This window comes from Carcharodon carcharias, chromosome 6 (assembly GCF_017639515.1).
Source record: "Carcharodon carcharias isolate sCarCar2 chromosome 6, sCarCar2.pri, whole genome shotgun sequence".
In the NCBI taxonomy this organism is placed as follows: Eukaryota; Metazoa; Chordata; class Chondrichthyes; order Lamniformes; family Lamnidae; genus Carcharodon; species Carcharodon carcharias.
Genome location: NC_054472.1, coordinates 57,970,942 through 58,259,299, shown reverse-complemented (window position 1 = coordinate 58,259,299; position 288,358 = coordinate 57,970,942). Strand labels below are relative to the sequence as shown.

Genomic DNA, 288,358 nt, shown 5'->3' with positions numbered 1-288,358 from the left:
TGTTCCATTCTTCACACATGGGTAGCTCTCTTCTTTCTTTCCTTTCAGGTCAAGAGAGCACAAAAGTCCAGGGATGGAGAGAAAATCGGAGATTCTCCTCCACTTATCGCTACCATAGCTGCTATTGCTGTGGAGAAGGCACAGGAGTTAACTAGGGTCTCACATGCATGGCCATTGGTAATGAAGCAATGGGGGACTCCCAGCTATCTGGTGAGAGAATTAGATATCACAGAGCCACATGGCATATAATACTCAATCATGTTGACTTGATGTCAGCAGGCAATGGAAAGTGATGATCTGCACAATGATGACTGAGAAGCCACTCACCTTGTTGTTCTAATTTATTGATTTTGTTATTTATTCATTCTTGGGATGTCTCTGATAAGGACAGTATTTGTTCCCCATCCCTAATTACTCTTGATAAGGTGGTGATGTGCCACTTTCTCGAATCACTGCAGTCCATGTGGTGTAGGAACACCCACTGTGCTGTTAGGAAGGGAGTTCCAGGATTTTGACTCATCGACAGTGAAGGAACAGAATATAGTTCCAAATCAGGATGGTGTGGGGCTTGGAGGGAGTTTGCAGTTGGTGCTGTTCCCATTTGTCTTTTGTCCATGTGTGGACCTAGGCTGTAATGAGATCAGAAGCTGTGTGGTCCTGGCAGAACTCAAACTGAACAGATTTTGGATGAGTAAGTGCTGTGGATTGTGATTTGGAACTAGGTATGAGCACAAAACCAGCAAAGGTGACGCAAAGCCAGAGCTTAACAGATAGGTTTTATTTTCAGACGTTAATCTGAAATACATTTCCACCCAGCATGGCTAATATTATATCAAAGTATCTCGGAAAAAAAACTGGTTAGGCACTGAGACAACCAATCAGTATTGTTGATGACACCTTCCATCACTTTGCTGGTGATTGAGAGTAGACTGTTGGGACGGTAATTGGCTGGATTATATTTGTCCTGCTTTTTTCAGGAGAGGACATACCTGGGCAATTTTCTACAATGTTGGGTAGATGCCAGTATTGGAACAGCAGCTAGTTCTGGAGAACAATTTTTCTGTATTATAGCCAGAATGTTGGCAAGACCAATAGCATTAGCTGTATCCAGCACCTTTAGCCATTTCTTGATATTACATGGTGTGAATCAAATGGTTTAAGCCTTTCTTTTCCCATAGGCCCTGCAAACATCCCATGGGAGCTGGTACCAGTGTAGGATGAAGGCTCCTCAGCTGAGGCCACTCACTCTGATGGAGCACCATCAGAGGACTCAAGGGCAATTCCACTAGTTCAAATACAGACACCTCAGTGCAGCACCTCACTGCCAAAGCAGTGTTGTCACATTGTGAGGCATGTATAACTAGTAGCCAAGAATGGGTGCTGGAGATAGGGACAGCACTGGAGAAACCAGTTCCTGCTATAAATTCCATTCACCATCTACCAACTCCATCCTTCTCCATGGCAAATGTCTGAGGGTGAAGCAGGCTGCTTGAAATCTTGGCATCATATATGACCCCAAATGAATTTTTGATCACATATCCACAATGTTACTAAGACCATCTGTTTTCACCTCCATAACATCACCTGACTCCACCCCCACCTCAGCTCATCTGCTACTGAAACTCACAATCATGCCTTTGTTATTCCTAGGCTTGACAACTCCAATGCACTCTTGGCTGGCCTCCCACAATCTATCTCTGTAACCAATGACATCATCTAAAACTCTGCCTAGCCCCTAAGTTCTAGAATTCCCTCCATAAACCCCACTGTCTCTTTTCCTTTTTATCCTCTTTTAAGCACCTCCTTAAAAACTACCTCTCTAACTGAGCTTTTGCCAAACTCCCAATATCTCCTTGTGTGGCTTAGTGTCAAATTTTGTTTGATAGTGCTGTAATGAAGGGCCTTGGAACATTTTATTATATTAAGTGTGCTATAAAAATAAAAGTTGTTGATATAGGGGGGTGCAGGACTCTCTTAGCTTTGCTCAGCTGGACACAGAAGGGGTCATCAACAAAGAGGATTATATTGAAACAGCTGTGAAAGATGTGTGAGGTTCTGTCAGTCCTTCCAGTGGTATTGCACTGTCTCCAGCTTGAATATTATGATGTCTCCAGTTCTTGACTCTCAGGAATGCAGGAGGGCTGTGAGAGACAAGATGGATGCAGCTGAGGACTCTGTTCAATGTGCTTTCACTCCACTGCCCTTGCCATCCCATCATCACCACCAACAACATGCCTCAACCCACCCTACCACACCTGCCTGTCATAACCTCAAATGTGGCCTCTTGTTTCCATGGCTGAATCTTTGCCTGCACAGGTGCTGTTAGGGTAATATTTGGCAGGGCCTTCATGGGCACTAAGACCCAGAGAATGTTGACCACTAGTATCTGGGCTATGAGATTAAGAGAAAAAACAGTTGATCTTTATCTCTGCTGAAGCCATAGTGGATGCACCATTTAGGCACAATAGTAAAAGGAAGAGCAAGAATTTATTGTTGCACCTGTGTGTTTAATACAGTGTTACATTAGCATTTTGCAGTTCGATGTTTATGAGCCATAAACTATGGACAGAATCTTCCTCTCTCATTGGTGGCGAACTTGGAGCCTAGAAGGGTATGTAATTAGGTGGCCTGTTGGTGTACCTTTCCACATCCACCAGAATTAAGTTCTAAGCGGGAAGGCCCATGGTTGATCTTCCTGCTCTACTATCAACTGGGGTCCTTAAGTGATCCATTATTGACCACTGAAGAGCCTTATCCCGCCGCTGCTGATATTATCCCAGCTGCAGGTGGGCCTGTTGCTATGCAGTGCACATGATAGGTAAAACTGTGAGGGCCACTTGTCATCCGGGAGTGGGGCGGGGTCCCTTGACCAAAGGCACCTCATTGCCTGATTGAGGTACTCGACATTGGGAAGTGAAGGAGCCACAGAGAGCCATCCGCTGGCCTTGCTTCTGACTCCCCTGCCCCTGGTTCATATTTAATACTCAGTTTATAAGTCACTCAGGGTTCTTGGGGGCTTCAGAGGCCAGCTTACACAATGCCATGTATGGTGGTCAAAACATCTTGAGGTATAACCATATCCTGAATTGCACTTCCTTTTGTAAATTATCCACATTATCGGAATTGCCCCAAAAAATTCCCTTCCTCACCACTTTTATGGTAATGACGGCAGTAATCTAGGATAATGGAGAAATGAAGGACAGACGCAAATCCAAATATAGCAAAAACAGCAAGCATCCAGCAAAAAAGGGAAACTGTAAATTGCTGTTTATAACCTACCTGAGTAGATCAGGTTACCAGTTACTAATCTATTTAAATGGGTGGATTCAGTGCTAGGAATAGAAACTGCCAAAAAGCCTGCAGGTTCCACTTGATTGCTCTGTCTTTATCAGCGCACTTCACCTAAAAATCAACAATACCAGCACAAAAGATCACAGAATTTTAAGCACAATTTACATCCAATGCAAATCAAGGCTGGGCTTTTCTGGCCCCACCAGCAGCAGGCAACTTGGAGAGCCAAATTTTCCTGTCCCATCCTCGACAATGCCCACCACTAGAAGGGATAAAATCCCAGCCTTCAAGTTTCTGTGATCTTTTGTGCTAGTTTAAGAAACATCACACTAGGCACTGAACCCACCCACAAAACTAGGTTTGCTGCAAGATTAAATTAATCATCACTCTGATTTACCACTAATCGCATTCATTTGTGGGCTTTTGAGGAGGCTTTAATAATTAAATTGGTTCTTCAGGGCATAGGGACACTAATAGACTGGTTTTTAAATGTGTTTGAATATATTTATTTTTAATTTACCAAGAAACTAACCATTGTATCCTTACATTACACAAATGGCTCTCTATGTTTTTTGCAGGTAGTTTTCAATTATTTCAAATTGGGTTGCTCACTGATGGAAGACCAGGCATTGTTTAAAATGCTTATTGCGATAAACCCACTTTCAGCTGTATTAATCAAACTTAACAAGCTACCACTGTTAAATATATCATGTAATAATTTTAAAGAAAACCTTTAAAAAAAAACTACCTTTTAAAACTCTAACTGATTGTAAGTTCATGGCAGATTTTGCATCCGGCAATACTAATAGCACTTGAGTAGAAACTTAAAATAAAAGAAATATCTCAAGGCTCGTGTAATTTTCAATGTAATTTGCAACCAGATTTCCAATTGTGCCAAAAACTCCACCCCAATATCAGGTAAAGCATTCAGCTGTGTAATTTTGAGGTTTCTATTAAGGATTTGCAAGGCCCACAGCACAACTCTCTCTCCTCCCCAATGAGGCTCCACAATTGGATCACAGCCTTATAAAACTTATCCTTTGATGCCTGCACAGCATTATAGGCAGTAATTTAATCAAATAGTTTGACAATGAATAAATAACTCTTACAGTTTATTTCTCCCCTTCATGGAGCTCCTGGGAGAGTTTTTACTTGAAACTGGATCTGACGCATTAATTCAACTCACGGGGAGAATTTGTAGTTTGAATGACAGGCCATAATACTCTTATACACATCAAAGCCCTGGTTATGTGATAATTAAAAATTGTGACTGTGCATGCTCATGCACGTAGTGCAAGGGCAAGCTGCAAGCAATTTTGTGTGCTAAGGCCTGCGCTCTTATCAGCCTAACCTCTTTGCTGGAGGAAAAGATGTACTGGGAGCCAGGCCTACAAGTTGATTGGCTGCCAAATGTAAATTGGATCAGCGGCCAACATTTAAAGGAAGGATTTTTTAGTAAACCAATGCTTGAACTACAAGCACAAAAGGGCTCCTGTAGTCTTTAATGAACACAATAGAAATGTGCAGTGGGTCACCATAACATCACAGCTAATGATAGAGAGGTGGCAGAAATTATTATTTCACGTCGATATTTACCAGGGCTATAGGCCAGGATTTTACGTTCGGCATGTAGGCGGGTGCCCAACATGTAAGAGCGTAATATAACATGTGATGATGTCGGGTATGCGTCCTGACGTCTTTGCGCACTCGCGTGATATTTCATTCGCCGGCAGGCAATAAAGCCAAACGGCCTCTATGTTTTTTAGGAAACCTCATCCACGAGCGGGATGAGGTTCCCTAAAGCTAATACAAATTAAATAAAAACCTTATTTTGAATTTAAAAACACGTCCCATCTCATGTGACACAGTTACTTGAGGGAATGTGTTTCATTAAATTTTTATTGTCTTCATTAATTTTTTTTAAAAAGTGCTTCAATCTCCCTGAGGCATGCGAGCTGCGCGCCAGGCCTGCTCCCCCTCTCCCCCTGCCCCCCCCGCCTGCACAGGCAGCGCTCGGTGCTGCCACTCATGATCCACGCAGGGCAGGCCTTAATTAGCCCGCCCGTGTGAAATCGTGGTGCGAAGTTGACCACGGGCAGCGGGCAGCTCCGCGACCGTCCTCGCCCACTCCCGCTGAGCCCATCTGACGAGGGAAAAGTCCTGGCCATGGAGTGAGTAGACATGACATTGAAAGATGAGGTGAGCAATGAGATGTGCGTTTCAAATAAAAAAAGGGATATATTGAATAAGCTAATCAAGAAGATAAAAGGCCTGGTCTGGATGATTGCATCGAGGTATTTTTAAAGATTCTGGGGAGGAGATAGCAGAATGCAGTGCCGGAGAATGTAATTCTTATATTTAAGAGGGGGAATTATAGATCAGTCAGCTTAACGTCAGTGGTAGGAAAAATAATGGAATCCCTACTAAAAGAGAAAATAGAAGAACATCTAGAAACAAAAACATTTAATATTGAATAGTCAGCATGGATTTCAAAGGGAAAATGTTGCTTGACGAACAATAGTAGTACAGTAGATGTAATTTAACAGGATTTTCAAAAGGTCTTCGATCAGGTGCCCCCTAGTAATAGACTAACAAGTAAGGTAAGAGATTGTGGAGTCAGGGGACAAGTGAAAAAATGGATTGCTAGCTTGCAGACAAAAAGCAGAGAGTGGGAATAAAGGGTAATTATTCAAAATGGCAGAATATGAGAAGTGGTGTCCCATAAGGATCAGCGCTGAGACTACTGCTGTTCACAATTTACATTAATGATTTGGACTTTGGAATCAAAATCACATTTGCTAAATTTGCGGATGACACCAAATTGTTGGGTGGGATATCAACACCCATCCAGGACACTCCACCCCTTCCCGTCCCTCTGACCTCATCCTGTCTTCTATCCCCAGCCCCGGTTCTGTATTCACCATACCCCTTAACCTTCCCCTCTCTGATGCTGAACATTCAGTACTCAGCAAAGGACTCAGTTTCATACCCTTACACTCTCACCTCAATGAATTCTGGGCTCGGCACGATGCTGAACTCTTCTTCTGCCGCCTTCATCTCCATGCTCACCTCTTTGGGCAGGAGTTCACCCCCTGTTCTACGGACCTTTCACCCACCTCCAGTATTCCCCCTCCTCCTGGACCCCTCCCTCTGGATTCTTATCTGCTCTTGAACTTTTCATTGAGAACTGTCGGCGTGACATCGGCCATCTCAATTTCTCTGCTCCTCTCACCCACTCTAACCTGTCTCTTTCTGAACATGCCACACTCTATTCTTTTAGGTCCAACCCCGACTTTGTTATCAAACCTGCCAACAAGGGTGGTGCTGTTGTTGTCGGGTGTACTGACCTCTACCTTGCAGAGACTGAGCGCCAACTCGCAGACACTTCCTCCTACCACCCCCTGGACCATGACACCACCACCGAACATCAAGCAATTGTTTCCAGAACTGTCACTGTCCTCATCTCCTCTGGAGATCTTCCCTCCACAATTTCCAACTTCATAGTCTCCCAACCTTGGACAGCCCGCTTATACCTCCACCCGAAAATCCACAAACAGTACTGTCCTGGTAGACAGATCGTGTCAGCCTGTTCCTGCCCCACGGAACTCATTTCTTCCTATCTTGACTCCGTTCTCTCTCCCCTTGTCCAGTCTTTTCCCACCTACATCTGCGATTCGTCTGACGCCCTACATCATATCAACAATTTCCAGTTCCCTGGCCCCAACCGCCTCCTCTTCATCATGGACATTCAATCCCTCTACACTTCCATCTCCCACCAGGATGGTCTGAGGGCTCTCCGCTTCCTCACTGAACAGAGGCCTGAACAATCCCCATCCACCACTACTCTCCTCCGTCCGGCTGAACTTGTTCTCTCACTGAACAATTTCTCCTTTACCTCATCTCACTTCCTCCAAATAAAGGTGTGGCTATGCGTACCCGCATGGGCCCCAGTTATGCCTGTCTCTTTATGGGTATGTGGAACATTCCTTGTTCCAGTCCTACTCTGACCCCCTCGCACAACTTTTTCTCCGTTACATCGATGACTGTTTTGGTGCCGCTTCTTGCGCTCGTCTGGACCTGGAAAAATTTATTAATTTTGCTTCCAATTTCCACCCCTCCATCACTTTCACACGGTCCATCTCTGACACTTCCCTTCCTTTCCTTAACCTCTCTGTCTCAATTTCTAGTGATAGCCTGTCCACCAATATTCACTGCAAGCCCACTGACTCCCACAGCTACCTTGACTACAGCTCCTCAAACCCTGCTTCCTATAAGGACTCCATCCCATTCTCTCAGTTCACCTCCATTGCATCTGTTCCGATATGCCACTTTCCAAAATGGCGCTTCTGATGTGTCTTCCTTCTTTCTTAACCAAGGTTTCCCACCCATGGTGGTTGACAGGGCCCTCAACCATGTCCAACCCATTTCCCATGCCTCTGCTCTCATACCTTCCCCTCGCTCTCAGAACCATGATAGGGTCCCTCACTTTTCATCCCACCAGCCTCCGCATTCAAAGGATCATCTTTCACCATTTCCGCCAACTCCTGCATCTTCCAAACAAATCTTTCCCTCACTGCCCCCCCCCCACTCGCGCACCTTGTCAGCATTCCACAGGGATCATTCCCTCTGGGACACCCTGTGCACTCCTCCATCACCCCAACACCTCAACCCCCTCCCACGGCACCTTCCCATGCGATCGCAGAAGGTGCAACACCTGCCCCTTTACTTCCCCTCTCCTCACTGTCCAAGGACCTAAACACTCCTTTCAAGTGAAGCAGCATTTCACTTGCACTTCCCTCAATTTGGTCTACTGCATTCGCTGCTCCCAATGCGGTTTCCTCTACATTGGAGAGACCAAACGCAGACTGGGTGTGCTTTGCAGAACACTGTGGTCTGTCTGCAAGCATAACCCAGACCTCCCTGTCGCTCGCCATTTCAACACACCATCCTGCTCTCATGCCCACGTGTCCATTCTTGGCCTGCTGCAATGTTCCAGTGAAGCTCAAGACAAACTGGAGGAACAACACCTCATCTTCCGACTAGGCACTTTACAGCCTCCCGGACTTAATATTGAGTTCAACAACTTCAGATCATGAACTCTCTCCTCCATCCTCACCCCATTTTTGATCCCCTTTTTTCAAATATTTATTTTTAAATTTTTTTATATATATATTTTTTCCACCTATTTCTATTGTTATTATTTTTAAAATTTATTTCCATTCATTGTTTTATCCCCAACTTTTAGCCTATTTCGATCTTTTCTCCCACACCATCCCCTCCCCCCACCCCACCCCCACTCGGGCCATCTGTCACTTGCTCATCCTACTTTCTACTCTTAATGTCACCATTAACACCTCCTTTAGCTAATATCACCACCATCAACGCCCCTTCAGCCTTTTGTCTATGACATCTTTTGCAATCCCCCTTTGCCTCCACCTGTCACTGGCCCTCTATCCAGCTTCACCTGTCCCACCCACCCTTGAACAGTATATATTACACTACATTTTTACTTCTCTTTAGTTCTGAAGAAGAGTCATTTGGACTCGAAACATTAACTCTGTCTTTCTCTCCACAGATGCTGTCAGACCTGCTGAGTTTTTCCAGCAATTTTTGTTTTTGTTTCAGATTTCCAGCACCTGCAGTATTTTGCTTTTATTTTGTAGGGTTGGGGGGTTGGGGTGATAGTCATTACTGAGAAGTGCTGTGAAAAATTACAGGATGTCATTAAGGAGTTTGAAGATTGGGTAAATAATTGACAAATTAATTTCAACACATAAATGTGATGTCGTACATTTGGTAGGAAGAATAGGGAAGTCACTTATTACCTGGAAGGTGCTGGTCTAAGTGAGATAGAGGAACAAAGGGATCTTGGAGTACCAACCACTAAAAGTCACATTACAAGTTAACAAGGCCATTAAAAAAAACAAGTAGAGCACTAGGCTTTATTTCAAGAGGGATAGTATTGAAAAATAGAGAAGTTATGCTAAACCTGTACCAAAATTTAGACCTTAAGAGGACTGTGTGCATTTCTCATTGCCATATTATAAAAAGGATATAGAGGCACTGGAGTAGGTGTAGAGGAGGTTTACAAGGATGATATAAAAAATGCGTGGGTATACATGAGGAATGGATTGACAGGCTGGGTCTGTTTATTCTTGAAAAAAGATGACTTAGGGGTGACCCAATAGAGGTCTTTAAAATTATGAAAGGTTTTGATGGAGTGAATACAGGAGAATGTTTCCTCTTGTGGGGGAGAACGGTTGGAGGTCATCAATATAAGATATTTCCGATTGTTTTTTTTTGGTGACTTCGAGAAAAAACTTCTTTACTGAAGGAGTGGCAAGGAAGTGGAACTCGTTACACATGGAGTGGTTGAAGTGAATGGTATGGATGCATTTAAGGGGAAATTAGACATGTATGAAGGAGAAGGGAATAGAGAGTTACAAATGATAGATTTAGATGAGAAAAGATGAAAGGAGGCTCGAATGGAGCATAAGATGGCTTTTTTTGCCCCATATATCCTATGTAACTCTATGTAATCTTTTACTTGCTATTTGTAGATTTTTTCCAACTTAACCCAACCACCACAAAGCCCAGATTATCCACTTTTGATGGCAGTGATCCTGTGAGTGAACTTTGTGGGGCATAGGGATGCTGCATTAGGTAATGAGGTCGTTTTATATCCTTCATTCTGTTCTGTGTGCAGATCAAAGCTGTGTATAACCACCATTAGAAAACCATAACTGGGTGCATGGGGCTTGACACCCGACAAGGCACCACAGAAGGAGATGACCTTTGCTGTGTTCTCCAGGGAAACTAGAAGACATAGACAAAGCTGACTTAGAAGGTCAATGCTACCACGCCAACAAGGTTTTTTGGACTTCTCCCCCACAGTCCACTCTGGACTATATTTGCTAAACTACTATATCACACAAAATGTATCCTGATTGTACCTGTGTTTGAAGGCATTTTCTTGATGCCATATGGGACTGGCTTTTCTCTTATTTAGATTCTTCCAGCAGAATGGTAGCTATCTCCCACAAAGCCCAGCAAGTTGCATCAAGCGTTACTCCTGAATCAGCTAATCGTGCCCCAGAGGGAGAATCAATGAGTTTGAGAGAGGGAACCAGCTGAGACACTGGTTACGAGTGAAGTGGAGGGTCCGGAAGAGATGATGGCAAATCAAAGCTGTCATCATAATGGGCATATGATTGATATCCTTGCTGGATCAGCCTTAAGATGTGAGCTGATGCCAGAGCACTGGCAATATTTTCAACTTTCATGTCCAGCTTGCAGCACTTGCTCAGATTTCAGTGTGCAACAACCAGTAAATGCATAGCACTGCAAACTCCTCCATTTAACATTTTTGAGCTTTCCAAACAGTAAGAGGTTTTATTCATTTAATTTTCAGAGTGCTTCAAATACTACATGTGAATGGCAGGCTGTTAGGCAGTAATCTTCGAATTCTAATATCCCTTATCTTTTCAATTAAGAGATTTGCGTTCAGATGCTTTTGGACACTAATGCTATCTTCCATGGTTTATAAACACCTGTGAGTAGTAAGAACAAAAACTGAGGTGCATTCTAAAGAAGCTCATTCTTCAACTTGACTGGTCACAGAGAGAACAATAAAGGTTTGAAAGGTAGATTTTGCTATTTGGGCAGTCAGAATGGGCACTACGATATGCTTTTGTGCATTTATTTTCCATTGTCACAGATTACTGTGCCCCTCACAACTTCTCCACAGTGTCAGACCTGGACATATAGATCATGGAGAGGTGGCTTTGAAGCATAGACTGAAGTCTCAAAGGACCATCACTTAAAGGATTCTTCAACATTGCTGCTGCTCCTTGCCCACAAGGAACCATGAAAAATGTTAACTTCTTCCTGGGCCTTTTCTGCACCAAATTCCTCTTTGCTGTCAAGTTTGAGTAGCAAGTGCAGTACTGAGTGTGAATTCCACAATCGGGAATTAAAATCACCTTGGCGTTTTAATTGTATTATTGGACCCCAGCTTTTACATGAGGCCTCTCTTGAGACCAAAACTCCACCGTTAAAATGTTGGCAGCAGAACTGGATTGGGAAAGATCTACTCGTCAATTCCATTCCCACCCAATGGGCAGAACTAAAATTGTGCCTCAGTCGGATTGCATTGCTCTGTTTAACGCTTCCTTACTTCTTTTAGGACTGCCAAAACTACCAAATATACCAGCTAGTCCTGGTTCTGAGATTGGGACCTGTTGCTGACTATACAATGCAATGATGTATAACACCTCCTGCTGCTATGGTGAAGAGAGCTCTAGGGCTGCACCTTCCACCAGACAAACCTTCACCCACAGTAGTTTCTGTATATAAGACTTTCATTTCAGAGCTGCATTGGTAGATGGCTGGAACAGGTTGCTAGTTGTCCCATCCTTTAGGGCAAGAATGGTTGTAAGGTAAAGTGAATTCCAGAGAAGTGTTGAAAATTGTACCAACAAGCAAAGTGGGCAGTTATCACCTACTGATGTTGTTTCCCCAGGGTTTCTGCCAATTATCAACTAAAGTTAGAGTGAGAGATCGGGACACACCGCTCCCCCACTCCTCAATGGATCTTGTATCTCAATATTTTGTGGCAGTTTGACCATTTGAAGTGATTAGACATCATCCAGCAACCCACTATTCAATAAAACTGCCAATGATCTATGGTTGTAAGGCAATTCCAACCATCTTTATTTGTAATATCGCATGATGTGCTGAATCATATGATCTGTCAATTTTATGAATGGGGAATAAGGATGTTTCAAACCTGAGGTTACACGTACCGTTACCCTTTGTGGGGAATTCTGACACATAGGCCTGAATTTTCCGGTTGACGGGGGATGGTTCGGGAGCGGGCGGGCATGATGGCGATCGGGTCCACGCCGTTGTTTTACGCGGGCGGGCCAATTAAGGCTCACTCAGCGTATTTCTGGATTCCCAAGGATAGCGGGAGTGGGTGGGCAGCAGCGGGCGTGCACAGACTGCCGGGTCCAATGGTGGGCTAGCGGCCTGTTTAAATGAAGGCCTGGCAGCCTTTGCAAGGCTGCTCACTATGGCAGGTGCAAGGCCACAGCGGAGGGCTTCTGGTGAGCAGGCCAATCCAGAGGGTACGCCAGCAGAGCAGGCAAGGCTGGAGGGTAGGGCAGTGGGACAGGCCAGGCTGGAGGGTAGGGTGGGGGGCCAGTGTGCCCCTTGTTTTTCCGATGACTGCCCTGCTGCCCTCCTCGAGGAGGTGGCAGCACAGCAGGAGGTGCTGGTCCCCAGGAAGGGAAGAGGAGGCCCCCCCACATGATAAATCATGCCTGGGAGGAGGTGGCGGAGGCAGTGAGCTCCTGCAATGTGGTGCAATGCACCTGGATCCAGTGTCACAAGCCCTTCAATGATATGTTGTGCTCGGGAAGGGTAAGTACCATGTTGGCATTGGGCATTTAACCCTGCAGGTAGGCTTACCCCCCTGGCACCACACCCCACCCCAACTCCTCCCCCCCACCACCACCACCACCACCACCACCTCCCCCACCAAGTCCAAGTGTAGTGACTACATTGAATCATTGACAAAATTTGCCCTTTGCTGGGTGGGCCAGCAGATATTGCCCAAGCTGAGGTTAGCCTGAGAGGGTGATGAAGAGATGTGTTTTGCACCCACAGCATGTGTTAAACTGAGTCCCACATGATTGGTTTGGGGGCAACCTGGAGGAGCTGCTCCTAGGTGCTGTGCTTGAACTCCAGGACATGTCCAAGTCAAGGTGATGACATGCTGGGAGGGGAGCTTCAAGGTGGTGTGGCAATGAACCATCTGCTTCGCTCTGCGTTCCACATGCTTGCGCCTCCTTGCTATGGAAGGATATACCGTGTGATGCCTAATGTGATGTAGGCAGCACGTGTCCAAGGGGGGTGCTGGGGAACAGGCCTAGCATCTTTGTGTGAGTGTTCAGCCGCAGGGGGGTGAGGAGGCACTGGAGCCCTGCAATGTCCCACTCTGGCTGGGGTGGGCCGTGCGTGAAGAGAATCCATGTGCAATTTGCACTAATCAATGCTCTTCCTTCATTTTAAGTAGAAGAATGCTCATAATGTGGCAGAGCGTGTGAGGACTGGTGGCAGCCAGATCACCATTATAAGCCATTTTGAGCAGGAGGCCCTAGATTTGAAGAGGCGCCATGTGCCCAGATCCATCGGTGTCAGTGAGGCTGGGGTGCCATGGCCAGGTATTTATGCCCAACAGGGCAGTCAGCGTTGTTCTCCCAACAGCTATAATACTGCTGAGTGTTAAATGATTTAATTTTGCAACACCGCTTGACCATTGGTTATGGAAGGATGAATGCATAATGATCCAGGGAACAGGGATGTTCTTTGCCATTGTCTCCACATTAACTGATCCAATGTCCTTGTTCTTCCTTTCAGCATTTTCGGAGCAGGGTCGGGAGGAGCAGCAGAGGCTCCCTCTCACACCTGAGGGCCCTTATGCCTCACCAGCGTCACACCATCTCTGCCAGGCAGGCATCAGCGCAAATACTAGCACCTTGGTGGGAATTCAAACATCGGATAGTGTCCCGGGGCACAGTGGTGAGGGCACTTCACAGTTGCTGGAGGATCTGGCAGAGACAGAGAGTGCCTATGGCACCAACAGTTGGAGGACTGCAGGGGACCAGCCACATGCTCAGTCGGTACCTGATGATGTGCCTCTGGAGTCGTCCACGACGCAGCAGCTGCAGGAAATGTGGCCGGGAGCATCTGGGGGAGATACATGAGGCTATGCTTGGCTTAGTCTCCGTGGTGGAGGAGTCTATGCAGGCGATCACTAAAACAATGAGCCACATGTCCAAGCGCCATGTGTCCTCCATGGGCAGAGTGGCGACACTCGTTGAGAGCCTACTCCAGGAGACCAATCAGGACTTCTTGGGGATGCATTCTGACCATCAAATCCTCACATCGCCATTGACATCAGCTGGTCATTACCAATATGGGAGATGGTCTGGGCATCAAGTCTCCCAGCTCGGTGCCAATCCATCCACGGTGAGAAGGGAGGTCCGAAGCAACCTCATGTTGGTGCAGCAGCTGCCTGGTATCTCTTCAGGCACCTCTCGGGGATGAGGGCAGCAGCTCCTCTGCCCCTCTGCCAGTGACCGTAGCATCCAGTGAGGCTGTTACGACTGGGGAGATGCCAGCTGTGAAACTGGCAGATCTCTCCCAGGTGGGGCCAGCACAGGCTCCATAGGCCAGAGGACAACCGCCATGGTCATCAAGGCCAACAGGACAGCAGAGTCAGCAGGCTGTCTCAAATGCCATTCCCAGCGATGGGGCAGCACCAAGACGTAGCACCCGGAAACGAAAACATAAGGCACATTAGGCACTCCGCTGGTTTATCACTGGTGCTTTTGTGTTGGCTGAAGATGAAGCCCTTATGATTTTATTTGATTTTTAACACTGTTGTCTTTTTTTTGTAATAAGTTGCTTTGCTTGACACAATAAATTCAGATATGTCACCATGGCTGAGGGTGCTTCTTTTCTTCTGCATGCTTATGGTTTCCAAAACCATAATGAGAGCTTTGTTGGACATTCAGCTTTATTAACAAGGCCCTTAGTTACTGTTGCTAACCTGGCACATTTTGCACTTAGGTGTTGAATATTGAGCTGACAGCCCAGGCTTGTTCTGGAGGTCCATCTGTGGTGCGCCAGCTGAAGGTTCGTTGGATTAAAGCCTCCCGGGTGTCCCTGCCTCCCTGGAGTATGCCCAGGTTAACGTTTACCCTCTCAGCATTTCCCTGTGCATGCTCATCCTCAGACTCACTGCTGGACTCTTCGTGTGCAGCTGCAGCCACTGCCTCTACATCTTCATCATCCACAGTGGCCCTGCTTTCCAGCACAAGATTGTGGAGAGCGCAGCATGCAACCATTATCAGCGACACATGATCTGGGGGGTATTGGAGCGGTCCAGACATCAGAAATGCATCACGAGAAGACCAATGGCTCTCTCCACCACAGCCCTTGTGGAGCCGTGGCTCCTATTATACCGCTACTCAGCTTCTGTTCTTGGATGGCGGAGAGGCGTCATGGGCCACCTTCTGAGGGGATAGCCCTTGTCACCCAGCAGCCAACCATCTGGCCGGGCTGAAGCATTGAAGAGCCCCGGCACCTCGGGGTCTCTGAGGAAGTAGGCGTCGTGGGAGCTGCCTGGGTACCTTGCACAGACTTGTAGAATCAGCATCCTGTGATCACACACTATCTGCACGTTCATGGAGTGGAAGCCCTTCCTGTTGATGAGGGCCACATGTGTGCAGTCGATTGCACCCTGGACACGGAAGAAGCCAGCAATCGCTGTGAAGTCTCTGGCTCGCTGTGTCTGACTTGCCTGGTCCCAACGGTAGTGGATGAAGGTCAATGCATACCTGAACAGAGCGTCTGTAACCTGCTTGACAGAAGTATGGACAGCTGATTTGGAGACTCCGCAAAGATTACCCACCGAGCCCTAGAAGGAGCCAGAGGCATAGAAGCTGAGGGCAGTTGTGACCTTTAGAGCATGGGATGTCCACCCACACAGTTAGGGGAGATCTCAGGGCCTATCATCTGACAGATAGAGTTGACTGTCTCCCTTGAGAGACGGAGCCTCCTGCGGCACTGCACCTCAGTCATATTGAGGTAGCTGGACAACCTCTTGGCCCCGCGCCCCTTGTGTCTGCACCTGTCTTCCCAAAGGTGGCTCCCTTGGAGGCTGAATGTGCGCTCCTGGCCTCCTGCCCCTTCTAGCCTTCCCTTCCTCCTCAAAGGAGTTGCCTCCAGCAGAGAGTTCAGCTCTCATTCCTGGGCTGAGGGAAACCTGCAGGCCCAGAAAAGATTACTCATTGCAGAATGCTGACCTGAATGTTAGGAGTCCAGACAAAGCAGCTGGCACGTGTTTTGAAGTACTGCAGATCAAACAGGCAAGTTTGAAAAAATTTCAAAAATAAATACTTGACTGTGCACATTCACGACCCCACTGAGCCCTCTTATCCAGCCCGCGGATGAGGTTGATACAAATGTGTCCTACCCGCTTGCCCGTTGCGCCCATGTGCCAACCCAAAGATTGCATGGGTGGCGAAATAGCGCCATCAATTGAACACTCAAGGGCCTTAAGTGGCCCATTAATTAATGGTGGGCATGCATTGGACATCATCGCGCGACCGCCCAGTGAAATATCGCGATGGTGCACGGTGACGTCAGGACACATGGACATACAGGGCCCATCCCCACGCACCAATGGTAAAATTCTGCTCAAAAAATATATATTTTGGAACCACCTAATTTCGGTTCCTCTTCCAAGTTTTTGAACATAGATATTGTTCTAAAATAATCATTGTTCAGTTATATTTTTAAGCTTTCAGTTTTGTGTTAGGCTCTGTATTTATTTGTTAAGGATTGAGACTTCCCAGTTTCTTTAGCCTAAATAGGAAAAGTAACTGCTCAGAAATAAGACTTTTATTCTTCTCCATCAGAAGCATAAATCTCTCAAGTAGTGTGTGCATTGTTTCAAATTGAATTGTTTCCAATTTAATTTAATTGGTTTGCAGTTAGTAAGGAGATGTTTACTTGTCACATCGGCTTACTATCTACTGCAGAAAACCGTAGCTGGCAGTGAGGTTATCTCTGATTAATAAACATGTCTGTCTTAAGCAAGGCTGACAAGTAACATCAGGATAGTCTATGATTCTCAGCACCATGGAGATATTCAGAGTGATACTTGTGATTAGCCAGAGTGTAAAAAAGAAGGACGGAAGGAAAGAAAGAAATGCATTTACATATCTTTCATGGCTTGAGAGTGAATGGACTGTTGTTACTGTTGTCATTGAGGAAACAAGGCAACCAGTTTGCACAGAGCAAGGCCCCACAAACAGAAATGTGCTCATGACCAAATCATCTTCTTCTTATCCAAATTGGTTGATAGATAAATATTGGCCAAGACACTGAGGAGAATTCCCCTACTCTTCTGCAAGTAGTGTCATAGGATCTTACACATCCACCTAAGAGAGCAGACAGGGCCTGGATTTGACATCTCATCTGAAAGACAGTACCTGTGACAATGCAGCACTCTCTCAGTACACACAGAGATGAACTTAGGATATGTGCGTAAGTCTCCTAGAGTGGGGCAAAGCTCCAAAGGTGATTAATGGGTAAAGACACTGCCTGGCATAACGCTGAACTGAATAACTTAGGCAGTTTAGGGTTTCCCAGTCTAACATGAGCTAACTGACCTCTGCTGGGGCAGTAGTTGAGCGTTACAATGGGCCTCATCACTCCTGAGCTGGAGAAGGGGAAACAAGCCAGCTGGAAAATGTGCAGATGTGGATATCAGGCAAGAAGAGGATAATATTCAGGCATGATTTTAATACGGTTAAGTGACACTTTGAAATACATTTTTATGCAGATGGAGAGCCTCTCTGTCTGCATGAAAATGCCAGCTGAGGCTTGAATCTGGAAGTCCCACCCCTGAACCCAGCCTTCACCATTTTTGGAGGGGGTGGGGGTGAAACAGGTGGTGGGTTATAAATTACACATCTGTGCTTCAATGAGGTAGCTGCTCATATAATCAGCAGCTGTCTCCACTCATGTAATTTTTGGGGAGGTGGGTATCTGAAACCTAATGGGTAGGAGTTTCCTGTCATCGATGGGCACAGTGGGCAGGCCTGGGAGCGGATGTGAAACTGACTGCTGCCTGCGATCGGGCCCCATCTGCAATTCCACCCTGGCGGGCCAATTAAGGCCCACCCAGCGTGAAACGCAGCTTGTCACTGGCTGGGAAAGGCCGAGTGGGGGCTGAGGCCAGTGGGCCACTGGGTCCAATGGTGACTCGGCAGCCCAGGCAGCCTCTGAAAGGCTGCCAGGGAAGGATATCTGCCTGCCGTTGTAAGGATGGGCTCGAGTGCAGCAGCAAATGCCGGGCAAGAGGGAGGGTTGGGTGAGCACTTGGCCCCCCCGCTTTTCCAATAAGTGCCTCACTGTCTTCCTGGAGGAGGTGGCTGCTAGGAGGGACACCCTTGTCCCTAGAGATGGGAGGAGGATGCCACCGCACCTCACCAAGAGAGCATGGGAGAAGGTGGCAGCCCTGGTGAGCAGCCATGACATTGTGCGGCGCACATGGATGCAGTGCCGGAAATGCTTCAATGATTTGCTGCGCTCAGGAAGGGTGAACGCCGTGTTGGCATTGGTCACTGTTAAGGTGTGGCACCTCAGGGGTGCTAAAGTCTGAATGCCAACTGTCAGTGATGCTGGAGCTGGCCAAGGGGGTGAGCCCTGGTTGCTTGGGCTGAGTGTCTTGCGGCTTGACGGCCACAACTCGGATGTGCCCTGCAAGGTGTTCCCCAGCTGGGGTTGGACAGGATGCTATGATGCTGCAGGTAGAGAGTGGACTAATCAATGCTCCTCTGTCCTTTCAGGAGAAGACAGGCCATAACCAAGCAGAGAGGGCACGGACAACCTGCTGCTGCTCTCCCGGTTCGAGCAAGACACCCTCAAGCTCAAGAGCCAGCACACTCCTCATGCAACTGGGTGTGGAGAGGTGGGGGTGCCAGATGAAGGTAAGAGTGCAGTGCACAAAAGTGAGGCTTTAAGATTGTGCAGCCATTCTAGTGTAGTCTCTTCATTGATGGGAGCCTCAAACCTGGGTTCCCCATTGATCATTGAAAGACGATGGCACCATGATGCAGATCTCCATTGTCTCACCCAGGTGCCTGGCATGCACAGTGACAGTGTGATGAATTTAACAAATCACATGTCCTTGTTCTCCCTTTTAGGTTCACCAGCAGGTGTTTGCTCTGCAGACCCCAAAGGGCCACCCCTGTGTCACACCTGCTTTCTGAATCAGGCACCAGCGCAGATACCAACACCTCAATGGGCATTATTCGGCTGCTAGTATCTTGGTGCACATTGGTGAGGGCACTTCACACTCACTGGAGGTGCAGAGAGGGGCAGAGAACGCCCAGGGCGTCGGCAGTCGGAGGACTGCTGGGGACCAGGACGATGCTCAGTCGAAGGCAGATGATGAGCCTCTGGAGTCGTCCATTAGGCAGCAGATGCTGGGCGTCCAGTGAGATGTGCGGGAGGATCCGTTGGAGATCCATGAGGGTCTGCGTGTCATAGTCTCCTTGTGGAGGAGTCCATGCGGAGCATGAGCACTGCGTTGACCCTCATGGCCGAGCATTCTGCCTCCTCCATTGAGAAAGTGGCGACTCTCATGGAGACGCAGCTCCAGGGACTGAATCAGGGGTTCCTGGGGTTATGCTTGGACCTGCAAGCCCACTGACAGGCAATGGCTTCAGGTGGTCAGTGCCAGTGTTACAGATGGTGAGGCACCCAATATCCCAGCTAGGCGCCCGTCCTTCAATGGTGTGCATGGAGGTCCACAGCGACTTCGAATTGGCACATGAGCTGCCTGTTATCTTTGTGGGCTCCCCTCAGGGTGCTCTGGATGATGCGATCAGCTTCTCCACCCCTCCACCAGTGACTGTGGCATCTGATGAGTCTACAATGATTGGGGAAATGCCAGCCATGGCACTGGCCGCTCTCTCCCAAGCTGAGCCAGCACAGGCTCCACTGGCCAGAGGTTTATTGCCAAGGCCATCAAGGCCAAGAAGACAGCGGAGTCAGCAGGCTGTCTCCAATGCCGGTGCCAACGAAGGGGGGAGGGGGGACACCAAGAAGTAGCACCCGCAAACATAAGCTAAAGGCACCATGAACACAAGAGGGACAGGTAATGGGTGATTATATGTTCATTTATGTTGAATATATCTATACTGGTCTGGGAATGAAGACCAGAGAAGTTTATGTAAATAGTTTGAAGGACCATTGAATCAAGGCCTCCCTGGTGTCCTTGCCTCCCTGGAGATTATCGAGCTCTGGCTCCATGCCCTCAGCATTCTCCTCACCGTGCTCCTCTTCTGACTCACTACTGGACTCATCCTCTGTGGCCTGTGGAGCTGCGTCAAGACCCTCTTCCTCCAGTGGGGCCCCCCTTGCCAGTGCCAGATTGTGGAGAGTGCAGCATGCAACCACTATCAGTGACACCCATTCTGGGGGTACTGTAGTGCTCCCGTTGAATGGTCCAGGTATCGGGAGTGCATCTTGAGAAGGCCTATTGGTTCTCTCTATCACCAAATTTGTGAAATGGAATACCATTTCTTTTATGTTAGATGAAGCACTGTTTCTACAAGTTTTACCTTTTACTCTAACAGAACCTCCTTTCAGTTTAGAGGGATGTAGGAGTACTGGAACCAATAATTGAGTAACCTTTGCAAAGAAACAAGGGGGATGCCTGTTAAATCAGAGAAGACTAACAACTGTGGAAAATGCCGGAAGGAATCACCTAGAAAGCAGATCTCACTGTGAGAAAGCAAAGGAAAAAAAGAGAGCGCTGCAGAACAGGATTAAATTTTATGGATTCATGGGCCAGGATTTTACAGCTGCACCGCGGCGTATCTCTCCGCACCCCCCACCCCCCCCAACCCCCACCCCCCAGCAGATGCTGTGAGCCATTTAAACCTTCATTCAGATTGGTGGGCCTGTAATATCCCACCAGGCGGGACGGGGTGTCAAATCCTGGCCATAGGCTCTGAAAGGCCATGATTTTTGCTTTGGGGGCTAGGGGTGCTTTGCTAACACAGCCGGTCTGGATCTGAGCTGCAATTCAGGTATGACAGAATTCCAGATACCTGCCTATTCTGGAGCAAGATGCTTTGCCTGGCCCATGAGGGGTGGATGTGACAGGATATTAAGGCAAAACCTGCTGCCAAAGAAATTACAACATTGAAGCTGGAATTCATTTGATAAATAAGAGGCTGTAAAAAATAGGGTTCAGTTGCTTATATGACTTGTCAAACCAGGAAATGGTTAAGTTTTTCTTCACTTTCTTCTCGATATTTGGATTGTCCATCCTGAATTATAGTCCTTATGCTGATGGTACTCCCATCATGGTGCTTGTTAGAGAATTCCAGGATTTTGACCTGGTAACGATGGAGGAACTTGAGGGTTGTGTTTGAATTGGAGGAGAAATTGAAGATGATGGTATCCCACAACTATGCTCTTGTCTTTCTCAACGATGGAGGTTATGAGGCTGGGAGGTGTTCTCAAAGTAGGCTTGGTGAGTTGCTGCAGAGCATCCTACATGTGATACACACTGCAGCCACAGTGTGCTTGTTATAGAAGGGATGGATATTGAGTGCAGCTATAGAGGAATGATCAAGTGAGCTGGCTCTCCCGGATGGCATTGAGCTCTCAGGCTGTGCCTGTCCACAAACTTTGAAAATATCGGGTTTAATTCAAGAGATCTTGCAATTGTCCTTTTTAAGAGAGGATTATGCAGGTTACTTTCTAGCAAATTCAGACATAGAAATCTTGCTGCCCATCCTTCAGTCAGTGAAGACGTTCACTGTGGGCATTTCCATACATGTCCTTATAGTTGGGGCAGGACAGGAGCAGAAGGAAGAGGAACTGAAAGAATCCCACAGGATAATGCTGCACCAAAGGAGAAGAAAGGGTTCCCTTTCATCAAAACCTATAAACCACAATGGCCTTTTGATGATGACTCAGAAGAGGCATGTTTAAGGAGTGGTGGGGGGGGAAATTAAGGAACTTTGGGGATGAAATTGTAATAATCTTCCATGCTTTCAAGGTGTAAAATGAGTGTAACACAGTCAAAAACAATCACTCTGCACCTTAAAAGCAATGGAAGTGTGCACAATGCCATATTGGTTCAGGTACTTGATAGCTAGGTGTCTATGGTTACTGCCTGTAAAATGCGCAGTCATTATTTAAATATAAGAACCCTGTGTCTGAAATAGGACCCTTTTGTTAAAGTTGTGTATATGCCTGAAATATCACTTCATTAACCTGCACAACAAATCATGGTAGAAACAATCAAGCAACTTACGTTAATGCTATTTAAACAGATTCTCACTTCCATCAAAGCACATCTCTGGTTAATCTTCTTAGGCTGCTTTTAAAGGAGGTTTTTGGCTATTTTGTTAAGTGTTTCTCTGGTTAGGGCTTTTTCAGAGTGTGTTTATGGTGGGCAAGAACAATTTCAGAGAGTTTGCTTCTTCTGAATTATTGAACATGAGAAAACTGCTGGGCCTACCTATGAGGCTTCCATATCAGGAGCAGGGAAAGCAGGAAAGACATCCACAAGAAGAGAGTGAAGGAGGGAAAGGTGCAGGAGGCATTACAGCATGCTGGTCTTCACAAACAGAATACAATACCTGAACATCACAGAGGAGCAGAATGTGTATTTCAATAGGAAGACAGAACCTTACCTGTCATCTGCTGAAGTGAAGATTGGAGCCCAACAGGGCAGGCACTACACATTGGTCCTGACAGTGAAGGTCAACATGCCTCTAAATTTATATGCTTCTGGCTCTTTCCAAACTATTTCTGGTGACATCAGTAATATCAGTCAATTGGTTGTGAGCACAGCCATCTGGCAGGTCCCTGAAGCACTGTTTGTGATTCCCCTTAGAAGCTGACTATTTGGAAAGAGCAGCACTGATATTTGCCCACATCACTGGATTTCCAGAGGTGCAGGGCACTGTAGGTTGCACATATGTTTTACAACAGGAAGGGATTCTTTTCACTCAATGTTCAATATGTTTGAGATCAAAAGCAGTGACTCATGCAGGCCTGTGTCGGATTTCTTGGCAGTAGTCATAACGTTTTCAAAACCCTCTTGTTCCACCCAGACTATTGGATGGCAGGCTTGCTTCTGGGGGTGAGGACTACCCCTTCACCAATTTCTCTCAGGAACGAGGGCAGAGACAAGAAATGCTAATAAATTGAATGCCATGCATCATTAAGGACCCTCATTCATAAAACTATTGACATCCTAAAATAACGGTGCAACTTGTCTGAACAGGTCAGTAGGAGTACTTCAGCAACAACCCAGCATGAACCTCAAAATTCATTAACATTTGCTGTATGCTCCACAATTTAGTTATTCAATGGGAAATTTCCATGGTGATACCTGAGCCGGAAGAAGTGGAGTGCAAAGATTATAAGTAAGGGGGAAGCCACTTAGGACTGAGATGAAGAGAAATTTCTTTACCCAGAGGGTTGTGAATCTTTGGAATTCTCTACCCCAGAGGGGCGTGGAAGCTCAGTCATTGAGTATGTTCAAGCTAGAGACTGATAGATTTCCAATTAACAATAATGTAAAGGGTTATGGGGATAGTGTGGATAAAAGGCATTAAAGTGTTCGATCAGTCACAACCGTATTGAACGGCAGAGCAGGTTCGATGGGCTGAGTAGCCTTCTCCTGTTCCTATGTTCCTAAGAAAGAATGAAGAGTTAGAAAAAACAGCAAAGTCCAACAGTAAAGCAGGAGCTGTAGGGAGCAATTCTTGAGGAAAAATTCAGCTGATCAATCCCTCTCCTGCTCCCATTGTCAACACTCCCTCCTTCTAAAACAAAAACAGAAACAGAAATACCTGGAAAAACTCAGCAGGCCTGGCAGCATCAGCAGAGAAGAGCACGGTTGATGTTTCGAGTCCTCATAACCCTTCAACAGAACTAAGTAAAAATAGGAAAGGGGTGAAATATAAGCTGGTTTAAGGGGGGGGGGGCACGGTTTGTTGGGACAAGCAGCCAGCAATAGGTGGAGATAACCAAAAGATGTCACAGACAAAAGGACAAAGAGGTGTTGAAGGTGTTGATTTTATCTAAAGGAATGCGCTAATTAAGAGTAGAAAGCAGGACAGACAAGGTACAGGTAGCTCTAGTGGGGGTGGGGTGAAGGAATAGTAGAAGAGCTAAAAGGTAGAGATAAACAATGGGTGGAAATACATTTGAAAATAATGGAAATAGGTGGGAAAAGAAAAATCTATATAAGTTATTGGAAAAAACAAAAAGGAGGGGGAAGAAACGGAAAGGGGGTGGGGATGGAGGAGAGAGTTTTTAAATGTACTTCCACCCATTGTTTATCTCTACCTTTTAGCCATTTTAGTATTCCTTCACCCCACCCCCACTAGAGCTATCTATACCTTGTCTGTCCTGCTTTCTACTCTTAATTAGCACATTCCTTTAAAATCACCACCTTCAACACCTCTTTGTCCTTTGGTCTGTGACATCTTTTGGTTATCTCCACCTATTACTGGCTGCTTGTCCAAACAACCCCCCCGCCCCCCCACCACCCCCACCATCCCACCCACCGCACCCCCCCCCCCCTCCACTACCCAGCTTATATTTCACCCCTTTCCTATTTTTACTTAGTTCTGTTGAAGGGTCATGAGGACTTGAAACGTCAACTGTGCTCTTCTCCGCCGATGCTACCAGACCTGCTGAGTTTTTTCAGGTATTTCTGTTTCTGTTTTTGTTTTGGATTTCCAGCATCTGCAGTTTTTTGCTTTTATCTCCCTCCTTCTATTTGGCCCAGTCCTAACATCCACCACATCAATGCCCTCAAGCTGAACAACCTTTGTGTTCCTCCTACATAAATAAGATTACAGCGATACCAAAATAAAATATTTTACTTTACCACTCCCACAGACTCAATCTTGATTTGATTAAAACTTACATGACTAATGCCTAGTTTGTTGGGTGTTAGGGGTTTAGACGGGGCTTTGGGAATTATTTAGTCTCCTAAAAGTGTGCTGCTCGAGTCCGTCGTCTCTTTAGCCTTAACTGTTCAATTACCACAAGTATTTACACATTTGGACTGAGGTTGGAACTTCTCCTTACAGATCTTTCTTACTTCTCAGTCATGTGATCTGACATCATTATTACACCAGCATCATGTATACTTCTGATGTTAACCCTTTACTCTACACCACCCCCCAAATCTTTTTCCCGATCATATTTACAACTTCCTCCTTTACTCTACAATACCTACCTATAACGCCTTTTTGAAATCTTTATGTGTACCTGGTTTAGTGCTCCCATATAACGGTTTCTTAGTGACTCCAATTGGGAAGGCTGCTGGACCTGCTGAGAGCACTGGAGATGGTGAGCTTGAGGAGCTCTGGACATTGAGGAACCTTCTAGAGATATTCAGCTTCTGAAAGCAGCAGCAATTTGTTATAAAAACAAAAAAACTGCAGATGCTGGAAATCCAAAACAAAAACAGAATTACCTGGAAAAACTCAGCAGTTATGCCTCATATGTGAGGGTGAAATTTAAGTGAGAAATGAAGAAGGGGAAGATGGTTGAAAATCCTGAAGGAATCCTCCTCCTGCTTCACATTCCTAACATGCCCCTTCCAACAATGATCATGACCTGTGCTTCATGTAGGATTAACCCGTAAAAGAAATGTCACCCTCCCACTTGATGGATAAAAGATCTCCCTCCAGCAACTCCAATGCAGCATCTGAAAACCAGGAAGGCCCTTGTAGAGTCTGCTGTACCATTGTACAAAATCTTTACTGACAGTTGTCTTCAGTTAAAGTACACCATCCCTTTGAGACATACAGGCTACCATTAAATGACATCAATCAGGTACAAAATTGGTATCCTCACAAAATTGACAAGCTGCCAATGAGAAGCTTGGTAATCTCTGGCAGCCTGCCTAATCTATTTAAAGAAATGAAGGGTGTGAATTTGAGCTTCTACGAAGCAACAATCAGACCCACCTCCAACAGTGGCACCCATTTTGCATTCAAAAATGCACTTACAGCACTCTCTACCCTGCTGTAAGGGTGTACTAGATGCAGTAATGGTAAAGCTTTTGCAGGGCTTGCTTTTCTTCAGAATACACTGATTTTATACTCTGAAACTAAATAACTGTGGGTGCAACATGACCATGGGTGGAATTTTATGGCAGGGGCAGAGCTGAAAAACACAGTGAGCCATTCAAAGCTCCATTGACTGGAAGATCCTGCCAGCTGAAGGAAGCTGTAAAATTCCGACCACATCTTGTTATTGCACACTAAGGGTGGAATGGTCCCAGATTTGCACTAAGTGCGGTAGCAGGCGTGAAAAACAATATTTTTCCCACTGGGCACAGTGGTGGGATTTCATGCCCTATCACCTGCTTCCCACCTCATTACTTATGCAGCCACAAGAAACACACACTGAATCACCTGTCACGCCATTACCTCACCGTTTCCTCACTATACTGCAGCCACGCACACAGCTCTCAACGCTTCCAGTCCAGGGCTGCTCCAGTGAAAGCCATGAAGAGTTCAGTGACCTTTCAGGGAATGCCCTTTGGAGTAATGTACCCCACCCTATCAGGAGGATATAATAATTTTCATGATGTTATTGGAATTTATTGTAAAGTAGAGTAATAGTGGGTTTTGCATCTATGGGCAGAATTCTCCAGTCAGCGAGCGGGGGCAGGGCCCGCACACCGAGGCATAAAATGACACATAGTGACATCAGACCTGCATCCTGATATCACCATGCGTCATTTAGATTTCCATTTCGGTGGGAGCACAGCCAACTCGGCTGCGTGCCTGCCGAACTGTCAAAGGCCTATTAGGGCCATTTAAATAGTCATTAACTCAATTAAATGAGCCGCCCATCCAACCTTAAGGTTGGCGGGCAGGCAAAGAACCCAGGCGGCCTTCGTGTTTTTCATGACACCTCATCCACGGGTGGGATGAGGTTTCATGAAGTGTTTTGAAATGTAATTAAAATGTTTACATTAATTCTTTGACATGTCCCAACTCATTTGACAGTGTCACATGAGGGGACATGTTTCAAAAGTGTATTCCTTCCGTTATTTAAACTTACACAAGCCAAACGGATCTCCCTGAGGCACCTCCATTTCGTGCACATGCAAAAAAGCACAGGGAACCACTCAGGGAATCCCCTCCGCCCGCACAGGGAGCACAAAGCACTTCTGGGCACGTGTCATGATGCGCAGTCCTTAACTTAATTGGCCCGCGCACAGAAAATGGCGGTGTGTCCCCGATCGGGTTCACACCCGCATCTACCCACCCCTGCACAACTGCAACGGGGGGAAAATTTTTCTGTGTGTGTGGTGGGGAGGGACTTAAATGAATTAAAGGCAGCTAGTCTGAAGGCTTTAATGCATCAGAAGATAAGTTAGGTTTGAGATGTTAAGTAGGTAAACATGGGGGAAGTTTTAGAATGTAAGGTGTGAAGGGAACATTTGCCTTTTTCAATAAACCAGACTATCTTGAATTCAAAAGAGGGAGTGAAATGTTACACCTAGCCAGGAGAAGTTAAGAAACAGTGTTTTTATTTTTCCCAAAGATTACTGGTAAAATTGGTACTATGATAGATTTTATTATTTGAGAGGTAAAGTCCAAAGTCATAGTAAAACAATGGGAACTTGCATTCAAAGGGGAAAATATGTATAAAGGAGTGAAGGTTGAGTGTAAGGGCAGGCATTCTAAGACCTAACACAAGTGTGAAAAGCCTCCAGCCTCTCAGCCTCAAGCTGTTGCCTATAAGGAACTGAAACTGAGAAGGACTCACTTTGAATTTGACTGTTCATGGTATTGTGTGTTACTTTGCCTGGGTCTTTTAAAACCTTTGTGTCTCACTGTTGCCTTACTAGAGGTGTAACTGGGGCTCAGATTAATTGGGGGTTCTGGAAGTTATTACAGAAGTAATTTGTAGATCTATGTATGCACTCAAAATCATTTCCTCTATTAATAAAAATACTTAATTTAGTTTTTTAAGAAACCTATAAGACTTGGTGGCCTTCTTTTACCGAATTCAAAGCCCGCATTTTGAAATAAGTACAAATTGTAAATAGTTGTGGCTGCTTCAAGTTTCCCTCTGGGATTTGGACAGCTTGGTGTTTACCATTCATATGCCATAACAGAAATTTGGGACTCTTCACAGGATATATTTGAAATTCCTTGATTGGTTTGGAGTTGGTGAATCTTAAGGTTATGAATATGAGAAGCATTTTGAAATCAGGGGTTTGTGTGAGGGATTTTAAATGGTGAGACTGAAATATGGCTTTGGCAGTTGCTAAGACTTGTCTGGGAGTTGAAGTTATACCTTTGGTTGGTTTACAAAAGGTAAATACAGTGAAGTTATAGGAATTGGCAGATAAGTTACAATTGACATTACTTGCAAGAGCAAGGAAATCAGACATAACTGAAGGTATAGCACAGCATTTAAAGTTGGAAGTGATACCTGATGCTAGTGAGTCACAGCTGGAGGTCGTGAGACTTCAGATAGAAATAAAGAAGCTTGAACCTGAACAAGCAAAGGAAATGAAAAAATTGGAACTAGAGGCACCAGAAAAAGAAAAGGCAGAAAAAGAAAAGGAAATGACATTTCAAAGGGAGCAAGTGGAAAGGCAGGAGAAAGAAAGAAATTTGGAACCGGAATTCCAGGCAAGAGAGAAGGATAAAGAAAGAAAGGCAAGGGAAGAAGAGATGGAATGAGAAAGGGGATACCAGCTCAAAAGACTGGAAGTTTAAAAAGGGATCTCAGATTCTGGGGAAAGTTCTGATAATGAAAAAACCTTTAACCTAAAACCCAATAGAGAGATACTTAAATTTGTATAAGCTCTTCCAAAGTTTGAGGAAAGAGATGTTGAAGCATTCTTTATTTCATTGGAGAAGATAGCTAAACAGATTAAATGGCCACAGGAAAACTGGACATTGTTGTTACAATCCAGGTTGGTGAATAGAGTCCATGAGGTTTATGCTTCACTGTCAGATGAAATGTCGGTGAACTATGATGTGTTAGAAAAACTATTTTGAGTGCATATGAGTTGGTTCTTGAGGCATACAGGCAGAAATTTAGGAATATGAGAAAATAGCCTAGGTAAACTTATATTGAGTTTGAAAGAGTAAAACAAAATAATTTTGACTGGTGGATACAAGCATTAAAGATAGAGGTGACATATGCAGCTCTCAGAGAGGTAAACCTTTTGGAATAATTTAAGGATTCAATTCCTTCGATAGTGAGAACTTGTGAAGGAACAGAGGGTCCAGATGGTAAGACAAGCAGCAGAGATAGCTGATGATTATAAGTTAGTTCATAGAGCTAAACCTTTTTATTGTCACCTGTTAAATCAGAAAAGGATCGTAAGTGGGAAGGTGAAAAGAAGGCAGATAGTCAGGGAAGAAGATCAAAAGGAGGTAGTAATGGCGGTAGATAATGAGAAAGAGGTAGAAATGCAGGATTCTGAAATTGATTTTCCTCTAATCAAATTGAATAATAAGGGGGTACTTGAAAATTTAAAAATAATATTGAGATGCCTTCTAGACAAGTGTCAAAGTGATTTGGGAAAACTATTATGGTCACACAAAGACTTTGTGGGAATAAGCTGGGAAGGACAAATTTAGCTATACATGATGTACGTGTAGAAGTTTCATCTTTGACAAGGTAACATCCTTATGGAGTAAATCTGGCAAAGTTATCAAAAGTACAGAAAGAAATTGAAGTCATGCTTCAAAATGATATTATTGAGTCTAGTTGCAGTAACTGGAGTTCGCCTATTGTACCGAAACCGGATGGAACACAAAGACTGTGTGTGGACTATCAGAAGGTGAATACAGTGACAAAAGCAGATTCATACCCTATACCACGGTTGTAAGATTGTATTGAGAAAGTGGGACAATCGAATTTTATCACAAAGATTGACTTACTGAGAGGATATTGGCAAGAACCGTTATGACAGAGAGCAAAGGAGATATCGGCTTTTGTGATGTCACATGGACTCTATCAGTTTAAAGTCATGCCGTTTGGTATGAAAAATGCACCTGCAACATTTCAAAGACTGACAAAGTAATTGCATGTCTGGGCAATTATGCTCTGTAGATTGACGATTTGATAGTTTTCAGTCAGACGTGGAAGGAGCATTTGCAACATCTGGTAGAATTATTTTCTCGGTTACGAGAAGTTAATTTGATTGTGAGCTTGGCTAAAAGTGAAATTGGAAAAGTGCAAGTTACGTCTCTAGGCCATACTATTGGATATGGTAAGGTAGCTCTGAGATGTGAAAATCAAGGCTATTGTGGATGTCCCTTTGCCTACAACAAAATGAGAAATTTTGAGATGTTTGTGCATGAGTGGGTTTTATCGGAAATTTGTACCAAATTTTAGTAGTGTGGTTGCTCCATTGACTGAACTATTAAAAAGGAACAAGAAGTTTCAATGGACAGAGGAGTGTCAGAAGGCACTTGACAGTTTGAAAACTTTATTATCTAAACAACAGTTTTGGCAGTACCCAATTATGCCAAGCAATTTAAGTTGGCCGTCAACGCAAGTGATATGGGCATTGGAACTGTACTGTTACAAGAAGATAACATTGGAATTGAAAAACTGATAGGGTATTTTTGACAGAAGTTGAATGTATAACAGGGAAGATATTCATCGATCAAATAGGAGACTTTGGGGCTGGTGTTAGCATTGCAGCATCTAAAAATTTATGTTGCAAACAATTCATCAGAAACAATTATTTATACAGACCACAATCCTTTAAAGTTCCTGGACAAATTTCGAGACAGAAATGCAAGGCTATTCAGATGAAGTTTATTACTGCAACCATTTAACCTACAGATTATACATGTAGTGGGAAGAGAAAATCTGATTGAAGAAGCATTGTCAAGGGGTTGAGGCTTAAAAGGAAAATTGAACATTTAAAAAACCTGGACACCTGACAGGAATGATTTCTGTTGATACCAAGGATTTGTGTATATTTTGTTATGTTAATGCGGGCATTGGGTAATGTAATAGTGTAATAAGTATAGAAGGTAAGGTAAGATGGGTTCCGAAAATGAAACCATCTTTTTAAGTTATGATGGTTCATTTTTAATAAGGAGGAGGATGTCTGGAAGATATAATAATTTTCATAATGTTATTGGAATTTATTGTACAGTAATAGTGGGGTATGTGTCAATATGTGTGTGTATGTGTGTGGTGGGGGGGGGGAACTTAATTAATTTAAAGGCAGCTAGTCTGAAGGCTTTGATGTATCAGAAGATAAGCTAGGTTTGAAATGTTAAGTAGGTAAACATGGTGTAAGTTTTAGAATGTGAGATGTAAAGGGAACATTTGTATTTTTCAATAAACCAGACTAGCTTGAATTCAAAAGAGGGAGTGGAATGTTACACCTAGCCAGGAGAAGTTAAGAAACTGTGTGATTATTTTTCCCAAAGAGTACGGGCAAAATTAGTACTATGGTAGATTTTATTATTTGAGAGGTAAAGTCCAAAGACATAGTGAAACAATGGGAATTTGCACTCAAAGGGGAAAATATGTATAAAGGAGTGAAGGTTGAGTGTAAGGGCAGGCATTCTAAAATCTAACACAAGTGTAAAAATCCTCCAGCCTCTAAGCCTCAAGCTGCTGCCTACAAGGAACTGAGCTGAGAAGAATTCACTTTGAATTCGACTGCTCAGGGTATTGTGTATTACTTTGCCTGGGTCTTCTAAAATCTATTTGTCTCGCTGTTGCCTTACCAGAGGTGTAACTGGGGTTTAGATTAATTAGGAGTTTTAGAAGTTATCATAATAGTAATTTGTAGATCTATGTATGTGCTCAAAATCATTTCTTCTATTAGTAAAAATTTAATTTAGTTTTGTACGAAACCTATAAAACTTTGTGGCCATCTTTTTTCTGAATTCAAAGCCCGTATCTTGAAATAAGTACAAATTGCAAATAGTTGTGGAAGCTTCTCCAAGTTTCCCTCTGGGACTTGGGCAGCTTGGCATTTACCATCCTCCTGCCATAACACCCCCACTCTGACCTCTGGAGTTTCAGCAATCTCACCATTCTGGCTTGGAAGTTGGTGGCAGTGGTGGTCAGTGCACAGAAGAGGTTGCCCATCCAGTGCAGAAAGAGGATGAATGATCTCATCCATGCTGCCAGGGTAAGGCAACCATCTCTAAATTCTAAACTCTAAAGTCTAAAGCTCTAAACTCACACAGTCACAAGCCCATCACACATTCACTGGCATCTCACTCAATGCCAACTCAAATGATGTCACAACTCACTCTCTCACACACATACCCTCACATCTCCATCTGGCCTTATTTCCTCTGGAGATAGCCTCCTCAGCCCTCACCATCTTGAGGGCACTTACACATTTCAACATGTGCCCCCACACACACCCTGGGATATCCCCCTTCCCTAGTACAGTCCTTGCCCTGCAGCATCTTTCCTTGCCTGAGGCCACTTCTCCCCCTTCCTCAAGCAAGCCCTAGCCCTTCAGCCATTGAAAAGTCACCCCCACCTTACACCTGGTCTGTTAGGTAGGGTCCTGCACATGAGGCCCCCCTAGAGGCAATGTGGTGCTACCTGTGAAGCCTGATGCTGACGACCACAAGTGCTGCCCGAAGCTAAGTAGGCAAACAAACCTCAAAGTCCTGAGCAAAGTGCAGCTCACTAGGTGCACGTCGCTTATGTACAGTTGTGAAACAGACGTGCTTGGATGATCCAGCGTGGAGGGATGATTCTGGAGAGCAGGGCTTATAATGAGATGCTAAAGTGTTGAAGTAAGTTCCCGGCATGCAGTAGCAGGAAATGTGGCCCACTATTGAAAGGTGAAGCAGACAATCTCAAACTGGTTTCACCACGGAGTAAAACCTATTTTTGGCTTTCTCGCCATATTGTCCACTCACGCCTGCCACCAAGAGGACTGGATGATTCTGCCCTAAGAGAGGGAAGATCAGTTTGAGACTTGAATCTGTCTGCAACATTGGGTGGAATTTTATGGCCCCGATGTAGCAGGGGAGGGGCCGGAAAATGTGGCAAGCTATTCTAAAGTCCATTGACTTTGGCAGGACTGGAAGATCCCACCAGTGGGAGGGGCCTTAAAATTCTCTTATGATTCCTCTGACTGTGGGCGTACAAACTAAGAGCTGTTATTACTTGTTGAGGTAGAATCAAATATACTTTTACTGTTTTTCAGTATTAAACTTTGTTAATTTACAGTTTAATATTGTTTTTGCCCTAGCATTATTTCTCTTCTGTTAGAATTAGCAAAACTAGAATAAAAGCATAGAAAGGTAACAGCATAGAAGCAAGCCATTCAGCCCATTGTGTCCATGCTGGCTCTCTATAAGAGTTATTTGCTAGTCCCACTCCCCTGCCCTTTCCCCGTAATTCTTTTCTTACAAAACAATTAAACTGAATTAACAAAATCAGGGACAAAGTAAAAGTCAGCCTCTTAAAGGGAAACTGCAAAAACAAAAGACAATATTTCTTTCTTTTCAAATGATTATCCAATTCCCTTCTGAAAGCCATGATTGAATCTGCCTCCATCACACTTTCATGCATTCGCACTGTGTAAAAAGTTTTCCTCATGCTGCCTCTCAATCTCTAGCTAATCACCTTAAATCAGTGTCTGCTGGTTCTTGACTCTTCCACCAATGGAAGCAGTTTCTCCCTATCTACTCCGTCTAGACTCCTCATGATTTTGAACACCTCTAACAAACCTCCTCTCAACCTTCTCTTCTCTAAAGAGAACAGCCCCATTCTTACCAACCTATCCTTATAATTGAAGCTTCTCACCTGCAGAAAAAAGGAATGTTGGTTTTATTTACAGTTAGAACTGCTGTCTTCAGAGTCCATTGGGGAATCATCTATGTAGGAACAGAGAAAAAGCTTGTGCCAATTGGGACTGTCTTGTGCCAAGGCCAGAAAACAGACAAAGGGTGTCGAAGACTTGTGCCTGGGCTTATATGTCCATTTGATTGGATGGATTTTGCCTTCGTTCTAGTTTTTGTTGTATAATATAGGGGGTTTGTGTCTCTCTCCTTGTAGAAGATCCACAGAGGGAACTAGGTAGATGAACAATGTATGTGACTAGATGAAAGGGGAATAGAACATACCTTCTAACCGAAGGACAGGGGTAGTATAATTCTCAATTGTATTTTGTAATATACTGCATAAATACTGTAATGTATTAATTCTTACATATGAAAAACAACATTTTATAACCAGAACCAATATGTGCCAGCATCAAATAATTGTTTAGATATTCCCAAAGTGCCCATTGCAAATTTCATTGTCAAGGGAAATATGACAGGCACTGATCCAATATTATCAGCTTATGCCCTGCTATTTTGAAAGTTCTGGCCTATAAAAAGATTAAAAGGACAGGTCAGTGAAGCTGAAAGTTCACTTTGGTTGGTCTGATTAAACTTTATCTTGAACTGCAAAGGGGTCAAGAAGTCCAAAGACGTGGCTTTCATTGTCACAGCCACCATCTTGCACAAAGTGTTTACCACATGCTTGGTGATTTTGCAGCCCTTGACCAATAGACTGTTCCATACCTTCAGGAGGAGGATGTCTACATCAAAGTCCTGAAGTTCACTGTTTTCTATTTTAGACCCATGCCGCCATCCTTCTCACCTAGATTTTCCTGTTTTCTCCAATGCTACCATTGCTTGTTTCCCATGCAACACGTTTTATATCCTACTGCTGTTCCAGTTCTCAGCCTCTCCTTGAACCATTCAGTCCCTTTGGGGCCTAAGTCACATCTGTTCCAGTGTTTATGCTCACACCCCCTTTCATCCTCGTCATGGCTGAATTCTGGCCACTTGTCATGTTTCTGAGCTGTTGCTGGCTAGACTTACACAGCCTGCATTGTCTCTTGATACACTGATCATCCACCCCTGCCGATCATTTCCAGTAGCCCAATGTCACCATGGGAAGTTCAGGTCTATGGAATTCACAACAGTGCATGAAACAACCAATTTGCGCGAGTGTTAGCTCTTCAAATAGGGGTCCACTATAATTCCAGCTCTCTATCCTTTCTCTTTACCCTTTTATAGTCTTCCATTTCAAGCACTCGTCCTTTTTGTGTTTCATCCTGCTTGTTTTCTATATTTGGATGCATATTTAATACTTACAGCAATGGGTACAGATAAACCAGAATACATGGAACAGGCTACAGAGTTCCATAATGACATGCAGGGAAAAGTGACTAAGTTCTATAAAACAACAATTTTCACTTGTTTTTAATTGAGGTAGCTTCTAATTGCCTGTGTTTGATAAATTCAAAAAAGTAACTTCTCAACAGTACAGAAACCCATGAAAATAGGTAATATAGTTTTAAATTGTATAATGCTAACAAAATTCAGTAATATGAATCCATTCATTTGGCATTTAGAATTTGGATGAACCGTTAGGGAGTGAGGGAAGGAAGGAAGGGAGGTGTTGAAATGTTTTGCACATAGTTCAGTTGGTCTTATTAAGGTATACGCAGTTTTAGATAGTTCAACAGTAAGTTTTTAGTAACTACTAGAAACTATACACACAAGTACAGTAAAGGTCCAAGCTAGGAGTTGTCTCCATGTTTATGTCTACACACGGCTGTCCAACACTACCCTGACCCCCTAGGTGTGGGTCATGTGTTCTCTTACATCATGGCGGGGGAGGTACCGTACTCTACTGTGCTCAGTCCCATGTTAACCCATTATGTGCCAGACCCATATACTACCACCACCAAAGTCTTTATCCAACGTATTTACAAACTATCCCAGTTTACACTGTGTATTTACATCATTACTATTACTCCCTCTCCCCTCCTCAATTCTGAGAGTTCAGGCAGTTTGGAGGCCTTGTAACCCTTCCATATCTTGTTCTCACTACTGGTGGAGGAGTATTAAACTCTGTTGCTGCAGGTAAACTTAAGTGAATCTGAAGTTGTTCTGGCATCTTGGTGTCTTCCTCAATTTCTTTCCACTGTACAGTTGGGGGGACCCTTTGAGGGATGAGGAGGAGGCTCCTCCTGTTTTTCCTGACCGTACCCTCTGGGGTGCCAACCAGATATGACCAGGGTTGATCACCGACTTTTCGGATGGTAATACCCTCTCTCTAGGTCTTTAATCCAGACCTTGTCATCCTTTTGTAGCTGTGGAAAGTATGTGGTGTGGTACCTTCTGGTGTAGGGATATGCCTGCTTCTGCCTGTAGGATGCTCTCTGTCTTGGATATCCTAGTAATCCTTGGCTACCAACTGTGGTATTAGTTTCTTCGGCAAGATTAGGAGTTGTGTGCGGAATTCTCTGCCCATCAAGAGTTTGGATGGGGTTGGCCGCATTGTAATGGGATGGATCTGCAGGTTAACAGTGCTGTTTGGAAGTCTTTGTTCTTTGGTAGGAGGGCTTTTATAATGTGAACCCCTCTTTTGACTCCCTTTTTAACTGTGTGTATCTTGGGGAGTTGGTATGATGGCGGAAGCCAGATGTGATAGTAAATTGGGCAAAGTATTCGCTTGAAAATTGTGGGCCATTATTGGACACAATATTGTCTGGGATGCCGTGGCTCACGAATATCACTTTCACTGCTTTAACTACTGCATTTTGGTTGTCATGTACAGTTGCTTCACCTCAACTCATCTGGAAAGGTAATCCACCATGATAAGGAATGATTTGCAGTTGAAGACAAATTAGTAGATGCCCAGTGCCTTGCTTGGCCTGGTAGGGAACTTTGTGGGGATAAGGGGCTCCCTTTGGTCCTGTTTGTGTAATGCACACACCTGACTGTTAACTATTGTGTCCTCAATTGCCCTGGAAATGCCTGGCCACCAGACAGTGGTTTGGGCCCCTGCCCTGCACTTGGTGATGCTCAGGTGGCCCTGGGATCTCCAGCAGAAGAGAAACTGGGATGACCAGCTGCTCATTGTAGACCAGGAGATTGTCAATGACAGTAAATTATTTTTGTTGTTCGACCCAAGCTTTCAAGTGGTACTGCCACTTGGCCTCTGTTGTGGTACCCTTGTGGGCAGTAACAGCGAATGTGGGCACATTCCTCATCGCGCATTTGTTCTTGGCGAACCTGTTGGAGTTTACTTGCAATCACCAGCAGATGTCTTCTTGTCAATTGGGAGAATGTTTCAAGTTCCTCGATCAGATTGGCATCTTGTTTTGTCAGAAGGTCCACTGTGACCCTGGAAAGTGTGTCTGCCGGTGTTTGTTTTTTGCCCTGGATGTATACCGTCTCACAGGTGAAATTCATGAGGCGTAGGTGAAATCTTTGGACTCTGGGAGGCATCTTTGCCAGCTCCTTCTCGTCTAGCAATGAGGCCAGTGACTTATGGTCTGTTTCAACTGTGTCCTTGAGGTCCAAAAATTTCTCACATGCCACGTGACTGAGAGCTTCTTTTCGATGACAGCATACCTTATCTCTGTGTTCAACAGTCCTGTGGAAGCTCAGTATACTGGTCGGTAATTTCCATCCAGTTGATCTTGAAATAGGACCACTCCAAAGTCTATGGATGAAGCATATGCTGTTATGGTGGTGGGCAGGGATGGGGGGGCATAGTGGGCCAGAATGTTGGTTGAGAGCAGCATCGTTTTGATGCAAGTGAATGCTTGCTCTTGATGTATGTCCACCATGCCTGATCTTTCTTAAGTAGATATCTTAAAGGTTCTGTCACCTGGGCCAGATTTGGTAAGAAGTTTACCAACTAGTTCACCACCACGAGTCTGGAGGTCTGGACTAGAGGAGGGGGTTGGAAACTTGCTACTAGCTTTTGTTTTCTGTGGGCCCTCAGAGATGCCTTAATTGCTGATCATGTGTTCCATGGACCAAATTGATGCCTTGGAGAACTCACATTTCTCATTCAATCAAGCTTACCTCCTGCAGGCATTCTGGAACTGCTGTGAGTCTTTTGTCATGTTCCTCCACTGTTGTTTTATGAACCAAAACATCATCCATATGGCAGATGATATGGTGCGGGCCTTGCGAATGGACAGCGTTGTACATTGAAATATTTCCAGTGCTAAGGTGATTCCAAATGGCAGGCAGTTGAAGAAGAATCTGCCAAAGGGTTTTTTAAAATTATTTGTTGATGGCTGGACCAGCATTTATTGCCAAAGGATTTTTTAAAATTATTTGTCGCTGGCTGGACCAGCATTTATTGCCCATCCATAATTGCCCTTGAGAAGGTGGTGGTGAGCTGCCTTCTTGAACTGATGCAGTCCGTGTGGTTAGATACACCCGCAGTGATGTTAGGAAGGGAGTTCCAGGATTTTGACCGAGTGACAGTGAAGGAACAGCAATGTATTTCAAAGTCAGGATAGTGAGTGACTTGGAGGGGAACTTGCAGGTGGTGGTGTTCCCATCTATCAGCTGCCCTTGTCCTTCGAGATGGTAGTGGCCATGGGCTTGGAAGGCGCTACTTAAGGAGCCTTGATGAGTTCCTGCAGTGTATCTTGTAGATGGCACACACTGCTGCCACTGTGCATCAGTGATGGAGGGAGTGAATGATTGTGGATGGGGTGCCAATCAAGAGGGTTGCTTTGTCCTGGTTAGTGTCAAGCTTCCTGAGTGTTGTTGGAGCTGTGATCATCAAGAAAAGTGGAGATTATTCCATCATACTCCTGACTTGTGGATGGTGGACAGGCTTTGGGGAGTTAGGTGTTGCATTAGTTGCCACAGGATTCCTAGCCTCTGACCTGCTTTCATAGCCATAGTATTTATATGGCTAGTTCAGTTCAGGTTCTGGTCAATTGTGACTTTCAGGACGCTGATAGTGGGGGATTCAGCGATGGTAATGCTATTGAAAGTCAAGGGGCGATGGCTGGATTCTCTTTTATTGGCGATGGTCATTGCGTGGCACTTGTGTGGCATGAATGCTACTTGCCACTTGTCAGCCCAAGCCTGAATATTGTCCAGGTCTCACTGCATTTGGACATGGACTGCTTCAGTATCTGAGGAGTCGTGAATGGTGCTGAACATTGTGCAACCATCAACAAACATCCCCACTTCTAACTTTATGATGGAAGGAAGGTCAATGATGAAGCAGCTGAAGATGCTTGGGCCAAGGACACTAGCCTGAAGAACTCCTGCAGTGATTTCCTGGAACTGAGATGATTGACCTCCAACAACCACAACAATCTTCCTATGTGCTTGGCATGGCTCCAACCAGTGGAGAGTGTTCCCCTGATTCCCATCGACTCCAGTTTTGCCAGGGCTTCTTCATGCCTCACTTGGTTAAATACTGCCTCCCACCTCAACTATGGAGTTCAGCTCTTTTGACCATGCTTGAACCAAGGCTGTAATGAGGTCAGGAGTTGAGTGGCCCTGGCAGAACCCAAACCAAGGGTCAGTGAGCCAATTATTGCTAAGCAATTGCCTCTTGGTAGCATTGTTGATAATTCCTGCCATTACTTTACTGATGATTGAGAGTAGGCTGATGGGGTGGTAATTGGTTGGGTTGGATTTGTGCTGCTTTTTGTGTACAGGACAAACCTGGGCAATTTTCTACATTGCCAAGTTGATGCCAGTGTTGTATCTATACTGGAACAGCTTGGATAGGGGCACGACAAGATCCGGAGCACAAGTCTTCAGTACTATTGCCAGAATATTGTCAGAGCCCATAGTCTTTACAGTACGCAGTGCCTTCAGCCGTTTCTTGATGTCACATGGAGTGAATCAAACTAGCTGAAGACTAGCTTCTGTCATGCTGGGGACTTCAGGAGGAGGCTGAGATGGATCATCCACTCAGCACTTCTGGCTGAAGATTGTTGCAAATGCTTCAGCCTTATCTTTTGCCCGGATGTGCTGGGCTCCCCCATCATTGAGGATGGGGATATTTGTGGAGCCTCCTCCTCCAGTGAGTTGTTTAATTGACCACCACCATTCATGGCTGGATGTGGCAGAACTGCAAGGGCAGGATTTTTCAGTCGGCATGTGGGGGTGGTCCGACACACTGATGCGTGAAATGACATCAGGCGTGCGTCCCGTGGTCATCGCGCAGTCCCGCGATATTTCCTTCAGCGGGCGCATGTTGGAGTTGGCTGCACGCCCGCCGATATGTAAATGGCCTATTAAGGCCATTGAGGGTGTAATTGACGTAATTATTAATGCTGCCCGTCCAACCTTAAGGTTGGCGAGCAGAAGAAAAGGCCAAGCAACATTTGCGTTTTTTAGCAATCCTCATCCACGGGCGGGATGAGGTTCCCTAAAGTTTTATTAAATAAGTAAGTATTTTTTTCTGCAAAATCAAAACATGTCCCATCTAATGTGACACAGTCACATGTGAGGGGGCATGTTCAATTGAATTTTACATCCATTTATTTAATAATTACTGCCCTCCCTCAGCTGATGAATCAGTGCTCCTCCATGTTGAACATCACTTGGAGGAAGCACTGAAGGTGGCAAGGGCACAGGATGTACTTTGGGTGGGCGACTTCGATGTCCACCACTAATAGAGGCTCGGGAGAACCACCACAGACCGAGCTGGCCGAGTCCTAAAGGGTATAGCCTCTAGACTGGATCTGCAGCAATTGGTCAGGGAAAAACATATTTGGCCTCATCCTCACCAACCTGGCTGCTGCGAATGCATCTGTCCATGACAGTATCAGTAGGAGTGACAACTGCACAGTCCTTGTGGAGACGAAGTCCCATCTTCACATTGACAATGCCCTCCATTCTGTTGTGTGGCACTACCACTGTACTAAATGGGATAGATTTCAAACAGATCTAGCAACTCAAATCTAGGCAACCATGAGGCGCTATTGGCCATCAGCAGCAGCAGCAGAATTGTACTCAACCACAATCTGTCTGCTCATAGCCCAGCATATCCCCCACTCTACCATTATCACCAAGGCAGGGGATCAAACCTGGTACAATAAAAAGTGCAGAAGGACATGCCAGGAGCAGCACCAGGCATCTCTAAAGATGAGGTGTCAACCTGGTGAAGCTACAATACAGGACTACATGCATGCCAAACAGCATATGCGGCAAACGATAGACCTGAATTTTTCAGGTGGGGGGGAGGGCTCGGCGGGAGCAGGCGGGGGTGGTTGCCGAGCCAAACGCCACCCGCGCCGTCATTTTACACAGGCAGGTCAATTAGGGCCTGCCCAGCGTATGACGCAAGCTGTAGCACTCAGCACTACCTGTGCGGGTGGGATGAGGAGGGAGAGTCGGGGCCAGCTCCGTGCCTCAGGAAGGTTGAAGCGCTCTTTCGTGCATGCGCAAAAGAGCGCTGGCCCCGACTCTCCCTCCTCGTCCCACCCGCACAGGTAGTGCTGAGTGCTACAGCTTGCGTCATACGCTGGGCGGGCCCTAATTGACCTGCCTGTGTAAAATGACGGTGCGGGTGGCGTTTGGCTCGGCAACCACCCCCGCCTGCTCCCGCCGAGCCCTCCCCCCCACCTGAAAAATTCAGGTCTATCGTTTGCCGCATATGCTCTTTGGCATGCATGTAGTCCTGTGTTGTAGCTTCACCAGGTTGACACCTCATCTTTAGATATGCCTGGTGCTGCTCCTGACATGTCCTTCTGCACTTTTCATTGAAACAGGGTTGATCCCCTGCCTTGGTGATAATGGTAGAGTAGGGGATATGCTGGGCTATGAGCAGACAGATTGTGGTTGGGTACAATTCTGCTGCTGCTGCTGATGGCCGATAGCGCCTCAAGGTTGCCTAGTTTTGAGTTGCTAGATCTGTTTGAAATCTATCCCATTTAGTACAGTGGTAGTGCCACACAATACAATGGAGGGCATTGTCAATGTGAAGATGGGACTTCGTCTCCACAAGGACTGTGCAGTTGTCACTCCTACTGATACTGTCATGGACAGATGCATTCGCAGCAGCCAGGTTGGTGAGGATGAGGCCAAATATGTTTTTCCCTCACCAATTGCTGCAGACCCAGCCTAGAGGCTATACCCTTTAGGACTCAGCCAGCTCGGTCTGTGGTGGTTCTCCCGAGCCTCTCTTGGTGGTAGACATTGAAGTCGCCCACCCAGAGTACATCCTGTGCCCTTGCCACCCTCAGTGCTTCCTCCAAGTGGTGTTCAGCATGGAGGAGCACTGATTCATCAGCTGAGGGAGGGTGGTACGTGGTAATCAGTAGGAGGTTTCCTTGCCCATGTTTGACCTGATGCCATGAGACTTCATGGGGTCCAGAATCGATGCTGAGGGCTCCCAGGGAAACTCCCTCCCACTGCACCACCATCTCTGCTTGGTCTTGTGCTGTCAGTGGGAAAGGATATACCTAGCGATAAAAACAAAAAACTGCGAATGCTGGAAATCCAAAACAAAACCAGAATTACCTGGAAAAACTCAGTAGGTCTGGCAGCATCGGCGGAGAAGAAAAGAGTTGACGTTTCGAACGTCAACTCTTTTCTTCTCTGCCGATGCTGCCAGACCTGCTGAGTTTTTCCAAGGATATACCTTGGAAGATGATGGTGGTGTCAGGGATATTACTTGTAAGGTATGATGCCATGAGTACGATTATGACAGAGTGCTGCTTAACTAGCCTTTGAGGCACCTCTCGCAATTTTTCACAAGACCCCAGATGTTAGTAAGGGGGACTTTGCATGGTCAAGAGGGCTGAGATTTCCATTTTCAGTGCCTAGGTCAATGCCAGGTGGTCCACCTGGTTCGATTCCTTTTAGGCTTTTTAGCAGATTGATACAACTGAATGACTTGCTAGGCCATTTCAGAGGGAATTTAAGAGTCAACCACATTGCTGTGGATCTAGAATCAAATGGAGGCCAGACCAGGTAATGGTGGCAGATTTCCTACTCCAAAGAACATTAGTGAACCAGATGGGTCTTTATGACAATAGTTTCATGGTCATCATCGGACATTTAATTCCAGATTTTTATTTAATTCAAATTTCACCATCTGGGATTACGAATCTGCGTCCCCAGCGCATTACCCTGGGTCTCTGGATTACAATAACAGTGACAATACCATTAAGCCACAGCCTCTCCACTGTCTTGAATTTGGTCAGCAACTTTGACTCTTCATCCACTGAGGAGATCGGGTGTACTTCTCTGGCTATGGATTTACTGAACTGTGTCAGGTTGATGCAAAAACACATGGACCAACTTGGTTTTGGGACTGGGACTATCCCGGAAAACCATGCGGTTGGTTGTGTGACTGGGGAGATGACTCCCATGCTTATAATTTCATCCAGCTGCTGCTGCACTTGCTTCTTGGGCAGAATTTTCGCCCCATTGGGGGGGGAAGTTCAGGAGCGGGCGGGTGCGGGCGCACCTCCAATCGGTGCCCCCAATTGGGAGCGCGCTGCCATTTTACGTGGGTGGACCAATTTAGGCCCACCCAGCGTGGCGTCCTCCAGGAAGTGCTATGTGCTCCCTGTGCAGGCGGGGGTGGACTCCCTTGGCCTAGGGTGCACTCTTTCATGCATGTGCGTGAAAGAGCGCACTCATCTCCCTGAGTTGAGTGCTGCCTCAGGGAGATCAGTACCAAATTTAAAAATGGTGAAGGGGTAAAAATAAAATTTCCCTGACATGTCCCCTCATGTGACACTGTCCGTGGATGAGGTTTCATGCTTTTTCTGAAGCTCGCCAGGGGTCCCGGCCTGCCTGCCAACTCTAAGGTTCTGGCAGGTCCATTAATTATTTCAATTTGTTTTTAAATGGCCTCAATAGTCATTGACAGGTTGGCAGGTGCACAGCTGATTCGGCTGCGCCCCTGCTGACCTGAACATTGAAATGACGCGAGGTGATGTCAGGAGTTCTGCCCAATGTCATACCGCATCATTTTAAGTGTCGGAGAGCGGGCCCCGCCCCCCACTCGCCGACCTAAAGATCTGGCCCATGAGTGTGTGGGGAATCTGTCACAACATGAACAGGCACACAGGTTTATCATCCTTCCTCAGTGTGACCTTATATGTGTTCTTCAGTCACCCCAAACCTGTAAAGAGTTACAGGAACCCCTTTTTTATGCTTGGACCCAGGCCCTTGTTGGTTGATCTGGTCAACTCTTTGTAAAAGGTTATGGTCGATGTAGGCTTTTCAGCTGAACAATGAGCAGATCTGGTTGTGGACCATGAACAGGGTCTCTCAGATTCCCATTCCTTTGCACCTGTCACCTCCAGAGTACCTTTCGCTGGAGTTTGATGCCTTCTGCTCCATACAGGTGTGTTGTGGGTGGCATCAACCACTGGGTCACCAATCATGGTTCTCTGTCCAATGCGACTGTAACACTGGCTCTTGTGCCCAAGTTAAAGTTTGTGAGATGGCCATTAACCGAGATGTCCATAATCCAGAACAAATATCCACGATCTTTGACCTCACACAAGAAGCGTGGTTGTTTGTCTTCTTGGTGTGTTGTCTTGACCTCGTGAATCCTGTTGAGATATTCTGCATTTTGATGTTTTGGCTTTGTACAGCTTCCCGAAGTGTCCTTTTTGGTTACATTGAAAGCATTGGGCTGAAATTGCTGGAGATTGATCACTTCTGTGGGGGTGTTTTGCTCCACAGTGCTGGCATGGTCGCTCTACTGGTCGGTAAAGGTATTGCTTCACTTGGCCTGGAGTGGCCCTGTTTTTGTGGTGTTTCACTAGCTGGACAGTGCGGTTTACTTTGTGCCATGGTTGGCTTTCCCCCTTAATATGAATCTGTGCTGTAAATGGATTTCAGATTGCCTGACAATCTGGATGGCTTCCTTAAGGGTTAGACCTTCCTTCACTTGAAGCGTGTCTGAGTGTGTGTCGTCTGCCACTCCTACAACTATTCTATCCCTGATTAGCTCAGAGTTCAAGTCACCATAATCACAGCAGTCAGCCATTCTGTGCAGCTCATTAATGAAGGAGTTGACAGGTTCTCCTGGCTGCTGGACACATTTATTAAATTTAGCCCTTTGTTACTTCTGACATTAAAAATGAATGATTTTAATAGTTCATCAAATTTTGTCCCCAAAGTCCGAAGTCCCCAATTCTGTGATTGATCGGAGCCTTGACTAAGTCCAAAATGACCTGGAAGAGTAGATTTCTGATCCATGGTTAAAATTGTAAAATTGCATGTTCAGTTTTAAGAGGTTTCCGAAAATCCAAGATGACGCCGCCGTACACTTCTTCACAAAGGGTTTTCCCATGCTTGCCAGTATTGAGGGGTTCCTGCAGTAATGGCGTTTGAGATCTCAGTTTTAAAATTTTTCAACAATGGCTACCTGGACCGACTGGATAGAGTCTTCCCTGCTTTAGCGCAAGGTTCTTGGTCTTGGAAGGGTCAAATCCTGGCTCTTGCTCAGTTTTTTAAGCTGCCTCCTCAGCTGTGATTAATTTTTAATGAATTATTATTTTTCACTTTGTTCGGAATGAGCTCAGTCCCATGTGTTCAGGTGCCAGCTTGGGAAAAATCGGGTTCCTCGGACTGCGATTTACACAGCAATTTCTAACCACTGCAGTATTTAACTTTTTTCAGGACTTGTGTTGTCCAGGTATTTTAAATTTTTTGCTCACCCCAACTGGGCCAGCTGACTCTGCGCACTCTAGGTACCGAAGTTGGACTTACATTGGATTCAATGGAATCTTCTGCTGCTGTGAGGAATTTAATTTCTGTCTTCAGATTCCAAGTCTTTCTTTAGAGCTTTTCCCTGTCAATTTCTTTTTGCACCTTGGCTTCTTGAGCTTTTCTTCAGTCAGAATGCTTCTTTGAATTTTTTCTCCAGTTTCCCAGGATTTTAATTTTCTTCTGAAGTCTCTGCAAGGTTTTGAGTTGTTCCATTCACAGTGACAATGTTGTAATGTGTTGGGCACAGTTTGATAAGTCTTACTAAGGTATGTACTCTTGGATAGTTCAATAGCAAGTAGTTATTAATAACTAGAAACTATATACATAGGTATAGTAAAGGTCAAACTAGGAGCTATCTCCATACTTGCTTCCACACATGGCTCTGTCCAACACTATCCTGACCCCTATGTGTGGGTCATGTGTTCTCTTACATCACTGTATGGGCAGTCCTGTACTCAGTCCCATGCTAACCCTTTATATGACAGACGCTTATACTACAGAAGAAAGGAAGGAAGGAAGAAAGAAATGAAATAAATAACACTTTACAGTCAATGAAGTACTGTTGAAGGGTAGCCACTGTTGTAATATAGGAAACATGGCAGCCAATGTGTGGATAGCAAGCTCCCACAGACAGAAATAGGATAATGATCAAAATAATTTGTTTTATATATGTTAGTTCAGGATAAATGTTGGCCAGGACACCTACGAGAAATCCACCACTCTTTTTCAAAATAGTGCCGTGGGATTATTTATATCCACCTGAGAGCAGACAGGGCCACAGTTTATATCTCATCCAAAAGATAGCATATCTGACAGTGCAGCTACAGATTAAAATAAACAGGTGTTATTAAAGTCAAATTTTCATTGAAGGAATTCATTATAATTTTCTTTCTGTTCCTGATTTTTGCGGGAAAATGCTTACATTCAAATAACTGAGCTACAAATTCAGTTTATTTACACTTTTGTTCAACATAGTGAGCAGAGTAGGGCTGTAAAGAACAAGAGTTTAGTGAGCATGGCGGGGCTGTAAAGACCCAGAGTTCAGTGAGTAGAGCAGGACTGTTAAGAGTGAGACTTCATTGAGCAGAGCAGGGCTTAAATTTAAGGAAATAGTCTTTTAATTAAAAACAAACCAGAAGTATGACAAGGGAGCTCTGTCCTGTGTGTCGTATGGTCTGCAGCATGTGGGAATTCTTAGACACTCCTTGCAGTCTGGATGACGACATGTGCAAGAAGTGCCACTGGCTTTACCAGCTTGAGCAATGGGTCTCGGAGCTTGAGCGTTAGCTGGAGACACAGCAGTGCATCCGCGAGGCTGAGGGTTAAGGCTTAAGGAAGTGCAGTCAAGAGAGGGAACGGCTGACCTCTAGTCAGAAGAAGTGAGGCAGGCAGGTAGTCAGGAAAGCCCCAGAGTGCATCTCACTCAAGAACTGATTTTCTGTGTTGAGAAACAGTGAGGGTGAAGGTTCCTCTGGAGAGCGCAGCCAGAGCCAAGTTCATAACACTGTGGGTGACTCAGCTGCACAAGCGGGGAGGAATAAGAGTGCAAGAACAATAGTGGTCTGAGACTGAATAGTGAGAGGTGCAGACACGTGCTTCTGTGGCCATAGATGTGACTCCAGGATGATGTGATTCCTCCCTGGTCCCAAGGCATCCTGAAGGGGGATGGTGAACCATCAGAGGTCGTGGTTTACATTGCTACCAACGACATAGGCAGAGAGAGGGATGAGGTCCTGCAACAAGAATTTCGGGAGCTAGGTAGCAGATTAAAAAGCAGGACCTCAAAGGTTGTAATCTCTGTATTATTCCCTGTGCCACGTGCTAGTGTGTCTAGGAATAGGAGGATAGAGAGGATGAATGCATGGCTGAAGAGATGGTGCAGGAGGGAGGGCTTTAGTTTCCTGGATCACTGGGTCTGTTTCAGGCGAAGGTAGGGCCTGTACAAGGCAGACGGGTTGCACCTTAACCGGAACGGGACCAACACCCTTGCGGGAAGGTTTGCTAGGGCTGTTGGGAGGGGTTTAAACTAATTTGGCGGGGGGGGTGAGATACAGAGTGGAGGTACAGTAGGGGCTGATGCACAGCCAAACATAGAAGAGAAACTAAGTCAGTCTGGAAGGCAGAGCTGTTAAGGGAATAATGTAAGGCTGGATTGCATTTATTTTAATGCAAGGAGTCTTACAGGTAAGGCAGCTGAATTGAGTGCATTAATTAACACGTGGGAATATAATATTGTTGCTATCGCTCAGACGTGGTTGAGGGAACGGCAAGACTGGCAGCTCAATATTCCAGGGTATAGAATCTTCAGGTGTGATAGGGTTGGGGTGTGGGCAAGGAGGTGGCATTGCATTATTGATCAAGGAGTTAAATACTGCACCAAGGAGGGATGGTATCTTAGAAGGTTCCTCAAATTAAGCCATATGAGTAGAACTTAAAAACAAAAATGGGGCAATCACTTTGCTTGGAGTGTACCATAGGTCTCCAGGCAGTCAGGGGGAGATAGAGGAGCAGATCTGTAGGTAAATCTCAGAGAAGTATAAAAATAATAGGGTATTAATAGTAGAGTATTTCAACTTCCCCAATATTAACTGAGATAGTCTTGGCGTAAAAGGCTTAAAGGAGGCAGAATTCTTAAAGTGCATCCAAGAGAGCTTTTTGAGCCAGCACATAGAAAGCCCTACAAGAGAAAGGGTGGCACTGGACCTAATATTAGGGAATGAAGCCAGGCAAGGGGCAGAAGTGTCAGTAGGGGAGCATTTCAGGGAAAGTGACCATAACTCTGTAAGATTTATGGTAGTAATGGAAAAGGACAAAGGTGGACCGGAAATAAAAGTCCTGATTTGGGGGAAGTCCGATTTCAATATGAGAAGACAGGATCTGTCCAAAGTGGACTGGGAGCAGCTACTTGTAGGAAAGTCTATATCAGACCAGTGATAATCATTCAAAAAGGAAATAGTGAGAGTTCAGGGCTGACATGTTCCCGTAAAGGTGAGGGGTAGGACCAGCAAGTCCAGGGAAACCTGGTTGTCAAGGGAGATAGAGGATTGGATAAGGAGAAAAAAGAAGGCTTATGGCAAATACAGAGGGCTGAAAACAAAGGAAGACCTAGAGGAGTATAGAAAGTGTATGGGAGTACTTAAAAAAAGGTAATTAGGAGACTGAGGAGCAGGTATGAAAAAACACTGGTGGGCAAGATAAAGGAAAATCCCAAGGCATTTTATAAATATATTAAGGGCAAGAGGATAACCAGAGAAGAGTAGGGCCCATTAGGGACCAAAGTGGCAATCTATGCGTGGAGCCGGAGGTTGTAGGTGAGGTTTTGAATGATAACTTTTCACCTCTGTTCACTATGGAGAAGGACGATGTAGGTGTAGAAATCAGGGAGTGGGCCTGTGATATACTTGAACAAATTAGCATTAAAAGGGAAGAGATATTAGGAGTTTTAGCAGGCTTAAAAATGGATAAATCCCCAGGTCCAGATGAGATGTATCCCAGGCTGCTATGAGAGGCAAGGGAGGAGATTGCAGGGGCTCTGACACTAATTTTCAAATCCTCTCTGGCCACAGGAGAGGTGCCAGAGGACTGGAGGACAGTGAATGTGGTACCATTATTCAAGAAGGGTAGTAGGGATAAACCAGGTAATTACAGGTCAGTGAGTCTAACTTCAATGGTAGGGAAACTATTGGAAAAAATTCTGAGGGACAGGATTAATCTCCACTTGGAGAGCTAGGGATTAATCAGCGATAGTCAGCATGGCTTTGTCAGTGGGAGATCATGGCCAGAATTTTAAGGTCAGCGAGCGGGGGTAGGCCCAACACACTGACATGTAAAATGACGCGCAATGAGGTCGAGCATGTGTCCCGATGTTACTGCGCACTGTCACATATTTCAGAAGACGGGCGCGCTATGAGTTCTGAGGCGTGCCCATCATTAATTAACGAGCCAGTAAGGCCCATGAGGAAGCAATTGACAACGATTTTTTGCAGCCCGTGCGATTTTCAATGTGCTGCATGGGCACAACGGGCAGGCCACATTTTTAAAAACCACATCCACGGGCGGGATAAGAGGGTGAGTTGGCTCATTAATGCTAGTTGTTAGTACTTTAGTTTCTAAACTTACTGCTTCTTGCTTGTGTGAACAGAACAACTTCAATTCTCTTCAGAACCGCTTTGACAGAAAGAGCAGGCTTCATTTGAGGACTCTGGAGGAATCATAACACTTGGAGCCTTGCAGGTATCAGACAGAATTCCCTTCCACTCGGAATGGGGATTGTGCTTTCTGCTCTCTGAGGAGGAAGAGAGGGCTAGAATGCGGAGGCCAGGTGTCCCTATTCATCCTCCAGGGGAGCCACATGTGGGAGGACAGACACAGGCACAAGGGGGGCAGGGCCAGCAGGAAGTCCAAGGCAGAAGGGGCTGCAGGAGATGCCACTATCCTGCTGCCAGAGTTTACAGGCGGCAAGGCAGCCATCTCAATGTGTCTGAAGTGCAATGCCAAAGGAGGCTTCATCTCTCAAGGGAGACGGTGGCCTTCATCTGTCAGAGGATCGGCCCTGAGATCAGCTCCAACTGTATGGGTGGAAACCCCATGTCCATGGCACTGAAGTCATGGTGGCCCTAAACTTCTGTGCCTCCAGCTCTTTCTAGGGGTCAGTGGGGGATCTGTGCAGAGTCTCCCAATCAGCTGTCCACAGTTGTGTCAAGCAGGTTACAGACGCTCTGTTCAGGTGTGCATTGATTTTCATCCACCACTGCTCGGATGAGGCCAGCCAGACAGAGTGAGCCAGGGGCTTCGCAGTGATTGTTGGCTTCCCCCGTGTCCAGGGTGCAATAGACTGCACACATGTGGCCATCAAGGTGCCAGCAGGTGAGCCCAGTGCCTTCGTCAACAGGAAGAGCTTCCACTCCATGAACTTGCAGATAGTGTGCGACCACAGGATGCTGATTCCACAATCTGTGCAAGGTACCCAGGCAGCTCCCACGCTGCTTAAATCCTCAGACACTCCCAGGTGCCGGGGCTCTTCAGTGCTCCAGCCCGGCTGGATGGATGGCTGCTGGGTGACAAGGGCTATCCCCTCAGAAGGTGGCTCATGATGCCTCTCCGCCATCCAAGAACAGAAGCTGATCAGCAATACAATAGGAGCCACAGCTCCACAAGGGTCATGGTAGAGAGAACCATCGGTCCTCTCAAGATGCACTTCCAATGCCTGGACCGTTCAGAGGGCGCAGTCCAATATCAGATCATTATCGCTCATAGTTGTTGCATGCTGCACTCTCCACAATCTGGTGCTGGAAAGGGGGGACACAGTGGAGGAAGAAGATGTAGATGCAAATGCTCTGGCTGCAGGCAAGCAGTCCAGTAGTAAGTCCGAGGATGAGCATGCACAGGAGAATGCTGAGGGGTAGACGCTGACCCGGGCATACTCCAGGGAGGCAGGGACACCCAGGAGGCTTTGATCCTACACTCCTTCAGCTAGCCTGCCAAAGATGAACCAACAACACATGCCAGGGCTGCAGGCTCCATACTCGATACCTGACAGCAACATCTGCCTGGTTAGGAACACTAACCATGTGCCTTGTCATTAAAGCTCAATGACAAACAAGTCACTCATAACATCATGTGTTCCCCTTCACCTGCAGAAGTAATGAAGCCCCCAGAGAACCAAAACATTTCACGAATGCCAACTTGCATATAGAACTTAAAGTCCATTAAAAGGTGTTGAACAGCACAACTACTTCAAAACAACTGAAACAAGGGGCAAAAGAAAATCAGCAGTGAGAAGCCCGTGTTGTGCCTAAGCTGATTTATATTTAGGTTTGTGGGTGCTACATCTAGGTGCTCCCCCCTCGCTGGCACAGGAATTTAAGACAGCCTGCTCACTCTGCTGTCCTGTTGACTTTGATGACCTTGGCGGGCATCCTCTGGCCCATGGAGCCTGGGCTGGCTCCGACTGGTTGGGAGCGGCCTGTGGCACAGCTGGCATCTCCCCAGTTGCTGCAGCCTCATCAGATGCCACAGTCACTGGCAGAGGGGCGAAGGAGCTGCAGCCGTCATCCGGAGCACCCTGAGAGGAGCCTGCAGAGATGACAGGCACTTCATGTGCCAACATGAGGTCGCTTTGGACCTCCTTGCTCACCGTTGATGGATGGTCACCTAGCTGGGATACTGGGTATCCAATCCATCTCCCACACAAACACTGACCAGCTGAGGTCATTGCTGGTGTGAGGGCTTGCAGGTCCAAGTGCATCCCCAGGAGGCCCTGATTGTTCTCCTGGAGGAGCATCTCCATGAGAGTCGCCACTTTCTCCACGGAGGAAGCATTGCGCTCAGCCATGAGGGTCATTGCATTGTTCATGCTCCGCATGGACTCCTCCATCACGGAGACCAAGGCACACATTCCCTCATGTATCTCCACCAGATCCTCCCACACACCCTGCTGGACTTCCAGCATCTACTACCTCAGGGACAACTCCAGAGGCACATCATCAGCTACTGACTGAGCATGTTCCTGGTCCCTAGCAGTCCCCCAACTGCCAGCGCCCTGGCCACTCTCTGTCTCCACCTGCACCTCAAGCAAGTGTGAAGTGCCCTCACTGCTATGCACCGAGACACTAGCTGATGATCTTATCCCCACCAAGGTGCTGATATCTGCGCTGGTGCCTACCTGGCTGAGAGGGTGTGACGCTTGTGCATTTATATCTTCTGGGCCCACAGGGGTCAGCGACGGTCTCTCTGCCTCCTGAGTGTGGGAGTGCTCCGGTGAGGTTGAAAGGAAGAACAAGGACATTTGATTAGTAGAAGTCAATACACTATTAATGTCCATGCCTGGCCCCTGGATCAAGATGCGCTCCTCCTTCCATTATCAATGGGGATCCCATGTTGGATGCTGAAATCAATATACAGTCAACTGTGGAATCTTTGCACTGACAGGCATTGTAACCTCAGTGCACGGCATTCTTACCTCACAGTGGCACCCCAACCTCACCGCAGCTGGTTGATCTAGGCACATGGCGCCTCTCCAGCTCCAGTGCCTCCTACTCGTATCTGGTCATGATGAGAAGGTGGGCTGCCCTCTGCCAGTCCACAGCCTCTCTGCATTATTGTGGGCTGTCTTCTCCTGAAAGGAGAGGGGAGCATTGATTTGTCCACAGTGTATCTGCATTGCCATTGCAGACTGGCCACCCCCATCTGAGTGAAACCTTGCAGGGCTCATCCGTTTCATGACCCTGGAATTGCCACACACTCACCCCAAGCAGCCAGAGCTGACCACCTTGACCAGATGCTGCCTCCATCACATTTGCCACTCACACTCTAAGACCTTCCAAACCCACGAGCGCTACCACCTAGAAGGACAAGGACAGCAGATGAATGGGTACACCGCCACCTGGAAGTTCCCCTCCAAGTCACTGAGCATCCTGACTTTGAAATGTTTCAGTGCTCCACCACTGTGCTTAGGTCCAAATCCTGGAGCTCGTCCCCAAATAGTACCGTGGGTGTTCCTGCACCATGTGCAGTGGATACAGGAGGCAGCCCAGCACCATCCTTTCAGGGGCAACTAGGGATGGCAATAAATGCTGGCCGACCCAGCGAAGGCCACATCCCATGAATGAATGAATGTAAAAACAAAATTCTGAGTTGGCAGGGGGGCAGGGGGGCCTACCTAACTGTTGTGCTAAGTGACCCATGCCAACATGGTACTGACCCTTCCCGATCGCAAGAGGTCATTAAACCACTTGCGGTACTGCACCCAAGTGCGTCTCACCACATCATGGGAGCTGACCCGTTCTGCCACCTCCTCCAAGGCATGTTTTGTTATGTAGGGGAGTCCTCCTCCTCCCATCCCTTGGCACAAGGATCTTGCGGCGTGCTGCCACCTCCTTGAGGAGGGCAGTGAGGCACTCATCTGAAAACTTTGGGGCCGACTGCCCCGTCGACCTGCCTCCTCCCGCCTGGCCCGCTCTCTGAGAGTGCTATCTGACATCCTCCTGTCCGATATCAGTGGCAGCCTTTGGAAGGCTGCCTGCGCCATTTCTGAATAGGCTGCCGGGTCGACATTGGACCTGGTGTTTACTGGCCTCCCACCACCCACCCCTTCCCACTGATCTCAGGAAAATGGCAGCATGGAGCCAGTTGCGGTTGGCGATTGGCTCCGCACCCACCCGCCCCTGCTCCCGTCCAGCCAGCCGCCATAAATCAAATCCTGGCCCCTGTCTAACAAATTTGATTGAATTTTTCAAGGAGGTGACTAGTTGTGTAGGTGAGGGTAATGCAGTTGATGTAGTCTACATGGACTTCAGTAAGGCTTTTTACAGGGTCCCACGTGGAAGAATGGTCAAGAAAGTAAGAGCCTATGGGATCCAGAGAATTTTGGAAAATTGGATCCAAAATTGGCTTAGTGGCAGGAGGCAGCAGGTGATGCTCGAAGATTGTTTTTGTGATTGGAAGCCTGTGACGAGTAGTGTACCACAGGGATTGATGCTGGGACCCTTGCTGTTTGTAGTGTACATTAATGATTTAGACGTAAATGTAGGAGGTATGATCAGTAAGTTTGCAGATGACATGAAAATTTGTGGTGTCGTAAATAGTGAAGAGGAATGCCTTAGATTATAGGACGATATAGATGGGCTGGTAAGATGGGCAGAGCAGTGGCAAATGGAATTTAATCCTGAGAAGTGTGAGGCGATTCATTTTGGGAGGACTAACACGGCAAGGGAATACACGTTGAATGGTAGGACCCTTGGAAGTACAGGGGATCAGAGGGACCTTGGTGTACATGTCTATAGATCCCTGATGGCAGCAGTACAGGTAAGATAAGGTGGTTAAGAAGGTCTTTATTAGCCGAGGCATAGAATATAAGAGCAGGGAGGTTATGCTGGAGCTGTATAAAATGCTAGTCAGGTCACAACTGGAGTATTGTGTACATTTCTGGTCTCCACACTATAGGAAGAATGTGATTGCACTGGAGAGAGTGCATTGGAGATTCACAATGATGTTGCCTGGGCTGGAGTGTTTCAGCTATGAAGAGAGATGGGTAGGCTAGGGTTGTTTTCCTAAGAGCAGAGAAGGCTGAGGGGGGACCTGATAGAGGTATACAAAATTATGAGGGGCATAGATAAGGTGGATAGGAAGAAACTTTTCCCCTTTGCGGAGGTGTCAGTAACCAGGGGGCATGGATTTAAGGTAAGGGGCAGGAGGATTAGTGGGGATTTGAGGGAAAATTTTTTCAACCAGTGGGTGGTTGGAATCTGGAACACATGGCCTGAGGGGCTGGTAGAGGCAGGAACCCTCAGCATTTAAGTATTTCGATGAGCACTTGAAATGCCGTGGCATATCAGGCTATGGACCAATTGCTGGAAAATGGGATTAGAATAGGTTCTTGATGGCCGGCACGGACATGATGGAGTGAGGGGCCTGTTTCTGTGCTGTATAACTCTATAACTCTGACTCTGTAATTTACTGCTGATATGATACCCATTACAGGATTTAATTGCACTAAAGAGGGTACAGAATAGATTAATGAGGATCTTTGCCAGGAATGGAGAAATTTAGCAATGAGGAAATAGGGTAGCCTGGGTTTGTTTTCTTTGGAACAGGGGAGGCAGAAGGGAAATTTGAATGAGGCATATAAAATGATTAGGGGTCTAGAGTGGATAGAAAGGACATATTTCCCTAGGCAGAGATGTCAATATACATAGGGCATGGATTTAAAGTAATTGGCAGAAGGATTAATCCAGAGAGTTGAGGAGATTTTTTTTACCAGAAGGTGGTGAGGGTCTGGAATTCATTGCCTGAAAGGGTGGTAGAGGTCAAAACCTTTACCACATTTAAAAAACACTTAAATATGCACTTGAAGTTGTGTAACCAAATCAAGAGTTGGAAAATGGGATGAGGCTGGGTAGCTCTTTTTTAGCTGACACAAGCAAGATGAGTCGAATGATCCCCATCTATACCATAATTTTTTAATGTTTCTGTGAATACCATTAGATTCTCTTAAAGTCTGAATTTTTCATATATGTAGCCTGTGATTGGTCCATGATACTAAAACGGACAATTAAATGTGACTGTATGCATTTGTAGATGTGCAATTAAACTCAAAAGTACTTTTCTGGATATTGTCTGTACTCACGTTGTTAAATATAATATCTGACAACTTTTAATGTTTTGAAGAATATCATTTGTATTTAAATCATAACATATAATACTGGCAACTTTAGCAGTTTCTAAAAGTGGTACATAATGCATTTTATAACATAATGATTTCTCAATGCAAAACACATCCAAACGAAAATAACTGAGGCAGCCATTAACCATTATCAGAAGATATCTTTCAGCCCAGTTCCTTATTAAACATTCAAACAGCTGGCTATATATGAGAACTTTAGAGTGCATATTTTTCACAGCCCACTGGAGTGTTTCTCAGTTTTACAGATATAAAGCCTTCCTGAATCCATTACCTAACTCTTTCTTTTAAAAAACATGGAGCCCAATTTGTGAAACATGCTTACTGAGTGTATGGAAGAAGGCCACTATATTTCTGGCATCTCCTATGTTGCCTATTGAAAATAGTATAATCTGCACAAGCAAATTATGTTTCTTTAGAAATAATTCAATTTGTTTATTTTACACTTGCACAAGACCTTAACCAAAATAAGGACCCACAAATGAAAAATAGAAAAGGTAGTTTTCAAATGAAGGAAAAGTGTATGTAAATCTCATCTTTATATATTATCCCTCTGCTGAGATTTCCGCTCTTAACCAGCCGTAGGATATGCAGAGTTAAACTAGGCGGTGCATCAGAAAGAAAATGATGCGTGGCACTCTGAGTACTTTTGCATTCCATAATGTCAGCTCTGCAGTAGCATTGTGGAGGAGTTTGGTTCGGTATCCTTTTAGCTAAGGAATGCTGTATGGCAGAAGGAGATTTGTGGGAGGGGGAATGCTGAGAACATTCTTGACTTTTGACTAAATTACTTACTCTTGTTGTGGGCTCGTTTACTACAATTTGTCCCTCTTTGCTTAAAGCTCTTAGCTTTTCAGAGAGAAATTTGTTGGGTAATTGTGTCAGCAGGCTGACATTTTTACAGTAAGCATTGCTGTGATCTGATATACAATCATTATGATCTGTTGACACATTAATGTTCTAAATTACTAATCACCGCACAACTGTACCTGTTGCAAATTTACAGTGTGGTTGATTTGTCTGCTACTGCTTTTGCTATAAATCAATAGCCTCAATCCTTAACCAATTGAGCCTGAGGTCCCAATGCTTAAGAAACAAAATGCCAGATTTGCACAGAAATTCCTGACTAAACCCAGTTTTTAAAATCAAAATATTTGCTACAGAATGCTTCTTTCCTATCTTGGCGGCACTTGATCCAAATGTTTAGGTTATGATTTATAGTTGTTTTATAAATTGGCACCTTATCAATAGCTTGGATTTATGTTCCACACATGTAGCCAGTTTCAATTTAATATATGGCCACTAAAATTTAGATGTGCCTTCCTCTTAGTTCTGTACCAATATTATCTTCTGTACTCTGTTCCCACAACAGCAGTAAAAAAATCAGTTGAATTATACAGTACATAAGGATTAAAAATACACATCTGGTTATTTGTGAACAGAATGGACAAACTGTATTGAAATATACAGATTATGCACATCAGAATAATAAAGTAAATTGGACACTTGTTACAAATGGAAAAAGCAACACTCATGAATACAACAGGATTTGGACAGCATGGCACATCTAACAATCTTTAAAGCATAAAAACACTTTCTATTGGTGTGGTGAATACTGAATAAAACCATAAAATCGAGAAACATTCCTTAATATAGTAAAATCTAGATGGTGAAATGCTATTGACAAACTTGTGCCCAATTATGCAAACTATGAAAACAGATTGTGGATTGCTGAAAAAAAGAGACATGCTATCAAAGCTTTTAATCCTGCACTCTTCAGGGTAGCTCACAAGAAATTACCAACTCTAAGGCGAGAACAATTTATACTGTGCGAGAAGAGAGTGCTAATTGGTTGGCATTGGTGGAGGCGTTACCACAGGGAATGCAGCATGAAATAGTTAACTGCCCAGGTTTGTTCAAATTCAAATTCTTTTTTCAGCAATACTCAAGTTCTCTATTACCAAACAAAAATAAATTGTACCATTTTGAAGAATATAAGAAGGAATGCTTCAATATCACTACAGTGGAATCTGTTAAATTCTTATACAGATGTGCTAAGAAAAGCTTAGCTATTACTGAAAAGAGAGACATGTTGTTGAAGATTTTTTTATCTTGCACTTATCAAGGCAAAGACAAGAATGCCCAATTTCAAACTACCGCAACAATTTATAGTCCAGGAGAAAGGGATGTTAGTTGGTTGGCAAGTCAACTCTGATTGGCTGAGACATTGCCATGTAGAAAGCATGAGAACGCACTGATAATTAATTACGCAAAAATGCTTGAAAGGCAATGAATCAGGAAAAGGTTGTGAAAAACGATGAATACTGTGGGTTTTGTTTTAACTAGCTTTCTTTAATTATAAAAAGATTAGTTAGATCAGAGCTGCACTCATATTTTCAAAGCATCTCTGCCCACTAACTTACTGAAACAGCACAATTTTTCTGCACTGCAGTGACCTTATCTTTGAGGAACTTTTTTGACACTTTTTTTGCAACTTTATTAAGTTTGACAGCCCTCAGAATTTTAACCAAGGCTTCTGCGGTTATGGTTTCCTTCTGCTGCATCTTCCACTTGTCCAGGAAAAGCATAATCTGCTGATGCTTCTGCTTGTCATTCCATGTTTCCAACACACTTCTTCTGGTCTCATTGAGGAGTGCCTTCCCAAAACTGAACACTTTCCGCTGCTCGATTTTTTGTCGTGCCACAAAGTAAAAAAGTGCCTGTTCACACTCTGTAATACCTTCTGAAACATAGAATTAAACCAAATTTCGTTTAGGTTTGATTTCAGCTGCAAGCTTAGATATAGTCTTTTCCCAGGTCCATATGCTGAGAATAACAATTGGTTTGGAGCCAATTACAAAGTCACAAAATCAATTTTGCACAGTTGTTATCATCTTTTGGCTGAGTCACAGTTCACAATGTATTCTCAGCTATTCTAGGATTTTTTTCTGGTCAAAGAGCTAGCGTTGGTGGCAATGATATAGGTTTAATGGAAAATGATGGATGGTCAGGAATGAATCACAAATATCTAAATCACAACTGCTTTAAAGTCACAACAAACAAGGCGGAAGTGATCTTCATCTGCTGCTCTTTCATTTCTCTTTTAATAAGCAAGCAGCTAAAGGCCTTGAATAGCTTAAAACAAAACCATTTGAGCAATTTTTAATCAGTAAAGGAATCAAGGGTTGTGAAGAAAAGGCAGGAATGTAGAGTTGAGGATTATCAGATCAGCCATGATCTCATTGAATGACAGAGCAGACTTGATGGGCCAAATGGCCTACTTCTGCTCCTACGTCTTATGGTCTTATGGTCCTTTGATGAAAGCAAAATTGTAGTCTTTGCACCAAAAGCAGGTTAGAAAGGGGAAGGCACCACATTCCAAGAGGCTGTCAAATGTTGCAGCGCTAAGTGAAGCTTTAAAGGAATATGCTGTTTCCCATAGATGGCCATTAGGTCCCCTGATCAGTTGCTCAAAGAGTTTGGCAGCAGGTAGCTGGTGGTGTGCAACCTGCATTGTTCAATGCATACTAATTTTGCAATGGGGCTGCCTGTGCCCAATCTGGATAGGAATTGGGCCTGCTGAAAATTTGTGGAGTCCATTTTTAGGCATTTTCAGGCAGATGTTTATACCCAGGCATCAGGCCTTTTCAATCAGGAATTTAATGCCTGTTGAAGGGCCCTTTCCTGAAATTAGCCACAGATGGGTAGTGTATGATTCTCCAGTGGCGAAGAAGCCGTTAATGAAAAGCTATTTTTTAATACCTGTCTGTGGAACCAGGAGGAGCAGAAGTCCAGGACACCAGCAGAAGTGCTGCTTCAACTCTGCAGGAGTCAATCTTGACCCCCTGCATCTTTCTTTCCTCCCGAACTTGCACAAAGTCTGCAACTCACGAAGCAGGCAGCCTAACACTGATCTCATCATTAGGTCAAGCTGCCTGTAGAAGTGTGATCAGTGCCAGCAGCTTCTACTGAGTTTGTTGGTGAGACCTGAAGGCCAATTTCCATTGGTCCTCAAGCCTTTCAGTGCAGGCACACACTGGTCTTGTTGCACTGAGTCTGAGCTTGAAAAGAGGCTCAGAGGAAAATCTGCCACACGATATGTATAGATTCACCAAACTAATGCTCAGAAGACAATACTGATGACAGCGTTCTCAGAATGAGAGTCAGCCTAGTACAAGTAGTGAAAGTACAATAGCGGTATTATAGATTCAATAGGCAGATCTAAAATTTTGAGTACTATATAAGATCTGGTTTTCATCCTGAAAAAGTAGATCAATAGGAGAGTGCCTGTGTATACCATATTTCAATCTACTGTTAAATGAACACATTCCTCTTCCCCAGCAGCATACAGATTATATACTCAGAACCTCTATTCTTCTGAATAAGGATGGTTGGAGGTGCTATAAATGCTTTCCCAAGCATTTGAAGAAAAAGCATGGAATTTGTCCTCGGAAGATAATTTTTCCCTAAAGTCAAATTTTCATTAACAAGAGAATGAATGGTAAACAAGTTAGCTTGTTTCCTGCTTAAGCAGATGTTAACATCTTTGTGGCTTTCACAAAAGAACAGGGTCACCTTGGTGCTCAGAGCAGACGTGCAGTCTACATATAATTATTGACGTTAGCAACTCAATGCTAGGGTTTTTTCCACTTCTATGCAATTTAATTTGGAGATCTTCAAATAGTGTCAATGTGGTGATCCTACCTTCCCAACAAACAAGCATAGTCTATGATCTTGAATATGCAGTTAAAAGCAGTGTACTGTTGTATTACATGAAGGCAAAAAATACTTCATAGTGAACTTTGACATAAATATACAAAGCCATTTCTGAGCTTGTTGCTTAGCCTGGAGAGGTACAACTTAACTGTTTAACATGTTCCATTCAATTACACAGGTTAAAATTTTTAAAAATCTATTGAAATACCTCTGGAGCCATGGGGCTGGCAGGGGCTGCACAAATTATCATGCCACACAGTGCCAAGGATGTCCAGCTTTAAGCCCAGTTCAGTGCAGTTTGTGTGTCTCTTACATTGTGCGATGGCAGAACTCACTGATGAAAAGTAACCCCGAGCACATTTCCCACAAACTCTATCTGTATATGGAGTGCCTGGTTAATGAAAACAGATAAGTGAATCCTGCTTAAAGAAGTACATACAAAAATAAAAGACCTCACAAAGTTGACTAACATAGTCAAGGGGGAAAAAGGGGAAAAGGGGAATAAGGGAAAAAAAACATTTGTTTCTAATAGAGTTATAAATTCAATAAAACTAACAAACGTCTGTCGTCATTTTGGAAGCAGAATACATTCAAATCTTTATTATGCAGTCAGATCTATGAAAACAAAGGGGAAAGAAAGTTTCCATTTATGAGTGATCACATACTCCAAGCGTGTAATATGTTATGCAAATAAGATTTACAAAGACAGTACCAGAACTGATAGGTTATAACTAACAAAAAAGGCTGAACTGGCTGGGGCTCTTTTCTCTTGAAAAGAGAAAGTTGAGGGGTGACTGAATGGAGTCTTGAAAATTATGAAGGGATTCGTTAGGGTGGAGCGAGTAAAGATGTGGGGGAGGCCAAAATGAGAGGCCATAAGTATAAGGTAGGCATCAATAAATCCAATAAAAAATTCAGGACAAACTTCTTTACCCAAAAAATGGTTAGACTGTGGAAGTTGTTACTACATGGAGTGATTGTAGCGTATAGCATAGATGCCTTTAAGGGGAAGGTAGAAGGAGTGAGAAAGGAATAAAAGAATATATTGATAGGGTTAGATAAAGTATAGTGTAAGGACATTTGTTTGGAGCATAAACAGTGGCACAGACCAATTGGGCCAAACAGCCTTTTTCTGTGCTCTAAATTCTAAGTAGTTTTCAATTTTGAAAATTCGAACAAAGATGTACATTTCAACTAGGCAAATTACAAAATAAAACACTTGATACCTGCAGTTTTAACTTCATATCCAGGAAGACATACTTTCTGCTTCATACAAAATTCATATTTCCAGAAGTATCCATCTTTGCATTCGCACACTCTGTTGTGAGTCGCATTACATTCATGTTTAATGTATTGAGCTTCTTTGCAGAAATTATTGCAGTATTGACATTTTTGTAAGTAATTCCAAAACTGCGTATAATGATTTGCTGAGCAGGGTGCACAAATGGTATCACGGTCTTTCGTACAAGGCACCTTCATATATTGTCCTGGAGGGCAGCGACTACAGGTTCGGTCTTCATATTGAAAAGTAGGTACTGATGCTATGCATTTCTCTGTACTTGCATAAATAATAAAGGCAATAACCAAGTTGAGCAATGACTAGGGAGAAAGAAAGGTTAACTTCAATTATAGAAGCAGTATCTAGTTGGACAATCAATGCAGCCCTACATTTAAAACACTGACAGAGAAGTTTTCCTGCTTGCCAAGGCTAGATTATGTGCCTATCTTGGGAAAGGGAGAGGGCAGTGGTGAACAGCTCCAATCCATGACCACCTGACACATCTGCAACAAATTATGGACTGCCAACAGTTTAAAAGAAATAAAATAAGGGCACAATACTGGAGATAAACTTATATCAGAAGAAAACATGTTTTTTATTTGTCTTCTCCTATATTATTTAATGACAGGCCGCTTTCTGTTAGTATTCAGGAATAAAAATGAAACCGATTCTCTTTAAGTGAGTGGAAGTGATTGCTGGCTGAACCTGTGGTTGACATGATGAAAAGGTTTATTTTCTCCTCAGGGAACGGATGGACAGAAAGATTCCTTTAAAATACATTGAGCCGGCATCTGGAATCCCTGCCAAGTTGCACTCCAGGTTTAGTAGCATGGAGTTCCTGTTTCTCACTCTTCCCATATTTAGGGGCCTGTCTCAGTCATGCTGTTATGGGGAGGTATTGAATTCAGCAAGCAATTCTTCAATGTGAGGGTAGGTTAGTTGAAGACTTAGTCAATCCTGGCATGTGAGTTATATAAAAAGACCCATATTCAATAATTTATAAAGTATTAATAATAAGAAAAATATCTTATTATATTTAAAGTGACTTTTTAAATCAAATTATGATGTTAAGTCACCATTTCATAGTAAATGAGAAACATATCAAGGTAGTGCATTGAGAATTTAACTTTCCTGGTACTGGAAAAATTATTGAGACAGGGTTTTCTGCTTGTCTTTCATAAGTGGGTTGCTAACATTGCATGATAATTGTTAATATAATTATTATAATATTTAGATGTTGACATTCTGAGTTTGGCAAATCTTGCCTGTTCACTGCATAAATCATTAATTTCCCAATATCTGTGGTGGTTAATAAAGCTCCCATCAGAAGTGCATGTTCCAAGCAGAACATTTTCCTCAATATTTCTTGCTTAGGGAGAAAAGGAATTGTAGGGAATCATGGTTAACATTATAAATAATGCAATTTCTTTTTGTTTAAAATAGCCTTTATTCTATATATATAGATATATATATATATCTATATCTATATATAGAATAAAGGCTCTATATATATATTTATATATATATATATATATATATATACACCCACACACATATATTTGTGGAGAGAGGAAGTCAGAGAAACATGCATGATTTAGTAAATCAAAGTTCATTTCAACTGAAATTATAAACCAAAATGTTAAATATAATTAAAGAGGGAGAAAAATCACAGGAAGGATACTTTATTTTCAAAGGGACTTGTCAAATGCCTGTCTGAAAAAGTTATAAAATATTTATCAAATATATATTCAAATGATAGTGATTACATTGGCCCAGATCTTCAGATCAGCATCACTGCTGCGCACATTGCTGCTGGCCACAAAGATTTCTGCCACGCAACCTTTTTATGTTATTTCAGCTGGGATTTCCGATCCCAGCTGCAGCAACAATGGATCAGCACAGCCAATCCTGTGAAAAATCAACAAAAGCTGGAGAAAGCAGGTGAAGAGAGGACACACCCCCTTTTTACGACATTAGCTGCCATATTCAGGTAAGCTTTTAGAGGTCTCAAATCTTTCAGCGAGTGAATGGTTTGGTGTGTAGGTGCATGAGTGGGTGGCTGAGTGAACAGATGGGTAGATGAGTCAGTGGGTGGGTGAGTGAGGAGATAGGTGGATGGGTCAGTGGGTGGGCGAGTGAGTAGGTGGGTAGATGGGTCAATGGGTGGGCGAGTGAGTAGGTGGGTAGATGGGTCAGTGGGTGGGTGAGTGAGTAGATGGGTCAGTGGGTGGGTGAGTGAGTAGATGGGTCAGTGGGTGGGTGAGTGAGGAGATAGGTAGATGGGTCAGTGGGTGGGTGAGTGAGGAGATGGGTAGATGGGTCAGTGGGTGGGTGAGTGAGCAGGTGGATGGGTGAATAAGTGGTGGGATGGGAGCAAGCTGTCTGGCCAGTGAGTGCCAGGTCAGAGGGGGCTGTTGGATCAGGGGTAATTAGGTTGGGGAGGGTCAACTCAGGTGGATAATAGGGTCGGGCCAGGGGGTTAGTCGGGCCTGGGTGTGTTGGTGGGAGAGAGACTCCAGTCAGATCGGGGGTGTAGTCAGGTCTGGGTGGGCAGATGGCTCAGGTTGGGTTGTAGTTGGATTGGGGGTTAGGTCGAGGGTGTAGATGGGTGAGTGGGTCAGGTTGGGAGGGCAGGGAAGTCGAGTTGTGTTGGGAGGGGTCTGGGTGGAGGTAGCAAAGTTGGGGTAATCGGTCGGGGGCATAGACAGATTGGGGAGGGGGGTCAGGTCAGGGAGGAAGTTGGATCTTTTTGGGTGGGGATGGGTCAAGGGGTTGTAGTCAGGTCAGGGTGGTAGTTGGGTCTGGGGTATTATTTGGGAGTGGGATGTGGCCCTCAGTTCAGCTACACTTACTGATCACTGAGTTAGACCAGGTACTAACCAGTGTAACATTTCCAGGTAAGTGTCCAAGTAAGTCCCACATATCTGGTCCAAGTCTCTGCTCTGAACTTAGTTTCAGCGACATACGTTAGGGCCCTGGGCAGTGGAAATCAGCCCTTTGGAAGTTTAAACTTCCCGGGTAATTATAGTGAATGTCTGTGCTTTAGGACTCCTGTGGGTCCTGACATGCATCTCCCAACTTCAGTCCAGGTTTCGCTGCTCTGGATATTGGAAGATTTAGGCTAAGATATTCTTTCCTATGTGCCACTTCACTGATCTAAAGGCCACATGCTTGATGAAATAATGCCATTCTCTGCAATGGAGACCAACACTTCTGACTATTGTAGGAACTAATCCTGAGCCCTTTCATCTCAAAAAACAGTCCATTGATTAAAGTCATCTTTGAAAAGGCAAGAACATTTTGGATTTAAAAAGATGTCTTACAGCGTATTGAATTCATGTTTCTAGGGTATCAACCAGCCACCTTCTTAATATAGCATCGAATTATTCTTAAATAGTCCTAACAGTAACCAGTCCAGCATGAATCTCTATGACAACATATGGTCACATATCACAATTCTATGATAACAGACAACAGAAAGGTACATGCTAAAAGTTCAGAAACATGCTTTATAAATAGTATAAGGAAGACGACCATGTTTTGCAAGTAAAAACTAAAAGTATTGCATTTATATAAGGCTTTTCACGATCACCAGACATCTCAAAGTGCCTCTTGGCCATTGGAATACGATTCTTTGGAAGTGTAGTAACTATTATAACATAGGAACATTTTAAACATTAATTGAAAATAAAATAATAAAAATAAATAAAAGGTTTCTGATTTCAAAGCTGTTATATCTTTTCAAACCAGCGAACGTTGGCTATGGACGTTCATTTTTTTCTCTTTTGTGTGCTATTTTTAGACAGCTGTTAACGTATTAAAACGGAATATAGTACCGGCATGTTAAAATGAGTATATACATTTGCCAATCAGAAACCATGCCCTGTAATCTCCCGGATCATTACAGGCTGCTCATATTTAGTAAATTATAATACCTGAACTCCTTGATAGATTTCTGCCTTTGGTGTGACAACTAACCATATTCCTATGTACCAATCACAAATATAGGGCTACAGGACAAGTGCTGGAAAATGGGATTAGAATAGCTAGGTGCTTAATGGCCGGCACGGACACGATGGGCCGAAGGGCCTGTTTCTGTGCTGTATAACTCTATGACTCGAACTTTGGACATGATAGGTTGTCGATCACTTTCCTGCTTATTTAACTGGCGCACCAACAGGCACCTGCCTGTCCGGATCCCAATTTCACTGTCCGATGCCACAGCGTGGATCACTAGCGGGAAAACAGTGGAAAGTCCTTCCACGTACCCCGAGTAGTCATCAATTTAAGGTCTCCACTATGTTATTCTATCAGAATTTTTTTTTGGAATTGTTAAGTTTCCAATAACAGGGGTCCCTACACTCATCTGTAATCTCTGGCTCGTACATCACTCTTTACTCCGTCCAGTTACTACTCACCGCTTTTCTGAACTCCATCTGGCTGCCTGGGATTTACTCTTTGATGCGCTGCACAATGAAGCCGTCGCTGGATCCTGCCCCGACCTGCGGAGAGTTTAAAGGCTGGGAGATTGCTGTGGGAATTCCCCCAATTCGGGGAGGCGCCTCGGAACCTTCCTCCTCCGAGTTCATTACTTCTCATCCCCCTTGTTATAATAATGTTGAATAGTAAAAATGAGCAATGATCAACAGTAGCATCTGCCGTTGATTTATTTAATAATGCCATAATCCATATCTAAATATTTAAACTAAACTGAGTGATACAGTCCTAATCTTCACGTCCATCAATACAGTTACATGGCATCTTTTCTGGCCCGATTTGCTCCAAAGACTTCTTGTTGAAGTGTAGTCATTGGTGTCATGTACATATGCATGTAGCCAGGCCTGGTCCAGAGCAATAAGTTCCCGGTTACCAGGTGCTCTTCCATTTAAAGATATAAGGCAACATAGTACAGATGCTGTAAATCCTGAAACTAAAATACGGATAATGCTGAAAGTACACAGCACATGAGACAGTATCTGTGAAAAGAACAGACAAGCTGACATTAATCAACATGCCATGAACTTTTTTTGGGCGATGGGGAGTTGTGCATTTGAAGCATCTGAAACTCTGAGGGAATGGGGATTAATCTCAACTCTCATTTAAGGGCTACTTATTTGTATACTTATATCCTCCAATTTGGAAATTACAGTGCAAATTAATAATCTACATCAACCAACATTATTTTTATGTGTTAGCATTTTATGCTGTCTTTTACTGCAATATTAATAGTGGTTTCATGTTGGGATTTTTAATGTACATGCGCTGAAAGTATTGTATTATTCTATGCCTGTGGATCAGCCTCAGCATAAGCGACAGTGATAAGGAGGTAGAGGGTCCTTAACACCCCGCTCAGGAAGTCCCATAGATGTTGCTTGACACAGCTCACAAAATCACTTTGTCACAAGTATCAAAAGTATGAATCATCATCCTTTTTCCTTAAAAAAGCCTCTTCATAACAAAACTGAAAGTCTCAGAATGACCTTTCTTGTTTTTGCTAATGGATCACATGAAAATGGCTGAATGATTTTCAGCACTTGTTCCCTGTACTCTTTTGCAATCACCCTTTTACAGAGATTGACTGGAAATGTAATTTCTCATTAGGATTCACTGTGAGCTTCAGGTTTGGAATACTGATTGTTATTGTGTTTGAATTTTTCATAACCATTTAAACTCTCCCTGTTCAATGGATCATTTTACCCACCACCGTCAACACCCCTTTGTCCTTTTGTCTATGACATCTTTGGCAGTCTCTTCTTGGCCTCCACCTATCACTGGCCCCCTAACAAGCTCTCCTGTCCCACCCCCTTCTACCAGTTTATATTTAATCTCATTTCTATTTGTCTTAGTTCTGATGAAGGGTCAACTATACGTTAATTATTCACACCATGTCTTCTAGCCTCTCTCTCCCTCTCTGAGGGCTATAGCTGTTCCCTTGTTTCCCCCTGAGTTTAGTTGTGATGCTCTGATTTCTCACAGGATTTCTTCATGATGCTTATTTCTCATGGGGATTTGCTGCAATGCTGATGATTTGTCCAAAGATTCTGCCTGGTATTAACAAAAAAAAACTTGCATTTATATAGCACCTTTCACAACCTCAAAGCACTTTGCAACTTACTAAGCAATTTTGAAGTGTAGTCAAAATTGTAATGTAACACAACAACCAATTTTAACATAGCAAGATCCTGCAAACAGCATTGACATAAATGAACAAATAATCTGTTTTCGAGATGTTGGTTGAGGGTTATATATTGGCCAGGACAACTCCCCTGCTTTTCTTTAAAATAATGCAATGTGGTCATTTACATCCACCTGAGACAGTGGATAGGACTTTGGTTTAAAGTCAGCTGTAAGGTAACATCTCCATTAGCTTAGCACTCCTTCACTGCTCCAATGGCGTGCTAGCCTAGATTACATGCCCAAGGCTTTGGAGAGGGGCTTGATCGCATTACTTCTGCTTCAGAGAGAAGGTTGATTGGAGACCAATAGTGATTATAACAGCTGTCTTCAGTTCCTTTCTAATTAGAAAAGTCATGGTTTCAAAGCCCCTGGTGCAAAGTACGGCCTTTTGCCTATTCACTTTGCTTTTATTTCAATCTAATAACTTGATTGTAGTACACTAATGGAATAATTTGTAACCTAGGTGAGGCAGAAATCTATTGTATCAGATTAGCCATCAGTTAGGTGTGTTGGCTGAAAATTGCCCACTTCACTACTTCCAGTTTTCCGTCCCTACCCGGAGTTGAGAATTACATCTGAAAAAATCTGAATACAATCCTGAGTCAAAATTCAATAAATGCTCGTGATCTAAGAAATGAGGTAATATTTTCTAACCCCATGTTTGTGTTGTAATTATTATGTAAGTTACAGGAACTACTTCTCTCAGTTCTTTTGTCATCTGTGATTCAGCTGGAGCTGATAACTACCTGGAAGTTGTAACCGAATGATCTGTTTTAGCTTCAAGACCTTGCAGTCTTTGGTGAGTCAGTCTTCGTTGTCTTAGTTCTGTGAGCCAACGTAAAGTTTAAATATATTTTCAAACTTTCTACTCAACATTTCATAAAATTTAAATTTTATGTAATGGACCATTCATGTTCTACTGTGATGTACCAAGACCTTTCTATGAAATGAGATGGTATCACTTTTATCAACTAACATAAAGAAAAACTGACATTATAATGATTTTGTTTTCATCAACCAGAATTCTCTAGTGCAGCAATGTGACTAAAGTTGATCTTGGCCTGAACTGTGACAGTAATTTCAAAATGATCATTTCATGTCTAGTGCTGCATAGTAGTAACATTTTAAAAGCCACTGGGCCCTAATTCATTTTCCAGTAAATGCTTAGTACCTGATTTTATCATAACCATTTTCCTTTATTACCAAGTTATGGAAAATATTTTCCCAAATATGCCTCCTGGTAACAATTTGTTTATTGTCTTAATGGAAGAAGGGACATTAAGCAGAAGTTTTAGTCTGCAATGTTTCTGTCTTCCGGCTTTTTTTAAATCAGCAAATAAAGGTAACCCCTACCACTGTAATTCTAAGCACAAATGTTATGGGCAAAGCACATGAAAACAAGGTAAAGTGACTTTCTCACACTTTAGTTTCCAAAGGAGATTATGTATCGCTACCTCTTTAGAGAGTAGGTGAAGTCATGTGTTGTTAGAAATGGTATCAATGTTTTATTAAGTTTAAAAAATTAGTTAAAGTTACAGAGTTGCAGGAGCCAATGCTGATCTCCACAAATCTGTGGCCCAATCTACACACAGACACACAGGAGAGAGAATGAGAATCGTATGCAAGATATGTAAACATGTCAAAGATAACATGCACATCACATCTTTCAACCCACATAAAAAGATACACTGTCTAACTCTTCCAGGATTCAAAAAGAAAATTATATAGTGGAACTCTGTGATTTAGTCAAAACAAAACACACAATCACAAAGAGGCAGGACAGAGACACATAAGTAGAATTTTCCCAGACTGGTGGTTGCAGGTTTGGAGGGCAAGCAGGTTGGAAAATCCAGGAAATTGATGTCAGGTTGGGTACCCAAAGTGATCCCGCCCACTCCCAACTTTGCTTGGGACAGTATTGAAGGTAAGCAGGAACCCCCTTGGACCTGTTGGGCAAGTAATTAAGTAATTGTTGAGGTTGTTAAGAATTACAAACTGCTTTAATTCTGAATCCAGGCATGGGACCAGTTTCCTAACCTGTCAGCAACTCATCAGGTCAATGAGACATGTTAGTGGGAAGAACTTCTTCAGTGAAATTGAGAAGGCTGGGAAGACTTTGATCAGTTACCCTGAAGAGCTGCAGCCTTGGCCAGGTGAGAGGTTGCTGCTCAAAGCACTTCTTCAAAAAGAGAGTGCTTTCACTGCTTGACAGGTGATTACCAACTTTTTGGAAGGCACTTCACCTGCTTAACACTTCACTCACCTTTGACTTGGGATCACTTTAAGAGACTGTAAGTGGAGAGCCACTGAAGGAAGTGACATCATGTCTTAGATGACCCAGGGATTGTGGGTGTAGACCGACAGAGTTAGATATATATAAATGTGCTCCTTTACATGTGGTGTGTATATATGTTCCAGATCAAGTTATAATAAGGAACCCACATAGTTGTTATATATTGCTTGTATTTCTGTGACTCCTATATCAGGCACACATGAAAGGTCTAATCCAATTTCCAGTTAGCAATAATGACAACCCATGATGACCGGAACCATGTGTACTATTTTTAATCTTTAAATAATGCTAACTCTCAAGTATCTTAATCGATCAGGATTGAATGCAACCATTATGGTGGGATGTTGAGTTTAATCAGAATTTAAGACAGAATATAACACACTAGTTATAGAGCAAAAACAGACGACTATGACAAGTAGCAAGTAATGGTCCAGATCAAGCAGGACAGCAGGCATATGAGAACAGCTCTTTCATTCTTCTCCTTCACCTCTCAAGCCCCTTAGGAGTATTTGAGCAGAGTCCCCATTGAGAGTTCTTTTCCACCGCCTACTGCACAGAACTTTCCTAATGTCTCTTACTTTATACCCTTTTACCAGAGTAGACACCTGGCTGAATTACTGACAAGGTTTTTTCTCCCTATAATGATTTGCTTTATTTCAAAATGCCCTATAGAATGTTGAGTTCTTTGTCTAAACCTTGGATTGAAAAGTTCTCCTTTAATGCCATTCACCTGCCATTAGCTTCTTGAGCCATCACACCTACCTTCTGGCTTTGATCAATCACCCTTACCTCATCGTTTCCATTTTACTTCAAAACTGTTCTCGCTGACCAGTTGCATCCTCCCAGTAATATTTCATCTCTGGCACCAAACTCACTCCCAAAAATGTCATTATTTCTATCTATTCTGCTATCAGTTATTGAAGTGTAACGCTGTTTGGAAGACCTGTGAACAAGTTGTTCATAATGGCCTTTCAGTTCAGTTGTTCTTATTCCTTATCAGACTGTTGAACCACGTTGTTGTTCCCTAAAGTAAGCTTTATTCTATTTCCAAACACTAATGAACTCAAGTACTTCAGCAAGCACCTTAATAAGCGAGATTAAATGAAAAGCCCAGCACAGCTTTGCACAATGGTTGTTTTAAGTATCTATCAGTTGTTCTCCCAGTGCAGTATGAGGCCTTGTCTATCCAAGGGCCCTTTTTGGGATAGCCATCATTACCTAAGGCTAACCATCTTATCGGTCTTGTTTCTATGGCATTGAAACCTTAAGCACTTTCTGGTAAAACAGTACTAACTGTAGTACCAACCTGTTCCTTTACCAATTTCAAGCTGATTGTAAATATACTATACCTATAGCTAATTTCTAACACATGTTCAAGAGAACATGTTGGGTCAGGGCAAGGTGGAAGAAGCACAAATGTTCATGCAAGGAACTCCCCACTCTGGCACCAGACACATGACAGCTGCTGTGCTACAGTTGCAGGAATCAGCTATTCACCCCTGGAGGGGTTGCTCCTTGTAGCCAGGCAGCTGTAACTTGTTAAAAAGTAAAAACAAACTTCCTTTTTCTTGTCTCTCTCAGTCTCCATGCTCAGATTGGCAGTGGGTGGTCCCACCTCAGCAGTGGGGCTTCCAATCTCTGGGTGCTGGAGGGCTTCCCATTGGCCGTCCCACTCCACATGATTGGACAGTGAGCCCATTCCCTGGCCTTTAATTGGCTGGAGCATTGAAGATTACTGTGGATGTGCCTAAAGTATGCTGTGCGGTGTTGGGATCTGGAACTAGCCCCCATTTCTGATTCCCAATCCTGAACTGAAAGGCCAGCCGACATTTTAATCCCCATGCCTCAACAAATACTGCAAATTCTACTAATCAAGCAGGGGAATGGGACTGATCGGATTGCTCTGCAGGGAACTGGCATGGACTCAATGAACCAAATGGTGTCCTTCTCTGCTGTGACTCAATGATATAAATAATGCACCGTCACCTATTACTGGCCTGGTAGCCCTAACCTCACAAACATTTCAGTGAGGTCGCTCAGAACGCTGCTTTTAGTAACTGAAGCGAGGCTGGCTACTTTGATAAAGTTACTATAGAATCACACATGATGAGCAAAGTACAGCCATATAGTTAACAAAGGTCAGCACCAACCTTCAACCAAGGTCTTGTCAAAGAATAAATCAGCAACTGCAGGTTACTTCAGGAAAAAGTACAATTTATTTAGCGCTAAACAGTACAATGGCCATTGGGAGCAGGTCACAATAAATCTGCTCAACGATAAAACGTTCAACAGCAATATTTATACATTGGCTCCAGCATTTTCACACAGTGATCCTATTAACTTAAATGATCTTATTAACTTGAGTGATCTTATTAACTTGCTAAAACAAAAACAAAAATACCTGGAAAAACTCAGCAGGTCTGACAGCATCTGCTGAGAGAAACACAGATACAAAAACAGAATTACCTAGAAAAACTCAGCAGGTCTGGCAGCATATAAAAACAAAAAACTGCGGATGCTGGAAATCCAAAACAAAAACAGAATTACTTGTTTGGATAACCTTTCGAGTCCGTATGATTCTTCAACAGCATCCACAGTTTTTTGCTTTTATCTTATTAACTTGCCCTTCTTTATTCTCTATAACAATATCTATGTTAGCTAATTGACTTTTTTTACTCATACAGTTTCTCCCAGTGCAGTATGAGGCCTTGTCTGTCCAAGGGCCCTTTTTGGGATAGCCATCATTACCTAAGGCTAACCATCTTATCAGTCTTGTTTCTATGGCAATGAAACCTTAAGCAATTTCTGGTAAAACAGTACTAACTGTAGTACCAACCTGTTCCTTTACCTATTTCAAGTTGATTTTAAATATACTATACCTTTGGCTAATTTCTAACACAATATCTCACAATAGGTCAGGTAATCAGTAAGTTAACTAAGTAATTACATCAGATGCAAAACAGACAGTTTTACAAAGACAGACAGTTTACAAGGCATAACAAAAACAGAATTACCTGGAAAAACTCAGCAGGTCTGGCAGCACCGGCGGAGAAGAACTCTTTTCTTCTCCACCGATGCTGCCAGACCTGCTGAGTTTTTCCAGGTAATTCTGTTTTTGTTTTGGATTTCCAGCATCCGCAGCTTTTTGTTTTTATCTCTGAGTTTACAAGGCATGTTGCATCAAATTAGAACACAATCAACAGCCTACAAGACATAGAATACAAAGAACAGGGAAGTTAAAAAAAGCAAGCTAGCCACCACACTTAGATAATTAATCGCGCACAAAGTTCATTTTATTCTGGCTATGCTCCAAGAATACTTTCCTGGTTTTCCCACAAAGCTTACACTTTCATTTTAACATTTATCTGCACCCACATAAGGTACAAGTTAAACATAGTCAGGATTGTTAACATTTTCATGTCTTCCTCCTTGTCCATGGTGGGTTTTGGTAGGCTATGGGACAACTGGCTATTTTCTTAGCTTACTTCCTCTTACCTCTCGATTTCCTATCCTATAATATTTTCTTTCTCAGTCTCATCACAATCTTCTGCTGTAGTAAAGGTTCCTTATTTGGGAACTACAATAAGCCAAGTGGATATTACCCTTCACGATGAGCTCTGTTGATATCCTGAGCCAATAGAGGGTTTCTCAGACTGTGGATGAGATCTCCTATGCTGAATGTGCTACTAGCATTAGTTCTTCGACAGTGAATCTGGAAAACATGAGTTAATGTTTTCTGTGTGTTATCTCCTGTTCCTTTTGTAACTCCTTAACTTAATTTCTCCCTGATTGGCTGACAGTTTTGTATTGTCTGATAGTGAACCTGTCTACACAGCTGTTTCTGTATATTCCCGACCTCAGAATCTCTCTCAGTGTCATACTCAACAGAGTTAAATAATATTTTTGATCCCTATCCCCTGGGGTCTGATAAGATTAATTAATCAATGCATGTTATGCCTGTCTCTTTATGGGATATGTGGAACATTCCTTGTTCCAGTCCTACTCTGGCCCCCTCCCACAACTCTTTCTCCGGTACACCAATGACTGCTTCGGTGCTGCTTCATGCTCTCGTCTGGACCTGGAAAAATGTATTAATTTTGTTTCCAATTTCTATCCCTCCATCATTTTCACATGGTCCATCTCTGACACTTCCCTTCCCTTCCTTGACCTCTCTGTCTCAATTTCTGGTGATGGACTGTCCACCAATATTCATTACAAGCCTACCGACTCCCACAGCTACCTCGACTACAGCTCCTCACACCCCACTTCCTGTAAGGACTCCAACCCATTCTCTCAGTTTCTTCGCCTCCGCCGCATCTATTCTGATGATGCCACTTTCAAAAATAGTTCCTCAGACATGTCTTCCTTCTTCCTTAACCAAAGTTTTCCACCCATGGTGGTTGACAGGGCCCTCAACCGTGTCTGGCCCATCTCCTGCGCATCCGCCCTCACACCTTCCTCTCCCTCCCAGAACCATGATAGGGTCCCCCTTGTCCTCACTTATCACCCCACCAGCTTCCACATTCAAAGGATCATCCTCCGCCTTTTCTGCCAACTCCAGCATGATGCCACCACCCCCGACGGCATTCCACAGGGATCATTCCCTCCCGGACACAACTATCCTCCATCACCCCCTACTCCTCAAACCCCTCCCACAGCACCTTCCCATGCAACCACAGAAGGTGCAAGACCTGCCCCTTTACTTCCCCTCTCCTCACCGTCCAAGGGCCCAAACACTCCTTTCAAGTGAAGCAGCATTTCACTTGCACTTCCCTCACTTTAGTTTACTGCATTCATTGCTCGCAATGCGGTTTCCTCTACATTGGAGAGATCAAACGCAGACTGGGTGACCGCTTTGCAGAACACCTTCAGTCTGTCCGCAAGCATTACCCAGACCTCCCTGTCGCTTACCATTTCAACTCCATCCTGCTTTCTTGCCCATATATCTGTCCTTGGCCTGCTGCATTGCTCCAGTGAAGCTCAACGCAAACTAGAGGAATAGCACCTCATCTTCCGACTAGGCACTTTACAGCCGTCCGGACTGAATATCGAGTTCAACAATTTTAGATCATGAGCTCTCTCTTCCATCGCCACTCCCTTTCCGATCCCCCTTTTTTCCAATAATTTATATAGATTTTTCTTTTCCCACCTATTTCCATTATTTTTAAATGTATTTCCATCCATTGTTTTATCTCTACCTTTTAGCCTATTTCGATCCCTTCCCTCCACCCCTCCCCCACTAGGGCTATCTGTACCTTGCTCGTCCTGCTTTCTACCCTTAATGTCACCTATTAGCACATTTCTTAGCTAATATCACCACCGTCAACACCTCTTTGTCCTTTTGTCTATGACATCTTTTGGCAATCTCCACCTATCACTGGCCCTCTATCCAGCTGTACTTGTCCCACCCCACCTTAAACCAGCTTATATTTCACCTCTCTTCTATTTTTCCTTAGTTCTGTTGAAGAGTCATACAGACTTGAAACGTTAACTGTGCTCCTCTCCGCAGATGCTGTCAGACCTGCTGAGTTTTTCCAGATATTTTTATTTTTGTTTTTGCTAATCATTGCATGGATTGCCTTTTGTCTTGAGGTGCCCAATGGCAGGAGCTTTTAAAGGTTTGTCTATCAAAGCAGCCTCCGCAATGATAAGTGGCATAAATACAAACAAGGTACAATGATGTCCAGTGTTTATGAAACATATCTGAATCACTAGGAAGGAAATGGTTCAGCCAACAAAGAAATCTGTGGAAACTAATGATTTACAAATGTGCCGCCCCCTGATTTTTTGACCATACTGAATACATTAGCTGTTCACAGACAGGGTGTTCCATAAACTCAACTGGCTTTGTTTAATACCTCAGACTGATGTATAAAGCTAGACAGGTATAATTATAACCAACATTCTCTACTGATGATAACCAATATTATTACATAATCAATTATTGGAACAGAAAATGCAAATGCTCCATTTTAATATCTGTACAGGAGCTGGGTTTGCAAACTAAAGTGCAATAACATTTGAATTATTTTGTTCAGATGTCCAAGTGTATAATACTTGCTTGTAAATAAAAAGAACATTAAAACACATTTCCCAAAATGCAACTTTGCAAGTAGGAAATACATCATATTACAAAGTGGGGAATTGGTCAAATAATTTATTATGACCTTGTACTATGCTTTATAAAGGAAGATTGTTAGTTGTGGTTGTGATGGCCCCAATGAGATAAAAATAATGAACGTTGGAAAAATAATAATTAAAAGGAACTCGAAGATGGTTAAACATAAATTAGGGACAAAACTGGTCACAGACAAGCTGGATTTAAGAAGAGAAAAATTCTGGCAGAAGCCTGCAGTAGTTTGCAGGTGTAGAAAACCCATAGGTTATCATGGACACACAAGAACTTCTAAAAGACCCAGACTCAGGAGATTGAAATAATAGTCTGCATGCATTGCATGTTTAAGGGAGCTTAGGTAAAAAATACTAATTGGTTATATATATTGTCAAAAGAAGTCAATAAAAGAAATTTTAAAAATGTCACTGTCAGCCTCTGTTTCTGAGTCGCATTGAAATCTAAAAACATCCCACATTATAATCTTGCGGAGGCAACAGGTATCTTGGTGAGACCCTCGCATTGCCTCTATTCGGGAAAGCCTGATACATCTTCTGCCACTCAGGCCAGCAACGGGCCTTCACAAGGAATCAAAGAACCCAGAGATGGAAGTTTCGCTGACAGCTTTTCTGTACTCAGTAACGCCACCGGAGAGGTAGTGGCTGCGCCAGTATGACACCCACTCAAGGCCTCAGATTGAGGAAGGGCTCAGGCACAAGTGAGTGATGGTGGGAAGCGGGTCACAGGGCGGGGGTTATGAGGGTGGAGGTGGTCAGCAGCAGGGGCAGAGGAAGGTGGCTTTCAGTTGCCTCCACTTCCCAACGCTGGGTATCCTTGAGTACCTTTGAACGAGGGACCCCTGCCCCCGCCCTCACTCCCAGGAGCCACAAGTGGGCATTATCTACTAAAGGGTCTCAATTGGCGGCAGGACAGGAAGGCCATCCATGGGCCTTCCAACCCCAGATTTAATCAGTGTGGAGGGGAGAAGCTGGTGGGGTTCCTACCCATCACCGGGCTGCCCAATTAAATGCCCCTTTGCCATCAAACTTCTCCCCCACCACCAACAGGAAGGCACAAGGTTCTGCCCTTGCTCTACAACTTTTTAGATGACAATATTTCATACAGCAAACATAGTGAGGATAATTCCCTCTTAAATCCCTTCCCCCGATTCCCTCCACTCTCATCACCAAAGGTAAGTGTGTGGCAGAGCCAAAGTAGGCCAAACAGAGCCTGGCAGAGCCAAACAGAGCCTTTGTCACCAAGATGGAGACCATCCAACCAGCTGCCTCTGCCACACCTGTCCCTTCCACTGGCCCACCTGGCCAAATTTCCTAAAATGCCCCCTCCCTGTCCTGGCCTTGAACTCACATTTTTCTTAGTTTCTTTCCTTTCTCCCGTCACACCCTTTCTGATCTCATCTTGTCTGTGGGCTCCACCTCCTTTTCCCTCAATGCTATTCTCAATAAACTGCTGATCATCCAACTTCCCCTCCTGTTCCCATGTTATTGTAATTGTTTCTCTCTCTTCAGATGTTGCCCCTCTCATCCTTTAAATCTGCTCCTTTCCATGATAAAAGCAACCCTCGACTCCCCGATTCTTGCGAACCACCATCTTCAACATCCCTTTCCTCTACAAAGCCACTGTATGTGTTGTCACCTCCAAAATCTGTTCCTGTCTTTCCCGGAACTCTATGCTTGAATCCCTCCAATCAGGTTTCTGCTCCTGTCACAGTAATGAAACAGCTCTTATCAAAGATATCAATGGCATCCTATATAACAGTGACAAAAGTAAACTTTCCATCATAGTTCTTATCGACTTGCTTGCAGCTTTTGACATGGTTGGCCAAACCATCCTTCTTCAATGCCTCTTCACTGTCGACCAGCTGGATGGGATTAATTTCACCTGGTTCCACTCTTATCTATATAATCATAGCCGGAGAACCACTTGCAATGGCTTCTCTTCCTGTTCCTTCATTGTTACCCCTGGTGTCCCCTTCCCTATTTCTCATCTACTGCTGCCTCTCGGTGACATCATCCAAAGGCACAGTGTCAGTTTTCATATGTACACTGATGACATCCAGCTCTACCTCAACACCACCCCTCTTGACTCTTCCACTGTTACTAAATTATCAGAATGCTTATCAGGCATCTGTGACTGGATAAGCAGAAATTTCCTCTAATTAAATATTGAGAAAACTGAACCCATGGTTTTCAGTCCCTACTCCAAATTCTGTTCCCTAACTACTGACTCCATTCATCTCCCTGGCAACCTAGTCACAATCTTGGTGTTCCATTCAAACTTAAGATAATCTCCCAACCTCATATCTGTTCCATCATTAAGACCCCCTATATCCACCTCTGTAACATTGCTGAACAACATTTGCTTCTGGTCAAGCTACATCTTGGTTTTAGAATTCCCATCCTTGTGTTCAAATCCTTCCATGGCCTTGCTCCTCTCTACCTCTGTAATCCCCTCCAGCCCCCAACCCTCCGAGATATCTGTGCTCCTCTAATTCTGGCCTCTGGTGCATCTCCAATTTTAATTGCTCCATCATTGGTTGTAGCGCCTTCAGTTTCCCAGGCCCTAAGCTCTGGTATACTGTCCCTACAGCTCTGCACCTCTCTACCTCACTTTCCTCCTTTCAGACACTCTTTACAACCTACTTCTTCGACGAAGCTTTCAATCATCATGTGGCTCAGTGTCCTACTTTGTTTTATAATGCTGCTGTGAAACGCTCTGGGATTTCAATATGTTAAAGGAGTTATATAAATTTAAGTTGTTGTATCGCATTTGGCAATAGTGTAAAATGGGAATATTGAATCAACCATTTGTTATGTACTTCACTTAATTTTCCTTACTGCAAAATACTGTGGATGCTGGAAATCTGAAATAAAACTAAAAGCTGCTGCAAATACTTAGTAAGTCAGGCAGTATCTGTGGAGAGGAACAGAGTTAACATTTCAGGTCAAGATGACCTTTCATCAAAACTGTTTCTTTCCACAGATACTGAGTGTTTCCAGCATTTTATGTCTTTATTACTTTATTTTCCTTCCTGGCCTTTTTAATCTTGAGGGCCTGAAACTCACCCCTTCTTAGCTGCTATCTTCTTCTCTTGCATTTCCAACAAAGCAACAGGTACCACTAGGGGAGGAGGGTGATAAGGACCAAGCCGCCCAAATATCACAATTCCATGACAGCAGCAAATGTCAAGGCTCCAGCTATCCGTCTCCTAGCACCATGCCAGTTAAATATGGAGGTGAGACAAGGCTGCCCAGGAGCATCCTTCAGAAATGGATCCAGTAACGGGTCCATGATATGTACCAACTACTATGAGACAAGGGCCACTGTGAACTTTCTTTACAGCATGAGAAGCAAACATAGTCTTCATGTGGCAGTTAGAGGGAGCACTGGAAGAGGTGATAGAAAGCATGTCCAGGTACTCAGGGAAGGTGTTAGGAAAAAGTAGAGTGCTTTTTTATGTTCACTTATGCAAGATTTTGGGTTTGGAAGCCATGGCTGCCTAAGATAGATAGTTAAGTATTCGTAAGTAATTTTAAGGTAGTTTATTAAGAAGCAATGGTTTAGATATGGTGCATTAGCTAAATAGACAGGAAAGGTATATAACCTTGACAGTTGAAAGTGGCTCACTGATCTCAGAGGGCAAATGGATGGTTGGCACAGAGTGTATTGATCTCAGTAGCTTGTGATGGCAGCATTCTGCTCCCTAGTCAAAGTGTTAGGGAACTCTTCCCTCATTCTGCTTCCATCTTCCCTGGTCCATCTTCCATAAAACTAGTTGACTGCCTGACAAAGACTCATTAATATACTTTATTTCCAGGGCTGGTAGTTTACCCCAAGTCAATCACTTGTTGAACCTTTCTAACCAATGAATACAGGACAGGTGCACAAGATGTCAGGATGGTCACCTCCCTCCTGTCCATCAATTATCTCAAATTCACTTTTTAGTTTACCTCATGCTGAGGTTCATTTGACAGCCCTTACCAGACACCCATATGGACAAAAGGGTACATAAGGTGCCAGAAGACTCCCTGCTATCAGGTCTGGAATGTGTACATCTTTGTTTTGCCTCAGTCCCTGGCTGTGAAGAATGTATTTTTCTGAAGAGAGTCAGAAACAAAGCATACAGCCTTCAACAGTACCATGCCTGCTAATTATGTAATATTCTTAAAGACACCATTTCTTACACTTATGTTGCACTTTGTTATTCATGGAGAGTAAAGTCATACAGTAAGAGAAGCGTTAATTGGTTGCTGACTTATCCACACAGATCATTATTGGAAATGTCATGTGAAGGCAAAGAAGGCTGATGTTTTGTCATGTGGTAGGATGGGTATTGGATTGAGGGAATATCTACATTTGCAGGAAGGGGAGAAGGAAGTCATACTGCAGTACCCAGGTAAACTAAATGACATAATAAAATCTTTGGAGATTATCTGAACTCCAACATCCCATTCAGCTGTCAGCAAGGACCCCTCTGAGTGGATATTATCCTCTTAGATCCTATGTATTTTGTCCAGTTGGTGTGGTTTCTGCACTTCAGGATTTCTAGAATCAATGGGCAGAATCATCCCAGATTTGCACTTAGTGCAGTTGCAGGCAGGATAAAGAACGTTTTACCCACCAGCCACAATGGCGGCTTTTCACACTGTATCATCCCAATCATTTTTAAAATTAATTTACGGGATGTGGGTGTCGCTGGCTAGGCCAGCATTTATTGCCCATCCCTAATTGCCCTTGAGAAGGTGGTGGTGAGCTGCCTCCTTGAACCACTGCAGTCCATGTGGTGCAGGTTCACCCACAGTGCTGTTAGGGAGGGAGTTCCAGGATTTTGAACCAGTGACAGTGAAGGAATGGTGAGTGGCTTGGAGGGGAACTTCCAAGTGGTGGTGTTCCCATCTATCTGCTGCCCTTGTCCTTCTATATGGCAGTGGTCATGGGTTTGGAATGTGCTGCGTAAGGAGCCTTGGTGAGTTTCTGCAGTGTATCTTGTAGATGGTACACACTGCCGCTACTGTTAGTTGGTGGTAAAGGGAGCAAATGTTTGTGGAAGGGGTGCCAATCAAGCAGGCTGCTTTTTCCTGGGTGGTGTCATCCTTCTTGTGTTGTGGGAGTTGCATTCATCCTGGCAAGTGGGGAGTATTCCATCATACTCCGGACCTGTGTCCTGATGGTGGACAGGCTTTTGGGAGCCAGTAGGTGAGTTACTCGTCACAGAATTCCTAGCCTCTGACCTGCTCTTGTAGCGATAGTAACACCATTGAATGTCAAGGAGTGATGGTTAGATTCTCTCTTGTTGGAGATACTTGCCTGGTACTTGTGTGGCGCGAATGTTACTGCCGCCAAACACGCCTGCGCCTGCGGCGACAGAAAATTCTACCCAGTGTCTCACCTTAAGCCATGTAAAACCACAACCTCCTCTGGTTGTGAAGAGCACAGCAGATAATCGTAATTCTGGCACATATTCCAAACTTACTCATGCATTGAAAGCATATCTTCAGCACTCTGATGATTCTCTCAGTCACCAGTCTGCTGGAGGCAGGTGATTTATTGTACCATTCCTTTCAGGGTAGTCAAAGTGGGGCCTTCAGCCATAGCAGCAGAGGGGGTAATATCCCTTGATTTGGTTTTCTTACTTGAAGAGATCAGGAAATGCTAAATGCTGAGGATGAAGACAGGTTCCTGCATACTGGATTCTGGCATGAAAGATCCTTTGAACAGCTAACTGATTGCACATTCACAGTGTGAGATCTCATCCTTTGTGCATAGGTAAGGGATGCTGTCTGAGTGCCTTCAATGAGATCTAAGTACTACAGTGTTCAATTGTTCTGTGTTTGATTATGTGCATCCATTTACTGTTGATGCTCACTGTGGTTGATTAGTTAAGCCTGGGTGTGGACCAAGAGAAAAAGTAAACAAACTATAGAAGTCGCTGGAAGCTAGGTCTAGAAGCATAGAGCAAACATTGTGAAGCGCAGTGAATTAGACCTATTACACACATAGAAGTAGTGACATTTTTGCAAAGCTCCAAGATATAAAATATGCAACAAGGTGGTGGCAAGGATGATGGAGAAAAGTTTAAATTTACTAGCACCAGTACCGTTTCTTTTTTCACCAGGAGATCAACCCATGTCATGGGATCAATGGATTCCAGGGTTCAAGACCTACTTACTAGCTACAGGAATCTGCAGACCATATATAGCACTGAAAGCAATACTCATACATTGTCTCAGAGCATGAGGCCAGCGAATATTTGAGCAGTGCGCAAGAGGCACGTCTGTGTTTGATGTGGTGGTAAGTACCTTCGAAAAATACTTCAGGCCAAAGAAAAGTGTGATGATTGAATGACATACATCCTGCCAGAGACTCTAGGGAAATGTTGAGCACATAAAACAATAGCAATATTGTGTTATTTGGCTTTAAGTTGAATTTGGCACACTAATAAACTAATTTGAGGCCAATTAATTGAAAAGACTTCAATTCCACAAAATAGGGATTGTTTCCTCGTGGAAGATGATGATGTAACCTTGGAAAAAGCCACAAGCTTGGCTATCCAAATTGAATCTGCCATACTTGATTTGAAGAAGATACATAGAAATGCACCCTTCAACTCACGATTGCAGGCACAGCTTGCCCAATCAGCTCAAGTGCAAGGACAAAGAGACCACAGCAGTCTCATTAACACGTGTCCCATCACAGTCAGATACCTTCAAAACCATGCCCAGATTGTGGAAATGCTCATCGATTCACAATAACAACATTCCAGCACAAGGGAAAAAGTACAACTCATGCTTAAAACAAAACCACTTCCCAAAGGTGGCCTCAATGAGGAGCAAGGTGCAGAGTGGAGTGCCTGTTCAGAGGAGGAGAAGGAGCATCAGGATAAAGAAGAGGCATGTGATACACCATTGCACCAGTAGCAGTGTAAGTGCTGCCTGGGGTGCACTCATAATGATGAGATTCAGTTAATTTGTGCAGCACTGGCAGCCACATGTTGAAACCACCTGGCCTCCACACGACCCCAAACACAAGTTAGTTCCACAGCCAACCAAGCGTTCCTTTCAAAGAAGCTCATTGCTCAGCATTAAGGGCAGAATTTTCTGCCTGTCAGGTGGGCGGGCCCCATCCAATCTCCGGCAGGAGGAGAGCCGATTTCCCCCTGGAGAAGCAGGCCCTGCTGCCATTTTATGTGGGCGGACCAATTAAGGCCTGCCCAGCGTGACGTCCGGCAGGAAGTGCTATGCACTTCCTGTGTGGGAGGGGGGGATTCCCCAAAATCGAGAATGTGCTCTTTCGCGCATGCGCATGAAAGAGCGCACATCTCCCTGAGGCTAAGTGCAACCTCAGGGAGATCGCTGACACTTTTAAAAAGATTAAAAATAAAAAAAAAAATTCCCTAACATGTCCCCTCATGTGACAATGTCATATGAGATGGGACATGTTCATAAATGACAGTAAAACTTTATTAAACTTTTTAGAACCCTGCATGAAACCTCATCCCGCCGGTGGATGAGGTTTCATATTTTTTCTAGTTCCCGCTGGGGCTCCTGGTCTGCCCGCCAACATTAAGGTTGGACAGGCAGGTCCTTTAATTGGTTAAATGATCCTGTCAATGGCCTCAATTGGCCATTGACAGGTCGGCGGGCGCACAGCTTATTTTGCTGTGGCCCCCGCCTTCCTGAAAATTTAAATGGGGTGGGATGACGTCAGGGGTTTTGCCTGACATCATCCTGTCATTTTACAAGTTGGTGAGCGGGCCCCGCCACCTGCTCGCCGACAGCAAAATTCTGCCCTAAGTCTTCTCTTACCATTCATCACAAGTGAGATAGCTACTTGACATGAAGCAGCCAAAAATGAACATGATGAAAAAGTGGTATATACAAATAATATTTATTTGGTTCATAAATTAAACAGAAAATTAGCAACCTAATACTTGTAACACACCAATACGCATATCCTCGAGCAACTACAAATCTTGATTGTTCTCCGCCCTACCACTCCTATGTGGTACAATCCCTATGGTTTCAGCAAAGCTAAAGATGGTCTCTGCTGATATCCTCTGAGTTTTGAAGCCCATGAGAACCCTGCCAAAGACTGTTCTGCCAGCACCTTTGCAGTGACAGACCCAGCCACTGGGACCCAAGGCAACATGTGGGCAGTGACTGAGTGGGGGAGGCAACAAATGAGAAATGAAGATGCTTTGACCAGATTCCCTACCTCAAGTTCCCTTTACCATCGTCACTCTCATGGTCCACTCATACATCCCAGCTAGCAATTTGCTTGAGAACATTTTGCTGCACATCAGTGGGGTGATGAATGGTCTAGGCTAGGTATTCATCAGTCCTATTTATGATGATATTTATAATGTGCAAGCTATTGATGAAGGCTTGTAAGTACTCATTTGGTTGCCATATTTGATGTTCTATGCATGTGGCTACACTTTCCATGGATGAAGACATTGCAAATGCATGGGGTGTTGTGCCATTCATGCTTGAGATGGGCTCCGACAATTTGTCTGCAAATCACAGTAGCGAGAAAGTCGGCCCACACCTAGATGTTCTTAGCTGCTGCTCCAGAAGTATGCTCTTCATCAACAATCTCTGAAGTGCAACATCAACATCCAGCTTGGAACATCCTATGCCCCTCGACTTGGACTCTGCACTGTTATCCCCACCTCCAGCATCTGCTCCTGCCATATAAATACTGTGGCTACAAAAGTGCGTCAGAGTCTGGGAATTTCTGCGGCAAGTAACTCTCCTGGCTCCCTAAAGCCTGTCCACCATCTACAAGGCACAAGTCAGGAGTGTGATGGCATACTCTCCACTTGCCTGGATGTGTGTAGCTCCAACAACACTCAAGAAGCTTGACACCATCCAGGACAAAGCCCACTTGATTGGCTCCCGATCGACACCTTAAACATTCACTCCCTCCACCACCAACAGCTGCAGCAGTGCGTACCATCTACAAGATGCAGTACTCACCAAGGTTCCTTCAGCAGCACCTTCTAAACCTGCGACCTCTACCATCTAGAAGGAGAAGGGCAGCAAATATATGGGAATACCATCGCCTGCAAGTTTCCCTCCAGTCACATAGCATCTTGACTCAGAAATATATCGCAGTTCCTTCACTTGTTGCTGGGTCAAATCCTGAAACTAACAGCACTGTGGATGTACCTACACCATATAGACTGTAGTAGTTCAAGGAGGCAGTTCACCACCGCCTTCTCAAGGGCATCTAGGGATGGGCAGTAAATGCTGGCCAACAATGTCTATATCCTGTGAAAGGATAAAAGTAATTTGACTTTGCATAAAGGGGAGGGCGAGTGCCAGTAGTGAATGAGCAGATGGGGAGGTGAGGATATATAGAAGGCAAGGTAAGTTGGTCTGAGGAGTGCTTTAGGAATGGTGGTGCACAGCAAGATGATGTAGAATATGCCACAATACTTATCTTTTCTACCCTGATAAAGTCATTAAACTGCCTCTGGCACTGTATCTGAGAGCATTGCACCACACTCTTGCTTACCACCAAAGCAATCTCCAGCATGTCTTCTTCCTGTCTGAGGCAGATTACTTACCCCATCATCAGGAAAGAATATGTCCCTATGGGCCTATTCAGACTGTGCTATCAGGTTTGGGGGCATCTGTGAAACAAGGCACAACTTAGTCACTTCAGGACTTTATAACATCTATTGTTTCCGCTGTCCCCCCACCTCAATAATCCACCAAATGTCCTCATTACAGTGTCTCTTTAGAGAGTGGAATTGATCAACTCTTGTGAGTTGTCATTAGGCTCACACACTAATTAGTCTTCAAACCCCTAAGTCCAATAGACTTGTAATGACTGGCTAAAAAGCAATTGACAGACATGTTGCACTTACTGCAGAGTTCTCCATGCACCCTCACTCCCAGCACATCTTCAGTTCAAATTCCTCCCTCCTCAGCTTTTACTTGGTGATTTAAAAATATGAATATATGCTATCATTGCAGTCGGCATGTGGTTTAGAATTTACTTTTTAACTTGTCATACCAGTCACCTTTCTGCAAAAATCTCCCTTTGAAGTATTCAATTCAAAGGTTAGACCGCCTAAGAGAGCGACTTCTGACTTACAAAGAACATTTTTCTTTACTCTATAGTTGTTGATCTAAATGACATCAGAAGGTCAGAAGGATAAATACATTAAAGCAAGACGTCTGTCTCAATGAGAAACCATTTTCTACAATTATCTTAACAAGCAGTTGCTTTTCCAAGATGTTCTGCCGTACAGATGTTTTACCACTGATGGCAAGCTGCAAAGTACATAAAACAGCAGCAATTTGATTATATATCGCACATTCAAAATAAAATTTCCCATATTGGCTCACAGGAGTAGAATCAGCCACAATTTGACTCAAAACATATTTTTTCATTAATTCATGGGTTGTGGGTGTTGTTGGCTGGGCCAGCATTTATTGCCCATCCCTAATTGCCCTTGAGAAGGTGGTGTTGATTTGCCTTCTTGAACCGCTGCAGTCCATATTGTGTAGGTACACCCACAGTGCTGTTATGGCGGGAGGGAGTTCCAGGATTTTGAACCAGCGACAGTGAAGGAACGGTGATATATTTCCAAGTCAGCATGGTGAGTGGATTGGAGGGGAACCAGGTGATGGTGTTCCTATGTGTCCGCTGCCCTTGTCCTTCCGGATGGTAGTGATCGTGTGTTTGGAAGATGCTGCCTAAGGAGGCTTGGTGAGTTCCTGCAGTGCATCTTCACAGAATCACAGAATTGTTATGATGCAAAAGGAGGCCATTTGACCCATCGTGTCTATACCCACTCTCCGAATGAGCATTATGACTCAGCGCCATTCTCCTGCCTTTTCCCTGTAACCCTGCACATTGTTTCTACTTAAATAATCATCTAACGCCCTCTTGAATGCTTTGATTGTACCTGCCTCCACCGCAAATCGTTGAAAGTTTTTTCTCACATCACATCTGCTTCTTTTGCAAATCACTTTAAATCTGTGCCCTCTTGTTCTCGATCCTTTTATGAGTGGGAATAGTTTTTCCCTATCTGCTCTGTCCAGCCCCCTCATGAGTTTGAACACCTCTATCAAATCTTCTCTTATCCTTCTCCTTTGTCAAGCAAACAAGAAATTGTAATATTTTTCATCGGCTAATATCACTGTCATTTTTTTTACGTACTGAAAGACAGGCGGGTGAGGTAATTGATTAAGGGCCAGAGTGACTGCAAGTCTAAAGTAAGAAGTGGTTTTGATATGCTAATGGACAAGAGGAACATCAATCAGAGTTTTACATAAAGCAATAATGGGAGTGTTTCTGAATTTAGTTGTTCTAGTTCAAAGGGAGATTTTTTCAGGTTATAAAAGGCATAAGCAAGGTAAAGATAGGGTAAGTTTGTTTTTACAAGCCTAAGAGCTAGGGTAATGAAACGAGTTTAAACAATTCTGGGAAGAAAGCATTTCTGAAGAGACTGGTTGAGACAGTAGAGAGATCAAAGGGAAGGAATGCATTTAAGGAAATAATGTTGTCTAGGTGGGGGTAGCTAGTCAGATCTTCCAGAAGACAGTGTGAACAAGGCTAGACCTGAAGACCCAGTTGCTGTCAGCCTCAGAGGACAACCCAAGGAAAAAGGCACTGTGAGGTAAAAATTACTGGAATTACATAGATTTTAGAACAGGACAGAAAAGGCGAAGGTTAGCTCTGGGGGTAGTTAAGTTAAGATCTTGTGGAACTGTTTTAAAGTGCTGTTTACTGTGTAAAGCCATTCTTATGCTTAAGTGTAATTGTGTTTTTTTCTTTATTCTTTTAATAAATGTTTGCTATAAAATCGTCACTAGTATTTGGGGACATCATTTCCTGATTTCAGAACCTTCTCTCATGCTATATGAATTGCAATAAAACGTTTTGGCTATTGGTTCAAGTTTCCCTTTGGGGACTTGGGTAGCTATAACAGCTTTCCAAGGAGAACAGCCCCAACGTTTCCGATCTATCTTCAACTGAAATTTCTCATTCTTGGAACCATTTTTGTAAACCCCTTCTGCACTTTCTCCAATGCATTCGCATCCTTCCTAAAGTGTGGCACCCAGAACTGCACACAATACTCCAGCTGAGTTCTAACTAGTGTCCTATACAAGTCCAGCAAAACCTCCTTGCTCTTGTACTCTATGCCCCTGTTAATAAAGTCTAGGGTACTGTATGCTTTCTTAACTGCTCTCTCCACCTGTCCTGTCACTTTCAATGAGCTATGCACATATACACCCAGATCTCTCTGCTCCCGCACCCCCTTAAGATTGTGCCCCTTATTTTATACTGTCTCTCCATGTTCCTCCTATCAAAATGAATCACCTCACACTTCTCCACATTGAACTACATCTGCCACCTATCTGCCCACTCCACCAACTTGCCTATGTCCTTTTGAAGTTCTATACTGTCTTCCTCACAGTTTACAATGCTTCCAAGTTTCATATCATCTGCAAACTTTGAAATTGTCCCCTGCACACCAAGATCTAGATCATTAATATATATCGGGAAAAGCAAGGGTTCCAATACCGACACCTGGGGAACTCCACTACAAACCTTCCTGCAGCCTGAAAAATATCCATTAGCCATGATTTGCTGTTTCCCATTACTCAGCTAATTTTGTATCCATGGGCAAAATTTCATGCCTCGCGGGTAGGCGCGAGCCTGACCAAATCAGTCATAAAATAGAGCGAGCAGCTGTCGGGTGAGCATCCCAACATCATCCCGCATGCGCACAATCTTCAGGTCCGTGGGTGGGTGCAGGTGGTGGAGTGACACCCACCATCAATTAAAAGGCCACTTAAGGCCATTAAAAAGCCAATTGATCCGGATTTTACATTGCCCGTGCGATTTTGCGCTCATCATACAGGTGAAACAGGCAGGTGGGCAGCCCACATTTTGCAAAACCTCATCCAAGGCCAGGATAAAAAGGGTCAGCAACACTGGCAGTGTGTGTAGTGAGGAGTTTAGGAGATAGTTTGCTACTGGTTGCTTATCTGAACCTGACAGGTTGCTTATCTGAACCTGACAGCTTAATCTCAGTTCTGAGCTTCTTTCTTAACATTTCCAGGCTTCATTTCAGGACTCATTGGTGTCTGCAAGGCCTCTGGAGGATTTTGACCATGTGGACCCTTCCAGGTATCAGACAGCTTTCCGTAACCTAGGTAGTGGAGATTGTGGTCTTCACTGGAGGCACCTCCCCTGAGGAGGAAGAGAGGGGCAGAAGGGAGAGGAGGCCAGGTGTCCCAATGCAGCTTCCAGGGGAGTGACCAGTGGGAGGAGAGGCGCAGGCACAAGGGGCGCAGGGCCAGCAGGTAGCCCATGGCGGAAGGGGCCACAGAAGACACCATTATCTTGCTGCCAGGGTTTACAGGCAGCAGTGCAGCTACCTCAATATATCCGAGGTACAATACCGATGGAGGCACCGCCTCTCAAGGGAGACCGTGATCTCTATTTGTCAGATGATTGGGCCTGAAATCATTCCAACTCTGTGGTTGGACATCCCATGTCAGTTGTTCTGAAGGTCACAGTGGCCCTCAACTTCTATGCCTCCAGCTTTTTCCAGGGGTCAATGGGAGATCTTTGTGGAGTCTCTCAATCAGCTGTCCACAGTTGTGTCAAGCTGGTGACAGAAGATCTGTTCAGGTGGGTAATAACATTTATTCATTTCCTGTACAGATGAAGCCAGACAGGCTGAGCGAGCCAGAGGTTGCAGTGATTGCTGGGTTCCCCCCACATCCAGGGTGCAATAAACTACACACATGTGGCCATCAAGGCGCCAGCGGGTGAGCCCGGTGTCCTCATCAACATGAAGGGCTTCCACTCCATGAACGTGCAGGTAGTGTGTGACCACAAGACACAGATTCTGCAAGTCTGTGCAAGGTACCCTGGCAACTCCCATGATGCTTACACCCTAAGACACTCCCAGGTGCCGAGGCTCTTCAGTGCTCCAATCCGACTGGATGGATGGCTGCTGGGTGACAAGGGCTATCCATTGAAAAGGTGGCTTATGACGCCTCTCCGCCATCCAAAAACAGAGGCAGAGTAGCATTATAATAGGAGGCATGCCTCCAAGGGGGTGGTGGTAGAGAGGACCATAGGTCTTCTGAATATGTGCTTCTGAAGCCATTTAGGGGGTGCACTACAATACCCCCAGAGTGGGTGTCACTAATAATGGTTGCATGCTGCACTCTCCACAATCTGGCACTGGCAAGGGGAGACACACTGGAGGAAGAGGATCTTGAGGCAGCTTCACAGGCCACAGAGGGTGAATCCAGTAGTGAGTCAGAAGAGGAGAATGCTAAGGGCATGGAGGCAGACCTCTATATGCTTCAGGGAGGCAGGGACACCAGTGACATCTTGATCCAATGCTCCTGCAGCTAGGCTGCCAAATATCATAAAGTCATTGAGTCATGGAGTCATAGAGGTGTACAGCACAGAAAAAGGCCATTGGGCCCATCGAGTTTGCACTGGTCAAACAAGCAGCTAACTATTCTAATCCCGTTTTCCAGCCCATAGCCTTGTATGCCATCACATCACAAGTGCACATTCCAAATACTTCTTAAATGTTATGAGGGTTTCTGCCTCTGCCACCCTCTGTTATTGAGTTCCAGATCCCCGCCACCCTCTGAGTGAAAAAATTCTCCCTCACATTCCTTCACACCAGGATGATGACAGCACCACATGTGGCTGTAAAGGTCATTGCTGTACTGAACTTTTATGCACCAGGATCTTTCCAGCAGGAGCAGGTAACATCTCAAACATTTCCAAGTATGCAGTCCATCGGAGTATTCAGGAGGTGATGGAGGCCATATATACCAGGAGAGGTGAGTTCTGGCTTTCTCCCTCAGCAGGGTGAGAGGGCTTATAACTTTGCCAGGATAATGGGACCATTGACTGTGCTCATATGGTCCTGAGTGCCCCATGTCTACAGGGAGATGTGTAGGGATTGCAAGGGCTAGCATTCTACAATAAGCAGTTGATGTGTAACCACTCATAATGCATCATGTTGGTGAATGTCCACTATCCTGGCAGCAGCCACATTGCATTTATTCTGATACAGTCAGCCATTCCCACCATCTTCCAGTCTCCACAGAGAACCAGAGGGTTACTGCTTGGGACTGCCTGCATCATGACTGCTGCTTCTGATGCAGGCAGCAGTCAAATTTCATGCTGTCTGTTCATTCACATGATTGCAGTCACATGCTAAATGTGCTACTGAGTGATTACACGCTTGAGCAGGAGGAACAGAACCGTGAGAGGCTCAACTTTCTCAAGTTCAAGCTTGTATGTGGTATTAAAGGCAGTCTGCATCTCTTCAAGGGGAGGTACATTTTGGCAGGAGTGGGTGCTGGAAGTCATTCTAGCAGTGAGTTTCCCCTGAGAATGAGATAAGTGTGGTAGAGAGTGTGCTCCAAGGTTCTGTACCGCAGTAGTGGAGGCCTTTGTGCAGGAAGCGTACAGAAGGAGTGCGATCGTCTATCCACAGAGGGCCAGGAGGCCTTCAGACAATCACTGCAATGGCACTGGGATCAGATAGCCATTGCAGTCACTGCCAGTCTGGAGGACCTGGATGTGGTGCCACAAGAAGTTCACACAAGTGGTCACAGTAAGTGAATACAAGCTCAAATGCCTTATCCTTACAACTGAGCCACTGGACCATTGTTGAATGCACCACTGCCTTCCAGTTGCCTGATTTCTATCAACCATGACTCATACCTCAGATTCATAGCCTCACCTCACCCTCACAAACTTAGCATTGCTGCATCGTAGTGTGTGCATGCATTGTCAGCTATTGAACCATGACAGCTATGTCACTGAAACAACTGCACCACACTCGCTGACACACTACCCTCTCTCTTGCAGGACAAGGTGGCATACAACCAGAGGCAGCAGCACATAACTGATAGGGGACAGGCACAGCTGCATCCCTCACCTAATAGAGCAGGGCTGAAACCATCAAAGTTGACCACATCCTCATACTTAATCCCTTCTCACATTCCATTTCCTTCTCACCCCGCAATTCCTTCTGCTATCCAAGCTGCAGATGGTCTAAACATGCACCTCTTGCTTTCTCCCCCTTCCATCATCCTATTCTTAAGGATTTCTCCTTTCAGAGACCCAAGAACTGCAACTCGGCCAGGCAATAGTGCAGGGGTAAGATGTGGAAGGGGAGATGAGATTGATGAAAATGCCGTTACTCGCTCTCGCGCTCACAGTCACCAACTCAGATACTGACACTGAGCACACTTTAGAGGATAACTTAGTAGTGAGATCAGCATGTGATAGACATTGGGCACAAGTGGCCTATAGGCAGGGCAGGAGAAAAGAGCACTGCATGTGCCAGCTCTCCAGAAGGCAATGTCACATATGTGTACCGCTTCAGAGGACTCAGGTGAGGACTTCACTGGGGGCGATGTATTGCTAAAGGTTAATGGGCACGCAAATAAAAATGTTTGGTGCATTTTGGAAGGCCTTACAGATAGCTTGCTGATCTGTCAAGGAGCATGGAGGAGACTGGCCTCAACCTTGCGACCGGCTTTGTGCAGAGCTTAGAGCCCTTTGTTTCCATTGTGGAATTGGTGGCCAACTCTATTCTCTCAATTGTAGACCCAACTATGATGAAACATCTGATTACTGTTGTTCTCTTGGAACACAAGTGAAAGCCACCCAACATCTGCGTGCTGCAGTGCAAGATTTGACTGAAGTCATGCAAGCTTAGCTTGTTACCACAAACTCTCAGGCTGCTGCCATCATGACAGCAGTTGCCAACATTCAATGGGGTTTGCAGTGTCTCACAGGAGTCCAGGTTACTGTCCTCGAACAGGTTACTGAGGTTGTTGAGGTGCACCCCAGGGAAGCATCAGTTGCACTGTGGAACATGAACTTGCTGTCCTCTCTTAGGATTTGTCCTCCCAGCAATGCCACTCCACCAGTGTCCCTGCAGTTACCTGTCAGCCTGTCAACATTTCTATGTTTCTATGTGCCACCCATTTTTCACAAGCATTGTACTGGTAGTGATTGTAATAGAATGAAAGAAAGAGCTAAAGAAAGAATGAAACAGAAAAAAAGAGGAAATAAAATTATTTATTCTTAACTTTTAAACTAATTTTTCCTGACCAAATTTATACTTCCACAAGTCGCTTAATATCTAATATTTAAAAAAAAACTTGAGTGACCTACCCATGCTTGGAGATCTATCTTCAGTAGGCCAGGACTTCAAACTATAGGTCTCAGTGGTGTTCGTTGCAGGTTATAAGCATGTTAAATAATTCCTCAAAACTCAATTGAGATCTGCCATTCATTTTAGCTGCACCATCAGTGATAAATATAGATCTAGTTAAACATTGTGAAACACACTTAAAATGTTGTGGTTGCTACCAGCCATGAAAATTGCTCAATCTGGTTATTATGAGTTTCATACTGTAGTTTGTATACTCCACATGGAGGGGAATATACGCACCACTTCTTTGGCAGATAATGACACAACGTTATGAGAAAACAGCAAATTGGCTGTCCGTTTTTAAATTTCATAAGGCATATATTAAATAAAGCTATTAGTGTTGGTTTATGAGCTAATTTTCAACCTTCAACCTTTCAGAAGCCATTTGAACCATGAAGTTCATTTATTTCCTAATTCACCTCTTTGCAATGGAATATGGTAACAAAGAAGGCCATTAAATCAGACCATAAACTTGCATTCAAGAGACAGTTGGAATATTTCAAAAGAAAGAAAGTATTGAGAGATATAATGAAATGGTGGCACATGGGCCTTTCATGCTCCTAAATGCACCACAAGCTCAATAGTGTGTGCCATGACTCACCTTTACGTCATAAAACAAAAAGTTATAATTATTGCTCTGACTTTCACCGCAACTCATATTTGGCTGACTGTGTAGTGTTCACTGGAGAAAAAACCACCTTTCTGATCTCAGTGACTTAAGTTTTCCTGGAAATCATCTAAACGCCTCTCTACCATTATACAAAGTGCAATAAGATGAACACATGTGATCATTAAAAACAAAAACAGAATTACCTGGAAAAACTCAGCAGGTCTGGCAGCATCAGCGGAGAAGAAAAGAGTTGACGTTTCGAGTCCTCATGACCCTTGATCATTAAACTTATAGGGATAGAACATCTGAATTTCTCCTCACTGTCCACTCTCTTTAACAGAAAATTGGCTGAAAAGTAGATGGCACAAAAGGTTGGCACAAACCAAATGCAGAGCCAAATACATCATAAACCCAGTGCAAAAGTTGTCGATTTGGTACAAGGGGGAATTTGGTGCAGAAGAGAAGGAAGTGCTGCTTTTTGCTTCCAATACTTGTAGTGGTTTGTGTAAGCTTGAAACATTGAATATTTAAAATTATTGACTTAGTGTATGTTAATGTGTAGACAAGGGAAAAAAAACTTACAACAAACCAATTTTTTTAAATTCTTTCACGGAGTGTGGGCTTTGTTGGTTAGGCCAGCATTTATTGCCAATCCCTAAAAGCCCTTGAGAATTTGTTGCCTCCTTGAACTGCTGCAGTCCATGTGATGTAGGTACACAGGAAGGAGGCAGTTTAGAAGAGTAAGAGGCGACTTGATTGAAACATATATGAACCTGAGGGGACTTGATGCGGAGAGGATATTTCCACTTGTAGGAGAATCTAGAACTAAGCATCACTGTTTAAAAATAAGGGTTCAACCATTTAAAACCGAGATGAGGCAACCTTTTTTCCCTCGGAGGGTAGTGAGTCTTTGGAACTCTCTTCTTGAAAAGGTGATGGAAGCAGAATCTTTGAATATTTTTAAAACAGAGGTGGATAGATTCTTGGTAAGCAAGTGGGTGATTGGTTTTCGATGGTAGGTGGGATGCAGATTTCAGGTTACTCTCAAATCAGCCATGATCTTACTAAATGGCGGAGCAGGCTCAAGGGGCTGAACAGCCTACTCCTGCTCCTTGTTCGTATGTTCGTATGTTCCTATGAATTCCAGGATTTTGACCCTGTGACAGTGAAGGAACGGCGATATATTTCCGATTCAGGATGTTGTTCGACTTGGAGGGGAACTTCCAGGTGGTGGTGTTCCCATGCACCTGCTACCCTTGTATCAGATGCTACCCTTCAAGGTTGTAGATGCCACGGGTTTGAAAGGCACTGTCGAAGAAGCTTTAGTGTGTTGCTGCAGTGTATCTTGTAGATGGCACACACTGCTGCCTTTGTACGTCGGTGGTGGAGGGAGTGAATGTTTAAGGTGGTGGATGGGGTGTCAGTCAAACAGGCTGCTTTGTCCTGGATGATGTTGAGCTTCTTGAGTGTTGTGGGAGCTACACTCATCCAGGCAACGGAGAGTATTCCATTGCACTCCTGACTTGTGCCTTGTAAATGGTGGACAGTCTTTGCGGAGTCAGGAGGTGAGTTACTCACTGCAGAATTCCCAGCCTCTGAACTGCTCTTGTAGCCACAGTATTTATATGGCTAGTCCAGTTCAGTTTCTGGTCAATGGTGGCCCTCAGGGTGTTGATAGTGGGGCATTCAGCGATGGTAATGCCATTGAATGTCAAGAGGCAATGGTTAGTATCTCTCTTGCTGGAGATGGTCATTGCCTGGCAGTTGTATGGCGTGTATGTTACTTACCACTTATCAGCCCAAGCCTGAATATTGTCCAGATCTTGTTGCATTTGGACATGGACTGCTTCAGTTTTTGAGGAGTCACGAATGGTGCTGAACATTGTACAGTTATCAACAAAATCCTCAATTCTGGCATTATGATGGAGGGAAGGTCATTGATGAAGCAGCTATAGATGTTGGGCCGAGGACACTATCCTAAGGAACTCCTCTAGATATAAATAATATAATTTAGGGTATGGAAGAGCAAGTTGTGTAACTGGACTGTAGAATGTAGGAGCTTGTGGACTATAAGACTGAACACATCTGCAGTAAATGCCTCCTTCTCAAATTTCTCTACCTCAGAGACATTAAGCTGAAGTGCGGGTTTGAGACCCTCTGACACAAAAAAGAGGAGAAGCAGCATCTGGATAATTTGCTGTGGTCTTCGAACATGGCTCATAGAGAGGTGCAAATTTGAAATAGGGTTGGTGTGAAAGTCGGGTAAAGAGTAAGGGGAGCCAAGGTGAGATAGAGAACAAGGCTCTACAGAAGCTGATCCTATACAACAGGTACAAGGTACTTGCCACCTGTGGGGTTAAGGATAAAGACTGTTGGAAGGGCAGCAGAATGATGACCAAATGGCACCTTGGAGCAGGCAGTTGGCCAAAGTGGGGAGGAGGAGGTGGAAAAGGAGGGGAAGTGAAACATGATAATGGTACGGGCTTCAATAGTTATGAGGACAGATAGGATCCTTTGATGGGGAAGCCCACATTGTATGCTGCCTACCTGATGTCAGTGTGAGGGACATTGTGAACTGGTTTGAAAGGATATTGGAACAGGATATGGAAGATTGAGTCATTGTGGTCCACGTTGGAATCAACAACATGAAACAGAGTAGACAAGAAGTCTTGTTAGAAAGTGTCATGAACTAGGAGCTAAATTAAAGAACAGAATCTCCAGGGTTATAGTCTCAGGGTTATTACCTGAGCTACATACAAACTGGGAAATGATAAACAAATTAGGGAGGTGAACATGCAGCTAAATGAGTGGTGTAGGAAACAGAGGCTCCATTTCATGGGTCACTGCACCAGTTTTAGACAGGAAGGAAACGTGCCATTGAGACAGCTGCAGCTGAACTGGGCTGGGATCAAGGTCCTAGCAAAAAGGATAATAGTCACGAGAACTGCAAGTTGGGGGAAGGCTTAGGTGGAAACAGTAGCATAGATAATAGATTGAAAACATTGTTAAGGTGGGGTCTTCAATGCTGATCACCAAGAGTGGCTCAGTAGAACCACTGCTGACCAAGCAGGCCGAGTCCTGAAGGACACATCTGTCAGTCTGGGCCCACGCAGGTGATGAAGGAACAACAAAAGGGAAAAACCTACTTGACCTCACCCTCACCAATCTACCTGTCATAGATGCATTTGTCCATGATAGCATTGGCAGGAGTCACAGTTGATCAGTCCTTGTGGAGACAAAGTCCTGTCTTCACATGGAGGGTACTATCCTTCGCATCATGTGGCTCTATATGAAATAGGATAGATTCAGAACAGATCTAGCAGCTCAAAACTGGGCATCCATGAGCCGTGGTGGGCCATTGGCAGCAGCAGAGTTGTATTCAACAACAATGTGTAACCACCTTGTCTGGCATATCCCTCACTCTACCATTACCAGAAAGCCATGGATCAATCCTGGTTCAATGAAAAGTGCAAGAGAGCATGGTGTGAGCATCACCAGATATAACTAAAAGCGAGCTGCTAACCTGGTGAAGTTACAACATGGGACTACATGCATGCTAAGCAACAGAAGCAGCATGCAGGAGACAGAGCAATGGTCAGAAATTGTGCTTTAAGCACTCCAGGTAAATGGAAACTAAAAGATGTGTAGTGCTTAAACCAGGAAAATGAAATAAGAAATGTGTGAATAAAACATTAGAACTGAAGGACAGGTATTGGATGAATGGCCCAAATAACTGTTCTTTATACAAGCATGTGGACTATAAGCAACAAATTGAATGAATTGCAGGTGCACATGTAACTTAGTGGGCACAACATGATACCCATTACTGAGATATGGCTGGAAGATGGAAACTAAATATGCCAGGTAATAAAGTCTACAGAAAATATTGCTGAGGGGAGGAGTAGCTTTAGTGATTAAGGATGAAATCAGTTCAGTGTTAAGAAAGGATATAATCAGAGGTAAGCAGATAGTGGAGACTTTTATGGGTAGACTTTTATGGGTAGAATTAAGAAATAGAAGGCTGCAATGGAAGTTGTGTATAAGCCCCCTGGTAGTAGCTGTTTCTTGTACATTGCTGCCAAAATTAAGGCCTGAGATTGGGAGAAGCCCCCCAGGAATTCCAGGCAATAATATCAATGTGGAAGCTGCCTGCTTGTCATGTTTTTTAAAAAGAAATTTTGAACTAGAAAGCCAAGGGGATTTAAAATACATTTTTCAAACCATGGAGAAGTGGTTTCAAAGGGTTTGAAATCTAGATATTGAATAAAGGCCCAAATCAAAAGCTAAAGTTGAAATTTGAATAGGCTACATACATTGAAACTCCTATTTCCAGCCAGATTGAAAAGAGTTGGGTAATTTCATTGTCAATCACATTTAGACAGCATACAGCCTCAGATCAATTTATGTATATAATTTCTATATAACTATCCTCTGCTCACTATATTTTGTTGGAGAAATATCTAAGCTTTCATCAGGATATGTTGCTGTACTTTCAGTCATCAACTCTGGTTTCTCTAGTTTGTAGTGATTCTTTGTAAATAGATTCATACACTGTTTGCTGTCCTGTGCTGCTTAAATAGACTGGTGAAGAAAAGTTGTGTTTAATTGTGCCGCAACTTTAGGGGGAATAATTCCTGCACATGCACAGTTGCCGTGTCAGCGGCTTGCATTAAAATAACCAAGTTGGCTTGACAGAGGCTAACAATAAATTCAAGTTTCCATTTTTAGATCTGTGCAGTCCTTAACCAACTTTAAATTCTTGTTTCTCATCTACCTATCATTTTCAAATGTCATCTCTGTAAAACATGCTTCTGATGATTCAGTGAACAATGAAAATATATAATCAGGAAATTTCAGCTAATGAGATTCCCAACTTCCAATGAACTTAGAAGATAATTGATTATAATAGCTAGCTTCAGGACAGTTTTTGGTAAAAACTAATTTTAAAAAAGTATTTTAAGAAACAATTTATTACCCAACATGGGACTTGAACTCATAATGTTGGGATTGAGAGTGCCATTATTCACCATCCGGGCTAACGACTACATGGGAGCTTTTTGCAGAAAGACAGAACATTAATGGAAAGAGTTCACTTTCATGGGTTGGATATTGATGCAGTGCCCCAAAAAGTTCAGTGACCTCACAAGAATAGTCAAAATCAGTGAATTCATCTTCAAATGCCATATCCTAACAACTGCACCATTAGCCTCACCCACCGTTCAACCCACCCATCAGCCCCCATCTATCACTGTCTGACAATCTCTGTCAATCACAACATATTCATATCTTCACCTCAAACTCATGGACTGCTGTAAGTCTCAGACCCACATCTTTCACACACTGCCAGCTATTCAACTGTGACAGGCACATCACCCAAACATATTGCACTGTATTCACTGACACACTTCCTTCTAACTTACAGGGCAAGGTGGTGCATAGGCAGTCGCAGCAACATTTATCCGAGCAATCAGTGGAGCGACCATGTTTGAGGCCATGGTCGGCAGCAGGGTTGAAACTATTGAAGATGACATACTTATACCCAATCCACCTGCTCACATCCTAACGCCCCCGATCACAAATCTCTTCTGATATACAACCTGCAATCGGTGTAACCAAGCCCTCTTTGTTTCCCCTAGCCCCTCAGCATCGGATAGCTGATGTCTCAACTTCCATTATATACACATGGAAGCCACCCAACACCTGGGTGCTGTAGTAGAAGTACAAAGTGAAGTCAAAGGAACATAGGAAAAGGACTAGGCTTTTTAAATTCTCAAGTCTGTTCCACCACCTCAATAAGATCATGGCTGATATGCGACTTAACTCCATATTGGGCTTTTACTCCATATCCCTTGATACCTATGGATAACAAAAATCTATCGATCTCAAATTAAAATTAACAGTTGATCTAGCACCAATTGCAGCTTATCTTAGACTCCCCAACCAATGGAAGTAGTTTTATGTACCCTATCTGTTCCTCTTAATATCTTGGTGGGCAGGCCTGGGAGCGGCTAGGAAATGGCCCACCGCCCGTGACCAGCCCCCAACTGTGATTTCACGCCACCTGGCCAACTAACGGCCAGCCAGCATGAAACGCACTGGAAGACTCAGCACTGCCGGGGTGGGGACAGGAGGAGGGTGAGTGCTGAAGTCTGTGGGGACGCGGGGGAGGATGGAATGAAAGCTCCCTGAAGGCAGAGAGCTGTCTCAGGGAGCTGAAGAATTTTAAATCAAAAGTAAAGATTTTGAAATTCTATAAAAAAATGTCCCCATACAGGACTCACTCACCTGAACATATAGATTGTAAAAATTGTGTCAAAACATTTTTTTAATTACTATCGGAAACCTCATCCCGCCTGTTCCTCAAAAAATGCAAAGTCCACCTGGCCGATTCGCCCGCCCGCCAATCGTAACATTGGACCGGCAGCAAAAAATCGCTCTTAACTAATAAATTAATGGCCTTAATAGGCCTCTTAATTGTCAGTGGGTGTACTGCCAACTCTCGCGCACTCCTGCTGACCGAAATATCGCACCAGTGTGCAATGATGTTGGGACGCTCGCCCAACATCATTGCGCACTATTTTATACCTGGTTAGATCAGGCGCGCACCCGCCCATGGGAAATAAAATTCTGCCCCAGCTATCTGTCCAGTAAACCTATACTGTACATTCTCCAAAGCCAATGTATCCTTCCTAAGGTGTGAACTGCTCACAAAACTCCAGGTGTGGTCTAACCAGGGCTTTGTATAGCTGAAGCAATGACTTCCACCCCCTTGAATTCTAGTCATCTAGATATAAAGACCAGCAATCCAAACGCAAGCCATGTAACCTCAACTTGCTGTGATGCAAACTCATAAGACAGTGTTCAAAGCTGCTTGCAGGGTTTCTCATCAGTTCAGCAACCTGTCATCCAATGCATTTCTAGGACTGCTCAGGTGCTGCTCTGGGGAGTGTCTGTGGCACCGTGGAGCAAGAACCGACTGTCCTCTTCCAGGGCGAAGGCATTCATCTTGCCACCTTTGCCACTCTGTCAGTGACCTTGCCATTGTCTGTCAGCCGGTCAGCATGGACTGCTGCCCAAGCAGAGATGATGCAATCTAAAGCTGGCCTTCTAGAACTGGAACTACACAAGGTTTTCCTGCAAGGCCATCTGCAGTCTCCCCCACTGAATGTCAGCAGCCTTCCACTGTCATGTTATTATAATGATATAATACCTTGGGCTTATTTACTGCAAGACATAAGGCACCAATCACTCATAAGGGATTGGGTAAACATGTTGTGGGTTCACTTATTAAGACTAGGTACATGAGAACAGTTAAACATAGGTAAAAAGCTTGAAGGCATCAGAGCTGTATGTAACTCTTTCGAGTATAAACATGTTTCCATCTGCTTCAGATGAAGTTACATTGTTTCATAGTTTGCCATTGTGAAATTTGAACTCTTGCCCTTGGGGTTCCAAACCCAGTACCATAACCACTTGGCTATTTAGGCCAAGCTCAGAGCTGTATGTATGAGCTCTGCTCAAAGCAAAGTGAAACTAGGACTGGGTCACATGACACATTTCCCTTCTAGTGATGTCATGCCTTAAAGGCATATTACAACTGAGGTAGCACTGCATAGCAACACTCCAACAGGCAAAGGCACACAGAAGACAGGCACTAAGGAAATATGTTCAAGGGAGAATGGCTGACTTTTGCATGCAATATGGAATGATTTTAAATGTTTGTTTTGTGGTGACTTTTATTTTAGCATTGTTGCCAAGAAGACACTGTGATGGTCAGTAACAGTGGGAAGGGAAGGCGTGGGACTGTTAGTGAATGGGGAGTCACGCTTACATTTACTGGTATCACAGTTGGATGAGTCGATCATAGCCAGTCCAGCCAGTAAAGAGCTGTGTGGGTTGTCTCCAATCATTCTCTTCCTTTCTTTGTCCTTCTTTTCTCCTCCCTCACCTCAGCTGCCCACCATATTGTTAGCAGTGAGGGCTCTGTACTCATGATAGCAGGTTTAGGCAGCATGCAGTATAGCATGACGAATCTTGACATGCACTTTGCCGAGTATTGCAGGACTCGGCTCATCCAGCGCATTCCAGCAATAAAAGCTTTGTGTAAGCACCCCTATGGTTTGTTCAATCATATTTCATTTGACAGCATGACTTTCATTATATGCATGTGTAATGCACTGGAGTCATGAGTCATGTATTCAGTGGATAGCCTTTGTCACCCTGTAGCCACTGTCTGGTTTGTTGTGGTAGCTCAAATGCAAATGGTATTGTGGACTGCTGTAGAATGAGGGCTTCATGACTCCTGCCTGGATACCGAGCGTTGACTTCCATGTTGTGCTGCCTATGGTTGTACAACAGCTGAATACTACAGGAGTTGAATTCCTTTCAGTTGTGGCACATCTCAGAGTTGGTATGTGGTAATAGCAAAGTGCTGTATCTCAGCCAATGGCATCCTACACCATGGGGAAACCTGTAATTATTGTGAAGCTGCTTGCCCACACTTGCTGCTTCCCCAGCAAGAAAAATGAAATGCATTCAGCCTTCTTGCAATGCAGAGCCTTAGGGGCCTTAGTGGAGAGCAAACTGGGAATTGTGATAAATAATGCCTCCTCCAATGCATTAAAGTTCATGCCCATGGTCACCTCCACAATCACTGGCAATGCTGACCTCATCCTATTCTAAGGTTGCAGTTGAGGCTGTGGCTGGTGGCAGAGTTCAGTGAGGATGTCCTTAGTGATGTGAAGACATCCCCCACATATTTCCTTGCTGGGGTTTTATGAGTGAGAGGATTGGTGGCAGATAAAACCAGGCCCAGGAATAGACTTGTGCAGTGGATCAGGAGCCAGAACTTCAAAATCAACAAACAAAATCAAGGAGTGGCATCAAAGACAGCAGGTAGGTGATTGATTAGTGACAATTATAGTTTTACATTTGCTCTTTAAGCTAGGAAAGTGTGTCAAACTCAGCACTAAGAATCTGTAACTTAATATTACATATTAAACTAATGAACTGGATAAACTTTTCTAGCTCTGAAGAAGAATCATACAAACTCAAAGCATTAAACCTGTTTCTCTCTCCATAGATGCTGCCAGACCTGCTGAGTTTCTGTTTTTATTTTAAATTTCCAGCATCTGCTATATTTTGCTTTTATAAACTTTTCTAGTCTTTAATAAGTCTTTGCTTTATTTCTATTAAGTTTAGTTAGCTGATAAATAGAGGCAGAGCAGGACATCTCAGTCCCATGGATTGTACACATTGTTCCATGTGGGAATGCTCAGATGCTTCTGTGTACAGAACAACTGCATGTGCAGGAAGTATTGTCAGCTGGAGGAGCACAAGCTCTGTATTTCAGAGCCTGAAAAGTAACTGGTATCACCATACACATTTGTGCCACTGAGAACCACATGGATGGCTTGAATTTGGAGGTGGTTACACTGCATCGTAAGGGTGCATTGGCAGAGAGGGACTGAATGGGTGGTTGTCAGGCAGTCAAGGAGGATCAGGCAGGTAGAGCAGGGGGCCCTTGAGTGCATCTTGCTCTCCAACCAGTATTCAATTATGGTCAATATGCTGTAGTTCAAGGGTCAGTTCAATATGCTCACTGGAGTCAGTGCCATGTCCATTGCACCATAAGTGACTCTGGTGGATAGGGGGTGAGGGGGCAGGAGGAAGATTGAGAAAGCAATAGTGAAAGAGGTTTCTATAGTTATGGGAACAAACAGGTCATGATGTGAATCCAGGATGGTATGTTGCTCTTGATTCCAAGGCGTCACTGAATGATTGCAGAACATTCTGACTGCAGAACACTGTGAGGAGGAAGGGTGACCAGCCAGAGGTCATGGTCCATACTGGTGCCAGTGACACAGGTAGAAAGAGGGATGAGGTCCGCAGGCTGATTTAGGGAGCTGGGAAGGAGTCAAACAGGCAATGCCTCAAAGGTAGAAATATCTGAATTACTCCCAGTGACACACGCTAGTGAGTATAGAAACAGGAGGTTAGAGCAGAGGAATGTGTGGCTGGAGAGATGGTGTAGGAGGCAGGGCTTTAGATTCCTGAGGAATTGGAACCACTTCTAGGGGAGATGGGACCTGTGCAGACGGACAAATTGCACCTCAAAGTGTGGGGACCAATGTCCTGGTGCTCATGGGAAATTTAAGCTATTTTGGCAGGGGGTTGGGGACCACGACATAGCATTAGAAAAGATAAACAAATTACACAAAGGATTGAAAGAGACAGATAGCACCAGAGTAAGAAATAGTAAGGCATTAGGTGGGGTCTGACTAAGAGGGAATGTATTAAGACCTATTTCAGATTGACATTTCTTGGGGCTTAGTAAATAGGTTGGTAAGCTGCAAGTGCAAATGGCCACATGGGAATATGATGCTATGGCAATAAAGGAGACCTGGCTCAAAAATGACAGGGCTGGATACTAAATATTCCTGAATACAGGATGTTCAGGAAAGATGGGGAAGGGAATAAAGGAGGAGGGGTAGCAGAATTAAGGGGAATATTACAGTGCCAGAGAGTGAGGGTGTCCTGGAGCAATCAAGGGCAGAATCTAGTTTGTTTGATTTAAGAAACTATAGAGGTGGCATTACACCAGCGGGTGGTATTCTATAGGCCACCAACTAGTAGAAAAGATATAGAAGAGCAACTTTGCGGGGTAATTACAGAGAGGTGCAAGAGCTATAGAGTAGTGATAATTGGAGACTTTAATTAGCCTAAGTAAATTGCTAGGGAAATGGTGGTGTAAAGGTGATGTTCCTGAAGTAATTATTTAGTAACATGGACAAATAAACCCAGAAGAACATGAATTTAAATCCCACCTTGGAAATTCAGATAAAGAATTAAATTTAACTTTCAGGGAAGGTTGAAAAAGTGGTTAGTAAGGCATACGGGAGCCTGGGCTTTATAAATAGGGGTATAGAGCACAAAAGCAAGGCAGAGATAACAAACCCATGTAAAACACTGCCTTGACCTCAACTGGAGTGCTGTGTCCAATTCTGGGCACCACACTTTATTCAGGATATGAAGGCATTAGAGAGGGTGCAGAAAAGATTCATGAGAATGGTTCCAGGAATGAAGAGCTTCAATTACATGGCTAGATAGGAGAAACTGAAGCTTTTCTCTATGGAGGATGTTTGATAGAGGTGTTCAAAATGACATGTTGTGTGGACAGAATAGATAAGGAGAAATTTCCTGTTGGAGGGGCCACGAGGAAAGAGTGGGCCAGTGGGACTAGCTGAATTGTTCTTGCCGAGAGTCAGCGCACATTTAACAAGCCGCCTCCTGTGTGGTAACCGTTTTATGTTTCTATGGGCTGAATTTTACGTGGGGTGGAATCCCCACACTGAGAGTAAAACTTGGGCTGCACTTGGCCGACTTGCCCCTTAGCCATTTAATAACCGCCAGGCCTTTAATTGGCTTGAGGTAGGCCTTCTGCCCTTATCGGAGAGCTACGGGCAAATCAAATGGTCAGCAACTCTTTTGTCCCAGCAGCGCCATCAGGAGTGGTGGTCATTGCTGGGACTGCAGGCAGTGCCCTGAAGATCCCTGAGCCCAATGAAGGTAAGTCTGGGGCCTTGCTGGGACCAGGCTGGCAAGCCCAGGTGATGGGTATGTGCATGCTGGTATCGATGGGGAGGAGAAATGCAGTGGGAGAATACCTTTAGGGGAGGCCTCTGATGGACACAGGAGGCACCCCCCTGGCCTGACTTGGCACTAGACTCTTGGTGCTAATCTCCCTCATGGTGGGTACAATCTCAATGGCAGTGGGAAAAGGCCCTGAAGTAGCCATTAATTGGCTTCAATTGACCCACGGGTGAGTGAGCCACACAATCTTTAAAGTAGAAGTAAGGTCTTTAGTTTGTGTTTAGGTCTCTAGTCTGTTTTTCTCTCTTTTCTTAAAAAATAGTTTGTTAAATATAAGATTGATACTAGTGTAAAAAAATAATTAAATAAGGTGTGAAGAGTGGGGTTCCTTCACAAGTAAAGAGCAGGGATACTAGAGTAATTAGTTAATAAACTAAATTAAATATGATAGTGATGTTAGGACGGGCGATATGTTCCTGCTGCAGCATGTGGGAGCTGCTGGACACCAAGGTGATCCAGAGCGAACATCTGTAGTAAGTGTTTGCAGCTTGAGGAACTTCGGATCCGAGTTGAGGAGCTGGAGTCTGGGCTGCAGACATTGCACCACATCAGGGAGGGGAAATTTACCTGGACACTTTGCTCCAGGAGGCAGTCACACCCCTCAGATTAAGTAATCCAAATTTGGTCTGTGTTCAGGGACAGGAGGGTGTGACTGCAGGCGAAGCAGCTAAGGGGACCCAGGGGTTAGCGTTCAAGGAGCCTCGGCCCCTGCAATTGTCCAACAGTTACAAGGTTCTTTCAAGCTGTGTGGACAAGAGCGGGGACTGCAAGGAGGATGAGAGAACTGACCACGGCACCGTGGTACAGGAAGCCATTCAAGTGGAGGGAGGAAATAGGAACATAGTAGTGGTAGGGGACAGTATAATTAGGGGGATAGAGACTGTTTTCTGCAGCCGTGAGTGTGAGTCCTGAAGGCTGTGTTGCCTGCCCGGTGCCAGGGTTAAGGATATCTCCTCAGGGCTGGAGAAGAACTTGGAGTGGGAGGGGAGGGATCCAGTTGTCGTCGACCATATTGGTACCAATGACATTGATAGGACTAGAAAGGAGGTTCTGCTGAAAGAACTTGAACAGTTAGGAGCTAAATTAAAAAGCAGGACCTCCAAGGTTATAACCTCGGGATTACTACTTGAGCCACAGGCAAACTGGCACAGGGTAAATAAAGTCAAGGAGTTAAATGTGTGGCTCAAAGATTGATGTGGGAGGAATGGGTTTCAGTTCACGGGGCACTGGCACCAGTACTGGGGTAGAAGGGAGCTGTTCCAGTGGGATTGGCTTCACTTGAACTGTGCTGGGACCAGTGTACTGGCTGTAGAAAGGGCTTTAAACTAAATAGAGATGGGGAGGTGGTTCTGGAGAGGGGATACATAGGCATATAAAGCAAAAGGATATGGCAGCATCACAGGGCAGCTACTTAGGTTATGATACTCAGAGTGTGACAGGAAGGGACAGAGTGTACAAACATAAAAAAAAAGCAGTAAATTGGGTCAAAGGGGGAAGTTTACTTAAATGCACATAGTATTCGGAACAAGATAAATGAATTAACAGCACAATAGGGATTAAAGGGTATGATCTTATAGCCATTATGGAGACATGGTTACAGGAAGATCAAAACTAGGAACTAAATATTCAGAGGTATATGACTTTTCGAAAGGACAGGCAGGAAGGAAAGCGTGATGGGGTAGCCGTGTTAGTATGAGATGGAATAAGTACAATGGCAAAAAATGATCTTGGATCAGAAAATGTAGAATCCATATGGGTGCAGGTAAGAAGTAACAAGGGGGAAGAAGACACTAAGATATAAAAACAAAAAACTGCGGATGCTGGAAATCCAAAACAAAAACAGAATTACCTGGAAAAATTCAGCAGGTCTGGCAGCATTGGCGGAGAAGAAAAGAGTTGACATTTCGAGTCCTCATGACCCTTCAGCAAAACTGGTTGAATCCAAGGAGAGGGGTGAAATATAAGCTGGTTTAAGGTTTGTGGGGGGGGGGGGAGGCGGGGGGGAGGGGGTTGGGTTGGGGAGAGAAATGGAGGGGGGGTGGTGTGGTTGTAGGGACAAGCAAGCAGTGATAGGAGCAGATAATCAAAAGATGTCACAGACAAAAGAACAAAAGAACACAGAGGTGTTGAAGTTGGTGATATTATCTAAACGAATGTGCTAATTAAGAATGGATGGTAGGGCACTCAAGGTATAGCTCTAGTGGGGGTGGGGGGGGGCATAAAAGATTTAAAAATAATGGAAATAGGTGGGAAAAGAAAAATCTATATAAATTATTGGAAAAAGCAAAAAGAAGGGGGGAGAAACAGAAAGGGGGTGGGGATGGAGGAGGGAGGTCAAGATCTAAAGTTGTTGAATTCAATATTCAGTCCGGAAGGCTGTAAAGTGCCTAGTCGGAAGACAAGGTGCTGTTCCTCCAGTTTGCGTTGGGCTTCACTGGAACAATGCAGCAAGCCAAGAACAGACATGTGGGCAAGAGAGCAGGGTGGAGTGTTAAAATGGCAAGCGACAGGGAGGTTTGGATCATTCTTGCGGACAGACCGCAGGTGTTCTGCAAAGCGGTCGCCCAGTTTACGTTTGGTCTCTCCAATGTAGAGGAGACCACATTAGGAGCAACGAATGCAGTAGACTAAGTTGGGGGAAATGCAAGTGAAATGCCGCTTCACTTGAAAGGAGTGTTTGGGCCCTTGGATGGTGAGGAGAGAGGAAGTGAAGGGGCAGGTGTTGCATCTTTTGCGTGGGCATGGAGAGGTGCCATAGCTGGGGGTTGAGGAGTAGGGGGTGATGGAGGAGTGGACCAGGGTGTCCCAGAGGGAACGATCCCGACGGAATACTGCCAGGGGAGGTGAAGGGAAGATGTGTTTGGTGGTGGCATCATGCTGGAGTTGGCGGAAATGGCGGAGGATGATCCTTTGAATGTGGAGGCTGGTGGGGTGATAAGTGAGGACAAGGGGGACCCTATCATGTTTCTGGGAGGGAGGAGAAGGCGTGAGGGCGGATGCGCGGGAGATGGGCCGGACACTGTTGAGGGCCCTGTCAACGACCATAGGTGGAAAACCTCGGTTAAGGAAGAAGGAGGACATGTCAGAGGAACTGTTTTTGAAGGTAGCATCATCAGAACAGATGCGACGGAGGCGAAGGAACTGAGAGAATGGGATGGAGTCTTTACAGGGAGCGGGGTGTGAGGAGCTGTAGTCGAGGTAGCTGTGGGAGTCGGTAGGCTTGTAATGGATATTGGTAGACAGTCTATCACCAGAGATTGAGACAGAAAGGTCAAGAAAGGGAAGGGAAGTATCAGAGATGGACCACGTGAAAATGATGGAAGGGTGGAGATTGGAAGCAAAATTAATAAATTTTTCCAAGTCCCAACGAGAGCATGAAGCAGCACTGAAGTAATCATCGATGTATCGGAGAAAGAGTTGTGGAAGGGGGCCGGAGTAGGACTGGAACAAGGAATGTTCTGCATACCCTATAAATGGGCATAGCTGGGGCCCAAGCGGGTACCCATAGCAACACCTTTTATTTGGAGGAAGTGAGAGGAGTTGAAGGAGAAATTGTTCAGTGTGAGAACAAGTTCAGCCAGACGGAGGAGAGTAGTGGTGGATGGGGATTGTTCGGGCCTCTGTTCAAGGAAGAAGCTAAGGGCCCTCAGACCATCCTGGTGGGGGATGGAGGTGTAGAGGGATTGGACATCCATGGTGAAGAGGAAGCGGTTGGGGCCAGGGAACTGGAAATTGTTGATGTGACGTAAGGTGTCAGAGGAATCACGGATGTAGGTGGGAAGGGACTGGACAAGGGGAGAGAGAAGGGAGTCAAGATAATAAGAAATGAGTTCCATGGGGCAGGAGCAAGCTGACACGATCGCTTGCTTGTCCGTACAACCACACCACCCCCTCCACTTCTCTCCTCCCGCCAAATCCCCCCTCCCCCCCACCTTAAACCAGCTTATATTTCACCCTTCTCCTTGGATTCAACCAGTTCTGCTGAAGGGTCATGAGAACTCGAAACGTCAACTCTTTTCTTCTCTGCCGATGCTGCCAGACCTGCTGAGTTTTTCCAGGTAATTCGGAAGAAGACACTGTTGGGCTCCCTAACAGTAGCAATACTGTAGGACAGACAATAAATCAGGATATAATGAGGGTATGTAAAAAAGGCAGTACATTAATCATGAGCGATTTCAATCTTCATGTAGATTGGGAAAATCAAATTGGCAGAGGTAGCCTCAAGCAAGAATTCATAGAATCTATTTTCCCAGAACAATATGTTGTGGATCCAACCAGGGATCAGGCTATTTTGGATCTGGTAATGTGTAATAAGGCAGGCTTAATAAAAGATCTCAAAGTAAAAGATCCCCTAGGCAACAGAGACCATAACATGATAGAATTTAGCATTCAGTTTGAGAGTGAGAAACCTGGATTGGAAACAACTGTGCTCAACTTAAATAAGGGTAACCACAAAGGAATGAGGGCAAAGTTGGTTGGAGTGGACTGGGAAAGGAGTTTAGCAGAAAAGATGGTTGATGAACAATGGCAGTCGTTTAAGAAAATAGTTCATGACTCACAACAAAGATATATCTCAGTGGGGAAGAAGGGTTCTAGGAAGGGGATAAACCAGCCATGGTTAACCAAGGTAGTTAAGGATAGTATCAAATTGAAAGAAAAAGCATACAATGTGGCAAAGGTTAGTGGTAAACCAGAGCCAACAACAGATGACCGAAAAAAATAAACAGGGAGAAAATAAACTTCGAGGGTAAACTAGCAAGAAATATAAAAATGGACAGTAAGGAGCTTCTTTAAATATATAAAAAGGAAGAGAGGGGCCAAAGTGAACACAGGCCCCTTAGTGAATGAGGCTGGGGAACTAATTATGGAGAACCAGGAAATGGCAGAGGAGTTGAATAATTACTTTGGATCGGTCTTCATGGTAGGAGACATTAATAGCATTCCAAAAATATTAAATAATCAAGGGGCAAAAGTTGAGGGGGTGAGGGGGGAGGAAATATATACAATAACCATCACAAGAGAAAATGTACTAGCGATACTAATGGGGCTAAAGGCCTATTGGTCCCCTGAGCCTGATGGGTTGCAACCTAGGATATTAAAGGTAGTAGCTACAGAGGTTGTGGATGCATGTATAGTAATCTTCCAATTTCCAGAATCTGGAAAAGTGGCAAAGGATTGGAAAACTGTTAAAGTAACACCTACTCAAAAAGGCAGGGAGACAAATAACAGGTAACTATAGGCCAGTTAGTTTAACATGTAATTAGGAAAATATTAGAGCCTGTTATAAAGGGTGTAATAGCAGAGCATTTAGAAATCTATAATATAATCAAGCAGAGTCAGCATGGCTTCATGAAGGGGAAATCAAGCAAATTTATTAGAATTCTTTGAGGAGGTAACAAGCAGAATAAATAAAGAGGAAGTAGTACATGTAATATATTTGGATTTCCAAAAGGTTTTTGATAAGGTACCGCACATAAGGCTACTTATTAAGATAAGTGCCCATGGTGTTGGTGGTAATATATTAGCGTGGATAGAAGATTGGCTAACTAATAGAAGACAGAGAGTTGGGATAAGGGGGGCATTTTCAGGATGGCAAATTGGAACTAGTGGAGTGCCACAGAGATCAGTGCTGGGGCCACAATTATTTACAATATATATTAATGACTTGGATGAGGAAAGTGAATGTATTGTTGCCAGGTTTGTGGATGACACAAAAATAGGCAGGAAGGCAAATGACACAAAGAGTCTACAGAGGGATATTGACAGGTTAAGTGAGTGGGCAAAAACTTAGCAGCTGGAAAATAATGTGGAAAAATGTGAGGTTATACACTTTGACAGGAAGAATAGAGGAGCTGAATGCTATTTAAATGTAGAAAGCCTGCAGAACGTTGCAACACAGAGGGTTTGGGTGTCCTCGTGCACGAATCACAAAATGCTAGCATAAAAGTTCAGCAGGTAACAGGGAAGGCACATGGAATGTTGGCCTTTATTTCAAAGTGAATGGAGTATAAAAATAAGGAAGTCTTGCAAAAACTATACAAGGCACTAGTTAGACCACACCTAGAATACTGTGAACAGTTTTGGTCCCCTTATCTAAGGAAAGATACATTGGAGACAGTCCAGAGAAGGTTCACTAGGTTGATCCTGGGTATGGGGGGGATTTTCTTATGAGGAGGGGTTGAGTAGGTTGGGCCTGTACTCATTGGAGTTTAGAAGAATGAGAGGCGGCCTTATTGAAACATATAAGAAACTTAGGGACTTGACAGGATAGATGCTGAGAGGTCGTTTCCCCTTGTGGGAGAATCTAGGACCAGAGGACATAATCTCAGAGTAAGGGGGCACCCATTTAAGACAGAGGTGAGGAGGAATTTTCTCTTTGGGGGTAGTCAATCTGTGGAATGCTTTACTGCAGAGGGCTGTAGAGGCTGGGTCATCAAGTATATTCAAGGCTGAGATAGACAGATTTTTAATCAGTAAGAGAATCAAGGGTTATAGGGAAAAAGCAGGAAAGTGGAGTTGAGGATTATCAGATCAGCCATGATCTCATTAAATGGCAGAGCAGACTTGATGATCCAAATGGCCTACTTCTGCTCCTACATCTTATGGTCTTATGGCCATAATGCTTTCCCCACCACTGGTAAAATATCCTCAGAGGTGGGCAGGTGACAGAGGTGGGCTGCTGTCATGGTGCCCAATTTTATACCCTCCCTGCCAGCCATTCTGCTCCAGAAGGTTGAAGGTTGGGAATGGTGGTAAATTCACCCTTATTCTTCAATAGCTTCAGATAGCACTATTATTCCCTAAACATTAAGGTCAAGTATTACACCCTGCTGAGAGCTCTTCTTCCTCGCTCTTGCAGCAGCTTGTCCTAATCTGTGTCACGTCCCTGCCATGTAGTAGTTCAAGGGTTAACGCGAGCAAGTGGTTGATGCAGATTCCTGGATGTCAGGGCAAAATCCTTCAGCAAATATCAGATCACTCTCTATAGACTTCAGCAATTTTAAATAAATCTAGATATCACCAAGCACCTGAAAATCACAGAAAGAACCAATAGAAATCAATCAGCTAATAACCTGAAAGTAGTTGATGATCCTTTAAAATAGCACTGGTGAAGGGTCCTTCCAGCCACAGAATGCATGTTCAGCTCTGCGTGTTTATGGGAGAGCATTAGCTGGAGCGCCCAGCTGCAATATGGCAGCACAGGTCTCAAATCAGCATGACAGGATGACTGCTGCCACAATCCATTTACCCTGCATATTTCTGTTGAACGCTCCCAGTGCATGCACTCACATATTCACTGAAATGGCATCTGATATGGATATTACCAGAAGTGTGCACAAGCTCCACAGAGGCCATTTTGGAGGCAATTTGGCCCCCATTGCTGCTGGAAAACAGGTACCACAAAGCCAAACTTTGTGATTATTTTGCATGCTGAGTAAATATATTTTGTTTGCTGTAAGATAGACTGTTTCCTCTGGATGTTGCTGTTGGTCCCATCCCTTATTAGCCGAGGAATAGAATATAAGAGAGGGAGGTTATGCTGGAACTGTATGAATGCTGGTTAGGCCACAGCTAGAGTATTGCGTGCAGTTCTGGAATCTGCATTATAGGAAGGATGTGATTGCACTAGAGAAAGTGCAAAGCAGATTTACCAGGATGTTGCCTGGGCTGGAGAGTTTTAGTTATGAGGAAAGATTGGATAAACTGGGGTTATTTTCTCTGGAGCAGAGAAGATTGAGGGGGACATGACTGAGGTGTATAAAATTATGAGGGGCATAGATAGGATAGACATGAAGGTACTTTTCCCCTTGGTGGAGGGATCAATAACCAGGTGGGTATAGATTTAAGGTAAGGGGCAGGAGGTTTAGAGGGGATGTGAGGAAGAATTTTTTCACACAGAGGGTGGTGGGAATCTGGAACTTACAGGTGGTAGAGGCAGAAACCCTCATAACTTTTAAGAAGTATTTGGATGTGCACTTGCGATGTCATGGCATACAAGGCCATGGCCTAGTGCTGCAAAATGGGATTAGAAGAGTTAGGTACTTGTTTGACCAGCGCAGACTTGATGAGCCGAAGGGCCTTTTTCTGTGCTGTAGACCTCTATGACTCTATGACCTCCAGCTCATTGGGTGACATAGTGGTGTCAATAGGCATTCTGTTAAACATGGTTACCTGAAGGTTTCCTAATGGTTGGTTGAACCAGCTATAACTATAGATTATAAACGCTGAAGAAAAGCCATCTCCTGGATTGACTGCATGGAAGCTTCATTTTTTCTTTCACTCAAAGACTACCAGAATCTGAGCATGAAAGTCATCTCCTTTTGAATTATTAATTATTAAACAGTTTATCAATTCTTTTAATCAAAGTGAAACTACATACTAGCTGTTGCTTCAAAACACTGCAAGGAAACCATCAGTGTGACTATGATTTTTTTTCAAATTTGCAAATTAATTTAAATGGAAAAAAAAACTTATGTCGCAGTGGGTCCAGCCTCAAATGAATTCTCACCCAAAATTCACTTTAATCTCACAAAAACCAGCAGCAAGATGAAAAAAGGCAACCTATATTTACAGAGAGTGATTTTACCATCCTTTACTTCAGTCATTTTTTTCCTGACAATATTTTCAACCAATTCAAAAATCAAAGTCAGAATAAAGGTAAATTTGCAAACTTCCCCATACTAATACAGATGAGAGAGTATTGCATTGTCAGATATGTTGCCTATTGGATACTAAACCAATTTGTCATGTTGCTTCAGGTATTAATTAGAATCCCAAGACAGGGTGACCTAATGTCGGTTTTGGTAGTTTGACAGCAAATGTTTATTTTTATTGTTAGTAGACAATTTGGAAATCCCTGCATTAACCAATGGCAGACCTTTCTTTGACTTTGTTACAGAACCAGTTGTACCATAGCAGACTGAGTAATGCACTACGCAGATCAAGAAGTTCATTGAGAAGCTCTTGCATGGCATGATAATCATTTTATGAGGAAGTGGGGGTGATTCTGGGAAATTTGCAGTTAAACTCTTCTTAACGTTGCTTCCATTCATTCTTTATTGGAATTTGTGTACATTTTAAAAAATCAGTAAGGTACAAAATATTTTATACTTTTCAGAACCTACAAAGCGTGAACCTATGAGGCAAAACTTCTACAATGGTTAAAAAAAGCACACCTAAATCACACAAAGCAGTCTTAATTATTTTAACATCTTATATACACTTATATATCAATGCAAAAAAGGGAATTTATCCTTACCCAATACCAAAACATTCCTTAGAGTGCAAATATTTGGGTTAATGATACATTTTTGACTTCATTCTATAAAATGTATTTCCTCACACATTGTGACCTACTTAATTTTTCCACTGCTGACTGCTACAGTTTTGAAAATGTTGACTGTGACTTTGAAGCTTAAACTGTGAATATCAAGCTTTATAAAGAATGAACAGAGGATTACAGAACATTTAAAACTGCATGCTATCTCACATTCAACCAGCTAATTACAGCCATGTTCCTTTCTTTTAATTTAATGCCAAGGTGCTCCTGTTGCCTGGCCATAGCTGAACTACAGAACCCTGTGGAGTGAATGCATGATGTAGTCATTTATGTGTCCACTAGCCAGTGATTTTGGATTGTAAATTATTCTTAACAAGCCTATATCAGGCACAGTGCAGTCATGAATGCTGCACACAAAATCAAGTGGCAGTGGGCAGAATTTTCTGCCTGTTGTGCGGGCCGGTCAGGAGCGGGCGTGGAGCTCATCGCCGCCTGTAATCAGCTGCGGGCAGCCATTTTACATGGGCAGGCCAATTAGGGCCCGCCCAGTGTGACGCACAGCCGATAGCGTTACTTGTGCAGGAGGGGGGAAAGAGGGAGAGTCGGGGCCTGCACTCTTTCCACTAATAATATTCTCATTCACACCTCCTCTTCCTCCAGGTACCATGGTCTAAGGGGGCATTGGTGACCATGGTCCATGATTATGCTTGGCAAAGTACTGCAGTGGTTTGCCATTGTCTTCTGCAGCATGGTTGACTAAGAGACTCTCCTGCTCTTACCGCCTGTCATCAGGTGTATCGGAAGGATTTCCAGGCTGATCCTCAACCTGTTGGCCATATTATGAATGCACCTTCCATGTCCATCAAGTTAAGGAGTGAGACTTGAACCTGGAGTCTCCAGCTCAGATGTAGGGATGCTACCAAGACCTACCCACATAATTATACAGCTTGCAAATTCATGTATCATTCTTGCTCTTAAAAAGTTTTATATGGCTTGACTTTGTCACTCATGGGAACATAAATCATATTAAATGGGATTACATAGGATTACAAAGGATAAATGGCATAGAAACAAGCTATTCACCCCAACTAGACCATGCAGTGTTTATGCTCTGCTCAACCCTCTTTCTCATTCTACACAAAACATCTTTTTTATATTTGCTAATTCCAGAATAATTCCCAAGTTTTACACATTTTTAAGACTCAATGGTTTTCAGAGTAGGACTTTACTCCAGTGAGTAGAACGACTGCACAGGCCAACTGCAGTAAGCATTGCACTAGAATTTCCAAAGGATTTTGCAACTGTGAGTGAGGGAAAGGCTGGCAATAACCAATAAAAGCAGATAACATTCAGAGAAAACATATTTCCTTTTTGGAAAATAACAGCTTTTTTAAATTTGTTTGTGGGATGTGGGCATTACTGGCTAGGCCAGCATTTATTGCCCATCCTAATTGCCTTTGTTCAGAGGGCATTTAAGAGTCAATCACATTGCTGTGGATCTGGAATCACATGTAGGCCAGACCAGGTAAGGCCAGACCAGGTAAGATTTCCTTCCCTAAAGAACATTAATTTATCCTAGTAAGACAACACAGCACTGTTTTCTTGAACAATACTTTGTTCTCTACTTGGCATGGTTATTGTTATACTTAACAATGCATCTCATATACTTATACTAACCTATTTCAAGGTATACCAACTACTGGTTAAATCCAGAGTCAGAAAATAATGTTCCTCTTCAGTCATTCCACTGGAAGCTGCTCAATTGTTCTTTCTTTCTGGTATCTCCTTTCCTTTCTATGCATCGCTTCTCTCTTTTAAAACTTCATTCTTTTTATTCCATTGTTCACATTTTGAGGGTAATTTGACTTTGAGCGATGATATAAAAGAGGTGATATTGATCTAATTGCTGGAATCTATTGTTAAGGAAGTTTTAACAGTGCACTTAGAAAATCAGAGTATGATCAGACAGAATCAACATGGCTTTGCAAAAGGAAACCATCTTTGACAAATTGATTAGAGGTTTTTTTTGAGGATCTATCTAATAGAGTAGATAAAGGGAAACCAGTAGATGTAATACACTTGGATTTTCAAAAGCCTTTGATAAGACTAATGCACAAGATAAGGATGCACGGAGTTGGGGGTCATATATTAGCATGGATAGAGGGTTGGTGAACAGACAAAAAGCAGAGAGTAGTGATGAAACAGGCATTTTCAAATTGGCAAGGTGTGACTAGTGGAGTATTGCAAGGATCAGTGCTGGAGCTTCAGCTATTCACAATTTATATGAATGGCTTGAACAAAGGGACTGAGAGTAATGTATCTAAGTGTGCTAATGATACAAAGTTAAGTGTGAATGTTAGGAAAATACAAAGAGACTGCAAAGAGATATAGAAATGTTCAGTGAAGGGACAAGGTGGCAGATATAGTATAATGTGGGGAAATGTGAGGCTATTGGCTTTGGTAGTAAGAGAAGCAGAATATTTTTGAAAAGGTCGAAATTGGTGAATATTAATGTTCTGAAAGACTTGACTGTATTATTGCAAAGAACACAAAAACTCAGCATGCAGGTACATCAATCGATTAGAAAAGGAAATAGCATGTTGGCCTTTACTGCAAGGGGGATTAATGTAAAGAATAAGGAGCAAAAACAGAAAATGCTTGAAAAGCTCAGCAGATCTAACAGCATCTGTGGAGAGAAAAACAGTTACCGTTTCATCACAGTATAAATTTCATCACATTTTCACTTCTCTTTAGCTCTGAAGTAGAGTCATACGGACTTAAAATGTTAACTCTGTTTTTCTCTCCATGGAAGCTGTTAGACCTGCTGAGTTTTTCCAGCATTTTCTGTTTTTGTTTCAGATTTCTAGCATCCACAGCATTTTGCTTTTACACAAGAATAAGGAGGTCTTGCTACAATTGTACTTGGTGAGACCATACCTGGAGCACTGTGTGCACTTTCAGTCTCCATATTTTAGGAAGAATATATTAGTATTGGAGGCAGTACAGTGAAGGTTCATTGTGTTGGCTTCTGATATGAAAGATAGTCTGATGATGAAAGGCTGAATAAATTGCATCTATACTCTCTGGAGTTAGAAGAATGAGAGGGGATCTTTTTGAAACACAAGATTCTGAAGGGGTTTGCAGGGTAGATACAGAGGTTGTTTCTGCTAGCAAGGGAATCTAGAACACGGGGCTTGGTCTCGGGAAAAGGGGATTGATCATTTAGGATTGGGATGAGGACAAACATCTTGGTTCAAAGCATTGTGAATCTTTGGAATTCTCTTCCACAGAGGATTGTGGATATACTCAATGATGGAGAATGATGATCCATCATTAAATATATTTAAGGCTGAGATAAACAGATTTTTCTTAACTCTCAGGGAACCAAGGGCTATGGGGAGCAAGTGGGAAAGTAGAGTTGAGGTAGAACATCAGCCATGATTGTATTGAATGGCAGAGCAGGGTCAAGGATCCAAATGATCTACACATACTCTTACTTCCACAGAAATTCTTTCATGGGATGTGGGTGTCAGTAGCAGGGCCAGCATTTGTTGCCCTTCCCTGATTGCCCTTGAACTGAGTGGCTTGATTGCCATTTCAGAGGGCAGTGAAGAGTCAACCACATTGCTGCTGGGTCTGGAGTCACATGTAGGCCTGACAGCAGACTTCCATCCCTAAAGGGGCATTAGTGAACCAGATGAACAGTTGTCATGGTCACCATTACTGAGGCTAGCTTTATATTCCAGTTTTAATAATTGAATTTGAATTCTACCAGCTTTTGTGATGGGATTTGAATCCATGCCCCCAGAGCATTAGCATCTAGATTACAAATCTGGTGCCATGTCCTTTACACCACCATCTCTCAAGCACTTATGTTCAGTTGCTGATTGAAGTGAAGGTCGGGAGAGATACATAGTGATTAATCAGTGTTGCCTAGAGTTGAGATTGCCCCATTCTTTTCGATGTAACCTATTTCAATGGATGTCTTCCAAAAAAGAATTCCAGATCATTACCTGATCACTTCTTAAAATTATTTTACTTTGAAATCTATGATATTTATCTTTGTGTCCTCTTTTGCACTAGCTGTCTTGTTGACTTATTGCTTGTTATTTTTCCTTCACAATGAAAATTACTATCTAAGCTCTTTCACTTAATAAAAGTTACTTTATAGGACATGAAAGCAGCAAATAGACATTTGGATGTTGATGCTAGAGTTCAGGGCATGGTTTGAGGGGTGATAGGGATGTGGGGTGGGAGGGTGAGTATTCAATGATACTGCACTTCTGAACTTGCCAAGTGCAACAGAGAGTGGTGAGCCTGTGGAATTCGTTACCACAGAAAGTAGTTGAGACCAAAACATTGTATGTTTTCAAGAAGGAGTTAGATATAGCTCTTGGGGTGAAAGGGATCAAAGGACATGGGCAGAAAACGGGAGCAGGCTATTGAGTTGGATGATCAGCCATGATCATAATGAATGGCGGAGCAGGCACGAAGGGCCGAAGAATGGCCTACTCCTGCTCCTACTTTCTATGTTTCTATTTTCTATAACCCTACAGAGATATATTTCTTTCTCTGTCTCTTTGACAAGTAGGAAATAGACCTTTATGGAATCTAGCATTTACTGATGTACATATATAGGATATTTCATTTTGTTCCACTTGGAGCATTTTCATGGTTCTGAAGAAGCATTTATTGAAAACCAAAATATATAAATTTTCAAAATACATCTAACGTTATTTGTAAAGACAGGAAACAAAAGGTGCCTTCAAAATCGCCCGTTTACACAGCAACAGTTAAAATAATTCCCTGTCTATTTCATCGACCCATTTTCTTAAAGATGCAACCAAATCACATGTTTCTCTTCAAGATATTTCCTTAATTTGACCCTGAAGTCACTTGCCCTTACAATCTTCCTTGCTAAGCTATTTTTAAAACCAGTCTCTCAGTGAAATAATGCATTCTTATGTCCTGCCATTAGTTGTATGAATCTGATTTATATTCAGCATTATCTCTGCAATCTACCCCAGCCCCACAACTCTCTGAGATATCTGCACTCATCTAATTCTAACCTCTTGAACATCCCTGATTTTAATTGCTTTACCATTGGTGATGTGTCAGTTGCCTCTAGGCCCTAAGCTCTCTAACACCCTCTGCTTCTCTATCTGGATTGCTTTCCTCCTTTAAGTCACTCCTTAAAACTTAGCTTTTTGACCAAGTTTTTGGTCATCTGACCTAATATCTCCTTATGTGGCTTGGCGTCATATTTTATTTTATAATATCTCTGTGAAACGCCTTGGGAATTCTCATTACTTTAAAGGTGCTTTATAAATATAAGTTGTTGTTGTTCAGTGGCCATCAATATTGCTGATCAAGATACTCACCTCAAAGGCAATTAATTAAAAGAATAAAACCAGTAATTACCCCATGTTACCCACTCTGAAAGGAAAGGTCACTTAGTCCATCAAGCCTGTTCCTGAAACAATTGCTGATCTGTCGACACAATTCCATATATCATCTTTGCCCCATTTTTCTTAATATCTTTAGATAACAAAATTCTATCAATTTCAGATTTAAAATCAACAATAGATCTCTCATCAATTGTCATTCACCGAAGAGAGTTCTCAACTTCTATAACCCTTTGTGTGTAAAAGTGTTTCTAAATTGAGGGAAGACAGTGCCATTGTGGTAATGTCACTGGGCTAACAATCCAGAGATCCAAGCTAATGTTCTGGGGATGTGGGTTCAAATCTCACCATGGCTGCTAGTGGAATTTGAGTTCAGAAGCTAGTCTCAGTAATGATGACCTTGAAACCATCATCAATTATTGTTAAAAACCCATCTGGTTTGCAAGTGCCCTTTAGTTATCAATGCTGGCCTAGCTCGGGGAATGGGTGGTGCTGTCTAATCAAAAATGCCATCTTTTTCTTTCATGGATGTGGGCATCACTGCCTAGGCCAGCATTTGTTGCCCATCCCTATTTGCCCTTGAACTGAGTGGCTTGCAAGCCAATTTCAGGGGGCAGTTAAGAGTCAACCACATTACTGTGAGTCAGGAGTCACACGTAGGCCAGATTTCATTCCCTGAAGGGCATTAATAAACCAGAATGTTTTTTTACAACCATTGATGATAGCTTCAGACGAAGCCCAGACGATTAGCCTGCGCCTCTGAATTACTAGTCCAGTGACATTGCCATCATACCACCGTCTCCCCTTCAGTAATGAGGGTTAATGGGGGGGGGGGAATGTTACTTTACTCCAGACACAAGACACCATGCAGTGTACCTCTGTTTAGGCACAATAACCAAAACTGACCCTATAATTTCATAATTTCAATGTAAAGCCTAAGAGCAACTTCTGCAGATTTACAATCTATTGTTACTTGTTTTCTTTAAGAATGCTTTACCTGAACACAGCTTTTAAAAAAAATCGAGCTGTCAGGAATTCCTGTTATTAGAGTTTTGGTAGAGTGTCGAATAACACAAAGTTTACTGTATAAGCCCCACAAATGCAAAATATTTAAGCTGCATATACAAAATTCCTTGGCTCAGAGGTAACACTCACCTTTGTGTCAAAAGGTTATGGCTTCCATGTCCTCCAGAGGTTTAAGCCTGACAGTGTTGTGTGGAGGAACTAAGTACTGTCTTTCAGTTAAGGTATTAAAGCTGAGGCCTAGCCTGCCCTTTCAGGTGAATGTATAAGTCCCCATAGCACTATATTGAAAAAGAGCAGTGGAATTCTCCCTGGGGTCTTGCCAATAGTTATTCTTCAACCAACACCAATAAATCAAATTAGTCTGTTATTTCTCTAATTGCTGTTTGCAGTACTGTAGTGCGTGCAATCTGGTTGCTGTGTTTTCCTACAATAGTGATTACATTTCAAAACTATTTGGTTGACTGTGAAATGCTACAGGACTTCCTGGTACGAAATGTGTTATGTCAACCTTTTTTTTCTAATTTCTCCTAAACTTGTCTGATTGCTTCTGCCCACATGTCTTTCTGCTCGTTATTTTCTGCCTAGTCTTGTCTGGTCTCCTCCTCTCTCATCTACTGTTCTCCATCACCAGACCTGCTCTGGTGTGCATGCTGCCACCTAATATCATTACTCTCAATTGTTCCTTGCTGCCTTGTCTTTCCTCTTGTGTTGGTTCTGCATCAACAACTGCCTCAGGGTCTGCCATTTAATAGGATGAAGTTTCATCCTCCCCTATTTAATCTTCTCAGAACTGAAGGATTTGTAGAGACAGAGACTGTACAGTCATTAATCTAAACCTAATGGTTGAAGAGCAGAATTTATTCTTCTAACCTCAAATCTTCCTAGCAGTGTATAAATTACATACTTATCCTGTGCTGACAAGGTAACTTATCTCAAAGTTCATTATCGAGATTTGGGCATCACTGGCAAGGCCAACATTTATTGGCTCTGAAGAAGAGTCATTCGGACTCAAAACATTAACTCTTGTTTCTCTCTCCACAGATGTTGCCAGACCTGCTGAACTTTACCAGCATTTTCTGTTTTTTTATTCCAGCATTTATTGCCCATCCCTAGTTGCCCTTAACTGAGTGGCTTGCTGGTCCATGTGGGAAGGAGGTTGAGAGCCACCAGATTAATGTGTGCCTGGAGTCACATATAAGCCAGACAGTTTAAGGGACAGCAGGTTTCCTGCCCTGAAGAATGCTAGTGAACCAATTGGTTTATAATAACCTGACAGCTTCATGATCACTTACTGATACCAACACTTTATTTCCCAACTTCCTTTGCGAAACTGAATTAAAAGTTCAATCATAATCCAGTGGGATTTAAACTCATGTTTTTTGGATTACCGTCCAATAACCAGCACTACACTATCTTAATTGCTGGCTCCATTTAATGCTGAAATATAAATATTGTATCAACTATTTCAATTTTCATGTCATCTAACATTGCTCTTCAGTAGTCTTGAATAAAGGATTACATAGTGTAAGTTAATGCAAAAAAATTCTAACAATTATAATTCGCTTATTGCAAATGCGACAAGCAGCTCACATCAAAATTTCTAATTCCGTACTATCAACCTATGATTGAAGGTCAGTTGCATGAAATATTACTAAATATTGTTATTTAGTGGATATATCAATGGAAAAAACGGCCAATTCTCAAGGAAGCGGCTATGGAATGTGTACACATCGTGATTCGTATATATCAGAAATTGCTCCAACTTGGATCTAGACTACTACCAACTTATAAGCACAATTATGAAAGCTATCCTTGCTACTGAGAACTTCAATAGCCCCTGTGCCGTAACAGATATTTTGGGTTTTCTTCCCCAGCTTTCTCCCCCTTTCCATACTTCTCTCCTAAAGGTGCTCACATCTAATTTATGGTTCAGTGTTCCAGCTATCCGGTTCCAAGTGATTGCTCTTCATTTGTGAGATAATTCAGTGAGTGGTGACAAGCTACTTCACTGGGTTTGGGGTTGGTAGATGGAGAGGCAGGTGAGTGGCAGAAATCCTGCTTCTAGCCAATTAACGCTCTTTGGGGCAGCCAGGATCAGCAGGGTTGCATTCCGTGTCGGCTCCTAGAGTGATGAGATGGGAACTCGGCCACCCATAAAATTTTGTCCTGTGTGTTTCAGTCATAGAATTAATATTGTTTAATGGAATTAAAAATAAATATTTCCTTGATTCCATGTTAAACCTGTGGATTTTGTTGCTATGACTAATGAACCGAGTTTGAAAATTGCAATTTGATGCACAATGTTTTCAGCTTTTAACACATACTAATATTATTGTAAAACTAGAAAGTGATCCAGTGAAAAAATCCCTTTGAACAGCTAGCTATGCTTCTGAAGATAGCTACTTCTTATGGATCAATGACATTGGAAGTTGTGTAGCTATAATACAACATTGAGCTTTGGCTCTTGATGTACTAAAACGCAGACAAACATACACATTCGTGTTCATTAATGCTAATGGGTTACAGGCACTTTGTTAATAAATAAATTTAGCTGCCCCTGCCTCTTTGGATGTACCTTTGTTGCAGATAGCAACCTATTTACAGGAAAGCATGTGAAGTGGGAACTAATTGCCTAATTGTCAAGTTTGACAGGTTCGATGACAACATCCCTAGATCAGATGCTGCAATGGCAGAAAATGTTTAAATTGGTATTTATTCATCAAGGTCAGGAAATTTCTCAACACAATCTGAAAATGCGTCACCTGGGCTGGCAGACAAAACTGCCAATGCATCTTTGAAACTGGTTTGTAAACAAATCAGCAAATTTGTTTCATGACAATGTGCGTCTGCTCAGTTTCAGGGTATTCCTGCAGGGATTGGCAGTTTATTTTGCTTGATGATTAATTTTGTTCTTTTTTGTTTCGATCGGCACAATATCAACAAAAAAGAATCACATCTAAATGTTATTTTTTTTTTTGCAGACAATCTACCTAGTAGCTGTTATAAATCATCAGTAGACATAAGATTATCAACTTCATGTAAATAAGATCAAGTAGCGGTTCAGGGATTTGTTGCATATTTGTGTAGCTTAGGGGTCTGACACCAGTTTACAGGCAATCAGAATTCAGTTTTAACCCTGACACATACTTTACATACACTATGTCATCAAAACAGTATGTTTTTCATAATAGTTTAAATGCTGCATTGTGTCACTCTCAGCAAACAATCATGCTAAATTTGATGCTGTCCTGTCACACACTGTTTCTTCCCTCCTACGCTAATGCATTCACAGCACTTCTGTTTATTCGAAGCCTGCCCAATAGCTTTTTGTAAACATTCTGAACGTTGGCCTCTTTCAGGCCATGCACGAGGCCTTTCACAGTATCCAAGTGGAGGTTTTCAATTTTCCATTGTTTCAGAAGATGGAAGGTTTGAACTTGGCCTGCATTTGTCCCCTCAGCCTGTTCCAAATGCTGTGTATTGATTTTCTTCCCAGGTAAATTCTCCAAGAGTATTTTCAACTGCTTAGAAGTCAGTTTCTGACGGGCGACAAATTTAAAGACTGCACGGTCACAGAGCGCAATTTCTAAGGAGAATAAGAAAACTTATCAAGAATTATGCTGTCAATCAATTTCATATTTGAAATTTTTACCCCATAAAGATGTGCTCGCAACTTTGCCATTCCAGCTATGCATCTTCAGCTGACATTAGATTAAGAAGGAATAAAAAATGAATCTCTGAGTCCTCATTAAAACAACATTGTGTCAACAATGACATTGTCGAACCAAGACTTGTACTTTTCAGTTACACTCCCTAGAAAAGCCAATGGCAGGAAGCATCACTTTGGCGAGGAGAAAATTTCATCAGATTGGAATGAAGTGACTGTGATTAATAAGTTAACTCATTGGGCACTAAGTGAGCAGGTACCACCTGCCATAATGACGGCTTTTCATGCCGATTCATCCCAAACCCGTCGCATTAGTTATCCATTCCGGGGAAACAAACTGTTTCCATGGTGGGCAGGCTCTCATTCACCTGCCGTGCCATTACCTCACCACATCAGCATGCTGGGCATCATATTTAAAGTCCAGGCGTGCGCACACATCTCAGTGCTCCCAGCTCAAGACTGCTTCAAAGAAGACATAGCCCTAAAAAGCAAAAAGACTGCAGCCCCCACGTTCAATGACACGTTCCTCCTGCGCCTTTTGGACACAGTGGAGGCTCGCTGTGATGTCCTCTACTCCCGCTCTGGCTGCAGAATAGACAGCAAAATCACTAATCTGGCTTGGTCAGCACCAATGATCTTCAAAATAGGACAGCCACCCAGTGCCGCAAGAGGATCAATGATCTCCTCCGTACGGCCAGAGTAAGTCTCTCTTCTCATCACTCTCAACTCACACACTCACATACCCATCACACACCCACAGGGCCCTCATTCACTGCTGGTTCAAGGGACATCACCATTCACTCTCACACACAGCTTCCTTGTCCTCATCCCATCCATAGGACCACTCAGCACCCACAGATGCCAGGCATTCTTAATATCTGAAACAAAAACAGAAAATGCTGGAAAAACTCAGCAGCTCTAGCAACATCTGTGGAGAGAGAAACAGCCAAAGTTTCGAGTCCGTATAGCCCTTCTTAACATCTGGCCTGGCAGGTGTCCTGCTTACACTTTCTCCATCTCTATTCATGCCGGACAAACTGGCACACAACAAGAGGGGGTAGTTGCGGGCCGGTGGAGGAATGCCTGATGCCTCACAGACTTTGAAAATAGAGCCATCCAGCTGCTGACGAGGATCTGGACCATTCCTGTGCTGATGGTGAGGTCGGCGCTGCTCTACCAAGTGAGGATCCAGCGGTGCAACATCCATCAGACAACCATGCCGTGAGTGACGTGTCCTGTTTCACAGGCCACTGCCATGCACTAATTATCTCCCCTTGCTTTCGCAGGCACATCTGGGAAACAGCCAACAGAGTTCACGACCCAGGGCCTCCAGTCAAGCCTTGAAGAAACCTCTGAAACGGAATCTGGAAGGACCCTTCTTGAGATCCCATCACACCTTCACCCACACCCTCCACCAGCACAGAGACACACACCCCAGTGGGACCGAGCTTTAGAGTAACCTCGGGATCATAATCTGGTGAGCACATCACAATGTCTGATACTCAGTAGGTGGCAGTAAGGATTTCCCAGGTATCCGGCACTTGGAGGACTGCTGGAGGCCAGAAATTTGCTGAGTCCCAGTCAGATGATGACTTTTTGGACTCGATCATATCTCAGCTGCTGGAGCTGCAAAGGCAAGCTCGGGAACATCAGGAGGGGATGTCCACTGCACTCGTCAGGTTGCAAGGCACGATGGAGGGGTCTGTCCTCCTTCAGTCTGAGGTGATAGTGCCGGCACGCCAATGCACCAAGGTCAACACTGGTAGGATGGCAAACATTATGGAGACCTTGGTCCAGGACATGGCTCCTGCCCTGCAGCATGGGCTTAATTCCATCGCTGACACCATAATTGGCTTCCAAAAGAGTCAACACAAGAGGGGTGCAGGGCAGCTTGACATCACTCCAGCTTCCTCTTCTCCTCAAGGAGTCAGCCATGGGTCCTCGGGCACTCATAGGGAGGAGGATTAGCAGGTGTACCCCCCAGGGCCATTCATCCAGGTGACTCCAGGAGTTTCCCGCTCATCAAAATTCCCTCTTTCTGTGACTTCAGCAGTTCCACTTTCACAGGCTGAGGCGGGTACCACTGCTACAGAGCAGGAGTCTGAAAACAGGCTGGTGCCCTCCAGGTCTCAGCCCCCCAGAGGATGCCCGCCAAGGTCGTCTCCATCTCTGCTGTGGATGACAGGGGAGCACCAAGATATAGTGGCTGGGTTAGGAAAGTTAAGAGGATGTAGTTTCACAGCCTGGGCATGGGTGTTAATCACTTGTATGTTCTGTTCACTATTGTCAATAAACTTCCTAGAATGTCTCCCTGCCTATGGCTCCTTGTTCTGATGAGCAGTGTTCGTATCACTCAGATATGAAACCTTTCTGCACAAGTTAAAGGCATGTGTCTGAGTCCAGGTCTCTTCCCTGTGCAGTGTGTAACCTTCAGACTAAAATGTTGTTTTGGCTTCACACTCACTGGACATATTAATGATGCCTGCACCTCGATGGTGCTTGTCATTGCTGCCAGAATGTCCTAGGCAGGCATCACAGAATTCAATCATTCTCTCTATTTGCTCTCAGCACTTTTAAGGTAGGGCTGGTCCCCATCTCGTCAACATCTGTGACCAGTGACATTGTGTTCCTGATGCTGATGCTAAAGGCAGACAAAGGATCAGATGCTATTAAAATTTCATGATCGTGTCTCTATGATATGACCCTGATCACGGAGTGCAAGTGAGCTACCCTTGAACAGATAGGAGTCAGACATTCTCAGGGACTATGTGAACATCTATGGAGTGTCCTCACTGCATGCCGTCATAATCCTCCTGCAATCGAGTGACTGTTAGGGAGTCTTCATGACCGGAACATTATCACTGAGGGCATGTGCACTGCCATAAGTCAGACAGGAGTCAAATGTTCATAGATGCAATGTAAAGATCTACAGTGTCTCCTCATTGCATGTCATCATCACTTTCCACAAATCTAGCAGCTATGAGGGCCTACAAAGCATGCCTGCCTCATCTGTTTTGCAGTCCACAAAAATGCTCATTAGTTTGCAGTCTGTGCCCAAGGGGTGAACTGCTCTGGAGCACTTGGTGGCACTTTGATGCCTCTGTGTTGCTTGAGTGGACAGATAAACTAGAGGCCCGACTCCAATCATATCAACGTGGCTGTGCTTGAACTGTTGTAGCTGCAGAGGAATGGTCACTTTATACAAGGTTTCCCTAATGCTTCCCTCACCCACCCCACAACCACCCCTCATGTGCTTGTGCACTACCTTCAACTGCAGGGCAGCCCTTGTCCCACCCCCTCAATATGCCTCAACTGCACAGCAGCCCTTGTCCCATCCCCTCAACATGCCTCAACCGCAGGGCAGCCCTTGTTCCACACCACCCCCCCCATGCTCCTCAACTGCAGAGCAGCCCTTGCCCCCACCCCCACATGCCTCAACCACAGGGCAGCCCTTGTGCCACTCCCTTCCCCCCAATGTGCTACAGCCTTAAAGCCCAACTGGCAACCTGGGCAAGCGCTCTGCCACATTGCTGTGCACTCACCTCCAAAGACCCCTCAAAGTGCAACCCGCCAAGTGCACGTCTTTTATATTGTTGTTGTGAAGCACATTAGAGTGGTGCGGACAATCCAGTGTAGGGGGACTATTCCAGCGGGCTGGGCTTGAAATGATATGTAGATGTATTACAATGAGGTTCCTGACATCTGATGGCGGGAAACGCAGCCCGCCATCAGTGGGTGGAACAGATGATCGTAAACTGGTTTCACAACATCGTGAAACTGATTTTTGGCCTTCTCACCATATTGTCCGCTGACATGCCTGCTGGCGTCGGGTGTGAGCATGCCCGATGCCAGCAGATATGGAAAACCCTGGCCATTGAGTTTAATACTTTCTGTGCACCATTTTCAGCCAGAAAGAGGGGGCAGAAATTAATGTTGTCCCCACGGAGGAGCTCAATTAGATGGACAATTATTCAAGAATTATGTGATGGATCGTGTAACATGTTAAAAACTGGGCTAATAACTTTATGAACCTTTCTGGACTATTTTTTTAAAAATAAAACAAAACTCGCATGTCCTGTTTGGAGACTCACCCTAGCACAAATGTAAATTTCCAATCTTTTCTGTTAGAAAATCAAAATTTGCGGTCACAGACTGCATGCCCTGTAAATATTTTGCACCATGGTAGACTAGCAAATTTCTTCACTTAAAATTAAGTTTTGTTGGCTGTGCCACATATCTTATGTTGGACTAGTTGGTTTTAAATTAAGTGAATATCTTAACTTGTTATTTAATATTTTCAGTTGTAATTAAGAGTGCCATCAACTCTTTAATAAGCTTCTGCTAAAATAGATGAAGATTTAAACAAAGTTATCAACATTTCAAATCATGAAACTATCCAGAAGTTAAAATTTTATTAAGTGCTATTTTATATACACCTATGGAGACAAATATTTACCTTTCTTTACTGGTGGGTCTGAACACTCTAAGCTTGAATCATCTCTGTTTTGACATGGCTGGCACACGTTATCTTGAAATGCATTTCCTTGGAGAATCAGTTTCAAGCCCAGTGCAGTGCAATTTGTGTGCTTTTGACAGGGTTGGTTGGCAGACCTGTTAATTGAGAAGAAGCCCTTTGGACACTTCATGCACTCTGTATTGATATATAGAGTTCCTGAAGAGACAAGGGGAAGTCATAAATATATAGACAAAAACCACAATCTTTTGCATAATTGACTGTCTTAAGTCCACAGTGCTTAATACAGCAATGTAAATAATCATTAGCATCAAGTAATACTGATAATGTTTCTCATCATTTAATAAATCTAATATGCAATTCCATAGAATTTTTTTACCCAGGGAATGGTTAGAATGTAGAATTCACTACCACAGGAAGTGGCTGATGTGAATAACATTGAAGCTTTTAAAAGGAAGCTAGATAACTACATGAAGGGGAAGGGAATAGAAGAATTTGCTGATAGGGTGGGATGAAGTAGGATGGAGGGAGGCTCAGTTGGAGAAAAGTGAGTAAAATGCAAAGCAATGAATCTTCATTTCAATGTAATGGAGGTTCACACAGGAAATAATATTTTTATCTTAGAATAAATTAATTACCAATTGGATTAATGATGTAAAAAGTAGTGAGGAGGTGGGTAGATATTCCATGTGAACAATCTTTATCGAAGTGCAGTTCTGGAAGGGTGGTCTGTTTTGAGACTGGCCGCATGTTTCTACCATCCTCTGTTTCCATTTCCCACCCCCTGTATGGTGTTTCTTTCTCTCTTCTGTTCTCTCTCTTTATTTTGTTTCTTTTCAGTTTTCCCCATTTCATTGTCTTTTCCTTTATGTGAACCTCTGTAAGAATTTCCATTGTTTATAAAACCCTCATTTCCTTCTTGTTCTTTTGGTCCGTGAATTATAAGGGAACAAATTGATAGCTCACCTAAAGGTTGTTATTCTTAATGGTGTTACATTATTTGCTTCCATCATGACAGATTTAAAATGATTTGAAATGATTACAGGAAAATTAAAATAGTGATAGAAGATGATTACAGATTTAACAGGTTGAGAAGAGAACAGAAAAGAAAATAATAATAAAAGAAGAAGCTATTTTGTTACTGTTCCCAGCAAATGACTAACATCAGAATGCTCAAATATGTACTTTACTGGCAGCAAGTAATACTTCACCAATATCTAACTCTGGTCATACAATCACCCCGTGGCTGTAGACTCTTATCCCGAGTATCAGTTGGGCTCTCTCCTTGAGAACTCAATCCTTTGATTGTAGCACTGGCTACACTCCTGCGGTAAAGATTTCTGAAGTGTTCAACACTTAATGTCTTTTTCAGGGGATGGGATTCGTATAGTAATATTGATAGGTCACATCACCCCATGAAGCTTCCTTTTAAAAGCACAATACCCAATTATGTTATGCGGGCTTTGTTTAAATCATGGCTTGAATCTGTCCAGAAAGCTGCCCATTTTTTATCTGCTTTCTCCTGCAATTTTCTATTATGTGAAGCTGCTTTTACTCAATTTTCCAGAAAAATATGTTGTTGGAACACTGTGCTTCACCTTATCTCAATCCAAGGCCGAGTCTTCATAAAGTAAAACATTAGTGTCTCTCCCTGGCCTGTATTATCTCAGCTGTTTCTGTCAATAGCATTTGTTTTCACCTCTTGGCACGGCAAGTTCAGCAAGTTTAATGTTAAAGTTTAATACTGACAATCAAGCATCTCTCCCATTGACATTTTCCTAGTTCCCAAAGGCATGATGGTTGAATGTCAAGCTTAATATTATGTCAAGGGGCTTTTTCTTTGTCCTACACCTGTGCCTTGTCTTTTCACTATGCCAGCTATTTGCACACTCCATGATCTTTTGCATTTTCTAACAATTTTCTTTAAGGTCTTCGGATCAACTCATTAACTTACTCTTTATAGCCGGAGAGTTTGTTTCTTCTTTCTTTCTCAGCTGTACTAAAATATTTGCTTTTCTTCCAGCTTTCAGTTCTGGCAGAAGGTTATACCTGAAATAAGCCACTCTTTCTCTTTACAGTTACTGACTGGCCTGATGTGCATTTCTAATATTTTCTGGTGTTGCTCCAGATTTACAACATTGCTAATTCTATTTTTTTCAGTTGTATCTAGTTATATGAATTAGCCCGTCTTTTGCAACATTCAGACTGGCAGGAAACGATCATCATTTCAATCACATAAAATTTTGATTGACATTAGGTAACACAAAATGCAAGAGAATGGCAAACCTTAAACAAGAGCAAAACTCCTGCAGTTATTTTGTGCAATTATTAAGTGAATTTTCTCAAGCTGTTGGAGACTGGTATGGGCAAAAGCAATGTAGGAAAGTTCTGGAAATTGGCATTGGGCTAGGATCCCAAATGATCCCATCTTCTTCTGGTGTAGCCTGGGGTGGCATTAAAAGTGAGCAGGGAACTGTATTGGATCTGTTGGGTAAGTAATTGGAGAGTTGTTGAGGTTGCTAAGAAGCCAATTAGCAATTGCTTTAGCCCTAAATCCTAGATTTTCCGGGCATGGTACCTGTTCCTGACCCACAACAGCTCACCAGAGTCACCGAAGTGTGCACATGATGGAAAGAGCTTCTTCAATAAAACTGACAAGCTGGGAAGGCTTTTATCAGTTACACTAAAGAGCTGCAGCCATGGGCAGGTGGGAGGCTGCTGTTCAAAGCAATTCTTTCTCAGAGAGTTCCTTCATTGCTTGATAGGTGATTGCCAACTTCTTGTAACACACTTCACCTGTCCAGCAGTTCACTCACCTTTAGCTCTACTTTCCTCTTGCCAGCTTTCACCATAGCATGGAAGTTGCTGAGGGTGAAGAGCAGATGGGATGGACACCAAGATCAAGATAGAGGAAGTGAAACCCATAAGACAGGGCGTACAGGCAGAGAATCAACTATCTCGTCTTGCCTGAACACTAGTGCCTCAGGAGGCTCAGGATTTCATGACAGGCCACTGCTGACATCCGCGGCCTCCTGAACAAGGCCTCCTTCCCAGTGGAGCAGGTGTTGCATGCATTGCCAATGGCTGTCAAGGTGCCTGGTACTGGAGAGGCCCCACCGAAACCTGAAAGTGTTAGCCCCATCACCTTTCCTGCCCTCCTGATGTCTTGGATCCTCTTATTGCACTGTCTCCAGGTTGGAGGGCCTATACTCAGGCTGATGGCTTCCTCTGTCACTTCCATTCATGCCTGTTTAGTTGGAGGGCTTGTTCTCTTCCTCCCACCCTTAGGAGAGCTCACCTCATTGCAGTCCCTCAGCTCTCACAGCAGGCACCCAGCTAAGAATGAGTGATGTAGGGAGCAGCCTTCCTAGGTCACCTCTACATTCCTGTGGTTGCTGTTTCCTCAAGAATCCAATTGCTGGTGAGCTTATTTTACTCATGCTGTGTCCCTTTAATTAGAAATCATTTCTTTGACAGTAATCCTGCCCGCCTTCTCTAATTGGATGCTGGAGATGACCTTTCAATTGGTTTTCTCTGATAAAGAGCACACCATTCAGACAGTCAGGTTCCAGGCCCAAAAATGGTCCTGCCAATCCAGCAGAGATTTGGGTGGCGAGATTCCATCTTCCTCTTCTATTTCCCCTTACTCCTATACAGTACAACCACTGTGGTTTCAGCTGAGCTTGAAGCAGGCTGCTCAATCCACTCCTCTCTGACATTACATATCTGTGAAGGATGTCCCCTGGGTTTTGGGAATGTCCCAGCTGCACCCATGCAGGGGTAGACATGCTCATTGGGGCAGGATGCAACATGTGTGGCTCCATCTGGGGGGCAGGGGCAAGCAATGAGAAGTGGGAGCCCCCTTGAGAAGTGTCCTCATTACCTTGTGCCCTTTCTCCATCCTCCTTTCACGGTCCACCTGATAGCAAAGAACTGGAGAGCACTTGGCTGCACTTCAGTGAAATTGAGTCAACAAGGTGAGGCTTTGCTCCATCCTGTGTGAGAAGGCAGCCAGATGTACAGGCCATTAGTCTGGATCAGTATACACTCAGTGGCCTGCCAAATCTGATTCTCCATACAGGTGGCCATTCTTTCCATCGAGGTGGATTTCAGCGCAAATGCTTGAGACATCACGGCACTGATGCTAGAGATGGACTCCTCTAATCTCTCTCCATTAGTGTGCACTACCTCTGGAAATGCCAACAGAGGCACACACATTTCCCATTGCTGCTCCATAACTTCCCTTCTCCTACTTGACATCGGATCTACATCCAGTTGAACAGAGCTTGGAGGGTCCTGTATTCTCCGATGGGGACACTCCATTGCTGTCCCTGTCTCCAGCTCCTGCTCCTGTTCACATGTGCTGTATTCCTCACCATATGACAACCTATCTAGCTGTAATGCAGGACCCATGTGTGTCTGCACTGGTGGAGGACACGCAGGACTCATGTAATAGTGGATCCTCAGAGTGCTTGGCCTCTTCTGAGGTTTGTTCCCCCATCAATTCCTCCATCACCCTTGAGGAACTTATGGGGGCTAAAAGACATGATTTAGTACTGATACTGAGAAAGGGTCCAAACTCAGCATAATGAATATCATGACATCTCAGTCAGTGGTGTCATCAATTTGACTTGAGTGGCTATTAAGTGCCAAGTGCATCATCTAATGCTGTCACCAGGTCTCTGGGTCACCCCCATCTCTCCATCACCAATATCGAGTGTGTGTGCCACCCTGCCAATTCCAAGGGCATCCTCCTCCAATGCAGTCAGGCTGGAAAGGGCTGCAGGTCTACCCTTGGTTCTCTGTCTCTCCTTGGTGTTATTTGCTCTTTTCTCCTGCAGTGAAAGAAAGCTGAGTTATGTATGTGGGAAGTGGAATGTGTGGAGAGTTTGGAATGAGAACAGTTGTGGTGGGTGACTCTGAGGGCAGGTGTGAGAAGACAATGGGTGAGTGTGAATGTTCCCTGTTCAGGTGGAGATTTGAGGGAGTGCCTGGAGAAAAAGGCATATGGAACTACAAGGTGTGTCAGTCAGAGTAGTGCTGTGCAGGAGGATGCTAAGGAAGTCAGAGAGTGAAAGTGGTATGCCACTCACCTTTCCTGACCTAGTGAGGTCAAGTAACCTTTTTTTGAGCGCTGAGTCCAGGTCCTGGGCACCACACCTCTGCTATTGACAGCCTCCGCAAATTCCAGTCAAGCCTGCTTTGTTTGGGTGGCTAACCTCTTCCTCCCTTCCTCCAGGAAAGAGGCCTGCTCCTCACTGCCTACAACCAGAGAAGAGTCAGAGAACTGGGGGTCAGCCTTCATGTCTTCTGTCCATCTTCTTCCGCTTCTGTGTGGGTCTATTCAGTTAAGATTTCACTGTTAGAAAGAGTGTTGGCAAATCATTTCTAATGTGTGTTTTTGTTTTGGTTGGGTGGCTGGAGGTGGCAGTGCCATGGAGGTGGAGGAGGGGAGATAAAAACTAACTTACAAAGGACAGCTCATCGCTTCTGAGTCACACTATTTGCTCTGGGATCACAGTGTAACTTTGATGGTGGTCAGGGAGACTTTTGTGATTCAAACTATGCTTACCCCAAATAGCATATGTGGCAACAATCTTAAAGGGAAGATTGGTGTTAAAATACATTTTAACCTGCGAAAAAAAGTTAAGGAATTGAATATTTCATAGAGTATAAGTCAAAATATTAAATCTGCTTACCAAGTTTCTTCACGCCAAATCCTGGTGGGCATTTATAGTGCTTTAGACAAAATTCAAATTCAAAGTAGTGACCTTTGACACATTCACAGACACGGTTGTGAGTGCTGTTGCATTCATGTTTAGTGTACTGATACTCTTTGCAAAACACATTGCAATACTGGCATTCATCCAGGTTGTTCCAGAATTCTGTATAGTGTGAGTCAGGACAAGGTGCACATTCTGTCCTCTTTTCTGCATTGCAGTGAGTCTTCCTGTGGGTACCAGGAGGGCATTGCTCACATACGTGATACTGAGCCAATTCATCATCCCAATGCTGATAGATAGGAGCAATGACGGATTCCAGCTCCATGTGACCAATCTGCTGTGATGCCAGTGGAACTGATAAAAAGGATATAATGAAAAGCTGAAAAGTAAAATAAAGAGTTGTTAGTTCCACCATATTAAACTTTCTACTGAACAGATTAGACTTTTTATTCAGTTGTGTATTCTCTCCTCTCCTCCATCCTGGGATGCAGTACTAAAGCAACAGATGTTATTCAGTAACTTTCCAGAGTGGCCTTTATCTATCTATGAAACTTGATTATGAGTGCTTGTAGGTTTCTTGACTGTGACCATTCATAACTGAGTCTAATCACACAACATCCACGCACACACATTTTCAACAGGGCATCACCGGGTACCAATCAGAACATTAGCTGCTATCCCTTCCATAACCAAGGGCCAGTTCTCGTACCTCTTCCACTTTCATGGCTGAGAACAGATAATTTGACATACTCTAGGCATAAACCTAGGATGTTGGAGGTCCATATGGCTCTGGAGTTAGGCAGGATAATATCAGCCAGGGTTCCTACATCTGCTTGCTATTTAGGGACCTCTCCTGGAAATTAATTTGGGTAGTCATTGGGTGAGAGTAGGATTGCACTCCACTGTGATTATTGTACAGTGGAACAACCTAGAGCAACTTGCTGCTAATAGTGGCATACTGGTATTTATACATTGATTATTTGGCTGAAGTACAGGAAGGCGTGCTGTCTTCCATGGAACTAAATATCAGCAAGGAAAGCTGAAAATTAGTACGGAAAGAAAATTAGTTATGCCATGTCCATGGCATTGATAAGACACTGCTGTTTCAAAATCAACTGGGATGCTTTCATGCCAGCAACTTACAGAACTATTTCTCTATAGCATTAAGTGTCCTGAGCTGAGTCTAATATATCAGGAGCTCTATGTAAATTATCTAACTCGATGGGCAGAATTTTTGGGTTGTCGGGCAGGCGTGGTGGGCGAGCCAGGGATCGGCTTGCAACTTCCTGCTGATTGGCCATTAAACGCATGCTGAAAGGCTCAGCGCTGCCGGGGTGGGGACGGGAAGAGGGTGAGCACTGAAGTCAGTGCAGGCGCTGGGGAGCGCGCAATGAAAGCTGCCTGAAGGCAGAGTGCTGCCTCAGGGAGCTGAAGAATTTTAAGTACAAAAATAAGGAGTTTGAAATTCTGAAAAAAATGTCCTCACATCAGATTCTCTCACATGAACCTATAGAGTATGGGAATTCTTTTAAAACATTTTAATTTTTAAAAAAATTTCCTAGCTGAAAGGTCAACACGCGGGTGAGGTTTCCTCAAAAATGTAAAGGCCTCCTGGCTGGTTCACCCACCCACCAATGTTGGACAGGCAGTGAAATATCTCTCTTAATTAATAAATTAATGGCCTTAATAGGCCTCTTAACTGTTGGCGGGTGCACTGCTGACTCTAGCGCGGGCCCAATGATCAAAATATCGCGTGAGTTCGTGATAACGTTGGGACACTCGCCCGACGTCATTGTGCGCTATTTTACACCCAATTGAGTCGGGCACCACCTGCCCATGGGATGTAAAATTCTGCCCTCTAACTCTCGATGGTCAGGCCTCATGGTAGAGATATTTGAACAAACAATATGAAAAATCTCTAAAATATTTCAGTGCTCATAAGTATCAAGACCATACAAAATGTTTATAAACATACAGAAAAGGTGTGTAAATGACAAATGAATATCAATACTGTTAAATGCAAGGTGGTACATTTTGGTAGCAGGAATAAGGGAGGCACATACTTTTTGAAAAAAAGAGTCTAAATGGGGGAACAAAAGCAAAGGTATGTGTTCAATAATCATTAAGAATAGCAACACAGATTAACAAAGCACAGGGTTAATTTCTGGAGAAACACTTTTGAACATATGAGAAGTTAATTTAAAATTATATCAAACCTTAGTTAGGCCATAGTTGGGCCTAAAAATTCAGTTGCATAGCACTCATCTTTTGGTGCCATCAGTGCCAAAAAGGAGCATATGGGGTGTGGGCACACTTCTGGTGCTGAGCGCTTTGGACGCCATTTTGGTAAGGGTGTTAGTGCGGATGCTGTGTGTGCCAGCGTGTGTGCTGCAAAGTATGTAGAGTGGGCAGATTGTATCAGTGTGTAACACTAATTTGGTGGCAGTGGTGCCATTTTTGAGCTGAATGCTCCAACTAACACCCCTTCTTAATTTGTACAGTTGAGCATGTGTTCAGTAGTAGAAAGGACAGCCCCAGATCCCCCAGCTCAAGCCTATTCCCGCTACAAGCAATGATCAACATAAAGGATCTTGAAATAGTTTCAGGTTTGTTGCTGATTGAATTCTATTGGCTGTTTCTGAGTTTGTAGAAGTGGTTGGTTGTTGTGCTGCTATTTAAAGTTGCTGGAGTCTACAGGGCATGCTGTGAGGTGTTCTGAAGGCTTTGGCTCTGACTTCAAAGTTTCTGCTCAGTTCCCTTGCTTCCAGTCATGTGTGCAGTAATTTGTATCCCCCTTGGCCTACAGCATGACAGGGAGAATGAGCAGAGGCAATACACAGGAGGAGGAGAAGGGCTCTCAGCATGAAGCCATATCATCCGAGGGTCTTTGCGGAACAGTTCTACCTCAACCTACGTGAGGAACAGTGTGTCAGAAATCGCCACTTCACCAAGGAAATGTTCACTGAAATCTGCCACTGTTGTGGCACGTAGACCTGCAGCCTCACAGCAGAGCAAGAATGGGATTGCCAGTGACTGTGAAGGTGACCATGGCCAAGGATTTCTATGCAACAGGTTCCTTCTAGGCTGGAGCAGGCAATATTTGTAACATCTCCCAGTACATCATCCATTGTGGCGTAAGGGAGATGATTCTGGCTCTGTATGCAAAGACAGTTGAATATATTTGATTCTGTCTTGGCGGAGAGAAGCAGGTGGAACAGGCACATGGCTTCCTAGCATAGCAGGCTTCCCCATGGTGCACCAGGCCAATGACTACACATATGTCACTTCATGAACACTGCACGTAAATTCTGAGATGTTGCACTACATGAAGGAATTACATTCCCTCAATATCCAGCTGATATGTGACCATGCTCGGTGTGTCTTGCAGGTTAATGCCAGCAGTCTTGATGCCTTCATTCTGGGACAGTTCATTTAGCATCTGCATTTGAGTTGCCAGAGGGTGGCTTATGAGCAATGAGGGCCATCCACTCACCACATGATTCTGGTGTACACCCAATGCACAAGTGAGTAGCATGCATTTGATGAAAGCCAGGCTGTCACATGAAATGTAATTGATAAGATTATTGGGGTGTTGAAACAATGGGCGGACTTTAATTCCCTCCACTGTTTGGAAGCGAGTTTAGAAGCAGCGGTCATTTGATTGGATGGGAGCATGCTGGTTGGGCAGCCCGTCACCTTCCTGCCTATGTCCCGATTAAGTCTAGGGTGCGAAGGCTCATGGATGGCCTTCCTGCCTGTTGTGGGGTGGCTGAGTTGTACTATTAATGATAGAGTTGATCTGCAGACACTTCTTGGGTGGAAACATTAAGTTTATTTACAGTATACTCAGCAGCAACTACACCTGTGTTTTCAACTCCAACTCTATCTCTACACAGACTGCTGAGGTAGCCTGTGCTACCCTCCTATTGGTTACTACAGATCTCTTTTAACAAATATCAGTCTTAAAGGTACATTACACACTAAATAAATCCATAATTACTACATTCCTCCCCCTTTAATTCAGCTATACATATTATATTTACAAGTACATATTTTTCAAGACAACATAATATTTACACTGAGTAAGGAATTTACAAGTCCAGTCTTTCAGGTGGTTTCCTGTTACATGTGGAACATCGCAGCTCCACAACTTCAGATTCTTTATCAGGAACCTCCTTTTCCGGAATTGTCTGAACATCAGGTGCTTCGGTGGGCACTTGCATTTCTGTATCCTCAACTCTTACTGGAACATCAGACATGTCAGTCCTGGGTTGAATATCCTCAGTAGGAAACACAGACCCGGTCATGATCACTGGTGGAACCAAATCTTGATGATTTGTCTCTCTCTTCATTAAATGGTCCACATGTTTACAGATGATCCGGTCTTCCACCTCCACATGGTAAGGTAGATGTCCAGTCACTGCACTTATTTCACCCGGTAACCATTTTGGTCCTTCCCCGAAGTTTTTCACGTATACCAGTTCTCCCCAGGTAAATTTCCTCTCACAAGTATACCAGTCGTGTCTAGTTTTCTGGCTTCCCTAACTCCTTTCCACTTTCCTCTCTAAATTCAGCATTACTAAGTTAAATTGTGTCCTGAAACGACATTTCAACAATAACTCTGCAGATGTGACACCTGTTGTTGTGCAAGGGGCAGTCCTGTAATGTAAAGGAAAGCGTGCTAGCTTGGTTGCCAAGGAATCGCCAGTTAGCTTTTTCATGCCTGTCTTGAATATTTGAACCATCCTTTCAGCCAGTCCATTTGAGGAAGGATGTTACGGTGCAGCTTTTACATGAGTGATACCATTGAGGCTGATAAACATTAAAACATAGCGCTCATAAATGCTGTGCCATTATCAGAAACAATTACTTCTGGTAGTCCGTGAATGGCAAAACTCTGACGTAATTTCTCAGTTATAGCAGCCGATGTTGGTGACTTCACCTTATATACATCCAACCATTTTGAATGGGCCTCAACACTGAGCAGCGACATTGTTCCTGGGAAAAGTCCAACGTGGTCAATGTGCAACTGCACCCAGGGTCTACCTGGCCACTCCCACGGGTGTAATGGATTGTCACTGGCAACTTTTGCAGTTGCTGACATTGCACACAGTGCTTTACTAAACTCTCTATTTCGCCATCCATCCCAGGCCACCATAGATAGCTGTGTGTTATGGTCCTCATTCGGGAAATTCCTGGATAGGCACTGTGTAATTAAATTAAAAGTGGCTCCTTTCCCTTTGGAGGAACTATCACTCGTGCTCCCCACAATTAAATGCCATCTTGGCTGGTTATTTCATGTCTTCTGTTGAATTACTGTTTCATTTCATCAGATACGGGTTCCTGTGACCAACCAGGTAGCACTTGTTCTCGTACCTGAGATAGGACTGGGTCCCGACTTGTCCAGTCTCTGGTCTGTCGAGCACACACCGGCGAGGAATCTAAGAAATTTAGGTGTTCCTGTTGCACTGGGATATGCTCATCATTTTCTTGTAAAGGCAAATGACTAAGGGCATCAGTGATTGCCAGGCCTATGTATGAAAGTGTATTCGTATGCTGCCAGGATTAAGGCCCTTTGTTGTTTTGTTGCTGAGGCTATGAGCAGTATAGCCTTGTCCTCAACAGACATCCCTAGCAATAGTATGTTGTCTGAAACAATTGTAAAATGGCGGTCGTGTGCATACTGGTGAAATGTCTTGACACCAAAGATGATGGACAGACCTTTGTTTTCTATCTGCGAGTATTCCGCTGTGGTGAGTGTTCTTGATACGTAACCTATTGGCTGTTTCGTGCCGTCGTCCATCCGATGAGAGAACACTGCTCCCACTCCGTAGGGAGATGTGTCACATGTCAGCACCAACTCTTTCATTTGGTCATAATGCACTAATAGATTGGACGAGTGCAACAATTGTTTCACCTTCATGAAAGCTTCTTTCTGGGGTTCCTCCCAAGACCAATGTTGGTTCTTTTTGAGTAGAGAATGCAGCGGGGCCAGCACTGTAGACAAACTGGGTAAGAACTGCTTATAATACCTGATCATTCCTAGGAATGATTTGAGCTCTGAGGTGTTCTTTGGCACAGGTGCCTCTCTTATGGCTCTCACTTCCTCCTCAACCGGGTGGAGGCCCTGTGAATCTACCCAGTGACCCAAATAGATTACCTCCCTCGCTTGGAACATGCACTTTTCTTTTTTTAAATGCTCTCCAGCTTGCAAGAAACATTTTAAGACTTCTTCTAAGTTTTCCAAATGTTCTTTTTCAGTGAATCCTGTCAGCAATACATAGCCTAAATAGACTACAACCTGGGGCAGTCCCTGCAGTAAGCTTTCCATTGTTTTCTGAGAGATGGCACAAGCAGAGCAGATACTGAAAGACGATCGTGTATATTGGTACAACCCTTTTTGGGTATTAATTTTGACAAATTCACGGGAAGCATTATCCAACTCTACTTGTTGATAAGTATGACTCATGTCAAGCTTAGTGCACATTGTTCTTCCTGCTAGCTTGGCATACAGGTTTTCGATTTTTGGAATGGGGTTCCTGTGTAGCTTAGCTACTTTATTAACCATCAGTTTGTAGTCTCCAAAGATTTGGATGCTTTGGCTAGATTTTAAGGACAGGGACAATGGGTGCTGCCCATTCTGAGAACTGAGCAGATTATATGTCCAGCTTCTCGGCAGAGTCTTGCTTTATCGTGCTTCTTTCAGGTGAGGTTTCCCGCCCAATGTAGAGGATGGCGCCATTTTATGCACCCTATATTGCTTTTGAATCTCTTACTGTGCTTTCCATGGCAACGCTATCTCTAGCGCCTTCTTGAAATCTAGATTCACTTCGGACAATAATCTTTTCTGAACAGAGTCGTCTTTCACTCACTAAACAATCTCTGAGCATGTCATTCAGAGTCATACCGAACCCACAATGTTCTGTGAGCTGCTTCAAATTTGCCACATAGCATGCAATTGTCTCACCCAGGGCTCTATTTTGTGAATTAAACCTGAATCACTTCATTGTGATTGAGGACTTGGGTTGAAAGTGACCTTTCATGAGGTCCACCAACTCATCAAAATTCTTCAAATCTGGGGCGCTGGGTGCCATCAAACTTCGAATCAAACTGTAGGTTTTGCTTCCACAAGTACTCAAGAGGATTGCTCACCTCATCTCTTCCCCTGTAATCGCGTTTGCTTTAAAAAAGAACGTGAGGTGTTCTATTTATTGAGACCAAACGTCTGTGACAAAAGGATCAATTCTCCTAAACTGTAGCATTTTGAGAGAGGATAACTTCTTCAATTCTAACGGAGTTTGCTACTTACAATCACTGGATGAGGTACAGTGCCGATTTCTTTTTAACTTGATTTCTTCTGTTCAATCCTGTTTTATCCTCATCATCAGTTTGTTGTAGTGTGGCCAAGTTGTACTATTAGTGATAGAGTTGATCTGCAGACACTTCTTGGGTGGAAACATTAAGTTTATTTACAATATACTCAACAGCAATTACACATGTACTTTCAACTCCAATTCTATCTCTACGCAGACTGCTGAGGTAGCCCATACTACTCTCCTATTGGATACTACAGATCATGTGATCTCTCCTAACAAGTATTATTCTTAAAGGTGCATTGCACACTAAATGAAACCATAATTACTACACTGCCCCAACAAGAATTGTGGACAATTAATGCCCATTTATTCAACCATCGGCAGGTGGGGTAGTTGCCAGGCAGGAAGCCTGAAAAGCAAACCCTGTTGTATTTGCTTTGGGTTCCGGGGGGGGGGTGGGGGGTGGGGGGGGGGGGGGGGGGGGGGTCCCTCATTCAAAGGCACTCAATGCCTGATTGAGGGATCTGATATCATTGGGGGTGGAGTGTGGCCCACCGAGGGTGGTCTGTTGTATGTTACGCGATCTCTTCATTTTAAGGCACAGACTAGAAAGCCACCAAGGAAGGAGAGGAGGAGAAGGAACAAGAGAAAGGGAGGAGGTAACCAACACAGCTTCTTTCTGGCCAGCTGCCCCTGAGAGGTTTATCTTACTGCAATACTAGTGAACACAATCCAATTCCCCATCCACCAACAATGGCAGAAACGGTGGTATAGTGGTAATGTCACTGGATGAATAATCTAGAGGCCCAGTCTCATGTTTTGGGAACTTTAAGTGCAATTAATAAATCTGGAATGGACAATCAATTGTAAAAACCCACCTGGTTCACTCACGTCCTTTAGAAAAGGAAACCCTTATCTGGTCTTGGCTACATATTGATTCCAGATCCACAGCAATGTGGTTGATTCTTAACTGTTCTCTGAAAAAGGCCATGCAAGCCATTCAGTTCAAGGGCAATTATGAATGGTGTCACGACCACAGATCATAGCCTCGAATTACTTACGGACATATTGAACTTTTAAATAAGAAACGTGTTTTTTAAAAAGAACATTCAAGCAAAAGATGGCTGAGACTGTAAGGTGTTGGAAAATTCCTATGTGGATTACACTTGAACAACTAGTCCAGAGAATGGAATGCCACACCTAAAAAGGTGTCAAGGCCTACTTCAGACAGAGACACTTAAAAGGAAAAGATGCAATACAAAAACTGAATTGTAATCTCCTGTGGTTGTAGAGATAATGAAGGCTACTTGCCATCTCAGCAGAAACCATCTCCTGTGAGTTATATCCCAGACTGTGGGCATGATGTGAGTTGAAAAGAAAACACATTGGGTGAAAGGCATATTTGTTTTTTTCCCTTTCAGGAATATACAAGAAAAGAAGTTAAAAAGCCAAATGCAGCTCTCATCTCTGTGTACTAGATTTGGTGTTCCAGGCCTGGTGTGCGAGGGTTCTTTTTATTCATTTACAGTATGTGGGCATTGCTGGCTAGGCCAGCATTTATTGGTCACCCCTAATTGCCCTTGAGAAGGTGGTAGTGAGCTGCCTTCTTGAACGGCTGCAGTCCCTGTGGTGTAGGTATACCCACACTCCTGTTAGGGAGAGAGTTCCAGGATTTTGACCCAGCAATAATGAAGGAATGACCATATATTTCCAAGTCAGGTTGGTGAGTGGCTTGGAGGGGAACTTCCAGGTGGTGGATTTCCCATGTATCTGCTGTCCTTGTCCTTTTAGATGGTAGCAGTCAGCAGTGGAGGGACTACATTTTGTGGAAGGGGTGCCAATCAAGAGGGCTGCTTTGTCCTGGATAGCGTCATGCTACTTGAGTGTTGTTGGAGGTACACCCATCCAGGCAAGTGGAGAATATTCCATCACACTCCTGACTTGTGCCTTGTAAATGGTGGACAGACTTTGGGGAGTCAGGAGGTGAGTTACTCGCTGCAGGATTCCTAGCCTCTGACCTGTTCTTGTAACCACAATATTTAATAGCTAGTCAAGCTCAGTTTCTGGTCAATGGTAACCCCCAGGATGTTGATAGTGGGGAATTCAGCAATGGTAGTGCCACTGAATGTCAAGGGGCGATGGTTAGATTCTCTCTTGTTGCAGATGGCCATTGTTTGGCACTTGTGTGGCACAAATGTTACTTACCACTTATCAGCCCAAGCCTGGATATTGTCTGGGTCTTGCAGCATTTGGACATGGACTGCTTCAGTATGCTGTAAAGGTCACAGCTGAAGAACATCAACTCGGCATCCCTGCACTTGCAGGTAAAAAAAAGTCCTCCCTCACCGATTGCTGGAGGCAAGTCACAAATCAGCAAAGCCACAGCCGAATCAACCTGCAGAATCAAGAATTTCAAAACCCACTGCTCAACTACCAAAGGCAGCGCTACCGGAATCACCCAACTTAATGGCCACAACCTTCTGCTATTGACTCCTCACGGACAAGCTAAAAGGCTGATTTGTATGTTTTTTTTTACTTCTTTTTCTGGACTCATTTCTCATTTCTAATCTGTGTGTACGTGTGTTGCATTTTTATTATTTTTGATAACGCTTTAACAACAATAAACTCACTCTTTCTTGGACTCAAAAAAGCCTGGTTAAATGGGCTCCTTCTAAAAAATAAATACGTGTGGGGCAGGACTTCTGGGGTTGTCAGGCAAGTGCGGTGGGCAGTTCCGGGAGTGGCCTGGAAACGGGCCTCCGCCCGCCATTGGCCCCCAGCCGTGATTTCGCACTGGCTGCCCAATTAACAGCGTGAAAGGCACGCTGAAAGGCCCAGCACTGCCAGGGTGGGGGCAGGACAAGGGTGAGTGCTGAAGTCTGTGCGGGCGCTGGGGAACGTGCATTGAAAGCTCCCTGAAGGCAGAGAGCTGCCTCATGGAGCTGAAGAATTGTAAAACCCCAAAAATAAACGTTATGAAATTCCGAAAAAATTTCCACCCATAAGAATCACTCACCTAAACATATTGATGATAAAAATTCTGCCCAAACATTTTTTTTAAAATTAATATCAAAAACCTCATCCTGCCCTTGGATGAGATTTCCTCAAAAATCTAAAGGCCGTCTGGTTGATTCGCCCACCTACCAACCGTAACATTGGACAGGCAGTGAAAAATCCAGGTTAATTACTACCTTTATGGCCTTAATAGACCTCTTAATTGTCATCGGGCATGCTGCCGACTCTCGCTCACGCCCACCGACCGAAATATCGCATGAATGCACAATGATGTCAGCCGACATCATCACGTGCGAGTTTATATCCGATCGTGTCGGGCACGCGCCCAGCCACAGGACATAAAATTCTGCCTTTGGACTGGGGAAAGTTATCTATGAGGGAAAGGATTCTTTTTAAATTAACCTTGTTGCGACCAGCTGAGAGGTTTGAATTAAGAAGGGGAGCCAGTTCATCCCTCCTCACCCGGGAGCATAACAATTTGAGGTATCACAGCTGGGGTCATAGCAAATTGGGGGACCTCGCCTGAGAACCTTTTGTAACAATGAACAACAAATGCTGGCCTTGTCAGCAACACCTACATTCTATGGGCTGACAAATGGCAAGTAACATTCACGCAACACAAGTGCCAGGCAATGACCATCTCCAACAAGAGAGACCATCTCCCATTGACATTCAATGGCATTACCATTGCTGGATCCCCCACTATCAACATCCTCGGGGTTACCATTGACCAAGCTGAACCGGACTAGCCATATTAACACTGTGGCTACAAGAGCAGGTCAGAGGCTAGGAATCCTACCGTGAGTAACTCACCTCCTGACTCCCCAAAGACTATCCACCACCCACAAGGCACAAGTCAGGAGTGTGATGGAATACTCTCCACTTGTCTGGATGAGTGCGGCTCCAACAATATTCAAGAAGCTTGACACCATCCAGGACAAAGCAGCCCGCTTGATTGGCGCACCATTCTCAAATATTCACCCCCTCCACCATTGACGCATAATGGCAGCAGTGTGTACCATCAACAAGAGGCCCTGCCGAAACTCATCAAGGTTCCTTAGGCAGCACCTTCCAAACCCACAACCACTCCCACCTAGAAGGACAAAGGCAGCAGATTCATGGGAAGTCCACCACCTGGAAGTTCCCCTCCAAGCCATTCACCAACCTGACTTGGAAATATATTGCTATTCCTTCATTGTCGCTGGGTCAAAATCCTGGAGCTCCCTCCCTAACAGCACTGTGGATGTACCTACACCACATGGACTGCAGCGGTTCAAGAAGGCAGCTCACCACCATCTTCTCAAGGGCACTTTAGGATGGCCAATAAATGCTTCGCCAGTGAAGCCCACATCCTGTAAATAATTTTTTAAAAATGGAAGAACAAATTTAAAAAATTAAATGAACATTCCCACACCTTACCTTCCTTCTATTAGTGATCATCACAGCGTCCTCAATGCTGAAATTAAATCCACCAGAAAACAAACATCCAAACCAACTCTATCTTTAGAACAATCCAGTTTTCCATACAAAAATTAACTATTCACCCTTCTTTCATGTGTCTTTACCTGTTCTAGTGTTCCTACTCAGCGCTAACCCTGTGACTGTGGCATGGCTGCTGGAATGCTATTGACCAATGGTGACAGTGCAGTTAAAGTCTTAAAGACTAACAATGTATAATAACCAGTTAAGACCATGCAGGCCTCACACATTTTTCTAAAAGTGGTATTGATACCCTTTGGCAGAGCTTTACTTTGTGAACATTTTGTAAGATGACATCATTTGGATTGGGATGATGGAATTCCAATTTAACATTTCAGGGTGATGCCCTTTCATCAGAAATGAGAAAAGATAGATAATAGGTTCAATAGGTTTTAAATGAAAAGGGGAATGTGAGAATAAGAACAAAAAGGAAGATCTGTATTGGGGTGGAAGGCAGGAGAAACGTCAAAAGGGTTCTTGGTGAAAGGTCAAGGGGAGTGGTAATGGGACAAGTAAAGAAACAAAAGGTGCATCTCAAGGAGGCGTGAATGACAGAATCCTGATCATCCACTGTCCAAAAGTGAATAAAAAGAGAGATATAAACAAAGCCAGCAAACAGAAAGGAAACAAAAGGAGGGAAGATGTTCTGAAATTGTTGAACTCACTGTTGAATCTAGAAGGCTATAAAGTGCCTAATTAAAAGATGATGTTCTCCCCCTGAAGCTAACATTGAGCTTCATTGGAACACTGCAGGATACCAAGGACAGAGAGATCAGATTGGGAGCAAGGTAGAGAATTAAAATGACAAGATACCAGAAGCTTGGGGCCACACTTGTAGACTGAATCAAGGTATTCTTTTATGCATTTGCCCTCCTCAGTGTCGAGGAGATCGCAGTGTGAGCAGTGCTAATACAGTATACTAAATTGAAAGGTGTACATGTAAGTGACTGTTCCTGGAAGGAGAGTCTGGGGCCTTGGACAGTGAGAAGGGAGAGGATTAAAGAACAGCATGTGTCAGAGCATTGAGTGACAGACTGCAATTTCAGCATTTCTGCTAATCTGTACATGCCTAATATCCTGAAGTTGTATAAAGTTTCAGAGGGGTAATGACAGTGAACACTAACAATTCATTGTCAACCCTTAAAAAATAAAAAAATAAAAAAATTAAAAAGTAAATATTCCTGAGCAATTTTGGGCCCTGTATCTCAAGAAGGATGTGCTGGCCCTGGAGAGGGTCCAGAGGAGATTCACGAGAATGATCCCAGGAATGAAAGGCTTAACATATGAGGAACATTTGAGGACTCTGGGTCTATACTCGATGGAGTTTAGAAGGATTGCGGGGGCGGGTGGGGGGGGGGGTGGTCTGATTGAAATTTACAGAATACTGAAAGGCCTGGATAGCGTGGACATGGGGAAGATGTTTTCATTAGTAGGAGAGACTAGGACTTGAGGACACAGCCTCAGAGTAAAGGGAAGACCTTTTAGAACAGAGATGAGGAGAAACTTCTTTAGCTAGAGAATGGTGAATCTATGGAATTCATTGCCACAGAAGGCTCTGGAGGCCAAGTCATTGAGTATATTTAAGACCGAGATAGATATGTTCTTGATTGGTGAGGGGATCAAAGGTTACAGGGAGAAGGTGGGAGAATGGGGTTGAGAATCTTATCAACCATGATTGAATGGCAGAGCAGACTCGATGGGCCAAATGGCCTAATTTCTACTCTTATGTCTTATGGTCTAAGATATAGAGGCACAAATTTTATGGTCTTCCTGCAAAAATTGGCTCAATATTTACATAAGATGACTACTCTGTTCATCTTCCTTAATTCTTCATTCAACTACTTCCAACTCAAAGAAGCAATACAATCTCCCTTTAATTACAAATGTTCCCTGTTAATGTGTACTTCTGGTTATTTTACAACAGGATATCGTCCTTGAGAATAGATAACATAATATAATTTCACTATGGGGAAATCTAAATATATGATGTGAACTTATAAACACTCTTTTTAAACACTGGTTCACTCTTTAATTGGTCACACAGAAGTTTTAATCATTTAGTTCCTTTTATCAAAATGCTTATTCTTCCTCAAAAGATGTAACAGCTTTTCAACAACTACTTCCTCTCATCCTCTGTGATTCATTTTCAAATAAACAGGACCGCTTCTGCTGTTGTAAGAGATCTAGTGATAAATTCTCTGTTTTCTTTGTAAAATTTGTATAAAACAAAGATAGCAGCTGGATTTTGTTTATATGTTCCCATAAAATAGGATGCAAATATATCTCAGTGAAATGTAGTGTAACTAATAGGGTTATGACATGGAATTGCGTGTGTTGGGTCCACAGAAATATCAGAAGTCAAGTCTCAGTCAGAGTGAGAGCAGGGTGGGAGGAGAGCTGTCTTTAGTCTTGAACTAATCAAAAACAACCAGAGTTCTGCCCCCCAGCAGGTGGTGGAGGTTCTTTCCCAAAATCCTGCCAAACCCGACCAATAGGTCACGTCCCCATTTACCTGGTAGCGAGTAAGATGGATCAGAGTGAGATCAGAGGCAGAGAGAAACATAATTATCCAGTGGCCTCTCTACCAAAGGGCATGCATGGATGATGGGGGGTGGTGGGGGGGGGGGGGGGGGGGGGGGTTGCGGTGGGACAGTATTGCTCTTGTCTGTGGTCACTCCAGTGGTTGATTGGCCCAGAAATCTTACCTGGAGGCTGCTGAAGAATCCTGAGAAGGGCAGGTGACTAATTTCTGGATGAGGTCCTTCAACAAGAATTAGGCCTAAAAAGAAGCGCCCTACAAAATAGGAGTGGTCCAACACCTGCTCAAATTGGGTGCAGGCCATCCTACTGCTAAATTGGTATGCCTTGCACTCATTTAATGCCAGAAAAGCAAGCACAATCTATAGCAATTTCTACCTTGGACACCTGAAATGGCAAAATATTCCATTCCACAGCACTGATGTAAGAAATTGGGGTCTCGAATACACAGGTACTTTCTGCATAATATAGAACCTTTATAGGACTTTCTAAACAGTATTGATTCTCTCTTTGGAAAGAGGAATTCTAAACACTTTGACCTATAAACAGTCTTAGTGTGGGCTGCCATGTTAACATTCCTAAGCTGGTAGGATGGCGTCTTGTGCATCCCCTTATCTATCCAATTGTTCAGAAAGGGGACCAGGATATGACCCTCAGCATAATGTAAACTAAAAAAACTGACCTCAAGCAGGATGACAAGCAGGGGAGGTGGTAACTACCCTGGCAATTTGGGTATCTGTCCTGTGTCCATAGGTCAGAATAGTTAGATAGATAATTGACACTGGGTCAGACCCCAGAAAAGGGGTATATTAACAAGCGCTCAGGCGCAGGGGCCGGGTGGTATACTGGTGAGGCTGCAGTGTTCGTCAGGCTGCTGCCTTCTTCAGATGGATGATGAGGAAGAGGAAGGCCAAGGAAAGAACACTCTAACACTTTGACTAGAGAGCAGAATTCTGTTATCACAAGCTACTGAGATCAACGAGCCTGTGCCAACTGTTTGTCTTCTGGGAGCAGTAAACCACTCTCAATTGTCACGAGTTGTATACTTTATCTGTCTAATTAGTTAATGCATCATATCTAAATTGTTGCTTCTTAGTAAACTTAATAAACTACATTAAAACTATCTTAAAATAGCCGACTGCCTGTTTAGGTATCTGTGGTCCCTGATTCCCAGAATCTTACACTGAGGAAAGCCTTGTTTCACTCAAGCTTTCCATGTCTCCTTTCTGTCCACTTTATCAGCCTCAACTTTTAATCATCTCAGTTATTTTTGTTTTTCTTCTTAAATTGTAACATTTTCCCTCGCCACAATGGAACCACATTCCATGTTACAGGAAAGTTAGCTGCATATTTTCTTTTAGTTGGCATTTACCATCAGGGAGAAACTGAATTGCATAATATTGTGGGTTAAAGGGACAAAATGTAACAACCACAGGAGCTGTTGGATTGGCAGCATGGAAAAAACAATGATGGAACACAAAACATATTGCAGGGGAAAGGTAATCAAACTGATTCATCAAATCTAATGAAATAGCGAAGACTCGAAAAACTAAAGCAACAAAGGCAGGATTAGAAAGAAAAAAAATATTCAATCCAATAATCTGATTCTGTCTGCCCAGCAGGCTATTAAAACCTCTCCAGTCAGCCAGTGCATCAGAAGGCCCCAATTTACATAGCTCAAGGCTCCACTTGTCTCAGACAGCAGCCCTCAGTCGGCTATGAAAACACTGAAGGGCATATGGTTGATGGTAAATCCACTGCTATGATGTTAACTCTGCTCCCACCCAGTTTTTGCTGGACAGAGAGAGGTAAAAACAGCCCTAGATATTCCAATCTCAGAGTAAGATAATAGGTTAAATGGCTAAAACCTGCATAGATGAAAGCAAGAAACTGTGAAATAGTTAAAAGATTTTAGTGAGGGGATGAAAAATATTAATAAAGGACTGTACAAATTGGTAAAATGGTAGAAGGTCACACAAAAGACATGTTTCACCAACCTTATTGAATTATTTGATGGAATAATAACAAGGTAGATAAGAGTTATGTAGTGGCATAATATATTTGGGGCTGAATTTTCCCAGTGGGGTGTGGGGTCTGCTTGTAAAATGTCGCACGGTGATATCGGGCAAGCGTCCCGACGTCATTGCGCGCCATCGCGATATTTCGTTGGGCAGGCGTGCAATGAAATCCGCTGCACCCCCACCACAAATAACAGGCCACATAAGGCCCTTGACTCATCAGTCGACACCAATTTTTCAGCGCCCGTGCAATCTTCGGTTCGGCGCACGGACACAATGGGCAGGCAGGTAGGACACATTTGTATAAACCTCATCCACGGTTGGGATAAGAGGTCTCACTGGGGTCGTGAGAGTGCTCCTCAAGTATTGGTTTTTCAAAGTTTTTAAAACTTGCCTGTGTGACCTGCAATACTTCAAAACACATACCAGCTGCTTGGTCTGGGCTCACAAGCCTCAGGTCAGCACTCTGTGAGGAATCTTTTCTGGGCCTGCAGGTTTCTGGGAGCCTTCCCAGAATGGGAGCTGAACTCTCCGCTGGAGGCACCTCCTCTGAGGAGGAAGGGAGGGCTAGAAGGGGGAGGAGGCCAGGAGTGCACATTCAGCCTCCAGGGGAGCCACCTTTGGAAGGACAGGCGCAGGCACAAAGTGTGCAGGGCCAAGATAGTCCAAGGCAGAAGGGGCAGCAGAAGACGTCACTATCCTGCTGCCAGGGTTTACAGGCAACGAAGCAGCTACCTCAATATGTCTGAGGTGCAGTGCCGAAGGAGGCTCCATCTCTCAAGGGACACAGTCAACTATATCTGTCAGATGATTGGACTTGAGGTCTCTGCTGACTGTGTTGGTGGACACCCCATGCCAAAGGCTCTAAAGGTCACAGCTGCCCTCAACTTCTATGCCTCTGGCTCCTTCCAGGGCTCGGTGGGTGATCTTTGTGGTGTCTCCCAATCAGCTGTCCACACTTGTGTCAAGCAGGTTACAGACGCTCTGTTCAGATGGGTATCCACCTTCATCCACTTCCATTGGGACCAGGCAAGCCAGACACAGTGAGCCAGAGGCTTCGCAGCCATTGCTGGTTTCCCCTGTGTCCAGGGTGCAATAGACTGCACATATGTGGCCATCAAGGCGCCAGCAGGTGAGCCCGGTGCCTTCGTCAACAGGAAGGGCTTCCAGTCCATGAACGTGCAGATAGTGTGTGATCACAGGATGCTGATTCTACAAGTCTGTGCAAGGTACTCAGGCAGCTCCCATGATGCCTACATCCTCTTCAGTGCCCCAGCCTGGCTTAATGAATGGCTGCAGGGTGACAAGGGCTATCTCCTGCGAAAGTGGCACATGACACCTCGCCACCATCCAAGAACATTAAGCTGAGCCTTGGTACAATAAGAGCCACGGCACCACAAGGGCAGTTGTGGAGAGAACCATTGGTCTTCTCAAGGTGCACCTCCCAGTTGGTGTCTCAGTGATACTGGTTGCATCTGCGCTCTCCACAATCTTGTGCTGGAAAGGGGGGATGAATTGGAAGATGAAGGCATCAGCGCAGTGACTGCAGCTGCACACAATGAGCTGAGTAGTGAGTCCAAGGATGAGCACTCACAGGGAAATGCTGAGGGGATAGACACTGACCCGGGCATACTGCAGGGAGGCAGGGACACCAGGGAGGCTTTAATCCAATGAACCTTCAGCTAACACACCATAGATGGACCTCCTGGACAAGACTGGGCTGCAGGCTCCATACTCGATATCTATGTTCCAAATCTTCCAGGTTAGGAACAGTAACTAAGGGCCTTGTTCATAATGTTGAATGTCTCACAAAGCACTCCTAACATTTTTAGAAACCATACACATGCAGAAGAAAAGAGGCACCCTCAGCCATGGTCACATGTCTGAATTTAATATCACAGGCAAAGAAACTTAATGAAAGAAAATGACAAGGGTGTTCCAATTCAAATCAAATCATAAAGACCTCATTTCGGGCCAACACAAAAGCACCAATGATAAACAAATGGTGCGCCTAAGGTGCCTAATGTTTACGTTTCCGGGTGCTGAGACCTCGCTGGGAGTGTCATCTGAGACAGCCTGCTGACTCTGCTGTCCTGTTGGCCTCGATGACCTTGGCGGTCATCTTCTGGCCTGTGGAACCCGAACTGGCTCCGCCTGGGAGGGAGTTGCCAGTTCCACAGCTGGCATCTCCCCAGTTGTCGCAGCCTCATTGAATGCTATGGCCATTGGGAGAGGGGTGGAGGAGCTGCTGCCCTCATCTGGAGTGCCCTGAAAGGTGCCCGCAGACACGACAGGCAGCTGCTGCGCCGACATGAGGTCACTTTGGACCTCCCTGCTCACCATGGCTGGATGGGCACCGAGCTGGGAAACTTGCTGCCCAGACCATCTCCCACACTGGCACTGACCAGCTGAGGTCAATGCCGATGTGAGGACTTGCTGGTCAGAGCACATCCCCAAGAAGACCTGATTGGTCTCCTGGAGGAGCCTCTCCACTAGAGTCAGCACTCTGGCCATGGAGGATGCATGGCGCTCGGACATGGGGCTCATTGCTTCGGCGATTGTCCGCGTAGACTCCTCCACCATGGAGACCAAGCCAAGCATAGCCTCATGTATCTCCCCCAGATGCTCCTGCACACCCGGCCACATTTCCTGCAGCTGCTGCGTCGTGGACAACTCCAGAGGCACATCATCAGGCACCGAATGAGCATGTGCCTGGTCCCCTGCAGTCCTCCAACTACTGGCGCCATGGGCACTCTCTGTCTCTACCAGCTCCTCCAGAGACTATGAAGTGCCCTCACTGCTGTGCCCTGTGACACTAGCCAATATTCTAACTCCCACCAAGGTGCTAGTATCTGCACTGGTGGCTGCCTGGCAGAGATGGTGTGACACTGGTGAGACTTCAGGCCCCTCAGGTGCGAGAGGGAGCCTCTGCTGCTCCTCCTCCTTGCCCAGGTCCATTGATGCTGAAAGGAAGAACAAGGACACTTGATCAGTTAACGTGGAGACAATGGCAAAGTGCATCCCTGTCCCCTGGATCATTATGCGCACATCATTTCATAAGCAATGGTCAAGCCATGTTGCAAACTTCAATCACTGAACATTCAGCACTGCCATGGCTGTTGGGAGAACAATGGTGACCTCACTGCTGGGCAAACATACCTGCCCGTAGCACCCCAGCCTCACCAACACCAGTGGACCTGGGTGCATGGCGCCTCTTCAAATCCAGGCCCTCCTGCTCAAACTGGCTGAGAATGGCTAACTGGGCCTGGCCCTCTGCCAGTCCTCACCCGCTCGGCGGCATTATGAGCATTCTTCTCCTGAAAAGGAGAGAAGAGCATTGATTAGTGCTACTTGTACCTGGATTCTTTTCACGGACGCTCCACCCCAACCAGAGTGGAGCATTGCAGGGTTCCAGTGCCTCCTCACCCCGCTGCTGCTGAACACTCACACAAAGATGCTAGGCCTGTTCCCCACCCCCTGACCTGCCCCTTGGCCACATGCTGCCTTCATCACATTAGGCACCACATGGTATATCCTTCCGTAGCAAGGAGGTACAAGCATGTGGAGCACAGAGGGCAGAAGATGGTTTGTTGCCAGGCCACCTTTAAGCTCCTTTCCCACCCTGTCATCAACTTGGCTTGGACATGTCCTGCAGTTCAATCATAGCACCCAGGTGCAGCTCCTCCAGGTTGCCCCCAAAACAGTAATGTGGGTCTCAGTGTACCACATGCTGTGGGCACAGAACCCATCTCTTCACCTTCCTCTCAGGGTGACCTTGGCATGGGCAATATCTACTGGCCCACCCAGCAAAGGACACGTGCCATCAGTGATTCAATGTAGTCATGACACTCAGGCTTGGCGGGGTTGGGGGCAGCAGGGGGGAAAGCCTACCTGCTGGGTTAAGTGACTAATGCCAACATTGTCCTCACCCTTCCAGAGCACAATAAATCATTGAAGCGCTTGCGGCACTGGATCCAGGTGTGCCACACCACATTGCAGGACCTCACCACCTCCGCCACCTCCTCCCAGGCATATTTCGTCATGTGGAGGGGCCTCCTCCCCCTGTCCTGGGGAACAAGCACCTCCCACTGCGCTGCCACCTCCTCGAGGAGGGCAGCAAGGCACTCATCAGAAAAATGAGGAGCACACTGGACTCCCCCACCCTACCCTCCGGCCTGGCCCGCCCCGATGGCCTGCCCTTTGGCCAGGCCTATCCCGATGGCCTACCCTCCGGACTTGCATAACCTCTATTGCCCCTCTGCAGAACCCTTTGCCCAGCCATTGCGGCCAGGCTTTACAAGGCTGCCAGGTCTTCCTTTATACAGGCCGCTGGGTCGCCATTGGTCCCAACAGGCTGAGTGCCCGCTGCCGCCTGCCCAGTCTTGCTATGCACGGGAGTTGTGACATATGCTGGGTGGGCCTTAATTGGTCCGCCGCGTAAAATGGCAACGCGGACCTGATCGTGAGCAGCGATCGGGTCCGTGCCTGCCCATGCCCGCTCTGCCCCACCCCTGCCATCCAGAAAATTCTGCCCTTGTATTTTCAAAGGAGTTTCAATAAATGATTGCATGACTAAGGTCAGAATACAGGGGCTAAATTCAATAGTCCCTTAAAATGGGCAAGAGGATCATGATGCCCAACTAATCTGATGCAGGCAACATGCTGCCTGCCAATTTACATGATTGCAACATGCCACCAGCACTAATTGTGCTGATGTGTGGCTGCACACCTCAGCAGGGGGCCCAAAATCATCAGAGGCTAGGCACCAATTAAAGGTAGCCTGCTCTATATAAAGTCAGCCTGCCCCTCTTATAGGGAGGGACAACATAGCTGGAGCAGATGCTGGAAGCCATTCTACATTGATTCTGACCTGGTAAAGACAGAAGATTGATATTACATGGGAGAGAGTGGGCTCTGGACACTACACTGGGGATCCATGGTTAGCTGTGGTTCATAGGTGGCACACTTGCCTCCAATTCAGAAAGTTATGGCCCCAAGTCTCCACTCCAGAAATTTGATTAGAAAATCTAGGCTGGCGCACCAGTGCAGTACTGAGGAACGCAGCACTGTCAGGTGGCGTCTTTTGGATGCGATGCTAAAATGAGGCCCTGTCAGCGCTGTCAGTGGTGTAAAAAATGCCATTATGGAAAGAAGAGCAGGTGATCTATCTGTGGTGTCCTAGCTAATACTTGCCCTTCAAACAACACAATTAAAAAAAAAAATTACCTGATCATTATCATATTGCTGTTTTGTTACAACTTGCTGTGTGCAGAATTGGCCACTGTGTTTCCTGCATTACAACTCTTCAAAAATACGTCTTTGGCTTTAAAGGACATGAAAGGCTTTTTATAAATGTAAGTCTTTCTTTCTTCCTTGGTAGAGGAGTGGCAAAGGAGAAGAGATATCCTGTGTGCCAGGATCTCCAGACATGCTCAGAAGGCAGTGGGAGCAAATAGCCACAGAGGTCTAGCCCCAAGGACCTGGATGCAGTGTCATAAGAGTTCAATGACCTCACACGAGTGATCAAGTGCCATATCCTATTAACTGCATCACTAGCCTCAGTTGTTGTTCAATTCATCACAGGTCCATCACTCACCCACCAACCTTCTTGATCAGTCAGCAGTCACACTTGATATTCATATGCTCCATCTCACTCTCACACACTACTGCAAGCCTCATGCCTATATCTCACAGCTTGCACACACTGGCAGCTACTCAGCTATAACAGCCACATCACTCACGCAATTTTTACCACACCCACTGATATATTTCCCTCTCTCTTTCAGGACAAGGTCCCACACAACTGGAGGCAGCAGAAGCTAAAGGGAAGAGGACAAGCACAGCTAAATATCCTGACTCCCATGGAGGAGACAACATTATTGGGACACGAATTATTGAGGCCATGGACAGCAGATGCTTTACAGCCACCACAGATGATGGTATGCTCATACCTATTCCTCCATCTCAAATCCCATCTCTCCTCATCTCACTTGTCTTCAGATTTGCAAGCTGCACATAGTGTAATCATGCACCTCTTCCTTTCCCTCCCTCCCCTCCATCACATTCTACCCCTTGTGCCTTTCTCCTTTCAGATACTCAAGATCTGTAACTTGGCCAAGCAATGCAAGAACAGCAAGAAGAGGATGATGATGAGGACACAGCACCAAGATTTAATTTCACACTCACAGCTCCCAGCTCAGATTCTGACACTGTGTAATTTAGAGAATAGCATAGAGGTCGGATCTGTGTGTGGTGCAAGCCCAGGCAAGAGTGCAGTGCAGCCAAGGTACAGAACATGGAGAACAGAGATGCCAGCTCACTGGAGGGCAAGGCTGCACATGGGCTTTGCTGAAATGGACTCAGGTGAACACTTCAATGTGGCGGTGCAAGGGTATGCACAATGAAATGTTTGGTGCAATGGGAAGCCTGCCAGAAAGCTGTCAGTCAGTATGAAGGAGCATGGAAGAGTCCAAGTTGGCATAGGACTGGGTGCAGAGTTTAGGAGTTAACCTTGCAAGTAGGAAACACCATCAGCACACTTGACTCAACCATGATGCAGTGTCCCATGGCTGATGTCTTAGCTTCCATTGCAGCACAAGCAGTGTCTGCCAGAAGTTTGAGAGCTACAGTGGAAACTCAGACTGAAGTCATACAAGGTCAACTGAGTGACATGCAAGCTCAGAGTGCTGCCGACATGACTGTGGATTACAGTGTGCAAAGACTTTGCAGGGTCTCACCGCAGACCACTTGCTGTCCTCTATCAGCTTTCTAGGATTAGGGAGGCACCGAGGGATTGGTAGTGGCTCCGTGCTTCACAAACCTCTCGCGGGAATACAGCATTTGTCCTCTCACCACTCCCACTCCACCAATGCTCTTGCTGTTGCCTATCAGCCAACTATGCTAGACTGCTGCCACCCATGCCAACATGACGCAATCCACAACCAGGGCTTCCAGGCCTTAGATGCTCAAGGTCGTTCTTTGTGGCCATCTGGAGTTTCCACCACTGAAAATCAGGAGACTTCCATTAGCCACGCTGCAACCACTGGGATAGCATGGTGAAGGAGAATGAGGACAAGCAAAGACAAATGGAAACAGGCACTAAGGAAATGCACAAGTGTGGTGACTTGGCTTTGGTATGCAATATGGAACAATATGACTTATAAATTTGCTTTGGAGTGTTTAATTTGTTTTGGCTTTTATTTTTACATTGCAGTCAAATGGACTATGATCGTCCATGAGAGAGGGAAGGTGAGATGTGGGACTGCTGGTGAATGGGGTATCAGGGCTGTGGTTCCTGGTGTCACACTCAAATGAGTTCTTCACAAACAGCCAACAACAGCAACTTACATTTATATAGCACTTTTAAAGTAGGCAATTAGCAAGGGCACCGTTCATAAAACTATTTTGACACTTTTTAGCACTTGGCATAGGAGGAAAAATCAGGAAAGATAACCACAAACTTGATCAAATAGTTAGGGTTATGTTAAAGAGGAGGAAGAGACAGAGAAGCTTAGGGAGGAAATTCAAGAGCAAGATAGCTGAAGATGCATTCGCCAATGATGGACCAATTCAAATCAAAGATGCACAGGAGACAAGAATTTGAGGAGTGCAGACATCTTGAAGACTTAAAGGGCAGGAGAAGATTACACAGATAGTGAGGAGGGGCAGGTGACAAAATAGAAGGATTTGTAAACAAGAGTAAAGATTTTAAAATAAAGGTATTGTCAAATGGGGAGCCCGTGAATGTCAACAAGCACAGAGGTAATGGGTGAATGAGATTTTCAGTGAGTTAAGATATGAATAGCAGAGTTTTGGATGAGCACAAATTCAAGTCAGGTGGATGATGGGTGACCTGCTAGAATGTCATTGGGATGGTCAAGCCTAGAGATAATAATTGGCATGGATGATGGGCTCAGCAGCAGATGAGCTAAGGGAAGGTTAGTGTCAAGCAATGCTATGGAGGCTGAAGTCTTGGCGATGGTGTGGAATGTGGTCAGAAATTCAACTGGGGTTAAAAGACATTGGGTTGGTGCTGCCCAGCTTAAAAGGGTTACCAAGGATGCTAATGGTGGATGGCAATAGAGTTGTCACAGGGATCAGAGACAATAGCTTCTGTTTTTCCAATATTTAGCTGGAGGAAATTTCTGCTCATCCAATGTTGTATGCCAGATAAGCAGTGTGATAATTCAATAGGTAGTTGAGGTATCCAAGAAGCAGGTGGTGAGATAGAGCTGAATGTTGTCAGCATACATGTGGACACCGATGTTGCATTTTTGGATATTGCTGAGGGGCAGCACATAGATTAGAATTAGAAAGGGGTCAGAATAGACCCTTGGGGACCTGCAAAAGTAGAGCAAAAGTGGGAACAGAAACCATTGCAGGTGATTCTTTGGCTACGCTCAGATAAATAAGAATGGAACTGGACTAGGACAACTCCACAGAGTTGGACAATGGAGGGGAGACATTGGAGAATTTTATTTTTAACTTAATTCATTCATGGGATGCGAATGTCACTGGCAAGGTCAGTGTTAATTGCCCATATCTATTTGCCCTTGAGAAGGTGATGCTGAGCCGTCTTCTTGAACCACTACAGTCCATGTGGTGTAGGTGTAACCACAGTGCTGTTCAGGAGGGATTTCCAGGATTTTGACCCAGTAACAGTGAAGGAACGGCGATATAGTTCCAAGTCAGGACAGAATGTAATTTGAAGGGAAACATGCAGGTGATAGTATTCTCCTCCATCTGCAGCCCTTGTTCTAGGTGGAAGAGTTTGAGGGTTTGGAAGGTGCTATCGAAAGGGGCTTAGTAGATTGTTGCAGTGCTTCTTGCAGTTGGTACACACTGCTGCCACTGTGCGTCAGTGGTGGAGGGAGTGAATGTTTCAGATGGTGGATGCGGTCCCAATCAAGTGGGCTGCTTTAATCGTCCTGGATGGTGTCAAGTTTCAAGAGTGTTATTGGAGCTGCACTCATCCAGACAAACTGCAAGTATTCCATCATACTTCTGACTTGTGCCCTGTAGATGGTGGACAGGTTTTGGGGAGTAGGAGGTGACTATTTTCACAGAATTCCCAGCCTCTGACCTGCTCTTATAGCCACAGTATTTATATGGCTAGTCCAGTTCAGTTTCTGGTCAATTGTAACCCACAGGATGTTGATAGTGGGGGATTCAGCGATGGTAATGACTGTAACCCCCAGGATATTGATAGTGGAGGATTCAGCGATGGTAATGCCATTGAATATCGAGGAGCGATGGATGAATACACTTTTGGGGCATGATGGAATGCAAAAATAACCTCCAATTTCTTTTCTCTACTATAAACCATCTCCATAAACAACTCTCTCCTGTCTTTTCCATCCCCACATCCAACAATAAGTATGAGGAACTCATGGATTTCTTTGTCACTAAGACCCAAACCGTCCAAGTGCTGCCTCTGCTACATTTCCTCTCTTCCGCTAGCCATCAGAACAAATTTCTACTAAAACTCCCCTCTGCCTTAGCCCTGAACTCACGTTTCTCTAGTTTCTTTCCTATCTCCCTTTATGCCCTCTCTGAGCTCATCCTGATGCCCACCTCCTACTTGCTTAAACTTACTCCCACTAAAGCACTGACCACCTACCTTCCCCTCCTGATCCCTGTGTTAGCTAATATTGTGAATGGTTCTCTCTCTTCAGGGGTGGTTACTCGCTCTTTTAAATCTGCCATTATCACCCCTTTTCTCAAAACAAAGCCCTTGACCCCACTGTCACTACAAATAACGCCCCATTTCCAAACTCCCTTCCCTTGAATGTGTTGTCATCTCCAGATCCATGGCTTTCTTTCCCAAAACTCCATGAGTGAATCCCCCAATCAGGCCCCTGCTATCATACCAAAATAGCTCTTACCAAGTTAAAAATTCAGTCAGTGATAAAGGTAAACTTTCCCTCCCATCTTTCTTGGCCTGTCTGCAGCATTTAATATGGTTGACTACACCTTTGTCCTCCAATGCCTCTCCACTGTCACTGATGGGACTATACTTCACTGATTCCATTCTTCTCTATCTAATCATAGCCAGAGAATCATGTGGATTGGCTCCTCTTCCTGCTCCCGCTAAGTAACCTCTTGTATCCTCCTCTGAACCATCCTTGTCCCCTACCTAGTTCTCCTCTACATGCTGTCCCTCAGCGAAATCATCCAAAAGCACAGCATTAGTTTTCACGGGTATGTTGAGACATCTAGCTGTACCTCATGGCCAACTCCCTTGACTCTTCCACTGTTGCTAAATTATCAGATTGCTTATCCAACATCCACTACTGAATGAGCAGAAATTTCCTTCAGTTAAATATTGGGAAGACTAAAGCCATTATTTTCGGTCCCTGTTCCAAATTCTATTCCTTAGCTATCAACTCCATCTCTCTCCTTAGCTACAGTCTGAGATTAACCCCGGTCCAATGTCCACTTATTCATGCCAACACTAAGGCTGCCTATTTCCACCTCCGTAATATTGGTGACTTTGACACTGTCACAGCTCGTCTGCTGCTGAAGCCTCCATTCATGCATTTAAAAAGAGCTTTGTAGGGGTGGAATAGAATCTAGAGAAAGACAATTTCAGGGCTAGGGAAGCAACTGAATACTGGTGGAGGCAGAAAGGCGCTGTTTAGCTTGCCTTCTGTCTTCCTTGTTGCCTTCCTCCTCCTCTTTCTCTTGCTTTCCTTCCCCTCCACCACATGTTCCTGCTCCTGAGATACTCACCACATAGCTAGTAGCAAGGGCTGCCCTGCGTGGTGGTAACAACATGCAGCAGACCATGACAAATCCTGACCTGCCCAGCCAAGTAATGCAGGGCCTCTTCAGAGCTGCCCAGGCAATGAACGTGATACTTCAGCACACCAATGACCTGCTCTATCATATTGCATGTGGCAGCATGGTTTTCATGGCATGTGTGAGTGGGTTGTACACTTGAATCATGAGCCATGTATTCAGCTGATTGCCTTTGTTGCCCAGTAACCACCCTTTTGGTTTGCCATAGCGATTCAAATACAGTTGCCACAGCAGACTGCGCAAAACGAAGGCATCACGACTGCTGCCATAATGTCAGGCATTGATCTGCATGATTCTCTGTGTTTGGTCACACACTAGCTGAACACTGAGGGAATGGAATCCCTTTCAGTTGCAGTATCAGGCAGAGTTGAAGTGCAGCACCTGCAAAGAGATATGCATACAGTCTATGGTCCCCTGCACCATGGGGAAGTCTGCAATCCTGGCAAGACACTAGCAAGTCTCTCTAGCAAGACAGAATGAAATGTAATTAACTGTTATTGAGTTGAGAGTCTCAGTGACCCCTCTTATGCAACAGCAAATGGCAAACTGCAGGACATTGCAAACTTCAGCTCTAGCCTGGAAGGAGCCCAGTTCATAAAAATTCATCGCCACGGCCAGCTTCACAGGGCAGAATTTCACCCATGTTGGGCGGGCTTGGCAGGGGCAGTGGGGAAGCCCACTGCGGGGCCGGACCACGATTTTCACACTGGCAGGCCAATTGAGGCCCACCCAACGTGAAACACAAATGGCAGCACTCAGCGCTGCCTGTGCAGGCGGTTTGGGGGGGGTGGGGAGGGGGAAGTGCTGCCTCAGAGGTGCCTCAGGGAGATGAAGAGATATATAAAACAATAAAGTAAATAAAAATGTAATGAAACACGTCGCCTCATGTAACTCTGTCACATGAGCTCGGACATGTTATTAATTAAGTTTTAAAACGTTTATTTTTATCTGCTTTAGGAAACCTCATCCCGCCCGCCGAGCTAAAAATTTTACCCACAGTTACTGACAATGTGGTCCTTGCCCTGTTCTGAGGCTGCAGTTTAGCCATAGGAGAAAAAAAAACAAAAAACGTTTGGGTTCATTTCTCAGGGGACAGAAAGTGGAAAGCAGAGGTATTATATTAAACTTATATTGAATGTAGGTTAGGCCACATTTGGGAGTACTGTGAACAGCTTTGGTCTCCATATTATAAATAGGATATTGATGCACTGGAAAATGTGCAAAAAATTACTAGAATATATCAGAACTGAAAAGTTATACTCATTAGGAATGATTCATTTATTCATAAAGGGGAAATGGAGGCATGACCTGATAGCTGAATTTAACATTAAGATAGCTGTAGAGAAGATGCTTCCACTTACAGGAAAGATCAGAATTAGGGACCTTAAATATAAGATAATCACCAATAAATCCAATAGGAAATTCAGGAAAAACTTCTGTGGAATGTGGAACTCACTACCACAAGGATAGATGAGGCAACCTGCATTGTTGTATCTAAAGGGAAGCTATATAAACATGAGGCAGGGAGGGATAGACAGGGAAATTGAAAAAAAAATCAGCTTGCATCTGAAGGTCCAAAATTAAACTGGACTGTTGAAATGAGAAATGTAGATAAAATCTGAATTTACAAGTTACTGTTCAGGTCACAGGCATGCACAGTGTCCATGAGAAAGAAGAAATGAAGTTCTTGAGCTTGCATTTACCTTAATTTGGAATAGTGGAGGATGCCAGTGATGGGCAGGTCAGAATGAAAATAGGATGGGTATTTTAGGTGGTGAGCCTAAGGGAAATCTGGATCACATTAGCAAAGCAATCACCTAATCTTAATTTGATTTCCCCAGTGTAGAGGAGTGAGCACCATGTACAATGAGTACTGTATACTAGATTGGAATAAATGCAAATAAATAGCTACCGAACATAAGTGCAGAGTTTGATGTTCTGGACAAAAGTTTAGGAAGAGATGGGTGGTCAGATGTTGTACATGAAAGTGCCAGAAGAAGGGCAATGGGAAACAGAGTTGGTGGCTACAGGAACAAAAGGTATCTTGGAAGATGTAATCCCTTTGGAAAGCAGAGAGGAAAGGGAAAAGAAGACATGCTTGGTGGTGTAATTATATTGTAGATGCTGGTGGATGATCTGGTGAATGTGAAGCCTACTGGGATAGAAAAAGAAGAATAATAAGAAGGGGCCTCTGTCATTGCTGTGAGAAGAGAACAAGTGATAAGAGAAGAGGTAAAGGAACAAAAGACAAAAATAGTTGGAAAAACTCAGCAGGTCTGACAGCATCTGTGAAGAGGAAGACAGAGTTAATGTTTTGAGTTTTTATGACTCTTCATCAGTAAAGGATGCTTCAAGAGGTAAAGGAAATGTGTCTGTTGCTGTCAAAATTCCTATTGACCACTGTTGAGAAGCTAAGCATTGCACTAATGAATGGGATAAATTGTATAATGTGTTTGTCATTTAATTTTTGTACATCAATTCAATGGAATCAATCCATCGCTCGACGCTTTCTTGATGGCTATTGTAACTTCCACTTTGTCAACATTGAACAAAATGAGAGCACATAAAGGCTCACTCAACTAAAATACAAACAGAACATATAACAATTCATTATTTCTGGTCAGACATAAAGATGTTAAAAATTGATTGGAACACTGGAAACTACTGGAAAAGGTCCAGAGATCAGGAATCTGACCCATCAGACCTCATCCCTGTGATAATCAGACATATCCAACCTAGCAGTCAGCTGCATTCTGAATGTCATAACTCCTTAGTATCATTGGCTCTGCATTATCCAATAGGTTTGTACAATTTTGATTAGCATTTGAGTAAAGACATGTTTACCAACATCTGTTGTAAATTTATTTTGATTACATAATGCACCAAGTGACAGCAGATCCAGTTTTTACCATTAATGCTTTAATCCTGCTTTCCAGTTCACCACACATTCATAGGTGTGACAACTGAAAATATTACAACAGTGACAGGAATAAATATTCATTAACTTTGCCACATGATCCTATTAAAAGAAATGCTGATTAACAGAAATGGTCTGTAGTACTTACCATGGAGGTGCAGAGGGAAACTTGAATCATTTCTGTGCATTAAATGAACAGCTGAATGTAACTTCACTCTGAATGGTAACCTTTTCTGATTGCTTCTCTCTTTATATAGTCCCACCAGTTGAATTCATGCCAATCCAAATGACAGAAAAAAATCAGAAGTTGCCAGTTAACATTAAATTTACTACTCTTTTTGCTTTAAGGTTTAGGGCTTAGTTCATGGAATAACATAACACTGATATAATATTGCACTCAACTCAAACTTATAAAAAGAAGTAAACGAGAAATTTGAACAAAAATGATTAAAGCACTAATGCCAGTACTTAAGAATACAAGAAATAGGATTTGAACCCCGATCCCAAAATGGAAATAAATTGTTTGAGTAAAAGAACCTAAATTCTTTAAATTTCTAAATGTAACTTACACTATTTCACTTTTACTTCAAATCTTTTTCCTTGGAATCATATTTACCATCCACGTTTGTAACTACGAGTTTTGATCTATTTTAATTGAGCAAAAAAGCATTTTTTTTAATTCATTCACAGGATGTGGGCATTGCTGGCAAGACCAGCATTTGTTGCCCGTCCCTAATTGTCATATCTTGGACATTAATGGAAAATTTTAGCCAGTATTGGGATGGAAGTACAGCTATTCTCACTTTCATCAGTCAGGCACCTGCCACAAACAGGTGGGAGTGGAGGTAGGGGTTAATAAATAAATGGGAATAGGGGATAAAATATTACAGGACCCCAAAACCAGTTTCATCTCAACATATGTGGTAACTGCTACTTTACCTCTTCAACCCATTATCAATTAGAAGCCAATCATTTCCAGCACATTTAAAGGGGTCCTCAACTTCTTCCGATTAAAGCATTACAAAAATTGAAAGACATTCACTTGGAATTATACAGTAATTTTTGGCTATTTAAATGATTTTAAAGTTCTTGTTCCTACATCTAAACTCCTAAGGACTGACAGCAATGCACTTTATTCTATATTGGAATTCCTTTGGTAATTGCAGTCTGGTTGGAGGAAGAGGAACAGGGGGAGGAGGGAACAGACATAACTACAGCTGCCTGGGAATGAGCTAGATGGAAACTTGCTCATTGTGAGCATTACATTCCCAATAGCAGAACTCTGCAGTGCAGAGAGATCTCGGTGTCTTGGCACATGAATCACAAAAAGTTAGTTTGAAGATACAGCAAGTGATTCAGAAGATAAATGGAATGTTGGTGTTTATTGCAAGGGGAATGGAATATAAAATTAGAGAATTTTTACTGCAGCTATGCAGTACCTTGGTGGGACCACATCCAGAGTTCTGTGCACAATTTTGGTTTTCTTATTTGAAAAATGATATTACATTAGAAGCAGCTCAGAGAAGGTTCACTTGACTCATTCCTGGGATGATGGGATTATCTTGTGAAGAAAATTTGAACACGCTGGGCCTCTTGTGGGGGAGACTAGAACTATGGGACACAGTTTAAGAATAAAAAGTGCCCCTTTCAAAATAGAGGCGAGGAGAATTTTTTTCTCTCAGGGGGTCATTAGTCTGTGGAATCCTCTTCCCCAGAAAGCAGCAGAGACTGGGTCATTGAATTTATGCAAGGCTGAGTTAGATAGATTTTGGGTAGACAAGGGAGTCAAGGATTATGGGGGATAGACAGGGACATGGAGTTGAGACCACAACCAGATCAGCCATCGCCTTATCGAATGGCAGAGCAGGCTTGAAGGGCTGAATGGATCATCCCTAATCCTTAGTGCTATATTCCTATGTTCCTATTTATAAACCAAGGTTAAGATACTTGCACTTATCTAAGGGGGCCACATTTCTCTATAGAGACTGCCACAGATTTGTGTTGGTTCCTGCAACCAGACCTACAACCATTGCAGTCAAGGCCAATGTAGCTTGTGCTTCTTTGGCCCCGATATTTATGCGGAACCGGGGAAGAGAGTGTAGGGCAAGTTTTTTGGATGGGAACCCCAAAAGTAAAGTTTTCCCACACGTCCTGCCAAACTTAATGGCAGGGCGCCTTGTAATTTTTTTCAACAGGCTTCCTGCTTGACAGCCTGCAGGTTGACAGGCTCTCAAGTGGGAAAACAACCAGGGAGCAGATATCAGGAAAAGTTTGACATCCCAGGGTGTGGGTTGGATCAGATATGGCTGGGGTGGTGGACAGTCAAGCACAGGGATTCAGTCGTATGAAGGTAAATTTGTTGGGCCTCGGAAAAGCACTCCAGCTCCTCAGAGACCACAAGCAGTGCTGTATATGCATTTACCTCATCGATCCATCCTTTCTTGCCTTTTTTACCTGGCAAGAGTCACGGCCTCCATTAAGTAAAAATGAAGGCAAGCAGCTTCCTTGAAAGATTTTAGTGACTGACCTGCCTCCAGAGAATGGATTCGTCGTCCTATCCCTGACCTACCTCTGTTAAAACCAGATTGGCTCAAGTTGGAGAATTTTCAAGATTTTTACCTTCCCATCCATCCCCGACCCACCCATCCCTAGGGTTAAAACCTACCCTACCAACCCCACTTCCAGCCACTTTGCCTCTGGCTCCTTCCAATCTAATGTAGGGAATGTCAGGAACATCAGTCAGTCTGCTGTCCATGTTTCCACTAAGTAGGTATCTGAAGCCAACAACAGAAAATATTTCTATCACTTTTCACATTGACAGCCCACAACTGCAGAATAAGACTCTGGTGTATGGACAGATTGTAGTTTCCCTCAAAATTCAAGGTCTCGCTGTCTCACGCAGCTGATGGATCTATTTCTTTCATCAATCACAAGGGCTTTCTTTTCACTAATGCACAGCTGGTTGGTGATCATACTGTCAGATCAAAGTAAAGCACGATGCTAAATATAGACAGCCAGAGATCAAATCAAATATAAAGCAGAAGTATAAAAGTATACAGAAGTATAGGATAAAATAAAAGGAACAGTTATTAAAGATCAATTAAACAACAAGGTATGTAGCATTCAAAATAAAACAAGGGAACTGGAGGCAGGAATTGGTAGCAAGGAACAAGATATATTGGGCATAACTGAAACGTGGCTTCATACTGAACAGGTCTGACAACTAAATATTGCAGCTTACAACATGATCAGAAAGGTTAGGGAAGGAAGCAGGGAGTGGGAGGTAGCTATACTAATTAGAGATAACGTAATAGCAGTAGAAAACAGGAACACAATCACTTGAAGGTTAGAAACAGAATCCAAATGGGTTAAAATAAACAACAAGAAGAGACTGATCAGGCTACTAAGATACTACAGACCACAAGGGGTTAGAGGAAAAATATTTAAGTAAAAGTATAAAATGAGTGAAGGGCATAGAATTATAAAGAGAGGAGATTTTAGCTACTCCCAAATATCTGACAGGAAGAAATAATGAAAGGGACTCAGGGAACTTGTAGAAATGAGGGAAAAAATAGCAAAGGCTCTACATTTATGTAAAATATATATATATATATTGGAAAAGGGATCAGTATCAGATAACTGGTGGGAATTAACATTAACAGCATTAATATTGCTGAATCCCCCACCATCAACATTCTGGGGTCACCACTGACCAGAAACCGAGTTGGACTGAACATATATGTACTGTGGCTGCAAGAGGCGGTCAGAAGCTGGGAATTCTGCAGTGGGTAACTCACCTCCTAACTCTCCAAAGCCTTTCCACCATTTACACTTCACAAGTCAGGAGTGTGATGGAATATTCTTCACTTGCCTGGATGAGTGTAGCTCCAACAACACATAAGCTGCTCAACACCATCTGGATAAAGCAGACCAGGTGGCTGCCACCCAATCCACCACCTTAAACATTCGCTCCCTCCACCACTGGTGCACCATGCAGCAGTGTGTACCATCTTCACGATGCACTGCATCAACTCACTAAGATTCACACCAACATATAAATTAGGAAGAGGAGTAGGCCATTCGGCCCTTTGAGCCTGCTTTGCTATTTGATAAGATCATGGCTGATCTGATTGTGTTTCGAATTTCACATTCCAATCTACTGCCGACAACCTTTGATTTCTTTGCCTAGCAAGAATCTATCTAAATTATTGCGGATACTGGAAATCTATCTATCTCTGCCTTAAAAATGTTCCTTCGATAGATGTTCCAAACCCATGACATTTACCACCGCGAAGAACAAGCAGATGCATGAGATCAGCATCATTTACAAGTTCTCTTTCAATTCACACACCATCCAGACTCGGAACTATAGCATCATTCCTTCTTGTCAATGGGTCAAAATCCTGGAACTCCCACCCTAACAGCACTCCGGGTGTACCTAAGCCATGTGGGCTGGAGCATTTCAAGAAGGCATCTCACCATCACCTTCTCAGGAGCAATTAGAGATGGGCAGCAAATGTTGGACTTGCCAAACATCCGCATCCAGTGAATGAACAAGAGAATTTCTGCACCATGCTAATCCTAACTTGGGAATGCTTGAATGCCCATTCAATTTCTACAATTTGATGATCAGGCATATTAATGTAACATACAGCAATAACAGAAGAAAATCAGCCTGATTTTTAAACAAGAGTTTCTGAACTTGATGTCAAAACCTCCTGAAGGCATTTGCTTTCCAGCTATGTTTACATTGACAAAATAAAGTCACTCTGCTGGGCCCCACATCACTCCATTCATCTAGACAGAGCAAATTCTGATCCAACAGAGTAATTCACTCAGCCTCCTAGTGCGGCTGAAGTGCAGCGTAGCATTACCACTCCCAATTCTTAGGTACAATACCAGTCAGGATAAATAAAAGATAAAGATAAGGCTGAAACATTTGCAACATTCTTCAGCCAGAAGTGCCGAGTGGATGATCCGTCTCGGCCTCCTCCAGAGGTCCCCAGCATCACAGATGCCAGTCTTCAGCCAATTCGATTCACTCCACATGATATCAGAAAACAGCTGAAGGCACTGGATACTGCAAAGGCTATGGACCCTGACAATATTCCGGCAATTGTACTTAAGATTTGTGCTCCAGAACTTGCTGTGCCCCAGCCAAGCTGTTCCAGTAGAGTTACAATGCTGGCATCTACCCGGCAATGTGGAAAATTGCCCAGATATGCCCTGTACACAAAATACACGACAAATCCAACCTGGCCAATTACCACCCCATCAGTCTACTCTCCATCATTAGTAAAGTAATGGAAGGGGTCATCAATAGTGCTATCAAGTGGCATTTGCTTAGCAGTAACCTGCTCACTGACGTCCAGTTTGGGTTCTGCCAGGCTCAGTTCCTGACCTCATTACGGCCTTGTTTCAGACATGGACAAAAGAGTTGAACTCCCGAGGTGAGGTAAGAGTGACTGCCCTTGACATCAAGGCCACATTTGACAGAATGTGGCATCAAGGAGCCCTAGCAAAACTGGAGTCAATGGAATTCAGGGGGAAAATGCTCCACTGTTTGGAGTCATGCCTAGCACAAAGGAAGATGGTTGTGGTTGTTGGAGGTCAGTCATCTCAGCTCCAAGGCATCACTGCAGGAGTTCCTCAGGGTAGTGTCCTCGGCCCAACCATCTTCAGCTGCTTTACCAATGACCTTCCTTCCTTCATGAGGTCAGAAGTGGGGATATGCACCGATGATTGCACAATGTTCAGCACCATTCGCAGCTCCTCAGCTACTGAAGCAGCCCATGTGCAAATGCAACAAGACCTGGACAATGTCCAAGCTTGGGCTGATTAGTGGCAAGTAACATTCATGCCACACAAGTGCCAGGCAATGACTATCTCCAACAAGAGAGAATCTAACCACTGTCCCTTGACATTCAATGGCATTACCATCACTGAATCCATTACAATCAACATCCTGGGGTGTTACCATTGACCAGAAACTGAACTGGACTAGCCTTATAAATACTGTAGCAGCAAGAGCAGGTCAGAGGCTAGGAATTGTGCAATGAGTAACTCACCTCCTGACTCCCCAAAGCCTGTCCACCATCTACAAGACAAAGTCAGCAGTGTGATGGAATATTCTCCACTTGCCTGGATGAGTGCAGCTCCCACAACACTCGAGAAGCTCAACACCAACCAGGACAAAGCAGCCCCCTTGATTGACACCCCACCCACAAACATTCACTCCCTCCACCACAGTAGCAGCAGTGTGTACCATCTACAAATTGCACTGCAGGGATTCACCATGGCTCCTTAGACAGTGCCTTCCAAATCCATGGCCACTACCACCTAAGAAGGACAAAGGGTGCAGATAGACGGGAGCACCACCACCTGGAAGTTCCCTTCCAAGCTACTCACCATCCTGACTTGGAAATATATTACTGTTAGGAAATAGAGATAGTTTAAGTATGTTATATTTGTACTTGTGGGTGCTAGGAATGAGTTTTAGCTTTAAAGTTTAAGTTTGATTTGTATTTCTGTATCTGTGTGTTAAGAAAAGTCAAATGGAGTTTTAGTTTCACTTTAAAAGGCTACTTGCATGTCTAATGAGAAGTTTATGACCCCTATAAAGTAAAAGTAAACAAACAAGAGTAGAAAGAATAGTGCTGTTGCCTAGCAACAAGGGACCAGGTAGGCAGGTTCCTCCCACAGACACAGACAGAAGAAGAAAGACAGCAGTTTGATTTGGAAGCTTTGGAGTTCAGCTGGTTCTGGAGTTTCTGCCAGGAGAGACTGGAGCAAAGACGACAGACAGAAGTCCCAAGTTAAAGAAAAATTCCAAAAATCCAGGAGAGTGGAAGAGGGGAAAGTCCAAAGAAGTCCTTGTAGTCAAAGGAAGGACAGGAGCCTGGGAAAAGGTCATTTTAAGTGAAGTTAATAGTGAGGGGCAGAGGGTAAGGCTCCAAGCTTCAGATTTAAAGTGAGAACAGCTTGCAAGAGGCAAGAAGATCCAAAGAGGTGGCCGAAGGTCTGTAACTCTTTGCTATGGGCATGTGAAGCAATGGTGCACTGTTGTCAGTTGGGTCAGTGAGAGAGAGTTACATGGAAGATAGCTTGAATGCATGTGGTGACCCAGGGAAGAGGAACATCAGAAGGAGAGTTCAAAACTCTGGAGGTGAACCCTTGCAGAAGGCATCAAAGAGAAAACATGAATTTGGGAGAGATTCTAAAACGAGGTATTGGAAAGTGGAGATTGGAAACCCTCGTATGAAAGTGACTGGTTGGCTCACAGTGTGACAAGTGTCTGGGACAGGTTGAGGAGAGATCCATAGCATCTGGTTGAGGTGGCATTTGTCAGGGGTGTGGTTTCAGAGTGTGGTGTGTCTGACCACAGGGTGCCATAGGTTTACATGGATTGTTTACTTACTGTGGACATTAGAGTATAAGGTAGATTTTGTAAGTTATCTTATCCTTACAAATCTGTATACATATGCAAAGGTATAGTTGTGGGTGAAGGAGTATTGTAATATAGTTCATCTTTTCTTGCTGAATAAATGTTTTATTCTTTTGTTAAAAGTTCATCAGCTGACCCCTGTGCCTCTGTTCAGTAGCCACTCTCCACGTATCTAAACAAACAAGTAAAAGTTAGGATCTATCAAGCTGGGTTCCACCCTGGGATCAGGCTTGTCCAGGGGTAACCTCAGCTGGAATCACAACAATCACTGTTCCTTCACTGTCGCTGGATCAAGATCCTGGAACTCCCTCCCTACACCACATGGACTGCAGCAGTTCAAGAAGGCAGCTCACCACCACCTTCTCAAGGGCAACTAGGGATGGGCAATAAATGCCGGCCCAACCGGCGAAGCCCACATTTCATGAGTTAATTTTTAAAAATTCCATGCTTGTCCAGCACTGATCCCAAATCCAGTCAAAAATGGCAAAGTTTTGGAAAGTGAAAGTTTTAGAGGCTGTGTTGGATTTAAGCACAGTGGAATCCAACCCTGAATTTACTTCAAAGGGAAATTAGTGGAATATAAACAACAATTTTTGCTTCAAGACTTTGTTCTGTAAATTTAGAGGTTATTAACCTAAATTCCCCCCTGTTGCTACTCAAATTGTGATTGAAGTAAATATTAAGAATGAAATACTACCTCTTCCCTAATGTTGTTAACCTTTGACTAAGCAGAGCGAGGTTGATTTGAGAAATGCACGTAAAAATTAAAAGGAATACTCTGGAACTCAGAGGGTCATAGGTTCTGCCTCAAGACAGGTGGACAATGGGCTGGGCTGGACCTACAGGTGGCGATTAATGGCAGCAACTGGTTTGTAGATTATTTTTAGAACAACATTCAGATAAAGATAAAATGTAAGTAAAATACATGGGATGGTAGAAATAACAGCCACAATCAGAAGTAGATAACAAAGCAATATGAAATTAGTATGAGGAAAGTCAAATGGGGAAATAAAAATACAGAAATGAGAAAATGAGCACAGGAGGAAAATACTTAGTTCTGTAGGTGTTATTCGTGTGAATCAGCGGTTGGAACACAAAGTTCTGGAAAAAGCGTCAGTGTCGATTTGTCTGTCTAGAATCTGAGAAATTGCTTCCTCTTGGACATTGCAAAATTTGTGCAAGTCAGCTGACAACTAGACCGAAACTAAAACTAAATATTTGGTTTACTTCACTAATCATTGTTTAATGAGAAAACAGTTTTTCACACCACATAACTTACCTCTTCAAGGCTTGTTCAAATATCTTTTATCCTCCCCCCATTACCCACACACTCCCCCCACATTACCATTGATCCCACCAGTGTCACTGTCAACCTCTCTGTGATCACCTCCTCACCATCACCATTAAAATGAGTGTCCATGTCTCCACCCACCCCTGACAAGCCCATCACAGTCACCGTTCACCAGTCCACGCTTGTCCTTCCCACCCCAAAGGTCTGCATTTCATTTTGGTTCCCCTCCAACAACCCTAACCACTCCTTCACCCGTCATTGCAAGACCATCACCCTCCCACCCTACTGCATACATCACCCCCTTTAACGGTAACTATTCCATCACACCACCAATTCCCTTGTTTTGCCTCCCAGGATTCTTCAACTGATACCACAAAACCCTCCCTCTTAACCCGGCCCCCCACTACTTACGGTCCCCTTGTCTACCTGCACCCCTCCCCATCATGGTCCCCTTGTCTACCTGCACACCCCGCCTAACCACAGTCCCCTTGTCGACCTGCAGACCCCCCACACTCATGGTCGCCTTGTCTACTTGCACACCTGTCCCCCTGCCCCCCTTCCCCCCTACTCACAGTCCCCTTGTCTACCTGCACCCTCCACCCCACTCACAGTCCCCATTCTTCCCTCAGTACCCTTCCTTTGCTTCCCCTCCATTTCCCCGCCACATGCATCCAAGACCCTCACAAGACTTCCATTTCCACCCGCCATCCAAACCCCAGCTCTTTCTGCCTTCTCTCCATCTTCTTCCTCTGCTCCTACCCTGTAGTATTTATAGTTCTAATGAATGTAGGACTGTAGCTTTAAGAATAATCCTGTGTTGTAAGATCACATGATCTGAATAAACAAATGAGTTAGCAGTGCAGGGAACTTATAGGGGAGAGTTCTTCTTTAGTTATAGAGATTGATGCACACATTGCTGCCTTTGTCTTGTAAATAAAGTTAAATGTGTCCAACAAGAAAATTGCCTGGAAAATCAACTCTATAATAAACTGGCAATGAGGATAAATCATATCTGGTGCTGTTATTCGTCCAGTGATTGTGGCTGTCTAAGTTAATTAAAAGGGAAGAAATACTCATCCAACATGCCATGGTTTGGCAGAATCAGCCTTTGAACCAGCAACAGATGACTAGTCTCAATATATAGAACATTTTACGTTCTACTTTCAAGCCAACGAAATCATGGCGGAGGAAAAGAGGAGAGCAATTCTCCTGAGTATTTGTGGGAAGAAGACCTATACTTTATTTTGAAGTTTGACAGCCCCCCAGTACCCCCTGATTTGAAGACTTTCAGTGAATTAGTAGATCCTGTTAAGGGAAATTTTCAACCCAAGCTCTCAGTCACAATGCAGATGTTCAGGTTCAATTCACGGAATAAGGCCCTGGGAGAGACCATTGCCATCTATGTGGCGAAATTAAAATGACTAATGGAACATTGTGATTTTGGTGAAAACCAGAATGACATGCTCAGGGATCCTTTGGTATGTGGTGTGTAGGAGGATGTTTTCAGTGAAGATTGCTGGCTGAGGTGAATCTTGATTTTAAGAAGGTGTTAGAAATAGCACTTGCAATAGAAAGCACTGTAAGGGATTCACAAGCAATTCAAGGGGCGCAAAATGGCACTGTTCACTTAGTTGCTCAACAACTAAATTTGGAACAAATATCTGCCAAGTTGAAAACGTACACAGGCAAAGAAATCCAGGTGAAAGGTATCAGCAGGGCTAACAGTAGCAGTGATGGTGGTAGAAAGTGAAGGACCAAGTCTAAGTCGTGAAAGAGATTAGATTAAACTGGCCTGAAATCTTCTAGTTGTGAGCAGGAGCACTGCCAGAGCTACTAAAATAAAATGACACCGTATTCAAGGTTAAACTGGGAAAAATCCAAGGCCTACAGGCCAAGATTTACATGGACCCAGGAGTAACTCCTCGCTTCTTGAAAGCAAGACTGGTGCCATAAGCCTTGGGAGAAATGGTTGACGCTGAGCTGAACTGACTAGAGAGGCTGGGTGTCATAAAAGCGGGTCAGTTCTCAGAGTGGGCAGCACCCATAGTCCTTAACCTTAACCCAGACCAGACCACCCAGATCCGTGGGGACTATAAACTAATGGTCAGCAAAGCAGCCAAACTGGACAGGTAGCCTATTCCCAAGATTGAAGACCTCTATGCCAAACTAGCAGGAGGGACAACATATACAAAGCTTGACATGGGTCATGCATATCAACAACTGGAGCTGGATGATGCATCTTAAGAATTTGTGACCATAAATGCCCACAAAGGGTTATATCAATATACACTCCTGCCCTTTGGTGTTTCATGAGCCTGTGCCATTTTTCAGAGGATGATGGAGAGCTTGCTACAGGGGCTACCTCAAGTTGTGGTCTACTTGGACAATGTACTGATAACTGGATTCACAGAAAAGGAACACTTGGCTAATCTAGAGGGAGTCCTGGAATGATTTTTTGAAGCAGGAGTGCACTTAAAGAACGAAAATGCACTTTTCAGGCAAATGAGGTTATTTACTTGGGCCACTGGATAGATGTCACTGGGTTACACCCAGTTGAAGAGCCAGTTAAAGCAATAAGAGAGGCACCTGCACCTAAGAACATTTCTGAACTTAAATCATTTTTAGGGATGGTAAATTATTGTGGCCAATTTCTACCAAGTTTATCAATGGTTCTAGCCCCTCTACATTCACCGCTAAAGAAAAACCAGCAAAGAAGCCTTCAGGAAAGTAAAAAAGCTCTTACACTCTTCAAATTTGTTAGTGCACAACGACCCGACAAAGGAATTGGTGCTATACTGCGATGCATCCCCCTATGGAGTGGGGGCGGTACTATCTCACAAAATGAAGGAGAATACAAAGAGGCCAATAGGATATGTATCCAGGACACTTAACACAGCTGAAAAAGGATATTCTCAGATTGAAAAGGAAGTTCTGTTGATTATTTCCATCAATAACTACATGAGCAACATTTCATGATAGTATCAGACCACAAACCGCTTTTGGGTCTGTTTAGCGAGGAAAAGGCTATACCTCCCATAGCTTCTGCACAAATACAAAGATGGGCCCTAATTTTAATGGCATATGAATACACCTTTGTACATAGACCAGGGATTCATAGCAAATGCTGATGCCCTAAGGTGCCTTTCTTTGCAAGAGAACAATGACTGTATCCCAATTCCCCTTGTATTGCTTGTATTGTTGATGAATTTTCTGGATTCCTCACCAGTCCGTGCCAGGCAGATAAGAAACTGGACGAATCGTGATCCCGTCCTGTCTCGAGTGAGAGACCAAGTGTTACATGGTTGGTCCCAGGAACAGTCTCTGATGAATTAAGCCATTTTTCAACCAAACACACTAGATGGGCAGTCAAGATGGTATTCTATTATGGTGTACAAGAGTAGTAGTTCCTTCAGAAGGAAGGGAGCCACTCTTAGTAGAGTTACACAGTGCCTGTACAGGAATCTCACGAATAAAGACGACAGCGAGAAATTATCTTTGGTGGCCGGGAATGGATGGCAATATTGAGGAGGTGGTAAAGCACTGTGTGCAATGTCAACAGTTACAAAAGTTGCCAGTGGCAGCCCCTTTACACCATGGGAGTGGCCTGTTAGACCCTGGGTGAGATTGCACACGTATTACGTTGGTCCTTTCCTCAGAACCATGTTTCTACTGATTATAGATGCTCATTCCAAGTGGTTAAATGTTTAGGAGTCACCAAAATCAGGTGCTCCTATAGAAAAACTGCACCAGAACTTTGCTATCCACAGATTGCCAGAGGTCATCGGCTCAGATAACGATACTACATTTACAAGCATTGACTTTAAACGATTTGTCAGCCTCAGTGATATCAATCATGTGAAGACTGCACCATATCATCTGTTATCTAACAGACTGGTGGAAAGAGGAGTACAAACTTTTAAGACGGGAATGAAAAAGTTAACTGGTGAATCATTGGAAACTGGATTTGCTTGTTTCTATTTCACTACAGAACAACCTCCCCCCCCACCCCCCGCCCACACTACAACAAGAACAACTCCTGCAGAATTATTGATGAGGCACCATCTTCGAACAAGACTAAGCCTGATACTTCCCAATTTGGAAGGGAAGGTGGAGAAAAGACAAAGGAACCAAAAAATGACTTATGATTTGTATAGTTCTGAGCAACAATTTACTGTTGGAGAAGCAGAATATGTAAAGAATTTTGGTGGAGGACCGAAATGGCTACCTGGTAAAGTGAGCTCTGTGACCAAACCATTGTCATACCATGTGGAAGTGGAGGGCCAGATCACCCGAAAGCATGTGGGTCATTTAAGATAAAGGGAGAAATCTCAACAAAATGATGCTCCACCTTTAACCATTGCTGAACCTATGGTTCCTGTTGAATTTGCTCAACCAAGGACAGATATTCCTGATGTCTCTGTCAGAGTGGAAGACACTGAACAGCCTGTACCTAATGAGGTATCTGATGTTAATACGGTTCCAAAGAATGTGGTTCCTGCCAAAGAATTGGAAGTCGTGGAGCTACGATGTTCCACACAGATCAGGAAACCACCTGAAAGAGTGAACTTATAATTTTATGGCCTGTGTAAATATTGTAATGTCATGCATGTAAATACAAAATGTACAGAAAAGTTAAAGGGGGAGGAATGTAGTAATTATCATTTTGATAAACGTAGGACCATAGCTTTAAGAATAATCCTGTGTTGTAAGATCACATGTCCTGTGTAAACCAATGAGTTGGCAGCATGGGGAACCTCTAGGGTAGAGTTCTTTAGTCATAGAGTTTGATGCACACATGTAGTTGCTGCTGCTGTCTTGTAAATAAAGTTCAATGTTTCCATCAAGAAAAGTTGCCTGCAAAATCAACTCTGTAACGCATCCCCACTCCACAAAGGCCCTCATTACGCACATTACCTGCTGTAGCTGTACATCTGACGCTGGATGTTCCAGTTGGCCAAGGCTCCACTGGCTGCATGAGGCTCCACCTATAGCTCCTGCTCCGACATCGAGAGACTCCACCTGGATCTCCTGCTCCGACATTGAGAGACTCCACCTGCAGCTCCTGCTCCGACATTGCAAAGCTCCACCTGCAGCTCCTGCTCCGACATCGCGAGACTCCACCTGCAGCTCCTGCTCCGACATCGCGAGACTCCACCTGCAGCTCCTGCTCCGACATTGCAAGGCTCCACCTGCAGCTCCTGTTCTGACATCAAGAGGCTCCACCTGCAGCTCCTGCTCCGACATTGAGAGACTCCACCTGCAGCTCCTGCTCCGACATTGCAAGGCTCCACCTGCAGCTCCTGTTCCGACATCAAGAGGCTCCACCTGCAGCTCCTGCTCCGACATCGAGAGGCTCCACCTGCAGCTCCTGCTCCGACATCGAGAGGCTCCACCTGCAGCTCCTGCTCCGACATCGAGAGGCTCCAACTGCAGCCCAGGCATCCATGCAGGTTAAGTCCCAACTTGTGTATTCCACATTGGTCCGGACATATTCTGAAATCCCACTGGTGGGATGGTCGATTGGACGGGGTGGGTGGGGGAACATTCCGGTTGGGTGTTTATTTGAATCTGACCATGAGATGCGAAACAACTTCCCGACAGCCTCTGATGGGAATGATGATTCACCATTATCCCACCAGAACGGTCGGACCGCAGGTTCTGGCTGTCATTTCACACCATCGGGAAACTGATTTTTCAGCTCCTGACATATTGTCCGACCCTGCTCGCCATATACCCTGCCGCTGGCAGGATGGGATGATTCCACCCATAGTCTTTCCTCAGAAGAACTTTCATAATATCTACCATTTTTAAGCTGGTGAGTCATGTATTGGTTGACTCATGGTGACAGGCATTACAGGTTTTGACTGTAAAACAATGAACCCTTTCAACAAATCATCACTCATGACTTGCTAAGAAGTGTCTAGGAAACAGCTAATAGAGTAGTTCAAATTTAGTGTTAGGATACAGCATCATAAAAATAACATATGGCATATGTTGTCAGCTTTGAACATCTGGACCATAAAATTAGGCTCTCAAGCGCCTCTTGGGCTGCAGCACAATAGGGAAATGGAGCACAGCAACAGAGAGAAGAAGCTAAACACAGAGAGAGGAGGACAAGGACTCTCAATGGAAATCCATATCCTTCTATGATATTCAGTGATCACTTCTCCAACTCCACCTCAGCAAGGGGCAGTGTCTGAGGTGAATATACTTCCCCAAGGAGGTGGTCACTCAACTCTGCCACTTCTTTCAGCCAGACCTGCAGCTGCAGAGCAGGATGAAGAGGGTGCTGCTAGTGGCCACTGAGATCACTATGGCCTTCTATTTCCAAGTTTGGGGATCCTTCCATGCTGGAGCTGCAACAGTGGGAACATATCACAGTTCATCACCTATTGCTGCATCAGGGAGGTCACCAAAGTCACGCTAGGAGAGAGGACTTCATTGTCTTCTCTTTAGATAAAGAGAAGCATGAGGAGCAGGCACATGGTTTTGCCAGGGTAGTGATATATCCAGTGGCGCAGGGAGCCATTCCCTGCGTGCATGAAATTTCCGCAGAGATGTACCGGAACATGAGCAGGTTTCATTCCCTTAATATGCTGTTGGTGTACAACCATGCACAGAGTATCAGAGGTTAGGGAATGCCCGCTGTCCCAGCTGGCAGCATATGTGTTGCTTTAATCCTGAGCCAGTCAGTTATATTCATGCCACCACAATGAACCAAAGAGTGACTACTTGGTGACAAGGGCTAAATGCTCCACACATGGCTCAGAACTCCCCTCTGCTACCCAATCACACGTGGACAGCTCTCCTACAATGAGAGCCATGCTGCATGGAGCATACCATGGGCATGCTAAAACAACAGCTACACTGCCTGCACTACTTGGGGGGGAATCCAACAATGCTCACCACAGCATGCTTCTAAAGTGGTGTTTTCCACGTTGTGACAACCTGGCTCCTATGAGGGTGTAGCACTTGCCTTCAGGTCTGTGGCAAGCACCTGACGAGGAGAAAGACGAAGAGGAGAAAGAGGCAGAGGAGGAAGGGATCCTTCACTCTGACATGCTGTCCATGAGCAACTAATAAGACTGGGATTCCCCTGAAAAACATATGCTATACTTTACTGCACAATTCCCCACTTTTACTTTCCTGTTACATACACTCACAGCGTCCTCTTGGCTAAAATCCTAAAATAAAGGACAGAACAAAACAACTATTTCATGCCAACTTTATCTAACAACACTTCCAATAATGCAGACAAAAAATTAATCACTCTTGTTCATTCCCTTTAGTGTCTGTCTTGCAGGTGCCTTTGCCTTGCTTAATGCTCTAATGCATTGCTACCCCAGTTACTGCAGCAGGGCTGGTGTAAGACTACTGGCTTTCACTGGTGCAGACTGCAGGTCACCTTGCAGGACAACCTCGAGCAGTGCTGGGCATTGAAGGCCCAGGTTTAGATTGCACCTTCGGCATTGGCGACAGCAGCCTGATCTGGCTGGCTGACAACAGCAAGGACATAGGCAGTGTGGCGGTGATAAAAGCATGATTGCTGCCAAACTGAGAGAGGACAACAAGCTCTTGCACCAAGGAGCCCCTGCTAATCTCCTGGCATGGCACCTCAGCAATCCTAGTAAGGATTGCTTAACTGCTGAGAGAACCTGCAAGCTCTGGCATCAGTAGCCATGGTGGCACCAAGCTGGGCTTGCATGGCAATAAGTATGGATCTCTAGATCTCTGTCTGAACTTCCACTACAAAACAGAGATGTTGGGAGCTTCTGCCTGTCCTGCAGTGAAAGCTGAAACAGCAGCCATCATACACTGCATCATGGCTGAGTCCACAAGTGCTGTCATGGAGTTGGCTACTACTTCTATGCTGGAAAGGATGGGCTCCAATGATGCCCTATGCCATGTTGGAGCTGGACTCCTCCGTGGTCCTTGGCAGTGACAGGACGCTGTATGTCAGGCCTACCAATGCATCAAACATCTATGCATGTACCCCATCGAAGTCCTCTTCTGAGTACCCTGTAGCAAAACGTCATTGTGGCCTCACCTTGCAGTGATCTGGTACACAGCTATCCTTTTCCCTTGGCTGGGGTGAAGCATGTTTCTGTCTTGTGACTAACCGCATGCTGAACCTGACTTTAATCTAGTCTCTGAAGTTCACACAGTGCCAGTCCGTGATCAGATGTGTTACCTTGACACCACCAGACCTGGAGGAAGTGTTTAGCTAAGCAGGAGGGGTTAGTATTAGCACCATACCAACACTGATCAAAATTACAAACCAATACATTGAAATTGATTAACTGGCTCACAGCCCTTGAACAATTTTCATTTCCTTTGGTATTGCACAGGTTAACAAGTTTGGGGAAGTTCATTATTTTCAGTCTTTCCACATTACTGGGGATCATTCAATTTCTAATCAGCGCACCCATTTCCAGGAATTTTATGTCACCCTGATCTCATTGCCCAGCTTGTCTGAGCTGTTAACTGTGAGCGTCAGGTCAGTGACAGTAATTCAGCATCAGTGGTGCTGTGTGACTCTCTATCTCTCTTTCTTTTCCTCTTGGAGCTGCTGTGGTTTGGCAGGCAACAGATATGGAGTATCTGAAAGCAAAAGAAAAATCAGAAGGGAGAAGCAAAGTGGATTTGTGTGGAAAGCAAGAGGTTCATGATCACACCATCAACAGCTTGCTCTATATGCCAGATAGCAGAATGAGGATGAGGTGGGAGGTGGGAAGGGACATCAGGCAGTAAAGTAACATCATTCTCAATATCCTTCGCAATGTCAGTGGCATTATGCTTTGTCGTACTAGATACATGATGCGGAGCACCATCTCTTGCTTAGGCCCCAGCCAGGAAGCCATTGATTGGCCTGGACAGTACCTTTATGGTGAATTTAAATGTGGACCAGAAAAGTTCCCAAGTTGGCCCAGACAGAGTGAGGGTGATGCCTCAGTTGGTCAAAAAGCTAGCAGGAGGTACAGCAAGAGGGCAGTAGTATCCCAAAAGACACAACACCTACCCTCCAACTGATCAGTAGAGGGACACCAAACGACTCCCCAGGGTCACGCACCATAATGCAGAATTGCAAGGTAAGCGAACAGAATTAACCACCCTATTTAAAATGATCCATGACATCCCGCCAGGCCACTGCACTGTAGCCATATCCAGTATGGATGTGGAAGAGGCCCGCGCCAGAAGGCCATCTTCCTCTCATCCAGGCCCAGGAAGGCTGGCCCAAGTTCAGGGACCAACTGCCCACCAGTTCATGCCAACCCAGGGGATGCAAGTGTGCTTGTCCCACACTACTTCTGTTCCCTTGAATTGCTTGTCCCCTTATCCAGCAATGTCAGGGACTGTGTTGCATTGTTCCGGTTACAGCTGAAGGTATCTGGAGGCATGGAATGTGGGTGTGAGGCTGGTATAATTGGAAGGTGTCTGAGGGTGTGGAGGAGTATCTCAATGTATGGCCAGATTTGTTAGTTTCTAGACCCATTCAAAGTTAGCACTGGGCTGGATTCTTGTATATCATGATATGTGAAGGAAATCAAAATATTCGAGCAGTGGATGAACTCATAGCAGATCAAACCGTTATATTCTGTAATTTTGGTGGAAGACAGTGGCGTAGTAGCAATATCTCTGGACTAGAGAACCAGATGCTCAGGTTAATGCCCTGAGGACAGGCTTTAAACTCCCACCACGGCAGCTGGTGGAATTTAAATTAAATTCCCAATCACTGTCCCTCCCCCGCCCTCCCAAACACCTACCCTCCTCTGCCCTCCCAATCACCTACCCTCCCCTGCCCTTCCAATGAACTACCCTCCTCTGCCCTCCCAATCACTGTCCCTCCCCTGCCCTCCCAATCACCTACCCTCCTCTGCCCTCCCAATCACTGACCCTCCTCCGCCCTCCCAATCACTGTCCCTCCCCCGCCCTCCCAATCACTGTCCCTCCCCCGCCCTCCCAATCACCTACCCTCCCCTGTCCTTCCAATCACTGTCCCTCCCCTGCCCTCCCAATCACTGTCCCTCCCCCGCCCTCCCAATCACTGTCCCTCCCCCACCCTCCCAATCACTGTCCCTCCCCTGCCCTCCCAATCACTGTCCCTCCCCCACCCTCCCAATCACTGTCCCTCCCCTGCCCTCCCAATCACTGTCCCTCCCCCACCCTCCCAATCACTGACCCTCCCCCGCCCTCCCAATCACTGTCCCTCCCCTGCCCTCCCAATCACCTACCCTCCCCTGCCCTCCCAATCACTGTCCCTCCCCCACCCTCCCAATCACTGTCCCTTCCCCCACCCTCCCAATCACCTACCCTCCTCTGCCCTCCCAATCACTGTCCCTCCCCCGCCCTCCCAATCACCTACCCTCCCCTGCCCTTCCAATCACCTACCCTCCCCTCCCCTTCCAATCACTGTCCCTCCCCCGCCCTCCCAATCACTGTCCCTCCCCCGCCCTCCCAATCACTGTCCCTCCCCCGCCCTCCCAATCACCTACCCTCCCCTGCCCTTCCAATCACCTACCCTCCCCTCCCCTCCCAATCACTGTCCCTCCCCCGCCCTCCCAATCACTGTCCCTCCCCCGCCCTCCCAATCACCTACCCTCCCCTGCCCTTCCAATCACCTACCCTCCCCTCCCCTTCCAATCACCTACCCTCCCCTGCCCTTCCAATCACTGTCCCTCCCCCGCCCTTCCAATCACCTACCCTCCCCCACCCTCCCAATCACTGTCCCTCCCCTGCCCTCCCAATCACTGTCCCTCCCCCGCCCTCCCAATCACCTACCCTCCCCTGTCCTTCCAATCACTGTCCCTCCCCTGCCCTCCCAATCACTGTCCCTCCCCCGCCCTCCCAATCACTGACCCTCCCCCGCCCTCCCAATCACTGTCCCTCCCCCGCCCTCCCAATCACTGACCCTCCCCCGCCCTCCCAATCACTGTCCCTCCCCCGCCCTCCCAATCACCTACCCTCCCCCGCCCTCCCAATCACTGTCCCTCCCCCGCCCTCCCAATCACTGACCCTCCCCCGCCCTCCCAATCACTGACCCTTCCCCACCCTCCCAATCACTGACCCTCCCCCCATCCTCCTGATCAGTGACCCGCCCCCCCCAGCCTCCCAATCACTGACCTTCCCCCATTCTCCAAGTCACTGACCATTCCCCATCTTCCCAATCACTGATCCTCCCCCGTCCTCCCAATCACTATCCCTCCCCTCCTCTCCCAATCACTGACCCTCCCCTGCCCTCCCAATCACTGACCCTCCCCTGCCCTCCCAATCACTGTCCCTCCCCCGCCCTCCCAATCACTGACCCTCCTCCGCCCTCCCAATCACTGTCCCTCCCCCGCCCTCCCAATCACTGACCCTTCCCCGCCCTTCCAATCACTGACCCTCCCCCGCCCTCCCAATCACTGACCCTTCCCCGCCCTCCCAATCACTGACCCTCCCCGGTCCTCCCAATCACTGACCCTCCCCCCGTCCTCCTGATCACTGACCTGCTCCCCCCAGCCTCCCAATCACTGATCTTCCCCCATCCTCCAAGTCACTGACCATTCCCCATCTTCCCAATCACTGATGCTCCACCGTCCTCCCAATCACTGATCCTCCACCGTCCTCCCAATCACTGATCCTCCACCGTCCTCCCAATCACTGATCCTCCACTGTCCTCCCAATCACTGACCATTCCCCGTCCTCCTGATCACTGACCTCCCCCCGTCCTCCAAATCACTGACCATTCCCCGTCTTCCCAATCACTGATCCTCCTCCGTCCTCCCAATCGCTGACCATTCTCCGTCCTCCCAATCACTGACCATTTCCCGCCCTCCCGATCACTGACCCCCCCATCCTCCTGATCACTTACCTCCCCTGTCCTCCCTTGAGTGATTCAGCAATTAGAGAAATTTAATTTGTCATCGGTCAGTGCACATCCATTTTTATATCATTTAAATTATTATAGTCACCAAGATTAACTTTATCTTCAACTTAATTGCTTTCTGAACAAAGGTTGAAATACAAACACAAAGAGCCCATCAGGAAAACCAGAATATACTGATGCATGCTAAGAAGTCAGGATCGTTATACTGGTTTTCAGTATGGGAATAGTGAGATTGCCTGATTACAGCTTTTGCAAAAATCAGCAAGACAGCAATTATAAAGTGTCTTTAGTGCACAACTACCCTAAAATGATTCACAAATAGGTGTAAAGAAAGCTGGTGTTGAGCCAGGAGAGGAGGCATTAGGAGGGTTGAATGAAGGTTAGGGCCATGAGATGAGTATAGCCGGGGGAATTTCTAAAGTTGAAGAGTGAGGAGGAGAGGCAGGGAGATTAATGGAGAGATGGGGCCAAGGGGAATGAAGGCTCTGTAGCGGCAGTGATTTAAAGGACAGATATGCACAGGGGGTGGAATAGGAAGAATAAATAAGTATTGCAGATAGTGTAGGTGAGATCACAAAGGATTTATTGATGAGTATAAGGATTTAAAATGCAATGGGTTTATCTTTTCATTCAAAATCCATGAAGATATTGATCTCACTATTTTACTATACCTCTTACTTTGAACATCTTATTGTTCTTGTCAGCAAGCTGAATCCCTACCAGTTTATTACAGCACCTGTTCAGTTCCCTATGACCTGATATCCTGCCAAAAAGCTAGATGGAATTTTTTGTCAGTCTTTGATCTCTACATAAGTAGAAATATAGGAAGTTATTAAAAATGCCTGATACAGTGACTTCAAACTAAGCCAAAGAACTGTTAGCTAGCCTTTTTTAATTAGAATGGTTAACCTCAGCCCAGTGAAATAATTTCCAGCATCCGCAGTCTTTTGCTTTTATCTTATGCACGCGGGAAGTGTCTCCAGCTGCAGCTCCTGGAAGCCCCGGTTTTAGAGCTGGAGCGGCAGTTGGGGAAACTGTGGAGCATCCGCGAGACGGAGAGTATCGTGGATAGCATGTATAGAGAGGTGGTCACACCGCAGGCTAAGAGTCCACAGGCAGGAAGGGAATGGGTGACCACCAGGCAAAGCAAGAGGACAAGGCAGGCAGTGTAGGAATCTCTATTCCCCTGCAAAATAGATATACCCCTTTGGATATTGTTGGGGGGAATGGCCTCTCAGGAGAAAGCAGCAACAGCCAAATTCGTTGCACCATGGTTGGCTCTGCTGCACTAGTTATAGGAGATTCAATTGTAAGAGGAATAGATAGGCGTTTCTGTGGCCTCAAACGAGACTCCAGGATAGTATGTTGCCTCCCTGGTGCTAGGGTCAAGAATGTCTCAGAGCAGCTAGAGGACATTCTGAATGGGGAGGGTGAACAGCCAGTGGTTGTGGTACACATTGGTACAAACGACAGAGGTAAAAAAAGGGATGAGGTCCTAAAAGCAGAATTCAGGGTGTTAGGAAGTAAGTTGAAAAGTAGGACCTCAAAGGTAGTGATCTCAGGATTACCACCAGTGCCACATGCCAGTCAGAATAGAAACAGCTGGATATATCGGATGAATACGTGGCTGAAGAGATGATGTGAAGGGGAGGGTTTCAGATTCCTGGGGCATTGGGACCGGTTCTGGGGTAAGTGGGACCAGTACAAACTGGATGGGTTACACCTGGGCAGGACTAGGACTGATGTTCTAGGGGGAACATTTGCTAGAGTGGTTGGGAGGGTTTAAACTAAAATGGCAGGGGGATGGGAACCTAAGCAAGGAGTCAGAGGAGGGGGAATCAAAGACAAGAACAAAAGTTAGAAAGGGGAATAAGACAAGTGATAGGCAGAGAAATCAAGGGCAAGAATCAGTGAAAAATAGTGGGAACGGGACAGGTAATGTTAAAAAGATAAGCCTTAAGGCTTTGTGCCTTAAAGTGAGGAGCATTCGCAATAAAGTGGATGAATTAACCGCGCAAATAGATGTAAACAGGTATGATATAGTCGGGATTACGGAGACATGGCTGCAGGGTGACCAGGGATGGGAACTGAACATCCAGGGGTATTCAGTATTTAGGAAGGACAGACAAAAAGGAAAAGGTGGAGTTGCATTGCTGGTTAAAGAAGAAATTAATGCAATAATGAGGAAAGATATTAGCTCTGACAATGTGGAATCTGTATGGGTAGAGCTGAGAAACATCAAGAGGCAAGAAACGTTAGTGGGGGTTGTATATAGACCCCCAAACTGCAGTGGTGATGTTGGGAATGGCATTAAACAGGAAATTAGAGACCCATGTAATAAAGGAACATCTATAATTGTGGTGAATTCAATATACATATAGATTGGGAAAATCAAATTAGTAACAATACCATTAAGGAGGAATTCCTGGAGTGTATACAGGATGTTTTTCTGGAACAATGCATTGAGGAACCAATGAGAGAACAGGCCATCCTCGACTGGGTATTTTGTATTGAGAAAGGAATAATTGGCAATCTAGTTGTGCGAGGCCCCTTAAGAATGAAAGACCATAATATGATAGAATTCTTCATCAAGATGGAGAGTGACGTAGTTGTTTCTGAGGTTTGGGTCCTGAATCTTAATAAAGGAAACTACGATAGTATGAGGCGTGAGTTGGCTTTGATGGATTGGGAAACTTTACTTAAAGGGATGATGGTGGATAGGCAACGGCAAACATTCAAAGAGCGAATGGGTGAACTGCAACAATTGTTTATTCCTGTCTGGCACAAAAGTAAAACAGGGAAGGTGGCCAAACCATGGCTTACAAGGGAAATTGGAGATAGTATTAGATGCAAGGAAGAGGCATACAAATTGGCCAGAAAAAACAACAGGCCTGAGGATTGGGCGCACTTTAGAATTCAGCAAAGGAGGACCAAGGGATTGATTAAGAAGGAGAAAATAGAGTACGAAAGTAAGCTTGCAGGGAACATAAAAACTGACTATAAAAGTTTCTATAGGTATGTGAAGAGAAAAAGATTGGTGAGGACAAAGGTAGGTCCCTTAAAGTCAGAAACAGGGGAATTTATAATGGGGAACAAAGAAATGGCTGACCAACTAAGTACATACTTTGGTTCTGTCTTCACAAAGGAGGACACTAATAACATACCAGAAATGTTGGGGAACACAGGGTTTAGTGAGAGGGAGGAACTGAAAGAAATCAGTTTTAGTAGGGAAATGGTATTGGGGAAATTGATGAGATTGAAGGCTGATAAATCCCCGGGGCCTGATAATCTACATTCCAGAGTACTTAAGGAAGTGGCCCTAGAAATAGTGGATGCATTGGTGGTCATCTTCCGAGATTCTATAGACTCTGGAACAGTTCCTACAGATTGGAGGGTAGCTAATGTATCCCCACTATTTAAAAAGGGAGGTAGAGAGAAAACAGGGAATTATAGACCAGTCAGCCTGATGTCGGAAGTGGGGAAAATTCTAGAGTCCACTATAAAAGATTTAATAGCTGAGCACTTGGAAAACAGTGGCAGAATCGGACAGAGTCAGCATGGATTTATGAAAGGGAAATCATGCTTGACAAATCTACTGGAATTTTTCGGGGATGTAACTAGTAGAGTTGATGAAGGGGAGCCAGTGGATGTGGTTTATTTGGACTTTCAGAAGGCTTTTGACAAAGTCCCACATAAAAGATTGGTGTTTAAAATTAAAGTACATGGGATTAGGGGTACTGTATTGAGATGAATAGAAAACTGGTTGGCAAACAGGAAACAAAGAGTAGGAATAAACGGGTCTTTTTCTGAATGGCAGGCAGTGACTAGTGGGGTAACGCAGGGATCGGTGCTAGGACCCCAGTTATTCACAATACATATCAATGATTTAGATGAGGGAATTAAATGTAATATCTCCAAATTTGCAGATGACACAAAGCTGGGTGGGAGGGTGAGCTGTGCGGAGGATGCAGAGATGTTTCAGTGTGATTTGGACAAGCTGAGTGAGTGGGCAAATGCATGGCAGATACAGTATAATGTGGATAAATGTGAGGTTATCTGTTTTGGTAGCAAAAACAGGAAGGCAGATTATTATCTGAATGGCTATAAATTGAGAGAGGGGAATGTGCATCAAAACCTGGGTGTCCTTGTACACCAGTCGCTGAAGGTAAGCATGCAGGTGCAGCAGGCAGTAAGGAAGGCAAGTGGTATTTTGGCCTTCATAGCCAGAGGATTGGAGTACAGGAACAGGGATGTCTTGCTGCAATTGTACAGGGCCTTGGTGAGATCACACCTGGAATATTGTGTGCAGTTTTGGTCTCCTTATCTGAGGAAGGATGTACTTGCTATAGGGGGAGTGCAGTGAAGGTTTACCAGTCTGATTCCTGGGATGGCAGGACTGACGTATGAGGAGAGATTGAGTGGATTAGGATTATATTCGCTGGAGTTCAGAAGAATGAGGGGGGATCTCATAGAAACTTATAAGATTCTAACAGGACTAGACAGGGTAGATGCAGGAAGAATGTTCCCAATGGTGGGGGAGTCCAGAACCAGGTATCACAGTTTGAGGATATGGGGTACACCATTTAGGACTGAGATGAGGAGAAATTTCTTCACCCAGAGAGTGGTGAGCCTGTGGAATTTGTTACCACAGAAAGCGGTTGAGACCAAAACATTGTATGTTTTCAAGACGGAGTTAGATAAAGCTCTTCGGGCGAAAGGGATCAAAGATAATGGGGAGAAAGCGGGAGCAGGCTTTTGAGTTGGATGATCAGCCATTATCATAATGAATGGCGGAGCAGGCTCGAAGGACCGAATGGCCTACTCCTGCTCCTCGTCTCTATGTTTCTATGAAACGGGTGACATGAACAGAAGCTGCGAATTTTACAACATTTTCAGTGTTGTCTTGAAGAAATTTTTGATGTGTTTAAGATTATGCCACAGCAACCATTCAGCTATCTCAAGAAAGCAGAAAAAATGTAGAAAGCTTGTACAAATTGTTATAAGATTGATCGACAAAAGTAATTTTTCAAACATCTTAAGAAACTCAAGGAATACGATCCAACGAGCGTCAAAAGTTAACGTTGAAATGCACTCGATGACCTTGTCAGGGTTTTAGTTACTCTCGGTTGTGCTCTGAAACTTATTAACATTTACCATGGGCTTTGATCTGTGGGTCTTTACAAAATGAGAGGGAAGATTAAAATTGCGTTTCTCATAGTCATGCCCAACCAAACAGTTTAAGCTGGAGAGCTACCCTGCAGCCTAGGCTTCATGAAAACATATAAAATTTCAAAATGATAGAGGGAACTGCCAGTGGCATTACAGCCACAATATTGGGAAAAAGGAAATATGTAGGAATTTCCCTTTAAGTAATCCTATGTGTCATATGTTGTACAATAATTTGCTTTCATGTCACCAATTCCACTTGGCTGAAGTATAAAGTATAAATAAATCCATATGTTCATAATCACTTAAGGTAAACCTTTCAGGAATCTATTTCTCATCAAATAAAATTGTGAAAATACTATTTACGAGCATCTGGTGAGTTAGCAAATGAGACAGGAAGATGAATTAAGCATGCACAATTTTTCATGTGTAAAGATGTAAACAAAGGGGTTTCTTAAATCTGAGGTCTCTCTAGATTTTCCCATCATACGTTTGGCAGGAGATTGTTGGGTTGGCCAGGTGCCAGCCTTGGACTGGAATCTCTGGGATGAATTGTGGGAGGCAGATTTAGCTCTGCCTACGCCAAAACCTTCCCAGCCCTCCGAGGGTGTGGTACCTGTCTGTCAACCTGGGGATATGCGACCCACCTGCAGGTTTAGGCCAGGATCCTGGAGCATGAAAATCACCAAAGAGAAGTTTCAATTTTATTTTTGCTAAGCCATTTTTTAAAGATATTCCCCTCACAGAGGAGGCCATAGGGGCAGCGGTAACATCTTTCTGAGGGGGCTGGAGGGGCCAGCATTCCCCCAAAATCAGATATTAGTGCAGCCTCCCAACTATGGCAGGTGGCTTAGACGTACCCCTCGCGGAACAGGCCCCCACTAATGGCATAATAATGAAGGAACCTTCTCTGATCTCACATTGGCAGAGTCAATGCCAGGGGACTCAAGCAGGTGCCATTTGGCACTAAAGCCAGCAATCCCCTCTCCTTGTGGATTTTTCTGCACACTGACACTGAAGCTTTGCTCATTCAGGACTGGTGTGATCCAGTTATTTTCATAAATCTCTGTTCCATAAAAATACATTTATTACTGAAAGTATTTTCCAAGTTTATGTCCATTATGTTAATGGATGTTCGATAAAAAAGGTTTCATGCCAGCTTAAACTCAACTTTTATATTTATATTATAACATATTTATTATTTATATCATTGCGGAAGCAGAGGGGTTTCTGTTAAATGAGCACGGATTTTTTTATGGTTTTAGATAAATCCTGTATCATATGGGAAAAGCAGCAAATCCAAGGTCATTAACATAGAGCACAAAATGCAAGGCAGAGACCCTGACAGAAGCTAGTAGAGGGCCCAGTAACTTTTGCTCTTATAGAGCAAGAGAAAAAGAGGGCACAGCCAAACATCAACCTTTAATTTTCAAATCATTTCTGGTTCACTACTTTTTGGACCACTATTTTGGGAACTATGTGCGGTGGCGGGCAGGTTTCACAGGGCGTTTCTTATTGGACAGCAGGGCAGGAAATCACACCCAATTTCATGCTCAGAAATTGATCAATTATGCGTTGGCGAGTAGCTCTCCGAATTGCATGGCGGAGGTGGCCACTAATTCTCCTGCCGTGCCGTTACCTAATGGGGGTCAAAGGTCCAGGCACCATATTTAAAAGCCACCTGAACGCACATAATCATTCTCCCCAGCCCAGCTGTGTGGAGGAGACATCTCAATCTAGCTGCATCCAAGAAGAAAGCTGCACTGAGGTGCAGTAATGGCTCCCTTGAGCCCCTCATCCATGGCATCTGCCAGCACTGGGATGCCCTCTACCCAAGGGACGGCTCCAGGAGGCCCACTAGCATCACCTCACTGGCCTGGAAGGCGGTTGCAAGAGAGGTGAGCTCGTTGGGCCCCTGCCCAAGAAATGCAATTCAATGCAGGAAGAGGGTGAATGATCTCAGCCGCTCCGCCAGGGTAAGTTAACCTTCAGCTCATATCTCACACTTTCATAATGGCTTCGTGCACACAAAGGGTTACACTGCTCATGGAGCTCACACAATATTAGCGGGGGTTACATCATCACTGATTGTCTCACAGGCATTTTAACATCACCAGCATCTCATCTATCATGCTGCACAAACTCCATCCTCAGCCCTTACTGGGCAGGGCTTAGTGCACACAGCTGGCATGCTGGCTTCCCAGCCTCTTCTCCATTTCTTCCCATCACATTCATCCATTTGTCTTCATGCAGGCCAAGCTTGCCTTGACAAGAGAAAGAGATCCCAGACTGGAAGAGAGAGGGTCGACATCCTGGAGCTGTCCAAGTTCAAGGAGGATGCCGTTGAGATGGTGGGCAAGGACAGAGATCGTTCCTGTGGGGAAGGTGAGATTGGCCTCTCCTAAAAAGCCAATACAGACGAGCCCTCCATGAGTTGATCACATCCTGACATTCTCAGTGAGTGACATACAATGTTGTATTCAGCCTGTTCATGGACAAAATCTATCTGCTGTCTCTTGCAAGCACCAGCAGGTCCAGGCAGACCTGCACAGGCAACATAAGCTGTAGCCCCCAGGCCATCTCAGAGGAGGATGCTGAGGAGCCATTGAAAGGCCTGTCACTGAGTTCACTAGCACCCTCCACCAGCTCAGAGACACACACCCTAGTTGGTCATAAATCTAGAGTAGGCTCAAGGTCACATTCTGGGGAACACCTCACAGAAACATCTCCACAGCAGCCAGAAGCAGCGACAGCCTAGGTACCTGGCACTCAGAGGGCTGCTGGAGATCAGGCACCCACTGAATCTGAGTCAGATGACGAGCCGCTGGAAATGGCCAAGTCACACATGCTGGAGATGGAAAGTGTGTTAATTATGGCTTTATCTAATGTGTAATATACCTTTAAGAAGAATGCTGTTAAGGGAGATCACATGAGCTTGAGTAACCAATAGAAGAGGAGCACAGGCTACCTCTGTAATTAGTAGTCAGTAGTATGGAGATAGGGTTTGAAGTGAAAGCACACATGTAGTTGCTGCTGAGTACCTTTGTAAATAAAGATAATGTTTTCTACCTAAGTAGTGTCTGCTGATCAGCTCTATCTATTGTATCAACTCAGTAATTGTTAAGTAGAAGTTCCATTCAAATCAGCGAAATAACTTCCTCTTAGAATGCCACAATTCAGAAGAATTGATCCTTTTGGTCCAAGGTCCAAGGCGAAAAGGCCAAGTGGCCTTTGGATTTTTTGCAAAACCTCATCAACGGGCAGGATAAGGTTTCGATCAGTGACACTGCAGCACCCGTTTCTCGCTGGCTGCCCATTAATTGGCCAGCGTAAAATCCATGTTGGGGGCCGATTGTGGGCAGCAATTGGCTTTGCGACCACTCCCAAACCTGCCCACACAACAAGGGCAAAATTCTGCCCATAATGTTTTCCACCTAAGAATTGCCTGCTGATCAATTCTAACTATAGCACCAACTTGGCCACCATTACCACAAGCAAGCATGCGACAAGAATCCACAAGATCCAACAGGTAGATAGGTGGCTGAAAATCAACCAGAGTTGCAAGAGGCAGTCATCAGACTAGAGCGAAGAATAGTGGAGTCTGTCCGTGTTCTGTCTGATGTCCTGGCTCTGACATGTGAGCATCTCAAGGTCATCATGGGAAAGGTGGCGGCCACCTTGGAGATCTTGGCACGGCAGATCCTGCCGGATTTGCGCTTGGATCTGCATTCCATCGCTATAGGCATTGGTGGGTCCATCAGTGCCGAGGCAAGAGGGGGCAGGGCATCTTGACCTTCCTCCAGGAGCCCCTTCTCCCCAGGGAGTCAGGCAGGGGCCCTCGGGCACCCACAGCCAGGAGGGCCAGCAGCTGGAGGCACTGGGGCCATCCACCCAGATGACTTTGAGATTGCCCAGCCAATCCCAATCCCCTCTGCCTGTGAACCCATCAGCTCCAGCTGTACAGGTCGAGAAGGGTGCACCTGCCCCACAGCCGGACACCCAAAGCAGGTCGGGGCCCTCCAGCTTTTGGCCCCATAGGGAACGCACACCAAGTCATTAAAGACAGCAGGAAGTAACAGTCAGCAGGCTGTTTCCAGCTCTGCTGTAGATGTCAGGGATACACCTAGACGTAGCAATAGGGTTTGAAAAATTAAGAAGCTTTGATATCACTTCTGAGTCATAGGTGTTCAATCACTGTTTATATCATGCATCTTTGTAAATACATTTGCTGTTCGTGAGAATGGTTTTGTCATGTGAAAGCATTCTGCTTATACATCTATGTGCCCTCTTCTTGCGAGGGTGGAGCCAAGCTTCCAATCAGTGTTTGCCTCCCTTTGTGAGCTTCACATTCATGTAATGTGTAGCTGACTCATGATAGTTACTCTACCCTTGTGTTACGACAGGGAGATGTGTCAAACTCTTTACTGAAAGTGTCTGCACTTTAGTAACCTTTACTCCTTACCAGACAATATGAAGTTAGATCTGCTCACTAGCCTTGGAGGGTTAGCTGCAATTGTTTCTCAAAGTGGAAAGGCTGTCTTCACTAGTGGTGCCAAAGCACAAGACCTGCAGCCATGGCGGTCTCTCCAGCCATGCGGGATCTCAGTGTTCACTGAAAGTTTCTCATTAAGGGGGCGACGACGACATCAATTATTTAACGCAGCATTTGAGCTGTTGTGATGACTTTCACTTTCCAGAGCGCATGGATACAGGGTTCACCTCTGACATTTCCAAAGATTAGGGCCTATTCAATCATGAGGGTTGAAAGTATAAGTCCAAAGGCTGAACTTGCTCTCGATGTCACTAGTTGTAAAGGCCTTTCAGTGCACTGGCATGGCACAACGGGATAGAAGGAAAGTCACTGTGTCCCATTGCCTGTACCTTAATCTTCCTGGAATCTTGTGGCTATCAGTGTGGCACGGGCATGTCTTTCACCTCACGCTTCTTCAATGGCATCCTCATGTAGAAGCCGGCCCTCACTTCCCAATTCAGGCTCCTGCCCTTCCTGCTCTTCATTGTCCGAGGGGCTCTTAGCCTCCTCCAAGTCTCCCTCTGGCAAGAGATTCCCCCTTTTGAAGTGCCAGATTGTGAAGGGCACAACAGACCATGATTTCGTGGGACATCCTCTATGGAGAGCACTGCAGAGCCCCACCTGAGTGGTCCAAGCATCGGAAGTGCATCTTCAGGATGCCGATGGTCTGCTCGATGATGGATTGTGTTGCCTTATGCACCCTGATGTGTCTCACAGGGCGATACATGGGTGTCATGAGCTATCGTTTAAGGGGGTATCCCTTATCCCCAAGCAGCCATCCCTGTATTTACTGAGGTCAGTTGAATATGTGAGGCACCTGGGAGTGACTCAGAATGTATGAGTCATGGGAAACTCCCAGGGAGCTGTCTGGTGACCTTCACGGCCACTGGAAAGGGATGTCCTCCCAGTCCATGGGCTGTTAAATCCTCCTGCAGAATGTGGCAGATATGATCCACCACATCTCTTGAAACGTGCATGGCATTGTCTTTCACTCATCTCCAGATAGGAAAGTCTTCTTTGGTAGACTGTTGGTCATGTGAGCCATCTCCATGGGATGGATCTAACTTCCTCATCCTCTGGGAGCTGCTGGGGCTCCCCTGGACCACAGACCGGAGGCTGGGCCTCTTCTCGAAGCTGCGCTAGGCAGTGTCAGGCCCGTCTTCTCCTCTTCAATCAGATCACTGCCATCAAGAAGGCAACATTGAGCACAGGCTCTATTATTCAGTCCTCCTTCTCCCTGTGGACAGATAGATCCAACTGATTAATGAATACTGGGCAAATATAGTAGACCTCCCACTCGCAAACAGAAAGCCACTGTCATATCCTAGAGCTGCGTCTGCTCTACTAGCTTTTCACTGACACAGCCTTGCAGCTGAGGCATAAACTCATATGTAGGTACCAAGATGCCAACCTTGATACTTGACATCTCAATCGCACAAAGGTTGGGGACATATTCATGAAATGTGCCACCTTACCAAAGGCACTCCTGCAATCTCTGATCTGGTAAGCTAATTAAGCTCAACTTGCACTTCAGCAATGACTGGATGCCCTTTGGCCTGATATCCATGCCAATTGGAGAAAGCACATTAGAGGCTTTCATTGATGATCAATCAGGTATGCAACAGCTTTGCTTCCTTAACCACTGCCAACATTTTCCATTCTCACATACCTCTCTGTTAATGCTCAAATGGAGCAACTGTATTGTGAAACCAATGACTCCTACAGTCTCTCGTTAAAGCACACCAAAGGCAGTGGCTCCAATTGCACCTTCTCAAGGAACTCTTCCTCTTTTCTCTCAGCTCTAACTCTATTTCAGGGTTGTGACTCTCAGCAGTTTGAGGGTGCCCCTGAAAGGGACCCTCATTCCAGCCTTGGGCTCCTCCCACACAGCCTCAGACCCCCTCCTGAGCAGATTTCACACTGCACAACAACTTCGGGCTTTCAAGATGGTGTTGCTGCATTTCTACTTCAAGACCAGCTTCGACCACCCACCTTTTCAGTGTTCAGGTCACTCCAATCTTCCTGGAACCTCACAATGTGCAGGTAGAGCTTTCTCCAGTTATTCTCCGGCCTCCTGTTGTAATCCTGGATCCCATTGTAATTGTGACAGACATTCTAGTGCTACCCACTGAACCCATCACTGTTGATGTCTCCATGTCCCATGTGGACCTCACCCCTCCACATCTTGAGGCTGTGAGCATGGTCACATACAGTGGAGACACCCCCCACCCACCCCTCCCAGGAGAACTTTGTTTAATCCCCTCTTTATTACGTATTCCCCATTTACAGGCTGCAGATGCCTCCCCTAACCATGGCCATCCCACCTGCAGCTTAGTGCCAAGCCAAGCCAGACAAGCCCATCACCACTGACTGACAGACCATGACCAAACCCTGCACACCGCCTGTGCCTTATCCAAATTGAGCCCACAGGCCTTGCCCCTCCATAGGGCTTGACTCTGATGGTGCGTGCTTTGCATAGCCCCGTAGCAATGGCCCGCAAAGCCCCAGGACCGCATTTACCCTGACTTCTGGGCCCCAGACTAGAGGCTATAACTGTCTTTCAATGAGCTCTCCCTCCCCTCCCCCACCTGCATGAGCCTCTGTGCAACTCATCCCTTTTGTGCCAAACTAACACAACCCCCCCTCGTATTCCAGAGTCTGCATACATCCCCTCCCATTCATGCAGTTCGATTCCCATCCACCCCTTCTGTGTCTGTGTTCTAGTCTTCCATGCCGGGGTCCAGCTTCCCCAACCTCCGTCTCCTCTCTGCCTGCCATTATCTCCCTCCCCCTCTCTAACCCCACCATTGCCCATTGTCCCCCATGTCTCCAAATTCCTTCCCAACCCCCCACCAGTCACAATGTTGGTCTCTCTCTCACGGTGCACCCCTGCCTGAGTCCACAGAAGACACCGTCTGGAGTAGAGAGGGAGTCAGTGAGCAGACCAACCCTACAGCCCCACTAATGTAGCGTCTCACTGGCATTGGTGAGAACCCAGAGCAGCACTGTTGCGGGTAGGCTTTGAATGTTGCATTCAACTCAAATTCATGAGTGAAGTGAGGGCCAACACCTGCAGGCCACTTACTTCCAAACTTTAAACCAGTCTAATTTCCCACTGGTGTACCACTCGATTGGGAGAGGGAACGTAATTCTGGTGTGTGGCATTATTAATGAGCATTCATGACACAGTAATACATGGAAATGGCATTCCTGACATGGATCAGCAGGAAACCTCGCCATGAAAATGGTGAGGGGAGAATTCTGAACTGATTTCCCTCCGGTAGGAATCCAATTTTTGGCTTCTCTCCAAATTTTCTATTCCCGCCTACTGCAAAACCCACCACTGGCAGGACTGGAAAATTCCACCCATTATTTATAAATACCAGTTCTAATTGGGTTTTTATTTGTTTAGCATTAATGACTTTGATAAGCCACTTTATTATATTTAATATATCAACAACATATACTCATATATCTTTTTGCTTATATACCTCCCATCTTTGACTTTGACCTTGAATAATGGAGTCTTCACTCCTGGAATTAGACAGACTCCCTTCCTAGTTATGGCCAGCCAGTTCTCCATGGTCATTCTTCTGTTTTTCTTTGCTGCATTTTTAAAATAAATCATTGCTTCCCACTCCTTCTCCCCTTGACTACGTATTGTTCATGTATATCCCTCTCTAGCTTCTGCCAAACTTTATGTAAATGGATCAGAATACAAGGCATGGGAGGACAAAAGTGAGGAACATGCAAATCACTTTATATAGCCCCTTCATCCACAGAATTGCTACATTAAATATAAAATAAAAATGTAAAAATTAACCATAAGTGCCAGTAAGTTTCATTAAATCAACACTGACATACAGGCTCTTCAGATTTTATAATTTCAGTATGTTACCCATTCTTCAGATGTGTAATTTCATGAAAAGTATGTTTCTAAAAGCACGGGATCCATAACAATTCTTTTGTTTTTAAATAACATCTAAAATTGTGTATATATTCAGCTAATGGTTCATTTTTGAGAGCTCCTAATTTCATAGAACAGTGATTAAAGTAGCAGGAAAAATATGGTAGTTTTATTCACCTTAGATTATTTCCACTACAGATAAACATTTCCAGTCAGGCTTCAAAGCAAAGTCCTAGCTAACCGAGGTTATAGTCTGACATACAGCTAACAAAGGAGTATCTTTTGCAAGAAAGCCTTCTTGTTCCACCCCCTTCCCTGTCCCCATTGCCCAGTAAATAATGTTTGACCCCATTTCCTCCTCTCATGCTTCCTTCCAATCACGGCTATTCTGTTCTGATGGTTTAAAGTGGATTAGCAGTTTCCCAAATGGAAAAACAGTAGAAACCTCGAGCTCCAGTTATTCTACGTTGTTCTTGTGCACCTTTTCACAGCTTCCTGTACTTGAAAGTATGGCTGTGGGAGGAAATACATAGCAGAGGCACGTGTCATAGGGAAGGAACAGAGAGGAATAAAATAGGCAAAAGAATAACCCTTTAAACAAGACAAACTACAAATCGCTCAGTGCAGGAATTGATTTTAAACAAACCACATAGCTTTAAACAAAGCTTTCATTCATTTGACAATTGTAACACACTTTACAGAGAATTTTTGAAAAATCTTTAATATAATAGCATCAAATCCTTTAAACAGACACGCTGGGTGGGCAATGTGATTCACTGACGCAATATTAAAAGCAACTCTGTAATAAACAAATGTCAACAATGAATAAACACTCTGGGAGGGATGGGATCTGGATAGGGTACCAGAGGCATGGATAAGATCCTCCATTTTACTCTGTTGTTTCGAGAGGTAAGCTGTCTATGCTTGTTCCAGAATATGCAAATCTTGTGTTTGGTCAGAAGCTTTAGGTTGTATTTACTGTTGTAACATGAGGATTAACTTTAGTTTGTAAGGAGAAAGTGTGCATTAAATAAACAGTGGCATTAGGCTCTTCAGCTTTTGCTTCCATTTAATTTTTCAGAATGATATCCTTCCTCAGATGCGTTGTTTAATGAAAATTGTTTCTGAAAAGACTGGAGCTGGACCATAATAATTTTCTGTTTTAAAACAATAGCATCTAAGATTGAGTATATTCAGCTAATGGTTCATTTTTTTTTTGGGAATTGTTGCTGGAACTCGGCTCAATAGTTTTATGTTTATTGAATTATTTGTGAACCCCCCTCCCTTTCATAGAACTGTGATTAAAGTAAGGGGAAAGATGGAGTAGTAAAGTATTTTTCATGAAGAGTTACTTTCATTCGAGATAAACATATGCTACTGGGCCTCAAAGGGGGTAATCCTGGCTAACCAAGAATTTAAATTACATTGAAGCTTGTGGTAAACTACATCAAAACAAGGAGAAAGAATACTGACAAACTAAATGAAGGTAATGGAAATACAAAATGCCCACAAAATAAATTAAAAGGGATTATTAATAATGGTGAATTGTTGCAAGTGATAGAATCTTGCCAAACCCACTTTTTAAAATTTAGATTTAACTTGGTTCAGATTTTAAAACTGCAATTTCCAGTAAAATTGCAGTGTCATATTCTGTCCAACCATTAGATAAAGCAACATTTTATGTTGAGATTCGTCTGATGACATGTTAGGATTCAACAGGTTTAAAGGATAAAAAGAAAATCGGACAAGTAAATTATGTAAAAGTAAAAATGTGATGAGAAAGTTTCTGCCTGTCAAAATTATGTTATTTATTTTTTTGGAGGCACAATTTCTTCTTTGTAAAATATGAAGGGGTGAAAATTCGTTATGAACCTTTTTTGGGTGCATGCAGTGCGTGCCCTAGCAATAGGCCCCAAGTTTCATGCACTAGCTTTGGGCCTCTTTTAAATAATTTATTCAAGGTGCCAATGCTAATTGTGCCTCCAGAGGCAACTCTCCCTTTTCAAGAGATTAATTTCACACTGCCTGTCTCAGCAGCAGCAACCCTCAGGCCCTTAGTTAAGTCCTAGGAGGATGGGGTTGAACAACAGCTGGCCAGGGGTGGGGGGGGTGGTGGATTGGGGGAAGGTCACTTGTAGATTAATAATGCCCCACAAGCTTGCTGTGGACCTATAAGGAACCTTCTTGCTATTCTTGGTTTTTTACTTATCATTTCTAGTGTTAGGTACTTGAATCCACTTCCAGGAGTCCAAGGTTTTTTTCTTTATTTTTTCATGGGATGTGGGCAGTGTTGGCAATGGCAGCATTTGTTGTCCATCCCTAATTGCCCTTGAACTGAGTGGCTTATCATGCCATTTCAGAAGGCAGTTAAGAGTGAACCACATTGCCGTGGGTCTGGAGTCACATGTAGGCCAGGCTATGTAAGGATGGCAGATTTCCTTCCCAAAAGGGCATTTGTGAATCAGGTGGTATTTTACTACAATAAATCATAGTTTCATGGTCACTATTACTGAGACTAGCTTTCAATTCCAGATTTTAATAATTGAATTTAAATTCCACTAGCTGTCACAGTGGGGTTTGAACCCATGTCCCCTGGGCTTTAGCCTGGGCCTCTGGATTACTAGCCCAGTGACATTACCACTATGCTACCACCTCCCCCCACAGATCTTGGGTCCCTCATTGATATGCAAGGGGCCCAATGCTTGTTTTAAGAGCTGACAGTGAAACTGGAAAAAAAATCACCCGATGCATATATGAGATTGGACGTATTTCAGAAATCCAAGAATGGAAGTATTTCAGAAGCTCTTGTACAAGGTAAATCTTTGGCCTGCTCCCCACCTGCCTAGCAGCTGCAGGAAGGACTCATTTCTAATCTATATTATCTTCATTTCCCTTGGTGAATATTAGCATGTAGGTAATTGCCTGCTTGTTCAGTTTTGCTCTCAAATGTTACCAGGGGTTAGTGGAATGTGGAGTTGAGGCCACAATCAGATCAGCCATGAGGGGTTGAATGGCCTACTCTGCTCCTAATTTGTATATTCGTATGTAACTGACTGGCCAGGGGACTCACTTTATAGCACCATGTTCCGTTAGTTCCTTCTGGCTTGAAGCACCAAAGGTTAAGCTCCAGAGTTCAGCAATTAGAGGGTTGAGAGTGAAATGAGAGTCGTGGTGGGCAAGATCAGGTGCTGCATGGGAGTGTGATCAGTAGGTGGGTCGGCTCAGATGGACAACCGAAAGAGAACCCCAGCAGGCAGCATTGAAAATAGTCAGGGCATTGAGGTGAATGTGATGGGAGAAGGATGTGCCTGCATGGGAGAGTGCTTGCATGAGGCTCTGAAAAGCCCTACCACACATACACTTCTCCCTCCAGAATCACTCATGGGCCAGCTACATGCAGGTAAACTGCTTGTGGTGGGGGTGATATGGATGCAGTTGGATGACTTGCGCAGCTTGTAAAAGAAGGTGAAAGACACCATTACACATTATTCAGTAAAGTGAATATATTTTCAGATTGTAAAGTGACAAAATGTGTTCACCCATGTAACCAATTGTGATCAGAATTTCTTAACATTTGGATGCTTTAGACTTCTAGGTGCTGCCCTGACATTTGCAAGAGAGGTGGAAGCAGCCTGTGCAGTGATTGGCCCTGCTGCCTCTGATGACTTCAGCCTAAGTCCTCTGGAGAGCCAAGGCCTTCAGGGTCCCGGCTTGATTTGGCTGTCCTCCTGTGGGCCAGCTGCTCCCTCTGCAGTGACAGAGGATGAGGTTGAGGAGGTCATAGGCTAAAGGGTCTCGGAGGGATAGGACAGCCTAAAAGATTCCTGAGTGGATGACCCAGGGGACTCCAGCTGCCTCTGCTCCTCTCTTCAGGTGTCCGAGGACCCTGGCCTGGCCCCTTGAGGGAAGGAGCACCTGGGGGATGTTGAGGTGCCCGGTTTCCCCCTCGCATTGTAACTGCAGGAACACACCCCTGGCTACCATGATGGAGTGCAGGTCTCTGCGCTAAAAAAATGATTAATGCTGTTACCATAAATAGCTTAATTCCTCCACATTCAAATGCTGAGAGAAATTTCAGGCAAATACATTAATCATTGGCATATCGATGCATAACTTCAATGTCCTTCAGTCTGATCCCAACAGCACAGCTGATATCAGGAGCTCACTTTGTGATGTGAACACTGTATCCTTGTGGCAAAGTATTATCAGTAAAGTTCAGCTCAACAGCCACAATAGGTTCCCTCAGGCATGATAATGGTAGTCACAAGGTCTCCTCATTACTGATCTGTCTTTTACTAAATGTTCACATCATAAAGTGAGCTCCTGATATCAGCTGTGCCGTTGGGATCAGACTGAAAGACATTGAAGTTATGCATTGATTTGCCAATGATTAATGTATTTGCCTGAAATTTCTCTCAGCATTTGAATGTGGAGGAATTAAGTTATTTATTGTAACAGCATCAATCCATTTTTTAGCACACAGACCTGTACTCCATCATGGTAGCCAGGGGTGAGTTCCTGCAGTTACAATGCGAGGGGGAAACCGGGCACCTCAACATCCCCCAGGTGCTCCTTCCCTCAAGGGGCCAGGCCAGGGTCCTCGGACACATGAAGAGAGGAGCAGAGGCAGCTGGAGTCCCCTGGGTCATCCACTCAGGAATCTCATAGGCTGTCCTATCCCTCCGAGACCCTTTTGCCTGTGACCTCCTCAACCTCATCCTCTGTCACCGCAGAGGGAGCAGCTGGCCCACAGGAGGACAGCCAAAGCAAGCCGGGACCCCCAAGGCCTCAGCTCTCTAGAGAACCCAGGCCGAAGTCATCAGAGGCAACAGGACCAATCATTGCACAGGCTGTCTCCACCTGAAAGAGTGCAGCAATAGCCCTGAGGGAGTTTCGTGCCTCAGGGAGATTAAATGGATAATAAAAGTTTTTGAAAAATTAAGTAAAAAATTATTTAAGCATGTCCCCTCATGTGACAGTGTCACATGAGCTGGGACATGTTTGTGAAGTTGACAAAATGTTTTTATTAATTTTATAAAACCATGAGGAAACCTCAACCCGCCTGTGGATTAGATTTCCTGAAAAACGTAAAGGCTACTTAGGCTCTTCGCCTGCCCGCCAACCTTAAGGTTGGACGGGCAGCATTGTTAATAGGGTAAATTGCTTTCTTAATGGCCTTAATAGGCTGTTGACAGTTCGGCAGGTGCGCAGCCGCCTCTGGCGAGCACTCGCCAAATGCAATATCGAAATGATGCGCGATGACATCAGGTCGCACGCCAGACATCATCTCACGTAATTTTACACCTTGGCATCTCGGGCCCACCATGGCACGACAATAGCAACATTCTGCCCATGCTTTATAGTCTGACCTCCATGGACGAGAAAGGTGGCGCCATCGTTGGAGCAGCCATGACTGCTATGGAAACTATGGAATGTTCCTACCTAACCCACTTCTCACATCTCACTTCCTCCTCATCTCAGAATCTCTTCTGACTCACAAGCTCCAGGTGGTGTTGTGTTGCTGCATGCATCTGTTGCTTTCCCTCCTTCGCCAATTCAACTCTAGTCTTGTACCTTTCTCCTCTCAGAGACTCAAGTACTGAAATGTGGTGAAGGACTCATACAGGAGCATGATACACAAGAGGAACTGCACACTGGTGATGAAGAAACATTATCACTCAACCTCACACTCACAACCATCAGCTCAGATACTGCCGCTATGTGACCTTCAGAGGATAGCATAGAGGTGAGTCTGCATGTGGTGAGTCACCAGGCATGAGTGACTTGTAACCAGGATACAGGGAAAGGGTAGCCCAGGTGCCAGCTCCTAGGGCAACAAGGTCCCACACGGGTTTAACGGCTGAGGACAAGAAATTACTTCAATGAAGTGGCGTACAGAAAGAGGCTGATGGATATACACAAGAAATGTTTGGTGCATTAGCAGACCTGCCAGAAAACCTGCAGTCACTGTCAACTTAAGAACATATATAAGTACATAAGAAATAGGAGCAGGGGTAAACAATAGAGCCCCGTGAGCCCAGCTATACCATTCAATGCGATCATGGCTGATCTTCTGCTTCAACTCCGCCTTCCTGCCTACTCCCCAGGATTTCCTCAAGGAACGTGGAGGAGTCTGGCACCAACTTGACACTTTGTGCATGCAGAGCTTGGAGCCAAGTGGTTTAAGTGTGGAAATAGAGACCAACTCCATGAGGGCACTTACAGACCTGATCATGCAGCATGGCTAATGTCTCAGCTTCCATTGCAGCACCAGCAGAAGCCACATAACGTGACTGATCTGACTAGAACCCTTGAAGACAAAACTAAGGCCTTTTCTGTGTGCAGCACTACTCCCTGCAGACTTCAGCCACTTTAAACAACTCTACAATTCACCACTTCTACAAACTCAAGCAGTGCCAGAAGAAATTAATGAGCAACTAACCTGAGAGTGGTTGATAGCCCTTTTAAATAGCACTGGTAGAGCTGCTGTGGAGGTCCATGTTGTTGCTGAGTGCATGCTCAGCTATGTGTGCATAAAAGAGGACATTAGCTGGAGTGGTGCAGTCAAAAAATTGCTGTGTTGGTATCAAGTCAGCATTACACCATGACTGATGTCACGATCTGCCTGCTCTGCATAGTTACACCAGTCATTCCGAATGCCCGTATTACTGACCACCCCAAAATGGCTTCTAGTTTGGGCCATAATGGAAGTGTGAGCAGGCAGCATGCTGAATGCCATTTTGGAACCAAAACAGCACTCATAGCACCAAGACTACAGAGCCAAGTTTTGTGGCCTGTGCGTTAATGTAAGGTACCACTCAGCACCCACTCTCTCTTTACTGTTACATTATTTACTTAGCCTGTTGAATATGCCAGAGGTAACAATGTTAAACTGTAATAGTACACAGGGAAAATGAATGCCACGTTTGTACACATTTCTAAACAACTGGTGAAGTACAATCATAACAATATAACCAACACATGGAATTCTGCCTAGTGACATTTCATCACATAGCTGCTATGCAATGAGTAGAGGTGAAATCATGGAACTAAATTTATGTACAATAAAGTTACATTGCAGTGAATATGTTCATTGATTAGGAAACAAAGCATTAGGTCTCATCAAAGCTGAGGTGAAAAATAATATGTACTGTGATGGAGTAGAAAGGAGAAAATGTCTGAAATGAATATGGTTGCCATGCACAGAAGCAAAAAGGAAACTTGGACTCTTTTGAGAGTATCAGGATAAAGGTTGAACCTTTTTCAAATTAAATAGTCAATGTAACTGCACAGGTATAGATGGTCGCTTCATAATTAAATTACGTTCTTTTGGATTGGACTTCTGAAAACTCACCTGCCATCCTATTTGAAAAAAATTGAAAACAGTGCTTATTAAAAGGAAAAAATCCTTTATTTCATTGTTTATAATTGATAATTTCATCATAATTTTCACTCTAGAATCTTATATTCTTGACCACACAGCAGTACATAAAGTGGATGAGCACCAGCATGCCAAAATCAATGCAACTTGATTGCTTTCTGCAGGAAATTAAAGTTGTGGATCACTGTGGTAAAGATGCACCACCCAGAGAAATTGACAAAAAGATATGACGCTTTTTATTTAAAATGAACTCCGGCCTTCCACAATGTAGCATCCTTTAATGCATTATCATCGGTGGGTGCCAGGAAATCTCAGGCATCCTAAATATCCAACATTCTTAAGGACATAAATACAGGAATGATGTACAATGTTATTTTCCCAATTGCATGTGCCTGCCCAAGTTTGGTGATCAGGACGAGTGCAGATCCTGGAGAAATCAAATTCAGTTTTTGCGGTTCCCCTCCACACCGAATACAATGTTTTAATAATGGAAAGGCCACAAGAATTCAGTCCCATTATTATGATCTATCTGCCCTCCCTTTTTTGCACCCTTGTCTTCAACATAACTGCCCTCTTCAGACTGCATTCCACCAACCATAACTGTGTGCTCATTAATTGCCAACACCAAATTCGGTGAAAACCCCAAATATGTGAATGAAACTTTTCAACATTTGCTGTCACTCAATCTTTACTACCCACCCAATATGATAAGCTTTTATCAATTCACTACCATTAACCTCTCCACAGTCCAGTAGCACCATCCTCTTTCTTCCCTTAAATGTTCATATCTCTCGCCATTCAAGCTCTAAACATACGACCACCAAATATTTACATAGAAAGTGAACTGGACTAGACATATAAATACTGTGGCTACAAGAGCAGGTCAGAGGCTAGGAATCCTGCGATGAGTAACTCACCTCCTAACTCCCCAAAGCTTGTCCACTATCTACAAGGCACAAGTCAGGAGTGTGATGGAATACTCCACACTTGCCTGGATGAGTGCAGCTCCCACAGCACTCAAGAAGCTGGACACCGTCCAGGGCAAAGCAGCCCACTTGACTGGCACCACATCCACAAATATTCACTCCCTCCTCCACCGACACACAGTAGCAGCAGTGTGTACCATCTACAGAATGCACTGCAGGAATTCACCAAGGCTCCTTCGACAGCACCTTCCAAACCCACAACCACTACCACATTGAAGGACAAGAGCAGCAGGTAGATGGGAACACCACCACCTGCAAGTTCCCCTTCAAGTCAGTCACCATCCTGACTTTAAAACATATTGCCATTCCTTCACTGTCGCCGGATCAAAATCCTGGAACTCTCTTCCTAACAGCACTGTGGGTGTACCTACACCACATGGCCTGCAGCAGTTCAAGACGGCAGCTACCACCATCTTCTCAAGGGCAACTAGGGGTGGGCAATAAATGCTGGCCCAGCCAGCGAAGCCCACATCCCATGGATGATCAAAAAAGAAAATCCAACTTAGCACTCGCATTTGTTCCAGCAGAGAAATTGACACCCAAACATAAAATTCCCAAAATGTTTTTATTGTACAATTTATATACAAATAACATTCAATCATATTCAATACTTTACAGAAAAAGATTTCATAATTTTTATATATATAAATTACATGTATAAATGTACATTACAACAGTGTTATAGAGTTTACACTAATTTTAACCTATTTTCACGTTTGCAATCCTCCATAATCATGCAGAGATCATCTAACATATAATTTTGGCCAAATTTTTAAATGCTGACATTCATTTTACTATAACTTCTCCCTGTATTTACAATGATACATTGTCTATTATACCATCTGATCCTTCTTTTCCAAGCAAACAACTTCCTGTGAGTAACATCACAGGAGATCTATTAGAGATAAATGAAACATTAAATGTATAATGGTTTATAATATCCGGTGAATTGGTCCAAGTTTAAATGCTGTAGTATAATATTATATATTGGGGCATGTCTTGTGATTTTTTTATGTGCTATAATATAACCTTGAATTTCTTATTGGAAAACATATATTTGTAGGTGTGTCAAGTCACCGTTACCTAAATTGAATGCATTTTAAAAGTATTGTAGTAAGGTATGAAAAGAGTAGACTTTTATTTTGAGTGATAGTGTAAAACAGGCAATAACAGCTTGGCAGTACACTTCACATCTCTCCTGATTCCCAGTGATTTCCACGCAAATACATATCAGGAGTGATGTAAAATGAGTTGTCAAAACTTGCGTCCTGTTCACACACTCATTCAAGGATAAAACTACCCCAGAAGGAAACATAATTATAAACTCTGAGTACTGCTGCACTTCATGTTTTTGCAGGTTAGAAAAATCTAGAGGAATGGAAATTGAGCGGGAGAAGAGATTTTTATTTTTACTCATAGTTCTACAAGTACAGACTATGTCTTTCACTGCAACCCATCGCCCTGCCTCAGACATCTGCGCAACTCACGTAATCTTGCCAGGTCCAAAAGGTACTGTGGACATATTTCAAACAATACTTAATGCATCATGAAAATATTATTGTTGTTATAGTAATGCACTTATTAAATTGATTTCTCTGTGGTATTAAGAAACTGCAACCCCACTCCGCTTTCAGGCTACTAACTCCTATCTAATTCCTAACCTACTCTCAGTAACTGGATCAAGATGCAGTGGTAGAAGCACGCAATCAAGGTAACTACTTGTCCTTTTATTCAGCATTAATGCATAGTATGAGGGGATCTGAAGAGAGGGAAGAGAGATTTGTTAAAAATAAGAATGAGAATAATTACTAGGATTTTAGGCTGGGATTTTATGGCCCCACCGTGGCGTGTCTCTCCCCCGGCAGATGCGGTGAGCCATTTAAATCTCCATTCAGTTCAGCAGGACCATAATGTCCCATCGGGTGGGAGGGGCTTCAAAATCCTGGCCATAGAATGGTTACAGCACAGAAGGAGGCCATTCGCCCTGTTGTGTTCATGCTGGCTCTCTGCAACAGTAATTCAGCTAGTCCCACTCTCCCGCCTTTTTCCTGGAGCCTTGCAAATTTTTTTCTCTTCAGGGGCTTTTCCAATTCCCTTTTGAAAGCCATGATTGAATCTGCCTCCACCGCATTCTCAGGAAGTAAATGCCAGATCTTAACCACTCACCGTGTAAAAAAGATTTTCCTCACGTTGCTGTCGATTCTTTTGCCATTCATCTTAAATCAGTGTCCTTTGCTTCTTGACCCTTTCACTAACAGAAACATTTTCTCCCTGTTGGTTCTGTCTAGACCCATCATGATTTTGAACACCTCTGTCAAATCTCCTCCCCACAACCTTCTCTTCTTCCAAGAGAACAGCTCCAGCTTCTCCAATCTATCCACAAAACTGAAGTCCCTCATTCCTGGAACCATTCTTGTAAATCTTTTCTGCATCCTCTCCAACACCTGCACATCCTAAAGTGTAGCACCCAGAGCTGAATACAATACTCCAGTTGAGGCCAAACCAGTGTTTCATAAAGGTTCATCATAATTTCCTTGCTTTCGTACTCCAAGGGCTGGATTATAGACTGAGGGCAGGATCCCCACACTCTAGCCTCCAGTTAGCCGGCTCTCCCCGCTTTAATTTTTTGGAAGTCAACTCTTTAATTAGTTTGAGGTGGGACTTCCGACTGTCTCCAGGAGAAGGCCCCCCTCATAGAGCTGCCAGCCAATTAAAGGCTTGCAGCTCTGCACACTGACAACGCCAGCAGCAGAAGCGGTCACGGTTGATGCTGCAGGGAGGCCAAGGAGGTGGCGTTTAGCAATAGATCTGGACATTCAGGTATGTCTGGGATCTTGCTGGGCCAGGCTCACAAGCCCCGTTGAAGGGGGTGGGGCCGTATTGGAGAGGGCAAGAGGAGCAGGTAGATGTGGGGAAGCAAGACTGTGAGGAGGGGCCTCTGATTGGCACCGGCGGCCCAGCAAGAGGCACCCACCTTTTAAATGGCTGGCAGCGCCTCTCCTGCTGCTCATTAACTCAAAGCAGCAGCAGGATGAGGCCCTCAATTGGGCATTAATTGCCCATTTAAGTGCCTCAATTGGAGCACAGGCAGGCAACTCACCAAGTGTCTCCCCCCACCCGCTCAAGGAAATCACAGTCGGGCAGCTGGTCGCTGTCAATGGCACGGTGCCCTAGTTTATGAGGCCACCTGCCTGCTTTCCCAATCCTGGACAGCCCATAAAGTTCAGCCATATGCCTTTATTTATTAAGCCCAGAATCCCACATTCCTTATTAACCACTTTCTCAATCAGCCCTACCAGCTTCAAAGATTTGTGTACATATACCCCTCAATTTTCTCTGTTACTTCACCCTTTTTAGAATTATACACCTTATTTTATAACCCCCTGTTCCAGATATTATGGACAGAATTTAATCCCACCCTTGGGAGTTGGCTGAGGGACAGGGCATGTGGCTGTAGAATTAGAAGAGAATACAGGGGGTCACCTTAGATAGGTTGCATTTATCACAGTATTTGCAACTGAACTGAGTCAACAGCAAGGATGCTTCAACACAGATGAGTGCTGTGGATTGAACCCGTGACCTTGGTGTTATTAGCATCACAGTCTAACCATCTGAGCTAACATACCCTCAGGTGACCTTCTTGCAATTAAGTGGTCAGTTAATGTATGCTTGAAAGCCTCATCCTGGCCCCACTCATAAAACTGGAAATCGGGCCCTGGGGGAACAGCCTCCTGACTGGGCATCCAAGCCCCATGGACGATCCTCCAACCCACCTCAATGAGCCACATACACATACTTCCATTTCAGGTCCTCCTCCGTGGTAGCTGGTCCTGGCGTTCCTGGGACAGAAGAGTTGCTGGCCATCTGATTGGCCAGGAACTCTTGGAGGCAGGATCTCCAGCCTTAAAGGGATGGAAGGCCTAATACCAGGCAGTTAACTGCCTGATGGGCATGCTATTGTATCAGGGCTCTGGGGAATGGCTGTCATGGGGTTGCCCCTGGCTTTATTACATGGGGCCACCGAGGCGGCCATTAAATTGCAGAGAATGCCACGTACTCTATTTAGGCATCACCATTCTCCCAACAGTCAGCATTTGCTGTATGATTGGTAATACTGAAGAAATCAATTCTGTTAGTGCCTCCAATGGAACGAATTCTCTGTAATCCGTTTAAAATCAGGGGACTTGCAAACTGAATACATCTTGCAAATGTTAGTTTATGTTTCCATTTGACGCATTTTACAATTACCAGCAACAGAAGTAGGAGAATTTGGCTATCACAAACTTTTCCAATAATTGGATTGAATGCTTAAAATCACAGCCCTACTGTGATTTCCTTGAGCGGGTGGGGGGAGACATTTGGTGGATTGCCTGCCTGTGCTCCAATTGAGGCACTTAAATGGGCAATTAATGCCCAATTGAGGGCCTCATCCTGCTGCTGCTTTGAGTTAATGAGCAGCAGGAGAGGCGCTGCCAGACATTTAAAAGGTGGGTGCCTCTTGCTGGGCCGCCAGTGCCAATCAGAGGCCCCTCCTCACAGTATTGCTTCCCCACATCTACCTGTCAGCTGTCCTGTGTGTATGCAACCACATGGGAGCTGAGACCGAAAACCATTCTGCACCTCCACGTATGTGCACCTCATTTGTGCTTGTGCATGCATCTATTTGGAGTGTGCAGTCTGAACCATGTTTCCTGCCTGCAGGAGGTCAGAGACTTGGAGGGAACGGGTGAAGGTCAGGAAATCAGGGGGGAGGAGGCGACGAGCTCAGCGGGGAAGAGAGCAGGTAGTCAGGGGAGAGGGTCAGGAACTGGAGGGGGGGGTTTGAAGACCAGGAACTGGGGGCAGAAACACAAGGGGAAGGATGGCAAGAACAGTGAGGGGGAAATAAGAAAGTGGGGTGGGGATGTTCAGGAAATTAGGCGGAGAGAAGGTCAAGAACTTGGGTAGAGGAGTTGAGGAAATCAAGGAGAGGAGGTCAGGAACTCGGGGAGCGGAGGTCAGGAAGTCAGGAAGAAGAGGTCAGGAACTCGGGGAGTGGAGGTCAGGAATTCAGGGAGAGGAAGTCAGGAACTCGGGGAGAGGAGGTCAGGAATTCAGGGAGAGGAGGTCAGGGACTCAGGGAGAGGAGGTCAGGAACTCAGGGAGAGGAGGTCAGGGACTCAGGGAGAGGAGGTCAGGAACTTAGGGAGAGGAGGTCAGGAACTCGGGGAGCGGAGGTCAGGAAGTCAGGAAGAAGAGGTCAGGAACTCGGGGAGTGGAGGTCAGGAATTCAGGGAGAGGAGGTCAGGGACTCAGGGAGAGGAGGTCAGGAACTCAGGGAGAGGAGGTCAGGGACTCAGGGAGAGGAGGTCAGGAACTTAGGGAGAGGAGGTCAGGAACTCAGGGAGAGGAGGTCAGGAATCAGAAGGGAAATTCAGGAACTAGGAATAGAAAGTCAGGATCTTGATGATGGAAGAAGTAAGAAGAATGAGGAGCATATGAATACAAGAAATAGAAGTAAGAGTGGACCTGCAGCACCTCGAGTCTGCTCCACCATTCAGTATCATGGTTGATTTTCAGTCTCAATTCCACATTTCTGCCTGCCCTTGATCCCCTGAGAGACCAAAAATCTGTCTATATCAGCCTTAAATATATTCAATGATGGCACAATTACGACCTTCTGGGGTAGATAATTCCAAAGATTCACAACTCTTTGAGTGAACAAGTGTTTCCTCATCTCAGTCCCAAATGGTCAATGCCTTATCTTGAGATTGTGCCTCCGTGTTCTATATTTCCCGACCTGGGAAAACAACCTCTCAGTGTTTACCCTACCAAACCCCTTCAGAATGTGATATGTTTCAGTGAGATCAGCTCTCATTCTTTAAACTCCAGAGAGTATAGACCCAATTTACTCAGCCTCTCAACAGCTGTCAACCCTAACATCCAGGAACCAACCTAGTGAACCTTAGCTGTACAGCCTCCAATGCAAGTATATCTTTCCTTGAATATGGAGATCATAACTGTGCACAGCACTTCAAGTGTTCTGTCAACAAATCCCAACATAGCAAGACTTCCTTATCATTGTAAACCAATCCCCTTGCTATAAAGACCAAATGCCATTTGCTTTAGGATTTGCTTGCTAGACCTGCACGCTAACTTTCCGTGTTCCTTGTACGAGTACACCCAAGGCCCTTGAACATCAACATTTTGAGGTTTCATACCTTTAGAAAAAATATTCTGCTTTTCGGTTCTTCCTACCAAAATGAATTACAGCATATTATGGGTTGGATTTTATGCGGCATTATGGTCCCTGATTGTCCAACTAAAATGTCAGTGGTGAACCCATCCACCACGTTGATGGCTGCCCCTCAGCAGTTTAATGCTGGGAGCAGTGTTAATTGCTTTAAGGTGAGACTCCCGCCCCTATCTCAGAGGGAAGCCCTGCCTTAGAGAGCTGCTGGCCAATCGAATAGCTAGCAGCCTCTGTAATCCCAGTAGCACCAAATGGGAGCTGAGGCTGCTGCTGGGATTACAGCAGTCCCAACAAAGAGGAGCCCGGATTTAAGGTGAGCTCAGGGTATCACCAGGGTCAGGCTGACAGGACCTGGTGAGAGGGTGAGGGGGATGGGAGACCAGGTATGAGAGGCCAATGTGGGAGGGTAAAGTGGGAAGGATAATCTTAGGGGGTGCCTTCGGTGGGCACAAGGAACCTGCAAAGAAGGTCCCCCTCCTTGCTCGACACCACCCCACATAGCTGAAGTTGCCTGGCTTCCCACATCGCATAAGTCTTCCGCTGCCATGGGTAAAATAGTAGCAGGGGCAGGATAACGTGCTTAAATGGCCATTAATTGGCCACTTAAGGGCCTCAGCAGGCCCAAGGGTTGGCAGGCTGCCAACATCCCCACGATACCCCTTCCGTAAAATTTGAGACGGATCAGGGATGGGCAGGCAGGTGGGCACGTCCTGGATTTTACGAGTTCCCCTGCCTTTAAACCCTGGTAGGGGAGTAAAATCTAGCCCTATGTTCCATCTGCCACCTTGTTGTTCACCCTCTTTATCGCTTTGTAGCCTCTTTGTATCCTCCTCACAGCTTACATTGCCATCTAGCTTTGTGTCATCAGCAAAACTTGATGCATTGCTCTTGGTCTCTGTCTAAGTCATTAATATAGATTGTGAATAGCTGAGGCCCCAGCACTGACCCTTGCAGCACTCCACCAGTTACAGCCTGCCAACTTGAAAATGCCTCCATTATCCCTATTCTCTATTTCTTATTCATGAGGCCTCTATCCAGGCTAATTATATTACCTCAACCTCATGCGCCTTTATCTTTTACATTGGACTTTTGTGTGGCACCTGATCAGGTGCCTTTTTGGAAACCAAGTATACTGCTGGACCCCCTTTATCTACCCTATTAGTTACATCCTCAAATCCTGTAACTAATTTGTCCAACATGATTTCCCTTTCCTAAAATGAAGTTGAATTTGTCTGATCGTTCTATGAATCTGTAAGCGCATTGTTAAGGCTTCCTTAATAAAAGATTCCAGCTTCTGCCTTATGACGGATGTCAGGTTAACTGGAGTGTAGTTCCCTAATTTCTCTCTCCTTCTTTCTTGAATTATGTTTGCTAACTTCCGATCTGCTGGGACAATTCTAGAATCTAGGGAGTTTTGGAAAATCATAATCAACATATCCACTCTCCCCGCAGCTATCTCTTTTAGAACTCAACATATAGGCCATCAGGTCCCGGTGATTTATCAGCTTTTAGTCCCTCAGGTTTCCCCAATACTTTTCTTTGTTGATATTAATTGCCTTAATTTCCTCACTCTTATTGACCCCTTGGTTATCTTCTTTTCCTGGTATGTAATTTGTGTCTTCTATTGGGAAGACAGGCACAAAATATTTGTTCAACAGCTCTACCATTTCCTTGTTACCCAAACATAACTTCTCCAGTCTCTGCCTAGGGACCAGTGTTTACTTTAGCTACTCTCCTCTTTTTTATATACTCGTAAAAGCTCTTACAACCTTTATTTATATTCCTTGCTAGTTTATTCCAATATTCTATTTCTTATCCTTTTATCAACTTTTTGGTTACCCTTTGCTGGCTTCTAAAATACTCACAACCCCCAGGCTTATTACTGCTTTTTGTATAAGTATACACTTTTTTTTTAATCTAGCACTATCCTTAATTTCCCTCATAAGCCATGGATTGTTCTTTCTTGTTGAGTTTTTGTTTTTTAATGTATTTTTGTTGAACATTTTGAATTGTTTCTTTAAATGTTTATTTACTGCCATAAATTTCAGTCTATTTATCCAATCAATCTTAGCCAACCATCCTGTCATAGCTTTTCCCCGCAATTATTATGTTGTCCTTGTTACAAGACCAATTAATTTTTCCTCAATGTTTTGTTCAACAATATAACCACTATCAGGGGGCCTATAAACTACTCTCACCAGCATCTTCTGACCCTTGTTATTCCCAATTGCCATCCATACTGATTCTACTTCCTGATCTGCTGAGCAAAGATCCTTTCTAACAAATGTCCTTATGTCATCCTTTACTATCAAAACTACTCTTTTTTTCCGTTCTGTCTGCCTTTTCAAAATGTTACATAACTTGGATTATTTATTTCTCAACTTTGGTAACCTTGCAACTATGGGTGGAATCGTCCCAGATTAGCACTAATTGCAGTAGCGGGCGGGGAAATCAATGTGTTTTACCCGTCAGCCGCAATGGCGGATTTTCACCCTGTGTCGTCCCAAACCCGCCGCATTAATTATGCATTCCTGAGAAACACGCTGTGTCCATGGCAGGCAGGGTCTCATTCACCTGCCACTCCATCGCCTCGCTGCTTCATCACACCGGGCGCCACATTTAAAGTGCAGTCGTGCACACATCTCTCAGTGCTTCCAGGAATTCTCAGGAATGTTGCACTGAAAGCAGGATGGTCCCAAAAGGCAAAAAGACTGCAGCAACCCAGTTTAGTGACACATCCCGCAAATGCCTTTTGGACGCTGTGGAGACAAGCCCATGATGTCCTCTACCCCTGCTCAGGTTGCAGGAGGGCAGCACCATCACCAAACCAGCTTGAGAGGCGATGGCAGCAGTGATCAGTGCCACTCCCCTGCAAAAGGGGACAGCCACCCAGTGCCACAAGAGGATGAATGATCTCCTCCGTTCTGCCAGGGGAAGTTACTCTTTTTGTCACTCTCAAATCACACACCTATCACACATCCATTGGCCCTCATTCACTGCCAGTTCAAGGGACATTACCATTGACTCTCTCACACACACCTTCATTGTCCTCATCCCATCCATGGGACCACTCACCACCCACACATGCAAGGCATACTTATCATCTGGCCTGGCAGGCATCCCACATACACTCTCTACATCCCTAATCATGCAGGACAAGCTGGCACACAACAACCAGGAGAGGTTGCTTATCAATGGAGGAATGCCTGAAATCACAGAGTTTGAAAACAGCCATCCAGCTGGCCGGCGAGGATCTGGACCATTTCTGTGCTGATGGTGGGGTCGGCGGTGCTCTACCTATTGAAGATCCAGCAGTGCAACATTCATCAAACCACCATGCTGTGAATGATGTGTCCTATTTCACTGGCCACTGCCATGCACTAATTATCTCCCCTTGCTTCTGCAGGCACATCTGGGAAACAGCCAACAGAGCCCATGACCCAGAGCCTCTGATCAAGCCCCAAGGGAAGCTCAGAAAAGGAATCCATTGAAAACCTCCTTGAAGTCCCGTCACAGTGCTTACCCACACCCTCCACCAGTGCAGAGACACACATCTCAATGGGGCCTAGCTATAGAATTGCCTCAGGATCACAATCTGGTGAGCACAGCACAGTTTATGATCCACAGCAGGCTGAGGCAAGGACTTCCCAGGTTTCCAGCACTCAGAGGATTGCTGGGGGCCAGAAATTTGCTGAGCCTGAGTCAGATGACAAGCTTCTGGGCTCGATCATGTCACAGTTGCTGGAGCCGCAAAGAAAAGTTTGGGAACATCAGGAAAGGACGCCCGCTGCACTCTTCAGGTTGCAAGGTACGATGGAAGAGTTCATCCGCGTTCAAGCTGAGGTGATAGCAGCGGCATGTCAACACTGGTAGGATGGTGGCCTCCATGGAGACTTTGGTCCAGGACGTCGCTCCTGCACTGCTACATGGGCTGAAATCCATCATTACCATCACAGTTAGCCTCCGACAGTGTGCATGTGAGAGGGGTGTGGGGCAGCCCGATCTCATTCCAGCTACTCCTTCTCCTCAAGCAGTCAGCCTGGGGCCCTTCGGCATGCATAGGAAGGAGGATCAGCAGGTGTACCCCTCCCCCCATACCCCCCACCCCCACCAGGCCATCCATCCAAGTGACTCCGGGAGTGTCCGGCCCAACTGAATCCCCTCTTCCTGTGACCTCAGCAGCTCCAGCTCCTCACGCCGAGGAGTGTGCCACAGGCCAGGGCCCTCCGAGTCTTGGCGTTCCAGAGGACACCCACCAAGATCATCACAGGCAGTGTGTGGCAGTCAGCAGGCTGCCTCCACCTCCACTCTGCATGGCCAGGGAGCACCAAGATGTAGAGGCAGGGATAGGGAAATTAAGAAGATGTAGTTTCACAGCCTGGGCACGGGTGTTGATCACTTGTACACAATGTTCACTATTGTCAATAAACACGCAAGAATGTCTCCCTGCCTATAGCTCTTTGTTATGATGAGCAGTGTTTGTGTCACTCAGATGTGAAACCTTTCTGCACAAGATAAAGGCAGGTGCTTCAGTCCAGGGCCTCTTCCTTGTGCTTTGTACAGCCTTCAAACCAAGGTTATGGTCCAGCCTCACAATCCCTGGACATATTCGTGATGCCTGCACCTCGATGGTGCTGGTCATTGTTACCAGAATGTCTTTGGCGGGCATCACAGAGTTCTGTCATTTTCTCTGTGTGCTCTCAGCACCTTTAAGATGGGGCTGCCCCCCCACCATATCTTCAGCATCTGTGACCAGTGACGCTGTGCTCCTGAAGGGGTTAGGTGCTGAAGGCGGACAAAGGATCAGGTGCTTTTAAAGTTTCATGGTTGCATCTCTAGAATATGACCCTGATCTTGCTCCCTGAAATCTGATTTCAGGGCCTCATCCCCTTTCCTACCTAAGCCATTGGTACCAACGTGGACCACGACCTCTGGCTGATCACTCTCCCCAGAAGAATGTCCTGCAGCTGCTCCGTGACATTCTTGACCCTGGCACCAGGGAGGGAACATACCATCCTGGAGTCACGTCTACAGTCTGTTCCCATAACTAACAAATCTCCTATCACTACTGCTGTCCCCCTCTTCTTCCTCCCCTCGTGTACAGCAACAGAACCACCTGTGGTGCCACAAACCTTGCTCTGACTGCACTCCTCTGAGGAATCAACATCTTCACCAGTGTCCAAAACAGAAAACTGATTGGCAAGTGGGACCCCAGAGGACTCCAGCGCCAAATGCCGAGTTCTGCAGTCAGTCTGAGTGGGACAGAATCCGTGATTGGAGGAGTAGCTCCATGCACCAGCGGATCCTAGGGTTGCCGTCATGACAGGCACCTTCAAACCACAGCTTTTCACGGTTGCCTCAATGATTGAAAATAGGATAAAAGGTCAGGATAAAACAATGAATAAAAATGAAAATGATTAAGAATAAAAATAGGTGGATTAGAAACTAAAAATGAAAAATGAAAAAATAAAAATAAAAATAAAGATGAATATTGCAAAATGGGTTAAAAAATGGGGTGGGGTTGGAAGAGAAGTTGTTGAACTCAATGTTAAATCTGGAGGGCTGTAAAGTGCCTAATCGGAAGATGAGGTGCTGTTCCTCCAGTTTGCATTAAGCTTCACTGGAACATTGCAGCAGGCCAAGGACGGACATGTGGGCATGAGAGCAGGATGGTGTGTTGAAATGGCAAGAGACAGGAAGGTCTGGGTCATGCTTGTGGACAGGTGTTCCACAAAGCGGTCACCCAGTCTGCGTTTGGTCTCTCCAATGTAGAAGAGACCGCATTGGGAGCAGCGAATGCAGTAGAATAAATTGAAGGAGGTGCAAGTGAAATGCTGCTGAAAAGAATGTTTGGGTCCTTGGACGGTGAGGAGGGGGGAGGTAAAGGGGCAGGATTTGCACTTTCTGCCATTTCATGAGAAGGTGCTGTGGGAGGAAGATGAGGCGTTGGGGGTGATTGAAAAGTGGACCAGGGTGTCCCGGACAGAACAGTCCCTACGGAATGCTGACCGGGTGGGTGATGGGAAGATGTGTTTGTTGGTGGCATCATGCTGGAGTTGGCGGAAGTAGCAGATGCTGTTGGACCTGCTGAGTTTTTCCAGCATTTTCTGTTTCTGTTCGCAACACTAAAGTTGAATGTCTCCCTTGATTCTAGGATTTCATTGGTTGCTTTCAACTGTCTATCATGGTACTGTGCTCCACTTGGGCCTTTGTGATTGGCCCTTACCACTGTCAATCACCCTCACATCCACCCACCTCCTCAGAGATACAATGTGGCCTCTAATAATGTAAGCGCTAAAAATGGTGTTTATCTTAAGAACAGGCCAGATCTATCATCACTGCCTATTAAATTGGAATGCAATGTAAGTGCCAGGAGGACTTGAACTACCCAGAGACCAAACTTGACCTGCTTTGATTAACAAGTTCAACTGCACCATTACTTCTGGCGGGTGATTGTCAGGAACTCCAGCAAGGCTTTTGATAAGGTCCCTCATGAGAGACTGATAACAAAGGTAAGAGCCCATTGGATCCAAGGCAATTTGAAAAAATGGATCCAGAATTGGCTGAGTGGCAGGAAGGGTTTTTTTGTGACCGGTTGCCTGTGTCCAGTGAGGTTCCACAAGGATCAGTGTTGGGTCCCTTGCTGTTTGTGGCACATTTAAATGATTTAGACTTGAATGTAGGAGGGTTGATCAGTAAGTTTAAGGATACATGAAAATTGGTGGGGGGAAAGTGAGAAGGATAGCCTTAGATTATAGGAAGATATAGACTGGCTGGTCTGATGGACTGATCAGTGGCAAATAGAATTTAATCTGAATAAGTGTGAGGTGATGCACTTGGGCAGGCCAAACAAGGCACAGGAATACACAATGAATGGTAGGACCCTGGGAAGTACCAATGATCAGAGGGACCTTGATGTGCATGTCCACTGGTCCCTTAAGGTAGCGGGACAAGTAGATAAGGTGGTTAAGAAGACATATGGGATATTTGCCTTTATTAGCCAAGGCATAGAATATAAGAGCAGGGAGGTTATGCTGGAACTGTATAAAACGATGGTTAAGCCACACCTTGAGTATTGTGTGCAGTTCTGGAATCCGCATTATAGGAAGGATGTGCTTGCACTAGAGAAAGTGCAGAGCAGATTTACCAGGATGTTGCCTGGGCTGGAGAGTTTTAGTTATGAGAGAGATTGGATAGTCTGGGGTTATTTTCCCTGGAGCAGAGGAGATTGAGGGGGGACATGATTGAGGTGTATAAAATTATGAGGGGCATAGATAGGGTGTTGAGGAAGGAACTTTTCCCTTGGTGGAGGGATCAATAACCAGGGGGCATAGATTTAAGGTAAGGGGCAGGAGGTTTAGAGGGGATGTGAGGAAGAATTTTTTCACCCAGAGGGTGGTGGGAATCAAGAACTCACTGCCTGAAAGGGTGTAGACGCAGAAACCTTCATAACATTTAAGAAGTATTTGGATGTGCATTTGTGATGCTATGGCATGCAAGGCTATGGGCCTAGGTGCTGGAAAATGGGATTAGAATAGTTAGGTACTTGTTTGACCAGCGCAGACTTGATGGGCCAAAGGGCCTTTTCTGTGCTATAGACCTCTATGACTATGACTCTATAACAAAACATGCCGGCAGAATCCAATTGACCAATCAGAAATTGCAGATGGCAGCAACAATTAGTAGCAATTGGTAGCTTTTGGTGTTATGGGTTTCAGTTTTCAAAATGACACTTGTTCTGCTTCCGCCCACTAATAGTGTGGTTCCTTCCAAATGCCACATTAGTGAGGGCATTAGTACTGGTGGGTCAGGGGTTGGGGGAGGTGAATAAATTCATTCACGTAATGCCACTTCTAGCTATGCAGGCTTACATTGATTTCACTAGGGCAGACAATGCAGTGGCCACTATCTACAAGGCCTGTAAAGTGTTTTTCATTGATATCATTCAAACAAATTTCTTCCCCTGGGTATTTGGAGTAGCAGCTAGAGTTGATAGAAGCTGCAGGGAGTGTTGCTGAATGTGGGGGATTCATTGGTTGACACTGTAAGGGTTCTGGGCACACCACTTGCTGCAAGTTGTCATGGAGGCCATGGGCTGCAGCAAGAGAGGGAGATGATGCAGAATACAAGCAACTCGCAGAGGCCAGAGGATGGGGAGAAAGGCTCCCAGCAGGAGGCCTTATCCCTCACAGGTCTTCCAGGAGCACTTTACTCACTTCCACCTAACCCAGGAGCCATATGTTGAAAGTCTGTGATTCACGAAGGAGTTGCTGTTAGAATTCTGCCACCGCTCACAATCAGACCTGCAGCCTCAGAATCAAATAAGGTCGGTGCTGCCAGTGAAGGTAGCCGTAAACTTCTACATATTGAGATCCTTCCGGACTAGAACAGTCAACCTAGCTAACATCCTCCAGTTCAGCATCCATTGTGCTGCATAAGAGAGGTGACAGATGCTCTTTATACCAGGAGATGGGAGTTCACTGTGTTGCCTCTGAACAGAGAGAAACAGGCTGAGTGTGCATGTGGCTTTGCCAAGATAGCTGGCTTCCCAATAGTGCCGGGTGCCACTGTTTGCATATACATGACTTTGTAAGCATCTCAATGCTGTGATGTACCACAACCACAAAGATTACCATCATGCAACTTGCAGTTGGTGTGTGACCACACCCACCATGTAACGATAACCATGCTGCCATATGAAACATCATCAAGCAGACAAATGGGGAGCTGAAGAAAATGTTCTGCTGGCATGGCTGCTCTGGAGGAGGTCTCTAGCACTCGTCAGAGTAGTGGTCCAATTTCATGGCTATGTTCCACACTTCCCACAACCTGGTAATCATGAGGACACACAGGCCTCGTCACCATGGGTACATCGAGAAAGAGGAGGATGAGTAGGAAGGAAGAATAGGGGAGGCAGCTGGCATATCCACATTCTGTACAGGCTATCAGTAAATGCCTAAGTCGACTCTGGTTCAAGTGAAAACAATCCCAGATCTATAAGGTTAAACAGTCCCACCCCTTACCATCCCTCAGTCTGGTCCATCACAGCATCCTCTTGGCCACATTCCTGAAATTAAAGACACTGTAAAACAACTATTCTATACCAACTTTATGAAACAAAACATCCAATAATCCATACATCAGCTAATCACCCTTGTGCCTTTCTTGTGGGTGCCTTTGCCTGGCCTGGTGCTCCTACACTGTCCTACCCTAGTGTCTGCAACATGGCTGGTCGAAGGCTACAGGCTTGCATTCGGGGAGACTGCAGATGGCCTGGCGGAAAAACAATGAGCAGCTCTGGGTTTTTAATGCCTGGCTTCAGACTATATCACCTTGGCATAGACGGCTGCAGTACAGATTTGCCACTGCAAGACCACTGGGGAAGCACAAATGGTGTCATCCTGAGGACAGCAGGTTCACACTCCATGGAGCCACTGCCCCGGGTGAGCACCGCAGCAATCTTGGTAACCTGCTGGAGGACAGATTGCTGGACTGCTATGAAACTTTGCAAGCTCCTTTGAACACTGGTACCTGCAACCATGATGGCAGCAGTGTAAACCTGCATGGCAACAAGCTGAGATTTCAAGATCTCCTTCTAAGTTTCTACTACAACACTTAAATATTGAGTAGCTTTGTTTGTGTTGCAATGGAAGCTGAGACATCAGCCATCAGACATTGTATCATGCTCAGGTCTACAACAGCTATCATGATGGAAAGAGTGAGCTCCGAGCTCTGTGCAAAATTGTTTTAATTTGAAGCTAGAGTCCTCCATGCTCTTAGAGATTGACAGCAGATGTCTGCATGGCAGGCCTGCCAAGTGCAGCAAGCATTTCAGTGTGCTTGCATGGGTGTTGTGTCTGCCAGTTTAATAGCTGGCAATACGTGAAAGCAGTGAGATGTCAGTGTATGGCTTCTAGTAGTGCTAAGTCACTGGACTAGTAAGTCAGAGGAGCAGGCTATGCTCTGGGAACATGGGTTCAACTCCCACCATGGCAGCTGGTGGAATTTAAATTAAATTAATAAATCTGGAATATAAAGTTAGTTTCAGTAATGGTGATGATGACAACTATCATTGATTGTTGTAAAAACCCATCTGGCTCAGTAATGTTCTTTGGCGAAGGAAATTGGCCATTCTTAACTGGTCTTGCCTACATGTGACTCCAGACCCACAGCAATGTAGTTGACTCTTAACTACCCTCTGCAATGGTCTAACAAGTTACTCAGTTCAAGGACAATTAGGGATGGGCAACAAATGCTGATCTTGTCAGTGGCACCCACACCCCATAAAAGAATGAAGAAAAAAATTTATGAGCGTGAGGGGAATCTATGAATGTGAGGTATCAGTTATGGTTCATAGAGATTATTGGTAGGTGAGTGGGGCTGTGGTGAATGGAGTAGTGTGTGGGGCTAGTGGTGCATTCGTAGTATAAGCATGGGAGGATGCATTCATTGAGCCTGACACTTTTGTGAGGTCATCAAACTTCTTTCAGGACTGCATCCAGATCCCTGGGGCTAGACTGCTAGGATTGACTGCAATGGCTACCTGCTTTCATTGCCTTCTCAGTATCTGGCTAGAGGGCTTCCCAAGGGAAGAGGACCTCCTGCTTTTTGCGCATCTCTTGCACCAAGGCCTTCAGTGCGGCATCGGAGAACTTTGTGGCACAATTTCTGGGCTGTTGAGCCATTTCTATAACTTCATCCTAATCTTCAACTCTTCATGAACCAGTTCCAGCCCCTGCTGCAGCCAGAATGCACCTTGACTTAAGAGGTGCAGTCTGGCTTTAAGTAGTGCAGGCTAGCTTTAAGTGGTGCTAGCCTCGCATGAACTTGAGCGTCCTGCTGAAGTGTGCAATCATGCATTAGCGCATTCAGTACTGGGCTACATGCCACAATCATTATAATTTGCAGGTAGCTTGGAGTCTGCATGCTGCCTGCATTATTTTGAATGGGCTCGAATTAATCGCTCATCACAACCCCTGTGCCCAATTTCAGGGGCTATCCAAATCCCCAAGTTCTAGCTCCTTTCTATTTTCAAACCACTACCTATGAAATCTATGGAAATAATCAGGTGCTCGGGGCATTTATTTCTGACTTTCACTTCAGCAGTATTTTGCTTTTGTATTCTCCTTATCTTGGTTGACTGTCAACCTTTATTAATGAGAATGTAAGAATATATTGTAGAGCCTGATCTGATGAACAATAGGAATAAATATTCTTGGTATAAGTCCCAGATAAGCAATTCCTCTTTTCCTATGAAAGAAGCAACTACCAAGTATACAAAAATAAAAGCAAAAAACTGCGGATGCTGGAAATCCAAAACAAAAACAAAAATACCTGGAAAAACTCAGCAGGTCTGGCAGCATCTGCAGAGAGGAACACAGTTAACATTTCGAGTCCGAATGACCCTTCAACAGAACTAAGTAAAAATAGAAAAGAGGTGAAATATAAGCTGGTTTAAGAGGGGATGGTAGAGCTGGATAGAGGGCCAGTGATAGGTGGAGATAACCAAAAGATGTCACAGACAAAAGGACAAAGAGGTGTTGAAGGTGGTGATATTATCTGAGGAATGTGCTAATTAAGGGTAAAAAGCAGGACAAGAAAGGTACAGATAGCAATAGTGGGGGTGGGGTGGGCTGAAGGAATCAAAAAAGGCTAAAAGGTAGAGATAAAACAATGAATGGCAATACATTTAAAAATAATGGAAATAGGTGGGATAAGAAAAAAATACTATATAAATTATTGGAAAAGGGGAGAGGGGAATCGGAAAGGGGGTGGGGATGGAGGAGAGAGTTCATATCTAAAATTGTTGAACTCAATATTCAGTCCGGAAGACTGTAAAGTGCCTAGTCGGAAGATGAGGTGCTGTTCCTCCAGTTTGCATTGAGCTTCACTGGAACAATGCAGCAAGCCAAGGACGGACATGTGGGCATGCCAGCAGTGTGGAGTGTTGAAATGGCAAGCGACAGGGAGATCTGGGTAATGCTTGCGGACAGACCAAAGGTGTTCTGCAAAGCGGTCACCCAGTCTGCGTTTGGTCTCTCCAATGTAGAGGAAACTGCATTGGGAGCAATGAATACAGTAGACTAAATTGAGGGAAATGCTGCTTCACTTGAAAGGAGTGTTTGGGCCCTTGCACTGTTAGGAGAGGGGAAGTAAAGGGGCAGGTGTTGCACCTTCTGTGGTTGCATGGGATGGTGCCGTGGGAGGGGGTTGAGGTGTAGGAGGTGATGGAGGAGTGGACCAGGGTGTCCCGGAGGGAACGATCCCTGCGGAATGCCGCCGGGGGTGATGTGAAGATGTGTTTGGTGGTGACATCATGCTGGAATTGGAGGAAATGGCGGAGGATGATCCTTTGAATGCTGAGTCTGGTGGGGTGATAAGTGAGGACAAGGGGGATCCTATCATGCTTCTGGGAGGGAGAAGAAGGTGTGAGCGTGGATGCGCGGGAGATGGGCCGGACACGGTTAAGGACACTGTCAACCACCATGGGTGGAAAACCTTGGTTAAGGAAGAAGGAGGACATGTCATAGGAATTGTTTTTGAAAATGGCATCATCAGAACAGATGCGACGGAAGTGAAGGAACTGAGAGAATGGGATGGAATCCTTACAGGAAGCGAGGTGTGAGGAGCTGTAGTCGAGGTAGCTGTGGGAGTCGGTGGGCTTGTAATGGATATTGGTGGACAGTCTATCAGCAGAAATTGAGACAGAGAGGTCAAGGAAGGGAAGGGAAGTGTCAGAGATGGACCATGTGAAAATGATGGAGGGGTGGAAATTGGAAGCAAAATTAATACATTTTTCCAGGTCCAGACGAGAGCATGAAGCAGCACCGAAGTAAACATCGATGTACCGGAGAAAGAGTTGTGGGAGGGGCCGGAGTAGGACTGGAACAAGGAATGTTCCACATACCCCATAAAGAGACAGGCATAGCTGGGGCCCATGCGGGTACCCATAGTCACATCTTTTATTTGGAGGAAGTGAGAGGAGTTTAAGGAGAAATTGTTCAGTGTGAGAACAAGTTCAGTCAGACGGAGGAGAGTAGTGGTGGATGGGGATTGTTCGGGCCTCTGTTTGAGGAAGAAGCGGAGAGCCATCAGTATACTAAATATACCGTAGACATAATTCACAGAATATGTCTGACAGTAACCCCTGCCATTGCTTATAGCCACAAATCTTTGCTTATTAACTGTGTGGGCCAGCTGACAGTATTGATTATTTCAGCTTCAAACCTTTCTTTGACATGGTGAAAGAATTTTATTTCTGCTCAGTACCTTCTTTCCTTTCTGCTGCCCTCAATGAGTCAAGACATAACTTGGATCAACCCAACTTTTAATCACTGAGGATTAAACTTTCACAAAAATTACACATCCCCAAAGTCCCATCAGTAACCAAGATAAAATGGAAATCTGTACCCCTGGGGAAGCAGTATGCTCACTGCACCTGCTTCTTTTACAGCTGAGGCTTCACAATGAGGTTGGTTAGGCCCAAGTTCACCTCCTGCAACGGCCATTTTTACTCAGTGAATCTGCCTTAAAAAATGTGGGACATCTTGCAACTAAATGCTGCTTCCTGGGAGATTTCCACCAACAAAAATGTACATCTCATCAGTTTTAACATTTAAAAAGAACCATTGACTGAAGGTAAATCATAATCTGCCACTGGAGTTTCACAGTACAAGAAGAACTGACACCCACAACTAGGCTTCCTTCAGGTCAAACAGCTTTAAATCCAAGTTTCTCCCTTTCAAATTTTTACATGACAGTTTTTCTTCCAAGAATATTTTATCCCATATCGTGTCTTTCTTCCTTTTCTCAGGTCATGGACAGAGGTTTATGGTCTCCCACTGGTGCTACAAGTTCAGGGGCAGGACAAAACCTGGCCAATCACCCAGCCTGGGCCTCAGGCAGTAAGGCGGGGTGCCTCCCTCAAGGGCCCCCTTTTCACATGAGACCCCCCCCACAACAAAGTCTGCCTCCTGAACTATTCAATAAGACCCCTACCACCACCCCCTCTCCACACTCACCCACCTTCCCTTCCCTCCACACCCCACCCATCACCCAGGCCTCATCTCCCTTCCCAACAGTTACCTGGTCCTGTACTCTGGAATTTAGAATCTGGGGACTGCTTGTAGTCCCAGTCCTGGCCACTACTGCCACTGGTGATGCTGGGACTACCGAGCTGCCAGCCAATCAGATTGACTGTCAGTTCTCTGAGGTAGGACCTGCACCCGAAAGAGGGGCGGAAGTCCCATCTCCAACCAGTTAACGCTCCTCTGAACATTAAATGGCCTTGGGGCTGCTGTGATTGGCGGGGATCTGTTCCCTACCAACTCTGCGGGTGTGGGTCATCCGAAAAATCCTGCCCTATCATTTTTTAAAAATATCTTTGAAGTATTAGTTTATTTTCTGCCAGACCCAACTCAAAATGCCTGGATTGAACTTCCATCTTCTTCCCCCAAGAAACAATCAATTCCGATTTATTCTATTTAAATGGATGAAATTCAGAAATCCTGTCCACCATTTACAAGTCAGGAGTGTGATGGAATACTCTCCACTTGCCTGGATCGTGCAGCTCCAACAACACTCAAGAGGTTCGACACCATCCAGGACAAAGCAGTCTGCTTGATGGCCCCCCTAGCCAACCTTAAATATTCATTCCCTCCACCTATGACATACAGTGGCAGCAGAGAGTATCATCTACAAATGTATTGCAGCAACTCATCAAGGCTGTTATGACAGCACTTTCCAAACGTGTGGCCTCTAACCACCTAGAAGGACAAGGGCAGCAGCTGCATGCTGCTGCATCATCTCCACCTGCAAGCTCGCCTCTACATCACGCACCACCCTGAGTTGGAACTATATCGGCATTCCTTCACTGTTGCTGGGTCAAAATCCTGGAACTCTCCTCCTAAAAGGCCTCTGGGTGTACCTCCACCACATAGACTGCAATGGTTCAAGATGGCAGCTTACAACCATATTCTCGAGGGCAATTAGGGATGGGCCTTGCCAGCAACACTCACATCCCATGAAAGAATAAAAAAAAACTGCTCCACATTTTTTAATATTGTTAACCGCTTAAGATGTTTAAAAACATTACTAAATCAGATTATCTGGTCATTATCTCATCACTGTTTGCTATGCTGTTGCATTTTCTAATTACACTTCACAAAGTGCTTCATTGGCTGTAAAACACTTTAGGCAGAATTTTCCATTATGAGGGAGGGGAGAGCGGGTGCGGGCACTGGCTGGCACAGACCTGATTGGCGCCCATGATCAGGCTGTGCTGCCATTTTATGCGGGTGAGCCAATTAAGGCCCGCCCAGCGTATTTGCCGACACCCATGGATAGCGGGAGTATACAGGCGGCGATGGGTGTACACAAACTGCTGGGTCCAATGGCAACCCGGCAGACTATTTAAAAGAAGGCCTGGCAGCCTCCTGTAGACTGGTGACAATAGCAAGTTCGAGGGCGCACCACAGGGGGTTGGCTGAGCAGCCCAGGCTGGAGCGAAGGGCAGAGGAGCAGGCCAGGCTGCAGGGTCTGCCACAGGAGCAGGGCAGGCTGCAGGATAGGCCAGCAGAGGGCCAATGTGCCCCTCGCTTTTCAGATGACTGCCTTGCTGCCCTCCTCGAGGATGTGTCAACACGGTGGGAGGTGTTGGGCCCCCAGGATGGGAGGAGGAGGCCCCCCCACATGACCAAACACGCCTGGGAGGAGGTGGCGGAGATGGTGAGCTCCTGTGACGTGGTGCAGCGCACCTGGATCCAGTGCCGTAAGCGCTTCAACAATTTGTTGCACTCTGGCATGGTGAGTACCATTTTGGCATTGGACATTTGACCCAGCAGGTAGCCTTAGCCTTTAAGGTCCCCCCACCCAAGTCTTACTGTCGTGACTGCATTTAATCATGTAGGGCATTTTTCCTTCGCTGGATGGGCAAGCAGATAGTGCCCATGCTTACATCAGCCTGAGTGGTTCATGAGGAGATGAGTTCTTACCCCGCACCATGTGTTGTTCTTAGTCGCACATGACTAGTCTGGGGACAACCTGCAGGAGATGCAGCTAGGCACATACTCAGAACTCCAACACGTGTCCTATTCACGGTGATGAGATGGTGGAAGGGGAGGCTCAAGGTGTCGTGGCAAAGAACCATCCGCTGCCCTTGACGCTGCACGTGGTTGCGCATCCTTGCTATGGGAGCATATACCGTGTGGTTCCTAAAGTGATGTATGCAGAATGTGTTCAAGGTGGCCATTGGGGGGGCGGGGGTTGGGAGCAGGTGTATTATCTTTGTGTGAGTGGTCAGCAGTAGCGGGGAGAGGAGGCACTGGAGGCTTGATACGGCCCATTGTGGTTGGGGGCAGTGTGCGCATGCAGAGTCCATGTGCAATTTGCCGTAATGAATGGTCTTCTCTCTTTCTCGGGAGAAGAATGCTTATAAAGCCTCAGAGCGTGCGAGGACTGGAGGCGGCCAGGGACACCTCCTCATGTTAAGCTGCTTCGAGCAGGAGGCCCTTGAGCTGGAGAGGTGGCATGGTGTTGGTGAGGCTGGGGTGGAACGGCCAGGTATTTGAGGCCAACAGTGAGATCCGAAATGTCCTCCCAACATCCATAGCACTGGTGATTGTTAAGTTTGTTATTATTGCAACATTGCTCGATCATAGAGTGATAGAGTCAGAGGTGTGGATCATAGAAAAAGGCCCTTCAGCCCTTCAAGGATGCGCGGGGTCAAAGTACCTAAGCCTACTAATCCCATTTTCCAGCACTATGCTCACAGCCTTGTATGCCATGGCATCGCAAGTAAACATCCAAATACTTATTACATGCTAGGAGGGTTTCTGCATCTACCACCCTTTCAGACAGTGCGTTCCAGATTCCTACCACCCACTGTATCCAAAAGTTGCTCATCACATCCCCTGTAAACCTCCTGCCCCTTACCTTAAATCTATGCCGCCTGGTTATGCTTCCCCCCGCCAAGGGGAAAAGTTCCTATCTGTCTACCCTATCTATGCCCCTCATAAGTTTATACACCTCAATCATGTCCTCCCTCAATCTCCTCTGCTCCAGGGGAAATAACCCCAGTCTATCCAATCTCTCCTCGTAAGTGAAACTCTCCAGCCCAGGCAACATCCTGGTCAACGACCTCTGCACTCTCTCCACTGCAATCACAACCCTCCCATAAAGCGCATTTCAGAACTGCCCGCAGTACCGGAGCTGTGGCCTAAGTAGTGTTTTCTGCAGTTGGAACATTACCTCACTATATTCTATGCCTCGGCTAATAAAGGCAAGTATGCCATATGCCTTCTCAAACCTTATGTACCTGTCCCACTACCTTAAGGGACCGGTGGACATGCACACCAAGGTCCCTCTGATTCTCGTTACTTCCCACGGTCCTACCATTCATCGTGTATTCCTGTGCCTTGTTTGTCCTGCCCAAGTGCATCACCTCACACTTATCCACATTAAATTCCATTTGGCATTCATCAGCCAATCTGACCAGCCCATCTATATCCTCCAGTAATATAAGGCTATCCTCCTCACTATTTGCCACCCCACCAATGTTCGTGTTCATTGGTCCTGGAAGATTGAGCACATAATGAGCCTGGGAGAAAGGGATGAAGTTTGTCACTGTGTGCACACTAACTGATCCATTGTCCTTGTTGTTATTTCAGCATCATCAGAGCATAGCCGGCAGGAGGACCTGCAGATGCCCCATCTCACACCTAATGGCCTTCAAGTGTCACCTGCGTCACACCATTTCTGCAAGGCAGGCACCAGGGCAGATACTAGCACATCAGTGGGAATTGGAACATCGGTTAGTGTCCTGGCGCACAGTGAAGAGGGCATTTCACATTCGCTGGAGGAGCTGGCAGAGACAGAGCGTGCTGATGGCGCCAGCAGTCGGGGGACTGTAGGGGACCAGGCACATGCTGAGTCAAGACGTGATGATGTGCCTCTGGAGTCATCCGTGATGCAGCAGCTGCAGGAAATGCAGCCAAGTGTGCGGGAGCATTTGGGTGTGATACATGAGGCTATGCATCTGATAGATATTGTTGACTGTCTCCCTTGACAGTCAGAGCCTCCTTCGGCACTGCCCCTCAGACATAATGAGGTAGCTGCTTCGCCGCCTGTACACCCTGGCAGCACAATAGTGATGTCTTCTGCGGCCCCCTCCACCTTGGACTACCTCTTGGCCCTGCTCCCTTGTGCCTGCATCAATACTCCCAAAGGTGGCTCCCCTGGAGGCTGAATGTGCACTCCTGGCTTCCTCCTCCTTCTAGCCCTCCCTTCCTCCTCAGAGGAGCTGCCTCCAGTGGAGATGTCATATCCCATACCCAGGCTAAGGAGAGGCTTCTGGAAAGCTACAGGCCCGCAAAAGATTCCTGACTGCAGAGTGCTGACCTGAAGGTTCAAAGTACACAGAAAGCTGCTGGAATGTGTTCTGAACTGCTACAGATCACACAGGCAGGTTTAAAACACTTTCTCCAATAAATATTCCACAAAGCAGATTGACAATCCCACTGAGCCCTCTTATCCTGCCCGTGGATGAGGTTCATAGAAAAGTCTCTTACCCGCCTGCCCATTGCGCCCGTGTGCTAACCCGAAGATCACACAGGCGCCTAAAAATCAGCATTGATTAAAGACTAAAGGGCCTTAACTGGCCTGTTAATTAATGGTGGGCACGTGTCGGACTTCATCGTGCACGCGCTCAGCGAATATCACAATAGTGCGCCGTGACGTTGGGACGCTCGCCTGACGTCACCACACCTCATTTTATGAATGGACGTGTGGGGCCCACCCCCTGCAAGCCAAACTGAAAATTCTGCCCTTTGGAATGTCAAGAGATTATGAAAGGCCATCATTTATTTCTTTTAGCTAATTTCAATAGGGGTGGCATAGGTGCAGACGGGAATATGCTGGAGATCCTTTTATGGCCAATTATAATATTAGTGAAGGTTTGATCTCATGAGTTTTGTTTGTGTTGAAATGCTGAAATAACTGCAGAATTACAGAAAATCTCCTCAGTAACCAAACTAACAAAATCCACTGCTCGCAGAACCTTATGTACCCCCAGAGCAGGATTATGCCAGGAAACCTGAGCAGAGCATTGTTGCAAGTCCACTGCCACTCAATGCTGAAATGGAAAAAGCCCCTTATGAAGACAACTTATGCCAACAGTCAGCTCCAGTTTGACAGCTGAAGAGGCTGGTGTCAGCTTGGAAACAGCAATAACAGCACAAGGAATCCTTTAGTGCAGTGAGTAGGCTATAAGCAGTATTGGCAAATTGGGCATGCTCACAAACTAATTCATGATACAGGGAATCTTATCAACACCATTATAAGCTGTGGAGCTACCAGCGCTCGATGGTGTTGGCAAGTTAAATATATTTATGACATATGAGTCAGAGACAAAATGAGAAACTATTGCTTTTATTGAACTTTACAGCTGTTCCAGTATAATCTGCTGTTTGGAATTTTTAATCTTCTGAACAAGGAAATGTTCACTTTACAGGAATTCCCCTGTTTTGGTTTAAACAGTAACATTGAGACATTTAATTAAATGACTCTAGGTCCATTTTCTTCTCACTGTGGGAGTTTACTGCTTTTCCAAGTAGAATGCTTTGACGTTTTGGAACATCTAATAACCTCTCAAACCCCTTAACAATCCAAATCCACAAATTTAAAAAAATCAGTATTAGTTTTAAACAATTTTTAACTCAAATTCCTTAATGAAGATTTGCACAATTGATAAATTAATGCTCTTCTATTGATCAGACTTTTCCACATTTCAAAGTGTTATGCTCAGTACAAGCATGACAATATTGGATATTATGGACTGTAAGATCATACCTTATGAAAGTGGCCACAAACTCCATTAAGATGGCTGCAAGTTAACGTGTGACTATGGACTTTGAAACTGTGGACAGTATTCAATTCTGTGGCCAATATTTAAATAAACATGGGCCTGAATAAGGGTACTTCGCCGCCACCTGCGAAGTTTAAACATCTCATTGTGTAAGGATGAACCAGCATTTTGAGGAATATGAAATCTCTAGACTAATTGGACTCAGAGTGCCTTATTGAACAAAGGACACTATCCTGAACTCAAGCTGGGACAGAGATAAGAATGAATGACCATTGCAACTAATTTTATGGTAGCCTGGACCCCAGAAGTGTTAACCTTGCAGTCATGTGACAGAAACTAATTTCTCAGGGACTGCAGATAACCTGAAAAGCAAATCAGTGTGTGTGCACCCGGAAATCTGTGAAACAGTTGAACCATCATAGCTGAAAGTCTTCTAATGCAACTAAAGTACTGTATTTGTTCCAGCATCCAGGCCCACCTGAGAACCAACCTCCTGACTATTCGTCTACAAGAAGCTTTACAGCTTCTTGAGAATCCTTTAAAGACCTTCACTCCAACTAAAGTATTAACTCAACCAAGAAGACACCAGGCCTGCATTGATATAAAGACTGAGTTATAAATTCCATTTTTATAATTACAGATTTAACTTCATCTGTTTCTAATCTTTTTGTGTGTAATAGTGAGTGACACAAGTCCAACATCCAGGACAAGTGTGTGATAATAAATAACCCTCTTTGCTTTTAAAAATCACCAGAAAGCCTGCTGCTGGAATTCATTTTAAATTAAGAAAAATCACTCTGAGGATAATGAAATAGATACACCTTTCATACAAACATCCTGTTTACTAACTGGAAGCATAAAAGGGCATCCCAAAATCTTCTATTGGCACTTAAATAGTAAAAAGGTAGTAAAAAGAAGGATACGGCTGATTAAGGTCCAAAAAAGGGATTTACCAATGGCTCAGATGTTTCTCACACACACACACACACACACACACACTGATTTGCTTTTCAGGTTGTCTGCAGTCCCTGAAAATGGGTTTCTGTCACATGACTGCAAGGTTAACACTTCTGGGGTCCAGACCACCATATAAGCAGTTGACAATGGTCATTTACACTTATCTCTGTCCCAGTTTGAGGGCATGGCTGAGGTCCTAAATGAGCTTATCACCCCACCAGCCTCCGCATTCAAAGGATCATCCTCTGCCATTTCCGCCAACTCCAGCATGATGCCACCACCAAACACATCTTCCCTTCACCCCCCCCTATCGGCATTCCATAGGGATCGTTCCCTCCGGGACACCCTGGTCCACTCCTCCATCACCCCCTACTCCTCAACCCCCTCCTATGGCACCACCCCATGCCCACGCAAAAGATGCAACACCTGCCCCTTCACTTCCTCTCTCCTCACCGTCCAAGGGCCCAAACACTCCTTTCAAGTGAAGCAGCATTTCACTTGCATTTCCCCCAACTTAGTCTACTGCATCCGTTGCTCCCAATGTGGTCTCCTCTACATTGGAGAGACCAAACGTAAACTGGGCGACCGCTTTGCAGAACACCTGCGGTCTGTCCGCAAGAATGACCCAAACCTCCCTGTCGCTTGCCATTTTAACACTCCACCATGCTCTCTTGCCCACTTGTCTGTCCTTGGCTTGCTGCATTGTTCCAGTGAAGCCCAACGCAAACTGGAGGAACAACACCTCATCTTCCGACTAGGCACTTTATAGCCTTCCGGACTGAATATTGAATTCAACAACTTTAGGTCTTGAGCTCCCTCCTCCATCCCCACCCCCTTTCTGTTCCCCCCTTCCTTTTGTTTTTTCCAATAAATTATATAGATTTTTCTTTTCCCACCTATTTTCATTATTTTTAAATATTTTTAAATCTTTTATGCTCCCCCACCCCAACTAGAGCTATACCTTGAGTGCCCTACCATCCATTCTTAATTAGCACATTCGTTTAGATAATATCACCAACTTTAACACCTATGTGTTCTTTTGTTCTGTTGTTTGTGACATCTTTTGATGATCTGCTTCTATTACTGCTTGTTTGTCCCTACAACCACACCAACCCCCTCCACTTCTCTCTCTCTCCCCCCACCCAAACCCACCCTCCCACCGCCGCCCCCCCCCAACCCCAACACACCTTAAACCAGCTTATATTTCACCCCTTTCTTGGACTCACTCAGATTCTGTCGAAGGGTCATGAGGACTCGAAACGTCAACTCTTTTCTTCTCCGCCGATGCTGCCAGACCTGCTGAGTTTTTCCAGGTAATTCTGTTTTTGTTTTGGATTTCCAGCATCCGCAGTTTTTTTGTTTTTATATTTTAGTCCTAAATGAATGCTTTGCGTCTGTCTTTACCAAGGAAGGAGATGCTATCCCAGGCCATGGTAAAAGATGAAATAATTCAGACACTAGATGGGTATGAAATTGATTTTGAAATGAATTGCAATTGAAATTGTGAACTTTGAGGAGGTGAATGTAGAACTTCAAAGGGACATAGACAATTTGGTGGAATAGGCAGACAGGTGGCAGATTGAAGTTCAATGCAGAAAAGTGTGAGGTGATTCATTTTAGAAGAATTTAGAGAGAATGTATAAAATAAAGGGTACAACTCTAAAGGGGGCGGGGGGAGCAGAGGGACCTGGGTGTATATGTACATAAATCATTGAAGGTGGCAGGACAGGTTGAGAGAGCAGTTAATAAACCCTACAGTATCCTGGGGAAGAATTTTGCCCTTGGCGGGGATGCTCGGCCTGGGCAGTCGAGAAGCAGACTGCTGCCCGCGACCAGCACCACACCGTGAGTTTACGCAGTCTGGCCAATTAAGGCCCGCCCAGTATGGAACGCGAGCAGTAGTGCTCAGCACTGCCTGTACGGGCAGGAGGTGGAGTGCGAGCGGGCCTAGCACGAACTTCACGCATGCTCTTCAATCCCTCAGAGGCACAAAGCCTGCCTCAGGGAGATGAAGCACTGTTTAAAAAAAACAATGAAGAGAATAAAAATCTCATAAAACATGTCCCCTCACGTGACTCTGCCACCTGAGCAAGGACATGTTTTTAATTCAAGTGTGACATTCTTATTTTATTTTTATTTGCTTTAGGAAAACTCAACCATAAGTTGGACGGGCAGTGTAAATTTGAAATTAATGACTTTTAATGGCCTTAATAGGCCTTTTAATTGTCAGCGGGCAGGCTGCCGACTCCGGCACGCCAAACGAAATATCACAGGACTACACGATGATATCAGGACGCTCGCCCGAGGTCATCGTGCATCATTTTACGCTCGGCCAGGTGAAGCGCACATCCACCCACTGAGCTCAACATTCTGCCCCTGGGCTTTATTAATAGAGCCATAGAGTAAAGAGCATAGAAGTTATGCTGAATTTATATATGTCACTAGTTCGGCCTCAGCTGGAGTACTGCGACTAGTTCTGGGTAATGCACTTTAGGAAGGATGTCAAGTCATTAGAGAGGGTGTGGAAGGAGTCCATGATCAATTCCAGGGATGAGGAACTTCAGTTATGAAGAAATATTGGAGAAGTTAGGACTGTCTTTCTTAGAAAAGAGACTGAGAGGAGATTTGATAGAGATATTGAGGGGTCTGGACAGAGTAGATAGGGAGAAACTGTTCCCACCCCCTTCTCAAGAAGGGCACAGATTGAAAGTAATTGGCAAGCGAAGCAAAAGCGATATAAGGAAAAATTTATTTACACAGTGGGTGGTTAGGGTTTGGAATGTTCTGCCTGATAGCATGTGAAGGCGGGTTCAACTGAAGCATTCAAAATGGAATTAGCCTGTTATCTGAAAAGGAAGAATGTGCAGGGTTACGAGGAGAAAGCAGGGGAATGGTACTAGGTGAGTTGCTCATTCGGAGAGCCAGTGCCGACGAGGTGGACCACGCCTCCTTCTGCACCGTAACAATTCTGTGATTCTGTGGAGGAACCACACAAATCCTGTCTGTAACAGTGTGCTGCCCAGAAACAATGGTCACAAATTTGGGCACTGTAGCACCACTAATGCCAACGATGTGGAAGCCTCAGAGTAATAAAATGGTCACTTCCAGCACGTTCTGCATGCACACTGCATACTGAGTAGGGCGATAGCGCAGGTGACTCATGCATTCCCCAGCTGCTTGAGGAGAGGAGCAATTGTAAAGTCAGTCAGCCGTTCCAGCTGGTTTGATACACATCTCATTTGGACTTTGCATGTACACCGAATGCCAACCATTCAAGAAAGGAGCGAGAGAGCAAACGGGGAAATATAGGCCAGTTAGCCTGACATCAGTCATCAGGGAAGTGCTGGAATCTATTATTAAGGAATTCTTAACAATGAACTTAGAAAAATATATTGTGATCAGACAAAGGGACGTTTATGAAAGAGATATCATGTTTGACAAATTTACTGTTTTTTTGAGGACATAACTACTAGGGTAGATAAAGCCTGAGAACCAGTAGATTTAGTACACTTGGATTTCCAAAAGACATTCAACAGGGTGTCACATAAAACTCTAATTTACAAGATAAGGGTTCATGCAGTTGGAGGTAAAATACGAACTGAAGATACATTAACGGACAGGAAGTGGAGTAGGGATAAACAGGGCATTTTTAAGTTTGCAGTCTGTAACTAATGGAGTGCTTCAAGGATCAGTTCTGGGGCCTCAGTAATTTACAGTTCATATTAATGTCTTAGATGAATAGCTTGAGAGTAATGGGTCTAAGTTTGTGGACAATGCCAAGCTAGGTACGAATGTAAGCTGTGAGGAGGACACTGTTACAACCAGGTGAGGAGGGGTGAACTGACACCTCTCTTTTCCGACTCCCCAATTGGTTCTAACAGAGGTTTGAATTTTAATAAGATGTGATGTTGCCAGTGCAGTATCCACTTAACTGTGCATGCTTTACAGAGTATTATATGTTGAACTTGACTAAGCAAGATGCAGATAAAAAAGATAAAAGGCAGAATTTTCCGCTCTTGTTTGCAGTGGGTGTGTTTGGCGGCATGAGTGGAAAATATTGTGATCTGACCTAGTTGTGTGTCCCGGCGACGTAAGACCAGGACGCAAATGACCCCACCCTGTCAGTGGCGGGCTGCGTTTCTCGCCATCCAATGTCAGGAACTTACTTTTAATGCATTTGCATCACATTATTGTGCCTGCATGCCAGAATCATTCCCCCACGTCAAATGTAATTCCCACATCGGCGGTGACTTCAGAACGGCGTGCTTCATGGCTGCCTTTAAAAGGCGTGCACCTGATGAGCTGAACTTCAAGGGGAACTCGGAGGTGAGTGCACACAACCTTGTGCAGCACTCGCGAGGATCACCCGTAGGGCATCAAGGAAGACATTTCAGGGGGGAGGGGGAGGGACACACAGGCAAGTCGCTTTTTCCCGACTGGCTTTCAGTGCAGTGCTGGGGCAAGGGCTCCAGTTCGGGTGGGGCAAGCGGGTGGCAAGGCAGTGCAGGCTGATGGAAGTACACAAGCACCTGCTGGGAGCGGGGGAGTGGAGGGTGAGGGAAGAAGCCATGCACTTGGGAAAGCTCATCAAAAGTGAGCATTCTTCCATAGCTGAGATTGTTCGCCAGCAGCTCCATTGAGATGCTTGGAGTTGGGCCTCTGAAGCTTTCCTGCCCCCTCAAGAAATGCAAAAGCATGAAAGTGCCACAAATGCCCCGGACTTTTCACCCCTTGGGGGCAGACTGCAAATTAATGTGAGTTTTGGGGTCTACAGAACAATTGGATGACTGGGCAAGTTGTAGAAGCCCCTTGTGAAAGGTAGGCAAGGAGGTGCTCAGAGCCACTTGCAATGTTTTTATTCAGGTTTGAACCAGTAACCCTCATGGTTCAAGCTAATAGCGCAACATTGCAGTGCAGGTTAGGATAATGGTTGCGCCTGAGCTGAGAGCACTGTATGCAGTCCAGTGGCTGGGGTTTCGGACAGTCATGAAGCACCCTACACACTGGCCATCCAAGTGATGGTCAGCACTCTCCAGCATGCGTGAAGGGGCCTTGAGATGCAGCCGGAACTGGAGACTTAACCAAGAAAGGTCCTTAGGAAACATATGCTAACCCTCACGACTCTCTCTTTGATCCCGCAGAAGGAGAACATCAGGATCATGGAGCTGTGTGCCTCATGGCTTACAGGGAGCAGAGAAGAAAGACAAGTTTGCAACAGAGGTACCTGGCTCAGCAAAGCCTGGAGGACCACCCTCAAGACGAAAGCGTGGCAGGGCATTCTCTGGACTCAGCTGAAGATCCACAAGGAGCCTTTGCTCATAAGTGCTTCACTAGACCCAGGGTCTATAGCCAGCAGTTGTCATTCCTGCAGAACACTGAGCCAGTGTCACCACAAACTGTGCATGTCTAAGGAACTAGTCAGTCACATATGCCGCCTGCTGCAGGATTTGGCGTCACAGGGAAATGGAGGGCATCCAATGCCAGTAACTGTGAAAGTGACCACAGCGCTTAATTTTTACACCAGGTGACCTGTGTGGGACCTTAAAAGCCTCCACAATTGCATCCAGAAGTTCACGAACACCATCTTCGCAAAACACAGAACTTTGTGCATGTTGACCGGGATCAGGAAAGCCAGGAAGCAAGAGCACTGGGATTTGCACAGCTATCAAGTTTCCCACAGGTGCAGGGTGTCATTGATTGCACTCACGTGGTGCTCAGATCTCCATGGCAATGAGTAGTCAACTACGTCAACCGCAAGGGCTTCCATTTGCTGAATGTTCAGCTGGCCAGACAAGGCAGGCATGATCATGAGTCCCTCATAGCTGCTAGATCTGTGGACAACATGCAGTGAGGACAGTCCTGACATCCTCACATTGCATCTGTGAACATCTGACACCAGACTGGTGGATGGCAATGCACATACCCTCAGTGCTCAGGCTTATGTCATGGAGACACAGCAGAGGCCCTAATAGTCACTAGATTCCAGGAGGATGATGACAACATGCAATAAGGTCACTCCATAGATCTTCACATTGCCTCTGTGAATGTCTGACTCCTGTCTGGTTGAGGGCAGCTCGCTTGCGTTCTGTGATCAGGGTCAGATCATGGAGATGCAGCGGTGAAACTGCAGAATCAGATCCTTTGTCAGCCTTCAGTATCTGTCCACTTCTGGAGTCACAGATGCTGAAGAGATGGGGGCCAGCCACACATAGAAGTTGCTGAGAGCACACAGAGAGAATGATGGAACTCTGTGATGCCTGCCCACAACATTCTGGCAGCAATGACCAGCACCATTGAGGTGCAGGCATAAGTAATGTGTTGAATGATTGTGAAGCTGCACCATCACTTTGCTCTGAAGGTTACACACTGCACAGGGAAGAGGCCCTGGACTGAAACACCTGCCTTTACTTGTGCAGGAACAAAGGTTTCACAACTGAATGACACAAGCACTGCTCATCAGAACAAGGAGCCACAGACAAGGAGACATTCTTGGGAGATTATTTACAATCATAACCATTATTTACAAGTGATTAACACCCGTTCTCAGGCTGTGCAACTACATCTTCTTAACCTTCCTAATCCTGCCACTACATCTTGGTGATCTCCCGACATACACAGCAGAGGTGGAGGCAGCCTGTTGACTGCGACGCCCTGTCTGTGATGAACTTGGAGGGCGTCCTCTGCAGGGCTGAGACCTTGAGGGCCCCACCCTGTTTTCGGGGTCCTGTGTGGTAGTGCCACCCTTCTCAGCCTGCGGAACTGGAGCTGCTGGATCACAGGAAGAGGGGATTCGGATGGGCTGGACACTCCCAGAATCACCTGGGTGGATGGCCCTGGGTATGAACCTGCTGATCCTCCTCCCTATGGTGCCTTTGGCTGACTCCTTGAAAGGAAGGGGCAGCTGGAACGAGTTTAAGATGCCCCACTCCACTCTCACATTGACACTGATGGATGCCAGCAAGTGCTGCAGCGATGGAGTGCAGCTCCTGCAGCAGTGCAGGACCAATGTCCTGGACCAAGGTCTCCATAATGGATGCCATCCCACCAATGTTGACCTCGGTGCATTGGCATGCCAGTGCTATCACCTCAGACTGAATGTGGACGGATTCCTCCGTCATGCCTTGCAATCTGAGGAGTACAGCAGACAGCCCTTCCTGATGTTCCCGAGCTTGCCTTTGCAGCTTCAGAAACACAGGTATAACCAAACGTGGAGGCTCATCATCTGACTTGGACTCAGCAGATTCCTGGTCTCCATCAGTTATCTGAGTGCCAGCACCCTTGGATTTCCCTGCCCCTCCTGCTGTGGATGAGACAGTGCAGTGCGCACACCAGATTGTGACCCCCAGGCCAATCTAGAGCTATTTCCCACTGAGGTGCCTGTCTCTGCGCCAGTGGGTGTGGGTGAGGCTGTGACAGGTCTTCCATTGGTGTGTCTGTGGGTTCCTCGTCTGAGGTGTCCTCGGGGCTGGAGTCGATGACCTGGCTCGTGGCCAAACTCGACTGCTTCCCGGGTGTGCCTGTGAGCGTAAAGAGAGATAATTAGTGTATGGCAGGAGACTGTGAAACAGGAGACATTACCTAGAGTGTCGTTGTCTGATGGATATTGCAATGCAGGATCCTCACTTGGTTGAGTGCCACCACCCTCACCATCTGCACAGGAACTGTCTATCTCTTCACCAGCCAGCTGAATGGCTCTATTTTCAAAGGCCATGAGGACCTTCATGTTGGGCATTCTTCACTCAGTGTGGGATGTCTCTCTTGTTGTAAGGTAGCTTATCCTGCATGGAGACAGATGGAAAGAGAGTAAGCAAGATGTCTGCCAGGCCAGATGAGAAGGATGCTCGGCCTTTGTGGAATGTGAGTGGTGCCATGGATGGCATGAGGACATGATGGGCAGGGGGGATGAGGGTGTTTTTGAGACAGTGAATGGTAATGTCCCTTGAGTTGGCAGTGAGTGCAAACCCTGTAGATGTGAGATGGGTTTGTGAGCGTGTGAGTTGAGAGTAATGAGAAGAATGATTGCCCTGGTGGAATGGACATCATCATTCACCATCTTGCGGCACTGGGTGCCTGACCTATTTGGAGCGCATTGCCGCTCACTACCGCCACCACCGCCACCCATGCTGGATTGGTGAGCTTGCTGGCTGGTCTTTGTCCAGAGCGGGGAGAGAGGGCTTAGTGGTGAGCTTCCACTGCATCCAGTGGGTGCCGCAGAGAGGCGTCACTAAATTTAAGGGCTGCTGTGTTCTTTGCTTATGGAGCCATCTGTCGCCAGGAGCAGTCCTGGTCTACAGACATGAAGTAGGCTGAGCTCTGGTGCACTTTAAATATGGCACCATATTTAAGTGAGGAACCGCTGAGGTCACAGTGTGGCGGGCAAATCCAAGCCCGCTCATCAGCAACCTTGCATGTTGCCTGTGCATGCATTATTAATGAGGCAGGGCGTGCAGGGAGCAGATGACACAGAGCAAAAACCCACCATTGCGACTGGCAGGAAAAGCATCTTTTCTCATGGTCGCCACTGCGCTTCATGCAATTCAGGAAAATTTTTTCTGGAAAGATTCACTAATTGTGTCCAGACTCTGGCTCTTCACTGAAGCAGTTGCTTTTCACTTGTGGCTGGTATATCCCATTTTTCCACTGTTGTAGAAAATCCAATAGGTTTTTTAGTAGAATCTCTGTTTGCTGCAGGGATGTAGGCACATTTCTAAGCGAAACAGAATGCAGACTTAGATTAAATGTTGTAGAGGGGGAGAGAGAGGGAGACCCCTGCTCCATGTGGCAGCCTGTGTATCCTCTGTTTAGATCCCATTTTCAGCTCCACACAAAAAGGTTTTATCATATGACCCTCCCTCCACATTGGTTGTACATTCAAACAAAGAATATAGAGGACTAGCCCATGGCATGCATAGATTCCCTTTAGATATTGTTTCGTTGTCAAGGTGATAAATTTTTTTAATGCCCCAGCCATTAACTCGAATGACTATCCTCCATCCTGATGAAATAGGAAGGAGTTGTTCACATCTCCGTTGTCTCTGTTGGGGTCTCTGTAGATTTTGAGCCTCCATGGAATGGAATGTGACCTCACAGGTACAACTTAGCAGCTACTTCAAGTCAGTGTCCTTTATTTCACAAAGGTGTCTTTATATCTATGGGCCAGGACGGGCAGGCGGGGCGGGTGGACCTGGAAGCAGTTGCGAAGCCAACCACCACCCACAGTCGGGCCCCAACTTTGACTTCACGCTGGCTGCAGCGCTGCCGGAGTGGGGGCAGGAGGAGGGCGTGCACGGAAGTTCGTGCATATGAGCAAGTAAGCGCAATGAAAGCTCCCTGAGGCACAGAGCTGCTTCAGGGAGCTGAAGATTTTTAAAATCAGAAATAAAAAACCTAGCAATGTTAAAAACATGTCCCCTCATTTGACTCTGCCACATGAGCAGGGACACGTTATGAAGGAACTTTAAAACATTTTATTTAATTTTTAATAGCTGTTGGAAATCTCATTCTGCCCATGGATCAGGTTGTGAAAAATTTCATTCAGTTAGTACTTTAATGGCCTTAATAGGTTGTTAACTATTGGTGGGCACGCTGCCGACTCCTGCGCGCGCCCGCCGACCGAGATATCGCACGAGTGCGCAATAACGTCGGGACACTCGCCCGACATCATCGCACGTCATTTTACACTCGAGTTTGTCGGGCGCACACCTGCCCGCTCTGTGCAAATTTCTGCCTGTGGTATATATATATTACCAGCTGATGAAATTATAAATTAATATTCCATATAGCACATCTTTGTAACACCACAAAGAGGCTGTAAAGAGATATAAACAGGTAAGTGAGTGGGCAACAAGGTGCCTGATGGAATATAATGTGAGGAAGTGTGAAGTTATTCACTTTGGTAGTAAGAATAGTAAAGTAGAATATTTCTAAAAGTGGTGAAATTTCTAAATGTTGATGTTCAGAGAGAGTTGGGTGTATTCATATAATGGACACAGCAAGTTAATTTGCAGGTACAGCAGGTAATTAAAGGCCAAGGGCATGTTGGGGACTTTATTGCAAGGGGATTGGAGTACAAGAATAAGGAAGTCTTGCTACAATTGTACAGGGCTTTGGTGTGATCACACCTGGAATACTAAGTACAGGTTTGATCGCTACATTTAAGAAATGATATTCCTGCATTGGAGGCAATACAGTGAAGGTTCACTAGATTGGTCCCTGGGATGAGAAGGTTGTCCTATGATGAGAAGGTGAGTAAATTGGTTTTCCATTCTCTGGAGTTCAGAAGAATGAGAGACAATCTCTTTGAAACATGTAAGATTCTGAAGGGGCTTAACAGAGTCAGCACTGAGAGGTTCCCTGGCTGAGAAATCTATAACAATGGGGCACAGTCTCATGATTAGGGGCCAATCATTTAGGACTGAGATGAGAAGAAATTTCTTCACTCAAAGTGTTGTGAGTCTTTGGAAGTCTCTACCCTTAGGGTTTTGAATGGTCCTTTCTGTGTCTATTTAAGGTTGAAATATATAGATTTTTGGTTTCTCAGAGAATCAAGGGGTATGGGGAGTGGGTGGGAAGTGGAGTTGAAGTTCAAGGTCAGCCATGATCATATTGAATGGCGGAGCAGGCTTGATGTGTCATGTCGTCTATTCCTGTTCCTACTTCTCATGTTCTTCCATTCTTTTCCTTTCCTATCCTTCCAAAATGCCAAATACCCTTGAATATTCAGTTCCCATCCTTGGTCACTTTGCAACATCTGTGATGGCAGCCATATTATACCCATTGTTTCAGTTCACCCATCTTATTATAAATGCTTTGTGCAATCAGATAAAGAGCCTGTAATTAACAAAACCTGCATCTGATGACTGTTTTCTGTTTTTAAAGGTGAGCAGGGTGAAACAGGTGATTTGGGTGAACCTGGGAAAACAGGAAAACTGGGCCCACCTGGACCTAAAGGTATGGTGCATGGTAAACAGAGATATACTACAATTCTACTTGAAGTGTTATTTTAACTTGCAGTTACTAAAATCTCTAGTTTCTACTGACCAAGAACCACATGCTGATAATATTGCTGAACAGTAACTATCACAGACAGGTTTTGATGATCTCAATGACTTTTACAATAACAGGGTGAGCTCTCAACATATTACAGTACAGTTTACATTCATGGAATATCATACAAAGCTATAATGTGGATTGATCCTCTCCACAGAGCTTCACTTCAGGATATGGAGGCTGACCCATCCTTTGTACCTGATGATTTCAATTAACATAGACTTTCACAGTGTGGTGACTCATGGGCCTGGTTGTTGACAGCTTCCTTAAACTTGAACAAAGCTCGAGATACCTTCTCTCCCTACAGCATCAGCTTCTCAGCCTGTATCTCTGAAGTCCTTAAGAATCTAGCTTTCCCCCCTACACTCAGTGACCTTTCAGACTTTCTATACTGCACCCAAAGTTCACCATAGACATTCACTTACACTCTGGCTCTCTCCTTTTTGTATTTAAGGATCTTTTCTGCTTGTTTCCCCTTCTGCACTCTCGGCATCAGCTTGATTTCTCGCTGTGTTCAGGTTCCATCTAGGCATCATTTTTAGTGCATTCTTTCCTTTACTGTGACTCTCAATAGATCATCATGTTCCCTACACCCACTGTTGATCTGGCTCCTATTCTCAAGCCTGTGTCTCTCTCCCTGATTTCCACTTCTTTTGTCTCTCTTGCTGCTACCCACCTTTTCATACTTTTGCTGCATCTGCTATTTCCCATGCACTCATTCTCCTTCCTGAAATTTAGGGCTGAACTTTCACACAGGCAATGCTGAGCAACCATTTTATATGAGCTTGAATTCTCCCCCAACCAAATGTTTAGTATCTTCTTCCATGTGCTTCAGTGGTTTTCATAATGCCGGAGAGCCAGTATAACCAGTGCGGGGGGTGGGGGGCTGAAATGGAGCGGAAATCTTTATGTTATATTCCCTGTCATTTGAATCCTAGAAATGCTGGGTGAAAGTGAAATACCTGCAATACTGCAGGCATACAGTATTCCTAAGGGCTCAGGTGAGTTCAACTTTAAATGGATGGTTGCAGCAAGACAATTGATCGCAGAGACAATGCAGTGATTTTCTTTCTCCTCCTCCCCACTGCAAATCTGCCCCCCCAAGCCCCTCCCCCCTCCCCCCTCCCCCTGCAGCACAGCCCTCTGCCTCACCAACCAAGTGGGCATCTCAGCTGTGCCACTAATGGCGATGATAGCCGGGCAAAATATTTCAATGCCTTCATTCCCGGCATTCATGGCCAGGGGCACAGCTAAGGAGTGAGAGGAAGTCCTGCCGCACAAGATCTGCCCCAGGATAGCTGAGCAATTTCAGTCCTTTTCTATTTGTTGTTTTTCTAAGTTACTTTTTGAACACTAGAAAAATGTGCTTGATTGCTCAGTCCTCCTGAAAGCCTTCCCTTTCACTAAATGCCTATAGGCTGCTCTTGTCCCAATGTTAGGTTTACTTTTACACAGTGTCACTTATTTTACTGGTGAAGTATATCAAGGGAGAGCCAGCTGTACTCCAGGATTGACTGCAAGGAACATTTATTGTTTTACTGCCAGATTAGCTTCACACTGATTTCACCATTAAGAACGTGAACATTAAATGTTGCATGGTTTAGTACAAGAAAAAGCCCCTCAGAATCTGACTTCTACTGATTAGCTGAAATCTTCACCTCTCCTGATAAGCATACTGAACCAGTTCTAATACTAGTCATGCTGCCCAAGTAAGATTGATAATTAATACTCATACCCAACTCTGTAGTTAAGAGAGAAAAGTAACTTCTATTCCATCAATCTGGATAAATTTGAACTCTGTCCATTCGGTGATGGATTAGTGTGCTAACTTTTCACTGGGTCTTTTAACACAGAAGTCCACGAGGCTCTTCTGAGATTTGAGTTAAGGCACTTCACTGTGGCAGAGCAGAGTTTTACTCTAGCTGCAGCTAGCTGTGCTTCCCTGACCTGGGAATACTTCTTCATGCTAATGCAAGAGGGTAATTTCACAACTTCATGTTGGCATCCTCGCCCACTAGTGATACAATGGGAACTTGTGCATGCACTGTGCTCAATGTTCCGAACATTAGTTGAAATGGTTGAAAAATTGTGCACCTTGCATATAAATTTCTAGCATGTGCTTAATTGGCAGATGAGAGTCTCAACTGCCTGTGTAAAGTGAGGATATCAAAAGCATCATTTCCTGGCAGTGACTTGCCCAACTGATGATTAACATGTGAACTTATCGCTCCATCAGTGCCAAGTGAAACAGTTGACAAAAATTGTAGTGAATCCCCAAAGCTTCTTTCAGCATTTTATTTTTTATTCCTGTAAATGAGACCCGTTCAAGTAATCAGGCTAGCCACAGTACACTTCTGTTACGCATAAACATTCAAAGCTATTGTTTGCTAAACAGATTGAGTATAAGTTACCTTACATAAGCAAAGGCATTACCACTGCTGAATCCCCTACTAACAACACAATGAGGGTTACCAGCAACCGAACTGGACTAGCCATATAAATACTGTAACTACAAGAGTAGCTCAGAGGCTAGGAATCCTGTGGTGAGTAACTCACTTCCTGACCTCCACAAAGCCTGTCCACCATCTACAAGGCACAAGTCAGGAGTGTGATGGAATACTCTCCATTTGCCTGGATGAGTGCGGCTCCAACAACATTTAAGAAGCTTGACAACATCCAGGACAAAGCGGCCTGCTTGATTGGCACCCCATCCACAAATATTCACACCTTCCATTACCAACGCACAGTAGCAGCAATGTGTACCATCTACAAGGTATACTGCAGGAACTCACCAAATTTCCTTAAATAGCACCTTCCAAACCTACAACCACTGCCATCTAGATGGACAAGGGCAGCAGAGGCATGGGAACACCATCATGTGCAAGTTTCCCTCCAGGCCACTCACCATCCTACCTTGGAAATATATCGCCATTTTTTTCACTCTTACTGGGCCAGAATCCTGTAACTCCCTCCTTAACAGCACTGTGGGTGGACCTATACCACATGGACTGTAGTGGTTCACGAAGGCAACTCACCACGACCTTCTCAAGGGCAATTAGGGTTGGGCAATGAATGCTGGCCTAGCCAGTGAAGCCCACATCCCATGAATGAACAAAAAACATAGTCATTTAACTGGAATTCACCGAATACGATAGTGAAAGCAAATTTATTCCTGGGACAAAATGTTTCTTATTAATAAGTACCAGTGTTAGTATAATAGACTGATTAAATGATAAACTTCAAAGGAATGTGTTCTTTCTGCTCAGCAGGATCAGATGTGATTCAGTGGTAGCACTTTGAGTCAGGAAGTCATGGGTCACGTTCTACCCCAGGGACTTGACCGCAAAACCTGGATGAGCATATTAGTACATTACTGAGAGAGCATTGCACTGTTGGAGGTGCCACTTTTCAGATGAGGTGTTAAACTGGAATCCTATCTTCCCTCTCAGGTGGATGTAGATGACTCCATGGCACTAGTTTGAAGCTGAGCTGGGGAGGCCTCATTGGTGTTCTGGCCAATATTTCTAAATCAGCCAACATCTAAAACAGGTTATCATTTATGTCATTGCTGTTTGTGGGACCTTGCTTTGCACAAATTGGCTGCCTCGCACACTACAGTGTAGATAGGGAGAAACTGTTCCTGACAGTGGAAGGATTGAGAACCAGAGGAGACCGATTTAAAGTGATTGAAAAAAAAGAAGCAATGTGACATGAGAAAAAGCTTTATTGCACAGCGAGTGGTCAGGGTCTGGAATGCACTCCCTGAGAACGTGATAGAGGCAGATTCAATCAAGGCCTTCTGCAATGATTTGGCAGGCCAGACAGGTTTCAACATGAAACAGATCAACTTTACTTACAGAGAGCTTTTCAGATGCTATGTGCTCGATCAGCCCTGATGTCAGGAAGCCCAGCAGCCCCCCATGCCCCACCGCACCCCCCCCCCACCCCCCCTCCCCCACCCCACCCCGGATTACCCGCGCTTAGGGCTCATTGGTTGGCACCTCCAAGAACATCACGTGACCCCTGATAGATAGCCGAAGAGGCTATAACTTCATTTACTACACCTTCGATAGAAATGGATAGTTCTCTGAAGAGAAAACATTTGCAGGGTTAGGGGAAAAGGCAGAAGAGTGGGATTAGGTGTGTTGCAGAAAACAGGCATGGACATGATGGGTTGGGTGGCCCCCTTCTGTGCTGTAGCCATTCTATGATTCTATGGCCAGGATTTTCTCGTTTGCGTGTGGGGGCAGGCCCTGCACACCGATGTATAAAATGAACCGCGATGCATCACCACACACCATTGCGATATTTAGCTGGGCAGGCGCACGACGATCTCCGATGCGCGCCCGCCATTAATTAATGAGCCATTTAAGACCTTGAGGCAGCAATTGTTGGGGATTTTTCAGGGCCGGTTCAATCTTCAGGACGTTGCCTGGGTCGGTGTGTGCTCATCCTTTCATAATCAATGGTTAGCCCATGTTGCAAGCTTCAATCACTGAACATTCAGCAGTGGCATGGCTGCTGGGACACACATGGTGACCTCAGTGTACAGCAATCTTATTTCCCCATGGCACCCCAACCTCACTGCCTCCGGTGGACCTGGGCACATGGCACCTCTGCAGGTCCATTGCCTCCTGCTCGTATCTGGTGATGATGGCCAATTGGGCCTGGCCTCTGCCAGTCCGCATCCGCTTGGCAGCATTGTGTGTGGTCTCCTCCTGAAAAGGAGAGAGGATCATTGATTAGTCCACCCTGTGGAATCCCATCACATCCCTGCCACCCCAACCAGAGTGGGACATTGCAGGGCTCTAGTGATTCATCACCCCGCAGCTGTTGCATACTCGCACCAAGAAGCCAGGGCTGACCTCCCCCCTTACCCACATGCTGCCTCCATCACAAGGTGTGACCTTGCAAAGCAAGGAGGCACAAGCACGTAGAGCACAGAGGGCAGCAGATGGATTGGTGCACTGCCACCTGGAAGCCCCCTCCCAGCATGTTAGCACCCTGATTTTGACATGTTTTGGAGTTCCAGCACTGCGCCTACGTGCAGTTCCTTGAGGTTGCCCCCAAAACACTACTCTGGGTGTCACTCTAACAGGGGGTTAAGGTGCAGAACCCATCTCAGCACAACCCTCTTACGGTGAACTAGGCATGGGCAATCTCTGCTGGCCCACCCAGCGAGGGAAATAGGCCATGAAGGATTCAATACACTCAGTATACTGCACTCAGAGTTGGTGGATGGGGGGCCTTTGTGGGATAGGCTATCAGCTGTGTTAAGTGACCTCTGCCAACATGGTACTCACCCTTCCCGAGCGCAAGAGGTTGTTGAATCGCTTGTGGCACTGGACTCACGTGTGTCGCACCACATCATGGGAGCTCACACTCTCGGCCACCTCCCCCAGGCATGTTTGGTCAAGTGGGGAGGCCTCCACCTCTCATCCCTCAGAATGAGGACCTCCCGCCGCGCTGCCACCCCCTCTAGGAGGGCAGCTAGGCACTCATCAGAAAACCAAGGGGCACACTGACTCACTGCCCTACCCTCCAGACTGGCCTGCTCTCCAGCAGCGCTCTGGGGAGCCCTTCTACTGGCCATGATGAACAGCCTTTGCAAAGCTGCCAGCGCTTCATTTAAACAGGCCGCCAGGTTGCCATTGGACCCGGTGGTCATTGCACTGCCGCAGCTGCCCACCCACACCTACTGTCCTCGGGAGCTGCTCTTCATGCTGGGCGGGCCTTAATTGACCTGCCCACGTAAAATGGCAGTGCAGAGCCAATCACGGGTGGTGTTTGGCACCGCGCCCACCTGTGCCCGCTCCCAAACGGCCCACCTGATGGGGAGAAAATTCAACCCTATGATATGATTACTATTATGATCAGGGCAGATGTTATTGCTGAGCAAGCCAGACCACAGAGCAGAGTCTGTCTCACTAATCATAAATATTTTTTTATTATGAAAACAAGGAGGAAAAGCTGCTGCCTTCAGAAGCACAGAACCCCAATAACACTTTTAAAATTTTACAAATTAAAAGATTTATTAAAAAGAAAAAATATTTAAGCACACAAGATTAAAGTTAAACAATTAAAAGAGTCTGACAGATCAATCGCCCAAAAACCTTGCTTTGTCAAAAGTTCCCTCTTGGCAACACCCCCTTACAGATTTTTAACTATAAAAGTCCAGTAATATTACCCAAATCAACAAATTGTGCTCACATCAATAATGGTACACCTCAAGACTTCTCAAACACTTCCACTCTGATGTGGAATTCCAAAAGAGGTTCAGAAACAAACTGTTTCCTAAAACACAGACTTTCCTGGCTTAGCACTGGCTGACTGCCTCTGATTCAAAATTTTCACAGCTTCTTAGCATCCCACAAAAAGAAGCTGGCCATCAGGGCTTTCCCCTACTGCCACCATTAACTCAGTTAAACATCCTTCCTTAAATATCTTTTTCCCTTTTTCATCTCAGATTCCTTTGTCCTCAAACACCTCTTTGAACTCAACTTCTCCAAATATAAAACTCTTTCATATTTTCTATTTTGTCTCTACTTTCAGGTCAATAAAATTTAATATATCCTCCCCTGTTTACCTATGAAGCCTTTGTGAGATGCAAATGTTCCTTTCCACCTCTGAAATCCCCTTTGAAATTCAACAGCTGAAAAACCAAGTTTCCCACTTTTCTCACAATGCAAATTTAAATCTGCCCTGTTTACTTGCAACTCAACCTCACCATAACCTTTCATTACAAATGCATCAACCTAACACTTTTAACCTTTAATCTCTTAGCCTTCACAGACAACCTGTCTCTAGTAACCTTACCCCTGTTTAATTAATCCTGGCCACACACACACATGCATGCACACATGCAAGCACCTTTCTTTACCTAAACAGAATGCCAACATAATCCAAAAAAAAATATCTGTCATCACAATTACAAAAGTGACTACACTTCAAAAAGTGCTTCAATGGATGTAACGTGCTTTAGGACACCCTGAGGTTGTGAAAAATGGCAGAATTTTATGGCCCTGTCGTGGTGGGGTCAGGGTCGGAAAAGGCGACAAGTTGTTCAAAAGTCCATTGGCTTTGGCAGGACCATAAGATTCTACATTTCTACGGTTCTTTTCTATGGGCTTAAAACCAAAGATCTTGGAAATACTTAGCAGGTCAGGCAGCATTTGCGGAGAGAGTAACAGAGTTAATGGGCAGGATTTTCCCAACTCCATGTGGTGGGCTGGGAGGACGAGTCCAGGAAATTATCGGTACCCTTGCCAGGACAGCTCTGACACTGCGGACAGCCAATTTGAATAATTAAAGGCTCTATTAGGGGTGAATTTTCTGGCAGTGGAACAGGTTCCCCCCTCCCCCACCACTCACACTCCCTCCCACCCCACCCCTGCTTTGCAGATTTCAGTTTTATTCAGTTTTTCCCTTTCCCTTGCTTTTGGATGGCAGCTGTTCATCATTCTATACTCCACACCTCCTCCAGAAACAAATTTTGTTTCTTTACTTTACTTCTTTACTTCTCCAATTACCCCTCCACCAGTTTCATGGAGGCAGTCACCCTGTGGCTATCAAGGGCCACTGAAGCTGGGGGCTCTATGCCCCAAAGTGGCAAGATTCCTGACCTGCCGCAGCAGTGCCCATGTCTCTAAGCTAAAGAGCTGCCAGCCCTCAGTGAACCCGGAGGTATCTAATTAGGAGGCCACCTCCATGAAAATTGCTGAGCCGGTCCCACAAGTGCAGGTTTGGGATTCTTATTGGCCCTGAAGTCGCGATCTTGAAGCCCATGGTAAAATCCTGCCCAACATTTCAGGTTGATGATCTTTCATCAGAAATGGGAAAAGATCAGGATGTACAAGGTTTTAAGCAAGTGAAAGGGAGGGTGAGGGTGGAAAAGAAAGAGAAGGAAGGATCTGTAATAGGGTGAAAGGCAAGAAGGTGAAATGACAAAAGGGTTAGAATGGTGCAAGTGCAAAAGGAGGGGTAATTGGAGAAGTAAAGAAACAAAACTTGTTTCTGGAGGAGGTGTGGAGTATAGAATGATGAACAGCTGCCATCCAAAAGCAAGGGAAAGGGAAAAACTGAATAAAACTGAAATCTGCAAAGTAAAAAGACAAGGCTGGAAAGTGCCTAATCCAAATTCTTTAAGCTTATGTTGAGCTTCATTGGAACACTGCAGTAGTCCAAGGTCAGAGTGGGAGCAAGGCGGAAAATTAAAATGACAGGCAAGTGAAACCTCAGGGTCATGCTTGAATGGAAGTATTCCACAAATTGGTCACTCAATTTACATTTGGTCTCCTCAATGTAGAGCAAACTGTGTTGTGAGCAGTGAAGTACTGTATGATAAATCGAAAGAAGTGCGAGCAAATTGCTGTTTCGCCTGGAATGTTTGGGTCCTTGGATGGTGAGGAGGGAGGGGGTAAAAGGGCAGGTGTTGTATATCCAGTGCTTGCGTGGATAGATGCCATGGGAAGGGGAGAAGGTCTTGGAGGTGATTGAGGGATGGGGGGAACAATCCCTTCACAATGCTGAAAGGGAAGAGGAGGGGAGGATGTGTTTGGTGGTGGTGTTACAGTGGAGGTGGCAGAAATAGTGGACGAGGATCTGTTAAATATGGAGGCTGGTGGGGTGGAAGGTGAGGCCAACAGAAACCCTATCATGGTTCTAGAAAGGAGGGGAAGAGTGAGAGTGAGAAATGGGACAGCTGTGGTCGAGGGTCCTGTCAAGCACGATATGGGGAATCCTCAGCTGAGGAAAAAGGAAGACACATCAGAAGTGCTAGTATGGAAGGTAGCATCATTAGAATAAATGCAGCAGAGACAGAGAAAGTGGGAGAATGGAATAGAGGCCGTGCAGGAAGCAAGGGTCACAAAGTGTAGTCGAGGTAACTGTGGGAGTCAGTGGGAGTCTTTGGGCTTTAATGGATATTAGTTAATAGCCTATCCCCAGAAATGGAGAAGTCGAGGATGGAAATGAAGAAGTCAGAGATAGACCACATGTGAAGGTGAGAGAAGGGTGGAAATGAAAGCAAAGTCAATGAAATTTTCCAATTCAGGGAGAGAGCAGGAAATAGCATCAGTATACTCATCGATGTAACGGTAAAGGAGGTGAGGGAGCGGGTGTGAATAGGACTGGCACAAGGAATCATCCACATTTCCCAAAAAAAGGTAGGCAAAGCTAGGACCCATGCTGGTAACCAAGCATTACCTTTTATTAGAAGGAAGTGAGTGCAGTCAAAAAAGAAGTTGTTCAATGTGAGAGTAAGTTCAGCTCTGCAAAGTAGGGTGGTGGTGGATAGAGACTGATTAGGCCCCCATTCAAATAAGAAGAAAGAAAGCCCTTCGTCCATCCTGGTGGGAGATGGAGATGCACACAGATTATATCTCTAATTTTTTCTAGTTCTGATGAAAGGTTATCGACATGAAACATTAATTGTTTCTTTCTCCACAGATCCTGCCTGACCTGCTGAGTATTTCCAGAATTTTCTGTTTCAATTTCAGATTTCCTGTATCTGCAATATTTTGCTTTTGAGCTGATGTTTCCACTGATGTTTACTATATGAACATTACACCACAATTTTTAATCAACATTACCTTTTATTTTATTTTTTCATGGGATGTGGGCATTGTTGGCAAGGCCAGCATTTGTTGCCCATCCCTAATTGCCCTTGAGGAGGCAGGGATGTGGTGCCTTCTTAAACTGCTGCAGTCCACAGTGCTGTTGGGGACGGAGTTCCAGAATATTGATCCAGCAATAGTGAATGAACAGTGAGATAGTTCCAAATCAGGGTGGTGTGTGGCTTGGAGGGGAACTTGCAAGTGGTGGTGTTCCCAAGCGTCTGCTGCCCTTGTCTTTCTAGATAGTAGAGGTTGCAGGTTTGGGAGGTACTATCTAAAGACCCTTGGCAAGTTGCTGCAGTGCATCTAGTAGATTGTACATATTGCTGCCGCTATGCATCAGTGGTGGAGGAAGTGAATGTTTAAGGTGGTGGATGGGGTACCAATCAAACTGATAACTTTGCCCTGCATGGTGTCAAGTTTCTTGAGTGTTGTTGAAGTTGCACGCATCCAGACTGGTGAAGAGTATCCCAAGACAATCCTGATTTGTGCCTTGTTGATGGTGAACAGACTTTGGGGATTCAGGGGGTGGGTTACTCCCCACAGGATTTCCAGCATCTAACCTATTTTTGTTGTCACAGGATTTATATGGTTCAGCCAGTCAGTTTCTGGTCAATGTTAACCACTGGACATTGATAACCCAGAACGAAAAACAATAAAAACTGGGAAATATGAATACTGGTCTGAACTGGTCTTGTATTCCTTTGGAACACCAGTAAAAACTAGGAAATAAGAGTACTGGTCCCAAATGTTTTTTTTTCCTTCTGGGAATGGGGATTCAATATCATAATGTCATTGAAGTGGAGATCGTTAGATTTTCTTTTGATTGAAATGGTCATTACCTAGCATTTGTCATTGATTACGAATTTACAGAACCAGCCACATAAATACTATCGCTGCAAGAGGAGGTTCAAAGCTGGGTATTCTGTGGTGAGTGACACACCTCCTGACTTCCACCACCTGCAAGATACAAGTCAGGAGTGTGATGGAATAATCTCTGCTTACCTGGTTGAATGCAGCTCCACCAACAATCAAGATATTCAGAATAAAAGATCCTGCTTGACTGGCACTCCATTCACCACTTTAAACCTTCACTCCCTCCACCATCAATGCACAGTGGCTGCAGTGTGTAGCATCTACAATCCGCACTGCAGCAACTCACCAAAGGCTTCTTCGGCAGAGTCTGCCAATACTGTGAGTTCCACTGCCCAGAAGGACAAGCGGGCAGCAGGCACGTATGAACACCACCACCTCCAAATTTCTCTCCAGGTTATAGGCTATCCTGTCTTGGAAATAGGTGGCAATTTCTTCAGCATCGGTGGATGAAAAGCCAGAGCCTCACGACATACCAGCACGATGGAAGCACCTTCACCACACAGACTGAAGAGGATTAAGAAGACTGCGCATTACAAGCTTCTCAAGCACAATTAGGGATGGGCAATAAATGCCAGTGACATGCCATGAATGAGTAAAAGAAGCATAACACTGAATGAAGTGTAATCAAGATCCAACTGCCAGAGTCAGGAAGTTGGACACAGAGGGCAGTACTGTTCAGGTGACCGGTGTCTCGCCTGCTGGCTGGAGAGCTAGCGAGGGCCCTATGGCACCTCCTTTAGGGTAGGCCCACCATACTATAGTGCCAATCAGGCACTTAAGTGGCCAGCGGTGGGCCCTCCCCAGGATCAAGGCCCCCTTGGGGACTGGGGGCAGGGATTCTCACCCCCACTTCCCAGGGCTGCCAGTCAATCAGTGCCTGGGAGCAGTGCATTGCAGGCAGTGCCAGTGGGAGGAGTGGCAGCTGCCGGCAATGCACCTAGCAGAAGCCCAGGATCAGTGAGGGACCCAAGCCACTGGTGAATAAGGGCAGGATGTGGGTCAAAGGACGGAGATTGCAGGAGGAGGGCGGTCGGCAACATGGGCTGGGGGTAGCTTTCAGTGACCCCTCCCCTCCTGATGCCGTGTCCCTTGATCAGACAAGCAAACATGACAAGATTTGCTTTTTCAGCTTCTTGCATGGTGACAGGATAAGGCCTTTAAGTGGGAATTAATTTCCCACTTCAAGGCCTCAATTGGTGGCAGGGCAGGAAGGTTGTCCACAAGCCTTCTCTACCTGTCTTAAATGGGGCAGTGGTGGGAAGGTGGGTGGTCCCCACCCTCCTGTGCAATTGAATGCCTCCCACTTCCAAACTCGCCTCGGGGAGGGCATTAAATTCCACCCTGGGGTGCACTAACTAGCATCAACTTATCTAACGATATCTACAGTAACACATATCAATAACAAGATACTGAGGATTAGATAAAGCATTTGGATATATACTAATGAATGGCAGGGTCCAAATTATCATAGGCACACCAGGCATTTAAGTGCATCACAATATCTCACAATTTGTTGGATTTTACTCTATTAAAGTAAAAAAAAAATGATGTTCAGTGTTTCAAATCACCGCACAACTAAGCAAAGTTAATCTTACAGTCTGAAGTCAATGTATCATTGGTAAGTTTTGATTATTTGAGCTATTCCTCTGGTATGAGAAAACAATGTTATCTATTGTACCACGAGGTGCAAATACCGACTTCTGCTTCAGTTCAGGGGAATGCAATGACAAGTTGCCGCCTGTTCAGCAATCATCTTTTCTCATCTTAGTTTAACTAATAGTGCATGTGCTTATTTCTCTGTATTGCTCGACAGTTACTTTGTTCTCTGAGCTGAGAAACTTGTGCTTTTAATCCTTACTTTGCCAGTGACTGTATTTGTCAGTCCTAAGACTCTGCACCCCTCTCAATCTTTCAGTCCTGCTGCAGACAGTGAAGTAATTCCTGCCGGGCCAGCTGAGAGTCAGTGTTAGTTAACGTAAATGAGACCCGAGGGTTCTAATCTCCTGGGTCTCGAGCGCTGGGATGGGACGGTTTGCTCTCAACTTCACCACCTCCCCCACCCCATTCTCCCCACACGTAACATCCATGTGGATTCAAAATCCAAGCATAAACGACCAAATTACTACTTCCGAGGATGCTGTAACACCACTGGGAATATTGAGAAATAGGCAAATAATATCACTGATCTTACCCTTGCTAGAACATTCAGTCCTGGTCCCCATACCTTGGCAGTAATGAGGAAATCCATTTTCATTGCTGCCTGCATGAAGCTCCACCTGCCATTCTCCACGAATGCAACAGGAAATGCAAAGAATTGCATCTGGGGGGTTTGAATTACAATGGATTACTTCAACCTAACCAACCCATTGGGAAACAGACATCCATGGACCGGTCACTGTTTTACACCCTGGCGAATGTTACCTTCTACCAATGCAAAATGAACTCAGAAAGGATACAAATCTACTGGTCATTCCAGTCCTGTCATTTTTGCACCATGCTGGTTAGTTTAAAATTACACTCCTGTAATTCTCCCAAACATAAGTTAAAGTTGCATTTCTCAGTCTCAGTCAGTCAGACCTAAACTGCAACCTTTGTTTTGTATATTAAGCATTACATTATGGATTCTGACTTAAGGAGAATTAATTTGTCAATGGCTATTTTAATGATATTGACTCTGTACTCAAGTACGTCTGCATATCTTTTAAAGATGAAAAAAAGTTGACTGTGAAAACCTTAGCAATTTAGCTTTGTCGACTGATAGCAGGAAAACGTTGATTCCATGGGAAACTTTGGCATAAATCGCGATGGAAGAGTTTCCTTAATCGAAGGCCATTTGACACAGATCAAAAGAGTTTCCCTTTTCATTCATATTGAACAATGCTAACAAACACAACAAATTCTAATTTAATTGGCTACATAAAGTTCACACGGAGCCAACATTTGTTGAACAAGCCATTTTGTCAATAGCTTCATTGCAATGCAATATCTAATGTGAAGTTTTAATTTTATCAAGGGTTGACTGGTGAATCTGGTCAGAATGGAGAAGTTGGACGAAGGGGTAAAATCGGTCCAAGTGGTTCAAAAGGTAAGCCTAAAGTTTGAACAGTGGAAGAACTTTGAAATTGCAATGTTTAGATATAACCAAGCATTTCCTTTCTCACGCATCTATTTTTGTCATGGAACATTATTGAAAATCAACGGAAGTATTTGTAAAATAACCATCTCTGATTACATCAGCACATACTGGAACAAATTGGAATAAAAGTTCTATTGTAAATGTTTAGGTAATTGACTCACATGCTTCCAGTTAAGGAACAATTTATGAATTAAACCCAAGTCATAGAAAAAATGAGTTTGTTCTCCATTTTGTGATGCAAACACTTTCTCTAGCAACACAAACTTTGCTTAATATACTCTCTCCCTCGTTGAATGTGGTAGATTTATTTAGTTTGGTAGTGAGAGAGGGAAGATGTTAATGTAGCTCCAGTAATGGCTGTAGCAGTATTTTATTTAACCTTAGGTTGATGTTGAATTTCATCATTTTTAAATATGTATTTTTGGATGAAACTTTCACACATATCCCAGATAATCCAATAAAGTTAATGTTACACCCAAATAAATAAATAAAAACAATTCAAAATTATGCCTCTGCCTCTGGACGAAAATGGCGTCTGGGATTTGGATGAAAACAATCCATTTCCTCGCCTTTTGATTTAGTTCCAGTGCAGAAACCAGCAGGGCGCAGATTGCTGTGGCTTTACAGGTTTTTAAAGCAGATTATCTCTTCAAATGGGGGCATTGTAATCAGGACTTTCCTACCACCAAAATTGAACCACACTATTTTAGGCCAGAGAAGTATTGGTGGTGCCATAGCAGCACGTCTGCTGCAACACTTGAAGAGTGTTTAACCTAGGTGGAAGAGCTCCTAAAAGTCTGGGGAGAAATGTTATTGTTCATTCATTGATATCATTGAAGAATGCCACATGGGCCATGCTCCTGATGGTCTCTGAAATTGGCAGATATGGCAGGGAAATGAGGCAGCTTGCCAGGTGCCACCTCCCTGCTGGCGTTTACACCTAGTGAATGAGGTGGGGGAGCAAATTTTAACTTGGGGCAAAATGTAAGGCATAGGCTTCACAACCTAGTTTCCCCTTCTTCTCTGATGTTCCCTTGCCCAAAATTGTAGAGTTGGTGGAGGTAACCTTGTACCACCAAGTACAATCAATAAATTAGTACCAGAAAGCACAGAGAACATTGCACATTTCAATAATGGTGATACACTAACAAAGTTAACCAGTAGGCTTTATAGATGGGACATTTATTGGAATTCAAGTATCGTGTCAGCAAACGGACTGGCATATTGTAATTCAAGGAACAGTTTGTAAAACTTATAAATAGACGATGCAAATGCTTATAATTCTCACATGATAAGTAATTTTTTGCAGTGTAATACATTACTCTATCCTAACTGGCTAGATTTAATAATTATAATTTATGAACAAGTAATTTCCAGCATTTCATTCCGGCCCCAGCCTAAGGAGCACATTTCCTAAAACTGATTAAAGCCATATCATTTTAAATTACTTTTTGACTTCCCAACACATCAGTGGAATCTTACCACCTTTGAAGTCGGTCTTGCACTGGAGACAACTACAGGTCCAGACTTCAATGGTACCGGCTGCCTGAACAACATTGACCATCATCCTGGAGACAGACAATTAAGGTGCCGCCTCAGGGAGCACCATACAGTTAAGGATGACGGGTGGACCAGGGAACAGGGAGACCCAATAGGAGGGACCACGGTGATGTCTGGCTGGCAGCCCCATTGGGGCAGGTGAGCACTGCTGAACCAGACAGGAGACTGTGAGTGCACCTCATGATGGAGGCACCCATTGAAAAGCTATACAATTTTAAAAATTAAGCATAGCCACAGCTATAGGCTATCATTGTGAAGGGGAATGAAAGGAAGCATCAATGATCAAAAAGTCAGTGATAAATAAAATCATGCGATAATATTTTCCAGGTGATACATTGATACAACTATACACATAAAAAAGCCATTGTCATACCTACTTTTTGTTCGTTTATGAACACATCTTGCAATTGTTGTGTGCAAATCACATTATAAAGCATCTTTGTGTCGTGTACATGTGGCATCAATGTGATGAAAAAGCTATTCTCGCACACAAACCTGAAATCAATGTCATTTTCTTTTCATCTTTAAATAATATGTTGTACCCACTCAAAATACCTAGTCCTCTAACTGTGATATAAGACTATAACTTGTTGTGGATTATAATTTAGGTGACAAAGGGAATAATGGTAATCCAGGACCTCCCGGATTGAAAGGTGAATCAGGTATTGTTTCTGATTTCTAAAATATATGGGCAAATCATCACTACAACTGCTATTGTTTCTGCACATCCTTCCTTTATAATCAAATGTAAATGTAACTATGAATGCTATTAATAAGGTAGATCAGAAACATTGGCCAGGATTTTCCAGCCTCGTCGCGGGAGGGACCCACCATGGGCCAGGCAGTGCCCCAGCCGGAAGTCCAATGACTGGCGGCGGGACCGGAAGATCCTGGCGGCGGGCGGTGCAGAAAATCCCACCCATTACTTCAAGTTTAACAGTGAAAGCGAAAAAGCACAGGTTCAAACAAGTGAAAGACAAAACAAAAACAGAAATACCTGGAAAAACTCAGCAGGTCTGGCAGCATCAGCTGAGAAGAACAAAGTTGATGTTTGAGTCCTCATGACCCTTCAACAGAACTAAGTAAAAATAGGAGAGCGGTGAAATATAAGCTGGTTTAAGGTGGGGGGGTGGGGGTGTGGGGGGAGAAGTTGGGGTGGGGGGGTGGTTGACAAATTCAGGGTTGACATCAGGAAGTTCTTTAGTAAAAAAGACTGAGTAACAAATGGAATGGAATTCAGGAAGGAGCAGTGGAGGCAAAAATCCTGGAATCACCGAAAAGAAAGCCAGATAGCATTATAGGAAGAGTTTAAGCTCTTTGTGAATGAGTAACCTAACACAGACCAATTGGCCTTCCTCAGTTGTATCTAGTTTATGACTCATTTGACTCTTCAACATGCCAATGACATTTGTGCAGCAGAGGCATTGCGGAGGCGTTGAAGGAAGTTTCGACTGGGGTGCGGGGTGTGGAAATTTGGAACCCAGAATGTCGGGTCAACACCACAATGCCTTCCTGCCTCCAAGCAAGTTTCATGGAGGTGGGGTCCCAGCAGCAGCAGCTACCAGCACGGCTAGCCAATTAAATCATTTGACAGGGCAATTAAGCTCTATTTTTGGACAGAGTTGCATTTTGTTGATTGGTGCTGTGTCTGCTCCCTGGCAGATGAGAAGAGGCTATTTTACAGTTGGAGCCACATAAATACTGTGGCTATAAGAGCATGTCAGAGGCTAGGAGTTGTGCAATGAGTAACTCACCTCCTGACTCCCCAAAGCTTGTCCACCACAAGGCATAAGTCAGGAATGTGATGGAATACTCCCCACCTGCCTGGATGAGTGCAGCTACCACAACACTCAAGAAGCTTGACACCATCCAGGACAAAGCAGCCCGCTTGATTGGCACCAAATCCAGAAACATTCACCCCCTCCATTACCAGCACACAGAAGCAGCAGTGTATGTATCTTATATACCATCTTATGTACCATCTATAAGATGCACTGCAGGAATTCACCAAGGCTCCTTAGACAGCACCTCCTAAACCCACGACCATTACCATCTAGAATGTCAAGGGCAACAGATAGATGGGAACACCACCACCTGGAAATTCCCCTCCAAGTCACTCACCATCCAGACTTGGCAATGCATCGTCATTCATTCACTTTCGCTGGGTCAAAATCCTGGAACTCCCTCCCTAGCAGCACTGTGGGTGTACCTACACCATGTGGACTGCAGCGGTTCAAGAAGGCAGCTCACCACCACCTTCTCAAGGGTACTAGGGATGGGCAATAAATGCTGGCCCAGCCAGTGAAACCCACATCCCCTCAATGAATAAAAAGGAGGTCAGGGTCTCATAACTTCTAAGGCTGTTAAAGAGCTCATTAGTAGCAATTAGCAAGTCTGCCAAACAGTTCTGAAATAGCAGAGATGGATGTCTCTGATTGCTATTACATGTAATATTACAGCCATGCTACAGATGCTAATGGTGGCTGCACTGCCTCCCTGCCACTCTATCAGCCTGGCTTTCAGCAGCACTCCCACTGGTCTCACAGTGGGGGCTCCTGTTTCTGGAACCCATGTGCTGCCCCTAATTGGACACAGAATGTGGAGGTAGCCTGTTAATTGGCCACCTCCCTTAAATCATACCAGGGGGTGGATCTGACGTGGGGTTGCAGGTACCTGCAGAAAATTCGACCCAAAGTCTTCACTTTAAATTTTGACCAGTTTTATTTTAACAGTAATGTTGAGGCCTATGTCATGTATCTCAGCCAGCATTTTAGTGCCTGGTGGTAATTGGCCAGCAACAACATTTCAGTTCATACTTGGGAGTTGAAATCGCTCTGGCATCTATTTCTAGTGGATCCTGTTAATGTATTAATACAAAATTCCTCTATATTACAGATATACTGATAATGAAATAGTGAATTCTTTTGTGCTTCTGTCATAAATTGTTATCAAAGACATGCTTACCTGCATAAGGCAACATCACTCCCATAATGTGTTCTGGTCAATTGACAGGCAGCTTCTGTGACTGCGGAAGGTACCGGAAAATCGTAGGACAAATGGATATCAACATTGCTCGTTTGAACAACACAATGCGCTTTGTAAAGAATGGTATGTAATTTTAATTTTAAGTTGAATTGAAGCAGTTGCTCACAGAATAGGCAAGCTGGCATATGCTTTTGAATGTGACTAAGTGAAGCAGATATTTATTTAGAGCAAAATTTATACTTAGTATCAGGGATACAGTGATACACTACATCCTTTCCAGTCTGGAAATCTATTGTTTGGCAACACCAGTTATCCAGAATTTTTTTGAACAGACAGTACAGTATTTGGGGAGTGGAAACATGGAAGATTCAATATTTGGATAAATAGAAGAATTTTCATACCGCTTTATAATGTTTTATCACTATTTATGTTTCAGGTAAATATATATATATATACCTATGGTGTTTTCTGGTTCACAGACTAGTGGTTAGGCATTCTAACAACTCTACCCCAGAAAACTTCAAAGTCATTCAGAAATGACTTTGTCCCAAGTATTCCAGACTGGCGACGTTACAGTGTATTTCCACCATATTTTATATCATCTTCTTGTAATTACAGAAATCCAAGGGCAGAATTTTTCCCTCATTGGGCGGGCGAGCACCTGACCTAAACGGCAGTAAAATAGTGCACGATGATGTCGGGCGAGTGTTCCGACGTCCTTTTGCACTCTCGCGATATTTCCCCTGGCGGGTGCACGCAAGGGGCAGCAGCGCGCCCGCTGACAATTAAGAGGCCTTAATCAATTAACTTAATTGAATTTTTCGCTGCCCATCCAACCATTCGGATGGTGGGTAGGCAAATACGCCAGGTGGCTTTTCCATTTTTTAAATGAAACCTCATCCATGGGCAGGATGAGGTTTCGGACAGTAAATAAAAAAATAAAAAAATAATTTTTAGAACTCATTTTTAACATGTCCCTGCTCATGTGACAGAATCACATGAAGGGACATGCTTTCCTTATTTTTGAAATTTTTCCTTTTAACGTTAAAAATCTTCAGCTCCCTGAGGCAGCTCTGTGCATACCCCCGCGCATGTGCACACTCAAGCACTCACGCTCCTCCCGCCCCCACCCCAGCAGCGCTCAAGCTCTGAGCGCGCCTTTCACTCTGGCTGGCCGTTGATTGGCCAGCCAGCATAAAATCAGGCGGCGGTCAGTTTCGCGGCTGCTCCTGGGCCCACCTGCCACGCCTGCCCGACAGGGTAAAAATTTTGCCTCAAATGTTACTGCCCTATAGTTCACACCGATTTATATTTAGAATTAATCTGGGTTGCAGAGCCAAAAATGTGATGGAAGCAAATGCAATGGTAACTTTAAAAAAGGAATTAGATGAATATTTGAAAAGGAAAAAAAATGTTAGGCTGTGGTGAAAGAACAGGTGAGTGGGGTGAATCCAATAGCTCTTTCAAAGAGGTGCCACAGACACAATGGGCCAAATTGCCACCTTCTGTGCTGTACGATACTTTTGCTCCCAATCATTTAAGGTATGAGTTTGACTATCAGTTCTGGCAACTGTACAATGCTGCTGTCTAAGTTGCTCAGCTCATCTGGAAATGACACCATACTTATTTCACTGTGAAAATTGCCATTGAAATACACAGAAGAGCATGGGGTTGTAGTATGTGATAGAAACTCTAAGATTATTAGAAAAAGTTATTTCAATTAATGCAAGTGTGAATTAATTTTTAATAGTTTGTTAAGTTTTAATAACTTCCACAAACAAACAATCTCCAGCACTAAAATTTTACTTTTACAAGTGTGGAGTCTCATACCTTTAGGTTTTATTTATTGGAATAAAACATTTAAAATACAAATAATTATTTTCAGAAGTTTTCTTCTGCCTCTTTTATTACTTTCTCTCTTAATTTCATATCTTTCTTTACTTCTCTATTTCTCTTTCAGTGCATGATTTGGCATTAAAGGAACTTTCCAAACCTACATTTTCTGGCTTAGACTGTATAGCTCAGAATGAATTCTTCAATCTCATTAGTCAAGTAGATAAACAGTTACTTGCCCTATTCAGATGGGTCCCAGTTCTCCTCTAAAGGGTGACCCACTGTTGTGTATTTCTAATCACAGCAAGTTCCAGTGCAAAAGCCCATAGAAAGCCGGTGGACAAGTATAAGTGTAATGAATGTTTAGCACCATTCATTCACCTTTGATCATAAAACACTGAACATTTTGTTATTTTTCTGCTAAAGTGTGCAACATAGTATGCCCCTGAATTCCACAAGGTGTTATTGCTAAGCCTACCTGGATCACATAAGCTAATTATTTATACAGTTTCTTGGATCAGTTAAGTATTTTACTTTTTTTAATAACTATGTCTCCTGAAATCATTTAAAAGGTTTTGTTCTTAATTTAGTAAAGTTTTTCTGTACAAGAGGAATAATTGGGTCTTTTTTAATACTCTTGGCAGAGTGACACAATAATATTACTTTTTGGCTGATGCATGCTCTATTATAGAGGTTGCATTCACTGATATTGCAGTTAGATGAGTCAATCATGGGCAGCCTCCCCAGAAAAGGGTTGCACTGGTTGCCTCGTCCCTTCCTCCTGCTCCTCAGCTGGTGACATAGGTTGTGCCCCTATGATAACAAGGTTGTGCAGGATGCAGTGGGGCACCACAAATCTTGACAGTCGCTCCCCCAAGTACCGCAGGGTTCCTCCAGAGTGGCCAATGCGGCGGAAGTGCTATTTAAGCACCCCAATGGTTTGCTCCAGCAGCCTGGCTTTTGATATATGCATGCTGCCCATGTGTGCATGGGTTGTGCACCAGAGTCGTGAGCCATGTCATCAAAGAGTAACCCTTGTCATCCAACAGGCCCGTTTTGGTTGGTTATAGCGGTCAAAATGCAGATGGCACAGTGGACTGCTGACGAATGAAGGCATCATGACTGCTGCCAGGATGCCAGGCATTAACCCACATGGCATTCTGTGTATAATGGCACACCAGCTGCACACTGAGGGAATGGAATCCTTTTGGCTGCAGTACATTTCACACTTAATATGTGATACCTGCAAAGTGACGTGCAGGCGGTCAATAGCACCCTGCATCATGGGAAGCCTGCAATCCTCAGGAAACTATGTGCTTACTCCAGCTATGTTGCTCTGCCATGAGAGAATGATATGTATTCAGGAATGGAGAGCCTCTGTGACCCCACCCCCTAATGCAACAGTGCATGGCAAACTAGGAAATGTTGCAAAGGTCACCTGCTCCACCCTGGAAGGAGCCCAGTGCATAAAAGTTCATGGGCACAGTCACCTTCAAAGCCAGTAGCATTGCTGTGCTCACCCTGCTCTGAGGGCTAGGATTTTCAATTGCTCGGGGGCTGGAACATTGAAATTAGAGCTTGTGGATGGCATGTCAGTGTCCTGACACCTCCAGGACACGCTCGAATTTTCAAGGTGAGGGAAGTCAGGAACCTATTTGCTTCCAATTCATAGCCTGTTAAGCTTCTTGAGGAGCTTGATAACAGGCCGGGGGGACTAGAAGGTGATTTTCAAGTTGTAATTCACCAAATCCAAACATGTTAAGGAGCAGCTGTTGGGTTCAATGCGGGCAGAAATTAAGAGGTTTTTTTTAATGGTGGAAGATTTTGGGAAGTGGAGGATCTTGCTGCGAATTGGGCACAATACCTTTTGGTTGGCTGTTTGATCACCTTTATGCATGGTGAGGCTGCTGGCTCTCTGAGGTGTTGCATCTTTTCTTCTGCAAGGCAGCAGCAGGCTCCATCATGGCTGCTGGCTGACTTTTCAATTCATGCTCTGAAGCTAGGTCTCACTTTCTGGTAACACTCAGCACCACTAATTGTGCAGTGGCTTAGGACTTTAGAGCATTTACACTTGACAATTGTGTCGTGTGAGTTATACAGACACAGCACAGGGTCAGGATCCAGAAATTATCTGGTTGTCAGGTTTCCAGCCCTGAAGTGAAAATCAATTCAGTTGTGGATACATTGGGTGGCAGTTATTAGTGAAGGTGTCCTGATTGAAGTGCAGACATCTGAACTATTGTTCATTCCTCACTGAAATTCAGATCAGGGAATAGCTCCCTGAAAATCATAACAGATATGGCTTCTTACTGAGAGCCCTTCTTTTCCTCCTGCTCCTTATTCCAGCAGCTTGTGCTGCTCTCTGTCACCTGTGCTCATTCTGCCTGCCATACTGTAGTTCCAGGGAGATGCATGCTGCTGCGTCCATGTTTGGTAGCAATTGGTTTCTGCAGAATCATTAAAGTTAGGACTAGGTCCCTTGGTATGCACCTTCCAGGGGAGGTGGTGGCATAGTGGTATTGTCAATAGTCTAGTAATCCAAGGTAATGCTCTGGGGACCCAAGCTCAAATCCCACCACAGCAGATGGTGAAATTTGAATTCAATAAAAACCTGGAATTAGAAGTCTGATGATGACCCTGAAACTATTATGGCTGATTGCCTTAAGATGCTCTTTAGGGAAGGAACTTTGCCATCCTTACCTGGTCTGGCCTACACTTGACTCTTAAAACAAGGGCAGTTAAGCATTGGCAATAAATGCTGACCTAGCCAGCAATGCCCATGCCCCATGAACAAATATAAAAAAGAACACCATCCCTGTAGACTCCTAGAATTCTCAAATCTAACAATTCTACAATTGTAGAAGCTACTAGCCTTAAAGTAGTTAATGATCCCTCTAAATAGCAATGATGGGGCAGTGGTCCTTCTTGCATGTTTAAGAGAAGAATTAGAGATGTGTTTCTGAACTCCAAAATCATCATTACACACTGACTGACATCGTCATCTGTCTATTCTGCATACTTTTGGTGGACATTCCCTGCACATGCTATTGAACTCACCACAATGGTATCCAGCACAGTTTACACCAAAATACTGCACTCCACAGCCAATAAAATGCTTTGGAGTGTAGGCACAGCTGTTTTATAAGGAAATGCAGTAATCAATTTGTACACAGCAAGGTACCACAAACAATAATGAGATAATAACTAGGTAGGTTGAAAATTACTATTTCCACCATCCCCTCCAGATCATAACAACTTGCTGCATAAAATAATTTATTTTTATCATCCCTCTGGTTCCTCTGCAAATTTGTCAATGTGCAGAATAAGGCAACCAAGCAGTCATAAGTACCAGCCATTGGTTGAAAAACAAAATAAATTCTCTGCTTTATTCTTTACAGTTATAGCAGGTATCAAAGAGACAGCAGAGAAATTCTACCTGATTGTGAAAGAAGGGAAGAATTACAATGCTGCTCTTATGCACTGCAAAGACAGAGGAGGATCACTGGTGATGCCAAAGGATGAAGAAACAAACACACTGATTGCCGCCTATGTGAACAAGACTGGTTTGTCGCGAGTGTTCATTGGGGTGAATGACTTAGAAAAGGAAAGACAATTCATGTACACTGACTCTACCCCTCTGCAGAATTACAGCCATTGGAGACCAGGGGAACCCAACAATGCATTTGGTGGTGAGGACTGTGTAGAAATGGTAAGTGATGGAGGTTGGAATGATGTGGAGTGCCACCTCACCATGTACTTTGTCTGTGAATTTTTTAAAAAACTTTCATGATCTAAAAGGAATCTTATGCTTTACCAAAGGTAACACTCACTAGTAGCTCATAATAAAAAAAACCTAATGTTCATATTTTTGGTTTGTAACGTGGGGTTATAATTAAATACATTTAATTAGACCAACCAATTATATATTAACTCATAACAATATGTACAAAGATTTTCAATTTAAAAGGAGGATGTTGGGGCAAAACATTGATCAAAGATTTACACTTCCGATTTGGAATTTGGCTGTATTGAACAATAACTTCTTATTTATTTTTTGGTATGTTTTGTGTTTTAATAAAGGATAATCCAATATTTTCTCCTGCAGTGATCCATGTAATTTGGCCTTGTACATTATTTCCCTATTATAGCTCCCGCACTCCGTGATTTTACGCAGGCAGGCCAGTTGAGGCCTGCCCAACATGATATGCGAGCAGCAGTGCTGACTGCTGCCTGAGCAGGGGGGGGGGGTTGCAAGCAGGCTTAGAGCGAACTTCGTGCATGCACACGAGAGAGCATGAAGCTGCCTCAGGGAGATGAAGAGATATTTTAAAAAATAATGAAGAGCAGAAAACAATTAATAAAACTTGTCCCCTCATGTGACTCTGTCACATGAGCATGGACATGTTTTTAATTAAGAATTAAAGTTTCAATTTCATTTGTATTTATTTTGGAAACCTCATCCCGCCCATGTATGAGGTTTCCAAAACAATGCAAAGGCCGCTTGGCCTTTTCACCTCCCCGTCAACTATTAGGTTGAACAGGCAGTAAAAAATTCAGCACAATTGATAACTCAATGGCCTTGATAACAAGAGGACAGTTAAGTCAAAGGACAAGGGCAGGAATCTGGAAAAGGTCCTATTAAGTGCAATTAAGAGTGAGGAGCAGATGAAGGCTCCAAACTTAAAGAGAGAAAGCTGCATTTTATTCCAAAAAAGCTGAAAGACATGCTTTTATAAGGAAACAATTATCTACATTGTGACATACATTCGAAAAGTGAGCTCTGAACCAGCACTATCACCAGTAGCCATATACGTAGAAATTACATAGAAACAGTTTTATTTGCCCTACAGCCTAGCGATAATCTTAATTCCATGTGCCTGCGTTGCCCTCAGACCCTTAGTCTTCTTTCCTTCAACCATCTGATTTTAAAATTAGCCCAATAAATACATGACCAGACCATTGTCCTTAGTTGTAAATGTCACCGCCTGATATGTTTGTAGAAAAAGGCAATAATTTTATTCACTATCAGTAGTAGTACTACAGCCAGAGTGTAGCTATGAGGACTGAGCAATTTGCAGAAGTGGAGTTCCAAAAGTCCTAGTTTGAATCCCGCTGTGCAAAATGTATACCTTTTTCCTGGAACAGTGTGACAGCTACAATTTACTCTTCCCATGGGCTTTATAGCTCTGAGTGATTAATGGGTGCTTCAAAACCACATACATATTGCCAGTTCCACATATCTAGTTTACAATTTACATCTGAAAACAACATTTTTCTCCTTCTTCCTATGTGGGTTCAACAATTGTTCTTCGTAATCTCTAGCATTAGCTGCTGGCAAGCAGAGATAAACCTTGAGATACCCTGGTTCTGTCAGCCATCTGGCTGACTGCTGATTGTTGCTTCCTTTCTTTGACCTAGTTATCAGCTTGTGATTAATATGATCAAAGTCCTCTATATGGTTGTCCTTTATTCTGTATGTACTTTTCAACCCCATTATTACTACTACATACAATCCATGTTTCCAATGTGGCTATCTAAGCTATCCTTAAATGTTGGTATGGTTTCTGTTTCAACCACTAATTGGGACAGCACAATCCACTAAATTACAACCCTTTCCATAAAATGTTTCTCTTGTCCTTTGTCCTAAATCTCTTTATTTATTCTTATATCTATGTCCCCTCATTCTAGAATTTTAAATTGAGGGGAACAGTCTGTTTCTACGTGCTTTGTTTCATCCCCTTTGTTGTTTTAATCATCTCTATCAAATTATCCTGTAATCTCTCTTATTCTAATAAAGACAGCAGCATTTACTCTGCTCCCTCAGTGAACATGTAGGCTCACTTCACTTCTGAAGATTGCACAATCTTTCAGAAAAAGCCTTTAGGTTTGACAGGAAGTGGATTTTCTGTGTGTCTTCGTTGTACATGTTGCTTGGAAATGCACTCACATAACAAGGGTTGTGTACTAGCCACAGGATATCATACTTCCAGAAGAAATCTTGAACAATTAGGAGTACAATCTAATCTGCTGGCTCTTTTAGGATTAAAGAACGATCCAGATTTATGAAGATGTGCATCCATCCCATCAATTTAAAATTTTCACTCAGTTATCATTGATGAATCCTTTGACAATTTGGCATAATTGGCAAATTGGGTAAATGGCAACAAAGAGCTGGAGAGGAAAATATTTCGGCTGGTCTTTCAAGGACTCAATCAATTTTCCCCTTAATGAGCGTGCAGACAACTCAATTACCATTAATCCTGTTACTGCTGTGTGAGATGGTGATATGTAAATCAGGAGGAACATGAAGCAGGATATTACTGCCTTAGTTTCTGGTGCATTGATGAAGTCATTTTCGGGTCACAATTCTGAACTCTCAATTCGCAGGCCTTCCAGTTGCCCTTTACCAGAGTAAACCTGCCTCAAGGCTCCCTGACTATAATTAGGGAGGGCTGGTGGCATTTTGTAAGAGGAAGGATTCCTATTTAGTGGGAGCTAAAATGGCATGTTTCAGAGAAGCTCGTCGCAACTTGGGATTTTCAGACTGCAGCGCCTACAGGAATGGAGAGGAGATCTGGGAAGGCTAAACCTGGGAATCCTACTCTTTCCTGGAAATCTAGCTGAGGGAGATGAGGGGGTGCAGTGAGGTGAACTCTCCCAAGAAAGGGAGGAAGAGAACAATCTCTCCAAACAAAAAGTCAGCAGCAATGATGTGGCTCCAACTTGAACCATGAACTAAGACAATACAGGGCCTCAGGAAGGTATAACAGGTGAATGGTGTAACACTTTCAGGTGCAAAGCCCCAGAATGAATAGCATTACACAGTATATATGACACAGAAACGGGCCATTCGGCCCAACGGGTTCATGCTGGTGTTTTTGCTCCACTTGAGTATCCTCCCATCTCAGCTCATCTAAATCTACCATCAAAACCATCTAGTCCCTTCTCCTTCAAATGCTTGTCTAAATCCCCTTAAATGCATCTATGCCATTCACTTCAACCACTCCTTGTATAATGAGTTCCACAATCTTACCACACTTTGGGTGAAGAAGTTCTACTGAATTCCTGATTGGATTTCTTGGTGACTATCTTATATTGATGCTCTAGCTGCTCTTCCCCACAAGAGGAAACATTCTCACCGTATCACTCCATCAAAACCTTTCATAATTTTAAATACCTCTCAAAGGCCATCCCTTAGCCTTCTTTTTCAAGAGAAAAGTTACCCAGCCTGTCAGTCCTTTCTTGATATATATATATATATACATATATATACCCACACATTTCTCGTATCCTGTGCCATCCTCATAAATCGCTGATTAGCCTCAGGTCCAATACACTTTGGGAAGAATTTTCCCCCGGTCAGGGGTGTTATGCGGGGGAGGGCAGGAGTGGGTGCGAACCCAGTTGGCACCCTGATCAGGTCCGTGGCGCCATTTTATGTGGGCAGGCCAATTAAGGCACACTTGGAAGTGCTGAGCACTCCCTGTGCAGGCGGGAGGGGGGCCTGCAGTCGGGGCCTGTGCTCTTTCGCACATGAGTGTGAAAGAGTGCAGAAATCTCCCTGAGGCACAGAGCTGCCTCAGAGAGATCAGTTCAAGTTCAGAACAATTTAATAAAGGGTAACAAAAATTTTAAGGACATGTCCTCTCGTGTGAAACTCTCACGTGAGCTGGGACATGTCCATTAATTTTTTCAAAATTTTTTATTTAATTAATAAACCCTTCACGAAACCTCATCCCGTCCATGGATGAGGTTTTATGAAAAATGTGAAGGCCGCCTGGGGTCTTCGCTGCCCACCAACCTTAAGGTTGGATGGGCAGCATTCTTAACAACTTTAATTACTTTCCTAATGGCCTTAATAGGCCTTTGACAGTTCGGCAGGTGTGCAGCCGACTCAGCTGTGCACCCACCGCACTGAAAATCTAAATGACCATGCGGTGACGTCGGGACGCACGCCCAACGTCACCGCGCGTCATCTTACGCGTTGCCGAGCAATCTCCACTCCCGCTCGCCGACCCAAAAATTCTGCCACTTGAAGCTGCACTCATTCCTCTCCCTAAGGCAAGCTCACACCCTATCTGAACAGGCAGCATTTATACTTGTACTTAGCCTATTTCCCTCTCACATCTACACCCACACACCAAGTCCTTACCTCCTCTGCACTCAAGCGTTTACCAGCTCTCACACCTCTCTGCTTTCTCACTGCAAGAAAGGACAGCACATAAGTTGGCAAGGAGAGACGCGGAGCACGAGAAGCCAGGTGGGGGGTGGGTGGTGGGAAGGAGGGTGGGTCTCAAATGACAGAGACTTTATTGGCCACTGGCAATGTATGTCTACCTGGTCCACTGGGCAGGAGGTCTTGTTCCACGAAGGTACAGATGTCAGCAGTGACCTGCCATGAAAGCCTATGCCACCTGAGGCACTGGTGCTCAGATATGCCAAGAGAGCTAGTCCTCTGCCTGTACACTCTGTTAGGGGGGGCTCTCTCCCCCTTCCAGCTGGATCTTGCTGGCCATCCCCTCTGTCCTGTCAAACCAAGTCAGATTAGTGGGCGAGAAGGCATTCGTGCTGCTGCCGATGTTGCTCCTGCTGGAGGAGCGGCAGTGGTGTGTTGACTGCCTTTGGCCTTCAGCAGAGGTGGCAGCAAAGCTGCATAAACTATCCCTATCCCTCTCTGAAAGCTGACAGCAGGAAAGTGCAGCTGAAGTTGCATGAAGTGTTGGACAGCTGAAGTGCTTTCCAAGCAGTTGGCAATCACAGTGATATTGCTCACTGAGAGAAGGAGTGCTGTGAGCAGCAGCCTCCCACATGGTCTTGGCTGGGGTTCTTCAGTGTAACTGATCAAAGCCTTTGCAGCTTGTCAGTTTCACAAAGAAAGTCCTTCCCGCTGTGCACTTGCCTTGTCTCTGTCAAATTGCAGAGACGACGTGGAGCTCCTACAGTGTTGGTAAAGAGGAAATCCACATGCAAAATCACTCCTAATTGCCTTCTTAAGCACTTAGATTGGCTTTTCATCTCAGTCATGGGGGTTTCCAGCTACATTCCCAACAAGCCCTGGGAAAGCCAAAAGGGCAAGGGAGGTTTGCGTGGGGGGGTGCGGTGGCGGGTTCACATTAGGATCCTGGCCCAGTGTCATTTTCTGCAATTTTCCTTTCTCCAACCCCCCCTCCACTGGCCTGGGAAAACACCATAACTACTGGAGAAAGCCAAGTCAGATTAATAGGAGCTATCCTGAGCTGCAAAGAAGTGTGAAACCGGCAGGGACTGTGAGACTCACTGTAAAAACAAAAAAAAAGCCTATCCTGTTGTGTTCCCAAGCAATCCCACAACAAAAAGGATCAAATGTAAAGTTCATTTTCACAATAACTTCATTTATGAACAATTACAGAATTGGGGAGTTGTATTTATGAAAGACATAACTTTTCAAGATGGCATCTTTTATTTTGAACATGGGTAGCAGGATTATAATCAAGACTATACTTACATAATTACAAGTTAGTACAGCATTCAATGAGTTGATAACAGACAGCAGACTTGATGCGGAAATCCTTAAGGCTTTACTACTTCTAAGCTCTGTAAAACAGTAACTATGTCCAATTCCTAATTCAATTTGAGGCGATGGGAGATCCAAGTTTCACACTTTGCAGTCATGGAATTGGACATCAAAGGTTTAGTACTTAAAATTGATAAACTTCAGTGGATTTTGCAAGTACACTAGTTTGTATAGGCAACAGGCATCCAATGTCCTTTACCAATGCATATTACAAGATGGCTTTACTAACAACTGAAATAACGTTATTGTAGCTTAGAACCTTATTGCTCTCTACTACAGATTAATTTAATTGCAATCCAGTCTGACAATCATTTTTAAATGTTCACATATACCAGCATGAAAATCTACGTGGTGGCACATACGTGCACCTACATCTGTCCTCTGTGAAAATTCACAACATTGGGGAAATACCTCCAGAGATCTTGATCACATCTGGAGTTCTCAGCGAAGAGGCCAGAACGTCTGGCAGGGGTGTGCTGGTTCTCTCCCCCTTTCCCCAAGAAACATGCAAATTCTCAATGCCTCCCTTACAAAAGGGTCACCTTAATTTTTTTAAAAATCAATGCCAGATATCAGAAGTCCAGGCCTAGATCACTGCACCTGCTAGTAAATCATGGGTATGTCTACTCAGGTAAGACAAGTCTTCACTGCATTACTCAATGTGGTCCTAGGCCTGCAATAACTCCAATATTCAGAGTCCCCACCTCAACTCATTCTCCTTCCATTTATGGCCTTGTAAGGGGTTCATGGAAACTCTGGTTCCACAAGAACATCCCAAAACCTGCCCCAGGTTGGCTTACATTGAACTTCCAACAAAGTGAAGCCAGTAGTCTACTTAACCAGCCACAAATTTTTGGAGCCATTTTTATGGCCAGAATTTACTTGTTGGCATGCAAGAATGGGCGAGCATCCTGACATCACTATGCGCCATCATGATGTTTCGGTGGGCGGGCACGCAATGATTTCCGATGCGCACCCGCCATTAATTAATGGGTCACTTAAAGCCCTTGAGGCAGCAATTGATGCCGATTTTTCAGGGCCTGTGTGATCTTCAGGTCATCGCACGGGCACAACGAGCAGGCAGGTAGGACACTTTTTTATAAACCTCATCCACGGGCGGTTTAAGAGGGGTAAGTGGGGTCACAAGTATTATTTGTTAGACATTTAATGCTTAAAGTTACTAATACTTGCCTGTGGGAGCAGGAATACTTCAAAACTCTTCACAGCTGCTTGGACAGGAGTAACAGCCTTCAAGTCAGGATCCTGAGCAAACATCATTTCTGGGCCTGCAGGTTTCAGGTAGCCTTCCCTTAGCCTGGGAAAGGGAGCTGTGTTCTCCACTGGAGGCATCTCCTCTGAGGAGGAAGGGAGGGCCAGAAGGGGGAGGAGGCCAGGAGTCTCCACATTCAGCCTCCAGGGAAGCCACCTTTAGGAGGAGAGACCCAGGCACAAGGGGTGCAGAGCAAACAGGAAGTCTGAGGCGGAAGGGACCACAGAAGATGCCAATATCCTGCTGCCAGGGTGTACAGGTGGCAAAGCAGTTACCTTAATATGCCTGAGGTGTAGTGCCGAAGGAGACTCCGTCTCTCAAGGGAGATAGCAACCTTCATTTTTCAGATGAAAGGCCCTGAGATCCGCGCCAACTGTGTGGGTGGACATCCCAGTGGCTCTGAAGGTCACGGCTGCCATCAACTTCTATACCTTTGGCTCCTTCCAAGGCTCGGTGGGTGATTTTTGCAGAGTCTCCCAATCAGCTGTCCACACTTGTGGCAAGCAGGTGACAGACGCTCTATTCAGGTGTGCATTGACTTTCATCCACTACCATTGGGACGAGGCCAGCCAGACAGAGCGAGCCAGAGGCTTCGCATTGATTGTTGGCTTCCCCCATGTCCAGGGTGCAATAGACTGCACACATGTGGCCATCAAGGCGCCAGCAAGTGAGCCCGGTGCCTTCATCAACACTCCATGAACGTGTGGATAGTGTGTGATCACAGGATGCTGATTCTACAAGTCTGTGCAAGGTACCCAGGCAGCTCCCATGATGCCTACATCCTCAGACACTCCTGAAGCCAGGGCTCTTCAGTGCTCCAGCCTGACTGGATGGATGGCTGCTGGGTGACAAGGGCTATCCCCTCAGAAGGTGGCTCATGACATCCCTCCATCATCCAAGATCAGAAGCTGAGCAGCGGTACAATAGGAGCCACACCTCCACAAGGGCCATGGTGGAGAGAACCATTGGTCTTCTCAAGATGTGCTTCCGATGCCTGGACCGTTCAGGGGGTGCACTGCAATACCCCCCAGGTCGTGTGTCGCTGATAGTGGTTGCATGCTGCACTCTTCACAATCTGCTGCTGGAAAGGAGCAATGCTGTGGACAAAGAAAATGTAGATGCAGTTGCTCCAGCTGCACACGATGAGTCCAGCAGTGAGTCCAAGGATGACCCCGCACAGGAGAATGCTGAGGTGGGTAGACACTGACCCGGGCATACTTCAGGGAGGCAGAGACACCCGAGAGGCTTTAATCCAAACCAACCTTCAGCTAGCCCACCACAGATGGGCCTCCAATACGAGCCAGGGCTGCAGACTCCATACTCGATACTTGAGTGCAAAATCTGCTTGGGTAGGAACATCAACTATGTGCTTTGTCAGTAAAGCTCAATGTCAAATAAGTAACCCATAATAACATGGGTTCCCGTCCACCTGCAGAAGTAAGGAATCACCTTGAGCCATGCGCACATATCAAATTTAATTATTTGACAAAATGAAGCAGAAAATAAAATGAATGCAAAGTTGTCACACATCACATCAAGTAGTCATCAACTAATAGCAGGATAACATAAAACCACCAGTGAGAAACCTGTGGTGTGCCTAAGGTGCCTTAAGTTTATGTTTATGGGTACTATATCTAGGTGCTGTACCCTTGCTGGCACTGGCACCTGAGACAGCCTGCTCATTGTGCTGTGCTGTTGGCCCCGATGACCTTAGCGGGTGTCATCCGGCCTGTGGAGCTTTTGATGGTCCCGCCTGGGAGGGAGTGGCCAGTTCCATAGCTGGCATCTCCCCAGGCGCCACAGCCTCATCGGATCCCATGGTCACTGGCAGAGGGGCGGAGGAGCTGCTGTCCTCATCCGGAGCTCCCTGAGAGCAGCCCGCAGAGACAACAGGCAGCTGTTGGACCGACATGAGGTTGCTTCGGACCTCCCTGCTCACCATAGATGGATGGGCACTGAGCTAGGATACTTGGCACCCAAATCATCTCCCTCACCAGCACTGACCGGCTGAGGTCAATGCCAATGTGAGGGCTTGCAGGTGCGAGCACAACCCCAGGAAGTCCTGATTGTTCTCCTGAAGGAGCCTCTCCATGAGAGTTGCCACTCTCTCCATGGAGGAAGCATGGCAGTTGGCTATGAGACTCATTGCATCGATGATGCTCTGCGTGGACTCCTCCACGCAGACCAAGACAAGCATTGCCTCATGTATCTCTGCCAGGTCCTCCTGTAAACCCTACTGGACTTCCAGCATCCGCTACCTCACGGACGACTCCAGAGGCACATCATCAGCCACCGCCCGAGCATGTACCTGGCCCCTGCAGTCCTCTGATTGCCAGCACCATGGGCACTCTCTGCGAGTGTGAAGAGCCCTCACCATGTGCCCTGGGAAACTAGCCGATTATCTAATTCCCACCGAGGTGCTAGTATCTGGGCTGGTACCTGCCTGGCAAAGATGGTGTGATGCTGGTGAGTCCAATTGTGCAGGGCCCTCAGGTGTCAGATGTGGCCCCTCTGCATCCTCCTCCCGGACCTGCTCTGGTGATGTTGAAAGGAAGAACAAGGATATTTGATTAGTTAATGTCAATGTGCATGTCTGGCCCCCGGATCAGTGTGAGCTCATCCTTCCATAATCAATGGTTAGCCCATGTTGCAAGCTTCAATCACTGAACATTCAGCAGTGGCATGGCTGCTGGGCCACACATGGTGACCTCAGTGCTCAGCAATCTTACCTCCCCGTGGCACCCCAGCCTCACCACCACGGTGGCCCTGGCACATGGCGCCTCTCCGGATCTATCACCTCCTCCTCGTATCTGGTGACAATGGCCAGTTGGGCCTGGCCTCCACCAGTCCGCATCCACTCGGTGGCATTGTGTGCGGTCTCCTCCTGAAAAGGAAACAGGAGCATTGATTAGTCCACCCTGTACCTGGATTCCCTTCGCATCCCTGCCACCCCAACCAGAGTGGGACATTGCAGGGCTCCAGTGCTTCATCACTCCGCAATTGCCACATACTCACAGCAAAAAGCCAGGGCTGACCTCGCCTCTTACCCACATGCTGCCTCCATCACATTGGGCACCACATGGACTAACCTTGCAAAACAAGGAGGGGCAAGCACGTGGAATGCCAAGGGCAGCAGATGGATTGGTGCCCCGCCAGCTGGAAGCTCCCCTCCCAGCATGTCAGCAGCCTGACTTTGACATATTTTGCAGTTCCAGCACTGCGCCTAGGTGCAGATCCTTAAGGTGGCCCCCAAAACAGTGCTCTGAGTGTCAGTCTAACACATGTTGCAGGTGCATAACCCTCTCAGGGTGAACGAGGCATGGGCAATATCCGCTGGCCCACCCAGTGAGGGAAACATGCCATGAAGGATTCAATGCTGTAACTGCACTCAGAGGTTGGGAGGGGGGCTGCTGGGGGGAAAGCCTACCTGCTGTGTTAAGTGACCTCTGCCAACATGGTACTCACCCTTCCTGAGCGCAAGAGGTCATTGAATCGCTTACGGCACTGGGCCGACATGTGTCGCGCCACGTCATGGGGGCTGACTATCTCTGCTACCTCCCCCCCAGGCACATTTGGTCAGGTGGAGGGTGCCTCCTCCTCCCATCCCTCAGAACGAGGACCTCCCGCCGCGCTGCCACCTCCTCCAGGCACTGATCAGAAAACCAAGGGGCACAGTGCCATGCTGTCATACCCTCCTGCCTGGCCTGCTCTCCAGCAGCGCTCTGGGGAGCCCTTCTGCTGGCCATGATGAACAGCCTTTGCTTGTTCTCTATATGAACCGGGCGCTGTATCGCCATTGGACTGGCGGTCAATGCACTCCCACCGCCGCCCGCCACTCCTGCTATCCTCGGGAGCCACGCTTCACACTGGCCTTAATTGGCCCACCCACGTAAAATGGTGATGCAGAGCTGATCGTAGGCGGCAATCGGCTCCGCACCTGCCCCTGCCCACCTGACGAGGAGAAAATCCTCCCCTATGTTGTTGTTATCATCTTTTCCTCTATTCTGCTTTCCATTGTTACTTGCTTCCACTTCCATTTTGCTTTCTTTTTCCAGGATAGTGTGAAACAAAGAACTCTCTGGATGAAGTAAATGCTGCTCTATGTTAGTTGATGTTTTTTATTCTTTCATGGGACGTGGGCATCGCTGGCACAGCCCAGCATTTGTTGCCCATCCCTATTTGCCCTTGAATTGAATGGTTTGTTAGTCCGTTTCAGAGGACACTCTAGCCAGATACTGAGAAGGCAATGAAATCAGGTAGCCATTGCAATCAATCCTAGCAGTCTAACTCCGGGAATCTGGATGCAATCCCAAAAAAAGTTTAATGACCTCAGGAGAGTGTCAGGTTCAGTGAACACATCTTCCCATGCCATATACTAAGAATACACCACTAGCCCCACACATTACTCTATTCACCACAGCCCCACCACTCACCTGCCAACAATCTCTATGAAGCACAACTGATACCTCACATTCATAGCTTCACCTCACACTTTTTTTGTTCTTTCTTGGAATAAGGGCTTCAGTGGCAAGATCAGCATTTGTTGCCCATCTCGAATTTCCCTTGAACTGAGTAGCTTGCTGGACAATTGCAGACAGTTGTTAAGAGTCAACTACATTTCTGGAGTCACATGAAGGCCAGACAGGGTAAGGATGGCAGATTTCCTTCCCTAAATGACATTCGTGAACCAGATGGGTTTTTAACAATGATAATTTCATGGTCACCATTATTGATTCTAACTGTATATTCCAGAGTTATTAATTGAATTTAAATTCTGCTAGTAGTAGGATTTATATTCACCCCTCCCAGAGCATTAGCCTGGGTTCAGTGACATTACCACTAAGCTAACATCTCCCCTTAAGACAGACATTGGGCAGAATTTTGCCCTTGATGGGCGGGCGGGCCCCACTGGCTCGGCGGTGGGCGGGCAGCCGGTCGCTGCCGCCGAAACGGGTCCCGCCGGCATTTTTAGTGGGCGGGCCAATTAAGGCCCACCCAATGTGACGCCCGACGGGAAGCGTTATGCACTTCCCGTGCGGGGGGGGGGATTCCCCAACTGTCAAAGTGTGCTCTTTTGCTCATGTGCACGAAAGAACGCACTGCTCCCTGAGACTAAGTGCTGCCTCAGGGAGAGCACTGAAAGTCTTATAAACTTAAAAAATAGAAAATTTTTAAAATTATTAACATGTCCTCCTCATGTGACAACGTCACACGAGATAGGACATGTTAATAAATATCACATAAAGTTTATTAAACTCTTTAAAAACAGACATGAAACCTCATTCCACATGAGGTTTCATGTATTATCAGAAGCTCACTGGGGCTCCTGGCCTGCCGGCCAGCCTTAAGGTTGGACGGGCAGGGCCTTTAATTGGCTTAATTATCCTGTCAATGGCCTCAATTGGCCATTGACAGGTCGGTGGGCGGACAGCTGATTTTGCTGTCCACCCGCCTTCCTGAATATTTAAATGGGGCGGGATGATGTCGGGGGTTCCTCCCAACATCATCCCGCATCATTTTTGTGTTAGCGAGTTGTCCCTGCCCCCAAATCACCAACGGAAAAATTCTGGCCATTGTGTGGGAGGGAAATTAAAACAGGCTGATAATTCAGTATCATCCATTTTATGCTAGTGTCAAAATTACTCCCACTGAGTCAAACAAACATTAACCTTAATGGTAGCATTGCTACCCACTACGTACCCACTTCATCACTCGCAAGGTGCAAGGGTCACAGTCTGCAGCCGACAGTCTATCAAGTGGAAATTGGAGTTTTGAGTCACTCACTCTGGTTGGGAAATATTCCACCACATTCCCATTACATGTTGTCTGACCACTTGATGTCTAACCTTTGTGGATTCACATCTCACGTCATTAGCAAATCAGAAATAGATGCAAAAGGAGGAACAAAGTAAAACATTGACCATTACTTTTCGAGTTAATTATATGCTACCATCTGTTATAGCACTAAATCACTTAGTTATGCTGAAGTACTAGAGACAGTGTAACAGGAGGATATGTCTATTTTGTTGGTTCACCAGATATTTGACATGTGCAAATCTATAGCAAGGTTTAACAGGCTCCAATCCTATTTTCTAAGAAAAGCACACAGGTGGAATTTCTGTTTGTGTTAATTGAAATCTGCACTCTCCACATGGCAGTAGAAATTAAGGCACAAATGGCATTTATAGTTACATATGCCATCTCAAAGCATTTCACCAAGTTAGGGAAGCCTAGAATAACATTATCCCTCACATTCAGCAAGCGGTAGAAAGGAAGAAACTCTTCACTTACCCAGGTCCAAAGATCTTTTCTATAGATCCAAGGTTTAGGATTCCAAGTGTACATAGAGATACTGCTGGAATTTAACCAGCTAAAACCACGTAGTCTATCAGTAAAGAGAACTGGTTAGGTTCTTCTTGCTTACTCATCAGAACCATCTCACCTGTTAAGTCATTGGTTTGTAGTATTATCTGACAATCAGTGGGACAAATCTTAGCACCAGTGACAAATTCCATCTTTCAGGTTCCATTAGTCATTAAGCTGACTGGTCTGCTGTGATGTTATGGAATACTGTAAACCTGCCTGGTTCATGTATCATGTTACTAAGTCTCCTAAGATTGCCAGCTGTGATTAAACGTATTTCTAGAGATTTCATAACATGACTTGCCCCCAATCTCCAGCCATTAGTTGGCCAACACATCCACCCTTGAGATGCACTGCCTTTCTACACCAATTGGAAAGCAAAAAGACTCAATTATCCAATTGGATGATGCTTGACTGTAGGTCAAACAGTGTTTTTTCCCCCCATTTTCAATATTTTTGTATCTGGTAAAGAAAAATGCTCAAAGAAAACTGTTCAAAAACCTATGGCCTGAATTTTTCACTCCCCCGCTGGAGGGTTTTAGGTGGGTGTTGGGGGGGAGGGGTCACATGAAATTGAGGGAATGGGATTCCCTCCGGGTTCCCGCCTGCCCTAACCACACAGCGATTTTACCTTGGGGCGGGCAAAGCCTCTGACAGGAAGCCCGTCTTTGCCCAGTTGGTTTAGGCTGGCAGGAGGATTGACCTTGCATGGGGCAAGTCAGAAAATCAACGGACTTAGATCTTGGGTGGGAAAAGGGTGTGGGGCGAGCGGCTCCATCAGTAGCCTCCTTCTGAAGTCAGGAGCCTCCCCCCACTGCCCCCCCACCCCATCCCTTAAGGTCTGGTAACTCCAGACTCCTGCCCCCACCAACCTCTCCTCCAAGACACTGATCACCCCATTTGTGCCCCCTCCCATCTCCAGGCCTTCCCTACCCTCCCCACCCTGGGACGCTTCAATACCTGGGCGTCCAGCGCCAGGAATTAATCTCAGATATCCTCCTGCATTTCCTCACCAGTCCACTGCAGCTCTTGTCACTGCAGGGGCTGGAGAGCTGCTAGCCAATCATATTGGCCGGCAGCTCCCTAAGGCAGGACTTCCTCTTGAGTGAGGGGTGAAAAGTCCCATATGCAGTCGCTTAACGCTCATTCAAGTGTGAAATGGCTGCGGGGCACTTGGAGTGGCAGGGATGTGTTACCCGCCGACTGTTTGGATGGTGGGAAGCGAGACCCCGCCATCTGAAAAATTCAGGTCCTTCTTTTTTAATGTCCAGATGATTTTTCTGAAGGGTTGCAAGCACCTGTGTCCTGGAGATTTATTTTTGATTCCTGGAAACTCCAGCCCAATCCTGGAGGGTTATTGGCAACCCTTAAAATCTCCACACTGTGTTGAGGTGGTGCTGAATTTCCATCCCTAGGTGTGAATTTGAGAACTGCTTGACTCCAAACAGATCTTATTTAGTTCCTAACATAGAATATATTAATTATTGGGTCTTTAGATAAGTGACAAATATGATTTTGAGCTTTTTCTAGATGTGCAATACAAGCCAGAGACACTTCCTTGAGAGACAAGATGAGGAACACAGCCCAGCTTATAACGTACTGTATGTGTGAGCGCTGTTATTGTTGTCCGGTTTGTGCAAATTTAAGACGTCAGTTATTACTTTTCGCAGACAAAACATGGGCTGTAAAGTGAAGATTATGAACTAGATCTGTGTGTGATCTAGGTGGAAGATCACCCTCCCTTTGTAGGATTTACCCAATTTCCACATTATTAGTTACAAAAACAAAAATACCTGGAAAAACTCAGCAGGTCTGGCAGCATCTGGGGAAGGGAGCACAGTTAATGTTTCGAGTCTGCATGACTCTTCAACAGGACTCGAAACATTAACTGTGCTCCCTTCCACAGATGCTGCCAGACCTGCTGAGTTTTTCCAGGTATTTTTGTTTTTGTTTTCGATTTCCAGCATCCGCAGTTTTTTGCTTTTATTAGTTACACTTTGCTCCACCAGTCTACTGGCCCCGTTGTGATGTTTGAATCTAATGTTTAAAAATTCTGGACATTATTGAAGAAAACGTTCCATTTTACAATGCAATAGCTTTGCTTTCAGTGCTTGGTTGTAGGAGCCTTTCAGTATTACGCTCAAGTTATTTCGAGATATGGTGGATAGCACCCTCTGCTGACTGCGAATGCTTCTTTCTATATTTGCTTTTACCTATAAGTGTAAAAATACAGGAAGGTTAAAAATACAGCATGTGTGAATCACAGTAACAGGTCAACGATCTCTGTCCTCGTGGAGCTCTAGTGATTTGTATCATCGTGACACATTTTATTTAGAAAATATCTTTATACAAACACTATGCCAATCTAAATTTACAAAAACCAACGTAAGAATCACTACTTTCAGTGCTACAGCCAGGGGTCGACAACTTGCAGCTCCAGAGCCCCATATGGCCTGTAGGCATCTTATTTGTGGCTTCCAACCTTTTCCAGTTGGATCACATTATCATGAAAAAAGCCCAAAAATAAATGAAGTCAAGAAGAGTAAGATCTGTGTTTTAATTATGGAGATGGAAGGATAATCATTATGCACACTTTATGGCCTAAAATGATCATTGTAACGAAAAACATTATGTCCTAACTGAACCTGATTGTGTTGTATAGCTAGTGCGTGGTTATTGATAATGCCTTTGGTACAAGGAACAGGTTTTATGGTCACAACCATAGTTGTTTCTAATATAGTTGAGGTGATCAATTATTCAGAATGTGCTATTAGAAACTATTCATTTATCATGAGAATAGCCAAAAATATTGACTTAATTCTACATATGTTAAAGTTCATTTTAAAAATTACTTTGACAAAATTATAGGAAAATAAACCATTTTTCACAAGATCCATTGTAAAAACACAAAGACAAAAAACATTCAGTTTTATGCACAAATTTCTTATGACTTTTTTTATTCCAAGGGGAAATTGGCTGTTTTTCCATTAAATTGGCTCCGCCAGGGACACTCAGCTCCTGACCTCATTACAGCCTTGGTCCAAACATGGACAAAAGAGCTGAACTCAACAGTTGAGGCCAAAAGGACCACCTTTGACATAAAGGCAGCATTTGACCGAGTGTGGCATCAAGGAGCCCTAGCAAAACTGCAGTCAGTGGGAATCAGGGGGAAAACTCTCTGCTAGCTAGAGTCATACTTAGCACACAGGAAGATTGTTGTGGTTGTTGGAGGTCAACCATCTCAGTCACAGGATATCACTGCAGGAGCTCCTCAGGGTAGCGTCCTTGGCCCAACCATCTTCAGCTGCTTCATCAATATTCTTCCCTCCATCATAAGGTCAGAAGTGGGTACGTTCACTGATGTTTGCACAATTTTCAGTACCATTTGTGACTCCTCAGATACTGAAGCTGTCCGTGTCCATAAGCAGCAAGACATGGACAATTGATAGATGGCAAGTAACATTCGTGCCACACAAGTGCCAGGCAATGACCACCTCCAACAAGAGAGAATCTAACCATGGTCCCTTGACATTCATATACTGAGGACACGAAGAAAAGATATCAAAAAGACACAAAAACGCAAACATTCAGAGCTAGGTCTATTCAGATTTTGATTTTTTTCTGATTGATAGATAAAATCAACACATATTTTATTCATTATATATGCAAATTATGCATTCTATCAGAGGCACTGGGCAATTTCCCATGTATTTGATTTAGAAATGCTGAATTTTTGCCTTGCAGCTCCCAATATTTTATGCAATTTTGCCCTTCAGGTAAAATAGGTTGCCACCTCCTATGCTAGACCTTCTGGCTGTGCACATCCAAGCCTTGAAATTGTACCATGGGCAGAACTTTGCCCTCGTCGGACGGGCGGAAGTGGTCGGCTGGAAGCAGGCAGGGGCAGGGGCAGGGGCCTGTTGTCCACCGGGTCCAATGGCGACCCGGCGGCCGGTTCAAACACGGTGCAGTCAGCCTCAGAGAGGTTGCCAGTGTCAGAGTTGCAGCAGCGACATGGCTGCAAATGAAGATGCAGAGACCAAGCAGGAGGGCAGGATAGCTGGGCACTCAGCCCCATGTTTTACCGATGAGTGCCTTGCTGCCCTCCTTGAGGAGGTGGCTGCCAGAAGGGACACCCTTGTCCCCAGAGACGCGAGGAGGAGGCCCGTGCACCTCACAAAGAGGGCATGGGAGGAGGTGGAAGCTCGGGTGAGCAGCCACAATGTGTTGTGGTGCACCTGGGTGCAGTGCCGGAAATGCTTCTCTCTACCACTGAGCTTGTGGAGGCATGGCTCCTGTTGTACTGCTGCTCTACCTCTGTTCTTGGAGAGACATCATGAGCCACCTTTTCAAGGGATAACCCCTGTCACCCAGCAGCCATCCATCCAGTCGGGCTGAAGCACTGAAGACCCTCGGCACCTGGGAGTATCTGAGGATGTAGGTATCATGGAAGCTGCCTGGGTATCTTGCACAGACTTGTAGAATCTGCTTCATGTGGTCACACACTATCTTCACATTCATGGAGTGGAAGCCCTTCCTGTTAATGAAAGCACCCAGCTGAGCTCAGGAAGGGTGAGTACCATGTTGGCATGGGTCAGTGTGTTGAATTGTTTTGGGCTGGCCATCCCCCCATGGAGCTCAGGTGTCTTAGAGTCTGAGTGCCAACTGTCTATCACGCTGACACTGGCCAAGGGGCTGGGACCTGGTTGCTTGGACTGAGTGCCTTGCGGCTCGAGGGCCATGACTCGGATGTGCCCTGCAAGGTGTTCCTCAGCTGGGGTTGGCCAGTCTGCAATGTCGCTGCAGGTAGAGAGTGGACTAATTAATGCTCCTCTGTCCTTTCAGGAGAAAACATCCCATAACAATATTGAGAGGTCACAGACTGGCGGAGGACCACCACACCTCCTCATCCTCTCCTGCTATGAGCAGGAGGCTTGGAGCTCGAAAAGCACCATGCACCTCGGTCAAGCGGCCGTGGTGAGGCTGATCTGTCAGGTGAAGGTAAGTGCAGCGCAACAAGGTGAGAGCTTCAGGTGCTGCAAACAATCTAATGTAGTCTCATCATTGATGGGAGTCTGCACACTGGATTCCTCATTGATTATTAAAATGGCACCATGATGCAGATCTCCATTGTC

General features: G+C 44.8%; 3 protein-coding genes across 6 annotated transcripts; 1 reads left to right on the top strand and 2 right to left on the bottom strand.

Annotated features, from left to right (window-relative positions):
• Window positions 1-55,585: 55,585 nt before the first annotated feature.
• LOC121279429 (tumor necrosis factor receptor superfamily member 11B-like) lies at window positions 55,586-73,780 on the bottom strand. 3 transcript variants are annotated; one of them, XM_041190673.1, is made up of 5 exons: window positions 73,569-73,780; window positions 66,022-66,206; window positions 61,551-61,923; window positions 60,533-60,715; window positions 55,586-58,351 (listed from the first exon to the last, which is right to left on the bottom strand). In XM_041190673.1, exons 2-5 carry the CDS (start codon window positions 66,037-66,039, stop codon window positions 58,023-58,025), a joined length of 903 nt encoding a protein of 300 aa, XP_041046607.1. In that variant the 5' UTR covers window positions 66,040-66,206; window positions 73,569-73,780; the 3' UTR covers window positions 55,586-58,022. The 3 variants fall into 3 exon arrangements, with proteins under 3 accessions (XP_041046607.1, XP_041046608.1, XP_041046609.1); XM_041190674.1 differs by having other exon boundaries at window positions 73,676-73,780; XM_041190675.1 differs by lacking the exon at window positions 66,022-66,206.
• A 50,907-nt stretch (window positions 73,781-124,687) lies between these two features.
• Window positions 124,688-136,027, bottom strand: LOC121278798 (tumor necrosis factor receptor superfamily member 11B-like). Its single transcript, XM_041189251.1, has 4 exons — window positions 135,989-136,027; window positions 135,256-135,658; window positions 129,539-129,754; window positions 124,688-125,001 (listed from the first exon to the last, which is right to left on the bottom strand). The coding sequence occupies exons 1-4, from the start codon at window positions 136,025-136,027 to the stop codon at window positions 124,688-124,690; spliced, it is 972 nt and encodes a 323-aa protein (XP_041045185.1).
• Window positions 136,028-138,781: 2,754 nt separating this feature from the next.
• Window positions 138,782-270,085, top strand: colec10 (collectin sub-family member 10 (C-type lectin)). Of its 2 annotated transcripts, none has more exons than XM_041190006.1 (7): window positions 138,782-138,803; window positions 209,292-209,443; window positions 245,863-245,934; window positions 259,537-259,608; window positions 261,828-261,881; window positions 264,232-264,327; window positions 269,436-270,085. In XM_041190006.1, exons 1-7 carry the CDS (start codon window positions 138,796-138,798, stop codon window positions 269,825-269,827), a joined length of 846 nt encoding a protein of 281 aa, XP_041045940.1. In that variant the 5' UTR covers window positions 138,782-138,795; the 3' UTR covers window positions 269,828-270,085. The 2 variants fall into 2 exon arrangements, with proteins under 2 accessions (XP_041045940.1, XP_041045941.1); XM_041190007.1 differs by lacking the exon at window positions 138,782-138,803 and adding an exon at window positions 200,403-200,476.
• Window positions 270,086-288,358: the final 18,273 nt, after the last annotated feature.

What these genes read in the sequence shown, in the direction of transcription:
- LOC121279429 (XM_041190673.1), bottom strand. An exon ending in ATATGAAGTTAAAACTGCAG is followed by an intron (nt 60,716 to 61,550) that starts GTATCAAGTGTT and finishes TTCATTAACCAG; the next exon opens with GCACTCCATATACAGATAGA. An exon ending in CCAGCCCCATGGCTCCAGAG is followed by an intron (nt 58,352 to 60,532) that starts GTATTTCAATAG and finishes TCTATGTTTCAG; the next exon opens with AAGGTATTACAGAGTGTGAA.
- LOC121278798 (XM_041189251.1), bottom strand. Translation starts at nt 136,027, where the DNA reads ATGTCAAATTATCTGTTCTCAGCCATGAAAGTGGAAGAG. An exon ending in CAGCCATGAAAGTGGAAGAG is followed by an intron (nt 135,659 to 135,988) that starts GTACGAGAACTG and finishes TTTACTTTTCAG; the next exon opens with CTTTTCATTATATCCTTTTT. An exon ending in ATTTGGCGTGAAGAAACTTG is followed by an intron (nt 129,755 to 135,255) that starts GTAAGCAGATTT and finishes TTGTCTCTTCAG; the next exon opens with GAACTCTATATATCAATACA.
- colec10 (XM_041190006.1), top strand. An exon ending in CGGATTGAAAGGTGAATCAG is followed by an intron (nt 261,882 to 264,231) that starts GTATTGTTTCTG and finishes GTCAATTGACAG; the next exon opens with GCAGCTTCTGTGACTGCGGA. An exon ending in AATGCGCTTTGTAAAGAATG is followed by an intron (nt 264,328 to 269,435) that starts GTATGTAATTTT and finishes TATTCTTTACAG; the next exon opens with TTATAGCAGGTATCAAAGAG.